General features: G+C 47.1%; 1 protein-coding gene across 2 annotated transcripts; it reads left to right on the forward strand.

Annotated features, from left to right (window-relative positions):
- Positions 1 to 32,443: 32,443 nt before the first annotated feature.
- Positions 32,444 to 152,336, forward strand: LOC119167565 (putative 4-coumarate--CoA ligase 2). Of its 2 annotated transcripts, none has more exons than XM_037419070.2 (10): positions 32,444 to 32,557; positions 39,692 to 39,881; positions 44,289 to 44,490; positions 53,017 to 53,120; positions 58,930 to 59,135; positions 75,759 to 75,927; positions 78,021 to 78,296; positions 112,076 to 112,220; positions 113,152 to 113,409; positions 152,142 to 152,336. In XM_037419070.2, the coding sequence occupies exons 2-10, from the start codon at positions 39,759 to 39,761 to the stop codon at positions 152,267 to 152,269; spliced, it is 1,611 nt and encodes a 536-aa protein (XP_037274967.2). In that variant the 5' UTR covers positions 32,444 to 32,557; positions 39,692 to 39,758; the 3' UTR covers positions 152,270 to 152,336. The 2 variants fall into 2 exon arrangements, with proteins under 2 accessions (XP_037274967.2, XP_075722230.1); XM_075866115.1 differs by lacking the exon at positions 32,444 to 32,557 and adding an exon at positions 33,697 to 33,720.
- The last annotated feature ends 89,122 nt before the right edge of the window (positions 152,337 to 241,458 follow it).

Below are 241,458 nucleotides of genomic sequence, written 5' to 3' on the forward strand. Positions count from 1 at the left end.
AGTATTCAGGCAAAGCACCACAAAAAAAGAAACCAGAGCTTTTTGTTATTATCTACAATGCCTTCGTAAAGATATTTCAGCTCTACTTGCCACCTTTTATATAGGTAACTGGGGTGAAAGGATTTAGCTGAAAATGCACTGCGCCTCCAAAACCTGTTGGACGATTGTGAGTAAACTAGGCTGCACAAGCCCTGGAACAGCGAAATTGGTCTTAAGACTATTTTGGTTGCTTCTAGTTTTTTTTTCAGGCCTACGCGTGGTGACAAGGGATTAATTCAATTGCTGCTTACAATGAAAAGCTTTCAAATTTGCCCGAAAATCACAGTGCGTTCCGGCACTTGTTGTTTATCCACTGGGTCATTCGACACCAAACATCCAAACCCTACTGCCTAGTGACCATCACAAATATGCAGTTCAATAAAATAGTACTAATTTATGTAAGAAGGATATGGCATTGAGATTTCTTTTAAACTCCAATTGATGTGAATATTTTTAAAAAGCGGAAGCTGCTTTGAGTACGGCCAGAATATTTATTTAAAGTGAAAGAAAAAGCACACACATTTTTACCCGGCTTTTTAACACATTTTGAGATACTTAAGTTTATGCAGCCAGTAATGTTACTTACCATTATTTATGCTCTGTAGCAGGTGCAGCTAGGGTCGTGATATTGATGCATTAATCAAGCATGCACCGACTGCGTTCGCATCTACCATGGCATAATCTAAAATACACCTGCTGTAAGTAACAAAAAAATTAGAGCATTTATGATTTTATCCAAACCCACCTGAACCCATTTGGTAAGAGCACCATTTGCATAAAAACAAAAAGCATAACGTGATTCATTCATTACACCTATGTTAAGCAATTTCAGCAATGCAGGGCAAAGTTACAACAATTCGATTAAAAAACCTCTCATTATAACGTGCATGAAAAGCACACTAACAAAATATTTTACGGTGCATGTAATGTAGATATTACCAGACTATCCATTGACCTCTTGGAAGCAGGGTATCTCCTTAACGTTCAAGGGGCAACCACTTAGCCTTTTCTGAGCTTTTTTGTGAATGTTTTCTGAATTTCACTTATCTTTATGACTGATTTGTAGTGAAAAAATTTTGCTTACACATTCAAACGTAGTTCTTTGTGTAACTGCATTATACCAGTTATTTTTAATATTTCAAGCAAATAAGTGCAACAAGTTTAGAATAGTGTCCTGATCAGCAATGACAACTGCAGCAGCACAACTAGCCAAGGGTGCCCCAAAAGTTGCTAGAAACACTCCCTTCTCTTTGTTGGGTCTCTTAGAAGTGTTCAGCTTCTCAGGGCTCTCCGTACGCCAAGCTTTTTCAAAATACGTGCCCACTGATCTTGCTGCTTATACAGTGAGGAGGAACACACGGCAACAAGAGACAAGCCCATGAATGAAGCACAGCGAAAACTAAAGCGACGTGGGCGAGGACCTCTTTTGCATCATTCAGTGTTTATTTATTTATTTATTTATTCTGAATACCCCTAAAGGCCCTCTCACAGAAGGGTATTACATAAGGGGGGAAAGCTATACCGCATACAGGTACATGAAATGATTAGTAGTGCCAGACAACACGCAAACTAAACAGTCTACGGCTGCTAAATAGATTACAGTAAATATAGGGTCAATATTCTTACCGCAGAGTCTTAAATAATCAAATTAAATAGTATGAGTCAAACAATAATGAAACTATAATAATATTTTTATATTGATCTAAACAAGCAAGGAATAGAGTCCCGAGATTACAATAAAATGCTATCTAGCTTACTACAAGCACACGCGCCATTAAAGCATAAAGGAATGACATCATCAATAGCATATGTGAAATACTGAATTAGGCAAACACAGCAAAAAATAACACGAACTATGAACATATGCAGTTTATACAGAAAACATGGTATGCAGAGAAAGAGGGCGGAATAGCGCAAAAGGTTCACACGTTTGCACTCATGTTTAGTAGGTTCTTAAATACAGTGATATCGGTGATGGTTGCAATGTTTGATGGTAAGTCATTCTACTCGGTTATTGTGCGCGGTATGAAGGATCTAGCATACTGAAATGTGCGACAAGGGAAGCGTTCAATTATAGAGGGATGATCGGGGCGTGGAAAGATAGCAGGGGGAGGTTTAAAGAATTCCTTGCAAAGTGATGTGTTATGGTAGAGCTTAAAAAGTAGTGATAAGCGAGCAATTTTACGGCGACGTGATAAGATTTCCAGTTCAGCACGAAGTTTTAATGAAGTGACGCTGGTGTGACGTGAATAATCAGAAAAAATAAAACGTACAGCACGGTTCTGCAGGGCTTAGATGTTTTTAATAATGTAGTCTTGATCGGGGTCCCAAAAGGCCGACGCATATTGTATTTAAGACAAATTATGGTGATATAAGCCAGTTTACGCAAGTGCGAGGGAGTGTATCAAGTTACGTTTAAGAATCCCTAGTGAGCGATTTGCTGAAGCAAGAGTGACGTTAATGTGGTGATGCCATGATAGGTCGGACTGAATGTTAACCCCAATCAATAAGAGGTCGTTAGCTCCACTGAAGTAGCAAGTATGACGTTGGAATATGGGACGCTTTTTTATTAAAACACAGTAGCTTAGTCTTTGAAGGATTTAGTGTCATTTGCCATGATATGCGCAACAGAGTTAAAGAGACAAGATCAGATTGTAGAGATTGTCAATCAGTTTCAGATGAAATGGTACGGTAAATGACACAATTGTCAGCGAATAGCCTAAATTTAGAAATGACTGAGGAGGGTAAGTCATTATTATAAATAATGAAAAGCAAGGAACCAATCACATTTCCTTGGGGAACTCCAGATGAGACTTCAACAAAAGGAGAGTTAAAGATATTGACAGACGTGAATTGTTTTCTACCAGAAAGAAAAGCTTGCAGCCAGGCGAGAACAAGTGGGTGAATATTAAGCTGTCTAAGTTTTAGTAAGAGCCGATAGTGAGGTACACAATCAAATGTATATAATATCACTATTGCAACTGCATATAGAAAAATTACCATGGTTATGCTTTCTGTGTAGACTCATGCACAGCTGCAACTTTACGAATAATTTTCAACCTTGTGTTGGTTTAAGATCCCTTCATAGTGGCAAGCTGGAGATACCTGCATTTGTTGGACGCATAATAAGCCAAAGGGATATGTGATATGGTAATCTCATTTAGAATGCACGTCATACGGCTTTGTATATGTGGGCACAAAATACTCTGGTCGCAGAGCAACATGACACAACCTAAACAGACGTCACCGGCCAGTTCAAGCTGAGCTTGCAATTCCTACTTTCTCATCACCATTAAAGCCACAAATAAACACTCGAATAAGCTAGAGCTATGTCCAGTTCATGCTAAGGGCAAAAGATGAAGGGTGTTCTGTCAATATTGAGATAAGTTATTTGTTCAGGAAGACTTGCTTTCAAAGCATCAAGACCCAAATACAAAGCAAAAAGAAGTGTCACTTTAAAAATTACAGACAGCACAGTGAAAGATAAATATCTGATATACTTGAAATGTAAGGCACACACAAGAGGTGCTGTGATATTATTGTTTTCCTTGTGTTGCAACCTGCTTGGTATACTCACTCAACGTATCTGCAAAGATGCCATGAATACACCAAGCAGCTGATGCAGCATGGAGGAACATATATTCAGGAATTTCCACCATTCATGTTAGCTGAGATGCCCTTCAACCTCAACAGTAATGCACCAATTTGTAAGACAAATATATTTTTACCCAACGTTTTTGGTTTACAGATATACATGGAAGACGCATAACCACTCTATAGAAAGCTTGCATGATATTGTGCAGGGTAGCAAAACGATGCCAATATCAAGTAAGCCTCCCGGCCTGCCTCTTTTTTCTCAGCATTCTTAAAATTTAATCAATCCATGATTAGTGCTTCTCTCAATGTGAACTGGAAGGGTGGTGAGGAACTGGAATGTATTTCAAAGACATTCTAATGAGTGACAGGTAAGAATGCAATAGGCTTTTGTCAGCTGCTCAAGAAAACATCATGTAGGTTGTTTAGCTAAAACATGTTTTTTATATGCACCATCTATTTCGATTTTACAGTTGCGAGAAGTACGGTAAATTACATGAATTCAAATTTATTCAATGATTACTTGTAATATATTGACATGAATACAACTTACTGAATAACAAAAGATGATTTTCCCGTTGAGAATTTAGTGTTATGAACACTATTGCACTCGCCAACTGCATTTTGCACAAAGCAGTGGCAAGCTAGGCTAGTTTCTATAAATGAACTGTAATGAACGGTGAGAGTAAGAACTAGAGAGATCAGGTAGAACAATGTGGGGCAAGAACAGACGGCTAACTGTATAACTCATAGCACCAAACTTTGCCTGAATAATATCAGCCACACAACTCGTGCAAATAAATGTCCAGTAAGAATTGAAGAAATTTCAAAATCGTTAACGCCTGCTTTTTCTAACCGGACCCTTATTCGCATTGGCTGTGTAGCGATAGGCCTCCACTGGGGTACGTCACAGCGTGACCTCACTGGCGCACGTGCAAGGTGTGGCTGGCAAAACACTCCCGCAGGTGGCAGAGCACGGGGCAGTTTTGCTTTTCTTTTTCAAAGCTTAAACTTCATGTCACAATGGCTGCTACACTAGCTGTAGTATGTGACAGGAAACACCTAGCTCTGTGGTCAACTCCTTGAAGAAATTGTTGCCACACTGGCTATTTATTTTGAAGTGAACACACGTAGAGAACTGTGCCAGGAGCAGTGGCATCGTCTTCGAAAATGTACACAGTTGATTGTGGCGTATAGTGAGCGTTGAAAGGCCTCGACAATATTAGTTCACCAACTGAGAACTTGTGTGCGTGGTGCATTCAGTGTGAATAACAATGCGTCTTATTTGAAAAGACACTAGCAGTTGTTGTGGCCCCGATCGGCTGTCGACAAAACCTGATTCAACATTTTACTCAAAGTAAATATGTATGTAACGCGATCATTTGCAAGTGAGTATATTTCAGCGTTTGAGCTGCGTGCAGAAAAAAAAAATGCATGATCACCGGGCTAAAAGACACCATTGCTGAGTCTGCAAATACGCCTCACCCCGAAGAGAACACAGGCCCAATAAAGATATAATTCGTTTTACCGGAGGCCTCATGTCTTCAGATAAAGAACAAAGTTTCTTGTTTCACATATACTTAGTACATTTACCACTTGATATTTATGAAATGACGATGCACGCAACAAGTTGGTGTGTTAGGTCTTAAGGAAGCAATGTAAGTAAGCAAATACGTTGCAGGAGTCAGATGCAGCGATGTAACTGCACAAAATATTACATATATAATCAAGATATAGTGTTTTTAAGATAGCATAAATTTTCAGTGGACTATAAGGAACGTCGTCGACAACTTCGCTTTAGTTTTAACGAGGAGAAGTTAACCTCAGCCTAAGGCACGACAAAAAGTGTTTCTTGTTTCTTTTTTTTTTCACTCATCTTCGATCAGAACTTTGCAACGTGAGTGAGCCTCTTGTCCGTAACCTATCGAACGGCAGCTCGAAACCTGGCTGCAACCAATACTGTGCCTCGTTTAAAGCTACAGTGCACATGTTGCAACAAAAATTAGCTCAATTTACGCCCATACCATGCCAACATTTCTCAAAGAATTTGTCACAGTGAATGTGGAGAACGTTGGCTTTCGAGAAGGATTTTTTTTCTTGATGACTGCGATCTACGACGAGCAATTCATCGCATGTGAACCTAACAGAATTGTGCATAATAGGCAGGGACCCTTATTTTTAGTTGCTTTAAAAAGCAATTCGCCAAAACTTGTTTCTGAAGAATGCGGACGCAAGAATGCGGACACTGTGCAGAAAGATCCCGCTGACGGAACAATCTTACCAAGCAGTCCCTGCACCGAGGAAAAGAATGGTGGGTGATGTGCTTGTAGTGACATCACAGCGTTTGCAAACAGGGAGAGTTTTATTAGGCAACATTTTGCACAGTACATTTACGGATGTCATATTGTACTTGTCCCACTTGGTCCTTACTGATGTATCTTGTTCTTACTTTGCGTTGCTCATTACTAGGCATTTCGTCACTATGATCTTTGAAAGCTAAATTCAGTGCTTCTTCTTGTATTGCTGGCAACTGCGCCGCAAAATATATTGTGTAAAAAGCGCAACAGAAAGGCAGTCCTAATAAATATGCTAACATACGTATTCTAGTGCAAAAGAGAGTCGGTACTGGCCCTTTCATTATTCAGCTTGCCGCTCTCTTTTCCCCTTTTGTGCTGAAACAGCCAAACACCTGATGAGCTTGTCAGATGAGAAATAATATTGCATCGAAACTAAACATGCTTTCTTTAGCAACTACACAACGTGATAATCACACTACTGCCACACAGCATCGAAACATATTTTAAACATGCTGGCAGTACATTATTGTATAAAAAGCAGCTCTGGCTGAATAAATAATCTCAGATTGGGCGTGCAAGCTTTCTTCATAGTCAATGTACAATGTAGGTGCTGGCCGGTACAATATTAGATACAAGCAAAGACGCCGTGTAGGCATATATAGATTGCATGAACACCTCTATTTATATCCTAGGCATGCACATTACAACGTTTAACAAGCAGAATCCACGGTTCAGGGGCCTAATAACGCTCCACCGTGAACGTATGCTTATCATACCCACTTGGCGGTTAGCTGGGTGAATCGAACTAAGTTACAAATTGATCACCAGCACACGCGAACTTAACGCTGCCTTGCATCAAATGACACTGCAGGCTTTGTTTAATGAATAACGTAGCAAGTGCCATGTGTGTTCTGCTCACAACATTGCACAAAGAAAAAAAATTGACCGCCACATGCGTGCATGTTTCCGCAATTGTCACGAATTAGCTCCAGTAAGGCCGCGCCGATGCACCATTACTCCGCCGGTGTTAGCGTTGTCAAAGCGAATCGGTAGCCGCGCTTGCTAAGGCACGTGAGGCTGCCGTTTCATGACGCCTCGTTCGAGTGCGGCAACACACACTTGCACTCAATGGCATACTTAGTCTACATGATAACATGCCCCCTTAGCTTTAGTTTCTTTCACACTGTCCTGAGGAAGGCGACCACAGGCGTCAGCCGTCACCTCAGAGTCCTTCGAGCGCCCACACATTCCGCTGATTCATTGCACGACGCGCGCTTGATCCGCATTCAAAAAATCGCCGCAATAGTGCTCAATCTTTCCACATCGTGGGAACGAGAAACGGCGCTTCTTGCGTAAACTTAATGCTTTTACCTTCAATATTCTTGTGAACGTAGCGCGCCCACACGAGGAACGCACGGAAACGGCATGTCTACGGAAACAAAGAAGGCAAGCAGCATGTGACTTTAGTTTTCGCATCAATAAACTGAAAAAAAGTGTATGTTGTCTGGCAAAATACTTTTAAATATAATTAAACCTTATCCTAAAAAACAACCAACAAAACTAACATTGTTTTCCGCAATTTTCATTTGATTTTTTGTTCTAGCCGACGACAGCCTTCTACTGCTTCTAGGACAGAGGTAGACGTAATGCGGTTTTACGTTTGATGCTCTACATTAATTGTATCAGCGTTCTGAATGAATCAGAGAATACCTACAAAGCAGTAACGTATTTTCATAGTGCAGTACGCGGTCTTTCAAGGCATGATAATTCTTCGCTCTGAAGCAAAGCTAAGCAAGACAGCCGGCGCAATCGGCTGATGTCACCGCTACGCGGCGCACGATGTGCGCATTTCAATGTAATTAGAACAGAATAACAATTGCATGTTATGAGATTACGCGGCTGCTACACAGAGATATATCATCCTATTAGAATAAATTGACTTAGTCAATCGAATGAGTTCGACAAACGCATTCGCTGCCACAGTCAAACCAAATGCATACCTTCTACCTCAGAGGCATAAAAGGTGGCATGCAGCATTATCAATATGGCCTGCATGCATGCAACGAGCTAATAGTGTAGATTTTTAGGGCATCTATCATTTTAACTAGAATGTGGTTACAAATGTCTTTACTCTCCACCTCAGCGGCACTTGGCTGCCGGCGCTGATGTGAACAAGCAGACGCCTCTAAGCACGTGTACGCGTGTACCTGTAATGATGATATCAGCTGCACGAGCGCAATGAACCCAGGCAGAAACGCTTGCTCTCATAAAGGTACGGCGTTTCCGTTGTAAGCTGTTCGCCCACCTGGGCGCGTGGGAGAGCGTGTTTTAAAGGAAATAAATGCGACACGCTCTGAGTTTTTTATGTGTGCGATTGCGTCGCAAGCTATACAAGGTGTGCACTGAAACTTCGCTTTCTAGGAAACTTAAATAGACGCGAGACGTTAATTTTACGCGATAGCGTTAAACAGCTCGTGTCGCTAAAAACCCGCTGCCGGCGTCCGCGTTGTTTGTGAACAAAAATCGTCTGTGTGTGTGCGACCGAAAAATCAAGTTGCTTAGATAGCCGTGGTAGGCCGCTACCTGTCCACGCGTGGGCGTGAGATCACACTGAAAAACGCCGCGCATTCGAAGAAAAAAAAGTGCTCAAATTCACAACGCGTGGTAGTTTCTTTGTCGTGCTAGGCCTCCCTGTTTAGCTTCCAGCGCTTTCATCACGAAGAGAGAAGAGATAATGCAAAGGCGCATGCAAAAGCCTCCGTAACTCCACTCGCACTGGGCGAATTCTTGAAATTTTCGCGGCGTTGGGTTCGCGAGGCAATGAGCTCTTCTAGTGAGTTCATTCCAAGGTTACTTGAAGAAGTGTTTTAGGGCCCTTTTACCGCATTTTCTTCGCCAGGTGTCAAGACAAAAACGGGTTCGTTTGCCGATAATAGCGTGCGCTGGTCCAATCTACTGTGTGCGTGTTTGTGTGCGTTCGTGTGCGTGTAACAAAACATGATATTAAGTATGCACTTAGCGGTTGAAGGGTGCACTGAGGCCCGCATTTTGATATTGCGTTCAACTGATAAAGGCGAAGCTTAAAGACCCCTCAATATATGCCTTTTTTTGTCACGCTGCGCAAGGCGTGTTGCTCGCGATTATTTTATCGGCTGTGTTACAGGGTACCAGAATGGCTGTGTCCACTGATTAAGCGGGTCGTCTTGGCTTATGATGGCCATATCTTCTGCCATATAAAATGTTTATGGGTATTTATTTAGGAAAGTGACTTTCCGCATGTCTTTTCAACGAATAGGTCAAGAAATAAACAGTTGCAAATAAGCACCCGTCCTGTCTACGTGTTTTCTTCGTTTTTTTGTTGTTACTTTGGTGCAAAATTTACTTTTTAATCCAGCATAACTTCACTGTTTTTTCCTTATACATTTCCAACATTTTCGGCCATTTCTTTCTGAATGGTTGACAGTGATATTATGTACGATCATAATGACATTACTCTTTCTGGCCGCTGTGTAGCACCATCACGGATATGCGGGCATTCATCGCTTCGACTGCCATTTCATTCTAGTGACATTAACACTTCAAGCCTTATTAGTCCACTTGCGTTTTTATTTTGCCATGTTTCCGCAAGGAAGTTTACGCATGCTTCGCATGCCTTTTTTAAGGAAGTTTCTGTATACTCCGTAAACCTTTCCATATTTCCGTATCTTTCCATATTTAGCGTGAGGAACTTTTCGTATACATGACATGACTTCCCTATCCTTTCAAATCTTTTGTAAAGAACTCTCCGTATATCCTACAGAACTTTAGTATCCTCCCTTTTTTTACTTTAAAAGATTTCCGTATATGCCATACAACTTGCGTGTGCTCTCACAAAAATCCATACTTTTTCTTTACATTCACAAGAAAACTGTACGGAGGGCATATTTTTTTGTAAGATTTCATACGGAACGTTTCAGTAGGGTACTGTATAAATGTATTCAATCAAACATAAAAATGTCGCTACTCTGTGATTTCAAAGTTGTGTACAATCAGAAGTCTTAAAAAGTGGCTATTGAAAGTTCAATTTTGAAACTTGTGAAGTACCCACTCTCTATTTCAAGTTGCACGCCCTTATCAAAAACAAGCTGCCGCTCTAAAGTGGAAAGCTGAACTAGTTGACATGCCTGCATAGTTACAGCCCCAACTGACGATAAACGACAAGAGTAGAGAGTAAAGAACTAAAAAAAGAAAGATTGATGACTGCAACCTCAATAACTGTCATATACGAAGCCATAAAATCACATCCGCCATGCCACGTGCCGAAGAAAGAATTGGCAAACAGCAAGCTGGATGAAATAGAAACGAGCCGATGAGCCCTCTGTCTCTGCCTCACATAAATTACAGCTGAGACGCTTCAAATGTTTTATACAATAGCATCATTACCGTTTAGCCTTTTTGTACATTTTGCGTACTCGTTTCCTCTTTTTCTTGACGACCATTCCTGCGACAGTTGTCGTTGGGCGTTTGGATGAAAGTTAAAAAGCAACAAAACAAAGAAAAAATTGGCTTACGCTTGCTCACTGCTTGGTGTAAAGTTTATACCAACTATTCCATCTATCTGAGTGAAGTTCGAGCATTGTGTGTTTTACTCAGAATAACCACGCTAAAATAATCACAAATACCAGCTGCTGATTATCACATTCACTCGAATCAAAGAATGGTTGACATTGATATCATATACATCTATAATGACATCACTTTTCTGGCCGTGATGTAGCACCGTCACGGATAGAAGGGGATTCGTCACTCAGACTGCCATTTCGATCAGTGGTCACGCTGTTTTAGAGAGAATCAATCCATCCCGCATCATCTCATATGTGTTGTTGGGCAAATTCACGAATATTCATTTCGTCTTATTTTAACTTGACAGTGTTTTAACGTCAAGCTCATTTTCATGAAGGCCTCGTATCAGTTTTGGTGTAGTTGGTTGTGAGCGGGAAAAACCTTTCTCTTTGAGTGACAGTTAACGAAGTTGGCGTTAGATAACGCAAGCCTTCAAGTGGTCCAATACAGCGATTCAGAGAAACAGTATGATTGATTTGTAGTGCCTTTTATACCGTAGATTGGCGAAGTAGGTTGCTTCGAGGTAGCTGTAGGATCGTTTATTTAGGCTTTAGTTGCCTATTTTAGGTTGTTTGAAGGCAAGTTCCCAGCGCTAAGAGCTTCGAGTGTAACTACAAACAGTTACAGATAGGCTACGCAAGTCCAAGCACCACAAACAACTCGCATTGAAAGAAAGTGGTTGTTTTTCTTTTTTGTTCACCAGGAGTCAGATGCATTTTACATGAAAATGGTAAAAACACACGTTTTCGCTATTGACAAAATGCTGGAGCCAGCTCCGACAATTTCTTGCCAGTGTTTTTTGGTACCCTATAGGTAGCTCAGTAGTATGCGTGGTGAGGCTAAAATATATGTATCCCACTATCGTCTGTATTCAGGAGTGAAATTTGTATTTGGCTTTTATAGATAGGAACAATTTATTGGGGCTTGAATTAGCTTTCAAGACAGTCTCACACAATTCGAATGTACGATGTAGGAATACTTTGCAATAAATTTAAAATAATCCATGTGCTTCCGTCTGGCGTAAAGACCATGAGTGGGCTAGACGAGCGAGTAGTTCATCCTGGCCGAAGGTGACCTACAATGGGCTGTCGGCAGCGTCTGCTTGTTTTTGGTATCTATAGACTTTTTAACAAAGAGGAGGATATTCTCCTTTCTGGCCTGTTGCGCGAGAGTACAAAAGTAGCGTCACAAACTTGGCAGTGCATTTTTGGAGAATCCCGCATGTTACGAACAACCAAGAGTGGACATTTGCAGCGCCCAGGGAGCCTTAAGTGGAAAGTTCCATAGAAGGCCTTCAAAAATGTTTCAGCCCTTCTGCATCTTACCTCGTTTTACGCCGAGCCATTTGACGTAACTTCTTTTTGAAGGAACTAATTGATCCTTACTATCTTGGATTGATATATTCTTTATTTCAAGCATACTATATTCTATAAGAAACACAATATGACAGCGATAAACACGAAAAGAAATCTTAACAGGCAAGAACAGGTGCGGAAGTTGGCTTGCTATTCTTTATATTCGTGTTCCGCTGTACAAAATTATATCCTTCAGTAAGGGCAAACTAGCTATAAAAAGTTATTGTGCAATTTTAACACGATAGCAAAGTAACTTTCACAATTTAAGCAAATTAGATGAAGTAATGTTAGTATTTTTTATCCCGATTGTTTACACAACGCTGGAATAATAAATGTGGTTCACTTTCCTAGAAAGCTTCCCATTTATATTGGCAATAACAACAGGAATCGCCTTACTTTTTTTTCAGGCTGTTTCAGAAGTCAGACACTTAGGCGCGCTTTAAAATCTTGTGAAATTCAGCGTAGCTTCAGTTTCTGCCTTCGGCTCTTAGACAAATAACGGCATAACTGTTCGCAGCCCTCATAGGTCCATTGTCATGTTGTCATTGGCGCAAATCACAACGTCTCCACCTATTTGAAACGCGCTGAAAAAGCTCAATAGCACACCCACCTGAGCATCACGAACCAGCTGAAGATTGGCAGCTGCTGCTGTATTCTTAGTCGTATCACTTGCATTACCAAACCAGTGATCGCGTGTAGGTCTGGATGCTGATCCGCCGGCGTGACTGAGCGAGTAGCTGGATCGTGCAATTTTTCGGCCATTTAGAGGTATACTTCTCTCGGTCAAGAGGACTGCGAGGTCATTCTGTGCTGCATGAGAAGCTCTCACTGGCACTGCGCACGACCCGAAGTCTTTCATGTTGTCCACCTTTAACCGTTGAGCCACTGAACACGTGGTAAGGAACCTGAGTAGTCTAGTTTTGGCTTGATATATTTTTGTTCTTTTTCAGAGAATATCATTGTCTGCATGACCTAAAAAGAGCGCAACAGTTAGAGCATAATCTTCTTCAGTATCCGGATGATTGCTTTTCAAAGGAAGGGGGGGGGGGGGCGGGGCATTGCATCGCGCGTTTATTGATTTATTTTTCAGGTTGCATCCCCAAAAGCAGGTATACTAGAAGTGACGCTTGACCCAGACAGCGCCTTCTCTATTTTTTTTAATGCCAGCTGGATGCACCCGATCCAGCTGTTCACCACCCTGTGGCCCGGCCCTTTCATGCTTTCACCCATTGCCAAGCCTTCGCGTGGGCTTTGCGCTCATAGGCATTCGAACCAACTATGTGGTGCGTCACGACAAAATTTTTTTAGTAATTTTTGTTCAGTTTGCTACAGATCTGTATGGCGATGTCATGCATTTCTCGTTTTCGCGATGCTGGCGGACATGCTGTATCTGTGAGAGGTACGGTATTTTGAGATAGCGTGTCACCGTTCGTGCGCGATGCGGGTAACCAATGGACAAGCTTCACAGTGACGCTGCTGCATGTGCTGATTAAGAGTGCGCTTTCACATGGCGGCGGCTTTGCTTCGGGCAGCAAAAAAGAACCACGAAGTAACAAATCCGCCACACGTATAGTATTGGAGAGAGAAACACGTCTATCGCGTTTCCGTTGGAAAACGCTCACACGCACGTGTGACGCAAGCAGCCCTATCATACAGGTGGCTTGGCATCACGACCATTTTGTGAAGGAAGGCGAACCGACGGCTCCCTTTGAGGAGCATGCGTTCGCATATAGGCACGGAAAAAATAAAGAAGGTGTGGACCCAGACCACGCCACACTGCATGAGAGCTTCGCAGCTGTTGAAGATAATTCGTTTAATATTACGCACGTAAAGCAGAAAGTAAAGTATATTCTAGATTTACCCGAGTGCCACCGATAATTCTGGAAGACTAGACGGCTGACGTAAAGAAGACATAGCGTTCCACAGATGATTAGATATCTGGACATACGGTGACTGCTGACGCAGCTTCCAGTGTAGAGCACGTATCGTTTGTGTGTTGCCCCGCCGCGGTGGTCTAGTGGCTAAGGTACTCGGCTGCTGACCCGCAGGGCGCGGGTTCGAATCCCGGCTGCGGCGGCTGCATTTGCGATGGAGGCAGAAATGTTGTAGGCCCGTGTGCTCAGATTTGGGTGCACGTTAAAGAACCCCAGGTGGTCGAAATTTCCGGAGCCCTCCACTACGGCGTCTCTCATAATCATATAGTGGTTTTGGGACGTTAAAACCCCACGTATCAATCAATCAATCCTTTGTATGTTAAGCTTTTATTAGCTAGGCACAGGCTCACCAACTTGAAGGTTTCCGTTCTTCCCTCTCATACGGCGGCTTTCCTCATCAACACAAGTGCGTGGCAATTTACACCATTACTGTTTGTGCTGAGCACTCATCTTAGGTGCTGCGGCGTGGTAAAGGCGTGCATACCAGTGAGGAAGCAAGAAAGAAAAATAACAGGCGTGCGCTGAAATCTCAGCACCCTCACAGGAAAAGCTGAAAGAGAGACTTAGCTGGACCCTTTTGTAAACTCGCTAAGGGCAACTACTCGTACACCGGCACGGCAGTCAATACACCACAAATCATAATATTCGACTGCATTTTACGAACGTTAGGTGGAGTGAACTGCAAAATATTTGCTGTGCCTCTACCCATTTCAGCTCCAGCATAGTACGCGTGAAAAACGAAATGGAGTTCATTTGAGACGACAAATCTCAAGTGGCATGCGGGCTGACTATTATGATGAAGCAGCACGAGTTGTAGCCTTGAGGAGTGTGGGCAGAGTGGCCCCGTGGCAACCAATAGTTAGCTTCGCAGAGGCAGTAAGCATTCGCGACGCAGCTGCCCTTTGCACTACCCAAGGAAGCAGGATATTCTCGCTGAGAAAGTGGTCTATTCGCGTCATAAATTGTTGTGTTTTTCCCTCACGTTTAGAAGAACATCTTTTTTTTTCTTGCGAAGCCTGTATTGACTTGCCTGTGTAGTTAGTCGTATTCGAAAAACCCTTCTTACCCACACACACACAAAAGAAAACTTCGCACCCAGAGCTGGCGCGCACGCACCAATGGGCTAAGAAATAAAACAATCAAATGATGCAGCTCCACCGTAGTGGGTGCTAACCATAAATTGTGTGTGCAGTTGGGAAGCCTACTTCGTTACTCTTTAGTTTTCTTTTTCTTTCTTGCTGTCTTTTTCTAATTTTTTTAGTTTTTCCTCTAATCGTTCTTATTCTTTTCTGTAGTTTTTCGTCTTCAGTTTTGCTCTTGCCTTTTGTTTTTCGATTTCTAACATTCTTGCTTTCTTCATTTTTATATGTAGTTTGTGTCATCGTGTTTCCCTAGCCATAGGGGTAATGGAGGCATGTAACATCACCATGAAGGCGCTCAAAAAACAAGCGAAGGAAGACTTTCTGGTTAACATTGTTTATAGTATTGTTCAAATGACGACTGGCGAGGGACCCGCAACGTAGCTGCCGCCTTTTCGGCAAGACGTTGCAGAGGAGAAACTCATCTCAACGAATGGAAATTGCAGCATTAAGGACAATTTGTTCTGAGCAACACGTTCAGTATTAAATACACGCTATGTTAAATTGTTTGCACTGTCGCATATTTTTCAATTTTATACCTCCGAACAACCTTATAAACTCTATATAACCTGCGTATTTACTAGCCTGTGTAACGCTGTTTCGCGGTACGAACGCGCCACGCACCCCAAGCGTTGGCGCGGTGCCAAGTAGGTCATTCCGCTGGTGCGCATTGAAGTCTCGCTCTTCACGTAGTGCACGATGACGTCGCTCTCTTCCTCACCAGCCGCGTGCTCGCTGTGGCACCCGCAGCTGCCACTTCCTCTGGTCGCCCAAAACACCTGCCGGTACCATCGCTAAGTACGCCACCGACTTGTCAGTTCACACGCAATAAACCTGATGTGCGCCTAACGTACACGTTGAAACATAACTGTGCGTGTCACTTACAAGACCTACCCCCGCCATCCCTTCGAACAAATCTTTCAGCGTTCCCCGCAGCAACTGTGTTAGCGCCATTCGACTTTTGACGGCACCCATGCGCAACGCTGTTGCTTCACATCCCATCAGGGTTTCCCTCGGGAAGATGGTTTAGGTTTTTTGTCTTCTGAGTGCATTGTTTCCAGAGCCTTCCCCCCCCCCCCCCCCACCATCTGTCCTCCTACGATTTCTGTGAATAGAGAGACTTTGCAATGCTTCCAGCATAAGAGGTAATGCAGGTTCCGGTGCTTGATTAACCCAACTATGACAATGTAATTACGTCATATGAAAATCTCACTTTGACATAAAACTCTGATATCACAATGACTTCATGGTCACATCACAAATTCTGCTGGTCCCGTCACAAATTCTATGATTTGTGACGCCATCAGACGTCAACATCTAATGCCGTTGTACCGTGAAGATTTGCGGTGTCCCTCGCGTTTACACCGATGAATCCTTCTCGTGTATAAAAAATCATTTATGACTTTTCGGCTTTGTACCTGAAATTGACCGCATTTTCATACAAAAAGCCTCTCCGTACAACGAACCAGTAGATGGAGAGACAAAAAAGTAGCAGTGAAAAAAAAGCGCAAGACCGGCGTGCAAGAAAAAGCTAGAAAAGTGGCCTTTCAGAGCCTTTTCTAAACATTCATTTGGTAACTGCTGCAAGCACTCTTGCTTGGTGCTCACAACAACACTATTATTAAAAATTTTTAGTATTAGGCCGGCATTTCGCTATGTTATTTTTGATCATTTTTTTGAAAGTGTGGTATCCGTTAAACACTTGCAAGGAATCTTGTGCCAATTTTTCATGCAGTGGCTGACAAGGATGAGATATTATGTCTGAAGTGAGTATGCGCCACAGTTAATTCGCAACCTGAAATGAACACGAGAAAGCGCTGTGGAGCTGCTGTGGAATTGCAGCAAAGTTCAGTTCGGACTGGCACGGTGGATCAACATGTTTTTAGCACTCCTGATAGGCTGTGCAGATAAGTGGTTTTTCATGTTTGAGCTTGCTTTTATAATTAATAAGGCAGCATTTACAACCTTTGTAGCACTTGTTACATTGTACGGCTTTTTCGGGGGTCATTCATCAAGTATTTACTAGTTTTGCGTGTGTGTTTGTTTGCGTTTGTTTTCTCTTGCCAACCCGTGGGAGAGACGCAAAATTTTGTAGATGAGCTTAGACTTCTTTTTTTTCGTAGGGCAGGTTTCGTCGTACGCCGTGTTTTGTAATTATCGAGTGCGACAATTCATAAGGACAATTTGTGTCAGAAAGACATGATTAAAAAAGACAAAATGTTCAGGATGTGGCGCGAGTAGAGAGGAAGCTGACGCCAAATGTAGGCAATGTGAGGTCGAGGAAATAAAAGAAGAAAATGATAGTTGCCCAAAGTGAACTGCTGATGAGAATCACCGAGCTGAAGACTGCGTTAGCGACAGAGCAACAAAAAACAAGGGCTATCGGAGAAAGGCTCAGTCTGCCGAGGAGGCACTAGCGAAGTTGAACAAAGGAGCGGCCATCGGAGAGATTGGTAGGGCACTGGCAACCAGAATGGTGGAGAAGAAAGAGCAAGCAAGTTCGGAAAAAAAAAGGTTCATACGGTTCAATGCTCGCAAGATCCAGCTTCAGAGAAGTAGTGGAGGGGACAAAGCAGCCGGCGTAACAGGTGCAAGGAACCCCCTGGAGCAGGACACTCCAGCTGAAAAGTCACAGCACGTGATAATCGCTGGGAAGTCAAATGTAAATTGATGCGCACAAGCGGTCAAAGAGAGGATAAGAGGTGACAAGAGGTTTGCATTAGGACCGTTTCCGAAACGCAAGCTGAAAGCAGTCACGAGCCAAGCAAGCGCAAAACTCAAAACTACAGCTGATGGACGAAACCTCGTCATAATTGCAGGTGGTTTCAACGATGCACATACGGCAGGACTAGCGACCACACTTGAAAATGGGGTCGATGACATCCGTGCCATTTTTCCTCAGGTACAGGTAGTGATATGCACGATACCGGAGTTACCGGCGCGTGACGGCAACTTGCAATAAACGGTTGTCAACGCAAACCAAGAGATATGGCGGATGAGTCGAGAGAAAGGCTTTGAAGCGGTGTAAATAAAAAGAGAGGTGCATAGGTGGGGTGGTTTTCAACGAGACAGAATTCACTTCGATGGGAGGCTAAGTCATGAGGTGGGTTGGTGACTTGAAGCACGCGCAGTAGCTGTACTGGGGGGCACGCGGGTTCTTCGGGGTGAAGGGTAGCTAATAATGAGGAAACCAACCAGGGGGACTCTTTGACAGGCAGTATAGACAGATACGATTCCAAAGTGGAACCAATATCTAAGACACGTGGGGTCCGGGGCAGAAATGGACGTGGACACGAGGGCCAAACCGATTGATACGTAGGGTATATTAACATGCGGGGTGGCAGAAATAGGCTTAAGTGGGAAGAGATATAAGAATAGCTAAGGAAGGAGAGGCCTATAGTATATGGTTTTGTAGAAACAAATCTTAGGGACATAGAACAACCTTCTAACAATCCGGACTGCGCGTGGGAATGTTGTAATAGAACAGAAGGCAGCAGAAAGGGGGGTGATATTTGGACATTTATTCATAAAAGTACGGACTGGCAGGAGTGCAAGGAACATTTATGCTTAAAGGGGAAAGTGGCAGGGCAAATGAAGCTCCTGGGTTTTGTATGCTTGTAGACACACTCTAAAAAAAGAGCAAGTAAAAAGGGTATCTTTTTGTCCCACAACCATAATCGTCATCTATATTGTGTTGCATCCTTGCGCTATCGCCCCGCGTCCAGTACGTTCCGGTCCCGATCAACATGCCCATTATCAGGGTTATATTGCATTCTCAATAGGAAAGTGGCCAGGGCCAAGTTTTCAAGAAAAGGAAGCGCACGTAAGCCTGATGGCAATTATTGTTGTGGGACAAAAAGACAGCCTTTTTACTCGATATTTTTTAGAGTGCAGAAGCAATAACCAGAACGGAAAATAAACAAATGGTGCAGAGCATAGAAGATGACATTGACGACCCAGGAGAAGAGTGCGCACTAATTATATTAGGAGATATGAATACGTACATAAAAGATATGGATAGATATACTGACCCAACAGGCAGAATGCTAATGGATATGCGTGAAGGCATAGTTTAATGATTTGCAACATCACCGAGAAATGGGAAGGCCAGATAACATGGGAGGTGGGAAGGCTGCAGTCGACGATAGATTATGCAATGATGTCACATAGGATGTATGATCAGCTAAGGGTGATGAACATAGAGGATTATGGGTCCGGAAGATCAGGTAGTGCTCACAATTGTATCAAGCTGAGGTTTGAAATAGAAATAAAATTCAAAAGGCAGCATTACGAGCAACCACATGGTGATATTTATTCAGAAAGGCAAATAGTAGTAGCAACTAAATAGAATGAGATATTAATCACCGAGGATACAAAAACAAAGTGGGCGTACAGAAATATAACTCGATTGTTTGAGTTATAGCTTTCTCATGCACGAGTCAAATCAACAGGGAAAAGCAGACAAATACCTTAGAGCTGGTGGAATAAGGAAGTTAAGGGAGCCATAGTAAGACGTCAGGAAGCCTCTTGGGAACTCAGGTATGCTGAAAAAAGGGGTGAACCGGAAAATAATGTCAAAAGAATAAGGCATAATTTTTGAGCTGCAGAAGAAAAGCGTCCAATTTGATAAGTGAAAAGATTAGAAGAAAAGGGTCCCAGTGAAGGACGGAAGTAAACAAAAAAAATAGAGAGGCAGCTGCAAAGTTTTTGAACCATCCTAATTATCTGAGTAATAAGACAAGCATGAAACAGAGGTTTATAACTACATTTTCATAGGTCAGACTAGAAGGAGATGAGGCAATGAAATATATAAAAACACTGATGACAGAAAGATTTGAACACCAAGAAAGCGCTGCATGCACCGTACCAGATGAGGATGAACTAATTAGCTCAGTGGCTCCACTGAACGAGAGTAGGAAAGGGCAGAGAAACAGTTCCTAATAGCACATCAACAGGCCCTGACGGCATCCCAGTTATGCTAATAAAGAAACTAGGACCAAACTGTAAGCAAACATTGAGAGAGGCAGCGAGAAAAGCACTAATGGATAGAGAAGCTCTCAATGAGTGGAAACTAAGCAGGATGAAGATGATCTATAAATGAAATGGGAAAAAAGCCGGTATAAACAACTACTGCCTATAAGAATAACATCAGTAGTTTACAGGCAGGTGATGCAGATAGTAAAAGAAAGACTACAGACATGGATGAAAAATGAGGGGCTGCTGGGATAACTACAAAATGGGTTCCGTAAACGAAGGAGGTTGGAGAACAATCTGTTTTCATTGATGCAGTGTATTGAAGTAGCTCGAAAAGAACACAGGCCCCTATGGCTGGCATTTCTAGATATCAAGGGAGCTTACGATAGTGTGATTCAAGAAGATTTGAGGGGAATACTGGACACACTAGATGCGGAAGATGGAATAACTAATCTTCTAAAGGATATATATAAATGTAAAAAGGTAGTTATCAAAAGAGAAGAAGAGGTATCTCCACCTAATATATACAATGCGGGTTCTGATAGGAATATCCCTTGTCACCTTTGTTATTTATGTCAATCTCCGGACACTAGAAGCGAAATTAGAGGGGAGTCGACTCGGATTCAGCCTCTCTTTTGCCAAGCAAGCAAAGCACATTTTAGAGTCATTACCAGCATTGATGCATGCAGATGAGATAGTATTACTAGATGACAACAAGGATGATCTGCAGGGATTGTTAGACATCTGTGGTAATGAGGGATAATTAGACATCTGTGGTAATGAGGGAGATAAGTTAAATTCAAAGTTCATCAGGGAAAAATTGGCAATCATGGTTTTTAATGATAACAAAGGCAGTGAGCATAAGATACAGGAATTCATGCTAGAAATAATGGATAAATACAAATACTTGGGCGTAAGGATAAATAATGGGGCTGAGTATCTAAGGGAGAACGAAAAATACGTAATGACTAAGGGCACTAGGAATGCAGCTGTAATGAAAAATAGAGCACTGTGGAACTACAATGGGTATGACGTTGTGAGAGGGATTTGGAAAGGTGTCACGGTACCGGTTTTGACGTTCGGCAATGCGGTCTTCTGCATTCCAAGCAATATTGGAAATTAAACAACATGACAGGTAGACCTGCTTTGGCAGCACACGGGAATACCCCAAATCAGGGGGTACAGGGAGACATTGGATGGACATCATTTGAGTGCAGGGAAGCTAGCATCAAGATAGAATTTGAAGAGCGATTGAAAAAAAATGGGAGAGAAGCGTTGGGCTAGGAAAGTTTTCAGTTACTTGTACAAGGAGAATGTCGATTCTAAATGGAGGAAACGAACTCAGACATTGTCAAGCAAGTATTTATACCAAGCCAAAAGGAAACATCTGCTAAGGAAAAAGTGAAGTAAACAGAGAGGGACATGCGGAAGATGGGAATGCTTACGAAAGCACTAATGGAAACCTACCGAACTTTTAAGCAAGAAATTGCAAGGGAAATGATCTACGATGATTTTCGGGGAAATTTTTTACTCTTCGAGGCTAAAACGGGAGTATTGCGGACCAAGACGCACGTAGCGAAATTTAACGGCACAGACACGGTATGTATTGCGGGTAAAGAGGAGGAGGAAACAGCTGAACTTTGATAATGTTCTGTAATACGTTCCACCCTACAGTTCAAGAGAATGGCGCCGAATTTTTCAAGGCATTAGGGTTTAGGAACAGTAAAGGCAAAATAGGCTTTAAACGGGTAGAAATAGCCAGGAGGAAGCTAACTGATTGGTGCCTACAATCGAAGCGCGAGTGAAATTCAATCCATAAACACACAGCGGTAGATCAAACTTTACGGCTAGGTGGCGTGAGCCACCGCCCGATCTAAAGGGTACAGCCGGATACATCAATTCATTCATCCATTCATGTAAAGCCCCAAAATCATCGTAGAGTATCGACGTGCCTGGTTATTTACGCACCTCCTCTCTTTTCCCCACCTCCGAGCTCTCCGAGGCCAGCGCCACGCTGGTATTGGCCAGATGCCGTCACGTGGGATCAATTGTGGTCTTCGATTGTTAACAATCGCTCGCGACTGCCATCTTTACTCTAAAGGCGCAGACTCCTTGGGGAACAGCGCATCTGTTTTGACGGATACGAAGTTGTCCTTCCGTGCGCGCTGTGCTGTGAAACAGTTTTCACCCAAGAATGACGTCGCTGTTCGTTGCCGTGAGTGGTTGTTGCACCTTGTGTACAAGTCGCAGTTAATTGTGCAGGACGTCGCGATCTTTCTCACTGAGGTTTCATGAACGCTTCTGTAGGGATTGTTTTTTTCCACGATACATGCTTACATGTTTTGCTTGTCGTTATGCGCCAACTGTTTTGAGTTCGCGGCACTGGTTTGTGCGCTTACAAATGTACGCAGAACGACGCTCGAAATTGGGAATATAGAACATCAGAGGTTTTGCGTTGCTGTGCTGAATAAACGAAACTGGTCTGCAGCAACTGAAATTAAGACTGGTACTTTCCGTTGGATTTTGTGGCGTGCTTGTATATTTTAGAGCACTTTGCTCTCTGTGGCTTGTTTACGTTGACCGATCAGCTGGGGGACTCGCGATGCAAGGACCAACAGAAATGATGCCTTTGAGTCATTGGGTGCACACATCGTTTGGGAGCCTCACACATAAGTGTCGTTTTGCGTTATAGTTTATTTGCTATTTCGCGTGGAGGTTTAAATCGGCGAGTGGAGCTCTCACGAAGTAATCGCGTACGGTGGCACGCTAGTTCATTCGTACGCTAGCTCATTCTTTAGGCGATATGTTTCCTATGTGAGATACGCCCACAAGGCGCACTTCCGAAATATGATCAGCGTGTCTAGACGCTTCTCAAAACAACCACAACTATTGTAATGTATCAACTTTGCGCCTTCTGACACATCATTATGCCTTTAGATGCCTCAGCAAGGGCTAAAATTGGCCGTCAGCAGCAATCGCCATCTCACGTCGACTGAATCAACGCGAGTTGTTGCTTTCTTTAAATGACATTCACTGTGTATGCTCTCTGCACATATCGTGTACCATATACACGGTGAAGCGTGCACCGCCTATGCGCTAAACAAGGAAAGACAGTCGCACTGTCCCTTCGCGCGCTATCGCGCCAGCCAGCAGAAAGGTTAGCCATAGCCGCCGCACATGATTGTTTGAGCGATGTTATTTATTGTAAAGCTTATTTGGAGACGCGCAAAACAATGGGTCAAGAAAACACGGGTGTTCTCACTAAGAATCACATTTGTACGTTCAAGAACATACTAAAGGGTGATGCACACAAAGTTAACATTTCGTCGATGCCGAGTGACTCGATCAAGGCCTGCTCACAAGTACGCGTTGCGCGTGGCAATAAACAGAGCCTATATGGGCTAACGCTACACTTTTTTACATGATTTTACGATGAGTTAGTCGACTGGCTCGAATGCTTTCAGCGCGCCGCCTGCCGAGCAAGCGCTCTCTTTGCGGAAAGGCGCCTGCTATGCAGGAGAAATGCAGATGGCGCCACGTTCAAAATACCAGTGCGATGGAGAGCAGACCGAGACGAAACGTGAGCGGAGGAGAAGAGTGTCGCTACTTTAGGAAGTTCTAGGAGTTTTAGCAGCATGGCGGACTCACTGAGGTCACCACGTCCGCTATAGCTTGCAAAAGTATTGAGTTTTCTGCAGTGTGATTGCAGTTTTCGCTGCTTTCAAGAAGGGGAGCGGTTTGTTGACGCAGAACACCTTATTTTAGTCAGCACCAGTGGTCCCGCAAACTCGAGCGGCGTTCTTGAAGTAGTCGCGTTGGGTTTGTATAGTACATAGGACACCACGTCTCCGTGAAAGTTGTTTACATACTTCGGATGCCACAGTGACAGAAGTCACTAGATACAGTAGTCATTTAATAGGTTCAACTTAATAGGTTAACACCGATGCCTCACCTTAAAAGAATAAATCTGCTTAACCATTCGTTTGTTCTTCACGCGCGGCACCATCCTACCGTGCTCCCACCGCATACGACTGGCGCTTGGACTGTTTCGACCTCAGTACGCAGCTTCCCGATACTGCCGCTAGGTGCCGCATAAATTGCTCGAGTTGCGAATAGCTGAACGAAAACAAGCTTTTTAATGGGTCGGATCATTGGATGACCCACTCGTTACGATATTCGCATGGTGTGACAACTGCTTGTTCTTTCGCTGTTATAAAACGCTTTGTAAATCGTATTAACGCGATTGCTTTCCTGACATCAAGCCTGCCTAAGGTATCTTTGCCAACAAGGGCCAAGCAACGACTAGGCTCAGCGTCGGCACTCACGCGCGTCGGACGCAAGAATCATGTGCTCCGTAGGAGTGGCGTTTGCGGCACATACTAGCCACGGTAACAGAATGACAGAAGACCAAGACGCAGGACACGAGATTATTTTGCCACCACTGCCCAAGGGACGCGTCGCGCAAAACACTGTGTTTTTACACAGTGATGTGCGTGGCAGACCGTATCGAGTAGAAGATTTCCGAGACGCGCTCGGACCTACAGGACTACTCCCGGAGGTGTTGGCACGGGGGGCCTACCAGATAAATCATGGCTGGGCAGTCACCATGAACAACACGGACGCTACGAGACGCTTGCTGGACGTGAAGGAGCTGAAAGTGAAGGGTCGACGCTGTATCATCGTAGACCCCTAGGATCAGCAGGTGCGGCTGCGTCTTCATTGGCTGCTGTATGGCGTCCACGATGAAGACGTGCGAAAGGCGTTGGCGACCTATGGGAAGGTTCTACAAGTCACCAGGGAGAGTTGGCGTGTTCAAGGAGTCAGCGACAAGGGGTCAACCACACGAACTGTGCTTCTTAAGCTCAAGAGTGGCGTTAAGGTTGAAGATCTCCCGCATCAAATCAGGGTGGCTGGTGAACTGGCACTTGTGGTTGCACCTGGTCAGCCAATGCAGTGTCTCCGCTGCCTAAGTACCCGCCATGTTAGAAGAGAGTGTAAGGTACCCCGATGCTCGCGTTGTCGGCGGTTTGGCCACAGCGAAGACGCATGCATGCGTACGTACGCATTGGCTATAGGATCAGCTGAAGATGAAGACACAGCGGAGTTGGTGATGGACGTGACCGAGGCTGAAGACGCGGCGAAAGGCACAGGCAACGTGGTGAACCCAGAAGCTTCAACAGGTACTGCCACACCGACTGGTGGTGATGAACCAACAGTCCAAGCAGACATAGAATCTGGGGAGGTTATTCAAGAGCCAGCCGGCCAAACCGAAGAAGGCTTCACAAGCACCCCATCGGAGGAGCTTGAGCCGGTGGAAATAACCGAACTTCCAGTGTCGTGCGAGAGTATCAGTGGTGGGGCGTCAAGCAAAAGACCCCGCGAGCCGTCCGCAGGACGGCGTGAGGTGTCCAATGAAAAGCATGAAGAGGCGCCACTTGCGAAGACGACATCGTTCAGACGCAGCAGCACAAGGCTGCGTTCCAACTCGATATTGGACAAACACTGGCCACCTTTGTCCTCCAGTGACACGGGTCCACCTAGAGGCGCCGAAGATGTCTAGCGTCTATGCTAGACGCTGAAGTTAAGCATCATGCCCCGGGCTAACTTATTCATTGTGTAGACATGGCTTTGGCACCGAAATTAGAGTGGCAACGTTGAATGTTCGAGGTTTTGCCGCCAAGCGGAAACAGAGCCAAGTCTATAGGCTGCTCGTGGATCATGATCTGGATATACTAGCTGTACAAGAAACAAAATTAGACGGTGAGGAAGAGACCCGGGACATGGTGCTGAGGTTTACGGCACGTTACTACGCAATTGTAACTGAAGCAAGGGGCACTTCTGCAGGCTGTGTTTTGTTCATTAAGAAGTTACCGGGTCTGGTAGTGCAAGATACCTTCTCTTGCCCGTCTGGTAGATTGGTTTCCTGTGATTTTGTATTCAATGAATGTCAGTGGCGTATAGTGCGTATGTATGCACCAACCATTTGCGAGGAGCAATCACTTTTAGGGGCGAAGCTCCTTATGGTGTGGCTTGTGCATCCCTCGTAGTACATAACCACCAGTGGCACACACCCGAAATAGCGGTCCTTATGATTTTGACCTCCAAGGTTGTTCCGGTGAGAGATTTCTTCTGTGCATTGTTGAACAATGAAAAATAGTGCTCAATGCACATGTTAATGGCTGCTAAGGGGGAATGAGAAACAAGAGCATTTGGCCTTTAGGTAACGCGCACGCTGTGATCCACATTAGCAGCTATTGGCGTGTACATTGAGCACGATCTGACAAGAAAGGGTTGCTACGTTATACTCGCTGGATGTAACCTCCTTGGTTTTAGAAAGCTTTAGCGAGCGTTGGGCCACATAGCCATTAATGCAGTGAACTAGTATATACCATGAACTCGAGGAGGTTAAAGGTGGGAAGTAAACCCAAAGCGCAAGCCGTAAAAAAGTGTGCATGTGCCACCTCCCGTTTAGTTATTGAAATGTCCGCTGAATGGCGGTGCTTCTAAAAGATGCGAGATGGTCGTAATTGGAGTGCTGAATAGATGGACGAACGGACACACAGACAGATGCATGGATGGACGCATGAACGGACGCAGGCACGTATGCATGGACTAACGCAGGGATGGACGCATGAACAGACGCACGCACGGACGGGTGGATGGACGCATGGACGCTTACACAGACGTACGCAAGAACGGACGGAAGCAAGAACGAATGGACGGACGAATGCTTCGCCCCACTCCCCATCATTCACTCCGTGGATATGCTGCCATTTTTTTTCAAGCCTAAATCAGCACTTTACTTTGGCAAGGAAATATGTATTACTTGGTGATTTTAACTGCGTCCTCAACGGGCGAGATCGAGCAAACGGACGCGCCATTTACGATAAAAGTTGTAGGACGCTAGCGGACGTAGTTACTGAATTCGAGTTAGAAGACGTGGGCAGCTGTATGGAGGGAACGCGGGATGTGCGTTTCACGCATTCTCAGTGGAATAGCCATGCGCGTCTTGATCGCAGTTACGTGTCGCTTGAATTAATAGCCCACTGTAGGACATATGCTGTCTACCCAATACACTTCAGTGATCTTTGTTTAGTTAAATATGATATGGGAGAGTAAACAAAAGGTGAAACTTTCTGATCGTAGTTGTGGAAGATGAATTCCACTTTGATCACTGACGAATATTTCTTAGATTAGGTAATGAACTGTATCAATGAAATAAAAATGGATCATGAAGTTAAACTTGCAGAACAATGGGAAGAGTTGAAGCAGCGAATAAAAATAAAAGCTATTGATCGTTCTTGCGCATTGAGTTACGAAAAAAAAGAAAGAAAAAGAACTAAGAAAGACTTTGGAAAGACTAATAGACTTGGAGGGTAAACAACCGGGAGAGTATAAAATCGACATACGCAATATTAAGCAGAAACTTTTACTGCATGACGAGAAACGCTACCGCGGTGCATTCGTCCATGCTAGGGCTGAGGCTTTAGCGGCTGAAGAGATGCCAACCAAAAGACCGTTAGGGGTGGAGAAAACGAACGCTCGACGGAATCATATCGAAATAATAGAGAAGGAAGGTCACGAAGTAACCGATACGGACAGCATTTAATTCGTATTTTCAAGTCATATCGAAAACCTTTTTGCGTGTAGACAGGTAAACCTAAAAAGATTTAACGAAGAATATTTAGGACGCATGCCGCAAGTGAGTGAGGAAGTGAAAAGCATTTTGGAATTATCTATATCTGCATCTGAAGTTGAACGGGCGATTGATGAGGTAAATCCCGGGAAATCTCCTGGACCAGATGGTCCTTGTGCCAAGTGGTACAAATGTTTTAAAAGTGAATTGTCTTCAATACTTGCGGGCGTTTTAATGAGGCATATCAAGAAAAGAAATTACCACCATCCTTTGGTGAATCACGTACCATTCTGATTCCGAAAACAGTCAAAGTTGAAAAGCTCAGGCACGTCACAGCGTACAGGCCAATCGCACTGACAAACGTAGACTACAAAATAATAATGAAAATTTTACCGGCTAGACTTCAGTCAGTAATAAAAGATATCGTCGGTCCACACCAAACGTGTGGAATCAAAGGTCGGTCCATAGCTACAAACGTTCATAAAATGCGATCCGTGCTCGAATGTGTTGACACCAGTCAAGCTCGTGTGGCCATACTTTATCTGGATCTGGAGAAAGCGTTTGATTGCGTTGCCCACGCTCTTTTGTTTGCAGTATTGAAGGAGATTAATGTTGGTAAGATAATTATTGACGGAGTAGACATGGCATATCGGAATGGTAGTACGAGACTAATTATCAACAAGACATTGGGCCCCCCCCCATTAGAATTGAGCGCTCAGTGCGTCAAGGTTGCCCTGTTAGTCCACTGTTGTTTTGCATCTTTATTGAAACTTTATGTCGGTTGATATTGCAGAATGACATCATTAATGGGTTTAGAGTACAATCTTCAGAGGTCAAACTACTCGCATACGCTGATGATGTTGCGATTTGTAGCACTTCCTATGAAGGTATTGAAGAATCAATCAGAGTTTCTAAACCTTTCGCAGAAGTTACAGGAAGCGTCATAAACTGGGGTAAATGCCTCGGCTTCTGGCATGGATATTGGCCTTCAACACCAGAATTTTTTGCAGCCATTAAATGGACAAGAACGCCAGTTAAATATCTCGGAGTACCGCTTGAGTCATACAAAAGTACTGATGAATATTGGACACTGCAAACGAAAGAAATTAAAGAGAAAGCGAATAAGTGGAATGCAACTTATCTGTCCATGTTTGCTAGGGCTACTGCATGCAACTGGTTTTATGTGTCTAAGCTGTGGTATGTGATGCAAGTGCTGTACTTTTCCCGGGTCAATGTGCAAAAATTACATCGGGTGTTTGCAATATTTGTGTGGGGGTCCAACTGGGAAAGGTGCAGTCGCACGAATTTGTTTAGACGGATGAAGTGTGGAGGCCTTGGGCTAGGACATCAGTTTATCAAGCAGTTAGTAAATAGTTTTTTTTCTTTTTTCGTGAGACAAGAGATCATTTTCTACTTACAGTGTGTCAAACAAGACTAAGTAGACTGTTGCCCGAGTTTGTTGTGAGCACCCATGTAACCACAAGGGCTGTGCAAAGATACATGAAGGAAGTTGTAACCAGCGTGCGGTTTTTGTGTGTTCGTTTTTCATCTGACTACCGGTGGTCTGTTGGAAAGAAAAAAACTGTACAAAGATTTACGTGACACGATGCTCCCCATTCCACTGTACAGAGCGCTATATACAGCACGCAAGGGTCAGAATGTACTTAAACGAGTTAAAAAATGCCAGCTGCTCCAAGTGCGAAAACGTTCTTTTTCAAATTACACACTAGATCACTTCCTGTAAGAACCTTCCTAGAGGAGCGTGGGTTCTATATGCCTTGGGGATCTCACTGTCTAATCTGTAAGAAACCGGAAACTATTGACCATGTTTTGCTGCACTGTTGGGAAGCAGTTTACTTTTTTGGACGTATTACAAAGGACAATCAACAAGAGTTCTCGTTAGACCCTCATGGGATCAGGTATTTGGCAATAGAGAATGAGGATGGATTACCTTTCGATTTTATCATGATGACTGCCTTGCACAGTATATGGCGCTCTAGAATGGCTGGATTTCATTGTAACCCAGACAGAAGACCAGCAAGAGAGTATTTTAAAGAAAGCATCTCAAGATTACTTGAGGTAGTAAGAACTAGAGTGCCTCGATGCGCGCGCCCCCGCTTAGAGTGGTGTCAGCTTTTGCAAGGGCAGATGCCGCCGCCTCGGCTTCGGCGCCAGCGCGACCGCCATTTTGGCGCCTCCGGCCGGTAGTTCGTGCTTGGCGTGAGAGATGTTGTTGGGCAGTGTTCATTCCCTTCCAGTTTCATGCACCTATCTCCGCATCACCATGCCCGGCTGCTGCGTGCCGCAGTGCTCGAATCACTCGATAAACAGATGGAAGTTGTACCGGTTTCCAAGAGACCCCAAAAGAAGGCTTCTTTGGACCGTTAAAATCAAACAAGACAAGTGGCAACCGACTAATACGTCGCACGTATGCAGCGTAAGTAAACATTTTTCTTTATTGTGTCGTATTCTGACTGGTCAGCATTATTTAGGGCGCCGTTGTTTTTTTATTTAGGTGCGCAATGTAAACGCAGGACAGCCAAACGTCGTGCAGGGTACTGTGTGGCGTGCTCGTGTTAAAAGACCACGCTTTAAGAAAATGCGTCAAGCACGGGGGCTTCGGAAGCCCCCGTGTCGATAACATTTCATGCTGATTCAAGGGCCTCGAGTGTGCTACTACATTCATTGGAATTGCGACTAGTTTCTGTGCCCTTGCACGGAAAAGTGTTGCCTTGGCAGCAGCGTTGTGAAATCCTTCCCACCCCCTACCCGAGGCTGCTAATTTCGTGCACTGCGCTTCGCAGCTATTGTGCCCGCGAGACCGGCTGCCGCTGTCGTGACCGTCCGCCTCGTGGCCCGAAGACAGACTTCGTGAAATTGCCGTACTCACTCGCCAACTCGCCCCGACAGCGTACGCGTCGACCGGGTGCTGGCGGAGTTGAGCTGAACGAAAAGTAGGCAAAAGATGGGGACGCAGGAGGTGTAGTTAAACAGATGAGAATTTAGAAAGTGGAGGAGGGAGAAAATTATATGCAAGGGCAGAAAACGGGGAGATAGTTCAGGCCGCGTGCCGGCGAGCGAGTACGGAAATCTGACGGCGCCTGACTGCTGCCGAGCTTCAAGAGCGGAGCGCGCGGGCATCAAGGCACCCTAGTAAGAACAGACGAATGTGTACCTTTATGGGTAGAAAAGGTAGAATCCCTATTGACAATGAAGGAATTCTAGGACGTGATGTGTTATAGTAATGCCTGACGGGCTTAGTTAATTTTAAGTTTTTCGTATTGTTCGTTGTAAATTGTAATATATTTATCTTAGCAACCCATTTGTGAAGTTCACCGGAAATAAAAAAAAACCGGCGTGGCTCAGCCTTAGAATACTGAGCTGGAAATGCAGCAGACCCGGGTTCGAGCCCTACAGTATCGTGGGTACTAGTTTTTTTTTCTAATTTCGTGCGGTATGGTTGCGGACATCGGCGGCTGACAGCCACGGCGCCCGCGTGACCCAAGCCATGATCTCATAACAGCTTTCGCTGTAAGAAATGGTAGCACATGGTTGTGTTACATAATATTTGTAGTCTGTCAGGACATGTGCATTAAGACATTTCCACAATTTTTAAAGAAAAATGTTATTTATGTTTTTCTTTAGAAATGTTATCTTCGGATATGTCGCAAGGATTCCTAACAATTTTCGCTGGTCGTTGAAGAGCGACAAAACATTTCGCTACGTCTTAGAAATATCGCTTTACCGCCCTACTACGTCAGGCTGGCCGAAAAATTCCGAACATGCCTCGCGCGTAGGATAACTACCCAACAGTTGAGAACCATGGTCTATATGCTGAAAACCTTGAAATCATCATGAAAAAAATTTATGCCGATTCCATACGAATAAAAAAAACAGCGTTCCGGGCATCATCTCTAAGAATAAAATCAGAAATCAATCGGACAAAACGGAAACACGGAGATTAGAGAATAAAAAAGAACGAAAAACAGAAAAGACAGATTATGATTATCAATGTGCTGATTCTATTGCTGTAGAAATGCACTCAGTGGGTAGCACGTCGTTATTGCCTTTTTTTTTCTTAGTCAGCATGCATTCCTTCACTATTGTATCCTCACTCCTGCTTGAAGCCTACTACGGCTAGCAGTATTCTACAAATAAATAAAATAAATAAACAAATGAACACAACGCACTACACGTGAAACGTTGACGCCGATCATTGCTTGGCCCCCTTCCTCAATTAGAGATAGGCTCCTAACTTTTTTGGCCATCGCCACTAGACGTCCGGTTTAACAGCTTTTATAACAGTTTACATAATATGAAAACTATCCTATGTAAGATCGCTTGAGCTGCATTTCGCGATAACCCGACTTCCTATGCGTGTGCGCCACCAGTGCACACACCTTCGGCACTTCAAACTGTTCAGGAGTTTGTGTTTTCTGCTGATGACAAACTTTAATAAAACTTGTTTCTTGAGCCGCACCAGCACGCTGGAAAGAAAAATTCGTCCACCTTTCTTTATTACACGCTCGCCTCTAAATGAACAATGTACCTCGTTTACATTTGTTGGTGAATTCTGCCTATTAAGAGTGTTCTCCTGTGATTGTTCCTCTCCGGCTGATATTCGTCCGACCACCCTCCATCCCTAATAGAGTAAACATTTTCTCAGGTTACGCTATGGCTCACTCGTACGAACCAAAACCCTTGAGCTCAAACTCGTGATGAGCTATACTGAAGAAATGCATGCCGCTGTGGACACTCTTGAGAGGTCATGGGAATCACTGCAGCATCGTGTGACGCCCCGCGATAGTGATACGTGGCCTATCTTTCCCAGACTACTTGCTGTCAGTGGTTGTTGCGCCACGTGCACTTGTATTTCTTCAAGGTCTGATGATAGCTAACATCCCGTTGCATTCAGGACGTACTTGGAAACACACGCAGCCTGCAAAGCATCTCCTCATCTGGCCCACATAAGAAGCACTACCTTGAGGTAATTCACATCACATAAACAAAGTCCCGAAAAGAATTAATGTGCCAACTGCAGCGAATAGAGTCACGCTGCAGTTCGTGTTCATTGGCAGGGGTGTTTCTACCTAATACGGTAGGCTTATAGATTCATATAGACACACTAGAGGTAACTATAGCGCAAGTATATATGGAAGCTGCAACGCATAAAGCCCCAGCAAGCACGGGAATGATAAATATGCCTAATCTTCGTACTTGTGGCTCCGTTTGCTTCGCGTGGCTGCGACCTGTTTTGTCACGAAACAAGAATCAGCAAAATGTTCAGCAGTTGTACTTCACCATCTTTGAATTCTAGGCGCACCATTTCAAATCAGGTCGTGAATGAAAATGGCGTGTTCTCTTATTTAGAGCAAAAACAAAATACTGCAATAAACAACGCTACAAGTGCATTCGAAGTGCGCAAGCACGAAGACTACAAAGTTGCGTGTACTACCTATACATGTCATGGTCGCTGAGGGATTTCAGCGCCAAAGTCCCCTTTGGTTAACTTTATGACAGTCTGGGACTACAGAAACTTCCTGTGTGTTTGAGTTTAGCTCTTGGGCACCATCTTCCTCATTGATTATCAATATTATTATAGTAAGACCAAGCAGCGCATTCGTTTGCTCTTGCCGGTAGATATGCGCGCATTTATCATACACGCTAAGTCATCAGCATGGTGAAATTGAATGGCCAGACTTAAAACCATGGACGACCGCACTCAATCGACAGCAGGGCTGCACAGCTTTGAACAGGTAAGCTAGAAGCAGCTACAGATAGATGAAATCAGGTTGAATTTACTCGTAACTTGTTTACTTCATTTTGCCTAACCATCTTTCACGCCGAAAGCACTGAGTTTGCATGTTTATTTTCGTAAAGTTTTCCTCGTGACTGTGTTAGCTCGCGCACTTGTGAAATTTGTCGCTATCAATCATTAGGCCTTGCGATGTGAGAGCGTACATCAGACGTATTCTTGCAATGTATCGTATGTTTGGAGGACCAGCTGCTGTTAGAAACATTGGCAGATGTTCTGCTGTTTGGCTCGATGCGTAATTTTTCTCGGCACAGTGCTCGTTTTAGGTACCTCCATGAACAGACAGCGGTACCAGTTCGCGTGAACTCATCGGCTTTTGAAATCACAGAAGCAGTGTGAGTAGGTTTCCGCGTTTAGTATGCTAGTTTGGCTTCATGTCTCTATGCAATCCATAAAAGATGGTTTATTACTGCCAATCTTAGTGGGTCATTATGACACATATGATGCTGTATCTTACAATAATCAGGCATGTGTCACATTATCTGTGTTTTTAACATAAATAATCCAGCTCAGTCGAAGTAAAATGTTTTCGCCACTTCGGAATACCAGCTAATTCTGTATTAGAAATTAAGTCGTCACAATACAAAGATACCCGCATTTCTAGTTTTCACAGTGGAGTCGTTACAGCTGGCCGTGGGTACGTCATGTTTGAACAGAAGTTTTCATTATCGGGAACCAGCGTCTACTTTGTTGTTGTCTCTGATATGGCTTATACCGAGAGATTCGAAATTTCGTGATATATCCATCAATCGAAAAAATTCTGTGTCTTGCACGTTTTTTTCAAAACTACGGGAAGAATAGAAAAAAAGAAATTTTCTATGCTTAACCCAATATTTTTTCACATGATGATAGTTTATTGCCAAGTGTCAAAAGTAATACCTTTCGTTATGTAAAAGCATAAGTGCCATGCTTTTCTTTTTTCACAAAAGACTGCGGCATTTACCAGATCGAAGGCAGCCGAAACATCACCGTGAACTCATTTAGCTCTTTTCGAATGGGTGTGGCTTGATAAAATTGTTACGGCCGTTGGAACAAACAACCCGGAAATGTCTGTTTCGTCATAGCTTGGTCTGTGGAAGCATTGATCAAGATGGTGAAAAGATGAAGTTCAAGCTCATATTGAAGCCTCGTCGTGGTGGTCTAGTCACTATAAGGTACTCGGCTACTGACCCGAAAGTCGCGGGATTGAATCCCGGCTGCAGCAGCGGGATTTTAGATGGAGGCGAAAATAGTGTAGACACGTGTTCTCAGAGTTGGGTGCACGTAAAAGAACCCCAGGCGACAGAACTTTCCGGAGCCCTTCTTTATGGCGTGTCTCATAATCATCGGGTGGTTTTGAGATGTTAAACCCCACATGTCTGTCAATAAATCAAGCTCATATTAAGAGTTCGTATCATTGGCTTCATCTGTAGCTTTCTTTATCATGTTAAGATGTCGCATTGGTAATGGCGTAGCTGCTGTTGCAGTGCTAACAGACATCGAGTCCCCAATTCACGGCACCGGTCTCCTCAACCGTGAAGTGGATCCACACGTCAGGAATCAGCCCTACCATTGAAGAATATTTTTTCACGCGCCTTTATAAGCGGGCTTCTAGGTCGCAGATGTGTTGATTGATTTGATTGATTTGTGGGGTTCAACGTCCCAAAACCACCATATGATTATGAGAACGCCGTAGTGGAGGGCTCCGGAAATTTCGACCACCTGGGGTTCTTCAACGAGGTCGCAGAAGTGTACAAGAGAAAATCAAAACTGAATAATAATGGGTAACGAAACGCTAGCCTATCCAGGCACGGAAGTAGTACTGTGCATAGCTTTGTAAAGTATAAATAAATAGAAAGGCAAGGGGAAAATTGAAGATTGTGATGAGCGATTCATAAGCAGGGAGTTACTGTTAGAGCTGACGTTTCGACTAGCGGACTCTAATCCAATCTAAAAAAGATGGAGGAGAAGGGAACTGGAAAAGTGTGCGAGAATAAAGGCTGCCATGGCGAGCTTAATGAGTCATGGAGAAGAAAGTACTCCATGAAAAAAAAAAGTGGCGTGAGGGGGGGTCGTACATCTGTCGCAGAATTATGGTTGTCGGAAGGAAGCCCCACTTTCCATGGGCAAGTTTGCTTGTTTCAAGCTGCAGAGGAATGACCAAAACCGTATCAAAAATGTCTCTAGTAAAAACAATAGGAAGTTCACTTTTGCTTCTGTACAATCCCCAAAGGTGCTCGCGCTCGGTCGTAGCTCAACATGAAAGGGCTGTACAGGTCTGTGTCTTGCTGCTAATCCCGCTTATGCGCTTCATTCGAGGCTACGGCAGTCGCATTCCGGCAAGTGAGAGAAACAGGAGCAGACTTGTGCTTCGATGCTGCAAACAGATTGCCGCATGATCATGCCGTGATTTTAAGACGCAAAACACCATACTTACTTTGTTATGTTGAGTAGTTCATGGTCGATTCTCTTATTATATAGGAACGGGGCTTTCCCTTCCACTACGGTTATTTTTATGGGACTCATCCACGTATCTGCGGACAACGCCTCTGCTGGCTTGCCAAGCCCCGGGCTCACCTGTGCAGTATCGAGTCTCGCAAGATATGCCGAATGCGGTCATCCACAGAAAAGCTACCACTGCACCTTTTGTGTTAGTTTTCTTATGCACTGCCCAACTCACCACAATCATTATTTACACGTTCTTGTCGCAATAATTTTGGTGCTTCAGTTCACCGAAATTATGGATGTTGAGTTCCGTGCAAGTTACACGCGGGAATTCTCGATTATTGCTATGACCACCTGTCTTCGCGCAGCATCCTAGCAACTGTGCTGATTCGCTCATAGACACTAAGATAGTTAGCTGCCTCGTCAATCATTTTTCATGCGCTTTATTGCAGGTATGCGGAAATGTCGTGTAATAACACTCGCCACTTCATGGAAGGGAAGAATTTTGATTACTTGGACCATCTCGCTTAGTGCGCCATCAGAAATGTTCATTTCGACTTTCTCACGCTTCTTTTGTAATTGTCTTCATCAGCGGTGCTGTCACATGAGGCAAACATTTCCATTTGTGACTTGGTGTGTCGCACCTTTTTTTCACGCAAATCAAAGGTATACGACTGCGTCATATCTTGAGAAGAAAACTGTGATTATGATCCGAGTAAATGGACATACCTGAACAATTTAGAAATGATTGTGTGTGTGACAGTAACACTTTGTGTATTATCCGTATGGGTTATGTGACTGTTGACCACTCAGATTCAAGTAAAGTCTCCTGTGAGAGAAAGTGAAATTCTGTCAAATCATTCAGATTATTTTCAGATGCGGGTGTAACTTGCATGGTAAACGGCCTTGTATTTACTTCACTGAAAGCGTCCTTATTTCACCTGGAAATATTTGCGCCCGCATGTCTTAGCCCCAGAGTCCTTGCCTAATTATAATCACCTGGAATACTTCAGTAGCACCCGTTTCTTGGTGTGCGTGATGAAACTGACCAGCGTCTTGCTGTCCTACACTACCAGTTTCACAGCAATTCTTTCGTTCTGACAGGTGTGCGTCTATCTCAAAGCTTGGGTGAATTTCACAGCTTTCTACAGGTTGGATAACCTTCACCAGAGGTGGAACCTTCCGCTTTGAGAAATTTGCGCTGCGAAATTGAAGAGTAATCACCACCGCATCTCTAAACAATGAGTACACGTACGGCAGGTGCAGATAAACGCGACAAGTAACGGTAGGGTAGGCGACTACTTGCCATTTTGTCACATCCTCGTGGCTACAGCGGTGCTAATGTTCGTTCTGGGGCCCTATACTAGGCCGCTACTCTCACGGCGTCCTCTTTGTTGAAATGTTTTATTAGGTCTCCACTGATCGGCTAGAGCTGCTGAGCAGCGCGCCGCCTGTCTCCAGTCTTTCTTAGGGAACGTCATTTCGATGCCACACAGACTCCGCCACTCTCGACACAAATTAGAAAGATGGTATGTGTTTTACCACAGTGAATGCTGCCCCAGAGATCCGCTTTAGGACGCACATCTCTGAGACCGTGCATAAGCCCCGGAATTAGGTATAACGCGGCAGCCCACCTGACGACCCTGGTAGGCCATTACACATTCTATGTAGCAGCTTTCAAACATCTCAACACGTTTAACAAGTTTCTTTAAAATTCTTGTTGCTGTACATTTAGTTCCCTTAGTCCCTTTTTACGCAGGGAATGTGCTGGTGGATTTGGTGCGTCGACGTGGTGAAGAGCGCCATGACTTCCCAACTCGCTGTATTTTTGCGTAACTGAATGCGCCCAGGGCATGTATACAAATTGAAAACCAGGAGAATCGCGCCCTCATACTCTCATTGCCTCCGAGATGGCGGGCGCGTGGAGACGCCAAGGAGGTTATACTAAATCTTCAAGTTTTAATATAACCTCCTTGGGAGACGCTTGTCCACAATCTCAGAGGCCATAATAATATGCATGGCTAAGCAGATCGCCGCCGAGCTTTGCGTATGGGATACATACCTCAAACCTGCACAGCAACGTTGTTTAAAAAGACTAAAAAGATCATGACCCTAATTTTAGATCTGGTGGTGCCATGCCACCAATTTCTCACGAAGTGGGTGTCCTCCCAAGTAACTATGAACTTCGTTTTAAATGCGGAGTGTAGCGAGAGAGGAAGACGGGACAGCGGCCAACGTGGTGGTGTCGTTCTCTCGCCACTTTATTATCAAAGGCGATTGCCGAAGCTGAGGGGTGGTAGCTGCAGCGTCCAAACCGCCAGGCCAGAAGCTCGTTCTCATCCTCGCGCCACTCGAGCTAGCATCAGCTGCACGAGAGGCGCGACGCAGTGATCAAGAAATCATGATGGTGACGATGGCACCACAGGAGCATTCCTTAGTCACGCAATGTCACACTTTGGTGTTGGCGGCGGCAGCGCCGTGCATACGCCCACTGCGCATGCTAGGCTAGTCTCGTGCTTCGTGCCTCGTTTCGTCGCCCTCGAATGCGGGTGTGTGTATATAAGCGGCAGGGCGGGTGTTCGGAATTCCTTGTAATGGCGTCTTTACTTGGCCTTTGCTTGACTTGACGCTTGGTAGGACTCGAGTAGATGCGATGAAATCAACAGTAACTTCAACCAGTAGTGGGGCACAACCCAACACAAGCGTCTCACCACTCGTTGAAGGCAATGCTTCCCCTTCATTCAATAAAAAACAATGATAAAGACGAATTAACAATTAGGCCTTCTCAAACCATACCCCATTCCGCAACGTTCACGCGTTAGCCCCACCCATCGCGACGCGTTTACTCGAGTTTCTCCCGTGGGAAGTCGTGGGCAGCCTTTTTTTTTTCTGAGCACAAGACAAGAAGCACGCTTTTTCCTAATTTAACAGTAAACGCTTAGCGGCAGCAATTTTCTGCCAGCCTCAGCAGCGGCAGATAACCAACTATTTTGCTAAGGCTGCGGTGAGTTAAGGTATGCCGAGGCGCCTTCGCAGAACCTTATGGGGTTAACTTTCGACATGAGTACAGAGAAACAACTGAGTAGCAGGTCGGTGTATTTCTCTACCCATTTAGAAAAAAAAACTAATAGGGTCGTGGTCGCCACTGCGAATCGAACTCGCTACTTCCTGCATTGGAAGCGTACGCTCTGTTCATGCAGCCGCCGGTGCAGTGGCCACATGAACGTACACTGACGGCAACCAAACGGAGGCCTCGCTCCCTAAACAAATATTTTATTTTAAGTTACTCGGTAATGTTGCAATACTTGCTTCTGTTTATTTTACTTGCTCCGTCAAAATCTTGAGCCATTAAAGAGAAGTAGTACGTAACCTTAGACACGTATGAATATGCCATTTAGTGCATGGATTACCACAATTCATACCACAGTATTTAATGCTTGAATTGATCAAAGGTGCGTGTTTTGTCAATATACCCAGCTCAGGCCCCTACATGTAGCCTGCTGCCGAGAAAGTCATAATAGCACGTGCCTTCACGTTTTTGTTATCAGTAACTAGGCGGCACTTTCAGCAGTGCGCTTGCGGACTCACCCCGTTTGCACAAAACCAATTCTCGTCAAGCGCTGTTGACACAGTTCTACAATAGTCTTACAAAACGCGAAAAGTAACCATCACCAAGGTAACAATAACAAACTCACGGTAATGATGTATTTTGAGGTTAACTTGTTCCTAAAGCCATCGGAGACGGCAAACTTTGAAACACGTCTACGCTGGAAGTAAAAAACGTGGTGTGTAACTATGACACCATGTCTTCTACTTGCGTCTGATAGACAAGGTGGCGATATGACCGAATAAGCATGTTAATGTTTTGTTCTTTCTTTTCAGGTTCATCACGTCTTCAGAATTGGTTTAAAGGTGTCTTTCGGCGAAAGAGACCAACTGTAATGCAAACATGAAGGCAGCAATCGAAAACGGCATTGTGTACTCTCCGCACCCGAAAGTCGACATACCGGAGTGCTCCGTCTACAAAGCGTTAAAGGAATTCTTGAAGGCCTCACCGGAACGAGTAGCACTGGTGATACACTTTAGTTACCTATGTACCCTCTATTCAGGGTATTTTTCACAGTGTTTCTACCTTGCAAAATTGATGACAATTGTCGCAGTCTTCGTTGTACTCCTGTTTTTCTATGATGACAAGCCAGAAAATTAGCACACAACTAATAAGAACAATGTTCACAGACCCGCCAACAGGAATAATTTGAAATAGGACAAGTGTTTCTAAATATTTTGCGGTAACAGGAAAATATGCGCTGCAAAAGCACCACTTTTCGAGCCTTATTACATTACCAGTGGAGAAGAAAAACAAACTTTTTTTAGTGCTGCCTGTCTCATCAGTCTGTTTTTACTTAGTCCATCCAAATACATACACTTCAGTTGTTTAGCATTTGTAAAATATTCTGCATGTCTGCATGTTTATGATCAGTCTAGGAATGCTCTGTCGAGCAATCCGAATGAATTATACGGGTTGATCCATGCTTATGCTATGTATTGTTGAATCATCAGCCTAAAGAGATAGTAAAGAGCAAGAGAATTTATCTCATAATCATAAATTCCTCTTCGACTGTTAAAAGAGGCTATGCTTCTTGCGAAAATACACTTGGTATCCAAGAAATTGCGCAAGAACTAATCCTGGGTGGCCGTGCCCATTCGCGCAACATTCTCCATAACGTAAAATATTTTGACGGTGTATACAGTGCTTACGTAGATCTTAATCGGGTATAAGTGAATCACATTGTTTCTTGACGTGGGTAGCCATGCACCTAAAATACTAGGTTGGAGAGCTTTTGTTGAGCCAGAGGCCCAAAGTTCAAATATTACAATTTGACATCCGTGACCAAACACGAAGAGATATGAGGGCGAAATTTATAGGTGAAGCTTGAAGCTTGATTTTTACTTGTAAGAATAAACTTATCACCGTGAATATGAGCATTGAAGTTTGCACAGTTCCAATTATCAGTATAGCCTTATCCAATACTTATCTTCAGTTTCCCTTTCAAATATGATGGGTACTAGCTAATGCTTTCCAGTTCTGTAAGAACATCTATGGATGTTGTACTCACGAAATACATGAACAAAAATAAACATCAGTTTTTGTGTTATAGCGATACTTATTTATAAACTAGTCATCCGAAACTACGGTTCTGTCTAACTTCCATTAGAGAAAATATGGGTTTTATCAGGTATGAGAGAAACAAGAACAAAGGAAGGCAGGGAGGTTGACCAGATGCTAGTATCCGGTAGGTTACCCTACACTGGGCTTGGGAAATAGGGGGTTGAAAGAAAGAGAGTGTGATAATTACAATATGAATAGGAGCAAAACACGGACACACAAGAACGCTAGATAAATCTACTCGAAGGCGTTCCGACAGGCCAGTAGTTTGCAAGAAGCCCAGTAGCGCATGCACGGCCTTCTTCAGTGGTGATGTGTCATGACGATGGCGCAGCAAACTTTCTTCTGACAGCGGCTAGTCATTTGACTTGTTTAGTGTATTAAAAAGGCATTGTTTTTCTAGTTTTTATTCTCGGCGGTCACACAGGAAGTGTCAAATTGTCTCCTCACCTCAGCAGTGTGCGCCGGTGGCGATGTCAGCCATCTCTTTATGCGTAACGCGTACGAATAGGCAGACGCGACACCCAAGCATAGTTTGCACCAAGCAGTAGCGTCACCTCGTCGCAGTTATGTTGAAAGCCGTAAGCTTAATGTAGAATCCAAGGATCGTAATCTTGAATGCATAAAAAGAGGCTTATTTCAAAGCAACAAGACCAATTGTCGAGCAAGCATGCGGAGCTTCCTAGCAGCGCCCGTCTTAGAGAGAGGCTTTGACTGGTCGTGGTCTTCTTGTATGGGCTGAACGGGCAGCTTCATCAGCCCGTTCATTAGCAATAATTTCACAGTGACTTGGCAACGACCTAAATATAACGTGGTGCCCTTTTCTGTTATATGGCGTAGCATTTCTGCCGTCTCAAATACCATCTGCTTGTGTGGACCACGGCGTAGATTTGACAGAAGTGGCTACAATGCCACCTTGCAGTCGCAGAAGATTGTCCATCGTTGCGTGCTTTGGTAGTTAATGAAACATAGCGTGGCTCGAAGCGTTGCAAGCAACACTGCTAGAGCGAGAACAATGAGCCAATTTGGATGTACGGCGATTTTTTATATACCACACGAATAGCCTAGGCCACCGTTACGTAGGTGCCTACCTCTGCTATGCCACTGTAGTCTTAGGGTGACCTTAATGTGGTAATTTCTGCTCCCGTCAATGGTCATGTGAGCGGTGTAGTCAGTATTGAGACTTTTTCTCCTCTTTTGAGGCATCCGAAAGCTAGCGTGTCTCATGGATAAGAAATTGAGGGTATCACGAGTAACTTCGCGCTAGGCACGTTACGGTCGCCGGAAAAATTGGAAGCGCCCCGAGCCTGGTCGTGGTGCAAACAGATTGATGGAGCAACCGCCGAACTGTTGCGTGTCTTCAACATGGAAAATTCCGCTTCACAAAGGGCTACTGAACGCCACCGAAGTATTCGTTCATGCGCATATACTTTGCTTCAACTTCTACGTGCATGGTGGGGTGCCCGTTTTTGTGTATAGGAGGTTAGACGGGAAACAAACTCTTGAGCAAACGTCAAAAACTGTAATGACAACTTACCGTATCATTCATCTGTGGCAATTTAAAAAAACAGGTGAAATATTTTGTGTTTTGTGAAGTGTAGATGAGCTGCTTGGAGCGTAACGCTGAACAAAATATCGCATAACTGTCAATTAATGAAAAAGTAACCGCTCTTCGGCACTGCTTCAATTGATATTTGTAGCGCATGTGATGAAGCATAGCCAGGGCATTTTTACGGAGGGGGGGAAAAGAAGGGGCTAAAAGACACTTTCGTATGTCCGCGCTTGCGTTTCTATGGGTCCATGTATATATGCGCAAGCAAAACTGAAAAATTAGGTTTAAAGGGTGCAGCCCCCCCCCCCCCCTGGCTAAGCCCATGTGCATGTTCTATACGCGATGAAGAAGAAAAATTTTGTTTCAGCAACAAGGGCTTAGAGATTTAGCATATTCTATTCAAATCTGCAGCTATTCAGTGAATCAGGAGAAAAAGATTTCCCGTAGGCCTGGGTAATCTTAAAAGAAAGGCGCAGTAGAATACACAACCTGAGAAATGGGATTAGAAAAAGTGTGCTTTATTTAGCATCACCTAAAGAGCCTGTGGTACGCAGTGGTTTCGCCGATTAAGGAATATAAATTCCTAGGACTTTAGTGCGTGACTCTAGACTACTGCCTCTTTCCGAGTGGTTGTGCTTCTCGACGCGACCAGGCCCACCAATTGATTGATTGATATGTGGGGTTTAACGTCCCAAAACCACCATATGATTATGAAAGACGCCGTAGTGAAGGGCTCCGGGAATTTAGACCACCTGGGGTTTTTTAACGTGCACCCAAATCTGAGCACACGGGCCTACAACATTTTCGCCTCCATCGGAAATGCAGCTGCCGCAGCCAGGATTTGATCCCGCGACCAGCGGGTCAGCAGCCGAGTACCTTTGCGACTAGACCACCGCGGCGGGGGTCCAGGCCCACCAAGCTCTCCTTACACTTATGAACCAAACGGACCTGGCCACCTATTTATAGACGGTCTTCTTTGTTATTTTTATTTATGTTTTTTTTTCTTCTGATACTCGTCAAAGTCTTTGTTATTTTTTCTCTTTCTCACCTTTTTTTCCTCTTTCTCCCCTCCTCCCGAAAGAGTGAGCAGGCGTTGTGCCCCTCCACGTGGCAGTTGCCAGCTTGCTTTCTCCCTTTTTTCTCTGGTTTGTTGTGTATCTCTGTATGCTAATCAAATAATAATAATAATAATAATAATAATAATAATAATAATAATAATGATAATAATAATATTACCAACAAAGAGCATGCATTCTATTTTTTTACCATGTTACTTATGAAAGGTTGTAGCGTTGAATTTATTCAAGAATATCGACTGCCCCGAAGTGTGACTATGTTTTTAGAAGATTCATTCAGTGAAAACGATGTAGAAGTAGTTCCTAGTTCACATAATTTGCAAATATACACAATAAACGAGGCCATTTGGGCTGCTTGTGAAATTTACTCAGTCTTGGTCGTTGTTACTAGCTTCACTGTAATTTCTATTTCTGAGCTATAAGTAGTTAGAACCGACCCAAAGGTAAACTTCATGAAAATTTGTGAGTGTTTACTAATAATTAGGAAGGTTGGAAACGCGTTCACTGACCGAACTATTTCATAATGGGTCAATATATCAAGAAATACCTCCTGCTTCCTAATAGTCCTGTTAGATTCTTTTGTTGCACCCTATCACGCCCATAAAGTAATGGCACTCTTGAATATAAAAGGCAGTGAATACATTGATATTTGTAACAAATAAAAAGTCATCGCGACTGTTACAGATGGACGAGAAGATGCACCTGACACGTGCGGAGCTGTTTTCTCACTTGCGGAGATTCGCTGCGGGTTTTCAGGCACAAGGTATCGGGCTCGGTGACCGCGTGTGCGTCCACCTGGACAACAGCGTCGAAAACATGGTTGCCCTGTTCAGCATCACTTTCACGGGAGCTTCGGTGTTGCTTTCCAACCCCATTCTCAACGAAGGTGAGCATGACGCAAGATTTACTTTACTCACTTTGCCGCCTAAGATTCCAACCATCTTTAGGTAGCGATAACATCTGGAGCATTTGGGCGCTTCTCTGTCGGCTTAGAAATAATTTAATTTTTTTACTTCAATCTACAAATAGTGCCACTGTAACGAAACGCATGAAGTATTACTGGAGCTTTTGACGCTTTCAGCTGCGCCTATTTAACCTCGGTGGTGACAAAACACCGTGCAACGTGTTGTTTATCGGCTGCGGCTTTTCAGTGCAAATTGGCACTCAGCATGACATGAAGTGGCCTTCGAGCGATGTTCAGTATGATAGTAACGACTGCGTTTGAAACAGTCTACTAATCTTATCTCCTGCCAACTTGAATATTCGGAGTGTTTATTTACGGCGCATACAACACAACTCGTTGGTTCTGGGGACATGGCATTCCTAATTCTTGCTTTTCATGCGTTAAACTCAAGATACTCTAGGCCCGTGTACTCAGATTTGGCTGCACGTAAAAGAACACCAGAGAGTTGAAATTTCTGGAGCCCTCTACGTTGGCATCTCTTATAATCGTATGGGGGTTTTCGTAGGCTAAATCACACATGTTAATGATTAAATTATGAGTCTTAATTCAAGATAGGATAGAAAAACTTCAAGTGCACGAGCAACAACGTCTTAAAAAAATTCAATACTGGGGACTTTAAATGTACCAAAATTAATTTAATTTTTTTACTTTCTTGACAACAGAGCATGGTAAGAAAAACACATGGTGAAAGTATTCTGTCAAAGTCTTCATTTCGTTTTTTTCAGCAGTCTGCACCGAGGATTATTATCTATTTGGTACACTTTCCAGATACATACGGAAGAACTGCGTTGCTAACGACGTTAAAATGCGGCTGATTATAAAGGCATGAGGCAACAAAAAAGTGTTTACAGCACAGCCAGAAATATATGGATTGTGATAACCTTGAGACAGTTGGTCTTAGAATAAGGTAGTGCGAGAAGAAGAAGAAGAAAGTACATATTATAACAGCCGGACAAGGAGCAGATGCTGTCTTTGTACTTCTAACTAAAATGGCGCAGTTGCAAAAGGTCGGGGAACCTTAACCTTAAGTCGTAGGTCTTGACTGCTGGGCTCGTTCAGCTAAAAGGAACGCCGCCCATGCTTTCTTCGCAATAGACTCATCAATGTGACCACCGCTTCAGCTGGCCATCACAGCATCAGTGGACGGCGTCCACACCTTCCATGCCACGCCAAAGTGCGACATTACAGCCACCAGGCTGGGGACAAGAACACACATGGGCTACTGCGCACCTGGAGTGCCATTCACGCTTTCCATTGGGACACCGTCTCGATCAATAGCCGGCTGTTATTTGAGCGACCTAAATGAGCTGTCGAAGCTCCCCCGGACAAGCTCACACGTCACCACTGCCGCAGCATGCGGTACTTCGTTAAGTGCCGCCGAGCTTTTCCGTACCATCGCGGGACTCCGAGTCACAGTTTACGCCTCCACAGCGTCGAGCTCTGCTCTGTTTCCTGAAATCTTGCCGGCACTGAGCGCCACCAACGCCATGTTGGATGGAGCCGCGAGACCTTGAAGCCAGCTTACTCGAGAAGTGTCGATAATTTTGATGCGCCCTCATAAACCTTTCACAAAAGCTGGGCTGTTTCGCGGTTGCGTTTTCTGTCTTGTCAGCTACGAACCCATCATCTCAAGCCACCTGCGAAATGCCGGAGTTGCCCGTCTTTTGAGAGCAATAATGACTACTGGGTGGTGACCGTGAACGTTATGGGAGCTCGCGAGGCCTGCACGGAAACATTGAAATGGTTCATGGCCATACAAGACCTTCGAAATTGTGCCGCGGTGTGGTATCGGTATGAAGGCGTGCAGCGGTAGTGAAGTGCAGACTGGATTTGCAAATTCATCGCTGCGTTTTGCTGGATTCCCTACCACCTCTCTGTCTCCACCCAGTTCAACTAGACTACAACCGAGTACAAAACTGGCTAGGGGTTTTTGAAGTTCACTACTTCAAGCCTCATATTCTGTCGGAATCTGACTCAGCTATAACGCACAAAGCGAACACTAGCAAAGTCGGTGCTCTTGAAAGGCGCCGCACTGAAGACGCACGCGCAGAGAACTATTCCTTCTGTATAACGCCTCAAGTGACCTCTTGGTGGAGCACCACTCGAGATACACAGATCTAGGCTGTAAGGTAGGCCTCGTGGTTCACCTCTCGGATTCCGCGTCGGTACACACCTCTCAAACTTTTTGCCAAAGACAAATACCACCCCAAGTCACAGCTGTCAGAGTCGCGGACCCTAAAATTGTCTTGGCTTGGAAATAAAGAGTGACTAGCACCACCACCACCCGGACTGCTGCCAGTACAGAAAAAGACTTTATAATCAATTCCGTCGACTACTACAATCTGACTAATCACCGTCATAGTCTGACCGTTGACCACCACTATTTGGCCTTCCCGCGCGTTTCGCCGTTCAGGAGAGCATGCGACGGACGCGAATCACATCAGCTCCGGCTTAGGTTCATTTTCAAGAAGAATTTCTTCCTGGCGACCTGTTGCATTGATAGGAACTTGTTCCTATCCTCACCACTGTCAAGCCTATACCAGACTTCAACGTGTGAGTGCGCTTTTAAACGTCTTAACGCTTTCAAAAGTTCTTGAAGACGTCCACCCCGCTAACCCTAACAAGCCGGAGACGCGGCTTGAGCAGAACACCGCCCCGCTCAACAGCGGATGGCGAGCGTCTCTGGGAGCGTCGTAGCCGACGAGAAGCACTCATTGCCCTCTCGCTCCATGGACCGCATGATGGATACGCAGACCAGTCAAGACGCCGATACGCAGGCGAGCAATGAGCACAACGCACATCCATGGATCACTGTTACCAAGAGAGCAAACAAACGCCGACAGCTGCAACCCCATACCATAACGACTCAAACGCTGCCCAGCACGCCGTCTGAGCCCGCTCTACGCCATAGCCGGCCTAAGTCGCGTCTACCAAGACTCCATCTACCAAGACTCCCACCGCTCCCTGCCGAGGACTACAAGCTAGCAATCCGTCCCCATGGTGGATTAAATCTGAGCAAGGTTAGCCCCAAGAAGTTACTTCTCGCCGTAGCTCATGCAGCAAATATACGCAGTGAGAAGCCTGATATCAAGCTTGCTGTTGATTAAAAACAAAATGTGCTAACAATAAGCACCTCGTCTGAACACATCGCCACTGCACTTGGAGAAATCACCAAAATTACAGTGCACGCAGCAACCTACGACATCACCTCTTATGGTATTGCGCCTGATATTTCGTGCAAAGGTGTGGTCAACGGAATACGCCGTGAAATCACACCAGACGACTTCCTGACAGAAGTTGAAGTACCGGGCTACGAGGTCCTTACGTGCAGACGCCTCGGCGACTCCGGAGCAATGTTGCTCACATTTTGTGGCAAGCGAGTCCCTTTCTTCGCCATTGCGTACGGGCAGGCTCTTCGCTGCTACCTCTACAAATGGACTATTCCCCACTGTAAAAAGTGCCACAAAACAGGGCACCGCGAGGTGTGCCCACAGCCTCCTGACACACCGAGATGTCGAGTGTGCGGGGGTTTACTATCTCCTAACAACCACGAGTGCCACCCTTCTTGCATGCTTTGTGGTGGCGACCACCCGACAGCTGCCAAACCATGCCCAAAGCGGTTTTTGCCACTATTCAACCGACGCAAACCACTTCGGTCGGCTACTCCCACCATGAAGGCCCAGTCACCATCTCCCAGCTCCGGATGGCAGAGCAGTGCGTCCGGGAGTGCAGCCAGGCGAAGGAGCCATTCCAGGGATAAGTAGGGGCCCAAGCAAGGAAACTCGTCATCGCGGAGCGGTTTCGCTGGCCAGCCGGGATCTCAAGGCTGGCACACGGACGGGACAACGCATCATGATGGCCAGCAAAGCGGTTCCCACAAGAAAGCACAAACGGTGAGCTGAGCAGGGCAGTTCCCTTCTCTCCCTCTCTCTCCACACCAGTCCCACTTCCTCACACAAACATCAACGCAGCAAAAAACACCACAACCAACGCCACCAAGACAACCACAACCCATGTCAGTAGACACTCAGCTTCACCCTGGCATGCCGTCAACTACGGCACGATCCAACTATTGCACACGAAAGGCGTTGAACAAAATGGCTACTTCTTTAAGGAAGGAATTCGCATCTATGATGCAGGTAGAAATGCAGAAAAGAAAGGATCGCATTAAGGCTGAACTAACAGCTCCACTCCAACAATTGATCCAGCAGGCCCTGCAACCTGCTGCCCAGAAGATTGTAACGGATGTTAAACAGCAGATATCGGCTTCACTTGGCCAACCTAATAATACGCCATCTGCACCAAAACGCACCACGTCTCCGACACATGAAACACAGTGACCACATCCTTACATACGCCCCTCCCGTTTCCTATTACCGTCCCAAAAAACCGTCCCAACAGCCCCAGCTGATGCAGTCCCACTTCCCACCACCCTCCACCAAAATTTAGCACAGTCTGAAATGCCTGCGTGTATTACCGAGGCCCCACTATGGCATTATCATGGCGAGAAACCGTAGGTGATTGCGTGACACCCCTAAACTCCTACGTGTGTGGCAGTGGAATTGCAAAGGGTATCGTAGGAAACGCGGAGATCTAATGCAATTCATTGCGACACAGCGGATTTCTCCCGATGTCTTAGCGTTACAAGAAGTACAATGTACTCCTACGCTTCCGGGTTACACCACATACACATACGTAACGAACACAACACCACATCACACAGCTACATTAGTTTTTAAGCATATCACTATCATAGAACACACCCTTCAAAGCACCTCCATCTCACACGTACTTCTCGAATTAGTCCCGTGCTCTCGTTCGAGTAGCAGCCTGTACGTGCTTAACGTTTACAGTGCACCTAACGCCAGGAACGATGACTTCGGCCATCTATTTCCACAACTATGCAAGTTGGGTAAACACATAATTATTGTAGGAGATTTGAATGCCCCCCATCCGGCTTCGGGCTACGCAACAGAAACGCCTAAAGGCTGACGACTCGCACAGGTTCTCGCGATTCATCGCATGACCCTGCTGAAAGAACCTGATAAACCCACTCGCCTAGGTAATAGTGTGAGCAGGGACACATGCCCCGACCTCGCGATAGTCAAGGGGATTAGTCGCATTTTCTGGTCCAACCTCATGGTGAATCTAGGCAGTGATCACCATATACTAACTACAGAGCTCCAAGTAGCAGCCACGCGTGCCCCAGAGCGCATCATAAAACTAACAAGTTGGGATGCATTTAGGCGTAATCGTACAACTACCCATCAGGACTCTTCTTCCCTAGAGGCTTGGATATTACAACTTCAGTCCGAACTTCAAAGAGCTACCAAACTCATCGCTGCGACGACAGAAACACCGGATGTGGACCGGCATCTGCTGCATCTCTGGGATGCCCACAGAGGCTCGACACGGCGGTGGCGGCGACAGAAGCATAATCGAAAACTTCGTCTCCGAATCGTCCAACTAGCCACTGAGGCACATGACTATGCGAACATTCTCACTAGCAGCAATTGGCAGAACTTCTGTGATCGACTCAACGGCTCACTAAGTACACCTCGAACGTGGCGTATGCTCCGTGCTCTTTTTAAAGCCCACGCAGACAAAATCAGAGACTGCTAACGCAATCCGCACTATTCTCCACAAATCAAGGCTCGACGATACCACTCTGCTGCACACCTTAAAGCAACACTATGTATCCACGGGCCCCCGTCCCGCCTACCGTGATTAGCCACACGTACACGATACGCCTTCAGATGAGGACATTACAGAAGCAGAGGTTAGGGCAGCTTTGCAAAGCATTAAGCGTAACACATCACCCGGTACAGACGGGATTACGTACACACTTCTGCGTAATTTAGATGACCAGTCCGTCGAATATTTAACCGCTTTTTACAACGAACATTGGAACAACGGCACGCTACCACAGGAGTGGCGACACGCAGAAATCATATTTATTCGAAAGCGTGGCAAGCCGCTATCCCTCCAGAATATTCGTTCTATATCTTTAACTTCATGTGTAGCTAAACTCTTTGAAAGCGTTGTCCTCTCTCGACTACAACCATTTGTCGAAGGCAATCACTTTTTTCCTGATACACTATTCGGCTACCATTTTGGTATCTCTACACAGGACGTATTATTACAACTTAAGGAGGACGTGTTGGACAGCCCCACTTCAAACTAGGTCCAAGCTATTCTGGCCTTGGATCTCAAGGGTGCTTTTGACAACGTCTTCCACGACCTTATTCTTGACAATCTCGCTTCATTTCAGTGTGGCTCACACATCAACAATTACGTCAGGTCCTTTCTTTCTGACCACACGGCAACTATTGGGATTGGAGACCTCCGTTCGGACGTCATTCGTCTTGCAGGGAGAGGAACACCACAGGGCGCGGTTCTCTCACCCACTTTGTTCAACGTGGCTATGGCTAAACTGCCTTCCCTACACAACAGGTTCCCAAGATCCAGCAAGCCATCCATGCAGATGACATTACAATTTGGGCAACCAAAGAATCAGACGGAACCATTCAGGACGCCTACAGGAAGCTGTGTCAGTGGTACAAGACTATGCTGCTGCCGGCAGCCTTACGTGCTCAGTGGATAAGTCGGAATTAATATTGGTATACATGCGGCGCCGCAAAACCGCTGACTCTCCTGATATTTCGCTGTTTTTTTTATGGTCGTCCTGTCCCTCTGGTACCACGAATTCGCATTTTAGGCCTCTACCTTCAGTCCGACGGCAAGGCCTCGCACACTACACACCTTCTGGCTCAGCAGATAACCCAAATTACACACATGACCCAACGCATAACCAATCGCAGGAGAGGCCTCTGTGAGAAGGATGTCCTCCGCTTAGTACAAGCACACATAGTTAGTCGGCTGACCTATCATATTCCCTTTCACAATCTTACGCTAGCTCAAATCAAAATGATGGACATCCTTACACGGACAGCTGTGAAGGCGGCTCTCGGCTTGCCTCCACACGCATCTACACAACGCCTCCTTCAATTAGGAGTCCACAACACCGTAACCGAACTCATCGAGGCCCAGCACAACAGTCAGCTCCAACGGCTCAGGCAGACCCGTCGGGGCTGCGCCATCCTGTATCGTCTTGGCTACCCGATTCCCAAAAAACCCGCACAAGTACCGCGACATAAACTTGCTTCTACGGTCCGCGCACTCATCAAAGTGCCTCCGATTCCACGCAATATGACTCCCTCCCGCCACGCCAGTCGTCGACGTGCCCAAGTTCAGGCTGTGACACGCGTCTTTGGTGATGGTACCTCAGACTCACAAGTACTTTACACTGATGCAGCACGCTACCCAGAGAAGTCAGCCATGTGTTTAGCCGTGACAGATGACACAGACGCCCTTGTTGCGTCTGCCACACTTCGCACTACAGACAGTGGTCTGGCAGAGGAGGGAGCTCTCGCTCTGGCAATCGTTCACGCTACGACACTGTCACATGACTTCCCTGTCACTATTGTAACATATTCACAAGCTGCTTGCCGTGCTTTCGCTCAAGGATTTGTGGCTCCACATACACACAATATCCTCTCTTCTGTCTCACCAACCGCATTACGTCCTGTGCGTATCGTCTGGACTCCTGGACACGCCTCTCTCCATAGTAATGAACGCGTGCATGCGGTTGCCCGAGAGCTGACCAGCCGGGCTGCATTGGAAGAGCTGTCCAATTCAGACGACGCATCGACAGAACCACTAAACTACAACGCTACGCTGGAGTACTACGGACAGAGCCATTATACATATCCTCCTCCTCATTCTTCACTTAACAGAGCAGATGCTGTCGCTTGGCGGCAACTACAGACCAATTCATTTCCTTGCCTTTTTATGCTAAATCGCCTTCATGCGACTCTCTACCCCCCTACTGCCCCTTCTGTGGATCCGTACCGACGGCGTACCACTCCACGTGGGAATGCTCTGCCCCACAGTGTGTTCCTCCCATTCCCAATCCCACCCCTTCCTATTGGGAGTCTGCACTGCTCAGCTTACGCCGGCAGGAACAGCAGCAGCTGGTCCAGTGGGCTCGCAGGGTCGCGCAAGGCAATGAAGCCCTGTACTGAGGGCCCCACCCAAAGAAGGCTCAGTGTGCATGTGTTATTATTAAATATTTATTCTCTCTCTCTCTCTCTTGGCCTGCCCTCAAATAGCAAGAATATCTCTGAGCAGCCACTGCCACATCGGCAGATATGGCGGCATTAGCTCAGTGTGCGAGTCGTTATTTCGCAGAAGCCAAAGCAACCAGTCGAATTCTCTGAACAACTACCCATTTCCTCAAGAACTTGTGACGCCCGTATGACCGATCTCACCAATGGTGAGGTTTGAGACAGTATGTAAGATCGACGCATAGACTATAGCTCCCTTAGATTCTTGTTGTTATAATGACTGCAATGATATACTTTTTGCTCACATTTTTGCCCTCTGCAGATGACCTGGTCTTCCAAGTGGGCTATGGAGACGCAACTCACATTTTGACCACGCCACAATACGCAAGTAAAATAACTGCAGTGAAGAAGAAAACGAATGTTAAGGTATGATGGTTAGAACGCACAAGAGTTATGAATTACGGGAATGTTTTAAGATGACTAAATCTGAATTAGAACGCTTCTGTGGAGCCTGTGAATTCGTACCGTAAGCGTGAATTCATAGCCGTCATTTTCGTTAAAAAGGCATATTTAAAGGTGTAGGTTGAGAGGGGGCGCTGTAGATTATTTTAAACAGCATTACGCCTAACAGGCATACCTGCTGGCTTGTTAAAGTGCAGTTGAATAACTGTTCCTGAAAGTACTCTCGAAACGTTGCTGTATATCCGGATTGAGTGATACTTTTCCCAGAATAGGCACAGCCGAAATGCCGAAATTTCTTCATACAAACGAAACTTGGAATTATTTTTGCTAGAAAAACGATTTCAGAATTTCATCTGTATCTTGGGTGCTTCAGAACTATTTCTTCGCCACCTAAAAATATACCGTTTCAAAACTTGCTAACAGCCACATCAAAGGCGGATGCTCAAGAACATTTGATGACTCGACTACCGTCATATGGCACAAATGGCTTGTTTAACGGTTGTGTGAAGTGGCTGACTAGTGCTCATAATGTTTCTCAGCAAAAAAACTTTTATGATACTACAGCAAGGGACATGAGTGCCGTAGTTGTCTGCCGCTGCTACCCCACCGGTGTCTGCAACCACAATCACGCAAAAAAAACAACGAGTAATTAAGAAATACCAAGGAAACAATGAGAATCATATCGGGTCTCCTGCGTTCCCGCCCAATATTCTACCACAGAACCCCGACAGTGCTTGAAACTTCCAACTGACTTTAGGCAGGCTTGATTTCGGGAAAGAAATGACCTTTGTATACCTAGGTAATAGAGCGTTGTAGAACAGCAAAGGTTCTAAAACGTTTGAGAACTAATTCATTGCTTAAGGTATGTTTTGTCATCATTGTCCGCCACATCACCAAAAATCGAACAGTTGCTTGCAAGTGTGTAGCGGATTCCACGCTTCTTCGAAAATCAACGAAGAATGACATAGTGAACGCCTCCCTCACAGAAAATTTTGGACCCCTTAGAAGCTAACCTTTGGGAATTACTTGTACTGAACACTGTAGGTGCAACTTGGACTGAATTTATTGATATATATCCCAAAAATGACAACAATTTACATAGCAGTATATAAATGGCATTTTGGGAGTTGATCTGGCCAATCTAGAAGCATCCATTGTGATAGCGACCGACTCTTCTGTTGATCAAGAGAAGGCTGGCGTAGGAATCGTATCATCCTCTCTAGATTGGGCTTTCTCAATTTGATTACCCAACTTCACCCCTATTTACCAACCTGAGCTACTGGCAATAGTCATAGCATTGCGTAAAGTGCCCCAAGATCTACCAGCGATGATTGTTCTAACAGACTGTCTCTCGGTCTGTACTGCCTTAAGCTCACCAACTTTTTCGCGTACCTTAGACGTTTTCTACTTGCTCATTCCTAGACATGTGCGACTCGTTCGACTAGTTTGGGTACCAGGCCAGTGAGGTTTAGCTCTCAACGAGCATGCAGATGCACTAGCTGTGTCTTCTCTTGATGGTCCTTTTTTACCTATTCTGCCTACTTCGGAATATATCACAGCAGCACGCTTTGAAAAACTTAAACTTGGCAGTTTCGGTGATTTTTTCATTTGGCGCAGTCGCATTTCGTTTCAGCCAGAGGAGCGCTTTTACCGCTGTTACAAACTTTTTGCACAATCTAAAAGAATAAAATGCTCAAAATAGATTACTCCAGTTGTTTTTTGTATATTCTTTTTTATTTTTTGTGTGTTAATTTTGTTTTTCTTTTCAAGGTTCTTTATGTTTGTTTAGAAATCTAAGAACATTAAATTATTACCTATATTACCTAAGTAATCCAAATATCCCTTTCAAGAAGTGAATTTCTTTAAAAAGCAAGGCACCGTCCAATTCATGGCCTATCCCCCCTTGATGGGTTGCGCTAAGGTGTTGAGGAACCAACCAACCAACCAACCTACTACACCAAAATTATGATGAATAATAGCGTAGTGCGTTAAACTGCAAGTGTGGTTGAAGCAGTCACCTAAGATGTCTCAAAGAGGCCCTGAAACACTTGTTAAAGTAACCATAGAATGAGTTAGCTGAAAGAGCTTATTGCCTCACGAATTCAACGCCACAAAAATTTTAAGAATCCGTCAAGTGCGAGTGGAGGTACAGAGGTTTGTCGCATGCTGCAATTGCATTTTCTCTTCTCTCGTCCCGAACAAAGTGCTGGATGCTAAGCAGGGAATGATGGCAGGGCCACAGAAAAACGTCACACGGGCCTCGTGCCCCTGATCACTTTTTTGTTTTTTTTTCTTTGAGGGCGCCGCTCTCAGTGTAATCGCGCATGCACGCGTGGACAAGTAGCGGCCTCCCGTGGTGATCTCCGTAACGAGCGAACGCGCCACGTTCAAATCAGTGAATGGCTGATAGATTGGTAATTCACGTGTGATTATCGGTCATATTCCGTGATTCGTCGCGAGAAGAGAAAGCAATATTGAGCTGACTCTGATAATTTTTTTGCTAATTCCAGGCCAAGTGATGTGCTGTATATTTGACTCGCTGTTGTCGGGAGCCTCTGCGACCGATCGAGAGCATTTTCTGACCATGCTCAAAAAGTGTTCTAGGGCCCCTTTAATAAAGGCTCTGACAGGCCGCGATTGCAGCTTTCGCTACGGCTGTGCTGCGCAATGCGTGCAGGCCTGACAGTGTTTCTTTTTTTTGTTTTTAGCGACGTATTCGGAACAATAGGCTCATGAGCTTAGTTCGTGTGCTTAATAAAAGCTGCTTAGGTAACCCAGCGCTTTTTCCATCTGGACGAGACAGCATTACAAGGAGTCCTTTATTACACCGAGTGCACCTAAATTTTGAAGTTGTTACACTAGACGTATGCTACTCTACGCAGATTAAAGCTTATCTTGCTAATTATTCATTCAGGCAATTACTGAGAATTTATGAACATCGTCAGCGTCAGAATGCAGTTTATCTTGAAGACATGTATACATAAACGAAGATCAAACTTAAGAATCTTTCATTTATTTTGCTGGTGTAACACACGCCGATCGGCGGCGAAGTATTTGCGCGAATATGAAGAGGCGTTTAGATGGGTAAGCTGGCAAAAACAAGTCTAGAAAAAGAAAACCTTTAGGTCTGCACGAAGCGTGGCACAGTCACAGTAAAAGCTAGAAGAGCGGTCTTCTTAGAGCCCTTTCAAAAGCGCCAGGCCTGCGTGGAAGGCGCTGCACAGTCACAAAAAAAGCCTGAACAGCGATAATTCACGGCTTTTTCTCAACAATCATTGGTTAACTGCTGCAAGCACACTTGCTGGGTACCCACTACGGCACTATTTATAATAATTTCTGGGTAGTAGGCTGTCATTCGCTATGCATCTGAGAAGTGTGGTATCCACTAAACATTTGCAAGGAGTTTTGTGCCAATTGTTCATGCAGTGGCTGAAAACGATGAGAAATTATGCTTAAATTTGGTATGTGCGACTGATAAAAAGTGATCAAGAGCAAGTTTTTGTAATTGATTGGAGCACTGAACAATTCACTTGTAACGCGATTCGCATCATGTGACGCCTGTTGTTATTTTGCTGTTCTAAAGCACTTTATTGCGCATATTAACGCGATTACTTTCCCGACATCGGGCCTGCCTAAAGCAAGTTTGCGAACAAGTCCCACTCACCGGTATCGCACAGTGTTAAAATACTGGGCTGCAACGCAGCGGGGGTTGGGGCCTGACTGTGTCCTATATAATATTTTTTTTTATCCTGCGACGTGGTGACGGACACCGGTGCTGGCGGCGGCGAACAAATACGGCGCCGGGCGTGGCCTGTGTTCCTGTAAAAGAGGCCACGCCCGGTTTTCATACCAGTTTTCACTGTAAAAGCCTGGGGGCAACTATACTACTAACACATTTCCATGGCTGCCACTACGCCATAAGTAATCAATTTTGTCAATAGGCATGTCCACACTATCCCATTATTCATATTGTTTCTGAGAAGCGTAGTACCCGCTACACATTTGTAAAGCGTTATGGACGCTATAATGTTGCTTTGGCTGACGACTAAGAATTATGCTGGTGCTTTCGTAATGAGTTGAAGCATTTAGCGACCCACCCCTTACGGAATTCTCGCTGTGTGACACCTAGTTGTTACTTTCCTGCTCAAAAACGCTTTATTACGCAACATCAGCGCAATTTCTCACTCTTTACAAAGGCTAAAAGCAGTCGCTTTGCAACGGAGTCCCAAGAACAGTAGTACGCGCCTCCTATGCAGAGAGCCCACATGTTCGAATGCCATTTTTTTTTCATCCGTGTTTATCAATTGTTCAGCGCGTAATGACAATTGCAGACACCAGCGGAGGTGGACAAATATGCCTCCAAAATACGCCCTTTTTGTGAATTCATAACATGCAGTCGTTGTAAAAAATATGAAAGATTTATACGACCCCCGCGAAGAATCAGAACATGCTGAGCCTTAGTAAGCGGGGTGCAACTTCTATGGGAGAGCATCGAGTGCAGCACGTTCGACAAAAGATGTCGAAACACAGTATTTTCATATATGCTTTCAATGAACACTCTCGGTGCTTAACTTAGTTATTACGTCATCGTGCCTACCGACAGCACACGCATCTGCTCTGCCACGAGACCTGTGGTCTCTCCCATAGAGCTACCTATGGATGCACTACAGGGACCTCTGGCGCCATGGTCTATTTGAGATACAATGCACATCGCTTCAGCGAAAATGGGAGTGATGGGTAGTACACGAATCTGTCTAATCTTCAAACTTCCTTCTTCGTTTGGCTTCGCGTGGCTTGAAGCTGCTTTGTCACGCAATAACAAGCAGCAAATGTACAGCGGTTGCAATTCAGCCACATTAGCCTTCACTAAATTAAATCGGCTCATGAAATTCTTTATTCTCCGTTCTTTCATTCGAAAAAAAAACCACAGCAATAAACAAAGCCGCAATTGCGTTTGAAGCCCGCAAAAACGAAGACTAGGTATATTCGTGTACTACTCATAATTGCAATGGTCACTGAACGATCGAAGTGCCAAAGCTCCTCTAGTTAAATTTATTAAGCTCTATAGGCTCGCCACTGCCTCCCATTGTCATCGTGGTCTTCTCGCCGCCTCCCCCTTTCATTTTCCGCTTCTGTCCGCGTTGGCTTTTTTTCATCCCCATTCGCTTTGACGGGTACGACGGCGCCTACGCCGCATAATGCAGCAATGGGCGGCCAAAGTGCATTCGAAACAAGTGTAACAAGGCGCAACACTAAGAACGGCTAATAGGTACGTAGGTGCATCTGTGCGTCTATTTTAGGAGCTGGGCTCATCAGGCCTGCTCTTCACCGTCGCCGCTAGCATCGTCGAGTGCTCTGAGCCATGGCCTCTGAGATAGTGGCCGCGTGGGTTACCCGAAACCTCGGAGGCCATGTGCAAGCGTAACATCAGGTGCACGCTCCCGGCAGATGGCTCGCGCTGCGCTGCGCGCCACTAACACTCACTCATTCAGTCGTTCCCGTCACAGAGCGTAGAAGACACCCTCCTCACCCGCTGCTCACCCTACCACCTTCATGAAAACTTGCAGCGAGGTCAGACGCATAGTCCTTAGCCTTTTCTAACGGCTAGGTTATTAGAACTACGTCTTCTCGTGGTGTCCTTTTTTTCTCTTAGTGTGAACCAACTCGCCCAAGAACTCGTTTCATGCATGTACGGCTGCCTGCAGATATACTTGCACCTTATTCATAAGTACGTTTGCGAACTCTTACTCAGTACACTCGCTGTGTATTTCAGGGTCTCTTTGTTATTGGCGACCCCGTTCCTGGATTTGTGTGTGTGTCCACTTTCGCTCAACTGAACGACGAGGATTTCAAGGAGGTGCCCATTGAATATCCTAAGGAGACCACGCTCGCTTTATTTTACTCCTCCGGGACGACGGGTCAAGCCAAGGCAATGGAGATATCTCATTACGCTTTGGTGGCGAACATGCACATCACTCGGTGCGTAGCATTCGTACCTTCGATTAGAGACTATATATAGAGATCAAAGGCATGCAAAAATAATTGAAACGTGTTTTAGTACATATGCACTCTGAAGTGTGTGCATTTATTGGCTACAAAAACAATAATTTTGTGAATTTAAGCACAAAAAGTCACAGATGTTCCGCAAACGCGAAGCAATGAACGCGAGAGCAACAAATCGGAAGGTCACGTGCAAAATGGAAAGCCCATCGAAACGTTCCCCGCGTTTCTCACGCACAAAGGACGCACGAAACGTACTCATAGGTACAGATGAACGCGAATAAGCGTCTCAGTTGTTACTTCGCTGTGTCTGAAAGCGCGCCCTTTACGCAAATGGAGGTTTTGCAATGCTAGCAGTGACTTTTGTGCCTCGGGAAATGCAACATAATTGTTCCGATGAAACTCAAAGGCTGGCAAAGACGTACGATTCTCCCCACTCCAAGACAAAGGTGCGTGATCGAGCCTGCACCCGCTCATCCTCCACGCGGGCCAAAGTACGCGTGAGAGGTGAGAGCCGCCGCACGCTCACTGCGCCAGCTTGCTGATAATGCTAAAAGCGATAGTGCCCTCCCCCCCCCCCCCCATGAGATGCCTGCCAACAGCGGTAAATGGTAGAAGTGAATATCTTGCCGCTTGAGTGGTGAAGGAGGTACCTCTCTGCGGCTCAGCAGTTAACGCCTCACATTCACGACGCGAAGAAACCACGTTCGATTTCGCTCTAGCGGAGTCTTTTTTTTGGGGGGGGGGAGGACGTTTTTCTTTTTTGCGTTTTCATATATATAGATACGTATACATACACGGTGCATGACATTGACGCCAACGCCGGTGGCGAAATCCAGCCAAGAGTGTCCATATATTTGCTATCGCAATAAAAAACTACCGCCAAAGCACTCTGTAAAAATAGGTAAACAGCGGAAGCTGAAAGGTGCGGTTCCTGTGTTAGTAGTGGGTTCAACCCGAGGTAGCACTCAATCATTTCGCAATTATTGATTAGATATTCGTGCTTTTTATTTGCTTTAAAAAAACCACAGAATTTCCACAGAGTGCATGATGATGAGAGAGGCGAAGCGCTAGAGGATTTCATCGCGAAACCAAGAGCCATCGGCGAATATTGCCCACTACATTATAAAAGACGTAACAAACACTGTGTATGTTTATACAAGAAATTTTATTATTCGCATGTGCCAGCTATGCGTTACTTCGTGCCCCCTTCATCCCAACGGCTTTACGGTCGGTGGAGTGGTGGATCAGTGAAGGGGCGTATTGCAATGTTTGCAAGGACGTAGTAGTGTGTAGGTTACAAAGGTGTAACTACAAGCGGTCACGTACAAACAAAAGATGGACATCATAGGACAATCTACGGCTCTTTAAAGCGCACTTGGATACAAGTACACCTCAATCTTGCATTTCATATTACCTACTTTTTTTCAGGATTTCGTTTATGGTCGGTAAAGTGGTGTATAGGCGGTGGGGCGTTGTAGAATTTTCGCATAGACCATGTAGCAAACAATTGGCAAATACGGAACTATAGATGTTATGTGCGTATGTAGGCATCTATTATTGGACAGTCGTCAATAATCATCGCCTGTTCTGGCTGACAGTCATCATCGTCTTCGAACGTGCACTTCATCTTCGGGTACGTTGCGCTTGTTCATTCCCGAGTTCACGACCAATAAACCTCGTTACAACCGAGTCGTAGGCCGAGAAAACCTCGCAGATCTTTAGGCCTTTTGCCGCTAGGAAGTGAAGAGCAGCAGGGATTCTTTCGGCGTCTGGGCGAATTCCATGCTTGCTCACGACATGACCGAAAACCTCGATGAATTTGGGGGCGAAACAGCATTTCTTGGTGTTGAGCAGCTGACATGCGCTGGCGAAGCATGTTAAGACGTCATTCAAGGATCTCATGTGCTGAGAAAATGTTGATGAAAAGTTGATAATGTTATCAAGATAGCAGAGACAGGTCTTCCATTTCAGACCACGCAGGACGGTGTCAGTCGTGCGTTCAAGCGTCGCAGGCGCATTGCAGAGCCCGAAAGGAATCGCAATAAATTTGTATGCGCTATCGGGCGTTGCAAATGGCGTTTTTTTCTTTATCGTCACCGTGGATGGAGATTCACCAATAACCCGAACGCAAATGAAGGCTTGAAAAGCATTCGGCACCTGGCAGTGAATCAAGGACATCGTTGATGCGTGGCATGGGGTATACGTCCTTGCGTGTGATTTTGGTAATTGCCCGGTACTCGACGCAAAAGCGCGTGGAGACACACGGTATGGGCAGCGATGCACAATAGATGTTGCTTCGCTTTGAATGCGATGCACTGCAGTGGTAGTTCGACCCAACGTCGAGGAGCAGACGTCAAAAAACGGCGTGTTTTGTTAACAAAACAAGCAACTGCTGCGCCTGCACAGTTGTTAGGTCATCATTGATAAGGGCTGTGAAGGGAGAGGAAGAACCAGGCTTACTTGTTAAAGATTTATTGGTAGAGGCAGGTTTAAGTGGCGTGATGCTGAGAAGCTCGGCACCTACAACACAGGCTACTGCAGTGCCATCTGGAGGGAGAACTTTCACCGATGTTACATTCGTAGCAATGACCATCGCGGAGCCATGGTGAAAGCGCACCAAGCAATACGCAAGGACGATGCCTTTAGCGATGCATGTTGACAAAGGTGACATCAATATGTCCCCGTGGCCGATGTCCTTAGAAGTCAGGGTCGCAATCCGCTCTTCATGTGGCGGTAGTTCAAGGTCTTCGGGAGCGAACATGTATACGGCGTGTAGACGACTTCATCGGGCATGGAGTGTATATTAGTAAGGTGCAGAATCCGTTCGCCACAACATGTGACATTCGATAGAGAAGATAGGAAGTCCCACCCTAGAATTAGCTGGTGAGAGGCAGTACAAAGAGCAAAAGTGCGGATAGTATTACCCTGGGCTTCAAATAGAGTGGGTCCATTATAACGTGTTATTACTTTTTTAGGCATTTGTACAAGTCATATCTGATCACAGAAACTGTAGCACCACTGTCCACCAAAGCATCTACGCGAACTCCTTCTACCATAACAGAAACGATGTTGAATAGACGTGCTGAAGGAATATCAGTTCTACTGTTACATGGAGTTTCTTCTCCTAAAACTGCATCTCTTAGTTTTCCAAGTGGTTGTCAGTGGTAATCAAGACTGGCCGAAGATGAGAGGAGGAGCGATAAAAGAGCGAAGGCGATCGGTGTCAGTTTGAACGGTAAGTTTTTCGCATCTCAGTCGATGCGGGCGGAGATGGCAACCGCTGCTGTTCAGTAGAATAACGCCAGGCGTAAGAATCCCCACTTTAAAGGTGCCATTCGCGTATGTCGTATTTCTTATGCTCGTGTTGCTGGCGCTTGTGGCAGAGGAGTTGTATATGGTCGCCGTATTCCCAGTAAAAGCATGTTGGGCGAGAAGGGTGGCAAGACGGGTAGTAGAGGGCGTTCGGCGTGCCGGGAGCTAGCACACTCAGGTGGGCAGATGAAGAGTTGGGCAGCATTGACCGGAAGTGTACCGGTGGAGCAGCTGCAACCGACACAAACAATGGCAGTGGCATCGTAGAGTTCCCGGTGCGAGGAGGGGTGGCCGCGACTAGCGCGTACGTTGGCGGGCTGGACGGAGGTGGCTGTACGTGTGCTGGGCTGGTGAATGTTGTTAGCTCCTTTCTTATGATGTCACGAAAGGCCATACCTGAAGGCTGTCTGACAGATGTAGAAGATGGTGAGAAACCTAAGGATTGGAGTTTTTCGCGTATTATCTCCCGTATTTTGTCAAACAGGTCCCAGCCTGCTAGACGGTGTTTGCTTTTGCTCGACTTCTGGCGAACAAAATCAGGTTCATCAAAATGCTGACACGTAGGGAGGATGTCAGTGACAGTGCAAAAATTCTGAACAACAAGGGCATTTATGCAATGCTTCCGATGTCCTTCAGGATGTTACGCAAATTATCCGACTCGGACATCGAAGAATTGACGCGCCGGCTTAGCGCAAGGACATACTCGATCTAAGAGGTATACGAATCACCGGGAACTTGTTGGCGAGTATCTAGCGTCCTCTTCGTGAGAGCGGATAGAACGGCAAGTGTACTGAATACTTGGCAAAGCTGCCACTTGAAGTCAGGCCAGTCAGCGAAGTCAATCTCATGGTTCAAGAACCACGCCTTGGCAACACACATGAGGTAAAGCGAGACTCGGCGTAGCTTGTTAAAGTCGTCTAAGTGATTAACTGCGCTTATTCGCTTGCAGTTATTATGCCATTCCTCCATATCTTCACCGCGGAGACCAGCAAAGATCGGAGGTTCACACTGGTGGTTGACGATGTAATAAAGAGAAGGGGCTTGCGTTGTAGGGATGGGAGCAGAAAGGGGTCCACGCACTCACTCTGAGACATGTTGGAAGACTGAGGGTCCAAACGGCAGCCTGAACGAAGCTAAAGTGATTAGTCATTCGAGGAGAGGACCGGCGATCGTCACTCCACCTCCACCACGCATGACAACTTGGTTGTAACGAGGTTTATTGGTCGTGATTTCGGGAGCGAACAAGCTCAATGAACACAAAGATGAAGCGCAGGTTCGAAGGCGATGATGACTGTCAGCCAAAGCAAGTGAAGATGAGTGACTGGTGTCCAGATAAAGATGAAGCGCATAATAAAAGCCTACAATACAAACAAGGAATAGACAGACCAACAACTTTTAGGGCTTTGCCCCTAAAACACATTTGGCATCAGTTTACCACATTGTTTATAACAGCGTATAGCACATGCCGCACATTGCGCCTCGCATTGTCACGGAGATGAATAAGTTTATTTAGCGGCGATATGTGTTTCGCAATGCGTTTAACACAGTGGTTCTTCTCGAACCATGGACGGTAACAGAGGTCGCAGCTAAAGCCAAAGTGCCGCCGGAGAAACTCCCGCCGTAAGTGGGTGTTTACCTCACGAATGCGTTCCGGCAATCATCGCGCTGACGCCGTAATGCCATTTGTTAGGCGTAGGCACTGCGCGGTGTCATCTATAGGTAGGCGTAAATGAGTTGCCTTTTTAAGGGTGAAGCTCCCAAAGGCGCCGGTCTGTCCTTCCCTTGTATGTATGTATTCATTGATATGTCGGGTTTCACGTCCCAAAACCACCATATCATTATGAGACACATTGTAGTGAAAATCTCTGGGAATTTCGACCACCTGGAGTTCTTTAACGTGCACCTAAATCTGAGCACACGGGCGTAGAACATTTCCGCGTCCGTCGGAAATTCAGCCGCCGCAGCCGAGATTCGATCCCGCGACCTGCGGTTCAGCAGCCGAGTACCTTAGCCACTAGATCACCGTGGCGGGACTTTGTATGTATATAGGGGACCACCTTTACCAACAGCCCACTACTCTATCTCTGAAAACATCCCACTACGCCCCATCACCGATCCGACAATTCACCGGACATAAAGCAAATACTGTTAAGAAGCGGTCAATGTAAAAAGCAAGATTGTTGTGTACTTGTATCTGGGTGCACGTGAAAGAACCATAAATTGTCCCACTGTGTCCATCCCTTGTTTGTATGCGACTGCCTACAGCTCCATCTTTGCAAACTGCCTACTACTTCATCCTTGCAAACATCTACAACGCCCCATCACCGATCCACCATTTCTCCGACCACAAGGTCGATATAACGAATAGGGTACGGAAGCGACGTATAGCTACCACTTGCGAGTATTAAAATTACTTATATATATATATATATATATATATATATATATATATATATATATATGTGTGTGTGTGTGTGTGTGTGTGTGTGCGTGTGTGTGTGTGTGTTTGTGTGACGTAAGAAGGCAGGAATGGTAAGGAGAGGTAGATGAGGAAGAATTGCTTTTTTGGAATAAACATGGCGCATGAGCCAGGCCACACATCATTCACGAAGCCACCGGCAGTACGCCTCAACAGAATTTTGACCACAGAAGAGGTCATCTCAGGCGCATGAAATTACCGGCATCATGACAGGGCCAACTACTCACCTTCCCATCCCCAAATACACCGGAGCAGCGGACGATGGACTTGTACAGGACTGGTTTGACCTGTTCAAGTTCCATGCTACCGCTGCATCGTGGTCAGAATGGAAGATGGTTACGAACTTCAGTGACTACGTCACTAGTGAGGCATTTATATTTTACGTAATCCACATATTCGAAAATGATGAGTCATGGTGAAAAATCAAAAAGGACATGATTACCCGTTTTAACGGCTATGAACAAGACCTACTCATTGCCATTTATCTGAAGACAACCGCACACTATCGTCTATTTCAGTCCTTAACTATTCGTAAGCCCAGCGGGAATCGACAACTGCCCCAAGACGAAGTGGCACATGAGTTTACTTACAGAAGGCCATGCGCATATTGCGAAAAACCCAACCGTCAAGCGCGCCTCCCTTCTGCGCGAAAGTAGGCATTTCTGAAGTGATCGTTTCGTCATATGACACCAGACGTTGCTCAACCATCTGATGCCCTTCACTCTTCGTCTCGCATACGTGGTCCACAAGCTGGGATTTCGCCACGCGGTTCTTCAAGCGCTCTACGCTCACCACTCGCCTTATAAGAGCGCCGTATTCATGGTAGATGACTTGGCGCATCTGAAAAATACCCTGTCAAGCCATTCTTCTTCCGTACGGTTTCATGCATCACCGTCCGGTGCACACACCCTCGAGAGTCCGAACAAAAAAGAAGGCTCAGACGCATCCAACGTCGCACGCTACCAGGCGCAAGAACTACTCGCAGTAAACAGCGAAAAAGAAGCCCCTGAATAGTTTCGCGTCATTTTTACGGCACCGCAGACTTGCAAAATCTGCAGTTCAAACCTAGTAATGTCGGGTCACCTATGGTGCCCACATGCAGACCTCACCAATTCATGAATCGATTGATTGATTGATTTGTGGGGTTGTGACGCTTTAGTTTCTTCGCAAGTCAAGCAGAGTTTTGTTCATTGTGGGTCTTCTTGCGGTGGTCGCTTCATAAGTCTTCAAGTAAGTTTCCACCTTTAGTTCCCTCGCTAAGCAACAAAACTAAAGGTGAAAACTTACTCATGAAGCGACTACCGCAAGTAGACCCACAACGAACAAACCTCTGCTTGACTTACAGCACAAACTTTCCAATGTAAACAAAACCCTTAAACGACATTACAACATTCTGGAACAAAGTGAACGTCTGAAACGCGCATTCCCATCCGCTCCAGGCGTCGTTTACCGATGACCACGTAACATCAAAGACACACTTGTTCACTCTCAAGTTAACACAACAGCCCCCAATAATTCATGCCGACCTTGTTTAAAGTCACGCTGTCTTGTATGTAAGGCAATGCGAGAAACACACAAAGCAACTAGCACGAAATCGAAGTTTTTAATTAACATACGAGGAAACCTAACATGTGATTCCTTTAATGCGGCATACGTACTCGAATGCAACGCGTGTGGTATGCAGTACATCGGACAAACAGAAACACCATTTAGGATTCGTTTCAATAATCACAGAGCCGATGTGAAATCAGCCCCAAGTCTACCTCTATCAAAACATCTCAATCTTCCTGACCATGCGTTCGACAAACTATCAGTAACGCTCTTAGAGGCGGGATTTAAACCAAATTGAGAACGTGAACAACGAGATTCATACCTTATCCACCGATTTCACGCTCTAGATAGAAGAATAAATGAGAATCGTGGTACACTTGCAGCAATAATGCATAAGAAAACAATAACGGCAATAATGCAAATAATAACTGAGTTCTCGGCACTGTAGCTGCGAAGGGCACTGGACAACTCAAAACAATTCCAAGTGTAACTACTCTTCCTAAGTAGAGCTGTCGCCTGTTTTCTGTTTTTTTTTTACTACCCAATCAATTGTGCCATGCATGACATGCCCAACAGCAACCCTTTGCACAGCCAGGAGGCCCCCACTGCACGCGTAATCCAGAAGCGAGCAACGAATTCGCATTGCGCCCACTTACCAGCATATGCCGCAATACGGAGCACTCCTCTTTCTACGACGAAATGTTGATGGGGTGACGAGTAGTTAAAGGCTTAAAACTTCCTAAAATGCCCACTTACCAGCCTCTCCCGCAGTACGCAGCACCCCTTTTTCTACGACGAAATAGCCCCGTGTACATGGACGCGACAGGGCGGGCTGAGTTGAGTGGCGGGTTCAGCTTACCTCGACGCGCCCGAGTTTATATGAACTCGCACGGACGAGTTGAGGTGAGCGGTGATCGCAGCGATGCTTTGCGTCGAGGCGAGCCGAAAGCCCGTCTTCCGGTACCGGTTTCCGCTCCTCCAAGCCTGCGCTCTCGCCGCTGTGGGCTGCGGTTGTTTACGCAGTTGTCGCTCCGCCACCGCGATGGCTGTCTTGGTATTTTTTCTCAGTTTGCACCAGCTGTAGTTTATGGTTGTGTTGGTGTCTTGGCTAACACTGCACAACGCGATGGCAGCAGTGGTTCTGTAAGCGCAGGAAAATTACTGGCAGTAAGCGCAGGAAAATGGAGCACGAATCAACAAGCCGGCTTTGGTGCATTTAGGAGGCTGCCGAGGAACCCTCGGTGCAGTGAACTGCGCTTACGGTCCGCCGTTGACAGCTTTGGGGGCAGCTCAATATAAATAATATTTTCTCGCGTAAAACAAAGATTCGTATTAAACTTCTCTGGAAAAGTTGGAAAGCTGTAAATATTTCTGACTTTGGTCAAGAACACTGCATTGCTTCCCCGCAAAGCACATTAACATACACTAGTGGTGAATGCGTTTTAACAAGGAAATGTGGTTCTTTTCTACCGACTGGATTCGTTTTACCGTGCTGCGTATAATATTTCACTTTTTCGAAGTTTCGTCGCAACCTAACTGCCACCATATTTAAGAAATTGAAATTTTCTTTAGAAAATTGGTTCCAAAAATTAATAGTGTAGTAAAGTGACCAACCATTACTTTTTATAGTGTAATCGTAGATGGTCTAGCGTACTGTCTGGGATATTTGGCGTGAAACGACCCTCATCTCCTTCAAAACCCGAACACTAAACCCGAAAAAACGCTCGAAATGCCTAAGTCCATTCAGGGATTCATGAAACACGAATTAAAAAGAGCGAAACCAACCCTGGACTACGCTTTTCCTCTGGAGGAAATTACATGTATTGGTAAAGGCACTTTTTTGTGATAAAGTCAATTTACACCACTTGCAAAAAAACCAAAACAAAACTTACGAAGAATAAAATATCCGAAAGTATTTGCTTTTTCATAGTCGAACCTGGCTGTGAAGAACGCAAAATAAATCCAAGCGGAGTTGGAATGCTGCGCATTAGTAGTCAATTCTGTGAATTTATGCAAATGTATTCTGATGGCAAGGTGACCAGAAACTTTATTAAAGCGTTCATGTGCACGTATTTGAGATTTCTGGCGCACAAGCCGATTTCCTGATTTCCTGCTACGGGCAGAGCAAAATAGCCGGCCGTGAGAACGATAACCAACAAGCTCTCGTAGGACGTGCCAAGCAAGATTTAAACGTAAAAGTGATCTGCATTTACTGCATAACAGAACGATGTCCTCGTTCTTTTATGCGTGCTATCGAGCAAATCACTCATTTTTTTCTCGTTGACTAAAGCTAGCAACGTCGTTATTTCATCATCTGTCCACATGGTGCGTGAAGCCCGCGTGGATGTCATCATGCCTAGCGCGCGCGTACCGGCCGACAGAGAAAGAGCAACATCGGAGTGATGGGGACAGGGGAAGCGGAGACCGCGACGGGCGGGAGAGGTCACGAGCCGTCAACTCAGCGCGACCGGTTATACATGCCTTTCTGAGCGTGGCGAGTTCGGTGAACCTACCCCCTGTCTCCGGGTCGACGGGACTCGCCGCGACGACTCTCCGCCCCGACGCGTCCGCTTATACATGGGGAGGGCGAGTCCGGAAAACCTGTTTATTTCGACTCAACGCACCCTCGTCGGGTCAATGTAAACGGGCCTAATGTTGACAGGGCGCCGAGTAGTTAAAGGCTTAGAACTTTCTCAAATGCCCGCTTACCAGCCTGTGCCGCAATACGTGGCACTCATCTTTCTGCGACAAAATGTTGACGGGGCTCCGAGTAGTTAAATGCTTACAACTTCCTAAAAAAGCTCTTCTTTGCCCCATACCGAACCGCCAGTTCCAGGAGGCACCGTCTGGTCGAGAAGAATGCGTTAGTGAAAGAAAGCATACACAGACCGTTGACATTAGAAAGGTGAAGGGGTGAAAGGGCAGAGAGATGAAGGGGGATGTGGAAGAAGGAGTGGAAGGGGGGCGCCCGAGGGGAGTCCACCTTATATTCCTTTTCTCGTGTTTTCTTTTTTTTCTTTTTTTCTGTCTTTTTCTTCTTTCCTTTTCCTCTGATTTGAGATTGTATAAAGCTGAGCACCAACAAACTGTACCTTTAATTCTGATGAAGGCCATACTCTAGGCCGAAACATCGAAAAAAAACACGTTGCGACCGCTCACGGAGGATCTGCTGGAATATATATATATATATATATATATATATATATATATATATATATATATATATGGTGGGGTTAAATTCAATGGATGGTAGAAAAACAGGTCGACAAACGTGCGAAAACACAAGTTTTACGGACGTTTCGGCAGGTGGGCCTGCCTTCGTCGGAATGAATTCATTCACTCCGACGAAGGCAGGCCCACCTCCTGAAACGTTAGTAACACTTGTGTTTTCGCACGTTTGTCGACCTCTTCCTCTACCATATATATATATATATATATATATATATATATATATATATATATATATAGTGTTTGTCATGTACTTGATGGCGCAGTGGGCAAATTTGGCGGATGGCTCACAGTATAGCTATGAAACCCTCCAGCGCTTCGTTCCGCTCGTCTTCATTTACTTTGTGAATATGCTGTGATTTTTTCCTTTCTTCAAGAGTAACACATTCATTGTTTGGCGTCCAAATGTTGCAAGCGTTTGAGATCACGACCTACCTCCATGGCATGATTTGCAGAATTCATCCGTTATCGGCCCTTGCATTCCCGTTCGCAATTTAGCAAGGCTTGGAAGGCTGTTCAATCATCAGTGCGCAGTGGCCGCCGGCATTCGGCCTCTCTGCCCTGGTTTTGTGTCGGGACGGCACCATCGTCCTGACGAATGCAATCTTTTTCGCGTTTTTCTTATTGACGCTCTTCTAGAGTTATCCGTGGCATACTCACGTAGAAGGTTCCAAGGAGAAACTGATGCGGGCGTGTTCCGAGCCACTGCTGCGACGAGATTGACGACGTCGCTCACAACGCAGCCAATGGCGCGCATGCTTAGATATGGCACTGAGAATAGGTTAGCAAATGTAGATATTGACAGGTTAACCAATGTAGATCACTCGCGACACAACAGCTGGATGGTATTTCGTTTCTCATTGCTATATACTGCTTGCGCTGTTGAAATTCGGACGTCTCAAGTGGGAAGTCTACAATATTAGTAGCCTATGGGGCACGTCACAGTGGTATAATGCGGCAAGTTAAGACCCCTGGGATTTTTTTATTGTGCAGCGAAGTGTGAACGCACGAACGAGTATTCTTGTATTCAACTGAAATGGAGTCGTCTGATTCAATAATGAAGTCTCCTTCTAGAACCCAGTAACGTACCAGCCTGTAGCTGGCAAGCGAAGGTCGCTGCTAAAAATTAGATTTTAGTGCTGATATTTGCTACGTCAGTATAAACACGCTTTTTAAATTTTTCTGTTTCATTAGGATGCGACTTCGCTGAACGTTATTGCTTTGATACACACTGGTCTGCTCAAGCCTCGCCTAAGTTTATCGGTACACCCGGAAATTTTTTTCTTTATTCAGTTTGTCTATGGAACGTCAACATACTAGTACATAGGCACGCGTGCAGCCCCAGAAAATTGCCCCCTTGCCGAAGCATTGTAAGTCGATGCTTTTATACCTAGATTATTATCTTAAGGCAACCAACTATTCAGCTGCACTCATTGTGCTGTGAGTTTTGATGCACGGAATATAGGTTCTCTGTACAAACAATACTACAAGCACCGACCCCGGACTATTGAGCTAGTAGCAGTCTAGAAGAAGTGCCCCTGCAGCAGAAACCTTTAGAAGGTGAAAGAACAACCACAAGCATAGCAGCCGCTTCACCTGCTGCACATGTGATGAAGCAGCCCAGAGCTTACCTAGCTTTCAGTGGGTCACAATGTCGTTTGGAAACGTTCTAGAAAATTTGGAGAAAATGACAATGCTCATGAACTTCAGCGCAGAGAGCAACTAGTACCAAAATTATATCTAGGGACTCTTTTTGCTCGCGGCTTGTCCTACGGCGGTGGCCAGCAAGTACACTAGTGTTGCCAGTGTGTAGACTTCTGAGGTCGTGCTCAAGGTAGTCTCTCCAGCGATTCCAGCAATATTCCCTGGATAGCGCGCCATCACTCATGTCGTTGGTTTTCGATGGCCCGCGCACTGCCTGCCTGGAGGTGGCCTCGAAAAAAAGGGAGGTGAAAAAGTGGCATCGTAACTTTATCTCTCCCAGGAGATCACCTCAACAACGCCAGTTGAGGGAAGTATAGTAAACTAGAGAAAGAAATGTGGAAGAGAGAGGAAAAGACTGGATTTCAGTGGTGTTTTTTTGCCCGTGTGTGGACGTGCGCAGTCTCCGAGCCTAGAGGAGAAGAAAAAAACATTATCGGGCAGGCCAGCAGAGTGAGCGTCGTTTCGTAGGCACAGCAACACGTGGCGAACAACCAGCGGGATTGTTACGCACGCCTGTTGATATTCTCTAAAGCCCCCTCACCTGCCTAATCTCAACCTCGTTGAAGAACGCCTGATAGCTTGACATCTGTCATTCGAAAAGGTTAGGGATTTAACTCACGGCAGCGGCCAGTATGGCATAAAGGGGCAAGTGCTTAACGTGCCAATCGGAGTGATCAACAGTACATTGCCGGCCATGAAACGTGCCCAACAACGCTGCTTCGACGTACACATTATGTGCCGCCTCGTTAACAGGCCTACCTACAGAAATGGTCTCGCAAGAACCTTCCCATGCACCTATGAGAAAGCTCCTCTAATATCATTCACTTTGTGGATATGGGGGTGATTTTCACCAGAAGATTCAGCTAGGACATAGCTTGATGATTGCGAATTGAGCCTGACTACGTGAGAACTGTGTCGTACAATTCGTGAAAGTATAATATTTCTGATGGAGCAGCACCAACCAATGAGTTCTTACAGGTTACAAACTGGCACCCTTCAGTTCAACGTTGCATCCCGACGCAGAATTTGAAATGTTTGCAGCTTCGTTGTACCCTCCGCCACTCATGAGAACTTAAAAAAAAGAAGAAGGTGTTTGATGAGAAGAAGGAGGAGATGTCAGCCTTGAAAGCGGGTTTTTGGCCTGCTACTCCACACGGGGGTAAGGGTAAAAGGGAAATAAAGAGGAGGGTATGATGAGGGGCGATTGTGGTATAGCACAGTGAATCACTGCACGCTATGTCTCATTCGGTGTAGTACACGCACAAAAGTCGCTACATTATCCGATTCTCTAAAGGCGGGAATCTCAACGTGTCTTGCTTAGAAATGCGAGCAGGCCCTTTAAACTGCGTTGAGCGTGATCCACACGTTCCCAAGCACCCAAAAGTTTCTCCTCCGAAAAGCGTCGGCAGTCTAGGTCATCGGTGAGGCACTTAAGCGATTGTCTTTCAACTGCGTATAAAGGGCACACACACAGGATGTGATTAATAGTTTCTGGCGTGTTACACAAGTTACAGTTATAATTTTGCTCTTGTACTATTATGCATAACCCTTTCGGCCCTGGTGTCGTCAATGAACGACACCACATAGAACTTTTCTAAAACCTTGAAAACGTAGTTAAACCCACTCAGTCTTGCAGAGGTATTTCTTTAACTATCCAACTATCCACAATGCGATCTACACCACCGCTGTTTCATTTTTCCGGAGCATGGAGCAGTAAAAAAGCAGAATCTTGACCGAGGTCGTTGGTGACGACGACGTGGGCAAGCAGAGGCGGAAAGGCGGCACTTTCGGGTTGAAGTCCTGAAGTTGTTTTAGGAGCTTCAAACTTTTAAATACTGCATTTTTTTATATTTTGTGCACTCTAGGACACTGCAGCAACAAATAGTTATAGCGACCTTTGTCATTTTTTGACTATAAGCCCGTGATAAGCTAATTTACGCCAAGGTTGTAAATTGGTAAATACTTACACTACTGACTAAATTTTTCGTTTATGGTCTTCTCAGACCTTCATAATTAGTAATATACGTAATAAGAATGTGTCTGACACAAATAAAATTACAGAGCTGAAAGAAATAAGTATTGTCGCGTGTATGCAACACCCATCCACAGTCTATGAAGTAGCATTTCTTGCTCTTTCTTAAGTCGGAACAGAAGGCGAAAAACACGACAAGAGTCGTACAGAAAAGAAATATAGAAATTGCTATAATCTGTTGGCATAAAGTATTGCAGAATGTATGAACTGGACTACAACAAAACACATGCTGCAGTAACGGCTCAAAAAGGTTTAATTCGAATAACTGTTCATATGACGAAACATTTTAAATTGTGTGAAAGCCCGGTACATTATTTTTGCACTGACAATTGTTGTTTACACTAGGAAGCAACCATTGAAGATGTCTTGCTTTGTAAACAAAAAGGAATTCATCATAACTTTCTAGCTCACACCCTATTAACACCACACATTTGTTCATCACTAGTATTTGGTTATGAACCTATATAGTGGATGCTCACAGTTGTATTTACTTTTAAAGACGATAGTTTTTCTTGGGGACCTTCGACGCAAAAATTTTGGTCTGTCTGTTTGTCTGTCTTTCTCTTTATACACTTGTCTTTTTGTTCACACTGACCGGTACCCTAAACGGCAACAAAGTGACCAAACATTACTCCCAATCGGCTGACCACATCCTCAGCGCCGACCAATATTGCTCAAGGTTCAGCGTTCACACTTGTGCAATTGTCTATTAAAACGCAGTTATTGCGCATATCTGAGGCACTATAACAGCACGTCATTAATATGTATGTGTATTTTTCACTACAAAAGGCATACATAAGTAAATTTAGAATCGCAGTCTTTATAACGCTGCGCTGGCCATGCAACGCTTGCACGAAACGGCAAGTGTTTCCCACGCTTTGCTAAGATGACATGGTGGTGGCATCTACCCGTCGCCTTGCCTTCTATACCTTATCACCTCAGTGATGGGCGCGCACGGCGCGCACCCCGTTTTTCAGGATAACTGCCAAATAGCGCTCATGTCTCACGTGTGACGTGACTTGATGCGCTGGTTCGCCTACGCTGTATGCTCGAGGCACTCTAACGCAGCGCCTTCAAAATACCATTCACCAATTTTCTTGCGCATAACATCAAATAAACGTTTTGTTCACTCTGTTTAAACGCAAGACTATCGTTTTTTGACTGCATTTGTGGTGTAACATGCAGATACGGGGCCATTTTTTTAGCAAGATAATATAAGCCCGACATTGTGAAAGTACAGCATTTTCCAATTGTGCATAAAATTACATTGAGTTGAAGAGATGAGTAGTTATCATGACGCCGTCTTTGTTTTTCATGTTCCCTGATTCTTCTCAGCCGCGACTCATCTTGACTTACACTGCTTGATCGTCAGAATTGTGCAGGCCTTGTCGAGTACACCTTAGGGTGGCATATATTGTTATTAAAACACTCAAAATTGTTTGAGTCAAGCGCGCAGTAAGATCTATTCAACGTGCTTGCTTTCCATCCTAATTACCGATTAATCACACCCATGAACACTTGAGCTCAAAGTTGACAAAAAAATTTAACATTACAATTTGTACAGCAGGTGAAATATTCTGGAAAGTACAAGCAAAATAATTATTAACCACATGAGGACGATAAAAACAGCGTGAAATATCCGTAGCTGTCTCAGCAGCTACGATCAGACATGGGGAAGTTTTCAATAAAGTGTCGGGAGTTTTGTTTACGCAATTCATAGATTGCGCATTTATTCAATAAGGAATGCGCTGCTGTGTTACCTACACTGTTACAATAATCTTTACTAAAACTTACATTGTATGCAAACCTCAGTTCACATGTTGTTTTGCGCTGATTTTCAATGGCGTAGAAGTAGACAGTGTTTCTAAGGATCAATGTAATTGTTCAGTAACAGTTTGTAGGGATATGAAAAAAAATGGCATTACCTATTAACAACACTAAGGAAGTCATAAGCAACGCTTTGTTCTTTGACGTGACATCAATTACATTAACTGGGCGTTGTTAGTCCACTGATTTTTCCTAAAGCTTTCTGAGCCGTAACCTTCATTGTGCTGCACTACCTGTGGGACAGGACAGGTTTGACTAAGCGACGATGTTGTGTGATGATGATTTGACATGACGACGTTCTTGACGTCACTTATACGGAAAACTTCTGGAAGGAAGTCACGCCATTGTTCTATCTAAGCAATAAGTCTTTAAGGGGCCTCCTGTGGTGGAAGTTATTGAACACTATAAACCTTCATAGACTGCCGCACCATTGATTGTGGGCCATCATTTCTATCTATCGTTTCAGAACCCTTGTGAGTTATCTGCCTGAAGACGTTCTCCTTGCCTGGTATCCCATAACCTATGCGCCTGGTTTCATTTTCGTTGCTGTAGCTGCCGCTATTGCAGTCACAAGCGTCGTAGTTCAGCCCGGATTGGCATTCGACCAATTCGTGTATTACGTCAAGAAGTACAACGTAAGTTTTCTTACCTGTACGTCCCTTTCAACAAAGAGACTCTACACACGTACGTGAGCTGGAAATTTAATAAAGCGAGTAGCACTTAATAAGAGAAGAGTGTCGACGTATTTTTGGACTTCATCCAGCACCATCATAATTTGAGGAGTTAGGAAAAAGAATACATGGGAAATCAGTAGAAGCAAGCAACTTTGCAAAATAATGATAAGCTTGGAAAGCGTTAATGGTCTTTTAGGCTGCATGTACGGCTTATTATATGTCAATGCATTCTGAGGTGTTTGCGTCAACGAAATTAGGCAGAGAACCTAACAGAAGAACAAGGTGCTGTATGTTCAAGACGCAATGACTTAGCATTGCACTCACGAGTGAATCATGAATCCACCGTCAGGAATTGCGTTGGCGTGGTAAGCGGTGGTGGCAAGTACTGACGACGGCGCGACCCATGCACGAGAAAGAGATGGCGGTGTCATTAGCCGCTCAAGTAACGCTAGTTGACTGTGAAGGGATACTGGACTTCACAGCAGCGACTGACATACCCATGCGAGTGGACCCTTTGAAAATTATTGGCGCGAGATTAGTCCGGTCATCGTCCTGACATCCCGGCACCTAAATTGCTCCAAACTCTATATTCTACGTCTCGCAGTAGAGAGCCCGCTTGTGTTTTCGAATTTTAGCTTACCGACGGAAGGCGTATCCAGTGCGAAAGAATAACGTTGATGCGCAATCGCAACAATATACCCTTTCTCCCAAAGTGCACCCGCCACACTTCGGAGACACTAAATTTTGCGTCTTCCAAACAAAGTGTTCATCTTTAATTTAGGCGTGTACAAAGCAAAACCGTGCTGTATAGAGTGTATGCGGCTTCCATTGGGGAGGAAGGGAAAGAAGGAAGACAGTGAAAGCAGGTACATTAACAAGTGTGACAAAACCGGAAAGCTACCGTGAACGTGTGAAAATTAAAAGAACAGGACAGAGAAAAAGGGGGAGCAGACAAACTCACAACTTCATAGGGAAGAGCGACAGTCTCGTGTGGTATGTGGCATAATTATGAGTCTAGAGCTGCTCGTGCTAGTATGTTGTTATAAGGAGTTTTAACCATGACTTAGCAGCTCTACTTCTGGACCACTCTACGGGATGACTTTGAAAGGCAGTTATGAAGGACATCGGTCTGTTGACCACCCGAGTAGGAGCAACGGCGAGTGGTTTTTACTTGTTCAGCGAAGGAAGATAGTCGCCGAGATGTTCTGTAGCCTTCTCGGTACTGGAAGCCCCTTAAGGAGCGTTGTCGGCTATCTCTATATGAAAAAAAAATTACTGTGTAAGGGACTGCCAGCCGAAATTGGCGTAGCAGAGTTGCCTATTTTAGGCGGAGCCGAGTTGCTATTTTAAACCGTCGGATCACTACGAAGTGGGGCTGCTGATAGTTGTGGCTATTTGATGTATTTCGTGTGGAGCACACAATAACCTTTGCGATCATTAGCAGCGTGTCAACTGCATCTCACCTTCGACAAGATACAGGAACTCTCTTGTCGCTTTGCGAAATTAGCCAAACAGCTTAATTGGGATGGCCACTGGCAATCACGCTGCAGTGACTCGCCAACTATTTGAATTTCACTTCATGTTTTTTGCAGAGTATCAGTGTGGGATTCTATTAGCACTGATTATGGTAACAGCAAGCTGCCTCATCTGTTCTATGCTTTCCGGTTATATTTTTGTCACTGGTGCTGTTGCAAGTTTGCTGAGTGTAACGAAATAAAGTATTACCATTCATTTATTTTGTTTTTTAACACAGTGAACGGCATCATTACTGAGTACTCCAGTGTACAGTCACCACAATTTTTTGCGCATTAGTATTCGTGTATTCAATTTCAAGAAAAATGACATTTTTGACGTAAAAAGCAGTCGCTTCGAACTCTAGAAGGTAAACAAACATAATAGGCATAAGAATTAGCGATGTACATACGTGGATCTCAAAACAACGGAAGTACTTTGTTGTCTGACTTGACACTACCTTCTTAGTACGTCACTCACTCCAAATATTTTGTACTAAATTTTGGGCACTAGAAAGTTACTGTTTGACTACTCGTTTCCAGGTGACAACGTTGTCGCTTCCTCCGGTACAAATGCACAATTATTTAGCCGGCATGGTACGGACCGGAACGAAGCTTTCCTCCATTACGACAATCAACATGGGCGGCTGTGTTCTGACCGATACGTTTGCCAAAAGGATAGTGGCTACCTTCGATGGCGTCCGCTCTTTGCGGAACCACTATGGCATGTCTGAATCCTGTGGCGTCCTGTGCTCAACAATAAATGATGGAATGGTCTCAGGAAGCGTTGGCTTTGCGGCACCAATGGTTGAGCTCAAGGTGAGAATGCTTCTAACATGTCAATAGAGCATACGTTTTCTCTTCGAATAAACTTAACTGCATGAAAAGACCTCGGCTTTAAGCATTCAGTGCGAGGCGTATTTGCAAAGAAATGCAAAGTGTACTTTCGCAACTGCTAGTACTACACTGTAGTGTAGACGTCGAATGATGTCCACTCTAAGTAAGGCAAAAGTACCCGAAGAAGGAGCAACAGAGCCCAACAGGCGCGCCCGATGAACAGATAGACCGTTGAGGCGCAACCACAGAGGGAAGCGTGCGGCGCGAAACCATTTAGTCTGTACTGGGATGAACTGCCCGGGCATTGTAGGCAGCGCGAAATGCGTTGCCAAGGTGTCCAACCCTCCTTCTCCACAGAACACATGCCCTTCTCCTCCTCTGCTGGCTCAGTCTTTCCCCGTATTTTGCCGGCGGTGGTTGCGTAGCGTCACGCTCCGAGTGCTCGGCCACTGCCACCTGGATTCGACGATCTAAGAATTACGACGTGGTGCTTGTGTGTACGCCTGGATGAGCGTAGGCTGCTGCTTTAGCGTTTCGCTGCCCTGATGAAGTCTGGAGCAAGCCTCGAGAGGTCACCACGCCACGATGTATATCTCTGGCTTCAAGATAGTCACGACCAACACATGACAGCAGCAGATGGGATGGCCAATATGGCGGCCAAGAAGAACAGGCCTATCGGATATATACTTCAGTCCGACTCAGGGCCGAAAACAGCGCTGGATTCTAAGGCAAGTAGGTTATCATTCTTTATTCTACTCTACTGTCGCGTGTGCGATACGGATTGCGCTTGGCGGCAACGGGCTTGGTCGTGTTGTATATCGCACCCACGAAATGCGTCGGGAAGGTCAGCTTCGGCGTGTTCAGTTCACCTGCGTTTTGCAACCACCTGGAAATTGGCCGCCATTGCCGTCGGCCTCCCGTATGCTCGCTCATCGAGTGCTCGCCTGTCTTCGCCACCGTGAAGAGGTCCGTGCTGATGATATTGGGCTAAGACTTCGTCGCTGTGTTGGCAGTCGTTGAAAACACGTTGCGGGTTATCGAAAAGAGCTTGGTGGTAGTATGTCGTGCGCTGTAAGTGCACTAGCACGGGCTGGCCGGGCTTTCGCTAGCGTCGGAACTCACTGAAAGTTGGTCGCCAATGCTGTTGGCTTTCCCACCAGTCGGTTGCAAGCAGCTCGGAGCCGTCCGCTGGCCGCGGTGGCAGACTCGTGTTTGTGCGCTGCACTCGCTCGAGTTTGTGTAAAAGGGCCGCATTACCATCGATTTCTTCGGCGCTAGCTCCAAACCAGCTCGGCGCTGTTCGTGGCGGCGGTCAAACTTCCTGTTCGAAGTTCGCTGGCGGCAGACACTCCGCGTTCAGTGCCGTGTTTGGTCTCGCGTTCGCTTGCTCGAGCTGAACGACGTCACTCGCTTAGGACTCGCAAACTTGTTAGCGGCACGGCGGTTCGTGGAGTATTGACTGCGGCCGCCGCTCCTGAGCTGTTGCGCTACGGAGATCGAAATGAGTCTTCGACGATGTGTGACATCACAGTGAAATTATTAGCATGTCTTATCTCACATATGTTTTCATTTCACCTTGCACGTATTTCTCATTTGCATTCGTATTCATCCTTTGTCACGTGTGACTCACTATTTTACATACGGATTGTGCAGCCGTGGGCACACACCGTGCTGAAGACTGTGCGCTGGCGTGTGCGATGCCCGTCATCCATTTCTTTCGTCAGAGCAGCTTCAGAAGGACTGTGCGAGATGTGAAGGTAATGTTTTTTGTGTGTCAAATTTTAATGCTTCTTTTTATATTAACGTTTACGTACTTCTCATATGCGTGCATCGTCATCTTCTGTGACGTGTGTCTAACCATTTTTACTATACTACTGTATGTGCATCCGTGGAACACAACAGGAAGGAGGCTGCGTGCGCTGGCGTCTGCAATGCATGTCATCTATCGTTTCCGTCGGAGGAGCTCCCCAAGGAGTGAACAAGATTTGAAAACGAGACTGGACTTGTGCACTTCACCATTAATTCACTAACAAGAATGGGGAAATTTCATGTGTATGTAGAAAAATAAAAGATTTCGATGTCCGACTTTTGTCTTTCGTTGTCGCCGTGACTGTAAAAGCAGTTACATATAGGTGGCTAACTACTTTTTCGAGTGTTCTTTTCTGCGGAATTTGTTGCTCACTACGCAGAAAACAGGCGAAAAGGGATAAGGCCTGGCGGAAAATAAACAAAAAACAATGTTTGAACTGGGGACAAACAATTAATCCGATTGGAGTATATGAGTGGATCAACCGTTTGTCCGGGAAGGTGCAACTGTGAGGACTAACGGTTGCCCGGTAAGGTGTAAATGTGGGGATTGACAGTTGCTCAATAAGGTGCAAATGTGAGGACTGAATTCTAGTCTTTTGGGGTGAACTGTTGGACTAACGGTTACTCACTGAGGTGTAAGTGTGTAGACTCAATGTTAGTCCCTTGAAGGGACAAACTGTTAGACCAAGTGCCGTTAGTTCTTAAAAGGATTATTGGTTGTGGCAGCCCCATTGGTTCCCAAAAGGACGAACCACACACCCTTTTAACACCCTTTTGTCTTAAAGTGTCGTGAAGGTGGGCATGGTGGCCGTGCCAACCACGTCCACCTCTTGTTTCCCAGAACAGAAGCTGAGCGGTGGTGCCTGTCAGCGTCTGACACGCCAGGCGTGTGAACTCCTTTTGTTGCTCGTGCAGCTCGAGCTAGGCATGACCTTTGCGAGAGGAAGGAAGGGGTGGCTGAGAAAATGGGGATGATGCTGAACTGCAATGAGCATGACGCCACATACACAAATAAATTGTGAAACGTCTAGCAGGTTTCAAAATTTTCTGCGCTACTTCTCTTTTTAGCAACCAGAAAACTTAAGTGTACTGCTATGCGCATATTCATCTGCTACTATATCTTGTGATTACGCATCTTAAATTTTTTTATCAACGGAATTTAGATGCAAACTTCATCTTCATATCCTTCTCCTTGTCTGCGATGGCAAAATGGTATATAACTTCCATTTTAAATATTGCTACCATTTCCCAACCAAATCTGTTGACGGGTATAGGCGACTGTTCTAATTGTATTGCACTCAAATGAACAATAATTGATGTTGAAAGGCTCCAAATGAGTGCATTTCGTCAAGTTGGAAACGGAAATGCGGCAGGTGTCCGGCATAATTTTTTTACGAGTAAAACATGCAACATTTCATGCAACATTTGTCTTTTCCTTGAGCATCAAAGCTTGTTCTCTTCGCATACCCAGTGTTGTAAACTTGTTATAATCACTTTGTAATACTTTGGTAGCCGTTTAGCAACTTGTGCATTGTTTCATGATTGACCGTACGCTGTTTGCTTTTGTTATTTGTTGTTTTTCTCTCTTTGTGATTTGCTTATTTTATGTAAACCTAAAACGGATGTATATTTGATGCATTTTCTTTTTATTTCCTAATTTCTTGAAGTTTTGAAGATCGACGTCTAATTGTTTTTTCATGTTTGTGCTCTGCCGATTTTGTAATGCCAAGTGAAAAGGGGTAGGAGCCTCGTCAAGCTGCTAACATCGCAGCTTTTTGCTCTTATCCTTGCGTTTTCTTTTTGGCAACTCTGTGAAGAAAATACTTAATAAAAACTGAAACTGAACCTGAAACTGAATCGTTAAAAAATACTCAACTTACCCCGATTTGAGTTACCGTGCACTATATTTCGTGATGTCGGCTTGCAGGCCTGGTACAGATTTTTGGCGTTATTATTTTTTAAGAAGCGAGGTTTATTCTACGGATATTAGCTACATTTGTACATAGAACCTACAGAGGTAACAATGTGGCGTGGAACTTGGAAGGGCTATCAGTGTGTGAGTGGTATGAAACTTACATTAAAATACAATCGAATGTTTTTGCAATAATACAACTTTGCTAAATGTTTCGTTTGTGGTGGTAACCAGGACCAATAATCCCTAACTTCCTTTAAAAACAAAACACGGCATGGATATCTTTATTAGCACGCAATTAGGCTTCCTGAGTATCGGGCATTATGAAAGAAAGGCCGAGACACTTCATCATAATTTGCCGTAGCTGGAAGCGAATGCCGTAGCGCGCACCTGGCTAGTTTAGGCTACACGCAGTCGCCCCACCGGCATGTAACAATGACAAGCACACAAAAACTGGGACATCTGTTTTCAAAAGCAGGATGAGCAAGTGCTGGCAGTGAATATGGAAATTTTTCGGCACGGTGTCGCTCAACTAGGCATAGTGCGCTGCAGCCCACTGATGCATCAGATCTAGTGTTTGCTGTTTGAATACCGAGATGTTTGATGTTTTTGAGTACGGCGAGGCCACATCTAATGCAGAGCTCTGTTAATTAGAGAAAAATTGTGGTATTCCTGATGTATAGCAATTGTTTGGTCTTAAGTTTACAAACCGCGAAATGCTTACGAAGGAAGCCTTGGTGGAGCGTTCTTTAAGTTGGGCTTTAATTAGAACGCCAAGGCCTGTGGCATTTCTCCTTCAGTGAAATGTGGCTGTATTCCATCCCGCGCCCTTCCGAAAGCAGCTGACATGAGCGCCTTCACAAATGAACCACCATGGGTATTATGAAAGTGGGCTTTGTCCAACAGTAGGCGTCGTCTGGCTGGTGTAGTGATCGTGGCGCTGCTGAACTCGACTGCCACTAACACTTGGGCCTTCACTCCGAACTCTATCCGCGATTATCACACTTGAGGAAAAACATACCTATCAGCAATGCCATTTTCTCAAACCTCAAAACCTCTCAATGAAATTTTTTGAGTGCCACTCGTAATGAAGAATGAACGTTACACAAAACGGCAATTATGTCTTCCTCGGTGCCATTATCCCTGCGATACACACGGTATTCTCAAAGTAAGAGCCCCATCTCCTTTTTTTCAGCTCATAATGAAGAGAAGCGTGATATTGTTTTTTTACAAAGTGATGGCCTCGAAGACCAATTCAGCCACAATATTTTACCATGCTCCACCAGCCGTTACCTACGTAAATGTCTACAAAAATGCAACTCTGAAGAAGTTTTTTTATATTTGGTTGTTTGTTAGTCTAAATGCACTTTATGTCTTTCAGTGTGAAAAGCGTTTGCCGTGAATGCATTCTTTTGAAAACTTCACAAGAAAACACACTCCGCAAGCATAAAGAGTGTTTATTTCTTTCTCTAAACTTTTGGTATTGCAAATGAACTTACTTTAGATATCTAATAACTCGCGTACACAAGTCCGCAGAATAGGTGGTGACGAGAGGCTAACAACCGGTATGAAATGAAACTTCATCACCGAGCTGGTTTAAAGTGAGAGTGTAGTCTCGAGACGTCGCAGTGAGCGTGCGCGTCTTTTAGTGCTCGCAGTCACGTCTCTCCACTTCCTTGCAGAGGACTGGGTGAGTTGTAGCGTCTTGCAGTAGGCGTTGCTTTGTTTATTCGATCAGTCACGGACAGCGTTCGACGAGGACAGGGTGGCTGTGAAGTCCACGCGGCTTGCCTTACATATGAAGCACAGCACCGGCACCTCTCTTTGAACGCATTAGAGCTTTAGTAAAGGGCTGATTTTGCAGAAATTGCGTTGTCAGCGTCTACGTCGACTGTGTTACAAAATTCAGTGTTCTTCCGGAGAAATTTTGGATATATATGTTAATAAACAAAGAATAAATAATTCGTGTCTCTGTGGCAGTCAAAACAACGCGTTCTGAAAGACAGGTTAATGTTCTGTCACCCAGTGATGTAGATACTTGCAACTATTTCCGAAAAGATAAACTGTGCCGATAACTATGTCGCCTTACAACTCTCCGTAAGACAGGTGAAATCGCACTGCATAAGCGTGGATTGTTCAAATGCGAACTTATCGCACTTGAGTTCAGACGTATTTAATGACCACCATCAATAACCATACGGTGTGACGCTGCGCAGGGAGGCGAATTGCCTCACGTACGTCTAATGAATACATCGCACATTCAGAAAAAGAATGACACTGGTGTAGCTGGCGATTAGCATATGTACCTACAGTAGGCAGCCTGGGATAGCTTGAAATAGCCTATGCCCCACACACAGACACTGTTTCTTTCGTGGAACGGTTGAGGCTTGTTACGAAGCAGGCGATGTCAGCAGGGCTCAAATAAGCTATGGCGCTCTGCTTTTGAAGGCGAAGCTGAAGTGCCCTCAAAGTTTTAGCGGCAGTGAGTCAATAAATTTTACTGATAAAATGTCCTGAAGAGCCGATGCCGCTCAAGAGGCGGGTCGGCTGCGGGCCGCAACCACCTTGGAACAGGATAGGAATTTACTTCCCCCAAACTGCGGACCCTCTGGTCAACCCGGAGTTGCACCTCCTGGTGTGACCTGGTGATTGCAGGGCCTAAGGCGTCCTGGGTGCATAGTCAAGTTGCTGAGTTGAGTTGAATAAACATTACTGGCCCAACAATCTGAGAGGCTCCCCATCCCGCTGCGCTGTGGATTGCCAGAGCGTGTAGGATAACGTGCATCGTCTCTCTTCGCAATGCGGGAAGCGAGGTTTTGTGCTGTCAATAAACTGCGCACAAGCAAAGGGCGAGTTGTAAGTACCAGTTTGCAGCATTCCTGAAAGTTGCGGCTGCGGGAACGGGAACCTACACCTGCTCGATTGATGTTTACATATTTCGTGAAATGTGAAGAGAAAACCAAGCTGCCGTATGCCTTTCCTCCAAATAAAGGCCGAATCCCGGTCACGGATGGAAAGTTTAAGGGCGCGGATATGGGCAAACCTATCGGCATTGGGGATGACAGGATGGACATTCTTGCCCACGTGGGTTGGAAACCAGGCGATGTGACCATCAATTGCAGTGCAATTTCAACTTTTGGTAAGAATATGGGCGGCCTGCTCAAACATGGACCCGGTCATGAACAAGTGTGCAGCAACCCGAGAGTCATTGAAACTGCATGTGCGCGTGAAAATTGCCACTGCCTGCTCAGCAGCCTGCTCAGTCCTGACCGGCGTGGTAATTTAGAAGAAACGGCGCTGTAAGGGGTTTACTGTGAAGGTCAGTACCAACAATCACAAAACTGGCTGTGCCATGGTACTGTGCTGCGTCAATGAACGCCACAAGTTCAGGGATGGCTGCAAAAACACTGAGGAGCGAGTGAGCTCTAGCGAACTGGCAGCCTAAATTGTAGAGTGGGTAAACTTATTTAAGAATTTGTTACACCGTCGTCCACTCCCACAATTTAGCAGGCAGGTGTATTTTTTTGTCTGCTACTATAGTGTACTCGTAGCTCAGAAATTCCAGGACGCGCCTGCCAGGTTTGCAGGATAGCAATCTTGTAGCCTTTGTTGCGCTTCTGCAATCTCGTTAAAAAAGAGGAAGAAGCGAGGAGAGGGGAAGAAGAAGATCTCTCTTGCAGCCTGGTCCTGATGGCTCGTCATCTTAGGCCCGTACTAAAAACCCCAAATGCCTACTGTGGACATAACGGTATTATGCATACGAAGATCCTTGAGCTAGCTTTTCCTCATTAATGTTGTTTGAAAGGACGAAGACCGTCATAAGGCGCTTACTTATGATCTCATACAGTTTGCCTTCATGTTTCCTTACCCATCATTGAGCTTCGGCAATGTAATTTATGTGACCTTTAGGAAAGGCATGAAAAAGCGTAATAACGTCGGCCTCACGAACCCTTCATGCCTGTTAGATACCCAAAGTTCAGGTTTGGCCATACTCTTTACGTTAGCCGCTATACGAGCCAAAGTATATTAGGGACTATGGTGCTCTGTCAAGAAATTGCCTAGTATTCGACTTTTGTCGACTCTACAAGTGGCCTGCCTTGACCTGTGTGAATTTTGGTCTTTATTTTTTCCGGTAAAACAGAGTTGGTGGTGAATATGTGGCTGTGTGTAGAAAAGCAGCTATGATATGACGGTGCACAAGTGCAGCTTCGTGCTATTCAAAAACTCTTCCATGCACGAGAGGGCCTGCAGCAAAGAATTCTCGACATCTGCCTCTCTGCCCTCAGTGCACCATATAGTAATATCGTCCGCACATAGCACTTGTCAGATGTGGTCGATAGGAGCAAGGCTGAGCGAGAGTTTCGTCATTGCAATCTTAAAATTAGCGGCGCAATCACAGATTCCTGAAAGGTTCCCCTAGGACATAGGTGAAACTCCCTGGAGCAGAAGTCCCTGAGCCATACGGTGGCAACTAGATTCCGGAGAAAAGAGCGAATTAACTCAAAACGCTGGAGCAATCCCCAGTTCAGAGATCAAATGAAGTATGTGAGCACGTGAGATATTGTCAAGTGCTTTGTCGAGATTGAGTGCCACAATGCTATGAACGTCTGTGGTGTCTACGTGGAGAATTTTCTGTTTTATACCGTGGGATTAAAACCAATGAGATTGAAAAAAAGAGCTCGTCTTGCTCTATGTGGTGGGAGATTCGGGCACGGATAGCATGCTGCGTGACTTTACCTACGCAAGACGTAAGCAACAAAAGTTGAAACGTTTACAACGCTTAGGAATGAGGACGACCGAGGCTGTTCGCCAGGACGAGGCAGTTCCACACTCCTGTGGCACCTGCCCCGACTCGCAAACTCAGTTTACCTCGTCAGTTGGTACCTCAATATATCTATCGCCGAATATTTTAGGTAACCTGTATGTAATACCTTCGGGCTCAAGAGCCGACTTCCCGTTAAAATAAAAAATGACTAACCTGACCTCCACTGTGCAAAAGAAGGAGTACAGCTCCGCCTCCTCCAGACCGGAGAAATCTGGACATACTGCTCTCGTGGCTGCCTTCAGGAGTAGGTTTCTGTCTGCCAGCTGTCGCAACATGTGATCGTCATAGATTCCAGCGGGCATCTTGCTAATGAGACGATGAACCATGTCTCTCATATAAGCTTTAGTTTGCCTATCACTTAGAAGATGCTTGACAATGTCCCACTTGGCCCTTGACCGCATCTGCCCATCGCCGGCATTCTTGTCCGCATTCCATACTTGCCCGTCTGGGTTATGACTGTACGGTTCAGTCTCATGATTCAGTAGAGCAATGTTTGTTTCTGGGCCGCCTGTCGACCTAAATTTGGGTATGATTCAGTAGTTTTCTTTTAATGTTTTTGTTTGGCTGCGGAACATATTGACATGCAGTAGCCAAGACATTATTAGCCTCATCCTCTCCACATTAAAACACAACAGTACAGAGTTGCTTCATATGGAGTAAAAGTTCTTGACTTCAAAGTGCCTCGCTAGACGAATGTCTAAAATTACGTGTGCAACACCTTAGCGGCAGTTTAAACATGTACCTTAAACTGCCATTGTCTCTGGCGAAGATAATTCTAGTATTTTGATCACAATTTCGAAGTTGCCGTAAGGCGTCCCAATAAAAAGTTTTCAAAATCCACCCGGCGATACCTTAATCTCGTGGGAGACAGACGCAATGAAGTGATTGCTCTCCAAGTTATTATGCAAATTCGCCTCGATGCTCCTGTCAAAAAACAGGTCCGGCACACTGTCCCCCACTGCAGAATTGCTGAGACGTGTGGAATGATTGTGATACGTAAGAAGTAACAGGTAAGAAATAGTAGTGTGCTGCAGAAACACCCACCCCTTGGCTATGTTACAGATGTAGCCCCATGTCTGTCAGTGCACATTGAAGTCGCCAGCTACTGCCAATGAAGCCTAGCCGGCGATTTTAGTGGCTTAGCTCACAAGCGCTTTCAAAGTTTCCAGAACTTCTGATGACGAGCTCTAAATATTCTTTCATTCTGAAGACATGCTCCTTAAGTCGAGAGTTTGAAAATAACTAAATAAATGTATGTTCCACATCTCAATCCAGACGTGCCTCGTGAACCTTGAAGAGAGCTCTTTGGAAACTAGGGTGGTGACCACTCGTTTTCCTTCACCACGATAGGCCACGGATTAACAACCACTGAGGGCCTCCTCACTTTTAAAGGTCTCCTGGAGGAGTGTTATGGCTGGCTTATTCACCTGTGAGTTAACGAAGTGCGGCGAGCTATGTTCTTGTTGAAGAAGCTCGCCAATTCTTTTGTCAAATTATTAACTACTTCTTTAACTGCGCCATGGTTGCTACGTGAGTTATGTCCGCCCACCAACACCCTTGGAGAAAGGCATTAGATGACAGAGCTGACAACAGCCCTGACGTCATTATCTCATGGACCACGCCCATAATTTTCTGCTCAATGTCGCTGAACTTCTGAAGTTCTACCGGAGGGTCAGTGGCTTTTTGCTTACAGCCTCTAGGTCGCACCTCTGCCTGCTGAACTTTGCCGCCACGTTCCGGCGTGCGCTCACGCTACTAAGTTTCCTCAACTAGCACTTTAATTTCCCGAAGCTCACTCTGAGTTGCGTTGTCACGCTCTAGCTGGTATCTCTCAGCTGTAGCTTGTTCTGGCAGCTGGCGCTTTATAATATTGCGAGACTCATCTTGTTGGTCCACTCGATCAGCTCAAGTAGGTTCTTGCTGAGTCCGGACACAGGAGGTCAACTGACTCTCCGAGCGAGAGGGGTAACCCACACCCCACCCAGAGCATCAGGTTTACCCCCCTTATTGAAACCAAGTCCGGTAGCTTGCTGCGGCGCAAACTCCTCGCACTGTTTGTTTGCCCTTCTGCGTCGCCACCTTTTACGCCAAACGATGTAGAGTGTAGAATTCGATGTGTAGAATTCGGTAACTGATTTTGCGGGACCCGTTGGTTAATGAGGCATCTAAGGCTTTCGACTGAAGAATGCGCCAGAAGGCATACATTACATAATTTATATTTGATACAATTGAACCGTCCTCGTTGTTGGTTGAAGTGCTTCGGCGCACATCAGATGAGCTCCTAGACATATGTGCCTCGTCACCTTCTTTGGGTGATTTCTAGGGCGTGATTACACCCTAATGTTCCCTCAGCAGATGAGAGCAGGAGTAGAGGAGTGGCACAAACGTCCGAGCGATGTCCTACCTTTCCACCGATTCGGCAGGCGTCGATCTGTCGTCGTAGAGGGTGCACCGGATCATGTTCTTCCCACACATAACGCACTTTGGAATTTTCATTGGACCGTATAGGATGATTACCGTCGACATTTGCTTGATGCACCGCACTCCAAGAACCCTCAGATTTCTCGCATTCACGAAGAGCTCGCCAGGCTGTCGTCAGAGGTGAGGTTAAACACCCAAACAACTTTCCAACACGCATCCTCGAGCAGCGTCACGTAACAAGACACTTCGTGTAGCGTTTATACCACCCGAATTTGCTTCACTTAGCGTAGGCTTCCCGGTTTAGAGCGTGTGGCATGCTTATTACGTAAACGTTCAGCATTTAATAGGCGCAAACAACAGCTTGAGCCTGCAGTGGGCCGAGACAAGCAGCCATCACCAAAGCTTGGGTAATTTTGTTTCGACTGAACTTACGTGCATCCACACATTCGTTGGGATCGAGGATTGATCGAGGATAACTCCCTAGTAATCTTTAGGCAATCGCGTCTCACGCGACGATGCGATGAGCTTGTTGATTGGCCCCTTCAGGTGCACTGAGCGGGTAGCACTATTACCAGCACTTGGGCCAGGCCTATCAGTGGACGTCACATCCTGACGCTGCTTCTTCTGAGAGTGGGCCACAATCCATTCGATGCTTCAGTTCTTCTCGCCAATTTTTTTGCTGAAAATGATCCTATTAACTGGCATCCTCGTAGCGTATTGCTTGGCAGGCCAAGCTGAGTACGAACATGGCACGGGGCGAAAAACCACAGCAAAAGGGCGAACACGTAACCTACCCACCAAAATCGGCTATCAATTTATTTCTCGCTGTGAACTGATTCAGATAAAAAGAAAATGCTAGGTTAGTCGGCAAACTTTTGGCCACGAACATTTAAATGAGCAGGTGTTGATGAATGCACATCTGCCTCAGATATAGTTTGCACCTAAATTACTCTGAAACCGGAAACTTTCGTTGCTTGATCATCAGGCTATTATTTTTAAATTGTAGTTTAGCCCTATTGAGCTCATAAGGGATGGTACTTGTTTTTGTAACTTCCTGTGACCACACAAAATGCATTTTGACGTGAGTACATGACCTCTAGAGCCCGACACAAGCTCTGAAGAAGCACTGTTACCCTACATGCAACCAAAGAAAGGCATATTGTTTGTCCTGATTCTAAAAAATTGTAGCCATCGCACAGTTCCCTGTGCCAACCAGTAAAAAGCTGTCAGCCGCTTTCTCGGCCTCTGTGCATAGTATCGACAATTTATCGCAGACTTTCCACGCATCATATCGCCATCAATTTGCCTTAGGAGAGCAGACGTCACCTTTGAGTAGAACAACAAAGAGGAAGCTGCTTTTAACGATCTTCGCCAGTGACAACAAACACCTCTTGTCCTTGCCCACCCCGACAAGACAGCCCTATACCCGAGGAAGAGAAACAGCATTTCTCGGTGTCCTCGACACGACCACCATCGCGCAGCAACAGCTTGATGACGCTGAGTTTCTTGGCCTAATTAACTACATAGATGACAGATTTCTGAAGGCGCCAAGTGTTTTCACAGGAGTGTTGTCATCATTTTGTTTACGGGGTGGAGTGCTCTACAAAAGAAACTTTTCGTCGACGGAATCGGACTATCTGCTCGTCGTTTCAGCAGCACTTTGCACCAAAGTACTCAAAGCATGCCCGAACGAGGTGACTTCTGGCCATTCGTGTTACACGAGAACATTGGTAAGAGTACAGCAAAGGTATTACTGGCCAAGACTAACCACAGCCGTGAAGCACCATGATCGTACCTGTATCAACTGCTCGTGACGCTAGTCACCGCCATCTAAACCAGCTGGCCTCCTTCAACCCGTGCTGATCCCAACGATTTAATGTGACCAGATCGGCATGGACATTTTGGGCCCACTACCTACTTCTACTGCAGAGAACTGTTGGGGAATCGTTGCGACGGATTAAATGACCCGTTATGCCGAGACAAAGGCTATCCAGAGAGGTTCATTAGCGGAGATGGCAAAATTTTTCATCGAGATTATTTTACTGTGCATGGTGCACCAAACGTCTTGATCTCTGGCAGAGGAACCGCATTTACAGAAGCTCTTTTAGATCACGTCCTGATGCTGAGTGGAACAACGCATGTAAGACTACCACCTACCACCCACAAATAAACGGGCTGACAGAGCGTCTAAACAAAACCATTAAAGACATGCTTTCATTGTACGTAAATGTTGAACACGAAAATCGGGATAAAATCTTGCCTTACAGAACGCTTGCGCACAACAAGGCCAAGTAAGAAATGACCCGCACGACCTTGTTCAGCCTTGTTCATTGACGAGAAGTATGAACCATGTTAGAGGCGATGTTACCGCACGAAGGGGACGACATCGACCCGGACGCCGACACATTTAAGGAACGTGCAAAAGAAGCTAGGCAACTTGCAGGTTTAAGGATACGCCAGCAGCAAGTTTACGGTGCAAACAGCTACAATGCTCATCACAGAACAATGTTCTACCAAACTGGCGGCAAAGTATGGGTTTGTATGCCAGTACGGAAACTAGGACTATCCGAAAAGCTCTTAAGAAGATACTTCCGACCATACCGAGTACTGCGACAACTGAGTGATGTCTCTAATGAAGTCCTTCCCGACAGTTCGTATAATACGAGGCGTCGCCAGCAACATCCTGAACATAGTGCGCATGAAGCCTTACGTCTGCGCGTGATTGTGTGAGACTTTTCCTTAAAAAACTGCATTACTTACTTTGTATCAGGACGATGGTCTTTGAGAGAGAGGCAAATGATATGTGTGTACATGTAGATGAAAACGATGATGGGGGCTATAGCGGACACCAGATAGTGGGCCTCTGGCTTTACTCGAGAACAAAGACAGTTTTGCCGCTCAGCTGCTCCGAACACGTTGATTTTGCTGTCTCAAGGCGTACCTGCATTTTGCTCGCATTGTACTGCGAGAATATTTATATTTCCTGTTTCAATAGTTGCCGATTATTGTTAGAATGTTGCCACGCAAAGAAAGAGTGCGACTATTTTAAATGAAAACCTAATAAGGCAGGCTCCTCCACGGTGGTCTAGTGGTTGAGGTATGCGGCTGCTGGCCCGCATGTCGCGGGATGGAATCCCGGCTGCGGCGGCTGCATTTTCGATGAAGGCGGAAGTGCTCTAGGCCCGTGTGCTATGATCTGGGTGCACGTTGAAGAACCCCAGGTGGTCGAAATTTCCTGAACCTTCCTCTACGGCGTCTTTCATAATCATATGGTTGTTTAGGGACGCTAAACCTCATATATCAATGAACCTAATAAGGCATACCGTCATGAAACAGAAAACTTTTCTGCTAGCAAACACTAGCTTCTAAATGAAACATTCCAAAGCGCACCTATGTGCGCAAATTTATTACGCGCCTGTATTCAGTAAAGCGCCAAATAAAACACTGTAAAAATCAAAAGCCAACACAGGAACACCGCGCGACCATAAATATATGTAGATATTGATCAGCTGATCTTCAGGGGTTCCAGTAGTAGACTGTCTGAACGGCAATTGCTTATTACCACGATTGATTCATATGGCGTTATCCAAGTCATTGACTCATTGAAAAACTCGTCATTCACACCAGTAGTTGGTATCAGCGTTAAAGTGCTTAAAATGCTAAACATGTGCGGGGCCCGTTTTTATCACTCATAATTCAGGAATCACTCGAGAGTGGTTCAGTTCCCATATGACTGGCAGGTGGTCAAGGTTATCCCAGTCGTTATGAAACAAAAGAGAGCATCGCCGAGTAACTACCTTCCTATTCCCATAACAACTGTCATTTGTAAAAAATTGGAGATTATCACGTACCCTCTTATTGCTAACTTCTTAACTTCTGTAAATTTCTTTCACCCAATTCAGCACAATTTCCGCATAAAATGACTCCCACGCCACTGAACTTCCTGTTTTTCTGCATGGTTTACAAGTAAACCTAGACTGTAACATTCCGACTGACACAACATTCTCAGACTTTGAGAAGGCAAATGGCAAGGCTCCGCATGGCCGTCTTTCAATAAAACTGTTCCTTCTTAACATCCGAACCCGTGTTTTAAACTGGATTCAAAGCTTTTCAACTAACCATCACCAATTCATTAACGCCAACTCATACTCATCATCTCTAGCACCCGTTCTTTAGGTGTACCACAAGGTACTGTACTTGGTCTCCTCGTCTTCTGAATGTACACTAATGACCTCTCTTCAAACATTTCCGCTCAAATCCGTCTCTTCGCCGATGATTGTGTTGGCTACAGCGCAATCATTAACCCACCTGATCATTCTTATTTTAATATGATCTCACCGCGAAAGAACTGGTGTAAAGTGTGGCTCATGAGTTTGAATGATTCTAAAACTGAGTTATTGCCTAACCACCTACGCCATCATCACATTATTTATAACAACAGTATTCATAACAACCATAATTTTACAGTTGATTTGTTTAAGTATCTTAGTGTGACCATCTCCTATGAGCTAAGTTGGACACGTCTTATTAACTACATTATCAATTCTGCTAATCATTTTTGGGGGTAATTACGTTGGAACGTTTCAGTCGCTTGCCCTTCTAATAAAAAGTTGCCTTTGAAACCTTTGTGCGGCCAAAGCTAGAATATGCGCATGCAATTTTCGATCCTGAACACAACCTCAATAACGCCCTCGAGTATTTTCAGCCCTGCGGCCCGATTCATACTAAACAAACACTCATACACCTAAAATATCTTGGCCCTAAAAACAAAGAAACTTATCCGACCTGGCTGAACGCCACAAAATTGCACGTGTTAAACTTTATCCTAAACTCTTTCATTCTTTGCCTTTACATAACCCGCACATAAGAATAGTCTATCGCATTTCCCACCACAGTCATTTTAACGCCATTTATCTAGTGCAAGCTCATACCGTCACCTTTCACCAATCGTTTTGCCTAAGCACAGCCCAAGACGGGAATGACCTGCCCACCGGAGTCGCTACCATCATCGACTCCCAATCATTGAAGCCGCCCTTTGTAACCATTTTGTCACAACTACCCTTGTATTAATAGCGTTTCTATCACCCACTTCCTCATGTAATATCCCAACAGAAACCTTTAAGGTAATAAAATTAATAAATGAATGAATGATTGAATGATAAATTAATTCAGAAAAATACTTGGGTACGCGCATTTGAACGTCTGACCACTTGTTTGTGAGCGTGAGGCGTTAGGAATTGAGCCACGAAAGAGCACCTTCTTCAAGGTTCAAACAGCCAATTGTTTATATCTACCACTTACCGCTGGCGCCACCCATTTCAAGAGAACTATCGTGTTTTATGGATTACCAGCAAGATGGCTGAATGAGTGCGCCCCCCCCCCAGTGTTACTGTATATGCTACCTTTATGCAGCAGAATTGCGCATAGGTCTGGCTTCTTGCTCACTGAGACGTTCATGTTGTGCACAAAAGCCACCTCTTCTGTCAGCAGAATTTGCATTGACACGGCCGAGTTCAGAGGCAGCCATCTCGGTGTCCGTACAAGAAACGCCACACGAGCCCAGAGCACGTCCGCTCACTTTGTTGCCAGGCGGCGTTGACTCGACGAACATTAAAAAATGGCAGCATATCCACAGAGTGACTGATTTATTTATTTATTTATTTATTTATTTATTTATTTATTTATTTATTGATAATACCCTCAGGGCCAAATGGCATTACAGAGGGGAGTGGATTACATTGAATAACACATGGTACATGGCGGGGAGGGAAAAATACAGCGTTAGTACGAATATAAGCAAAAGTTAGCGTACAAACAAAAAATACATTAAATAGGTCCTGCGTATACAATGTTAGCTACGGTATCACGAAAAAGATGGTTGTCATTAATAGCAACAATTTCAGGGGAAAGGTGGTTCCACTCGCGAGAAGAACGAGGCAGGAACGACTGCGCAGCTGTGTTAGTACGATAGGTGATAATTCTAACCTTGTGACGGTGATCGACACGGTTGGAAAAATACTGGGGTTGCAAAATAAGTTCGTCGCGCAAGATGGGGTGGTGATACAATTTATGAAAAGTTGATAGGCGGGAAACTTTTCTTCGAAGTGACAGGTTGGGGAGGGATAGATTATTTTTCACTGCAGATATACTGACGGTGCGATTGTAGTTCGATAATATGAAGCGTGTGGAATTATTCTGAACTAGCTCAAGTGATGTAATTAAATTAATGTGGCTGGGATCCCGAATAGAAGAAGCATATTCTAGTTGGGAAGTAATAATGTTTTTTACAGGGCTAATTTCAATAAAGATGGAGCTTTGGAAAAGTTACGGCGTAGGTACCCAAGCGTACGGTTAGCTTTGTTGATTATTTGTTCGACGTGCATTGCCCAAGAGAGATTGGATGTTATGTGGACGCCTAAGTACTTGTACGAGTTAGTAGATTCAAGAGGTATGTCGTTTAAGTAGTAAGTAAATTGACTGCAAACACTGCGGGACACGTGCATGACTTTACATTTGTTTATGTTCAATTCCATTAACCATGTACGGCACCAGTTATCAACAGTGTTAAGGTCTGATTGAAGAGTACACGAATCAATTATGTTGTTTACCTCACGAAAAATAACGCAATCATCAGCAAATAAATCAATTCTGGATTTAATGTGGCAGGGGAGGTCATTAATATAAATTAGAAATAAGAGAGGCCCAATAACCGATCCCTGAGGAACGCCAGAGTGTACTTCAGTAAAACAAGAATTATACCCGTTACCGTAAACAAATTGTGAGCGATTTGTGAGAAAACATTCAATTCATTTAAACACGTTATGATCAAGTTTCATTTGGCTTAGTTTGTGAAGTAAAAGTTTATGACACACCTTATCAAATGCTTTGGAAAAGTCCAAAAAGATGCAATCAGCTTGTGATGATTTGTCCAAAATGCGGTGTAATCTTTTAGTAAATGATCCCAGTTGTGTATCACAGGAGTATGATTTACGAAAGCCGTGCTGAGATGACGTGAAGAAGGAATTACTTTCAAGAAAATTTACAAGGTTTGTGAATATGATGTGCTCTGATGAAGAGTGGGTTGAAGCATCCGGCCGTCCATTCGTTCTTGCTTTCGTCCGTCCATGTAAGCCTCCGTGTGGCCGCCCATGCGTCCATCCACCCATCCGTACGTCAATCTGTGCGTCCGTCCCTGCGTCCAACCATGCATCCGCTTCTGCGTCCATCCATGCGGCCATCCGTCCATGCAAGCAATCAATGCTTCTGTTCGTGCATCTGTCCGTGCGTTCATTCGTCCGCCTATTCAACACTTCAAGTACCAATATCTCACATGTTTTCATCATATATTCCTCATATAGAAGCACCGCCATCCAGCGGACATTCCAAGGACTGAACGAGAGGAGGCAGATGCACACTTTCTTGCGGCTTGCGCTTCGTGTCTTCTTGCCACCTTTAACCACCTCGAGTTGATGGTATATACTAGTTCACTGTATTCATGGCAACTGCGGCCCAACGCTCGCTAAACCTTTCTAAAACCAAGGAGGTTACGCCCAGTGAGTATAACGTAGCAACCATTTCTTGCCAGATAGCGTACAATGTACATGCCAATGGCATTAAAGGGGGAATGAGAGACAGGAAATTTCAGCTTCTAGTTAACGCGCACACTGCGAATTTTTTATTGTTCAACAGCGCACAGAGAAATCTCCCACTGGCCTCACCTTGCAGGTCAAAGTGTAAGACATGTAACGTACTACGGCGAGGGGCGAACGGGTGCCGCTATAAGGAGCTTCGCCCCTGAAAATCAAAAGCAGGCTCGTGAGCCGGGAGCGCGTAGCAACGCTACGCCAGAGAGAGGAGAGTTAGCCGAGACACGAGTGGCGTCGTACGCATCCGAGCGAGCTCCTACACCAAACCGCGTTTCTTTCTTCACGTCGCCACCACAGATTCATTTGTAGCTGGGTCTTCTTCGAGCGTCCAGTGTGATCGAACGTGATTCTTTGAGCTTTTGCACCAGCGAGAGACGCTGCAGCGTCTCTGTCGTCTTCTTATGATTGCTGTTAAAGAATTGCCTCAATTCTCCGGAATTATACTATTCAAGAAATCTCACTGAGAGGATTCTACCGAGTCCGTTTTTGACCTGTTAGGCTCAATTTTAGCAATTTTGCAGTCTTTCCTGCGGCCGCGCACCCACCTGTGCCGACGAAATGGCGTCCTGCTGGAGGTGATGGTGATGGACGGAAAGTTACTTCCCAAGACGACGCTAACGCACCTGAGTGGCAGACCGCTTTGGGTAAGAATAAGGCCTCCCCCCGACAACAGCGTGAGCTACTTCTCAAAGTGATAGAACGGCTGGCCATCGTACCGCCACCGCGCATGGCGTTGTTGGGCGCCTTGCAGCCGCACACGCGACTGCATAGGCTGGACACGTCTCGTCGACTCCGGCCTCCCTCTGGATTCTCTCGACTCGAGACAACGGTGCTTTGCCGACTACGGCTTGGTGTCGCCTTCACTAAAGCTTTCACCTTCAAAATCGGCATGGAAGACAGTGCTGCTTGCGGTCATTGCGTCAGCGATGAAACTATAGAGGACGTTTTCTGTCACTGCCCCCGTTACAGCGTGCAAAGACGGCAACTAGCTGCTGCGTTAGCTCGCCTTTACGACAGACCTTTGTCTGAACAATCAGTGCTGGAAAAACGACATTATTTGTGTGCTCACAGAAAATCTGTGAAGGCCTTACTGAACTTTTTGCATGGCAGCAGCCTATTGTAAAGACTGTAGCACCCCAGTCCTCCCCCCCCCTCTTTTTTTTGCGCGCGTGTATTTTCTATTTTCCTCTTCGCTTTCTTTCCTATCTTTCTTCCTCATTCCCCCTTCCCCTAGTGCAGGGTAGCAAACCGGATGCTCCATTTTCTGGTTAACCTCCCTGCTTTTCACTTATTTTATTCTCTCTCTCTCTCGCAGCCGCAACGAGGCTTCCCCGATTGCCAAGGAGCCATATTCGTGTCATAGTCCAAACGAAGGGAGGCCTGAATCTTAAGAAGGTTAGCCCGATGCGTCTAGCCCAAGCCCCGTAGACGGCAGCAAAACTCTCCCCGGAAGAAGCGCTGGATGATATCCTCCGCCCGAGCGTAACTCAAAATATTGTTGTGGTCTCCAACTCAGCGTCCCGAAACACGGGCGTCTACGCGGCGCTGCTTCTCATCCGCCTTGGCTCGACTGAGTATTAAGTTTCGGCCTACATCACGGCTTCTTACGATACCTGCAAAGCTGTCATCTGAGGCGTCTACGTAGAAATTGATGAGCGACAGTTGGTGGCGATGATCGTCAACCAGCGCAACCCTAAAGCCACCATATTGGTGCATCGCGTCAGGGAAACGACTACCGTCGCTGTTCTTTTCAGTGGTTTCAAAGCACCCAAATATAACATGCGTGGTACGAGCATGCAACATGCACTTCAGGTGCAACGGTGCACCTGAAGTAAATGGAATCTCTTGAAGGTACTACTCAATCAGACAAATTCCAAAAGTAACCAGAGGTTGGCAGATTAAGTTCAACGGAGCAGTAGGGTCACTTTAACCACGTTACTTAACGAATTGGTAGAGCGATACCTTCCGCTTGGCCCTTCCGGAGACTGCGGTCACTCGGTCTACCAGAAAAAGCCGCTCGAAAAAATGAACTCACCCTTGACGAACGTTCAGAGCGAAGAGATTTTTTATGCGCCTAATAGCCGCTCATCCCCTGGCCCAGATGGCGTTCAGAACAGGTTATTGCAAAATCTCGACGGTAAGTCCATCGCTAAGTTAACCGAGGAGGTCAATACCCTCTGTACAGAAGGTCGTGTGCTTGACGCATGGTGAAACGCCTCGGTAATACTCATTCCCAAGCCGCGCAAGGTACTTGCTAAGCAGAACCTACGTCCCATTTCCCTCAAACTTTGCACAGGGAAGGTGATGGAGCATGTGATACACTACAGAGTATCTCGGTATATTGACGATAAAAAGCTGTTTCTGCCCAATATGGTAGGCTTCTGGCCAGATTCCTCTACCCAGAATGTGACGCTGATGATTAAAAGGCAAATTATCGACCGACACATCCGAGATGCTTGAGGATTATTGGCCCTTGATATCACCAACGTTTTTGATACGATTTCACATCAGTTTCTACTGGAGGAGGTAGAGCGCATGGGATTAGGTCCCAAGTTCCACGGCTATGTTCGTGTCTTCCTCAGAGACCGCAATGCTACCATAAAGATTAGCTAAAAAATCGGAGGCCTTCACTCTGAGTGCAAGGGGCGCGCCGCAGGAAGTGGTAATTTCGCCCCTTTTGTACAACATAACCATGAAAGGCGTCTCGGAGCCCCTCTCCACTGTACCCAATAACAACCACGCCTTATATGCCGACGACATCACAGTTTTGTGCACCGTCGAGGACCTCTGATTTCCTAGGGCCATCGGGAGTGTGATCAAGCGTGTGCTCTAGGCACTGATCACATTCTTTGAGGACAACGCGCTACTTGAGCGCCTTAGACTCTAGCATTTCTACCCCTCGCCCTCAGTGAGCTCTAAGCAACGGGGATAGCAGGACTTCCCATCTAGTTTGGCTTCCCCACTCTTCATCCTGCCCATGTTAAACTGTTCGCATTACTGTGCCCCCGGCTTGGCTCGGCAATTTTCTCGGTCAGCTGCGTGTTTCGCCGGTGTTGTCTGCGTGGGTACGCGACGCGAGCCAAATGCCGCTTTTTTTCTCCTGTCTTTCATCGCTTTTTTGTTGTTATCTCTTACTTTTTCTTTTGCTCCCATTACCCCTTCCGTGTGCTGACCTGTTGAGTTGTCATCGCAATGATACACAGTTACGGGTGGGACTTTTCCCTTGCTTTCATTTATTTAACCAAATAGCAATAGCCTGGTGCATGGGTGGTTCGCATGCTGAAATGGAGGAGGAGATCCACTCGACTTTGTCTATAGCAGAAAGTTTTCTGCATGGTACAGGGCTTCGCTTATCCCTCTCTAAATATCAGTTGCTTCTATATTGACCAGTTCGACTTAAAAGAAGACGAGTCACCACTTGATCAGGAGCATAATAAAATAATCACAAGAGATGGGAAGTCGACTCCTAGAGTAAATTGTATTCGGATGCTAGGCTTCCTTCGTGAATTCAACGGCACAAAAACGCAGGTGTTGGCCCATATTACCTCCAAAACTGAGAGCATGCTCAGGCAAATAATACGGGCTTCAAGCCGTGAAGGAGGGCTGAGGAAGAGCAATCTCCTTCGGCTCTTTTTGACGCATTCCTCATGAGGCACATTGTTTAGTGGCATCCTCGCTAGATTGATCTAAACAAAAGGCAGATAAACTCGACACTTTAATTTATAAAAGTGTCAAACGAGTATTGGTCCTCCCCATGAGCACCGGAACAGACAGGCTCATCAATCTGGGCATGCAAAATACTCTCTCAGAGGGGACTAAGGAACAGACACTCGCTCAGATAGCACAGTTCTTCTCTATGAAAGCTGGGCAGTGTCACCTACAGGCTTTGGGCAGAGGAGGATCATATGGCAGAGGAGGAGCAGAATATCTTCTTATCAGGAACAGTGAAGGGTACGTACGAGGTGGCACCCTTCCCACGTAACGTTCATTCGCCGTACAACGTTGGCCAGCGAAAGGAACGGGCCAAGTCTCTCATTGTTTTCGTGGCTACGTCCACGGGCAGTGTATCTATCGTCGATGTGGCGCAGTATGGCTGCTCCGATCGTTTTGCGGCTATGGTCATGGATCGTCGTGGTCGCAACTTAGCTAAGTTTTCGTGAGGAAAATGTTTGCCCTCGTAGCAGGGTAGGTTGAGATAGCCCAAGCAATAAAGAGTCATTCGCCTATAGAGATATTTACTGACTCCCATGCTGCCACCTGGGTCATTGCCTCGAGGCTAATCTCCAATAAAGCTGCCACTATTTTAAATTCCAAGGGTGTGGTAGGCCACCACACTATAAGCTGGTTTCCGGCTTACATGGGCTCAGAGGTGCATCCGACTCTTCACAACGCCAACGAACTTGCACGAACGTGCGCGGGAAATCACGTGCTCCACACGTTCCGGGCGGGTACGGAGGTGCGTTCATGGATAACTTTAAAGATCCACTTGGCACCTTTAACGAAGTGACGTCCCAATATCAGTTGCCTACGCGGAGGTATCCGCTTCCGCAATCTAAGCTCACTTAGCCGCAGTCGTCGGTTGTTCGGATGCTACAGGCAGTATAATTCTCGTCTCTTAGATCAATCAGCCACTTTGCTGAGGAAATAACTCCAGGATGCCCTAGTTGCAAGGCACATAACTGTACACTCACTCACATGCTCTAGCAGTGCCCGGAGTTACACGGCGCAAAGTTCCGCACAGAACATGACTGAAAGAGGGCTCCTAATAGCTCCAAGCTCTCAGTGCAATACTCCGCAGTCGGAGGCCTGCGAATGGGCGGAGGGCCACGGTCTTCCAGTCCTAACGTGAACGCGGTAAGCAACTACGGTGGGCCCCTCTTAGGGGGATATTTGCCACAGTTCTCCAGGACCAAATAAACTTCTTTTCATTTCACTTGTAACTTCAATATATTAGAGCTTACTTTTTTAATATCAAGCTTTGCTTCAACCTACTGATTCGGACATCACTGACACCTTCCGAATGTAGGAGCCGACGGAGCTCAGCGGCTTCCCTGTGTTTTCTCGCTTGTTCATGACCTGTCGCTGGCGCAATAACTTTCACTTCAAAGAAAACATGAGAGAAACTCTAATAAGTATTAGGCTTAGATATTACTAGTGCTATAACTTGTGTGATGAAAGTCCCTTAATGGAGATATTTTTGTTTGAAGCAGCAAAGAAAGCCTCGACTTAATTTGTCGTGAATGGTGTTCACGATTTGCGACAACTTAAGCTCTGCAAATCGCTCGTTTTCAGCAGTTTTTCGCCGCCCTTAACAATTAGGCAGGTGGTTCGATAAAACAATTGCGGGAGCTGTCTTTCCGTTTTTTACAAATAACACAAGCCACGACCGGACTGGAAAGGCACGCAAGCGTTCCGTCTTACGGCCTTCGAAGTGCGTCGGTTTCCACCTCCCACCGCAGCACCGTGTTGTCGCTGCGACCTTGCCATTGCTAGGGAGCCTACATGAACGGCCGTTTTTAGGGTGATGTCAGCCTTTGACCCACTACATGCCGCCTACGCACCGCCGCCCGCCAAAACACAATGTTGCCAGACAGCAACGCCGCGCTGTCACCCCATCTTGGTGCCCGCACTGCGTCTACGCCCGGTTGCGTTTAGTTCTCAATAATACGGCGTCAAACGTTGTGGTAGCGTGTTAAACGCTGCCGGTTAAGCCTTAGAATGCCTGGATGCTGCGTACCGCTCTGCACTAACCACAACAGAAAGGGGGTGCGAATGTTCCGCTTTCCAGCGAGCCCTGGCCGACGACAACTATAGCTGGCTGAAGTGAAGCGAGACGGCTGGAAGCCCACCAGTGTGTCTCGTATTTGCTCTGTGAGTACTGCGTATTTTGTTCACTGTTTTTTCCTGCGGCACACGTATATGTGTTTCGCGGTGTTCGCGAATGAGTAGATAACCGAAGTTGTCGTTGCTGCGTCCACGCATTGCGAGTAGGAAGCCCACAAACGGGACGCGTCCGCGCGTTCGTACGGAGACGCGCTCTCTAGTCTGAGCTGTTGCCACGCTTGCGTTCGTGTCAGCGTAACCTCAGTATTATGTCGCAAGTGTTTGTGTGTGGGCTGCGAATTTCTTCGTGCGCTCACTTTGAGAACTGGGTCGCTTACACGACCCTGAGAACCGCCGCTGTCACTCGGTCGGCTTCTTTTAGATGCGGAAGCATCTTATACTCGCGCCTTGTAGTGCGCCGTCCGCGCCGTCCGCGCCGTCCGCACCGCTTCTCGAACATTCGACAGCTGACGCGCGCGCATGCGCCGTCGCGCCGTCGCCCACTCTTCCACCATCTGTGCATCCCTTCCTCCTCTACACACTGCGCGCGCTTCACTCCTCCACCATCTGTGCACCCTTCCTCCTCTACACACCGCGTTCGACATCTACAATTCTCCTGATTCTCCAGTGGGCGCGCATGTGGCGTCGCGCTTTGAGAACATTCAACAGCTGACAGTGCATGCGCCATCGCGCTGCATATATACTCAAGGTCGGCGCTCGCTCGCTCAGTTGCCGCTCGTCGGTTGGTTTGTACGGCGCGTCGACGTCCAAGGTCGCGGTGAAATGAATTCCAACGAATCCACAAACACAATGATCGACGTCCCTTCGACCAGCGCCGCCCTTTCGCATACGTGTGTACGTGTTCACTCATTTAACACCCCCTCCTACAACCACGTTAACCAATTTAGCCATCGACCCAAGTAAGTCGCAATTTAACGCCCCATTTCACAACCACGTTAACCAATTTAGCCATCGACCCAAGTAAGTCGCACTTTAACGCCCCGTTAACCAATTATATGCTCCGCATCCTCCTCAGTGTTCCCCCGAGGGAAGCTGCGGGTAATTTTTGTTGCGCCGTACTTCGCGTAGCTGGAGGGAGCGGCGGCTGGCTCCAAAATGGCGGCGCACAGAAAACTATGCTGAATTTGGTGGAAGCTGGCAACAGCGTGCCCCGTTGCCCGCTGGTTTTGGCTGAGTTTCTTGAAGGCACTTATTAAGATGTCTCCACCCTAACAACGGCTGTTCATGTAGGCTCCCTAGCCATTGCTCCCCATCGCATTCGTGAATGCAGGCCATTCAAAATCAGACACGCAATGGAGAAAAAAAAAACAAAGATCTTCAGACGCTAAGCAGTAGGCAAAAAAATGGCAGCATATTCATGGAGTGAATGATGGAGAGTGGGGCGAAGCATCCGTCCGTCGATTCGTTCTTACTTCCGTCCATCCATGCGTCCAGCTGTGTGACCGTCCGTGCGTCCATGCGCCAGTCTGTGCGTGCGTCTGTTTGTGCGTCCACTCGTCAATCTGTGCGTCCGCCTCTGCGTTCGTCCATGCATCCGCCCCTGCATCCGTCCATGCGTCCATCCGTCGGTGCAGCCATCCGTGAGTCCATCCATGCATCTGTCTGTGTGTCCGTTCATCCATCTATTCAACACTCCAAGTACAACCATCTCGCATCTCATCATATATTCCCAATATAGAAGCACTGCTATCCAGCGGATATTCCAAAGACTAAACGAGAGGTGGCACACGCACACTTTCTTACGGCTTGCGCTTCATGTCTACTTCCCACCTTTAACCACCTCGACTTCATGGTATATACTAGTTCACTGTATTCATGGCACTGCGGCCCAACGCTCGCTAAACCTTTCTAAAACGAAGGAGGTTACACCCAGCGAGTATCACGTAGCAACGCTTTCTTGCCAGATAGCATACAATGTACATGCCAATGGCATTTAAGGGGGAATGATAGATAGGAGAATTCGGCTTTTACTTTCTTACGGCTTGTGCTTCGTACCTACTTCCCACCTTTAACCACCTTGTGTTCGTGGCATATACTACTTCATTGTATTCATGGCCCTGCGGCTCAACACTCGCTAAACCTCTCTAAAACCAAGGAGGTTATGCCCAGCGAGTATAACGTAGCAACCCTTTATTGTCAGATAGTGCTCAATGTACATGCCATCGGCTGGTGATGGGGAAAGAGAGACAGAACCATTCGGCTTTTAGTTAATGCGTGCGCACGGATTTTTTATTTTTCAACAACGCACAGGAGAAATCTCACACCGGCACCACCTTGCAGGCCTAAACGTAAGACTGGTTACACACAACGACTATGAGGGACGAGCGGGTGCCGCTATAAGGAGCTTCACCCCTAAAACGCTCTTACCTATGGCAGGGTCACTGCACCGCTTGCGTTGAGAAGTGACTCTAACTTTGAAGAAACGCTACCATTGCTCTGAACTTTATTGCGACGGCCTTTGAAGTGCGTCTGTTTCCACCTCCCGCCACGGCACCGTGTTGCCGCTGTGACCCTGCCATTGCTCCGCGTTGGATTCGCGACAGCGGGCCATGCAACTGCGGAGATACGCTACCGTTGCATTGCGAAGGCCGTAAGACAAAACGCACATTTCTAGTCCGGTCGTGCACCAGCAAAGTAGAATTTTGAGCATATTTAATGGCATCCTAAGATAGTGGCAACTACGCAGCACTAATTCATGACTCTGCACAGGTGCTGAGGGACTTCTAACACTGACGTCCACTAGAAACGGACAACACAAGACATAATCACATCGCCAACGAAGAAGCACGCAGCGGGATGTCCTCGCCGGACTGCTTGGGCAGCGGGGGGGGGGGGGGGTACCAGTGGTGCGGCGGTCGCCAGAACCCGCGTGGCCGTAAACCGTAAAGTTTGCTTTCCCTAAAATGAACGTTTCTTGTGCAGGTGAACGAGTTTGGCGAATGGGGGCGCGAGCGGCGAGTTCTATCAGAGGCGAAACTCTGATACCTTAAAGGGGCATATAAGTAACTCTAGCATCGCCAGATTTTAACGAGGCCGTGGTGGCACGCGCTCTCATTCCCACGCGTACTTTGCCCCGCAGAAAGGGTAGGTTGGTGGGTGGAGGAGGGGGGGGGGGGGTGGACGTTCACGCCTTTGCGTGTTTATATCGTAGTCGGGAAAATCGTTGCCTTGGACTTTCATCGCAAAGATTCTGTTGTAGTTACCGGACGCACAAATGTCACTGCACTCGCTGCACAGTCTCCGTTTGCTAAAAGGACGCACTTTTCAAACAGAGAGAAGTTACAACTGAGAGGCTTATTTGCGTTCATGTGTACCTGTCAGTACGTTTTGTGCGCTATTTATGCGTGTGAAACGCGGGACACGTTTACATCTGCTTGCTATTCTTTGCGTGATCTTGAAATGTGTTGTTATCACATTTACTGCTTCGACTTTGATGAAAAGCGGAGACTTTTTTTAAAGCTTACTTTTGTGATTCGGTGGGGTGAACGCAGAAGGATGTGGGAACGCTTGGATTGCAGAGAACAAATGCAATTACTTTTTGCGGTGTTGACCAGTTTCACTGCTTTGCATTGGCTGAAGTTTTTTCGAGGATGTAACGTTCTTAAGTTACTATAAAACGTATTTCCACAAATAAATTTCTGTGATATTCTCAGGTAAGAAACACACTGCAAATAAAAAAAGCGCGCAGAAGTAATTTCTGGTTAGCAGTAGGAACAATACACGTGTTAAAGTTTTTGCGCAGCCGTTGTACTCTATAATTACACACAAGATAGAAAACTGCAAGCTACTGTTCTAATAACAACGGGTGTAACGAACCTCAGATTCAATCTTGTATGCTTCATTCGCCTATTCTGTCTTTTTTTTAATTTGTGCTAAGCATATCTGATGCAAAACGTCATGCTCACTTTTGTGTGGATGAACAGTTCCGAGAGCGCTACTGATTCTTCCAGCAGGGCAAATGGCCATCCACATGGGTCTTCAGCTCAACACCGCGAATGAAGATCTTGGTGTGCGCACCTTGCCATGACCCCAATGGCACTTATGCAGCCCCATTACTTGTGGGCACGCGTAGAATGAGATCTGTTCAGACGGAACTTGACGGAGATTTACGTGACCAACTGCTTCAAATACTTTAAATCTTTGTTATAAAAAGGTGTGTGGGTGGGTGGCAGCAATGATGCATTCGTCGGGCGCAACGTTGGTCTGGCTTTGAGCAGAACTTGCTTTCGCTCCCAATATTTCACGGCTAACGAATGACTTCACCGATATTTGCTATCGGTATTTTCGTAGCGTGAGCTACACTATCCGAGGAGGATCGGTTTTGCGTGGTTCCTGGAGTGCCATGTTGCAAATGCGCGATAAGCAGTGACACCACATGGCGCGCAGATGGTGTTCGGGAGCTGCCGCTGCCCCACGCGCCTCAATGAGCTCCGCATTGCAATGTAGTGAAGTCATGGTCGCGGCCGACGCACTGATGGCGGCGCGTGTCGGTTGTTCGTTTCCGCTGCGCAGTTTAGAAGCCTCACGCTGTTCTTGAGCCACTCGATAGCACCTCTTATTTTGTGTGAAGGAGAAGAAGTATCACTGGGAGTGCAATTTTAGCGGTTCGTTTGCCAGTGTAGTATAGCCAAGGAGCAAAATAGTGAAATCACTGCACAGTGACACATAACAGCGAAGAAACTCAGCTCAATAGATTTTAAAGTAGCTGCCAGGTAATTAGCTTTTGAGCGTTAAAATCAACACAAGAAGGCTTAAAGTACTTTGGCGAAGCCGAAGTAAAGAATTGAACGCCTAGTAAAGCGTCGTCGCGAGAAGGCTGAACGATGTGCCCGACCATCTCAGTAGCAGCAAAACGAAAACTCAGTGATGATGTAAGGGCCTGATAATCAAACTAATTCTATACAGCTAGGAAAGCTAAGAATAATCAACTGAGCCTACTACGTATAGGCTACGCTACGCATATCCAGGCATAGTTGATGTAAGCCACCGCTTGTTTTTTTACTTCTTCATTCGCTTATGATGTCGCCCGTGCAAGGTGATCTACTTGTCACTTTCCATGTTATGGCAATAAACTGAAGCGTTCTTGCTGCACAACACCTCATTGTGTTCAGTGCCCTCGTTTGGTGTGCTCCATAAAGTTCCATACAATAATACCTAGACAGGAATCTGGTGTTAGTTAGGGAATCTGGCGTTATCATATTGGTTCCTTCAGGTGCGCTTGTACCGCCATGGAAATATGGGAAGTACAGACTGCGGATCTGCTTCGAATAAATTACATTCTTGAGAATCGCGACGCTCGTTTTCCGAGTGCAGAACAAAGTAATATGAACTTATATTGCATTGAAACTTACGTTATTTATTTGTACGCCAGCAATATTGCAAAAGGTTTTGTTACGAAGTGACAAAAGTGAGATCTGGGCAAATTTAACCACCAGGGTATGCGTCACTCAGCCACTGCACTCCAGATTTAGCATCATGATTTAATGAATTCTTTACACCGCTTCAAAACAAGCATGCTTGTTTTGCTCTCGAAGGTACGCATTATCTGTTTACAGTACAGTATTAAGTGAGAAACACATAACATTCTGTCTTTTACGACGCTAGGTGCATCGGTCTAAGTGGTCTGTCCCCCAACGCCCCTCCTGTTCTGGTATGAAGCCGAGTAAGAGCAGCCTGACGATGCGCCTACTTAGTTTCGTGAAGGTTTTGAAGTCGACCTAATTAAGTTTAGGCAAGACGCGCTCGTAAAAAAACATGAACTAGATGGAGTATCCTGCACTGGCTTGAGACGCTACCACAATGCGCAGTGGTGAGCGAACGACGCCTCGTTCAAGCTGTCAAATGCGACTCCTAAAGTTTGACAATCACAGCTAAGCAAGAGACCTAGTGGTCTTCAGCCTTTTCCAAAAAAAAAGGCACTGTTTCAGCAATTTTTACCGCACGCCACTACATGCGCTGCCCAAAAAACGAAACTGAAACTGTATAAAAGGCTTTGTAGACAGCTCGCTAACTTATTGAAAAAAAATGTCCACTATAGGAATGTTGAATTCGACCATTCACCATTTCGATGGACTAAGTTTGTTGGAAATGTTGGTGGCACATGCTGTATGGTGGCGTATGGTGGAGTGGTTGGTGAATGGCGCGCTCCAATCAGCAATGCTGGAGCGCGAAGCAGTGTCAGTACCACAGTGATGAGCTGGCACTAAAAAAATAAGAATTATATTTACATAAAAATGATGTAGAAAGCACCCATAAAAAAGTAGGACAGCGAAGATTTGAACCTGCCACCTTTGGATTCTTAATTGAGCACACTAACCCACCCGCCACGCCGACAATTCGCAATGTTGGTGTTGAATGACCAGTCAAGAAGCTGCGAAACGCGCAGGAAGAGCTCGTGCATTTCCCTGCGCATGACCAACCTTCTTATACGCACAGTGACGTCAACTCGAAGATCAGTGACATGATGCAGCATGCAGCTCGTCGATTGGTCTAAACCAGGTCTCAACAAATAGTAATGAAGTCAACGTCACCGATCACCGAGTTGACGTCACTGCGCGTATACGGAGGTTGATCACGCTCAAGAGAAATGCGCGAGTGATTTTACTGTGCGTTTTGGAGCCTGTTGATCGGCCCTTCAAAAAATAGTCTACTCACAAACTCACCGTTTAACTTTAGTTTAGTTTGCCACTTACTCGAGATGGAGGGGATGTGCACCTTCTACTAAAGTTTGCATATTTGATAAACACGAGCAACTGCTGCCTGCGACAATTGCCACTGCGATAATGGCACCAGCGCTATGTTCTTGTTACAACTTACAACCGGAAGAAAAAAAAACTCGGTGAACTGAGGGGCAGCCACAGTTTGTGGGCGGTTACTGCCAAGTTTAATATCGGTTTCTTACTCCTTCTAAAGGGCGATATCTGTTCAGGTTTTACGACGCTTCTATGCTCATTTGATAGATATGCCTACACAATTGATAGTGATGTTTTTCGTCCAACGCACAGCGCAGTCGGGCCAGCGCACCGCTTTTGCTCTGTCTTTGATTTGATTGATATGTGGGGTTTAACGTCCCAAAACCACCATATGATTATGAGAGACGCCGTAGTGAAGGACTCCGGAAATTTCGACCACCTGGGGTTCTTTAACTTGCACCCAAATCTGAGCACACGGGCCTACAACATTTCCGCCTCCATCAGAAATGCTGCCGCCACAGCCGGGATTTGATCCTGCGACCTGCGGGTCAGCAACCGTGTACCTTAGCCACTAGACCACCGTGGTGGGGCTGCTCTGTCTTTAAAAACAACTACATAACGGCATGGTTCCAAACGAATGCAGTGTGCCAGAAACATTATGTTATCATATTGGTTCAGTAAGCATACGAAATGACGAGTCTGTGTTCTCGCATAGGAGCCAGTAAAGTGCCAGTGAGTGCGACCGGCGGCTGTCAGTGAGGGGAGGCGTACATTTGGTGGAAGTGCTGAAAGTGTGTCGCATCGATGTTCGTAGCTTCTTTGGTTGATGCCTTACACAATAAAAAGGATTTATTTAGGATAAAGGATGTCATCGCTGTGCTGCATTCCTATTTTTACTCGTCAAAGTTGTGTATTCTGAAACCCAGAAGCGCCGATAACAATTGTGAGGGCCTGGTCGGTATGACTAATCCTTGGTGGAAATCATGGCTGTAGAACAGGAGGGGTGAAAGTCAAATTCACTGGGGCTAATCTCGACGCATGTAGAAAGTGAAAGTTGATGCAAAATTGCACGCACTTTGTTAACCTAAAAGTACGGCTCAAGCATAGAGTGTGCAAGAATTGCCAAGGTTGCGTCTCTAGCGTGGCGAAATCAAGTGACCGCTGTGTTCTGCTCTCACATTGAAAGCGGCAATTGCGAACTGGAGCTCATTTATTTTTCGACAACAGCGCGTCGACGTAAAACAATTGTCGCGGTTCACAGTGACACCTCTTGTTGTCTAAACAACACAACAAAGAAACACATTGCGGATGTCAAACTGATGTGAGCACGTGTGCGAAACGTAAACATATTCACAGTCCTATATTCTACGCTCTACAAAATTTCAAGCGTTGTTGACACCCCACGAATAAAAAAAAAATAAACGTACCAGAAAGCGTAATAAGCAGCATTGGTTTCTTTTGACCGTAAAGATATATCTCCACGCACTCAAAGATGAAACACTACAGTAATAAGTGATTTCAAATACTGTCATGTGCTTTTTTATCACGTCACTATCATCCACCAAGCTACCATTGTACCACAGTCATCCACTTTGCTCACCAAGCCTGTCACCAAACACGTTTTGCTTCGCCACTATCAGCCAGCATTTTCCACCATCACAACTATTGGCTCGCCACCACCCCCACCAACTGCCACCATTTTTTCTACTTAGGCCGTCATTAGCCGGCATTTTCCACCACCACCACCATCGGCTCTCCACATGCACAACCATATTCCATAATTTTTTTCACTTTCGCCGTCATCAGGCTATATACCCACAACAATTTTCACCGTATCCACAAATATTTTCACCATATCCACTATTCTTTCCAGAATATCAACCAGTGATTCCAGCGTCCACCAACGCAGGATTTTTAATAGGGTAGCTAACTATATCCAATCCGTAGCCTGTACTTCCCATAATTCTCGTGGGAGTGCAAGATCGCAGCGCCAGATTACTCTCTAAGTATTATTGTGCGAAACTCTATGGTGCCCTCATATTGGTATGCTTGAATAAAAGTTAAAGGGCAAAAAAGGAAACTAAGTTCGTATGTGGCTCAACGCTTCCGCTGAGGCAAGATATTTTAGCTCTTTATTGAGGGGACAATGAGTAATGCATGCTACGTGCTCATGGTACCCCCGTCGTTCTGAGTACGTCACGGATTCAACCAGAAAGTTGCCTCCACCAGAAAGTGTCACATGTATTCATCTATTACGATGCAAGCAAATAAACATACATCGCTGCGAGCATGAGAGAACCAGCAAGCACGCTGCGATATCTCTACACCAGACGATTGGCGTTAGATGGCACGGTAATACAGTTTCATGAGACTGGCAGTTGCCACTCACGCGTTGCGACCTAATTTCCTGACGGCAGTACGTCCCGCTGTAATGGAACTTCACTTAGCGACTGCACAAAGGACCGGAAACCTTGGAGTTGCTCTTGACTGCTCCATTATTACTTCATATAGATTGTTTAACGAACTTAGTAGTTAATAATGTCAAGTTTAACTGCACATTGAGTACTTGTTACCCATGTGGCGGAGCCTTTCATGTCATTTGCGTTGTGCAGTTCATCGACTTGGAGACAGGCGAGAAAGTAGGACCCGGGCAATACGGTGAGCTTTATTTCCGTTCCCCCTGTATCATAAAAGGCTACTACAAGAACCCGGAGCTCGTCAAAGAGTTTGTGGATGCTGATGGATGGTGCAAATCAGGTATGTGCATTTACTTCTTTTGTCCTCATAAAGAACGGAGGGCCGAAAACGAACAAAGCATTTCGAACGTTACAGAAACTAGCTTGTTTTTTCAGTGTTACTTTTTCTTGTTTTTGTCAGAAATATTGAGTAGTAGTACAGCTCACTTTCGATAACACAACAGAACAACTTTTTAACTAGGGAAAAGGGCGAGGATGACGTCATGTCACCTAGTAATTTTTAACTATTTTTGAAGTGCAGCCACAATTGCTGCATGCATGCTGCCACAACGAAGAAACGTCCGGTGCACGAGGATATTTCCGACTGGGAATTTGTGAAGATAGGGGTCATCATAACCCGCTTGAGACAGTCACGTAAGAAATCCTGCTGCAATGAAATGACAGCACTATTCTAGCTGAAAGTTTTCGCATAAATGTTTCAGGGTGTCTTCCTTTGCTAGAATCTAGGGTATTTGACGTAGGCTTCTCTGAAGACGCCAAAAGGCAGCGAAAACCAAGAAAAAAATTGAGCGTGGGTTGAAACCTACGGTAGCCATGTGGAACGTGAAACGGATCTCACACAGTTTGAAAAATGTGTCTTGTTTATGGCTACATGCAAGCCCTCGAAGTAATCCTCCCTGACGTTTAAAAGAAATGGCGAGAATAGTGGCGAAAAGCACCACTCTATTTACACCACATATCCCACGAACGTCATGGATAAGTTCTATCTAAGCTTTGATGAAGGAGAGCTGGTAGGTGTTTCAATAAAATGACCATACAGCACGCGTTGTCAGATTACGTTATTCAGATTAGGTTATTACGTCGTGTCAGATTAGGTTATTACGTCGAGCTACAAAAACATATACTGGTGCCGAGGAAATTTTGTGCGCAAAATCTCGAAAGCTGAAGCAAGAACGAAACACGTTATTTTCCTATTATTATCTTTCATCTAGGGGACATCATGTACTACGATGAAGATGGCCGTGTTTACTTTGTGGACCGGGTGAAGGACATGATTAGGTGCCAACACTTGCTGGTGTCGTCTATGGAGCTCGAAAGCCTGCTGCAGAACCACCCTAGTGTCGCTGACGCCGCTGTGGTAGGGATTCCGAAGACGGAGTACGGTGATGCCCCAGCTGCTTTCGTCGTTCTCAGAGACCCGTCGTCGGCATCAGCTATGCTGGCAGCCGAACTGAAGGAGCACGTCGCATGTAAGCCAAGTTGTGCCCCGCCGTGGTGGTCTAGTGGCTAAAGTACTCAGCGGCTGACCCGTAGGTCACGGGATCTAATTCCGGCTGCAGCAGCTGCATTTCTGTTGCAGCAGGAAATGTTCTAGGCCCGTGTGCTCATATTTCGGTGAACGTTAAATAACTCCAGGTGGTTGACATTTCGGGAGCCCTCCACTACGGCGTCTCTCATAGTCATTAGGTGGATTTGGGACGTTAAAGCCCACATGTCAAGTAAGCGAAGTTGTAAATTCAAAGATATATTTTTGGCTACCGAAAGTAATGTAATTACTTCGATCGGTCTATCTAGCTACCTTATCGGGGCGCTGTTGTGGTGTTTTCTGGCTTTCTGAGACTCCAAATTTAGCCCAAGAGAATCTCAGTCTGTCACGGACACGATATACAAGTCATGACACAAATACAGTGAATAGATGGATGGTAAAATTTCATTTCGTCAGAAAGCAACTGCGGTCGAATCCGTGTTAGATGGCCATCAACCTAAGGTTGGCGGCCACCTGAGTGGCCCTTTCTAGTATTAACTGGACAACTGGGTCTCAGCTGGTCAACACAGTGTCCCAGTGCTCAAGAGAGGGATCACGCATAATATCCACCAGCGGCGGCACCATGCTACATTTCCAACGTATGTGATCATATGTTGCCACAGCCTAGAACTATTCGCATTGCGGCTTTATCTACTCCAGGTATAATTTGTTCAACACGTAAGGGATGAAAAAAGATCGCGTCTGCACTTGTTTCCAGACGCATTCCTGCGCTTTAGTCAACCGCTTGTGCGTTGGCGGATAAAAGCACTGCTCTATATTATATAGTCGTTTGCTATGTCGTGAAAAGACAGCAGCCCATCTTTCGCGGATCTCCGCGGAACGGGCTGCTCACCTACCCGGCTGACGAAACAACAAGCATTCAGGTGAGCCACCTTGTACCCGAGGTTTCCAGATTGGGCTGCTACCAAGACATTTTCTATTCCTCAAATTTCTCGTCGCGTGGCCCCGTGCAGAAACCACGCGGGGGTCGTCGATATTCTGCCCCTCGCCACATTTCGGATGGCTGTCTTTGAATTACTGAGAATCCAGTCTGACTGCGAATCACCTATAGCTTGCGCTATTGCCGCTTCCTCTGCAGCTTCTGAAGAGCGGAGTTTGACTGATCAAGAGGTGACCAAGCGTCCCGGCCTGTTCACTGCCCCAATCAAAAAAGCGTCTTTGTTCTTATATTTCGCGGCATCTATATAGGCTGCCGCTTTGTACTCGTTATACTCAACGTGTAAAGCTCAGGCTCTTTCCTGCCTGCGCTGCTTATGGTGAATCAAATGCATATTTTTCGGCAAAGGTTTCATGAAAAGGCCCTATGTAACTCTCGCCACACCTAAACTTTAGTGTCCCGAGTGGGAGACCGTGCCCCAATGCCAATTCTTTCCAATACAATCCTACCCGCTTTTGTTGTTGAAAGCCTAGCGTGCTGCATCACCGGATGCGCCTCCCGAAATTTGTCCAGGGTGTTGTGCGCCCCTAGTTTTAACAGCCTCTGTGTAGGAGCGTTGTTAGGCAACCCAAGGGCTGTCTTGTAAGCTTGCCGGATCACATCCTTCACCTTGCTTTTTTCCGCATTATCCAACTTGATATAACTTATCGCGTAAGTAATTATGCTTAGCGCAAACGCCTGTACTAGCTTACAGAGTTCTTTTTCTTCAACTCCGGTCTTACGGTTAGCGATTTTCCTGATTAGCCCAACAGTAGCATTGACCGTGGTTTCAAGTTTTTTAAGTGCCACCCTGTTCTTCCTGTTAGTTTGCCCATATAGGCCGAGAATTCTGATTGTTTGAGCTTGAGCTACCGGCCTACCCCGTACTTTTACCTACAACGGTTGTGGCAGAATATAGTGATTTTCATGTAGCCATCTGAGTTTGTCCCAAACCACAAAAAGCTCGGACTTGGCCTTGGAGCGTAAAAGTCTCACCTATCACACAAGTACAGTGACATCCCCAATGACGTGCGCCGAATGTGCGCAAAATTTCAATATTCATGAACGACACGTCACAGGATGCAAGTCAGGTGTCACACACATTCGCATCTCACGGTCCTAATACTGCGGGCTTCTGCCAAACGTAATAACAGTCTTGTAGGGTAACAAACTGAACTTAGTATAGTTGACCTCCCTACCATTCCTATATTCTTCACTGGCTCACCCAATTGGTTGGAGATGTGCATTACAAACGTAGTCCAAGTATATACATATATATATATACATATATATATATATATATATAAATATATATATATATATATATATATATATATATATATATATATATGAAAGTAGATGCGCGTTCACATAACAACTGTTTATTGTGCCTACGTTTCGACAGGAACCCTGTCTTTTTCAAGGCATAATACTATTTACACATGTTCCGTGCCTTTTTATATCCTGTCGAGACAGGAGGGGAGGGGTCATATGAGAGAGAGAGAGAGAAAAAAAAAGAAAGAAGAAACAGCAAAACTGGAGGACAAACATTAAATAAAATATCAAAAATCTGGGAGAAGAAGCAAGACCGACACGGCGTAATTAGAAAGGGGCAGCATTTCAACAGAGTAGGGTAGAGGTAGATGAGGAATGTCATCATTGTCAACAATACCTCCCCCGCACCCACACTTCCCCAAGTGGACAGGAAGCCGCCGTTTTTGTATTTCACCTTTCCGTGTAGTCCGCTGGCGGCTCGTTCCTCTTTGAAGTGTATGACAAGTTAATGGGGAGGGCTTAAGCGCTTTAAGTGCATGCTGGTGGCGTCGGGAGGAGCGAAAAAGCCGGTGAATGAGGCACCGCCATCGATATTCATTATATGCATTGGCTCCTTGTCAGTGAAGGAACAGAATGTGCGTTAAAAATTAAAGAAGGAAAAAAACCAGGGGGGGGGGGAGGGGGGAGACTGTAGGACATCCGAGACAGTCACCACACATTGCGGCTCACTGGGAAGACATGCGCGCATGCACGAAAAAGTTAACGAAACCACCTAGCTGTCAGCTCCTTGTCAGTGAAGGAACAGAATGTACGTTGCAACTTAAAGGTAAGAAAGAAAAAAAAGAAGGGGGGGGGGACCGTACGACATCTGGGACCACTTATCTGTGCGTTCCAGCTGTGCTTGATGACGCAAATCATTTCTATGTTGTCAGATGCATAGGCCAAAAGCTTTGTTAGCGGGTAATATTATTGTCGTAATGAAACCGGACTGATTAGAGAGAAGCGTTTGCGTCATTTAGCGGTCGTAACGCAGACAGAGTGCCTGGATGTTCATTTATTCCGTATTTATCGTGTTAAATTTGTAGATAAAATAAGATTCCCGTTGTTCCCGTTCTCTGATTGTTCGAAAGTTGTTTTCTAGTAGTGTAACCTTGATGTCATCAAAGCTGTGGTCTTTTAATGTGCAGTGTTTTGAAAGTGGAAGGCCTGGCAGAGATCGTACATGTGCCCGATGGTTGTTGAATCTAATTCTAAACGGAGTGTCTGTCTGGCCCACGTATTGCTTGTTACATAATCCACATTCCAGGAGGTATATGACGTTGTCTGAGTCACAGTCTAGTGCACCTCTTATCCTGTGCTTAAAATCCGAGTGGGTGCTTTTCGCCACTGTCGTTGTCTGCATGTGTTTGCATACCCTGCATCTGGTTTTTCCGCAAGGGTGACACCCAATTTGAGGTTTCACACCTATCTTTGAATTTATTAAATGATCCTTTATATTTTTCGGCCTTCTGTATACAACACAAGGAGGAGAAGTGAAAATTTTGGATAGTCGCACGCTCTGTTCCAATATGTTAAAGTGTTTTCTCAGGACCTTGTTTATGTTCGGTGGGTTGCTCGTGAAAGTTAATAGCAAGTTTTTGCTGCGGTGTTGGTCGGCGTTTCTCTGGTGGTTGAGAAGAATCTGGCGGTCCAGGTTTTCAGCTTTTTTGATGGCGTCATCGATGATAGCTGGCGGGTATTCTTGATTAAGGAGTACTTCGCGCATATGTGTGCTGTTTTTGTGGAAGTCCTCGGTGCGGGAGCAGACTCGTCGAAATCTGTGAGCTTGGGAATAGGGAATGCTGGTCTTGCAATGTCGTGGGTGGCAGCTTTTGAAGTGCAGGTATTGTTGCCTGTCTGTAGGTTTTCTGTATACGTTAGTTACCAACGACCATCGTCGACTCGAATGAGTACATCAAGAAAGTTTATTTCAGTGTTAGAGTAGGTGTGTGTAAAATAAATGCTGGAGTGTACCTGGTTGAATGCCTGTATGAATTTGAGGAGCTCGTTTTCCGAATGTGTCCAAATTATGAATATATCATCTAGGTACCGTTTATAGAGTAATGGTTTAATATTACAAGATGAAAGAAAATTTGACTCTATGTGGTGCATGAATATGTTAGCGTAGTTTGGGGCCATTCTTGTACCCTTGCCGTACCGCTGATTTGAAGATAGTACTGGTTGTTAAATTCAAAGCTGTTCAAATCGAGTACAAGTCTTGTGAAGATTTCAATTACTTTTTTGCTTAGATAAGCGACAGGGTTGTGTGTGCCATACGATTCAACAAGTGCCCTTACACCATCGTCATGTGGGATATTTGTGTAGAGTGAGCTAACATCCAATGTTACGAGAAATGCACCGTCTGGAATTTTCACGTCTGCTATTTCCCGAAGGAAGTGGTTTGTGTCACGCAAGAAGGACTCATGTGTGGGTGGTATGTCTTTGATTAAAGAATCAATATAACTGGAAATGGGTTTCGTTAACGTTCCCGTGCCTGATATGATGGGTCTGCCAGGGTTATTCTCTTTATGAATCTTCGGCAGCATGTAAAAACGACCAGGCACCGAATGTACCGTAATAAGTGCCTTTTCAAGCTTTGAATTATTGGCGCCTTCACGTGTGAGATTCTCTAGGGTTGTTACAAAGATTTTTTGTGCTCCGTGGTAGGGTCAAAGTCGAGGTGTTTGTAGAATTGTTTGTTATTTAGTTGTCGCTTGCCTTCCTCAATTTAGTCCGATCTATTCAGAACAACAATTGCGCCTCCTTTGTCTGCTGGTTTGATGACGAGATCTTCGCAGTTGCTCACCGTGAGTAGTATATATATATATATATATATATATATACTACTCATACATATATATACGCACATAGGGGTAAATTTATATCAAGTGTACCTGGTGAAGCTTCCACCACCTGCGATCTTGTGCAAAAAGTATCGTCGAAGTAGATGTGAAGGTGAAAATTATTTATTACAGTGTTATATTTCACGAAAAAATTGTTGTTTAGACGCCGCTTTTAACTTAGGGCACACGACAAAAGCTTTGTCCCGCAAGTGTATGTATATAATATAACCGGTCCGAGTATTTACCAGGAATTTTTTTCGTTATTCACAAGACGGTACTCTTTCATGACTATGACAAACTAATTATTTTTGTTTATTTTTCTGTTTCATTGGTGTTTCCTGTTACATCTAGTGGTTCCGAAGAGCATTCGCGTTTCCGTCTTGCAGGCCATGCATGATGACCCAATGTCCGGCCATCGAGACACAGCAAAAACTCTTTGCCGGCTTCAAGAAAGATTTTGCTGGCCGAAAATGCGCCAGACGACAAAACAGTACGTCTCTAGTTGCAACGAGTGCCAACGCCGCAAGGGCCCTACCAGTGCTCCTCCAGGGCGACTAAATCCTATCCCACTCACTAGAACTCCATTCGAGCAAGTTGGCATTGACCTTCTAGGTCCCTTTCCGAGGTCTTCTAGTAGTAATCGCTGGATAGTCGTATGTACCGACCACCTAACACGGTGCTGCGAGACAGCTGCTATACGATCGGCAACTGCAGCTGATGTGTGTTTATTCATGCTGCGTTTTGTGCTTCTACTATATCAACCTCTTAAAATTGTTATCAGTGATGGCGGGCGACAATTCACTGCAGACGTGGTAAAAGAGATGCTTCGTCTATGCGATTCAAGCCTTCGGCACTCTACGCCGTATCATTCCCAAACAAATGGCCTGACGGAACAAACTAACAGGACTCTCACGAACATGCTTTCTAAGTATGTCGAAGCAGATGACAAGAACTGTGATGGCGTACTACCTTTCATCTCTTACGCATTTAACACCGCACAGCATGAGACTACCAGCTACAGTCAGTTCTTCTGTATGCTCGGCCACCTCGTCATACCCTAGATACCATCTTCCCATTTTGGGAAGACCATGATTCAGGTATATCCGAGATCATCTGCCGAGCAGAAGCCGGACGTCTTGCTTACCTGCGCACCCTCGCTTCGCAAGATCGCTTGAAGACACGTTTCGACCGTCGACGTCGACACGTGACGTTTAATCGCGGAGACCTCGTGTTGCTGTGAACGCCAAATAGGAAACGTGGGTTGTGTGAAAAACTGCTTGCACACTATGCAGGACCTTATGTTGTTCTAGAACGTATAAAGGATTTAACGTACAGCGTAGCACGTCTTCATTCAAATGGCCGACGGTCTGCAAAGACGGAACTTGTCCATATAGCACGTTTGCAGTGCTATATTCCCAGAGAGACTCTTTAACTCGCCCGGTGGGCTTCGTCTGCGCAGAGGGAAATTTTACTGCATATGTGATTTGGGTACGAGCCTCTGGGTAGCGGGGAACAGGCAGATGAGAGAAGAGGACGTTCGGCTAGCGAGATAGGCCTCCGGTGCACGACCCCTTCAAACCTCCGAGTACGCCACAGCGTAATAAACCTATTTATAAACGTAACAATAAATATATATATATATATATATATATATATATATATATATATATATATATATATATATATATATATATATATATATATATATTTATCTTCATTTTTGATTTGTGAGTCCTTCTCGTTGATCAGCTACCTGGCGCCGTGCAAGGGGCTTGCTTTTTTGTCATCACGGTCTTTCCTCTTTTGCTTTCATTTCTTTCTGCTCTAAGAGGTGGGCCTGCTTTTCTTCAATCGGGCACTTGCACGCATGGCGGTGAGGACTTTATAACTTCTGCGTTTGCGAGATTTCGCTTTGACGCATCGTTAACATCTCGTGAGTGGTCTTTTGGATCTACAAAGTCTTCCCCCTTTTCAATCATGAGAATGTCTTTCATCTGAAACACCGGATATATTGTACATGTCTTGTTAGTAGTTTCTTGGGAATTGCACGCTGACGACAGTTCGAAAAGCGTGGGTCGTATCTTTGTAAGTAGCAGCTGTTGTATGTGGGCTTCTTAGGAGGGCGTTACTGCTGTCAAGGTTCTAATCGCTTGGCTTACACTACGCTCAATAGTAATTCCAGAGGCTTACTCGTCTGGCATCTGTGCTGCAAGAGTACTGTCTAATAGCCTTCGACTGTATAGTGGTCCCTCGCTAGAACAATCTGGTGCTCGTAATTATCCGCTTGCTTCATCTCAGCTTCCAAATTATTGATGTCAACTGCATACTATACTTCTTTGTCGATTCTTTTGAGCTTATGATTGGGTGGTCCCAACGACGAAGGTGTTCAATATATATATATATATATATATATATATATATATATATATATATATATATATATATATATATATATATATATATATATACATATATATATGGGATATGGCACAACGGGAGCGTTGTCAACAAGGATAAATATATTTATTTCCCAACAGTTTCGGGAGGGGACCTCCCTTCATCAGGGGATGAGCTATCCACTCCCTTCAGCAGGGGATGATCCGCTATATATATATATATATATATATATATATATATTGTGGTAAAGCCTTTGAACAGTGGGTCGTCCTCTTCAGCGCCTTCTAGTGGGTCGCCCTTTTCTCAAGAAGAAGAGCAGCTCGCGCAGAGAGTCGATCCCCGCATTGACTGTCGCTGTCGTTAATCATCGCTGAGTGTCCGCCAATAAACCGCTTAACAATTTGGTGGAGAGTGCTGAGAGTGCTCTGCCCTTCAAACACCTTCGGTCCGCATTCGATGCCCTTGGAGCTTCGATCCCGTACCGTGCCTCCAACCATGCACCAAGACGCCGCCCAGCAAACACTTCCTCCTACGCCGACGCCATGTCCCGGTGTCCCCCGCATCCGCGACCCTCCTGTCTTCACCGGAGCGGATGGCACCGACGTCGAGGACTGGCTGGCCATGTACGAACGCGTGAGCGTCCCCAACCATTGGGACGAGGCAGGTAAACTCGGCAACCTGTTTTTCTATCTCGCGGGTGTGGCCGGCTTGTGGTACAACAACCACACATCTGATTTCCCGACATGGTCCGCTTTTAAAACCGCTGTCGTCGACGTGTTCGGCCGCCCGGCCGTTCGTAAACTGCAAGCTGAACAGCGTTTACGTGAACGAGCCCAGCAGACCGGCGAGTCCTTCACGAGTTATATCGAGGACATCCTTGACTTGTGCAAGAAAGTCGACCTGAACATGTCAGAGGCTGACAAAATCACGCATGTTCTAAAAGGCATCGCCGACGATGCCTTCACCATGCTCCTGGCAAAGAACCCCCGCACTGTGGCAGAAGTCATCATGTTATGCCAAAGTTACGACGAGCTGCGGCGGCAGCGCTTGATGACCCGTCGACCGCCACCACGTGATGCTGATCTCTCGGCCTTGTCAGCAATTCCTGACCACGCAACCTTGCTCGCCGAAATCAAGTCGTTCGTGCGTGAGGAAGTTGCCCGCCAGGTCTCTCTACTGGCTTTTGCTTCCCCACAACATGCTCAACAGCCATCAAGCACACTTCTACCTCCGCTCCACCGAGCCATTCAGCAGGAAATCGCGGAGGTCGTCCCTGAATACCACCAGCCGCCTCCTGCATCTGTACCACTAAGCTACGCCCAAGTTGTTGCAAGGCCGCCCCCACAGATTTCTGCAACTGTTCCCCTAAATTACACCGAAACCGTCGTGAGGCCCCAGGCCTTTGGAGAAACGGTCTCGCCTACATACGTCGGCGTCACCCACGTGCCCCGAGTGCCGCTTACCATGCACTCATATCAGCAGCCGGCTCGCCAATCGCGTTCTGCGACATGGATGGGTCCCGCGAACAGATGGCGCACTGCTGACAATCGCCCCATCTGCTTTGCTTGCGGTTGCTTCGGTCATGTAGCACGCTATTGCAATCGTGTGCAGCAACCGCAGGTCGCCTCCAACTTTCCCAGCCAGTCAAGCCGCTCTTATGACCAACCGCCGCCTATGTCACCGTCGTCCCGCCCCGTTCCGTCTACCCGCCGTTCACCATCTCCACGACGTCGCTCACTGTCGCCAATGCGGCCACGTCCACTCGAGGGCGACCAGGAAAACTAGTCGTCGCAGTCCACGAGGCAAGGGCTGCGACGCTGTCGAACTGCGGAAGCCCTCAGGAAAGCCCGTCGAACGTGATAGACGTGCTTGTGGATGGCGTTCGTGCATATGCCCTTGTTGATACTGGAGCCGCCGTATCCGTGATGGACGAAAAACTTAGCCGATTACTGCGCAAAGTGACCACGCCGCTTTGTGGGCTCTCCCTCCGTACAGCCAGCGCCCAAAGTATTCACCCTACGGCGATGTGCACAGCCCGCCTTATGATTCAGGACGTGATGTATGCGGTCGAATTCATCATAATTTCTTCATGCTCTCACGACGTCATCCTAGGATGGGATTTTCTCTCCCGCCACGACGCCGTCATTCATTGCGCACCAGCAGAAATAGAACTCACGCCATTCTCTTCTTTGACGCCGGCCGACAGTCCATCCGCTACAAGCAAGTTACTCGTCAGAGACGACACTCAAGTGCCTGCAAACTCGTCCGTTGCGGTGTGGGTATACTGCGCAAGCCTTTCTGACACCGCTGCACTCCTCTCGCCATCTCATCGTGTCTTCATAAAAAAAAGCTTGCTGGTTCCTTTCGCGACCGTGCAACTCACTCATGGCAGCACCACTACTTTTGTTGTGAACTCATCTCCGTACAGCGTTACGTTGGTGCGAGGGGAATGTCTCGGCAGCGTGGAACCCATCGAAGACGCGCAAGTTATGGATCAACCCGATGACATGCACTGCTCAAGTTCCTGTACGCTTGGTGCTGTTTCGAAATCTGCTTCATCATCCGATGATATATTCGGTCCCTGCATACCCGACGACCTTACGCAGGGCCAGCGTTCCCAGCTTTTGGGCCTGTTGGAAGAATTCCGCTCTTCTTTCGATGTCGCTCAACCTTCTCTCGGCCGCACATCCACCGTTACGCATCGCATCGACACAGGCGCACAGCCACCGCTGCGGCAACGTCCATATCGCGTATCTCCCACAGAACGCCGTGTAATCAACGAGCAAGTCGACGACATGCTTCGCCGCGATGTTATTCGCCCCTCTAGCAGCCCCTGGGCATCTCCTGTCGTTCTCGTCACGAAGAAGGACGGTTCTGTGCGGTTCTGTGTGGACTACCGACGCCTCAACAAGATCACTCGTAAGGACGTGTATCCACTACCGCGGGTAGATGACGCGATTGACAGCCTGCAAGGAGCATAATTCTTTTCATCCCTCGATTTGCGCTCAGGGTACTGGCAAGTACCTATGGCTGAGGACGCTCGACCGAAGACCGCTTTTGTCACTCCCGACGGCTTGTACGAGTTCAACGTTATGCCGTTTGGGCTGTGCAATGCGCCCGGCACCTTTGAGCGCATGATGGATACAGTTCTGCGTGACCTAAAATGGCACATGTGCCTGTGCTACCTCGATGACGTCGTCGTTTTCGCTCCTGATTTCTCGACGCATCTTCAACGCCTTCGGCATGTTTTAACGCGTATGAGCAACGCCAGTCTGCAACTGAACCTAAAGAAGTGCCAATTTGCAGCTCGGCAGCTGACAATACTCGGCTACGTCGTGTCCAAGGACGGAATTCTCCCTGATCCAGCTAAGCTTCGGGCCGTGACCGAGTTCCCCAAGCCGACATCCGTGAAGGAACTGCGCAGTTTTGTAGGACTGTGTTCCTACTTTCGGCGCTTCATTCGAAACTTCGCGACTGTCATATCGCCGCTGACGAAGCTTTTCGGAAGTAACGGGCCTCTCCATTCGTGGTCATCACAGTGCGACGACGCTTTCAGAACACTTCGTCGTTTGTTGACGTCGCCTCCCATACTCCGCCACTACGACCCTACGGCCCCTACAGAGATACACACGGACGCCAGTGGTGTCGGCCTCGGCGCTGTCCTTGCGCAGCGCAAACCAGGGTTCCCGGAATATGTCGTGGCGTACGCGAGCCGTACGCTTACTAAAGCCGAGACTAATTACACAGTCACCGAGAAGGAATGTTTGGCAATCGTCTGGGCCCTTGCAAAGTTCCGACCTTATTTGTATGGTCGCCCATTTGATGTCGTCACCGACCACCACGCACTATGCTGGTTGTCGTCATTGAAAGATCCCTCAGGCCGTCTCGCCCGGTGGGCACTTCGCCTGCAAGACTATGACATCCGCGTGCTATACCGCAATGGAAGGCAACATGCTGACGCCGACGCCCTGTCGCACTCTCCCTTGCCTGACGACAATGCCAACAACACAGTGTCTCACCTTGCCATTTCTTCGATTAGCATTCATGCCATTGCTACTGAACAGCGCAAGGATCAATGGATTGCCTCACTGATAGACTTGCTGACTGATCCATCCACTCCATCCACTCGCGCGTTGCGTCGTCAAGCCCACCATTTCGCGGTTCGCGACGACCTCCTCCACCGACGCAATTACAACGGTGACGGCCGCCAGTGGCTACTAGTCATACCTCGCAGTCTGCGCTCTGACATATGCGAATTCTTTCATTCTGATCCGCAATGTGCGCACTCCGGGGTATCGAAGACTTACCACCGCATTCGCCAACGGTACTTTTGGCACGGCATGTACCGCTACGTGCAGAAATTCGTTCGCTCCTGCATAGAATGTCAGCGCCGCAAAACTTCAACGCAACTGTCACCGGTAGGTCTGCAACCTCTACCTTGCCCTGCCAGGCCGTTTGGGCGCGTTGGCATCGATTTGTATGGGCCACTTCCACTAACGTCAGCTGGTAACCGCTGGGCCATTGTTGCTGTGGACCACCTCACGCGATACGCCGAAACTGCCGCTCTCCCCGCGGCTACAGCGAGCGATGTGGCCTCCTTCCTGCTCCAACGATTCATGCTGCGACACGGTCCACCTCAGGAACTGCTCAGTGATCGAGGCCGCGTCTTCCTGTCTGAAGTCGTCGAAGCCATTCTCAAAGAGTGTAACGTTGTTCACCGCAAAACTGCTGCTTACCACCCGCAGACGAATGGCCTCACGGAACGCTTCAACCGTACGCTCGGCGACATGCTTTCCAAGTACGTCGCCGCCGATCACACAAATTGGGACGACATTCTACCCTTCGTCACCTACGCATATAACACCGCCCCTCAAAGCACTACTGGCTTTTCACCTTTCTTTTTATTATATGGAAGGCACCCGTCGCACACCATCGACACTATACTTCCGTACAAGCCAGATCCGTCCGAGTGGGCGCCTATTTCTGCTACAGCCAAGCTTGCTGAAGAGTGTCGAGAGCTTGCAAGGACCTTTACAGCGCATGATCAAGAGCGGCAAAAAGTCATTCGCGCTGACGCCAGCACTACTGCGCCCACGTTCCTCCCTGGAGCGCTCGTGTGGCTCTCGATCCCTACTACTGCAACTGGCCTATCTTCAAAACTATTGCCCAAGTACGAAGGCCCCTACCGTGTCGTCAAATGCACTTCCCCAGTCAACTACTTGATTGAACCCATCGAACCATCTTCGGACATGCGTCGTCGAGGACGCGACATTGTTAACGTGGAGCGCCTGAAGGCCTACCACGACCCGCTCATTGTAACCACCTGTTAGGTCGCCAGGCGGCTCCCTTTTCGTACCCGGGGTAGTTGTGGTAAAGCCTTTGAACAGTGGGTCGTCCTCTTCAGCGCCTTCTAGTGGGTCGCCCTTTTCTCAAGAAGAAGAGCAGCTCGCGCAGAGAGTCGATCCCCGCATTCACTGTCGCTGTCGTTAATCATCGCTGAGTGTCCGCCAATAAACCGCTTAACAATATATATATATATATATATATATATATATATATATACATATATATATATATAGGGAAGTAGACACACGTACGAAGTGATTTTATTGACGTTTCGGCAGTGGGTCCGGCCTTCATCAGATTCTGATGAAGGCCGGACCCACGGCCGAAACGTCAATAAAATCACTTCGTACGTGCGTCTTCTTCCCTATACGGATCATCTTACCCGGACCCAGCATCACTTTTGTTTTTGGTATATATATTGTGGGCATTTGTAACTTACGTTGTCCTCATCCCTGCATAATCACAATCACCATCATCCGCTTGTCTCTTTGCCCTCATTGCCACTCTGGGTCATCATCATCGTCATCGTCTGTGTGCTGGCTCTTCCCGTTCGTTTTGCGAGGTCTTTCCTCAAATAAACGCTGTCGCAGCCAAGACTAGCAAGACTTCATACGTGGTGGAGGTGGATTTTCGGTCCTCTGACCTCCCGCAGCCCGCTATACCCTCGGAGCTTTGTTCAGGCCGCCGCTTGCGCCCACAGTCAGGCAGCATGCCCCAGACCGAGCCTGCCGGCACTGATGTCATCAACCACGCACCGCCGCAAGCTGCCCCTCCTACTTACATACACGGACATCAGCGGGAACCCCCGCTCTTCGCTAGTCTTCGGGGAGAAGACGTAGAAGACTGGCTTGATGACTACGACCGCGTAAGTGCCGCTAATAGGTGGGACGAGGCCGCCAAACTGCGTTACGTGCCTTTTTATCTGGTCAGAGTCGCGATGACATGGTATTTTAACCACGTCGTTGACTTACCCGACTGGGCTACATTCCAGCAGCAGCTGCTGCACGTCTTTGGGACACCAGACATTCGATCCGCCGTCGCGAAGAGGACACTCGATACTCGCCGACAACATCCCGGTGAATCGTATACTTCATACATCGAGGCTGTCCTCGCACTCTGCTGGCGTGTCAATCAATCCATGCCGAAATCGGACAAAGTGCGCCACATATTGAAAGGCATTGGACCTGTTGCCTTTAATGCCCTCCCTGTGCAAAATCAAGCTACCTTCGCTGATGTCGTGGCGACATGCCAGCGCCTTGATGCGCTAGACTCCGTCCGCCTTCAACCAGAGATCGGCGACCACCACTCCACGTCAGATGGCCATCTGCGTGACCTCATCCGGGACATTATACGCGAAGAATTGTGGTCCATGGGATTCACACCTCCTACAGCTCGACCTACAAAGCCTTCGGGAATGCCGTTACGTGACATCATCAGGGAGGAACTTACATCCCTGACTGGCTCTGCGCCCGTACAGCCACCTGCTTCTCACCCTATAGCCACGTACCCTCAAGTTGCTGCCGTGCCTCCCAGCGACGCCCACGTGACATTGCCACGTCCATCCTACGCGTCAGTTGCTGCCGCTACCCCTGTGAACTACTATTCCGTGCCCCCTGACCCTTCGGCCCACCTGACCGCGCTATCTCCAGGTGCCCCGAATGCCTTTTATTCCCCACCGCGGCGCTCGTCTCCCCCTGTATGCTACTACTGTGGCTATCACGGCCACATATCTCGTTTCTGCCGAAAGCGCCAGCAAGATGAGCGTCAGAAGGGTGTGTAAGAACGCGGGTTGTACACCGGGGCGTCTTATCAAGGTCGGCGTTATTCGTCTACCCCGCACTGGTCTCCATCTCCTCCTGCATCGACTGCACCACGAAACAGCCGAAACACGAGACGCCACTCGCCTTCGCCCTTCCGCCATTCCACTTCTCCACTTCGGCCCGCCCCATTCACCTCTGATATTCATTCGGAAAACTAAGTGATGCAGTTTGTGGAGGAAAAACTGCATTCGGAATTAGAACTGAAATTCCCCCATTAGGCCCGCGTAACATGGTTTCTGTGGAAGTGGAAGGAGTGCGAGTCGATGCTTTGGTCGATACAGGTGCGACATTGTCTGTGATATGTGCTGATTTGTGTGAACATTTAAGGAAAGTAATGACGCCTTACGATGGCCCCACGTTAGTTGCTGCCCCAGGGGAACATCATTCGCCCTTCCATGCTTTGTACTGTGCGCGTTTTCATCGACGGCATCCGCCATCATGTCCAGTTTGCTGTCCTGTTCGCTGCTCTCACCAACTAATTTTAGGGTGGGATTTTCTATCATCTGCTTCCGCAGCGATTTGTTGTGGACAACGCGTTATTCACCTCACTGACACCGACTACATGCTTGACGACGATAATCAGAAGCCACTTCGTCTGGTCGCTGCGAAAGACATCGAACTCCCGCCACTACAAGAGCAAATTGTCAGCATTACGTCCAACGACGTCTATCACGAGGATGTATTGGTCTCACCGTAACCACTTGCGTTCGCAAAGGTATAGTTCCTCCGTCCGGTGTCGTTCGGTTTTGCAATGGCTCGGCACTTGTCACCGCTGTCAACTCTACACCGGAGAAGATCTTACTGCCACAGGGCACTACTGTGGCCCATGTTGCTGACTTCGAGCCTGTATTTGTCACGCCACTTCAGGCCATCGCATCCAAAGAACCTTGCCTCGGTGAGCATGTTTCTTCCTTCGCCTTTACCACCGCTATCAGAAGCGAATTGACATATTCACAGAGGCAGCAGCTGCTCGCATTGTTACAGAAACATGCGAATTCTTTCGATTTTTGCTCGTGTAAGCTGGGCCGCACTAATACTACAGCACATCTAATTCAAACTGTTGGGACATCTATCGTACACCGCCGACCCTACCGCGTGTCTCTAGCTGAAAGAAAAATTATAGTAGAAAACGTTGCGGACATGCCTAAACGGGAAATCATCAGTCCCTCATCTAGTCATTGGTCGTCTCCTATTGTATTGGTCCACAAAAAGTGTGGCTCTGTGCGTTTTTCCGTGGTCTACCGGGCGCTCAATAAGATCACACGCAAGGACGTGTACCCTATGCCACACATTGACGACGCCCTTGATTCCCTACAAGGCGCGGAATTTTTTTGAAGCATCGACTTGCGTTCTGGGTACTGGCAGATACCCATGCATGAAGACGATAACGAGAAAGCGGCGTTTGCAACCCCCGACGGGCTATGTGAATTCAGCGTGATACCTTTCGGGCTCCGCAACGCACCCGCGACTTTTGAGCGCATGATAGATACCGTGCTGCGCGGCCTGAAATGGAAAAGTTGCCTTTGATACCTGGACGACATTATTATCTTTTCGTCAACGTTTCCTGAGCACCTAGAACGATTGGATCAAGTTTTGACGTGCCTTGCTGGCGCCGGGCTTCAAATAAACACGAAGAAATGCTCTTTCGCTAGCAAATCTATCAAGGTCTTAGGACACGTCGTTAGCAAAGATGGCATCCGGCCCGACCCTGACAAGATTTCTGCCGTCCTTCACTTTCCGCGCCCCGAAAAACCAAAGGAGCTTCGCAGTTTACTTGGCCTCGCCTCCTATTTTCGCCGGTTTATCCAGAACTTCGCTTCTATTGCTGCTCCATTACACCAACTACTTGCTTCCAACGTCCCCTTTCTGTGGTCTCAAGAATGTCAAACGGCATTCGACCTGCTGAAGCGGGCACTCACGTCTGAACTTCTGCTCTGCCACTTTGACGAAGCCGCACCAACTATCCTCCATACCGACGCTAGCGGCCTTGGTATAGGAGCCGTTCTTCTACAACGCGACAAGTCTTCCCTAGAGAAAGTTGTTGCATATGCCAGTCGCGTACTCACTGCTGCTGAAAAGAACTACACTATAACTGAGCAAGAGTGTTTGGCTGTGGTTTGGTCGGTCCAGAAGTTCCATCCCTATCTCCACGGCCGTCACTTCACAATCGTTACGGACCACTATGCCTTATGCTGGCTTTCTACACTGAAGAACTTGTCCGGACGCTTGGGTCGGTGGATACTACGCTTGCAAGAGTACGACTTTGACATAACTTACAAGTCAGGCAGAAAACATCAAGACGCCGATGCTTTATCTCGTTGCCCGCTTCCAAGTAACCATGTGAGCATTGGTGAGAACTCGACCGCCACATCTACCTAAGTTCATACGCTCGCATCAATAACGCAACCCTTTTCGGACGACGAGCCTACATTTATCTCCCGCCAGCGGTCCGATTCATACTGCAGACACATCATGGACCACCTTTCAGGAGTTTCTCATCCACCAAACGCGCTACTCCGTCGTGAACTCCTGCACTTTAAGCTGGACAATGGGGTTCTCTACCGCCACGTCTACCACCCTGACGGTCAGCGCTAGGTTCCTGTACTGCATGCTCTCTTTGACTTCAGGTGCTCGAAGCCTTCCACAACTACTTGACTGCTGGTCATCTTGGTTAAAAAAAAACTCTTGACCGCATTCGATGTCGTTATTACCGGCCTGGCCTTTCTTCTAGTGTAGCTCGGTACGTCGGTTCCTGCTACCCATGCCAGCGTCGTAAACTCCCCACGTCGGCACCTGCTGGACCTCTACAGCCACTTCCGTGCCCTCCAATGCCGTTCGAGGTTGTAGGTGTTGACCTTTACGGGCCTCTCCCCGTCACATCTGCTGGCAAACGATGGATAGTTACTGCCGTGGACCACCTGACACGCTACGCTGAGACTTCCTCTGTTATTACAGGCTCAGCTGTGGAAGTTGCAGACTTTATTCTTCACGCAATAATACTGCGTCATGGGGCTCCTCGTGTACTGCTTAGTGACCGCGGCAAAGTGTTCCTGTCACAAGTTGTAAATGAAGTACTGCGCGCTTCTGGAACTACTCACAAGACAGCTTCAAGCTACCACCCTCAGACAAATGGTCTCACAGAAAGATTTCACCAAACCTTTGCTGACATGATAGCCGTTTACGTTCAGCCCGACCACAGAAACTGGGATACTGTTTTACCATTCCTGACATTCGCTCACAACACCGCCGTTCAGCGAACAACTTCCTACTCACTGTTTTATTTCATGTACTGACGCACCCCGACTACCTTTCTCAACGTCTCCTTCTTCAACAGCCATGAGAATTCATATCAGTCTTCTAGCGAAAAATACATTTCCCGCCTGACCCAGTCTTGCCACAAGGCTCGCATCAATACTGAAGCAAAACAGCACGAGCGGAAGATCATCTATGACGAATTCCACCGCATTGTGTCTTTCCAACCTGGTGACGAGGTGCTGCTTTTGACACCTATTCGCACTCCTGGTCTCTGCGACAAATTCCAACCACGCTTCATCGGGCCATACATTGTTTTAGAACAGACTTCGCCGGTTAATTATCGTGTGACACCACTCGTCGCCCCAACAGACCGCCGCTACCGCAGCACAGAGATTGTCCACGTTTGTCGCATGAAACCTTTCACGCGACGTTCCCCGTCACATTGACTTACGGCGGCCAGGGTGTCAGCTCCCAAGTGCGGGGCATTAGTGTGGGCATTTGTAACTTACGTCGTCCTCATCCCTGCATAATCACAATCACCATCATCCGCTTGTCTCTTTGCCCTCATTGCCACTCTGGGTCATCATCATCGTCATCGTCTGTGTGCTGGCTCTGCCCGTTCGTTTTGCGAGGTCTTTCCTCAAATAAACGCTGTCGCAGCCAAGACTACCAAGACTTCATAATATATATATATATATATATATATATATATATATATATATATATATTGTGAAGAAGAAAAACGCACTGTTGGCAAGCAACATCGTCACCGCTTGGGTACTGGGTGCTGGGCTTCTCTCACTCGGCTCGTGCTGATCATCGCCGGCATCTGCTTGACCATTGCTCTGTCCCGATTGTGTTTTCATCGTAGGGCCACCGTCACAACAGTCGCCAATTAACCTTTTTTTATTATATATATATATATATATACATATATATATATATATATATATATATATATATATATATATATATATATATATATGTGTGTGATATGGCACAACGGGAGCGTCGTCAACAAGGATAAATTTATTTATTTCCCAACAGTTTCGGGAGGGGTCCTCTCTTCATCAGGGGATGAGTTATACTGACATGAACTTCGGAATTTCGTTGCTGCCGCGTCCCTCTCGTCTTGAAAGATGTTTGCGAGAGTGAGAGAGAACTAAAAAAAGGAAAGAAAGAAAAAAGAAGAAAGTAAAAAAGAGGAAGAACCACTGTCAACACTGAGAACAAAACCAATTGTCCGTGTACGTCTATGGACAGTTGGCTTCCTTTTCCGTGTTCCTAAGGGCTCGTTTTTCCGTGTTTTGACACTATATTGAAACACGGAAAAACGAGCCCTTAGGTATACACTTCTTTACCTTATTCATTAACGACGGTCACGTACTGGCAGATTTGGTCCCGTTAGGTTGTATACGAGGGAATATTGGTCAGCTGCCCGCTCGTAATAAGTTCACGTGCCACGTAACACAACACAGGCTCATAAAAGGGTGTTTCACACTCGATGCCATGGCTACAGATGGCGCTAACACTCCCACGTTTAAATTCACATATTAACCCAGTAAAGTGACTAGAGGGATAGCCGCCATGATAGCGCAGTGGATAGAGCATCGAACGCGTCATTCTGAAGTCGTAGGTTTGATTCCTGCGCATGGCAAGTTATTTTTTCAACCACTTTTCTTCTTATTTAGATATCATTGGTGCTAATAACTTCCCCTATTCAATTCTTGGCATTTTGTTGCTTAGATCTCATTATTATATATATATTATATATGCCGAGCGGGAGCCAAAGCTCTATTGCCGCTTGGAACGAGTACACTAAGCTGCCGAACGAAATTGTCTCTCGAGGGGGGCACTGCGAAAGTCGTAGTGGTTGGTCACTTGTACGTCACGAGCTGTCTTGCTGCAATCTCATATGTTCAGGTGGTCAACATTTCTTGAATTGTTATGGCCTCAGTCCTCGGTGACGATCATATTTGGTCTGAAGGTCAGGTAGAAGTATATCTGGAGGGTGAGACTGCATCGCAGAGGTTCGCCTCAACCACGCTGTAACTAGGTACGGGGATCTGCCACAAGTGTGCCAGAAGGTCGAGAACGGCTAAATCCCTGTGGTATATGTTGTTCGTATAGAGACTTCCTGTAGGCAGCTGCTAAGCATGCACATGGCAGCGGGCCCGAGTTGTACCGGGGAGTCAGCAGCGGACGGGGAGCACCCGACGAAGGTTGCTATAAAAGCATTCCAGATGGCACACTAAATTACTTGGCTGGTGTAGAGAGTAGCCGCGCAGCTTCTGTTCTGCTTAGCGGAGAACATAGCTTGTTGAGAAAGGGAAGAGCCAACGTGCCCACCGAGAAGCTCACGCACCCGTTCACCTCTTGTTTATTCCGTATGCAATGCTCTTTTCCTAATGATGAAAAAGGCGCTCGTCGTCGTTCACACTATGTTCAATATCCCCCGCGCCCCCACATTGGCACCCTACGATAAACACTAACGCATGTGCTGGTTCCAAATGCCCACCAATTGTCAGACTGAATTCTTGAGAGCTCCAAGTAAGTGCTAGTACAGTGTCACCCAGGAAGCCTCCAACACTTGATCTTCAAGCGGTGTTTTCGGAGTAGTGACCCGCTTGTGCTGTTGAGTGCGTTGACATTGATGGACCTGTCTTCTCACTGAGCAGCTCTCCTTGATATTTAAATTTCCATTGAAGGCGCTTCCAGCAAAATATATTGTGCAGCTCTTTCTCTGGCCACTTTTTCTTCGCCTTCTTTTCCTGGCTCAAATTACCTTGCACTTACCTTGCCCTTATTGTCGTCCCATCCCTTTTTCGACGCTGTGACACTACCTCGGCATTTCGCAGCTTCAAGGTAGTCAGCATACCATACACATCTCTTCAATCTTGGTTTGTGAATCCTTCTCGTTCAGCAGCAGCCTGGCGCAGTGCAAGGTGCTTGCTTTCTTGTCCTCATGGTCTTTCCTTTTTTCTTTCATTTCTTTCTGCTCTAAGAGATGGGTCTGATTTTCTTCCATCGGGCACTTGCATGCATGGCAGTGGTGAGGACTTTCTAACGTCTGAGTTTGCGAGATTTAGCTTCGACGCATCGTTAACATCTCGTGGGTGGTCTTTTGGATCTACAAAGTCTTCCTTCTTTTAAATCACGAAAATGTCTTTTATCTGAAACACCGAATTAATTGTAGACGTCTTGTTAATAGTTTCTTGGGTATTGCACGCTCACGACAGTTCTAAAAGCCTGGGCCGTATCTTTGTAAGTAGCAGCTGTTCTATGCGGGCGGGCTCCTTTGGTGGTCGTTACTGCAATCAAGCTGCTAATCGTTTGGCTTACACTACGCTCAATAATATGTACAGAGGCTTATTGTCTGGCATCTGTGCTGCAAGAGTACTGTCGAATAGCCTTCGACTGTATAATAGTGACAGAGTTGCAGAAAGGCTCTTTCTATCTGCTTACATATTAGTCTGCTGTCTTATTGAGGTTTAATGAACCTCTCGAGCCTTTAAGGTTGCCGTGATCTAATATTCTGCTGCGACCCTTGCCAGAGCACTCTGCTGCTCGCAATTATCCACTTGCTTTATGTCAGCTTTTAAATTATTGATGTCAACTGCTACCTATGCTTCTTTGTCCTTTCTTTTGAGCATATTAATGGGTGGCTCATAGGACGAAGGTGTTCCATATCTGCCATGACCTGTGACATCCTTGCGTGTTTGACTCCGCATTTGGCAGAGGGCTTCCATGATCCAGTCTGGTGTCGGAAACAGGTGACATAACTGGCCAGCCATGTCACAAGGCGAAGTCGGAGTCAATACGGCATCGATCGCAGAATGTTCGCACAACGAAGATGCGGGAATCGTCGAGAAATCATCCTTCACAATTTGGGTCACTGGTAGGGTGAGGCCTCGCGCATCCGCTTTAACCACGGCGGCTTCACGAATCTTCTCGAGGCTACGACTGTGGTTAAAATTCATGAAGTTCTTACCGTGTCACCTCCATGGGTTATTCCTCCCGGGTTTCACGGCGCGGAAATGTAGAGAAAGAGATGAGTCGCCGTGCCCATCGCAAAGCCCATGCACCCGCCACCTCTTATTTATTCCGAATGCACTCCTCTCATCCTTATGATAATAGTGGTGCTCGTTGTCGTTCACACAACACTTTACATAGCTCACAGCCCGTCTTGTTATCTGCCGCGAGACAATGTGTGACGCCTTCGTTGTAGTGACTGCTGTGTGTATCCTCAAAGCCGATGTTGGGCACTTTATTATTTTAGCCAGCTAACCCAGTAATGATTACCTTAGGCTCTCACGGCGCATAAGCGTAGGTATGTCAAGCATGGGCTGTGTTTGTATCTCCACTTACCTTATGGTGATTCTGTGGCTGGCTCCTGCAACTGCGCTGTATAATAAATGGTCTTAGCCACTTCCACTGGCGTTACGGCATCGGGTACCGGTGCGGCTACCAAGGGCCGCAGCGGAGTACAGCAACTGTGCCTGACGTCGATTCTCGGACAGGCGGAGAAGCTCTATGCAACAGGAGTGGAGGGCTCCCATGACCCTTCGAGCTAGCGCTCTGCATCAGCTTAGCGTCGGAAAGTGAGCGAGTTGGTGAATGGCATAGCTTCCCAGTAGAGGTGATTCTCTGCAGCAGTATCATTGAATCAACGCCCTTCAAGAAGTCCGTCTTCAGTAGTGGTCTGGGACGCTGATGAACATGAGCCTGGTATTGACAAAGAGAACAAGAAGTCAAGTTGTGAATGGCAGCATCCTTCTGTAGCCTCGAAGTGGAACCCATTCTGGGTAGCGACCATGTTGGACTGTGTGTTCGTGATGACTTTGATGAGTTAAGAAAACGACGAAGATGAATGAAGTGTGGGACAAGGCGCGTGTGATTTTGAGGTGACTGTGCGTGAACCAGCTAATGACTTATGGTTGCCCATATAAGTGGCTTGCCACGATAGGGCCACTTGTGGGCATTACGTGGCGGCAAGCTTTGTGGCTGGGGACGAGCCGAAGCAGCGGCAAATGAAAGACAGCGGGCCAAAGCTTCGGACGCAGGCAATCCAGGTTCCGGCCAGGGAATGCGGCCGTCAACGCTGCTGCCGTCTAACCACCAGCTGGGGTAGCATTGCCGGTAAGAGTACTGCATCTCGGGGTGCAGCCTGGACTGCTGTTCTGTTCCTTTCCGAGGGCATCGGGGATTTCGGCAAGGCATCTCCGTGGTCAGCCGTTCGGCACAGTGACAGACGTTGCCTGGCTAATGGTCACGGTTGCACCAAGTCGTCTCGACACAAGCTGTTCGCTAAACGGGCTAGCCATTTCCAGGCATTGAGCATCGCGTCTCCGATGCGGGTTGACTGCTCCGTAGTCGCATTCACGCCCCAACACCACCAAGCATGCGGTGATGCATTGATATTAGGCCATTAAGTTGAGTGGTCATCGCAGACAGTGAGCCAATACCCAGGGCAGACATGATGCTTGCCAACCTGGGAAAGAGTCGTTACTTCTCCAAGTTCTACTTCACCAAAGGGTATGGGCAGGTGCTAATGCTGCCTGAGAGCAAACATATGTCCGCCTTCATTAATCATCTGCCCTCTATCAGTTTCGATTCATGCCATTCGGCATAAAGATTTCTCCAGCTGTTTTCACCCAGCTGACGAGGAAAGTAGTACATGGTGTCCCCAATAGCTACCACTACTTCGATGATGTCCCATTTACCACAGAAACATGAAAGGAACATGTTAATACCCTCCGACTCTTCTTTTGAAAAGTCAAGAACGCAGGCCTAATCATCAAGCTATTCAAAGGTGAAGTGAGCTTCACTTGGGTAAAGTTACTGGGACATAATGTAGGCTACGGCATCTTACAGCCACAGATAGGAACTCTTGAAAAAAGCAAGGCTGCTAAGAGACCGACCACCAACAATGAAATTACTTTATTCCTGGGCCTTACCCGATACTACCGGGACTTCGTGCCATATAATTGTGCTGTGTCGGCACCTCTCAGAAAATTGACCCGCAAACGGGCTCCCAACAAGCTCATCTGTGAAGAGCGTCATCAGGAAGCCTTCGACGAACTGCGACATTTGCTTTCTGATAAGCCGATTCTACGCTCTGCTGATTTAGAGCAGCTTTTTACACTTCGTACCGACGCATCCTCGGCAAGCCTGGGAGCTGTCCTACTCCAACGCCATGACGGAGTTCTGCACCCGGCCTAATATGCAAGTTGGAAGCCACTGCTCTGAGAAACACACTACTCTACAATAGAAAGAGAAGGCCTCACCCTCGTCTTGGCCATAGAAAAATTGATGTCTTTTTCTGTGGCAAGTGCTTTTTATTACAAACAGAACACGCACCACTTGCTTACATTAATTCTTCCAAAAATTTGAACAATGGGGTGCTTCGTTGGAATCTGTTAATCATGGAATATGGTTTTACTACAGAGTACATTAAAGGCACTGACAACATTGGCGCTGACTACTTAGGCAGAGTATCGTAGAGCTTTGTTCTTTTTTTTTCATGATTATATATTTCCTGTTCCCTTTTTGTACCCGCATGTGTGCTCTATATGCATACTGAAAGAGTGCTCCTAACTGCGCACTGTATCCTGAGTGTGTCTTGTGCAACAGTGAACCGCGTCCTCATTCCCTATGACATTCAGCTGGAGCAAAGTTGTTTGGAACGAAACAATTTTCTTGAGTGAGTGGTAGTGTGGTGAAATAAGAACGAAGACAACGAGAACAGCGCCGAATGCGGCACGCAGCGGCCAAAAAGAGAGCACGTGGGGGTGGCGGCAAAGGAAAAAAAGGAAAAGAAGGCAGAAGCTCAGAGCGTCGCCACGCAGGCAGTCGGCGTTCTAGAGGCGACCCATGTATGTGAGGGCTAGCCGGGACTACCACTTGGCAGCCTCCTGACTGGCCGCGCTGCTGCGACCGCTCGTACCCCTGGCACGATTTCTGTCCTGTACATGGAAGGTTCCTGAGAGGTCCGTTGCCTACCGACCTGCTCATCGATTCCGCCAACCCGCACCTTGCTGCAGCACAAGCCGCACCACGTCGTCCACGATCCGCGACTGAGGGAGTACCGTTGGCCTGCTGCGAAGTCTGTGAACACACTCAGGACTGTATAGACTCTTGTGTCGCATAAGGAATTCCTTTTTGCTCGTGTGTCTAGTGTCACGGCAGTTAGTTTCCTTTGCTAGTATATGATGCGTGCTAGACCTAGTTCTTGGCTCCTTTTTTCACCGCATCGCACATGCACCAAGTGATGGTACAATATTTAAAATACTACAGAGATGGGATACTTGCTGATGAACTTGAGCTGGGTATCGACAAAGAGAACGAGAGGTCAAGTTGTTAACTGCAGTGCCCATCTGCCGCTTCGAGGTGGAACCCCTCTTGAGCTCCATCCTCGCTAGCGATCATGTTAGACTGTGTGGCCGTGGAGACGGAAAACTAGCTTCGTCCAAAAGCAACGAAAAGTTTGTCGCTCCAGTCCGCCAAGCTAAGACTGCTGCCGCACACCTTCGTATCTACACCACGCTGCGGCAGCAATGCGATGACGGTCTATGGCCATGCACAGCTTCTTCTCGTCCGCTCGGACTTCACAATCTACAAGAACGTTTACGGTCGCTGCGCATTTTGCGGCGTCGTCCTAAAAGCCGCGAAACTCCGGTAGATCGAAGGCAGTACGTAGCGGTGACACGGCAGGTGCAGTTCCGCATATTAGATCGACGTATGTAACTGCGCGGTAGTAAACACGGACGACAAGAAGATACAAGGACAAGCGCAGACTATCAACTGAAGAGGCGTAAAGGTCGTTTTTTCGGCACCTTACAAGCTCTCCCAGCTAGCCAAAATGACATGTGTAAACAATAGGCCCAAACAAGCTTGCACTGTCAGGCATAAAACCCAGTTTGTCAGATGTGACATGAATGTAGTTTATAGAATTCCGCTATCTTGTGGTGCGTGTTACATCGGGCAGACTGGGAGATGCCTAAATGAGCGCCTGCGCGAGCACGCACGCAATGTGCGCACTGGCAATGAGGGTTTTTTAGCTCAGCACGTCAGTAGGTGTGGCTGCCTTGCGCAGTTCGAAAGCACGGTCGTATTGTTCAGGCACAAAGACGATCATACCCGTATGATTGTCGAAGCGGAAAAAATGGCACGGGAACCAGAAAACTGCGTCAGCAAACCGTCGTTAGCTCTTTTAGATAAAGAGCTACGGTATCTGGCAAGTGGCGCACATGGTCCTTGAATCTGCTTTTGTCAAACGTTCACGTTTTGTCGATTGTTAAGTGCTAAGTCATCATTTTTTTGTAGATTTTCGTGTTTTCTGTTTCTGTTTCAGTCATATATATGTGGTTTCTGAAAAATAAACCTTCAGTTGATAGTCTGCGCTTGTCCTTGTATCTTCTTGTCGTCCGTGTTTACTACCGCGCAGTTACATACGTCGATCATGAATCACCAACTCGCCCAATCGTCCACCTTGACCGCATATTAGCTACGTGAACCCGACGAATTGGTGAGAAAACTTTGTGAAGCTAACGTCGGAACTTTCTGTGGCTCTCTGGTGAGCTCTGTTTATAGTCTTGGGAGGTAGTGGTGGCCAACGCGCCAATGATTGCGTGCAGCCCCGACAAGGCCGCAGGAAATAGCGCAGACGTCGACGCTGTCAAGGCATTGACCACGAGGCCAAGCCGCGCAACAATATGGCGCAGGTCCGCCGCACTATCTCATGATCCGCAAGCGGAACCAGTGTCAAAGTTGGCAAAGGAAAGGTCAGAATGGGGCTCACTGTGGTGGTATCGTCGTTAGAGGGTGCCTGATAAGCTTCTTCAACAGCTCAGGTGCCGATGGAGTACAGAGTGATGGGCAGTCAGCTTGGGTAGTGTGGGCACCAGTGCCTGACAACTGGAAGCCACGTGGTGTCTTGGTGGCAGGGATATATGCCAAGGAAGCCTGAACGATATTCGTTGAAGGCTCACTGTTTAGATTAGTGTTGCTGCTGAGATTCGCATCACAGAGAACATACGTTACGTTCCCGAACGAATGAAGCCCGCATGCCTGCAGTCTGTACGCCTGCTCAGGCACTAGTAGTAGCGATGTCTCTGTCAGGCAGTGTCCTGGAACTACCTAAGATGCAATGACGCCGTCCGCGAATGGTTCGATGGGTAGGTTCTTCAGTGGTCACGTTGCGGAGTCCATAACTTAAGTCGCTATTTGAGACCCGTGCTGTTGAAGAATCTCGAGGACCCGTGAGAGGGGCTTCAGCCACAAGATTTAGTTGTCAGATGCGCCATTGTAGTTCAGAAATGACAGAGCCAACGTTTTTGCTGCAAACCGGCTGTTCTTTATCTTCGTCGTCTTTTGCTTCTCGCGCTCAACCAGCGAAATCCAGAGCTCCATGCCGGTTTTGATCATTACATATTATTCTTCTATTCACCTATTTATTCATTAATAGGAGCAACAATTTTGGAGCACGATGACTTGAAAACATTTTGAACAGCTCTGACAAAATTTTCTTGCTTTGTTGGCAAAATTTTACGACGACCTATAGCGCGAGATTCCTATATTCTAAAGCTACACAAGAACCCTCTGAAATTCTAACGTTTTTATACTCTACCCTTTCTATCGCAAGTAGGCTTTAACGGGTCATCTAACCTCATGAGGTTTTAATATCCTAGCTTACCTTGTCTCGATGCGAGACTCATCTGATCACGCTTCACTGGACATGGTAATTGCAGTAAGCATTACAAACAACGTCAGTATACGCTCACGTTAAGATTTAGTACCCTACGACGCTTTAGTAACCCGACTGGCACTATCAATCGCATAGGTCTCAGGGCTGGGTTGAGCTGTGTGTTCAATCAAAGTAGAATGGTACATAATTAGAAGCGAACAGTCCCGGTCGGCTTAAGTATATGTAATAATACGCAATTTCTTAACATGAAAGTTTTCTGACGCACAAGAAAAGGGCATAAAAATAACGGGCGGCCGGATCGCTCATGACTGGCGCCTGCATTCAATCGTCGTAAATGTACCCTCCCTTAAAGCGAAGATTGCACAATCACTGCATTATTTTGCTTCCTATATGCAGGGCTTAGAACAATTTGAATTGAAAAAAGGCACGAGAGAAAGGGCCAAGAGTATTGCAGCATACGGCCGAACGAAAAATTACCTGAACATTGTGATAGCAGACTAAGTCCCAATCGATCAAAGTATAAAAATGGGAAGCAGATGATTTAGTTAACAAGTATTGGAATAAATAGACTGGGAGCGGCCACTTACTGCGCAGGTTGTAGAAGTGGTGGGTGAATATAGCATCACTATCAATACCGCGAAATGCAAATGCAGCCACCACTGAGGATGTCTGAACTAAATATTATGACTGAATCGAGAACGCTGCTTCGATCAAAAAACAAAAAAAACATAAAAGCGCAACTTTCACTAATTTTTGCGAAACATTCACACACTATCTGAATCTTCAAACATCCATAAATAGCATGGAAACGTGGCTGGAGGATATCAACCTACGCCTTAGTATTAACAAAAGCACAATCATAGTTCTCGCTCAAAATGCCCCAATGCGAATTCCACTAATGTGCCGACAAGATGCCATACCTCAAGTTGAGTCAGTTAGGTACTTGAGGGTAACTTACACCGAAACACCTTACTGGAGCCCCAACATAGAAAACATGGCTGCTAAAGGAGCACGTGTCGTAGAGACACTACCCATGCTCAGTATTTATTGTGCCGGTTTGCGTAAAGACGTGCTCCTTATGATATATTGCATGTACATTCGACTGACATTAAAATTCAGTTGTGTTTTGTTTTCTGGTGCTGCGACTTACAAAGTTCGACCACTGATTCTGTTCGAACGCGAATGCCCTTATGCCTAGGACTACCTAAATATGTTGCGAACAATATCCTATACGAAGAATCTCGCCTGCCTTCTCTTATCAAAAGATTTCTTATTCTAAGAGTACTGATATTCCTCAAAATTTAAGCATCAGCTCAGAGAAGGCCACAGTATGTGTTCATTACCCAGGAGACCTCATTTTTCAACCACCAATGGTCTAAATTACGGTGCCCTCAATTAATATTTACACAGAAACTTTTGCACCCCTTAAGGGTTACCTTTGAGAAATACTTGTACTCACCACTGCTGTAGATGCAATTAGGATTGAATTGGATTATATATAACCCAAGAATGCAAAAAATACCATACTAGTATATAAATGGCATCCTGGAATATCATTTGGTCAATCTAGGAACATCCATTGTGACAGCGACTGACGCTTCTGTTTATGAGGAAAAGGCTTGCGTAAAAATGGTACCATCCTCTCTAGATGGGGCTTTCTCAATTTAATTACCCAAATTTACCCCTATTTATTAAGCACAGCTACTGGTAATAGTCTTGAATTGCGTTAAGTGCCCCAAGATCTATAGGCGGTGATTGTTCTAAGAGACTGTCTCTCGGTCAGCACTGCCTTAAGCTCATCAACCCTTTCGCATACCTTAGAAACTTTCGACCCGCTCATTCCTAGACATGCACAACTCGTTCAACTAGTTTGGGTACCAGGCCTGAGAGGTTTAGCTCTCAATAAGGATGTGGATGTGCTAGCTGTATCTTGATATTCGTGTTTTACCTATTTTACCTACTTCGAAATATTACACAGCAGCACGCTTTAAAAACGCACAATGGCCAATAACTTCAAAAAATCTACTTTGTTTTTATCAGACTATCCACAGCTGAAGTTCCCTTGGAAGGACAAGTGGTGTTCATCAAGAAACGAAGAATTAGGAATACAAGGCTGGGTTGTCGAGTCCATTCATTAAACTTTTGCCTTCACAGGTTGGGTTTGGCACAGTCACTTTTGTGCCTTTATTCTAACGAGTGTAAATGTTTGGAGCACTTCTTTTTGTCATGCCGAAAATTCAAAAGTCAAAGGAAAAATGTTCTATAAGAACCCCTACGAAAGTTGGACTTAACTTGACATTTCCGGTGATTCTTTGATTTGGCGCAATCGAATTTGGTTTCAGCCACAGGAGCATTTTTACCGCTGGTACATTTTTCCTACGAGAATCTCGAAGAATGGAATGCTAAACCTAGATAAATTCAGTTGTTTTATGTTAAGGTTTTTTCTTTTTGTCTTTATTATGCTTTCACTGTCAAGCTTTTTTGTTTGTTTAGAAATCTAACACTTTTAAATTATTCCCTACACGCCCAATTAGTCCAACCCTCCCTTTCAAGAAGTGAAATAAATTGAAAAGCAAGGCACCGTCCCATTCATGGTCTATCCCCCTAGGTGGGTTGCGCCAAGGTGTTGAGGAACATACCAACCAACCATAATAATGGCACGTTCCATTCCCCAAGTTTTGTTATCGTCCCAAAACACTACACAATTCTCAGCGCAAACCGCGCCTGGAGCTTTCGAGAAGCTTCCGGACTGTAGTAGATCATTTTGATAAGATCACGCCTACTCTGCGAACTGTACAGATTATTCTGGAACCTACGCCACCGCCAGCGATAACGTTAGAACATTCGACGGCAAGAGTATAAAAGCCGACGCGCTTCGCCGCTTGTCAGTAGTTGATCGACGGCCGACGCTCCGTTCACTGCTATCTGTGCAAGACTGCTACTGTAATCGAACTTTCAGTTTACCGGGCACAGGTTCGCCCAAATAAACAGTTAAATCCCAACATAAAGTCTCCTGTCTTCGGCCACGTCATGACCCCGTGACATCTGGTGGAGGTGCTGCTTTCTTCATGTACCTGATGCCCCCGTCAAGCCGTGAACCCAACCCACGTCGCGGAGAAGTCACCGACCTCAACAAGGAGCAGCGAACAAGCCGCCGATAGCAAGGGCTACCACCGGAGTACGGCTTTCTACAAGACGAGGCGCGAAAGACCAAGGCCATGACCACGACTGCAGCGACAATGACAACCACAGCGTTCAAGCCCACAATGGTCATGCATCAACCCAGGAAACCACGAATTTTTCATGGGTCATCCTTCCAAGACCCGGAGTCCTGGCTAGAAACATACGACCATTTGGCCGCTCTCAACCACTAGGACCATGACGAAAAGCTGCGTCGTGTGTTCTTCTATTTGGAAGGAACGGTAACAACCTGCCTTGAAAATCAGGAGTCCACACTCCGAACGTCGGATGTTTTCTGTGGCTCATTCCTGCAAACGTTCGTGAGCGTCGCTCGCAAAGAGAGGGCCGCTGCTTTATTGGAGACCCGAGTTCAGCTACCAAATGAAAATGTCGCCATCTTCACAGAATAAATGACCCTACTATTCTGTCATGGTGACCCAGACATGCCTGAGGAGAAAAAAATTCGTTTCCTCATGCGAGGGGTCAAACAGAAGCTCTTCGCGGAACTGATGAGAACTCCACCGAACACCGTTGAAGAATTCGTAGCCGAAGCGACCACTATCGAAAAGACCCTGGACATGCGCACCAGACAGTGTAATCGTCGCATGACTCCAGAATGCGCTGCTGCTCTGGCCAGTAACTCCGGAGACCTGCGTGAAACTATCCGAGCGATCGTGCGGGAAAAGCTGCGCAAGCTGTTGCCTTCGGCTCAGCCTCAAGTGGATTCAATCGCCGACATTGTGCGATAAGATGTTCGGCAATCACTTCGAATTCCCCAAGCACCGCTGCCTGAGCCGGAAGCTATGAACTACGCCGCTGCAGTGCGCCACAAAGCTCCTCCCCGTCCACGCCAAAACGCCGCCCCATCGCACTTCCGTCGACAGATGCCATCGCCGCCACCACCCCCACCGACGTCATACCGTTCGCCAGCGGCCCAGTGCAGTGCACCAAGGAAGACTGACGTCTGGCGCACCCCTGACCATCGCACGCTCTGCTACCACTGCGGCGAGGCCAGACACACATACCGCCATTGCCAGTACCGACAGATGGGACTGCGTGGCTTCGCGATCAATGCACCACGTCCACAGCCAGGAGAACGACCACGTGACATCGCCGACTACCTGACAGGAACTGAGTGGACACCACGAAGCCCTTCGCGTTCACCGTCGCCCAGCCGCCACACGTCACTGCACCACCGGCAATACTCTGGCCCAACTCGAGGCCGGTCTTTTAGCCCGTATCCGGGAAACTAAGGGCAGCAACCGATGGAGGTGCGGTTGCTGTGTGACGAACTACCGTCTCCGACGACGACGACGCCACGACGGAGTTTTCCGAACACAAAGCCAACCAGGCAAAACCCTGACGGCGAAACCTCCCTTACAGAAGGTGACCTGACGACGCGACATGGAAGCAGCGGAACAAGCCGACGCAGCCGTGACCCGACGCCACGCCCTAACTGTAATGCGAGACGGCGAACTAGTGACCTCGACGTTCTTATCGACGGCCACAGTGTGACCGCTCTCGTCGATACTGGAGCCGACTAATCCGTCATCATTGGGTCGTTCGCCGCGAAGTTAAAGAAAGTTAGGAGAGCTCGGGAAGGCCCTCAAATCCGCGCAGCTGGAGGTCATCTCGTAATGCCTGCAGGAATCTGCACAGCGAGAGTCACCATTAACGGCCGTATTCATTCTACACACTTCGTAGTCCTACAGCGTTGCTCGAGAGATGTCATCCTTGGCATGGACTTCTTATGCCTCCATGGTGCTGTCATCAACCTAAAAACAAAGTCGATAACGTTATCCACAAAACAAGCACTACCGCCACGCACGCCGTCAGCAAACCATGCCTTGAATATGCTGGAAGAACAAGTCACCATTCGCCTCGCTCAAGCGTCATTATTTCAGTCGGCGCTCCTAAATCACCTGACTTGGAAGGCGTCGTTGAATGCAGTCAGCATCTGTTGGTCACCCGAAATACTTGCGTCGCAAGAGGAATTGCAGAGCTGCGGGGAGGCAAAGCAAAGGTTGTGCTCACGAATTCAGCAATGAGTTCAAACACGTGAACAAACCCTATCGGAAAAAATGCCACGGTGGATACTGGAAAACATGGTGGGCGTAGCGGAAATAATAGTGGGCATGGTGGAAATTATGACGGATATGGTGGGACGTAGGGGAAAATATGGTGGATATGCCGGGACATACTGGGTGGTATGGTGTACAGATGATGAGTAAAGTGGAAATGATGGTGGAAAGCAGAGGCCAGATAGTGGGCAATAATGGGACACTCTGCCCACCATTGCGATAATGCTGGGAAGCCCTAAGCATATTGTGGGTGGTGCTTATTATGGTGGGCTACATGGTGTACTAAGCTGAGAAACTCTTCCCACCCTTGCGATAATGCTGGGAAGCACTAAGCAGATGATGGGTGCTGGTTGCTATGGTGGGCCACATGGTGTACCAAGCTGAGAAGCTGTGCCCACCATCGTGATAATGCTGGGAAGCAGTAAGCAGATGATGGGTGGGCTTATAATGGCGGGCAATTTATATAGTGTACCAAGCTGGGATCTGTACACTACATGTTCTACCATCATGATTTCCACCAAAGGTTAGGCCTACCGACCAAGCCCGTACAATTGTGTTATCCGTGCTTCCGGGTTTCAGAATACACGATTTCGACGATTAAGTATGATAATACAGCGCAGCCATGGCATCAATTAACCTAAATGAAGCGTTTTTTATTGTGTATGGTGTCCGCTCAAGAAGCAACAAACATCGATGCGACGCGATAAAAGCAATCCCAGAGAACGTAAGTGTCTTCTCACCGACAGCCGCCGGTCGCACTCGCCGGCACTTCTCTAGCTTTTGTACGAGAACTCAGACGTGGTAATTCGTATGCTTGGTGAACCAATATGATAGCGTAATGTTTCCGGCACACTGCATTCGTTTCGGCCAAGCCGTTATGTTGTTGTTGCTTCAGCGAAAGAGCTACAGCATTGCGCTGGCACGACCGCCCTCTACATTGCGCGAAAAGCATCCCAATACTCAATCAAATAAATTAGGCAGGCGTATCTATGGAATGAGCCTAGAATTAAGCGTCATAAAGCGTAAGCAGATGTCGCCCTTTAGAACGAGCGCCAAACGGGTATTAAACTTGGCAGACCCCGCCGGTAAACTGTTGCTGCTCCCCAGTCCACTTGGTTTTTTTTCTTGAAGTTGTGAATTGTAAAAAAATAGCGTTAGTGCCATTAACCCAGTGGTAATTGTTACAGGCCGCACTTGCTTGTGTTTAACAAATGTGCAATTTTTAGTAGCAGGTGTATATCTTGTCTATGTTGTGTACACGACAAACATAACTTAAGTTGAACCGTAAGTTTGTATGCCAACTAAGTATTTAACACACAATAAACGTTATGTTGGTATGGTGCAGTGGTTAGTGTCTTCGAATAGGAATCCGCAGGTTGCACGTTCGATCCTCCGTGTTGCCTTGTTTTTTTTTAAGAGATGGGTGTTTTTATACCGTTTTTATAGAAATTTTTTTATTTTTTGTGGCAGCTCGTCACGGTGATTCTGACGTCATTTCGCGCTCAAGCGTTGCCGGCACTGCAGCACCCACCATACCCACCATGTGCCATGGTGGGCGTTTCCCACCATTCACCCACTACATCAATCCACTATATTGGTGGGTGGTGGTTTACAGCATGCCCACCATTCGTTTTTTTCTGATAGGGCAGGAGCAACGGTCGCATACATCGAAGAAATTGTAGACGCCACCAGTGCTTTCGCCCTCGCCGATTCTGCGGAACTTGCTCACAGGAACCAAGCCCCTCCCACAGCTTTCGATGTCACTCCCAGACATCTGAACCATGAGCTAGAACAGCTCAAGTTTCTGCTCCTGCAAAAAAAAGATTGCTTTTCGTCGTCATCGAAAATTCGGCAGACCCCAATCACAAAACATCGCATCATAACCGAAGAAAATGCCAGACTACTCCGTCAGAGTCCGTACAGGGTTTCGACGCGAGAACAAGAGGCCATGAAGAGACAAGTTGATGAAATGCTGCGGGATGACAATTTTCAGCCGTCCAAGAACTCATAGGCATGCTTCGTGGTGTTAGTAAAGAAAAAGGATGGGACCCTACGTTTCTGCGTCGATTATTGCCGCCTAAACAAAATCACAAGAAAGGACGTGTATCCTCTCTCACGAATAGACGACGCACTTGATCGGCTCCATAACGCCAAGTACTTTTCGTCAATGGACCTCAAGACTAGCTATTGGCAAAGCGAAGTCAACGAAAGAGACCGAGAGAAAACGTCGTTTATAACACCGGACGGCCTCTTCGAGTTTAAGGTGATGCCCTTGGGTCTTTGCTCAGCGCCTGCAACTTTTCAACGCGTTACCGAGACAGTACTGGCAGCTTTGAAGTGGCAGACTTGCCTTGTGTACTTGGACGACGTAGTCGTGTTTTCCTCGATTTTCGACGAGCATCTTCGGCGCCTTGAAGCTGTACTTCAAGCCATCAAGACATCCGGACTCACCCTCAAGCCAGAAAAGGGCAGATTTTCGTACGAGGAGCTCTTGTTTCGGGGGCACGTTCTTAGCAAGTCTGGAGTTCGTCCCGATCCACGGAAAACAGCCGCCATCGCTGACTTCCCGCCACCCACTGGCAAGAAGGTGGTGCAGCTACTTCTGGGCCTGTGCGCCTATTATAAGTGGTTCTTGAAAAACTTCGCACGCATCACCAATCCTTTCACTAACCTTACCAAGGCCGACGTGGAGTTCAATTGGGAAACGCTGCAGGAACACGCTTTCGAGGAGCTTAAACATCGCCTCCAGACGCCTCCGTTACTTGTCCATTTCGACGAATTCGCCGAGACACAAATACACACTGACGCAAGCAGCGTAGGTCTTGGCGCCGTTCTTGTGCAGAGGGTTGACGGACTTGAAAGGGTTATTAGTCACGCCAGCTGATCACTATACAAAGCAGAAGCCCATTATTCCACAACAGAAAAGAGGTGCCTCGGCATCACCTGGGCTACGTCGATATTTCGCCCCTACCTGTACGACAGGCCCTTCAAAGTTGTCAGCGACCACTACGCCTTGTGTTCTCTAGCCACATTGAAGTACCCTTCAGGTCGCCTCGCACGATGGAGCCTGAAACTGAGAGAATATGACATTACCGTCGTTTACAAATCCGGCACGAAACACTCCGACGCCGGCTGTCTCTCTCATGCGCCTGTCGACCAAACACCACCCGACGACCGGGATGACGACTACTTTTTGGGAACAATAACTACCGACGACTTCGCTGAACGACAGCGGGCCGACCCGGAACTTAAAGCCCTGATAGAATACCTCGAAGGCAGGACCGTCGAAGTTCCGAAAATATTCAAGCGTGCACTTGCGTCGTTTTTCCTGCGCAACGGTCTTCCCCAAAAGAAAAAAAAACTTTTCACCACTTCTAGCCAAGTACCTCCTGTTGGTGCCTTCAGCTCTGCAACCAGAACTCCTGCAGATCCTGCACGACGATCCGACAGCAGGGCACCTCGGTGTTTCTCGCACGCACGCGAGTATACAAGAAAGGTACTGTTGGCCACGTCTTATCACCGACGTTACTCGTTATGTGAGGACACGCCGAGACTATCAGCGACGCAAGGCACTGCCGACAAGGCCAGCGGGACTTCTGCAGCCAATTCAACTACCTTGCCGACCTTTCCAGCAGATTGGTATGGACCTACTGGGGCCGTTCCCGACGTCGGCTTTCAGAAACAAATAGATCGTGGTAGCTACCGACTACCTCACTCGCTCCGCTGAGACAAAAGCCCTGCCAAAAGACAATGCATCCAAGGTAGCAAAGTTCTTCATTGAAAATATCGTCCTACGTCACGGCGCCCTGGAGGTCCTTAACACCGATAGAGGAACGGCATTTACTGCTGACCTAACTCAAGCGATCTTGCCATACAGCCAGACAAAAAACCACTGCACGACAGCGTACCACCCACAGACCAATGGCCTCACTGAGTGGCTAAACAAGACGATCGCCGACATGCTGGCAATGTACGTCGATGTTGAACACAAGACGTGGGACGCCATTATTCCGTACGTGACCTTCGCATACAACACGGCGGTGCAAGAGACGATGCAGATATCCCCCTACAAATCGGTCTACGAAAGGAGCCTGGCAAGGACGCTCGATGCCATGTTACCCAACGTCCCCGACGAAGAAAACCTCGATGTGAGTGAGTACCTTCAACGCGCCGAAGAAGCGCGACAACTCGCGCGTCTCCGTATCAAGAATAAACAGACGACCGACAGCCGCCGTTACAATCTTCGTCGACGCTTCGTGGAATACCAGCCCGGTGAACGTGTTTGGGTGTGGACGCGATACGCCGACGTAGACTAAGTGAAAAGCTTCTGCGACGATACTTCGGACCATACAGGGTGGTTCGACGTCTTGGCCCACTCGATTACGAGGTTGTCCGCGACGGCATCACAAACTCTCAACGACGCCGATCGCGACCTGAAGTCGTCCATGTCGCGCGCCTCAAGTCGTCTTATGCGCGTTGACAAACTGAAACAGTGTTTTTTGTATTATTATTGTATCGTAATTTATTCATTGTACATTTTTGCATTATTGTTGTACTTATTCTTTAGTTTTAGCATCGGGACGATGCCTTTTTCAGAGGAGGGCAATGCCACGTTCTATTTCCCAAGTTTTGTTATCGCCTCAAAACACTACGTAATTCTCGGCACAAACCGCGCCTGCAGTTTTCGAGAAGCTTTCGAACAGTAGTAGATCATTTTGATAAAATCACGCCTACTCTGCGAACTGTACAGGTTATTCTGGAACCTATGCCACCACGAGCGATAACGCTAGAACATTCGACGGCAAGAGTATAAATGCCGACGCGCTTCGCTGCTTGTCAGTAGTTTATCGACGGCCGACGCTCCGTTCACTGCTCTCTGTGCGAAAGTGCGACTGCAATTGAACTTTCCGTTTACCGGGCCCTGGTTCACCCAAATAAAGAGTTAAATCCCAACATAAAGTCTCCTGTCTTCGGCCACGTCACGACCCCACGACAATATTCTATCCACGACATGCGGTCAGTATGAGCACAAGTATGTTTTCAGTGACACAGGGTCACCTAAGTGAAGATCACTGGTAGTAACCTTTGTTCCGACGTAGACCTAAATAGACTAAAGATGTCATAATGATGACCATCAGGTCGGTTTCCAATATGTGAGGTAATTTGATTTTGGCGTTCGATGATATTCATCCATTCACTCCGAAATGGTGCCATTGCAAGCTTCCTCTTCATAATTGGATCTTGTATCTGCAATTTGTTTCGTACTTATTTTACGAAATTAGAGCTGCTAATGAGTTCTCTCACGTTACGTAGGAGCGATGTTGCATATTGTGCTTTCCTCATTTCATCCTGTCTCGAGAATGAAATGAAAGCAACGCATCGCGCTGCCTCGAGGATTGCTTTTATTAGGTTACAAGCAAGTTTAGAGATATTTAAAAGTGCCTTTTCAGCAACTGAACAAATAATTATGCAGAAATTTAGAGAGATGAAAGCTTTCACAAAAGTGTTTGGTAAACAAGCACTGAAATGAACGTGATGGGTTTATAGGAAGGAAGACAGTGAAAAAGCAGATAGCATAATTCGTAACTTCGCGTTTACCAACATAGTGTTCTCGGTATCTGTTACAAAAATTGTGACTGCCATGTCACTTCACGATTGTTTTGTGTGTTGCCTTTAACTGGTCTGCTTTGAGAAGAAAAGGAAAAAAAAACATTTCATGCCTTATTCGAAATATTTGCCCAGGTAAAACATGCGTGCAAGTTTTTCACCTGACAATACTTATTTGCATCATTTCTAGGCCAAACTGAAGAGTTCAAGCATCTCTACGGAGGCCTGTTCTTTGTCAACAGCTTGCCAAGAAACACAAGTGGTAAAGTCTTCAAGCGTCACCTAAAGCTTTTGTGTACCAAGTCGAAGGTATATTAGAAATGTAATTTGTATGAACGTCCAATCTTTCAGAAAAATAAAGCGATTTGATGCACATTGACCAAAATTGGAAAGCAAAATTTAGTTACTCTGAGTTTCATTCCACAAGTGACATTGTGATGCGAATGCGTGATACACTGCGAAAGTATGTCCGCAAGAAGAGAGATTGCAGTTTATTCGCTGTTCTGGGAATATGTGATACGCGAATTATCCTCGTGCTAGACACAAGGCGTGCGATTGTGTGCCTGACACCACGACTAAAGGAGAGAACAGTTGTTACTCAACTCTTTCGGCAGATCAAATCACACAAGAAAGAATGGTCTGTAAGGGGCCTAACTGAGCAATTAAAAGACGCACGTGAGGTATCCCGAATCCACCTGCGCAAACATTAAAAGCGCTTTTTCAGAAACGCTGACAGACCCGTCACAATAAGCGAAGTGAACTAGAGTGCTAATGCCAGCTCTGCTTGCACAAGAGCTCAGGCGGAGTGGGCAACACGCTTGAAGGAGGAAAAAAGCAACGTTAGTTGTCAATGGCTCATCAATGGACACCCCGCGCAGTCATGTTCTTTTGCTCTTGTTCGCTCTGTAGCCGATGCAGTCGCCAACGCTAATGCCCAAGTGAAGCGCTCTACAAATAGACATGCATTGTAACCGAATACCTACTACGATATTCTACCTGTTGTTTTCAAGTTGTTGAAAGGTCTCTTTCAAGGCATGATCTTCCCCAATAGTTTGTGCGACGCCTGCAGCAGTGCACACTCTACATGCCCCAATTATAAAACACCACAGCTCGGTGATTATCAGAGCGCTGAATGCACGTTATGCAGATCCATAACTGAAGCGCTTGTATCAGTGACAGACTTCTTTTTTTTCCTCAAAAAAATTGCTCAAATTTTTTCTTCAGTTTGCAAAATCTTTCTTAAATTTTTTTAAATTTTAACATCGCACATGGTTGATGTAAGTGCGTTTGCTTCCCTATGTGTAAGGTGCCTCAGGAAGCTTGGAGATGACGACGAAGAGAAGTTCCTTCAGCTGCGCTTGCGAGCCATGGGTGAAAGTAATTTTGGTGCAGTAAAAAGATTAGTCACTCAGTTACAATACGGGATTTCACAAGGCCTGCAGTATTTGGATGACGGCTAGTTGGGTATAAAAAGAGCCATATAATTCGAGCAGATAATCTTCTTTTTGTACGTTTAGGACGGGGTAACTTATACACGGATCGTGCATGCTACATTCACAACTGCACGTGTCAAGAAATTCGAATGAAAATAAGTGCTTGAATGCTAATAGTGTGCTTTGAACATATTATATTTGTTCTTTTGATGCAGCAGAAAACCAAATTCATCAAAATCATCCCCGCATATCAACTAAGTGAATGATGATTAGTCGGGCGAAGCGTCAATCTGTCCATCTACCCGCCCGTCTGTCCCTCTGTTCATCTGTCTGGCTCTCTGTCCACATGTCTGTCTGTCTGCCTGTCCGCGTGTCTGTCTGTCTACTAAGTGAGGCATACTACTGAGTGGTTACGTACCATGAAATATATACAAAGAATAAACAGGCCCAAAGTTTTAAGAGCTTCTTCCCTAAAGGTTTTGGACAAGATCAAAAACGCCGGTTTGAAGCAAATCCTATTAACGTGCAACAGTATTCCTGGACTTGGCCCCTACGTAAACGGGGCTTCCATGGCCAGCTATTAAGTCTGTACCTTCGAGACACAACTGGTTTTTAAAATCTCTAAGTAGAGCCTTGTCCTGAGACTAGAGACCAAAATTACGCTGTCAGAAGAAAGCTTCAGTCAGCGCATTCACACGGTGGAAAAGACAGACAAGACTAGTAAGAACCCTAAATACCAAGTGAGGGAAGATAAAAGACTGCAAGCATTACGCAGTATAGAGGGTCAGATCAACTAAAACAAAAGTAGCTGAGTATCAGCGCGCACAACTCAACTCAGTTCAAAATTTGGTAATGAAACTATAGTTTTATGCGGAATAAGGAGTAATTTTTCACATTTTTGCATGCATTCTGTATTTTGACCTAGGTGTTACAGGAACAGAAGAAAGAGAGACTAAATATGGCAAGGTGAGCGGCTACTTCACTCACGTGAGGGATGGCTAGTCAAGGAAAAGCTGTACTGACGAAAAAAAAAACACTCGACGCTCAACTACGCAGCATCCCGCATCGTATGGAGCACACTCTTGGAAACTGTGCCCGAAATAAAACTGCAGCAAACCTTCGTGGTTGTAGAAAAACTTAAAAGTCTGAAAAATTAACAAAGTGTTCAATCGTTATGCCACGTTCTCCAATGAGCGCTGCTAACAGGTGTCGGGGGGTGATTCCCGATGCCATCAAAGTGAAAAACCAGCACTTTCACCAATTTTGTAACGGGTGGACAAGAACAATAAAGAGGACAAGAAGGAAGACGAGGTTAAAGACTCGGGGAGTTTGACGCGATCTTGTCAGTCGTTGAGTAAATTCTGGGTGTCTGCCCCGGTAAACTTATTCTCACCATATCATCTTTGGTGGAAGGTGACGTGTACTGACTTTCCGCAAGATGAAGCTTCGTAGCGAGCGCCTAGTTGCCTCTTCCATGGTAATCGGACTGAACAATGCCGACCATTCCCTGACTACCGCGCCTTTTCTAACCACTACCATGAATTTTCCAGCTGGCCCGTCAACCCTTATCTTTCAGCCCACGAGAGATCCAGGTAACTTTTCTGGCACCGATGGCGTTGACATAGAAGCATGGCTGAAGTCAAACGAGCGAGTGGGGGTACGCATACGATGGGACCAAACGCTTCTGCTGGTCAACGTAATTTTCAATCTCAGAAACATCGCAAATGTTTCTAAATCCACGATCAAGAGTAAAGAAGCTGGTAATTATGCAAGCAAAAGCTTCGGGGCTACTCGGCAGGCTTTTAGGCAGGCCAAAGACGTTAACATTATATCGCTGTATTGCCATCTATGAAATGCAACAACCTTGTTAATTTCGTTTCACTGGAAACCCAACTCTCAACATCATGCTGTTCGTTGTTGAAACAAGAGGTTTTGCGATAATGTTCGTGGTATAATTCATTTGATTAGTACTAGCCGCGATAATTTTGAATTTCTCAAGGCGCAAGGGCGTGATTTTGGTAATGGTGACAAAAAGGGTTTTTGGCTCAATTGGTTGCCGTTCGGTATTAGTTTTTGTTAAGGGCACTAAAACGTGGACTTGGCCCCGAAACTCGTAACGGAAACTCTGACAATATTAGGTGCATAAAAAAAGGGGTATCTTGAAACATATTTGCCTCGCTTAGGAAAAATGAACTTCAAATTAACAGACAATATTTCCTGTGAATGTTACATATTGCCCCAAAGTCTTGCAATATTTTGCAGGAGCTGTGGTCATGTGGAAGCGGCCCCAAATATGGCAATCAGTAGGAAAAACGTGGTCGAAAATATCACTCACCCGCTATCTGAAAGGTTAGAGGAGCGTATCTTAGGTTGAGAATCCGATCTACCTCCCAGCCCCTCCGCGGTGGTCTAGTGGCTAAAGTACTCGGCTGCTGACCCGCAGGTCGCGGGTTCGATTCCCGGCTGTGGCGGCTGCATTTTCGATGGAGGCGGAAATGTTGTAGGCCCGTGTGCTCAGATTTGGGTGCATGTTAAAGAACCCCAGGTGGTCAAAATTTTCGGAGCCCTCCACTACGGCGTCTCTCATAATCAAATGGTGGTTTTGGGACGTTAAACCCCACAAATCAATCAAATCAATCAACCGATCTACCTCCCACCATGTAGTGACTATTGCTGGTTAGAGTGCAGCAAATTATAATACAGGACTGCACCGCCGGGCCCAAGTTGTAATGTAGCTGAGACTGGCAGCTTTTTCTTCATTCTCACAATTCGTGTTTGAACAAAACAAAATAGAGATAAAAAAACGCCCACGGCGAGGAATCGGTACAACCAATGCGGCGCTAAAAAACTCGGATGTAATGTAGAAGCCATGGTGGAACACGACGACACAAAAACTGGCGGCTGGTACTGGTGCGTTGGGCAACTGGTAACCACTAGGACTGTCAGTGACAGGCACACGATGAAAAGGCACCAGACAGAAATGAGTAGCCACCAGAAGTGGCCAGGTGACAAAGGGACGAGAACGGCACCCCTCACGGAAACACGGGATAACTAATGGCAACCACAACCAACATGGGTGGGGTACACGGCGCGTGACGCCCCCAATACATCTCTGACGCACAGTTTCTTCCTTGGCAGCAGGTATTGTCTGGAGCAATAGCCTTCAGCTAGTTTTGCCGGCTTAGGTAGGCAGCGACGGGCTCCTCATGCAGGCACAGGACGGGCGGCAGCATGTTGCGCTTGTAGCTGCAAACCTGTTCTTGCTGGTCAGGGTTAATGGACCCCCGTATGAAAGATTCGTTGAGGGGAAGCACGTCAAAGTGCATCCAGTGTTTGAAGCCCCAGTCTCATGTAGAATTTGGCAACCTGGGTCTGAACCTGCAACGGATGATGCCTGGTCAAAGAGCTGTTGCAAATGTAGAGGACAGGGCACCAGAGGCGTGGATGCAACGGGTCGTTCGTGGCAGTGCCGGGGCAGGCGTGGCGAGCAAACAGCGAAGTCGGCATGGCATCACGGGCGATGCATTGGTAGACGTGCTCTAGTGGGCACTCCGTGCTTGCGCTCCGCATGAGACCACAACGCGCACAGTCGCAGTGACACGGAAGAGTGGGCTTGCCAGCCGCCACAGAGGGGGAATGGGCAACTGAGTATGGTCGGCACCGGCAGGTATGAGGCCGCTGACCCGAGGACAGCGCCGGTGTGCTCAGGACGCCGCCGCCGACGACCACAATATCTCACTGGCTAGGTCAAAACGTCGCGTCGGTAGATACTTCTATAGTAGAACAACAGGGCGTAATCGTATAAGTGTAATCGTAGCGTCACCGCAGGTGAGACGAATGTCACCAGGATCTAGGGAGCAGGGGACGTTGTAGCGGAGGGACGCTTCTCGGGCGTCAATCCAAGGCGGACCGCAGCTGGTTGGCCAGGACCCTTCTTCAAGCGACCCCCCAGGGTAGGCCTCCAGCCAAGACAGGTGGTGGCGAGAGAGTATGCATTGTCCAAGGCTATCTCTCAGAAAACATGCCCCCTGACAAGACTGACACGTGGGGACGTGGACGTCTTCTTAAGCGAGGACGACCATCCACCCTACGTATATGTGCGCGGACGTCATTATGCGCTTAAGGTGGTAGGCGACCTTCAAAAGTCATTTTTTCAAGAAATAACTTTTTAGGGTTTTGTTTTTCTTGCACGCCCAAACATTCACTAATATGTTGCAACAAAAATTATCCTACTAGCGTCATTAGCTTGCGAGGTTCAGCAAATTTTCATACCCTAAGCTCCTTTAGCAAAACCGAAACCAGAATTCCAACTGTGGTTTCGGTTTCGAAAAATTGCTTTCAAAAGCGAGTGTTGCTTCGTCTATAATTCTATGCAAAATACTTTATGCATTTTATTGTGACTGTTATATAAGATGATGTCATTAAATACAACTTTGTGTTTAAAGCCCCGCCACGGTGGTCTAGTGGCTAAGGTACTCGGCTGCTGATCCGCAGGTCGTGGTATCGAATCCCGGCTGTGGCGGCTGCATTTCCGATGGAGGCGGAAATGTTGTAGGCCCGTGTACTCAGATTTGGGTGCACGTTAAAGAACCCCAGGTGGTCGAAATTTCCAGAGCCCTCCACTACGGCGTCTTTCATAATCAAATAGTGGTTTTGGGACGTTACACCCCACAAATCAATATATCAATCAATCAATCAATCAATCAACTTTGTGTTCAAAAGTCTTTGTTAATCTCTAACATCAGCCACGTAGAGGACGCACGATGCTCGTCGGAATATTTTTTGTTGGCCTTGGTCAGACTACGTCAGGCTTCGTTATGCATTTGTTCCACGTGTCAACGCTACTGGAGCTGTATCTTTAGACCACCTGGACCATATCATGGCCAGCATGGGGAAGTGCAGAACACAGAAGACAAAGAAGCGCAAATTTGTTGGGAATCGCTACACGACGACGAGGCTGCCTACTGACACAAACGCCGGTATTGTGGCAACCGCGAAGAAGCGTGGGGACATAAACAAGCCGTACCAGGCTCTACTAGAGAATTCTGCGCTCCAAGGGAACATGATAATGGACATTGGTATTCTTTCTTCAGTGTTTTCATTGCTGGCATGTTCCGAATGCATGAACACAACACTGAAGCCCGAAGAACGCTCTCACCAAGGGATATGCTCGGCTTGTGCGGACGTGTGTACCGACTGTGGATTCAAGCGCCCATTTCATACGTCGAGAAAGGTGGATCGTGCCAATGAGAACAGTTTACGTCTGGTTCACGCGATGCGCCAGTTAGGAAAAGGGCATGCTGGTGCGAAAACGTTTTCCAAGTGATGAACATGCGTGCTCCTCCACGTCGCTTCGCCTACAACAAATTGTCATCTCGACTTTCTGCAGGGGCAGGAGAAGTGGCGTCAAAGTCGATGACTGATGCTGCTGTGGAAGTTCGTCGTGTTGTGGGGAGTGCCGAGTGTAGTGTTTCAGGTGATGGCACGTGGCAGAAGCGTGGCCATTCATCTTTGAACTATTGTGTGTCTGTGATTTCTGTTGACACGGGAAAGGTTATCGATGTTGAGGCCCTTTCTAGTTTGTGTAAGTCTTGTAAAACCAAACGAAAGTTGAGGCAAGATAGTGCTTCCTACCAGGAATGGAAGGCAAAGCACATTTATTGTCAAGAAAACCATGAAGGAAGTGCTGGCAGTATGCAGATGGTTGGTCTATACAGAATATTTGAGAGGTCGAAAGGCAAAAGAGATTTGGAGTACCTGCAGTACTACGGCGATGATGATTCTAAGAGCTATGCCGCTGTCAAAGACATGTAAAGAAAGGACAGTGTGCAGAAACTGGAATGTATTGGGCATGTCCAGAAGCGTGTTGGCTGCCGCCTCAGCAAAACTAAAGAAGACAGTGCGTGGAGTCAGTGGTAAGAGAAGCTCACTGATGCCCTCAATGACTGCCTGCAAAACAACTTTGGCATCACCATAAGGGCAAACGGAGGGAACCTTTCTGCAATGAAAAAGGCTACCCTAGCCAGTTTTTTCAATGCAGTTCTACCGGCAAGCAGCCGAGACATGGCCTGTGTCCACTTGGACCAAAAAGCTGGTGCAGACATAAAATGGTTGAAGCACTCGGCCAAGGGAAAAACGTTCACAAAAAAGGACTTCCGAATGATATGCTCAACAAAGTTAAAACTGTCTACAGTGATGTGTGCTCTGATGAACTTCTAATGAATTGCCTCATGAAAATACTCAAAATGCCAATGAGTATTTCAATGGTCTAATATGGCAGTGGGCACCCAAAGAGGTCTACGTAAGCTTGCCTACAGTAATGTTTGCCTTGCATGATGCTGTGGCACACTTCAATAATGGCAGTGTAAGCACCCTAGATATTCTGAGGCAAGCTGCATTAGAACCACGGTACCACACGACGAAAGCTTGCATCGCCAGGGATCACGCATGCAGAATGCTAAACGCAAGTCAGCGAATGGGACAAACAGGCCAGGAAGAAAAGATGGGCAGCCACCCAAACAAAAGGAGACAATAATGCTTACGCAGAAATGCCCAGCTATGAATCTGGTGCATTTTAGGCCTGCATGCGAAGGTTGTGACCCTTTTTACAAGCAGGAAAATCTGTATTTACGTTTTCCTGAAGATAACGATTTGCCCCAAATGTTGCGACGCAAACTTTCATAACGTGGATACAAACTTTCATAACGAGTATACTAAATATACTCGTTATAACGAGTTACATAATGAGTAAACTTTCATACGAGTAAAACGCAAGCTTTCATAACGAGTATACATTTAACTGAAATTTCGCACAATCATTTACAACATATATATCTGTGCAGTGAACTAAAGTAAAAGAAATCCATCGAATATTTTTCAGTTCACAGTTGAATTCTCCTACAGGCTTAGTCTAAATTGGCTCTTTTTCCCCGTTTTTTTGTTTTTACCATTACTTTCTTGATAATCACTGCCTAATATTTATTCTAGTTCACTGCATAGCTCCAGCCATTAGTTGCACAAATGTGAAAGATTTACTGAATAAAGCCACCCATTAGTCACTTATTACAGCTGGCATGGCTAGCACTTTTAATGCAATTTTTGACAAAGATTACCTCCCCATGAATAAATATTCAGTATTAGGCACTGTAAATTGCTGGGTAAATTAAATAAGACTTGCTGCTTTTGAGGTACAAGTTATTTCAACGCTGCCTTCTCTTAAAAAATTTTTGCTTTTAAGTTGCCTGCCACCTTAAACGTCTCCTGGTCCACCTCGACCCGTTGTCCCCACTTGTACGCGTAAGGAGACCATAACTCTGCACGTCTCCGTGCTAAGCTGCAGGTTCCGGTTTCTCTCACTTAACAGACGAATGAAATCTTGTCCTATGTGGTGGTCGACTCCCAAAAACCCTACGTGCAGATTGCGCGTGACGGGCACGTGTACTTTTTTGGCGTGAGTGTTACAATATTGACGCAAGGCAGACGCAGTATTCAAACTACGCGCGCTAGTTTGTTCACCCCCCAAGAGACTAGCGGCCAAATGATGAGACAAGAAAAGGCCGTGACGGCGCGCGCCTCATCAGCACGGGATTGTGATGAAAAAAAAGTGGCGCACCGCTCGAGGGCTTCTCGGAGATTGATTCTTTTTGCTGATCGCCTGTGAGAAAAGCCGCTACATTTTTCCTTACTTTCGGGCACAAGTTAGCCCCAATAAACAGTTATTCTTACACCATTTGAATTGTGCGTAATAATACTGGTGGAGGTGGGGGGTAATAATCCCAAACCAAGTTGAACTTCGAGGAAGCAGCCCGGAGTCACGAGCAGTCGAACCAACTGAGCTTACGCCAGTTCATCAGCGCTCCAGCCATCGTCTACGTAGTGAGCCGCCGGAATTGCCCCTGCCACCAAAGCCTAGAGTGTCTCCAGCTGTCTCCGGTGAGAATATCGAAATGTCGCCTCCAACCACCGTCGCACACGTCGTTTTGTCTCCAGTCGCTGCCACGCACGTCGTTGTCGAAGAGCCACGGACGCCCGACCCTTTTTATGGTGATTTTCATGAAGACGCCGAGAATGAGCTGGGGGGTTTTGAGCGCGTCGCCAACTTCAACAGATAGCCCGAAGAACGGAAGCTCCACCGCGTTTATTTCGCGTTGCTGGACAGCGCATGAACGTTGTTCTAAAACCATGAAGGTGCCATTCGTTCGAAGGATGATTTCCGATGGAAGCTACTGGCCACATACCCGGATACAGACCGCAAAGAAAGAGCTGAAGCTGCCTTACAGGCTAGAAACTAGCGCAACAATGAAAGCGTCGCACTGTGTTTGGAAGACATGTGCTGATTCTTTGGCTGGTCTGATCAAAATATAAGCGAGGACAAGCAACTTCTGCACCTGATGCGTGGAGTGAAGCAGGAGATTTTTGCTGGATTGCTCCGATGCCACCTACGGAACGTCGCTGAGTTTCGCACCGAGGCGAAAGCGGATGAAAAGACTCTGCAACAGCGAGCGAGGCACTAGAATCGAGATGCTAACGTCGCATCTGTAGGCGCGGTGTCACCAGTCTTTGGGATCGGCATCGACGTTTTACGAGAGCTTTTAGATCGTTGGTTCGAGAAGAGCTCCTGAAGCTAAACGGCAACCCCTCAACGGTCTCGTCATTAGTGGAAGTTCTTCGGGAGAAAGTGAGACAGGCAGTCCGTGAGCAGCAGCCACAAGCACAGCCTCTTCAAGCGTCGGTTCTGATGCAGCCCGCAGTCTCGTACGCCGAGGTTCTTAGAGGTGCCCCTGTACCTCCTTTTGTCGCCCCTGGACCTCCTTTCGCCGCCCCTGGGCTTTATTTCGCCGCAGCAGGCACGCATCTGCCGAAACCTCGATTCACGCCACTTTACCCGGGAAGAGGATCCGAAAATCTGATATATGGCGCCCTCCTGATCGAATCCCACACTGTTATCACTGCGGAGAAGCTGGCCATCTTAACCGGATATGTGAATACTGCCGAGCTGGACTTCGGGGTTTTCCCATAAGCGCTGCCTGTCTGCGGAATGGGGAACAGCCTTTTGAAATTGAGGAGTACTTGTCAACGCGCCAAGGTACTCACTCATCGCAGCAGCATCACTCTCAGTCGATAGTGCCACTGAGGTATCGGTCACCAAGTCCGCGGACATCTTCACCTCTCCGCGACGACTTCCCCAAAGCCCGCTTCGGTAAAACTAGAATCGGTGACCTAGGGAGGTAAGGGCGCTGCCGACGCAATAAAACAACCTCCAGTGCCGATTTCCAAATGTGATGATGGACACAAGGCTACGTGCGGAAACGGTAACGTCGCTTCTGATTTGTTGGTAGTTATAGAAGGCTACGAAACGGATGCTTTGGTAGACACAGGCGCAGACTATTTTGTCATGAGCAGGGGACTTGCCAGACTGCTGAAAAAAGTGGTGATTCCTTGGATAGGACCATAAGTTCGAACCGCCGGGGGACACTTTATTGATCCGGCAGGCAGGTGTACATCTGGAGTCGGAATACGCGGCTTCGCTGAGGTCGCCACCTTCATTGTCCTGTCGGAGTGTTCAATAAATGCAATTATTGAAATGGACGCTTTGCAGTACAATAGCGCCGTGATAAACTTGCAGAAAACGTGTGTCTCATTCTCGACGAAACATGCCATATCGACATTTGAGAGTGAAAAACAATTCGATGCGCTCCAGATAGCAGGTGATGATGTAACAGTACCTCCAAGATCCATCATCGTTGTCACCGTAAAAAGCAATACGTACAACGACTACGACAGAATGGCAGAAAGCAATACTGGGATATCACTCGAGAACGGGATCTGTGCAGCAAGAGGTATGGTACGACTGCGTGATGGGTGTACGAGTGTCTTCATGACGAATTTCCGAAGTGAGGTGCAACATCTTGCGAAGGGAACTGTAGTTGGCAACCTCCACAATTACGTTCCGAATGTGGAGTTGAATTCTTCCGAGACTGCACCACTTCACCCTGACGGTATAGGTTCCTTACTTGCATCTATCCACATCGAAGCAGCCCTGTCACCGAACCAGTAACGAAAAATCCAGAACCCTATGCGGGAGTACGCCTCGCGTTTTTCCACGTCATTGAAAGTGCAAAGAACGTCCATCACCAAACACCGCATCATAATCGGTTAATCTGTTAGACCTATTTTCCAGCACCCGTACCGAGTGTCACCAAAAGAGTGAGAAGTCATCAGAGGCAAAGTTGAAGAAATGCTCAGGGATGACGTAATTCAACCAACGGCCAGCCCATGGGCACACCTGTAGGGCTGGTAAAAAAAAGGACCAGACCTTGTGCTCCTGCGTTGACTGCAGAAAATTGAACGTCGTCACAAAGCGGGATGTCTATCCCTTTCAAAGGATCGATGACACCCTTGACAGACTACGAGAAGCGAAATTCTTTTCCTCTCTAGACCTCAGGAGCGGATACTGGCAGATAGAGGTGGACTAACGAGATCGCGAGAAAACTGCTTTCGTCACCGCAGATGGGTTATAAGAGTTCAAGGTACTCCCATTTGGCCTCTGTTCCGCACCCGCCACATTTCAGCGGATGATGGACACTGTGCTGTCCGGGTTAAAATAGCAGTCCTGCTTTGTTTATCTCGATGACGTCGTGATCTTTTCGGCCACCTTCGATCAGCATGTGGAACGACTACGGACTGTGCTCGAAGCGATTAGTTCAGCAGGGCTGACGATAAAACCCCGAAAGTGCCATTCTGTTTTTCATGAACTGCTTTTCCTCGGTCATGTGGTTAGCTCTAAAGGCATTCGACCTGACCCCGAAAAGGCAACAGCTTTTGGAAAGTTTCCTAGACCGACGGATAAAAGGGCTGTGAGACGATTATCAGGACTTTTTGCCTATTACAGAAGATTCATCAAAGATTTTTCGAAGATTGTGGAACCACTAACCGGACTCACGAAAGACGACATGCCTTTCACCTGGACAAGCGAGCACAAAGACGCCTTCAATGAGCTACGACAGCGACCCCTAAACCACCCCGTCCTTGCACATTTCCACAAAGAAACCGAAACAGAGATTCACATGGACGCAGGCAATTTGAGTCTAGGTGCCGTCCCTGTGCAGCTGCAAAACGAAGAGAAAACAGTGGTCGCATATGCTGGTCGCACTCTTTCGAGAGCTGAAATAAATGAGTCGGTGACGGAAAAATAATGTCTGGCGGTAATATGGACCATACAAAACTTCCGATCATACTTATATGGTAGACCAATTCGAGCAGTGAGCGACCATCACTCGCTGTGCTGGCTCGCAGGCCTAAAGGACCCTTCTGGTCGACTTGATAGATGGAGCCTCAGGTTGCAAGAATACGACATAACAGTCGTATACAAGTCGGATCGCAAGCACAGTGATGCTGATCGCCTGTCACGCGCACAAGTGGAATCTGCACCTGTGGAAGATGAAGACGACTTTCCGTTTCTTGGAGCCGTAAGCACCACAGACATGGCTGAATATCAACGATCTGACGTGGAGTTGCTTCAGCTGATCAAGCATCTGGAAGGGCAACCCGTGCGGGTTCCTCGAGTTTTCGTCCGGGGATTATCCTCGTACCTGATGAGAAACAACGTTTTATACAAGCGAAACTACGAGCACAGTGGGGAGAAATTCCTACTCCTCGTTCCTTCAGCTTTGCGACCAGAAATCCTGGAAGTCTGCCACGACTACCCAGCAGCAGGACACCTCTGAGTTAGTGGATTATAAGCTCGCATCCGCACCAAGTACTACTGACTAAAAAACTGGATGCTGTACAGCATTGTGGGAGGACATGTAGAGAGTTCCAGAGACGCAAACGCCTTCATTGAAACCTGCAGTGTTTCTCCAACAAATCTAACCCCCTGAATCTCCATTTAAACAAGTAGGAATGGTTCTACTTGGTCCTTTTCTTACTTCATCAATGTGCACCCGATGGATAGTAGTGGCGACAGACTACTTAACCGGGTATGCCGAGACAGCCTCTTTCACCAGTGGCATGGCTATAGAAGTCGCTGAATATTTCGTCACTAACATTGTACTACAGCTTGGTGCCCCAAAGGTGGTTATCACAAATCGAGGAACTACATTCACAGCCAATCTGACGCAGTCCATAATAAAACTTACCCACACTTGTCATAGGAAAACAACAGCTTACCACCCCCGAACGAATGGGCTAAACGAGTGACTCAACAGAAATATAACCGATATGTTGTCCATTTACGTTGACTTGAAGCACCGCACGTTGGACAAGATACTGCCGTACGCCCCTTTCGCTTATAATAATGCTGTGCAAGAGACTACTAAAGTGACGCCATTCCGGCTAGTCTACGGTCGAAACGTTACCACACCATTAGATGCAATGCTGCCTGTAAGCGACAATACAGTGCACAAGCCTGACATCAGCGTATTCATTCAGTGAGCCGAAGTGCACGGCAGTTGGCGCGACATCACATAAATCAACACTGCGTGGATACAAACCGTTACAACCTTCGGCGGAGAGCAGTCGACTACGCACCCGGTGACCGAGTTTGGATTTGGACTCCCGTGCGAACGCCTCGTCTCTCGAAAAAGCTTCTGCGCCGCTATTTCGTCCCTTACCGAGTCCTTCGTCGCGTCAGATCCTTGAGCTACGAGGTGTCACCGGAAGGACAAGTGAGCTCATCAAGATGCCGATGGAGCACAGAAATCGTGCATGTAGTCAGGATGAAGCCATACTATTACGGGCAATGAACATCGAACAACACACACCCGATCATGAGAAATACCCATTTCTAAAATGGTAACCACGCATTCAAACCATCTCAGCAACACTGCTTTTACGCATAAGGACGATGCGCTTTTGGAGGAGGGATAATGACGCAAGGCAGATGCAGTATTTAAACTACGCGCGCTAGTTCGTCCTACCCTAAGAGACTAGCGGCCCGATGATGAGACAAGAAAAGGCCGTGACGGCGCGCCCCTCCTCCGCACAACATTTTGATAAAGAAAAAGTTGCGCACCGCTCGAGGGCTTCTCGGAGATTGATTCCTTTTGCTGATCACCTGTTAGAAGTGCCGCTACGTTTTTTCTTACTTTTCGGGAACAAGTTAGCCCCAATAAACAGTTATTCTTACACCATTTCGAGTGTGCGTCACAATATTCTTTTCAAGGCGTGTTTCTTGTTCTGTAACCATTATCGTGTGTGCAAACCATTATCCATTAACCATTATCGTGTGGGTGTACGTCCTGTAGGGCGAAATTTCGTGCTTGGCCCAATTACATGCCATGACTGCAGTGGGTCTGGTCTACTCGCTCTATAGGATATACCTAAGGGCTCATTTCAAAGGTCGGATATCAGCAAAAAATGTACAATCTCAACTTTCTACGGCGTTCAAACGCGTCTTGACACTTTAGAAATGAGTTACCACAAAATAATCGCAACTAGAAATGGTTAAATCTGAGCTTTTGGACAAAATCAGCAGGAGCCGAAGCAGCGGGCAACCGACGAAGAGCACGCGCTCTCGGAGACACGGCAGAATAGCGCGGCACACAACACAAGAGATGTCACATATAGTCAGTGTGGTAGACATGTCGAGAAGTCAACACAAAATTGCTAATGCAAAGCTTCTTGAAATCTTGAAGGTAGGAGCAGGAGAAGAGTCGGCGAAGGAGGCGGTCATTAACCGGATCCCTAGAGCCGGGTACATCAAACACGTATAGCGAGAGATTGCGGTATGGTGCGCCCCACACGCAGGCGATGTTAAGTGGGTGTGTGTTGAGACGTGCAGTTAGGGAAGTCGTTCATGGCACGGTCCCTATTGTCAGCCAGCATCTCTCAAAATGGCCGCAGGACGCGGCAACGAAGCTGGGGCGTTGTGGTCTTGTCACCGCATGTTATCCAGACGGTGGCGGGGTCCAGGCCCCCGGGTGACATGGTAGGGGCGGAAGGCCTTCCGGGCGTTGGTTCACACGGACCACAGTCGGGTGACAGAGGCCCTAACGTTGTCTGGAAACGATCCCTCGATGTGGGCCTCCAGCTCGTCGCACGTGACCTCGCAGCCGAAACGGTCGGTGACGAAAGAGTGAGCGTCCTCTAAGGCCATATCCCGAAGCTCGGCGTCGGGGTACGTGAGAAGAATGTAGGCGGAGTCTATGCAACAAAAGTCGCTTATATCCGCCACAACAAGCAGCCTGATAGCTCCACCGTGTGCGGATTTGTATATTGTCACGTGCTACAAATAATAATCAACAGCTCAATAATCAATGACTAGCCAGAGCACGCGCTGCCCCAGAACATTGTGTTCCGTTCTCGCGGGCAGCCATGGCTTGCGCTCGCCGTAAATAGCGGCCAAGTAGCATTATTCCCCCTCTGAAAAAGAAAACGCATCGCTCTGATGCTCGGAAAGTACAAAAGCAAAGTCGGAGCGAACCAACAGAAAATACGCGCATACACAAAAACAGCGATATGGTTCACGCGCAGTCACACTACCGCGTGAAGTACGGCTTCAGCCGCACTACGTGCACAATCTCCGAGGAGGCACCGTCAGGAAGTACCTCGTAGTTCACATCGCTCACGCGTCGCAACAACTTGTATGTTCCGAAGTAGCGAATGAGCAGTTTTTCTGACAATCCCTGGCGTCAGACTGGAGTCCACACCCAAACTTGATCGCCTGGATGGTATTTAACTTGTCGACGGCGAGCGTTGTAGCGCCATGCGTCTGTACTCTGCTGCGTAATGTGTAGGCGTGATAACTGGCGTGCTTTTTTGGCGTACTGGGTAAGCTGCAAAGCATCAGGAGTGATCAGAGCGTTGCAATTGTGTGGAAGCATCGCAACCAGTATGGTCTGGACCTCACCCCCTTAGACAAGAACGAAAGGCGTGAATCGCGTAGTTTTCTGGACGGCAGTATTGTACGCAAATGTGACTTACAATAGCACCTGGTCGCAGGTCTTATGCTGGACATCTACGTACATAGATAACATGTCAGCGATGGTCTTGTTGAGTCGCTCGTTCAAGCCGTTGCTCTGGAAATGATATTACGTTGTATTGCGATGGCTCGTGTAGCTGAGCTTGAATAAGTCATGAATGAGTTGGGACGTAAATGCTGTTCGTCTGTCTGGTATTACGCACGACGGGGCGCCATGTCGAAGTACGATCAGGTGCATAAAAATTGGGCGACGTCGGAAGTCATAGCCCGTTGTAGTGCCTTTGTTTCGGCGTACTTCATACAATAGTTCGTGGCTACTACGATCCACTTGTTGCCGGCAGATGATAGCGCAAATGGCCCCAGTAAATCCATTCCTATTTGATCAAATGGCGCTCTGGGTGGTTCTATTTAGTGGTTGATGAAGCCAATCGGGCTTTAGTAGTGAGCATATGCCGCGTTGACATTCCCGGCAGCTTTTCACGTACCGATTGACGAATGCGAAAACCTTAGGCCAGTAGAATGCTTGTCGAACTCGAGCGTCGAACTCGAGCGAGAGTTTGAGAAGAACGTAAGGGACCAGATGTGGGCTCATCGTGGCAGGCAAAAAGCGTGTCGTCACACATGTCAGTTGGCACAACTAGAAGATAGGTTCTCTCATTACCTTAGCAGTTTTTCTTATACAGGACCCCATCTCGCAGACAAAACGACGACAGACTTCGAGATATACATCGAGGTATGCAAGAGTTGCGTCCTTTAAGTTTTTCGACAACTGCACGAATTTCATAGTCCGCGCGCTGTCGTTTAATCAGATCTGTCGTAGTAAAGGCCCCAAGGAAACCACCGTCATCCTCAGTGTGGTGGCCACAAACTTCGACAGGTGCGCGGGATAATGAATCAGCATCTTCGTGCTTGCGGCCTAATTTGTAAGTGATCGTGAAATCGTTTACGTGCAGACGAAGACTCCATCGCGTCAGTCGCCCACACGGGTCCCGTAGGTTGGCTAACCAGCACAACGAATAATGATCGGTCACTACCTTGAAGTAGCGTACATAAAGGTAAGGCCTAAATTTCATCGTGGCCCATACAACAGCCAGGCACTCTTTCTCTGACGTGGAGTAGTTGACCTCGGCGCGGAAAAGAGTGTGGCTGGCGTACGCTATCACTCGCTGTGTGCCCTCTTGTTGTGCGAGGACAGCACCAAGACCCACGTTGCTAGCGTCAGTATAAACTTCAGTATCAGCGTCTTGATCAAAGTGAGCGACAACTGGTGGTGTCTGCAAACGCTCTCGTAGCTCCGAGAAAGCTGCGTTCTGTTCTTCCTCCCAGACGAAAGAATCATCTTGACGAGTGAGTCGAGTGAGTGGTTCAGCAATCCTAGAAAAAATGGCTATAAAGCGGCGATTACACGCGCAGAGCCCTAGGAAGCGACGTACTGCCTTCTTATTACATAGAACAGGAAACAAGGCCACGGCGGTACTTTTCTAAGGGTCTGGTCGAATACCCTCTGCACTGACAACATGACCGAGAAACTATACTTCCTTGTAACCGAAGCGGCATTTTTCTGGCTTCAGTGTCAGGTTAGCAGAGCGGAGCGCTTCCAGCACATTCTGCATACGCTTCAGGTGCTCCATAAAGGTGGCAGAAAGCACAACATTATCCAGATAAAGTAGGCACGTGTGCCACTTTAGACTGGTAAGAAAAGTATCCATCATTATCTGGAATGTCGGCGGTGCAGAACAGAGGCCAAAAGGAAGCACTTTGAATTCATACAGGCCACCCGGTGCGACAAAGGCGGTTTTTTCACGATCTCTTTCTTCCACTTCGATCTGCCAGTAGCCAATTTTCAAGTCTATTGATAAAAAATACTTGGCCCACCACAGTCTGTCGAGAGAATAGTCGATGCGGGGAAGCGAATAGACGTATTTTTTAGTAGTTTTGGTTTCTTGTAGTCCATGTAGAAGCGCAGTGTTCCATCTTTTTTCTTCACGAGCTCGACCGGAGATGACCAGGCACTCTTCGAAGGTTGGATAACGTCATCTTGCAACATCTCTTCAATTTGAGCATTGAGCATTTATCACGTCACGTTCCTTTGCTGAAACGCGGTAAGGTGCTGTTTTATGGGCGAGGCACTGGTATACGTAATTATTCGGTGTTTGGGAGACCGGTGCCTGACGAACCTTCAAGGTGGACGCGAAGCACTCTTTAAATTGATATAGCAGTTCATATAGCTTGGTCTGTTGTTCCAAAAGGGTCGAGTTGACATACACTTTTGCAAGTAGCGAATTCACGTCGCTTAGCGTCGGTCGAAGCCCGCCGACAGCTGATGTAGATGCGAAGCATTCAGAAACGTCTGCGTTAGGGTAGGCGAAAACGATGGCGGTGTCACGAAACAGGTGCTGGTACTCGTTACAGAAATTAGTCGCAAGTAGGAAAGAGTGTCTGTCATAAAGCGTGATGAGGCTGTGGGCAGCGCAGACGCCTAGCGTGAACAAAAGTGCCAAGTTGCTTTCAGCGACAACCTCACCATCGCGTAACTTGTCAGACACCACATCAACTAGAACGCTCGAACGCGGATGCAACGTGATGCTGTCGGCAGGAACGCGAAGCGTTCTGTCAAGGATGTCGTCAGATTCGTCGGAGGATCCAGCTGTCGAAAACTTGCCGGTACGCTCTCGAAGATTCATAATAGTTCCGTGCTCCCAAAAAACGTCAACTCCCACAATTTGGTCTCGGGAACAGCCACGAAGTACGAGGCAGCTGGCGAGAAACGTACGTCTCTGAATGCTCACTGTGATAGTGCAAATGCCGATTGGGGTGACTGCGTGTCCGCCGGCAGTACGAATTTGTGCTTCGTACCAAGGCGTAACAACTTTCTTTATGGGTGCTGCTAGTTTCCCGCTTATGATCGAATAGTCCTCACCTGTTTCCGATAATGCACTAACGTGATGGTGACCATACACTACCACATGTATATCCAAAAAAAATCTGCTTCTGGCTTTCATCACTGTCGTCAGAGAATCGCTCCGTGTCCATGCTTGCGTCGGTGGTAGGCCTTGCTTGCGTCGAGTGTCAGCAGCCTCGCTCCCGAAGGTCGCTGTCATTAGTTTTCCCGCCTAGGGCTTGGCAAGCGCACCGGCTCCACCCCTTGGAGGCTCCGAAAATTTGGGGAAGATGGCCTTGGGAATAGGGACCGTGACTGCCGCCGCAGTGGCATGCGCTACTGTGAGAGGTAATCTTCAATAGCTCTCAGTCTTTTGCCAAATCTTGACCGTGGTGCGTCGACGGCAAAACCCTGTAGTCGGAGGCGACGATAGGGATAGGTACACATGTCCAGCTTCACCACAGTGATAACACAGTGGTCTTCTTTCCGGTGTGCGCCATACGTCGGATTTTCTGGGAAGCCGCTGTCGATTTTCCAAATGCTGAACTGGCTGCTGCGAATGAAGTGCATCCTGAAGCAAAGAATTAACGAAGCGTGGTGAAGCAGGAATATATCGGCTTACAGCTTCTGCGTATAATGCACGATGTGGCTCCGTTAGAACAGGCGGGAGATAGCTGAAAGACGGCACTTGGAGAGCCTCTCGTAGTTCGTTTCTAAAGAGGCTGCAAACAGACCCTGCAGAAGGTTGGGACTGGCACTGAATCTCTTGTAGTTCGTCGCGCACCGCCGATCGACTGAGGTCGCAGAGAGACTCGATGTTGATGTTGCGCGCCGCACCTCTGATCTGACCTACTGACGAAGCGGCACTCACTTGCCGGTCGTACAGAGTAGAGCGCTGCTGCAGCACTTGCTCCATGGTTGTGGCTTCGGTCGAAAATTTCGCCACGGTCTTTGGGGGAGAGCGAACGAGGCCAGCGAAAAGCTGCTCCTTCACTCCTCGCATTAAATGACGGACCTTCTTTTCTTCTGCCATGTCGGGGTTGGCTCGACGAAAGAGGCTCGCCATGTCCTCGCCGTACATCATGACACTTTAATTCGGCATTAGGAGGCGCGACTGAATCGCTCACTCGGCTCGTTCACGGCAATCGGGATTGGTCCAACTTGCCAGCAAGTATCGACAAAAGACGCTCCACGAAGGAAAAGGCTAACGGTTTTCGTGCCAAGTACGAACGCGTCCTCCAAGCTGAAATACGCGCTCCTAATTTTGCGGAAGTCACTTCGACCATTGTGGTCCGAAACCCGTTCGAACTGAGCCAGCCAGTCTTCAACATCCTCCAAGATGGAGCCGTGGAACACCTACGCACACTTCGCTTCCACAGCGTATGATCCGTGGCTGCAGCGCTTTCCTGTGCGTTGGAGGCTGCAGCGCCTTCCCTAGCGTTCGGCGTTGTGACAGATGTCATCTCAGGAAGAGGTCCACGCTCAGGACGTAGTCCTCGGAGTCTTCGGCTTGAGCGGTAAACAAGTGTTGAGGCGTTTGGAACATCGGCTTGGGGTTGTCTCCACCAGTTGTCACGTGCTACAATTCCACCAGTTGTCACGTGCTACAAAAGTTCTTCAACTAGGAAGAACTGAGCCGGCAGGGAGGCGCACCAAAAACTGGCAAGATGGCTGCCTCAATATTCACAACTAGCCAGAGCACGCACTGCCCCAGAACATCGTCTTCCATTCTCGTGGGCAGCCATGGCTTGCGCTCGTCGTAACTAGCGGCCAAGTGGCAATATGTATGAGGTCATGGCATCGCAGAGCAGGTGCAATGTACGCTTAACCAGCGACTGGATAACGTCGTCGCAGTGGTGCCACTCAGTCTACGCGAGAACACACCTTACAAGAAAGGTCCCGAGCGTGTCCAGACGCTGCCACGTCGCCAACATTGAAGGATTGGCCATGCTTGGGCGGTGGTGGTGTTGATATTGAGGTGGAGTTGGAGGAGAGCCTGTAATCAACCGGGCTTCCAAGGTACCGCTGTGGCTCGAAGTCTCCGAGAGCGCTGATTCGGATGCCCGCAACCGTGAACTCTGTCGGCCTCATGGCCACAGGAGTGGCTCCATGTGGACGAATGCGTACTATGCCAGTTTGAGCAACATGCCCAAAAAAGCGGCGAGGGTCTCGATCCAGCCTATTCATCGTTGAAGCTGGTGGGGCTTCGAGGCGAGCGGCGCCATGTCGTCCACGTAGACCAGGATGTTATGACTGGTGTCGAAACGCTGGATGGCACGGAGGGTCAACCACGATGTTAAATAGCAGGCTGCTCAGTGGGCAACCCTGCTGCAGCCCAGTCATGATTGTTACCGGTTCTGTTGAGCCGTCTGCAGCCAGGATGCATGTGCGGTATTCCGCATATAGACCTTTGATGAGGTAGGTGAACATGGGGCCGGCACCGTGACCCCGTACTGTGTCGAATATCCACTGATGCAGTACGGAGCCATATGGGTTGGTTAGTTTAACAAAGCCGCACGTAAATTCGGTGCCACCCGATATGGCAAAATTGAAATGCCGCTGCAGTACGTAATTAGGCTCTAACACTCTGTCCTGGGAATGGGGACAGAAACTTCTTCTGGCACTTGGAGAGGACGCCGTGCTCAAAGATCCATGTCCGAAGTGAGGCTGCGAGGCACTTGGCGTAGAGCTTCGCAGCCGCAGAACCCTAGGCAATGGGGCGCCAGTTTTAAGGTAGCTGCGGGTCTCCTAGTTGAAGATTAAAACCATGCGTAATGTGTGCCTCGAGTCTGGTGTTCTGCAGTGGTAAACACATGCGTTGAATAACACAGCCAGGAACCACGCCTCAGGGCCGGCCGCTTTCCAAAGGTGGTAAGTTAGACGGTCGCTCCGCGGTCCATATTAACGGACTTGCGTAGTTTCAGAAACACCTCGTCTGGTAAGAAGGGCGCCTCGTCAATGCCTGCAGGCGCAGGTGTTGGGCGTAATATAATAGTGGAGTCGGTCTGTCGGGCCGAACAAGTTCCGCTCCAGTGATCTTGCAGGTCCTAGATGTGGATTGTGCACGGTTGATACGGGCCCTCGAGGATCAATCGCACCGCGCAGCTTTGGTTTCGGAAGTAGAGCGAAGGCCCGTAGAAGAGAAGGTTAGCCTCGTGCGACGCACGAAGCGCCAGTCGGCGAAATGCGTATAAGTGTCGGCAGGTACGGAGGAAATGAGAACTCGCTAGTTTGCCGCGAAGCTGTCATTACTTGCCCCTGATTAAATTGGTAAGGCACGGTTGCTGTCAGCGGCGAGAATTTGGTCGATGAAACGCAATACGCAAGAGATATGGGAAGCTGCCAGCTTGAAGTCCCCATAAGTGAAGGGCGGACTGCATCATCCAGGCATTTCCATACAGGCTTTGCCGAAACACCGCACCTTATGATAAAGTGAAGTGCCGAAAATACGAAGTTGTGGACGGCTTCGATGCGCTGCTACAAGACAAGTAGGGAAGTGAAAATAAATAACCTCGTCGATAACGGCCGAGAAAGCCGTAGAGATCTGGAGTCTGACGAGTCGGCCAAGAAAGCGTTGAAGCTGATAGTCTTCTAATGCCGAAATGAGCGTACCCGAAACGAAGAAACGCATCGGGCGCATACCCATAGGCGTCGCCCCTTACATATGAAGGGATGAACACTTGGCCGGATAGAGGGCGAGGCCTAAGCTGGAAGCGAAGTGCTCGATACAATCAATCCGGCTTTGTAGCAAGTCCGGTGCAGTGGCCAATGAGGTGAGGTTGTCCATATATACCAGTATGTTGTGCGACTCATCGGCACCCTGGCGTTGCGGATGACAAGTTCGATGGCTAGGTTCAAAAGTAAGCCATCCAATGATCGTCCCTAGTGAAGACCTGCAAGAATTGGAACCGGTGGCTTGGATCCCTCATCGGTGACAATGCCGGTGCTGAGGACAGTGCGGGAGGCCCACCAGGAGGTCAGGGTTCTCTATTGGTAAATGCACAAACCTGGCACAAACCAACACTCTTGATTCGCAGCATGACAATGAGTGCGAGTCAGACGACCATATCCAGGAATTGTGTTGTCAGATTTTCATAATCGCGATTAGACCTCCTCCACAGGGAAGGCCGAGGTGTCAACCAGCGCAGGTGCCATGGGACGTCAAAAAAGTTGTGCCGTGTCTGCAGAACGTGCCAAGTGGAGGCAAAACGATTATGAATCTCAGTGAGTGGACTGGTGTAGGGGCGAGAAGGCCTCTTCAACACCTGAGGGACCGCACATCCACGGTTACGCGATAGAGGCGTTGACTTACCGCTGCATTAGACGGGTTGAAAGAAGGTCGTGGTGAAGTGTGAAAGAGAAGGCCAGAAGGTGGGTGGCCTTGGCAGAAAGTGTGACGGTTGGTCATAGGCGTGCTCAGGCTGGGCCCACGAGGCGTGAGTAAGCGTTTCACATATGGGAATAGCCTTGTAAGCTCGCCAAGAATAGACGCGAAGTCCGGAGACAGTTCGATAATGAGGTCATTGACCACAGTTGCCGCTGTGCCATTGTCAGTATCGTCCATGCCGGGATTCCTGGAAAGAACAAGAGCGCGAGGAGGGGTGCCCGAGGAGAGTGAGCAGAAAGACGGTGCACCGGTGGTGACCGTGGTCGTCAGCAATCCGGTGAAGGCAGAAGATGCGCAGATGTTTTGTCAGGACGGTCCGTGCAATGGCCGGATGGCGTGGCGACCCTTGAAGGCAGAGAAGAAGTTTGCACGGCCGAGGTAGTGTACGGATGACGTGCGGGGGGCACTGGGTTGCCAGAAAGTGAAGATATTGGAGGAACGAAAACTGAGACTGAATCTCGAGGGCATCGTGACCCGGTAGGGGAAAGTAGAAGAGAAACTGGGTGGGAATTCATCAGGGGTATTGGGTGGTGCAGGGAACTGGTGTCCGAATGGGAGGAATCCCGCCTAAACTGGGCAGCCCGTGAAGCCAATAACGAGGATGAAGAGAATGAAGAACTGGAACTTGTGGTTTCAGGGGTGCTAGGCACACGCAGTGAGCTGGTTGAATGCTGGCGCGCTTGACTATGGCGAGAGCGCATGTGGTTCTACAAACCATGCGCAGAGGTGAACGTGGCATAACATATCTGGCGACGACGCCGAGGAGCAGAAGATGAAAGTGACAGTGTCATCATGGCCAAACAGGGGTGGCTGAACGGGCAGGATGAAAGGCGTGCCTCGGTGACCGAACACCAGGTAGATACATTCACGGACAGTCAGCTGGTGTTCGTTTTCCACGTGGCGGCACGACGACTGTACCGGCGGTGTTCTGACGTCGCCACTGTATCTTACAGCGCACTCGCCAACTGGGCATTGAAGTTCTGCTTGAACTGGTAGATTAATCGTCAAGGGACCCTCTATCAGAGTCGGTTGGCGGGGCTGCACCGAAACAAGAGGAGAAGCAAGTAGTGGTGCAGTAATGCCAACGGCGCTCGGCGGCAGTGGGGCAGGAACCGGAGCAAGAGATGTAGCCGCTGATGAAGCTGAAGACCCGGAACGAGGTCACTGGGCCAGAGCAGGCACCAGGCGGGTGGGCTCTATGATGAATGCAGGCAGTTGGTGGGAACCAGGAAGGCCCAAGCTGCGGTACGGTGGCACAACGACAGGTGTCTGTGGGCGTTGCGCACGCAATCCTCCGTGCTCTCCTCTAGAGGGCCCTCGCCAGGCTGTACGGAGACGCCCTTGTATGAGCTAGCGCAGTCAGAGGACTTGTACGAAGATCTCCCGAGGTGGCCGAATTCCTCGAGAAACCACTCCTCGTCTTTTGGCTGTGGATAAGATCAGAAAGTTGGAAGAACCACAGTGGTATTTTAATGTTCGAGACAAGACAAAAAGGGTTTTTAAGGTGCCAGAAGACTTGGGTGAAGGCTAAGACAAGGCGCAGGGAAGGCCAGGTAGACGCTAGACATAGGTGGTACTACCGGGGACAGAGCAATGCTCGTTGTGCTTGCCATGCGAGGAAAAATGTACAGAAGGGCAGCGTGGTAAAAAATGCGCGACGTTTATCACAGAACACGAAAAATGACTATAGAACACAAACGAGAAAACCGTCAAGGCAATTAAGTAACAAAAATGTCTGACCGAAACACGACTTGAAGGTGGAAAGTTTCGAAACCTCACAATACGGTAAAACACATGACGAGCGCTGAGGTGCAGGGCAGAAGGTTGCGACAGGCGATGGGGAGTCGACTGCGTCTCGATATGCGACGCTGTGATGATGATGGCGCTTGGCGGCGAGGGTGCGACTATGAAGCAGTCAACCCGCATTAGAGACGTGATGCTCCATGCGAGAAACAGCCAACCCACCCAGCGAACAGCTTGAGTCGAGACGCAATTTTAAACGCAACCGTGACCATCAGCCAGGGCACTTTCACCACTGTGCTGAACCAGTAACTGCGGAGACGCTTCGCCGAGATCCGCGATGCCCTTAGGAAGGAACAGAACAGCAGGCCAGGCCACGCCCTAAGGTCGAAGCACCAGCTTCGCTAGTAACGCCGCCCAGGTGGTTGTTGGACGGCAGCAGTGTGGACAGCAGCGTTCCCTAGCTAAAACTTGGATCGCCTGCGTCCGACGCTACTGCCCACTGTCTTCCGTCTGCTGCTGCTCCGGCTAGTCCCCAGCTGTAAAGTCTAGCACCACGTAATCCTCACACGGGGCCCAATTGTGGCATGCCACCTCTATGGGCCACCACAGATCATGAGCCGGTTGGCTAACCTCATGTGCACAGTTGGCTCGGAATCACACGCACCTTGCCACGTACTTTCGTGGTTGTAGTTTTCTTCAATTATCACAGTCAGGAACGCCATTATGACCCGCATGTGCCAGGCGACGTGGCGATTGAGATTACCAGGAAATAAGAGGAACAGATGTTGTCTAGTGCGACCATAGCCAATGCGCGCGTGGTAGATGGCATGCGATGCCGCCACCACCTCGCTAACCCAGCTTCTTGAGGAGGTGTAGATACAATGCTAAACACGGGCGCAGCTGGATGCGGTCGTTTGCTGGGTCCAATGCACCGAGATTTCTCACGATGACTGCAGCAACCGTGACTATCTGGCAGTGGCGACGCAGGTAGTCGGCAACGGTGCGTACGACAGCTTCTCTATGCACTGTGAACACAGTGCTTCTCTATGCACTGTGTTCTCGAAAAAACAAGCCTCGTTGATCACCAGGCACTCTTCCATGCGAACGAGGGCAAGGTCAGGACTCATCCCTGTATATATGCGATGGTATAATATCGAGTAGCTGCTATGCGGAGGCGAGAAACAACCGCGTTGTGCCACGCCAAAGACATGGCGCTGTGCATCACGCAATGGCAAAGCACGTGCGTCAGCGTCTCCCTCGCTTAGCCATGAAGCCGGACACACTGGTTGCGATCAAGTGCGTCCCACCTTGGGTCGTCATTCAGAGGGAGCAGGCTGAAGCACCCCGGTGGACGAATCGCCCGTCGGCGAAGTGCGTAATGGCCCCACTGCACATGAAATCAGAGCTAGCATGGTTCACTGAAACACAGGCCATCCTCTTCCCCTGGTTTGGTCAGGCGTGGAGGGCGTTGACTTGGTCACGGGCTAGTACATCTCGCAGAGACCACATGACCCTGTTGCGGTGAGAAAGTGGCCGCGTCGTGTCGCCGCAGGCTATGGTTACGTTATCCGGCCTCAGGGACCACGAAACATGTAACCGTCGAGCTGCCTTATGGGCCTTGGCTCACACGCTGTGCAGCTGGGTGGCCGGGAGAGTGTGGACGACCTGAATATTTGCAGATGAGTAGGCCTCTAGCTCGGGTCGGCTGACTTCCCAGCTGAGACAAGTGGAGGCCAACTCGTAGATGACAGACACGGCGAGTCCCCGTAATGACATTTCTGTAGTCGTGAGGAGCTTGAAAGGGGAGTATATGCGGCAGATGTCGAATACCTCTGCTGCTACTAGGATTGCTACAACACCTCCCGTGGCACCCCCGTAGACATAGTGGGTCGAGGCATTTGCAGAAGGTAGAGTGACTGTTTAAACAAGGGCCTGATGAAGAAGTTCCAAGCAGGATAGATGAATGTCTCGAGCGTGTCTTTGCAGTTCTATGGCGCTTGTAAGAACGCAAAGTTGGTCCTGGCGTGGCGAATGACATCCTCAATGACCTTATAGCCCACTCATGGTGGTATGCGGGAGCACCGCTGGGCTGCCGAGCCAATGGCACAGTGCGCCGGGCTGCCGTCATACAATGCACAGTGCGTAAGGGAGTGTCTCTCGTTTGCAACCGCAGATGCGGCAATGCTGGTCACAATTCGGGAACCCTACATGTTCGATACGTCGAGGGAGAGGAGGTTTAACCTCACGAAATAGACAAAACGCCAGTCGGCGAAGTGCGTGTAAGCGCCGAGGCGCAGGAAGTGGGAACTTGCCTGGTGCGCCACAACGCATGTCATCACTTTCTCCTGGTTGGCTCGACCATGTAGGGCCCGGTCTATGTCGGCGGTGAGGACTTGGCGGATCAAAAGCATTACATGGCAGCGATGGGAAGCCGACAACGTGACGTCGCCACAGGTAATGGCCAGGTTGTCTGTGTCTAGAGACCATGTGACGTTTAATCGACGCGAGGCGGCGCAAGCTTGTGCCCAGACACAGCGAAGCTGCGACGTAGGGTGCCTAAACGCAAGGTTCATTGACCTACTCAAGTACACTTCGAGTTCAAATCGGGTTACTTCCCAACAAAATCTAGCAGAGGTGACAAAGTAGGCATCAGCACGAGTGATGTACCGAAGGTCAGTGTCAGGTATTGTTAGGAGTTTAAAGGCCGAGTCTATGCAGCAAATGTCGCTGTGTACGACCGTCCCCGGAATGACGGCTGCTCTTCCCGCCGAACTGCCGTAGATGTAGTCTGTGGACGCATTCGCCAGAAGATAAAGTGATCTCTTCACAAGTGGGCACACTGCATCATTCAGGCGTTTCCAGTCAGTCTTCGCCAACGACCTCATGGGTAACTGTAATGCCGGAAATATGAAGCTATGGACGGCGTCGATACGTTGCCACGGTGCGAGAGAGAGGCGAAGCTGTGCTAAACCTGTGATATGACTTCGTCTATAAATGCCGAAGACGTCGTGAAAAGTTGAAATCCGACGGGTCGGCCGAGCAATCGTTGGGGCTGGTAGTCTTCTAACGCCATGATTGGTGTTCCCGAAACAATAAAACGCGTCGCGCATATACCCACGGGCGTCGCTCCACACAAGTGTAGAGATCGACACTTTGATAGATTGAGGGCGAGGCCCAAGGTTGAAGCCAGGGACTCGATACGGTCAATTCGGCTTTGTAATATGCCCGACGAAGTGGCCAATGGGGTCAAGTCGTCGGCGTGTGCCAGGATGATATGCGACTCTTCGGCGCCCTGGACGTCGTGGATGATGGGATCGACGACCAGGTTGAAAGGAGGCCGCTGACCAGACATTCCTGTCGGCAAGCGGCGCGGACCAGGTAGTTGTACAATGGTCTTGAAGTTCTGTCAATGAAATGGTACAGGAGTGAGAAGGCCCCTGCAATAACAGATGGACCGCACGTCGGTGATTATGGCGGTAAACACGCTGAATCACCGCTGCGTCGGACGGGTTAATAGGAGGTCGTTGTGCACCCGCACAAAAAGGGCGGAAGGCAGAAAGCCTCAAAAGCAAGGGCGACGGCCTGGTCCCAGACACGCTCGCACTGAGTCACGAGGCGTTAGAAGGCGTTTTGAGTACAACTCCACGAGTAGTCCCGTCAACTCGCCAACGAGCATCGGGCGATCTTTAGGCAACTCCATGACGAGGACGTCGATGGGGGGTGCCACAGTGTCGTCGTCAATGTCGTCCTTACCGGGATCCTCGGACGGATCAGGAGCGTGAGAAGTGGCATCTGAAGACAATGAGGACAAAATCCGAGGGCGCAGAAAGGTGCCGGAAGACACCGGGGCTGCCAACGAGGAAGACGACAAACCATGCGCGGACAAAACCGCGCGGTGGGTCGGCGAGAGAGGTCCTTGGTCAAATGGTTCCGGGTTGTGCCCGGAAGGAGTCCGTGGTCTTGGGGGCCCCGGTGGAACTGGAATCCGCGTAGACGCCTTGTCGAGAAGGCCCGTTGGATGACCGGATGGCGTAGTGACCCTTGAAGGCCTGGAAGAGCGATGCACGGTCGAAGCAGCACGTCAACCATGTGCAGGGGGCTCCAGGTTGTTCCGAAAAGAAGTTGTCAGGAAGCCGGAAACCGAGATCGAATCCCGAGGTGAGGGTGACCCGCTAGAAGACTGTGAAGGAAAGGTCGGGTCGGAAAGCACAGAGGGTGTCGAGTGGTGCGAGGTGCTGGCGTCCGAATTAGATGACGAAGTCGTGCGGTGTGAGCGACGACGGTGAACAGCCCGTGAAGCCGGTGGTGAGGACGAAGAAGACGAAGAATTGGAGCTGTTGGGCATAGAGCCATATGGCATACGCTTTGGCGGTTGAGAGCTGGCCTGTTTGCTTGTGGCGAGAATGCGTGTGGTTTAGCAACTGACGCGTCGATGTGAATGTGGCGTCACATCTCGGGCAACGACGCCGCGGAGCGCAAGAAGGCGGTGGCCTTACTGTGGCCAGACAGGGGTGGCTGAACGGGTGGGACGAAAGGCGTGCCTCGCCGATAGAACACTGGTAGATAGGATCACGAACAGCTAAGCAGTGTTCGTTTTCCACGTGGCGGCGCACAGACTGTACCCGTGATGTCCAGACGTCGCCACTGTATCAGATGCCGCCATCGCCAATGGGACATCGAAGTTCCATCGGAGCAGGGAGTTGAATGGTCAAAGTGCCCCATACCAGACACAGTTGGTGGGGCTGCACTGCTACAAGAGGAAGGTCAGGAGGTGGTGTAGTAGAGCCAATGGACGTCGACGGCAGCGGGGTAGAAAATGGAGCTGATTGGGCAGTCGCAGATTAAGCCGAAGTTTCAGGACGGGGCCACTGGGCCGGGGGAAGTGCCGGGGAGTCGGAACTGGCAGGAGCAGGCCGGCGCCAAGAACGCCGGACCCGAGCAGGCCCCAGTGAGACAGGCTCCAAGATGATGGCAGACCATCGGCGGAAACCAGGCATGACGTATGGCATGCAGCAGGCAGCAGGTAAATCAACAGGTAGCAAACAGCAGGCAGGCCCAAGCGACGGGGAGTGGGGCTCAGTGGAAGGTGTCCGTGGGCATCGCCAGCAGGCATCAGTGATCAAACCGTGGATGGCAGGCAGGCAGGCTATTAGAAGGTGTAGACTTTTACCAAGCCGCCCAGGCAGGTCGCTGCAAGGTGTGCATGCGACAGTGAGGCGCCCTGGCATCCCAAAAGCACTCGGTAATGACGTACAGCAGGGGAGGTTATGCTCGTCTCCCTGCCGCCACTGTCTCGGTCAGCCAAGTGGTCGCGTTCCCGCGTCATTCTCAATGGCACGCGTGCTTGCCAACAATAGCTTCAGCTCAGACGGTGGCGCCCGACCTGCCTCTTGCCAGACGCTTTTCCGAGTGAGCCTTCTCCTTCTAGTCCCGAACGGGGGCGACTTTGGTGGTTCCGCTCGTGAACCGTGTGAACGAAGGAGTCTCCTTTCTTTCCCGTGCTCGGGGTCTTCCGCGTTCGCCTTTGTGGAACCGATCAGCTTCGTTTGTTGGCGGGACGGCAGCTAACTACGCGCTCTGCATCAGCCGCATTAATTGCGCTACACCCAACACGCTGGTAATTGGTGCCTCATACTAACTCCTCCCCCCTCAAGAGTGTTACTGGATACTCAATGTCGAGTAACACGATACAAAAACAAACAAAAAATCGCTCAAAATAAACTCACGCTTGATGCACGGACATGCGTGAACCGATTATCACTTCCATCTCAACAGGAGAACTTTCGCGTCCTTCTGCGAAATAGACACAGCAACACATATACATAGTGCTCCCAAATGGTCCTCCGAAAGAAAACACTCTCGTACTGCACAACACTGAATAACGCATTCAGAATGTTAAGTCCACAGTGCCAGTCAGTTCACATTAGCTTGTCACAGGGTACACGCACCGTGAATAGTCCCGTGGCATATTGTCTTTTAAACTCACAACACCACACGCTCATTGTTTCAACACAAGAGACCACGCAATACGCTCTCCAGGCCCCGCATAACACAATCAAAGAAGGCGCCGGACCCAGCGCTATAGGTATACCTCAGTCTGAATGAATCGCACAAAGAAAAAAAAGTTATGACAAGCTCACTTCACAAACGCTACCTTATTAATTCTACAAAACTTTTTCTACACAACAAATCTAATACACCTAAAAGCAGTTCTACCACTCGTAGGCGAGCTCGTATCGTAAGAAGCAACTCAACAAGAAATGCACAACAAACAAGACATTTTCACATCGCGCTAGAACTATTAGTCTGTTGGACCCACTTAAACATCACGCATAACCCTTTGACGTGCGATGCAAACTCCTGCACAGTCATTCAATTCACAGAGACTACTCGGGTTGCACTACAACAACAAAAAAACTCAATCATATGAGAAAAACGTCACCTTGCCACGAAGAGTTACAATCACGCAACCCAGTGATCATCCGAGACGTGAAAGAGCAAAAGCAGCCTTGTTCAGCGTGCCTTCAATACGAACAATTTATTTTTCTCATTCAGCTGTGGATGCCTCCTGTTGCGTCTGGTTCAGTCTATTACTCAAGAATGCGACTGATCGTTGCCATTCCCCTATCGTTTGGGAGAGAGAACCTCTCATTGCCGTTTCCGATGCGTTCGTAGGCAAACTAACAGCTTCGCTGGGGTTGCTTGCCGTCAACTCCGAAAACAACGCGAAGGCCTCTAACTTAATCAAAGGCTACCTGCGCCTCTACGTTTCACGACAGCGTGTTCGACACTCTCGAACCGCCGTTACCAATGAATAACTGACTTTTCACTAAAAGCCTTTCACAATGTCCCCACTCATCGGTAACACGACATAACTAAACACTAAAAATGAAAACGCAAAACTTGTCACTAAAGTAACCTCTCGTCACGAAAGATAGCTGTATCATACCTTAAAAAACAACGCGAACTAAAATTACCTTCAACAAATCTGGTAGTTCAATTTTCCAAATAATGTACGGCTCCATTTTACACTTCAGTCGGGCATGCGATGGTCCCGTCCTGAGAATCTTTTCTTTTGAACAGGGAATACGCCAGACAAAGAACCCACTCGTTCCACCGCGGAACCCCAATGCTAGTCGCTTTTTAACGCGCTTTCTCCTGCTCTATTCTGAGAAGTTACCACAGCAGAGGCCGTCATGCGCTAACACTTTAGCTGGTTCCACTGACTGGAATAACTGCTTTCGGTCCATCTGCGCCCTATCAGTTACCCTGGCGTGCGACCCCTTTTTCACCTGACGCCGCACATCGGCAAGTGGCTCATCACGCTTCTTCTCTCCATCGAGAGCATTTCCATCGAATGAACGAAGCCGCGCGCTGTCCACATTAATACATTCACTGCAACTTCTCAACTGCGCCTTGTGTACAAGTGACGCGAAATTAGTCGACTGCGGCTCTCTCGCTTGGCTGTCCCGTTTCTCCACTGTGCGCTGCACAGTGTTAGCGCTAAGGCTAGAACCTCGATGCACATGCACTGGCTCCCTCATCGGTGTATACTGCTCCGGTGTATTGCCCTGTCTTGAACAGCTGATCTCTCTCTTATTACCTTCATTTAGATGATGACGAAGGCACTCATAATCAGCGGGATGGAGCAATACCGACAAACTCGTATTCAAGTGATCGGTGACTACGCATCGCAATTTCACAGGCTGAGCAGCGCTTCCTGACGAGTTTGGAAGAGCTAGAGAGACGTACAGCAGGCGTGCGGTAACGCCATGCCTAAAATCGTCAGTTAGCCTTATTGTGCCACTGCTCTCACGCAAAATCTCAGCGGATACTTCATTCGCCAGTATCACCGTTATATCCGCACCTGAATCAACTCGCGCGAAACAAGGTTTGTCCTCCAAGAAGACGTCAAGATGCGGGTCTCTCATGAGTGAGTTTTTAATGACGGCAGGGAGTCATGACAATGTTGCTCGGCTCTCAAATGACCACTCACTCTGGGCAGCTATGCAAGAAACTTCTGCTTTATTAGCAGCTGTGTCACGTGAGAGCTCGCAATCTCTTTCGAAGTGACCCTGCCGTCCGCATCGAAAACATACTCCTGAACTAGGGCTGAAATCAGCACTAGCCGATGATTTGGCTGGCGACCTATAATCAGAATTTCTTGACCCATCATTGCCGTAGTTGCCCTGCCTGCCACTGCCGAGACTTTGTTCTAAATTGGCGGCTACTTCCGCAATATCCCTGGGCGTCAACCAACCCTTTACTTTATGCTGAGTTATCAGCAAGCGGAGATCATCTGGCATTAAGTATTTTAGCCTGTCAGCTATCAGCAGCTCCTGAAGACCTTCAAATGTCTCCACTCCTCTACTTCTAACGTAGTAAGAGAACATGGTCTCCAGTTCACTTCACTTGGTTCCAAGACTCGCCTTCCTCTCTTTTGATTTCCACAAACATACGGCGGTACTTGCTTGGAGTCATACGCAGCTTCTTTAACATTCTAGACTTCAAATCCGAGTACGGCCTCACCCCAGCCTCCGTTTGATTGGCGACGAACGTGCGCATCTTGTCACTTAAAAATGGCAGTATATTCGTACCGTGCATTCCCTCGGGTATGCTCAATGCCGCAAAGAGAGCGTCCACATGTTTGAATCAAGCGGGAATCATAGGCTCATTAGTGGGCATAAATGCTAAGACTGCTTTCAGCTCTTTCGCGTACCGTCTGATACTAGAATGCTGGTTCTGGTTTTCCGGCTCTCCTGACAAGGTACGCGAGGACTTCACTTTCTCTAGATCAAGCTTGAGCTTTAACACTTCAATCTCAAGCAGCAACTCGCGGGTGCGATCCAATTCATTCACACTGTCACCTTCCCTGACCTCTCGCTCTGAATCTGCCATCTCCCAGAGTGTGCCTGAACGCAAGTGCATTCACTTAAAAAAATTGAGGGCCGCGACAGTGCACACAGCAGGCCTCACCTAGCAGTGATGCGTCGCCCGATGCACTTGACAGTTGGCATTGTGTTCGTCTCGTCACCAACGCTGTATGCGATAACCACTTCCAATGCAGCAGGTCTCCGCCCGATCACCCCTGTCGCTGACTCAGTCTGTCACATCAACTGTCCCTGCTGCTCTGCTCCTGAAGCAGCACCCTGCAGCACCTCTCCGGTAAGTCCGTCGCTCAACGACGACCTTTGGCTCTGCTCTCATGTACTGACGCGCAGCGCTCTAGCCCTGCCGAACGCCACGCTCCAGTGCTGACCGGCAGGATCTTACCAAATGTCAATGATGCTTCTCGCAGCGCACCAGCAGGTCCCGAGGCAGCATGCGTCTTGTCAGCTTCCCGGACATCAGCACCTTCCTCGTAGCAGGCTCTCCACTCCACATTGACTCCACCAGTTAATTTCCTCCTCCTCGAGTAGCTTTAACACTAGCTAATGAGGGAAGATTTTTGAGGTTCGGAATGGGTCCCCTCAATGACTCGAGTGCACGATGGCAGCGCGAAGGAAGAGCCATAGTTCGGTGAAGAGACGCTTGATTGCAGCCTCGGGCTACTGCCCGAGTCCGAGGCCGAACCTCCGCTCTTTTTTCTAATTCTAACATCCTCTTTTCAACCCTAGGTTGAACAAAGGGTCTTTACAGCACCAATCACATGTTGGGACTCGCATCATCACAACCAATCGCAGAAACACCTTCATAACAGGCACTGCATTGGTTAAAACCACGTGACAAAATAAAACACGCAGAAGGATAGGTTCTGTGCGTGTGACACTCACTCCAATGCCAGGCGGTGCAGCCTCCGTCCGCCGACTTCCGTCGGCAGCCGTTATGACGCTCGAGTCCCGTCAAGTCTCTCATTAAATTTTGCTTCGTAGAAGCCTCCCTAAGAGCGGTGAGTACACCGTCGGGCTCCGTGCGCTTACCAGGTGTACATGCGACAGCGAGGCGCCCCGACATCCCAACAGCACTCGGTAATGACGTACTGCAGGGGAGGTTATGCTGGTCTCCCTGCCGCTTCTATGTCTCAATCAGCCATGTGGTTGCGTCCCCGCGCCATTCTCAATGGCACGCGTGCACGCCAACAATGGCTTAAACTCAAACGGTGGCGCCTGACCTGCCTCTTGCCAGACGGTTTTCCCAGTGGGCCTTCTGCTTCTAGTCCCGAACGGGGGTGACTTTGGCGGCTCCGCTTGTGAACCATGCGAACGAAGATTCTCTTTTCTTTCCCGTGCTCGGGGTCTTCCGCGTTCACCTTCGCGGAACCAATCAGCTTCGTTTGTTGACGGGACGGGAGCTGGCTACGCGCTCTGCATCAGCCGCATTAATTGCGCTACACCCAACACGCTGGTAATGGGTACCTCATACTAACTGATATGCTCAGAATTCTCGTTTGCTTGTGCTATTTGTAAAACACGGAAGGGCAGCACTAACAGTTGTTTTACCATGCCACCTGCTCAATTGTTGATAGTGGCGAAAAACTACGTGAAATTACGATTTGGGAAACTTCAGTTGTCGCAAATTGTGCTCACGATTCTCGATGAACTATGTCAAGGCTTTCTAGTTTGCTATTTCAAACAAAATATCTCCCTATGGTGACTTCCATCCAACAAGCCATGGTACTAGTAATATTCTTGCGTAAAATGAGACCGGACGTGGCTATTTGGCAGTGTATTCGCAGCAATGAAATCGTAGTGCAGCACAAAGAACGAGCAAAGCAGTCCTCTTCTTTGTCTTCTGTCCACAGAATGGTTCACCCCTCATGCGATAGCTACGAAGCATTACCCCCCGTTTGTATGCACCGTCTCGGTGCCTTCATACGTGTTCTTCAGAAGGAGTGCGGTATGGTTTCAACCTACTGACGTGGACTACGTCACTTGGAGTGCTTGGGCAGATTAGTCTCGGGGACTGGAATGACCTCATAGGTACCGTTCGTTACCCGTCGTATGATTTGGTAGGGTTCCTTGTACTGCGATAGCAACGTTTCTGACAATACAACACGACGAACTGGGCACTAGAGAAGAACTAGAGAACCAGGTGAGAAGTTAACGTCGACGTGCTTGATTGTGACTAATTTGATTGATTGATTTGTCGTGTGTAACGTCCCAAAACCACCACATGATTATGAGAGACGCCGTAGTGGAGGGCTCCAGAAATTTCGGCCACCTGGGGTTCTTTAACCTGCACCTAAATCTGAGCACACGGGCCTACAACATTTCTACCGCCATCAGAAATGCAGCCGCCGCAGCCGGGATTCAATCCCGCGACCTGCCGGTGAGCAGCCGAGTACCTTAGCCACTAGACCACCGCGGCGGGGCTAACGTCGACATGCTTGCAGTCGTAGAGAGCCTTCTTGGGTGCTTTGGAAGCTAACAGCCTAGAGCGGGCAATCTAACATGCGTGGTCGCCACTAACAATAGCATCACGTGCGTATTCACTCGGTGGAGGTGTAGTAGTCGATAGTAGGGTGTCCAGTGGCAAGGTCGGATTACGACCATAGAGCATATAAAAAGATGAATAACCTGCCGAATCATGACGAGATGAAATATAGACGAACATCACATGAGGTAGCGTTAGAGCTCAGTCATGGTTGTCAGATGAGACATACATCGAGAGCGTGTCCGTGAGGGTGCAATTTAGGCGTTCGGTAAGGCCATTTGTTTGAGGGTGGTAGGAAGTGGTCAGTTTGTGTTGTGTTGAGGAAGAACGCAAAAAGTCGTTGAGTACTCGTGACAAAATGCGCGTCCACAATCGGTTAGCAATCGCCGAGGAGCGCCTTTGTGTAGAATCACATCGTGGAGCAAAAAGTCGGCATAGTCAGTAGCAGTGCTGGCGGAGAGTGCTTTAGTGATGGCAAACCTGGTCGCATGGACAACGGCGAGCCACTTATTCCTAGAGTTGGATTCCGGGAACGGTCTGAGGAGGTCTTCACCAACACGGAAGAAAGGTTCGATAGGGATGGAGATTGGTGAAGAAGTCCAGCAGGGGTGCAGCAGGTCATTTTCGACGTTAGCATTTATCGTGGGAGGCCACATAAATCCGAATGGCCCGCGCGAGACCACGCCCAAAGAAGCGGCGCCGGACGCGGTCGTACACGCGAGATATGCCCAAGTGGCTGGCAGTTGGTTCGTCGTGAAGCTGATGCATGACCGCTGAACGGAGATGGTTGGGTACGATTTGAAGTAGCTCAGCTTCATCTGGCTGAACGCTACGACGATATAGCGTGCCATTTAAGAGGACGAACATCTGGAGTGACACGTCAATAGGGTCAAATTCCAGACAGGCAATAAGTGACCGCAAGGAAAGATCACGACGCTGCTCGTCACCAATCTGACGAAACCTAGACATGAACATGACGCTGGGGCCTGGTTTGCCGACTGATTAATCTGGTTGGTCAACAGGGTAGTGGGGCGAGCAATCGGCGTCCTGTTCGAGGCTTCCAGACTAGTAGGGCAACTGAGTAGGAGTACTTCTGAAGACGCAAACCCCATCGACCAAGTCGCCAAGAAGGTTCCTTGGGTGAACAAAGTCAATAGAGGGCGTGATTATCTGTGACGACAAGGAACAGGCAGCGACACAAGCAAGGACGAAGCTTTGAAACCGCCCAGATAAGGGCAAGACATTCTCGCTCTGTTATAGAGTAGTTACGCTCAGACTTTGATAGCAGATCACTTGCATATGCAGTTGCACGATCAGCGCTCTCCTGAGTTTGGGCCAAAACTGCACCGTAGCCGTGACCACTAGCGTCTGTGCATACTTTTGTAGGAGCATCTGGGTGAAAATGTACAAGTATTGGTGGTGTCGTTAGAGAAGTGATTAGTAGAGAGAAAGTATTAGCTTGAGAAGGACCGCAACAAAACGAGACGTCTTGTTTGAGGATGTCTGTGACAGGGCGTGCGAGTACCGCAACGTTTTTCACGAACAAGCGAAAGTAAGAGCATAGGCTCTCGAAACTGCGAACATCATGGATAGATTGCTTAATGGTAAAGTTGGTTACTGCGCGTACTTTTGCTGAGTCTGGTCGTACACCAGAAGCGTCAAGAAGGTGGCGCAACACAGTAATTTCACGAAGACCGAAGCGGCACTACGAGGAATTCAGCTGGAGGGTGGAATGTCGAAATGTTGATAGAATGGTTTAAAGGCGTTCAAGGTGTGTGGCGAAGGTGGCTAAAAAGATTGTCACGTCATCCAAGTAACACAAGCACGTCGCCCATTTAAATCCTCGAAGCAGCATGTCCATCATTCTATCGAAGGTTGCTGGTGCATTGCAGAGACCAAACGGCATGACCTTGTATTGGTAAAAGCTGTCGGCGGTAACCAAAGTAGTTTTCTTTTTATCGATTTCATCTTCAGCAATTTGCCAGTAGCCAGGTCAGAGGTCGATAGATGAAAAGAAGGTGGCGCTATGAAGACAGTTAGGTGCATCGTCAATACGTCGAAGTAAAATACACGTCTTTCTTGGTTATTTTGTTGAGGTGTCGATAATACATGCAGAAATGCCAGGAGCCATCTTTTTTTCTTAACAGAGACCACTGGGGAGGCCCAAGGGCTTTACAACGGTTCGATGATGACTTTGGCTAGCATGTCGGCCACTTCTTTCTGAATCACTGCTTGTTCTGATGTGGACACGCGGTAAGGCCGATGGTGGATGGGCGCAGAGTCACCAGCGCTAATTTGGTGCTTGACAATATTAGTCTGGCCCAAGGGACGATAACAGATATAAAATATATCACCGTAGGAGGCCAAAACCCGGCAGAGAGCGTCACCCTCGTCAGGCAAAAGGTCTGCTCTAATCATATTTCAAAAGATGGCTTCAGCAGAACTAGGTAGTCGTGAGGTTTCGGCTTCGTCCGGAACAGTTACAGCGACAACGTTTATGAAATCATCTTTTATGGCAGTGAGTTGAGCAAGCAACAACCGGTACGGCACCACTAGGGGAGTGAGGCCAAAATTCAGGAGTGTAAAATACACACACTTGTCCACTATGCTGGCGATGGTATGCGGCACTGTAAGACTCCGCCTCACTCGTGCTATATCAGTGTAACAATGTATTCTCCATCGCGAACTAGAGGGGTTGATGACAGACAGACGTATGTCAAAGCACGAAGCGGCAAACGAACAAAAGTGGTTGTACTCAAGCGGCTGACGGGTTTTTCGCGGGCATAAGAGAGCAGGGGATGATCGATGCAGAGCGTGCCAGAACAGTCAATTAAGGCCGAGTGTGCCGACAGGGAACAAAGGCCTAGTATGACATCATTGGGGCAACGAGCTAGAACGGCAAAAAGACTGTGGTGTGACGACCACCAATGTTTACACGAGCAGTGCACATTCCGACAGCTTCTATGGCACCGCCTTCGGTAGCATGTATGGCTTGAGTCGTAGAGTGCGTCATGATCTTGCGCAAATGGCGGCGTAGATGTGCGCTCCTAATATACAGGTGGACGCCTGTATTATTGAGGGCAGTGACAGGAACAATGTCGACTTTTACTTCAATGAGACTGTTGAGTATGGTCAGCGTCAATAGAGGGTTTCGAGCGTCGTTGGTATTGCAGCTTCACGTCCATAAGCTGTCATATCTAGTTTTCCTGCTGGGATCGTCAAGAGAAGCTCGGCGAGGAAAAGCGCGGAGGTGGCGGAGCGTGGAATTGGCGGCATAGCGGCGACATGGAGCGGGAATCGCGGCGACGAAAAGAAGAGGTGTCAGTTGGAAGAGGCTGGTGAGGAGGTGGCGAGTAAACGTTAAACGTTGCAGCGGCTGGACGTCCAGAAGTGGTAGGGCGCATATAATAAGGGTAGCTCTGACGTGGTGGATTTGACCAGCGGCGACGGTAGTAACAAGACTACGTCTAGGGTGATGACAGGAAAAGCAGATAGGCTGTTCGTCAGGGGTTCACTATTGCGTAGGGATCCGGAAGGGCAATGATGGAGGAGATCGGTGAGCGTTAGCTGAAGAATATGGGCATACTTTAGGGTGAGTCACGGGACACGCTGACAGAATGCCGAGATTAGCAAACTTCTGCCTTACGACAGCTTGAAGTAAGGCTACAGATGGCTGTGATGGATCAGTGGCTTAAGTTGTTAAAACAGGCTGCCGAATGGCAGCTGGACAGGCAGCTTCAAGCTCCCGACATAAAATTCGAGTGCTATGGTCATAGGTGGGTGGTCGGCGAGCGGCTGAATGCGATAAAATTAAGGCCGTGTCGGGTAGTCATGTGAATCTCTGCGTGATACGACGGCTCTTGGCGTGTTCAAACTGCCGGCACTCTTTAGTGATTTCGTCGATGATGATGACGTTAGTGTAGACAAGCAGGTTGAAGGCACAGTCGGCGATGCCTTTGAGCACATACTTGTGAGGCTCGGGCATGTGTTCGTCAACCTGGCGACAAAGGGTGATGACGTCGTGAATATACGCGACCTAGGATTCGGTAGACGTGTGCGCTCGAGTAGCCTACTGATTTCGCGCAGCTATCTGTTGTGTAGCTGTGTTCCTAATAAGGTCACGGATCTTCTCCTTGAAAGTGTCCTAGCTGGTAATGTCGGCTTCATGGGTCTATAAGCACACCCGCAGAGGGCCATCAAGGCAAAGAAATACGTTGGCAAGCATGAGTGTCGGGTCCCACCTAAAGCCGGCACTGATCCGTTCATACACGCTGTGCCACTTGTCAACGTCAAGGCAATCCTCTTCGTAAAATACACCAGGATGACGATCAGGAGGTAGGACAACGAAGGTAATAGTCACAGAAGAGGCGGGTAGTGAACATGATGTTCCTTGAACTTGTGACATGGTAAGACCCATGATGATGCGGCCGTTTCGGAGCTTTGTGACGGGTACTGGGAAGGACCAACAGGTCCACGACAAATACGTTACGTAAAATGAGACAAAACGTGAGTATTTCCCAGTGTATTTACACCGATAAAATGGGAACGCAGCACACAGAGCGAGCAAACCAGTCCTCTGCTTCGACTTCTGTCCACTGAATGGTTCACCTTTCACGCGATTGCTAAGTAGCAATAATAAATACTATTATTTATGAGAGCTTTCTATTTTTTTATTTGAAGGTCATTGCGCCAGCGACAGGTTCTGAAAAAGCGAGCAAACGCAGGAAGTCGCTGAACTCCGTCGGCGCCTACCTTCGCAAGATGCCAGCAGTTTCCGAAACGATAGGTTGAGGCAAGTTCAATTTGAAAAAGTGAACTATATTATATCGAAGTGGCAAGTGAATCCGTGGTCGCTACATGTAGAAGGAAACGTGGTCCGGTGCAGAAGCTCGCTCGGATGCGTCCAACGCCACTTGTGTTTCGGGTCGCTCTCCTCTCTCTGGCGATGAATTGCTGAACGTTCCCAGCTCATGAACTGAATTTTGTTCTTATTTAATTTCGTCGAATCAACGCTGCATGACAGCAGGGTGAGCGCACGCCCTCTGGCCTCGCGTGGCGTTTCTTTTATTGACGCCGAGATCCTGCCGGTGAACTCGGCCGTGTGAACACGAGTGCTGCTGACAGAACGGGTGGCTTTCCTTCATGACATTGACGTATCAGCAGGCAAGATGGCAGACCTATGCGCAACTATGCTACCTAAATGTAGCACGTACGCCTTCCATGTGGCAGCGCGCCACATGAAACCGTGGCCGGCAGCTGTTCTATAAAACACGAACTGCGTACGTAGCATCCGTGACGACGCTGCGCCCCTGAGAACTCAGCGTTAGAAGCATAATTTTTTAAATTCGGATCATTTTTGAGTCACACGTCATCACGCGTCATGCGTCGGCGTTGTCCACCCCTCCCCTGCACATGCTCACGTCTCGCGTATTATGCCGCATGCTTGTCTTTCGTGCAAACTCTTTGCTCTCCCCCCCCCCCTTCTCGCCTCGCAAGACTGACGCAGGTAGCGTCTACTAGTGAAAACTAATTTCATGAGCTGCACAGCCCTTTACTGGCCACCGCGTACAAGTAGGCGCTGGGTCGCACATCAGCGTGCTTCCTCTCGTTGAAGGCAACGTGTTCTGCTTCATTCAATAAATAAAAGTAATAAAAAAGAAATAAAAAACTCACGCAATCCTGCCACCACTCTGCGACGCAATTACGCGAGTTCCTCCAGAGCGAAGATGTGGCGACATTTAACGCTTTCGGAACGATAATCACCGCATGCACTCTTGTGTAACAAGTATTTAGTTTTTACGCCGTGCGTTCGTCATGCAGTGGCGAAGGAAATGTCCTTGTCGTTGTATGAGGCCTCCTGGACATTACCAGAAGCGTGGCAACTCTAGTATTGATTCAGAGGAGCCCTTATTCTGGCGCTGTTGAGTGGCGGCAAGTTCAAGACGATTGGCAAAATGCGTGTAAACTCTTTTAAAAATGTTGGGGTTGGAGGATGCTGAAATCGTTGGTGGTTATGGTAAAAAGAATAGTTGATATAGCGGAAATATAAGTGGATATGGTGAAAACTGTAGTGGGCATATTGTCTGATGACGGCAACAGTTCAAAAAATGATGGCAAATGCTAGTGGTGGCGGCGAGCCAATCATGGTGACGGTGGAAAATGTCAGCTGATGACAGCTAGAAAAGAAAAAAATTGGTGGCAGATGGTGGGGGTGGTTGCGAGCCAGTGGTGGTGACGGTGGAAAATGCCGGCTGATGGTGGCGAGGCAAAACATGTTTGGTGGAGGCCTTGGTGAGCAAGGTGGATACGGTGGCATGATGGAAGCTTGGTGGATGTTGGTGGCATGATGAAAAAGCACATGAAAATATGTGAAATCACTTATTTGTTGTGTTAGAATCTTTAATGCGCAGAAATATATGTTTACGGTCAAGAGAAACCATAGCTGCTCATTACGCTTTCTAGAACTTGTTCTTTATTCCTGTGGTGTCAACAACACTTCAATTTTTATGGAGAATAGAGTATGCGACCGGAAATATGTTTACATTTCGCGCACGTACTTACATTAGTTTGACATCCACGATGTGTATCTTTGTTGTGATGTTTAGAAGACTAGAGGTGTCAAGACAATATATGTTTTAAATTGGCACGCAATTGTCGACAAATAAATGGGCTCCAGTTCGGGATTGCACCTGTCATTGTTAGAGCAGAACACAGTGGTTTCTTGATGTTGCCACGCTAGAAACGAAACTGGTAATTCTTGCACACTCTATTGTTTTAGCCGTACCTTTAATTTACCAAGTGCGTGCGAATATATATAAACTTACACGTTCTACATGCGTCGAGATGAGCCCCAGTGAATTTGACTTTCACCCTCTTGTTCTAAAGCCATGATTTCCACCAACTGTTATTCATACCGACCAAGCCCGTACAATCGTTAACGGCGCTTCTGGGTTTCAAAATACACAATTTTGACGTGTAAAAATGACAGTACAGCACAGCGGTGTCATAATTTAACTTATTGAAGCCTTTTTAAAGTGTACGGTGTCCACGCAAGAAGCAACAACCATCGATGTGACGCGCTTGCAGCACCTCCACCAAATGTACGCCTCCCCTCACCGACAGCCGCCGGTTTCCCTCGCCTGCACTTAACTGGTTATGATGCGAGATCATAGACTCATCAATTCGTATGCTTACGGAACCAATAAGATAGCAAAATGTTTCTGGCGCACTGCATTCGTTTTGGCCAAGCTGTTATGTAGTTGTTCCTAACCAAAGAGCAACAGCGGTGCGCTGGCACGACTGCGCTGTGCGTTTCGCAAAAAAACATCAAAATCAATCGTGTGGGCGTATCTACCGAATGAGCATAGAAGCGTCATAAAGGCGGAACTGATATTGCCGTTTGGAAGAAGCAATACATGCAAATAAACTTGGCAGTATCCGCTGATAACTCAGGGGACCTGCTGCCAGTCCCCTGAGTTAGTTTTTTTCCTTGCAGTTGTAAATTGTAACGAAAACATAGCACTATTGTCATTATCGCAGCGGCAATCGTTACAGGCAGCTGTTCTTCGTGCTTACCAAATGTGCGAATTTTAGTAGCAGGTGCAGATCTTGTCCGTCTCGAGTAAGCGACAAACAGAACTGAAATTAAACAGCGACTTTGTCAGTTGACTCCTTATTTAACACAAGGGTTTCCATCCAGTGGCTTGGCACAGTGATTAGTGTGCTCAGTTGAGAATTCGTAGGTGGCACGTTCAATTCCGCGCGGTCGCTCCTTTCTTTTTACTGGTGCTTTCTACAATGTTTTTATACAAATATTTTTAATATTTTTTTAGGGAGAGCTCGTCACGGTGCTTCTGACGCTGCTTCGCGTTCCAGCATTGCCGACTGGAGTGTGCCATCTACAATCCACTCCACTATACGCCACCATACACAATGTGCCACCAATATTTTCGCCACCATAATCTACCAAAATGGTGGATGGTAGAATGCACCATTTCTGTGGTGGACGTTTTTTTTTTCAATAGGGAAGTTCAGACTGCGGCAATCGTGAGCTGGCTGGGTCACCAGCGACGCAGGCCATGATCTTGCCCTAGTTCAGAAGGTCTTAGAGAGCTCGTTTCGGAGGCGCAGCCAGAACACTGATGAGTGAACGCATCACGTGATAACGACGAACGGATGTGAGGCTGGCGTTGCCTTAAGAAATGCGTGGGTTCTAGAGGGACCAGAAGACACAGAAGCGGCGGGAGGCTTTACGGAGCGGAGTTGGCCATGTCCCGGAGTTCTAGGTCCAAGGTGGCCAGGAGCTTGAAGGCGTTGTCGATTCAGCAGATGTCGCTCAGTTCTGTGGCAGCGTTGATCGCAACGGTCCCGGCGATAAAGCTGCCGCAGGCGAAGTCCACAGCCACATTCGCCGAGCAACCACGATTGCAGCAGCCACTGATCTGGTACGCAAATTTTCTGCTTCTATCGGAAACTTAGTCAAGCGGAAAGCCCCGCGAGGGTCTACTAACACCCGGCGCGAATGTTCTTTAGTGCAAATACGAATTTCTTTTAGTTGCGGTCCCATGGACAGGGAGAATAAACTCCCACATCGCTGACGAGAACGCCGCTGACCACATTTCTGGTAAGAAAGTGAAAGTAAGTGCGAATTTTCTCGCTTGCCGTCTGCAGTTTCTGGCGTGCCACACTAACTAGTTCTGCTGTTTTGAAATTTTATTAAGTCGTCTTTTCTGCAGCATGTGCAATCTTGCGAAACGTCGCAGCATATCAACAGCGTGGTGGTGTGCGAAGCCCGCCAGGTTGTTGAATGCGTAATTGAGGCAGTCATTGTAGACAGAAATTGTTCCGCAAACATGTGTTTTTGAAAACACGCCACACAACGTCCCCATGCAATGGAGTGCTGCGCAATGGTGAATTCCTCCTCGGTACCTCAGTAAACTTCATTCCCCGTGAAAAGAATGTTAGCTTTCACAGCAATTCTAAAGAGAAGCGCACGCGTGCTCTTCTCCTTAAGACTTTCTTCGCTGTGCAATATTAGTGACAGTGAACACGAGCATATGAGCCAGAATCTCTGATTTCTGCCACTCTGTCATTCGCAAAGAACACATCATATATTTACTGTTTAGCAGCTGTTTAAAGTGCGGCTTCGGCAGTCAATCAACCGTTTCTAGCATCTACTAGAAATGCAAATGAGTATCAAGTTACCAAAGCTTAGATAATCACGCTTGCCTATCATCTATGAGGCATTGGCAGGGCGCAAGCCCGTGCGGTGTCGCACTTAGAAGAGCGCTGAAAAACAAGCACTCTTGTGACTTGAGAAGGGGCCTTGTGCCGTCCTATTGCACGCCCTTGTCATTGCAAATGAAAGCGTTTTGTCTCAGTGATGTTTTCATTTAGAGCGACATCACGAATTATTTTTCATTATACCACACTGGGCCGTCGCTTGGGCATCACAATACAACAAATAGTTGTCGCTGATTATACATACAGCGGTCCACAAATATTAAAGTGGCAAAGGCAAGCTGGGGAAGCACGAAGCTACCATAAAAAAGATTAAGAGCTTCACTAAAGTTGTCTGCATTGCCTTATGTAACAACCTTTAGTTATAGTGCATGAAATAGCGACAGCAGGTTTTGCTTACAAATTCATGGTAAGCAGTGTGCTAGGCACACGCTGATTTTGATCAGTAAACTACGTACACCAATAAAATTAGGCTGTAGCCTCAGATGTCACAGATAGCCCGATTCTACGATTGCACAACCTAATATAGCATGCGTTAAAAGATTCATTCTACTACCTTAAGGAAAGAAGTGTAAGCTTAAGGCCTCGTGTTTTTTTGTTGTTGTTGCACAACACTAATGAGAACTTTATATTGTTTCTTCCGAATCAGTTTCGACCATTGGTGTGCCTCAGCTGTAGAGCACCTAATTGCCACGCAGGCAGCTTGCGTTCTATTCTTACTCCTATGAAAGTTTTTAAAATTTTTATTCAGTTCAAAAGTTTATTTTTTGATCGCGAACAAGGTTATACTTCTTCACTCACAACCGCGCAAGCTGATACCGACGCCGCGCTCTTCAACGCTATTGAGGTAAAATAATGTACAGTGCATATTTATAAGTGTAGGTGAAGAGACGGTTGTTTACGTGAGAAAGTATTTTGAGAGCATTGATAAAGGCAAACGCTGAAAAGTAGTTGCAACCTCCAATAAAAATTACCGAGGCAGTGACCAGACCAGCGAAACAAATTGAGACCATGAATGAGAAAAATTGCGCTACATTCGTTGCGGAAAACAAAGTTAGGGAGAAGACAAATAGAAGTGAACAGTGCAAGAGCTTGTACTGTCCACTTGTTTTTTGTCTCCTCCCTAATTTCGTTTTCCGCAGCAACTAAAGCGCATTTTTTTGGAGTCATGAAAAACTAACTAGCTCAACACCCCACCTTGGTAATGCTTCAATTGAGATCATGCTGCCATGGTTGAGATTTCAATTCTGGCATGGTAAAGTGAATCATTTGCATGTCATAATTTGTTGTTGATTGAAGTATTGTAGTGAAGGAAGGACGACGATGAAAGTAATGAGCAAGAGAGCAAGCAGCAACGTCAGTCTCGGCACCAGACCCGAGTTCCCGGTTGCCCGGATTTCGGCTGCTTGACGCCCGCCGCTCTTAGAACTACACTAAAGGCAACGTGTCGTTCTAAACGACACGTTTAGAACGACACTAAAGGCAACTCTAAAGTCGACGTTGATTATTTAAGTAGCGGTCTAGAATGTTCGTTGTGTTGCTTTTGTACCAAAGAAGGGCTTATTCTGAAATAAATCACGTTTTAGTGGCGCGCACTAGGCTAGCGCACTTCAAATTACGAGCCTCAAAAAGCAGTCCAACTGACATCACTGTTGCCATGCACAACGTTACCCGGCTTTACTGCGCGGTCGCCGACACTAGTAGATAAAACAAAAGTGACAGCCGCACACACAAAAACAGCCATCGATCAATTTACTGCCTTAGGCTCCGATATTGCAGACGCGTTTTGGCTCAACTGGGCGTGTCACACTAGATGGCACATTTTCACTGTAACCACGAGAAAATGAAATTTTAACCACTCGCGCCATAGTTCATAGTAACGTCCGGTGGTTATTTTTTTATGAATTAAAGAGAAAAAAACAAGCAGCTTTTTATTGCGTGCTTGATAAGAATAGGCTCACGAGTGAGGGCACGCTCACATTAAGCTCCTGCGTTTTGGGTGTTTTCGTGCGAAAATTTCGGGTGCAACGACCAGAAATGTGCTTATCGTTTTCCTAAGGTGAAGAGGAACCCAACAACATCAATATTTTGGGCGTGGACGTCTCCACTTTTGAAGATTCACCGACAGTAGACCGGCTGCAAGTGGGCAGGACTTGATTAGACCTTTAAGGCCCCCCGGCAGAGGTAACACACCCCTTTGGCCCCGGCTTCACGTAGACGGCACCCCTGGGCTGACCCACCAAGGGGAAATCGGCAGTCGCCTTTTCCTATCTCTCTCTTCCTACATCTTCGTCTTTATCTTTCACTTTTTATCTGTCCTGTCATCTCCTCTTTTCCGTTTACTTCAGAATTTCCTGGCGGCAAGGGTTAACCCTGTGTAGTTACCCAACCTTGGGTAGTTATATTCGGTTATAGCGGCGATGCATGGCTGGCGTCTCCAAGTGTTCACTAGTCAACCTTGTAGCGTCCCCTTGTTGGGTTCGGTGGTGGGTGGCCACCATCGCCGCCGAACTTTATTGCATTTTATGGCAAAATCTTTTCCCCCCCTTCATGATCGCTCCATAAAAAGGTGGCGCACCGAAGATACGTTTCTGCCTAACACACCAAAGCCGACATTCCCAAAGTACCATGTAATCCACAGTCAAAACGAAAAGAAGACAGTCCGAGCTATTTCACCTTTCCTCATTTCCAAAACTCTCACAGAAGCAATGGGCCCAGGTTACAAAGTAACAAAGATGGGACGTGGCGACCTTCTTCTGGAGGTTCGTGACAAAGCTCAGTATGAAAAGCTGTCTAAGCTTGTTGCCTTTGGTTAAACCCCTGTTTCGGTGGGCCCACACAGGTCCAAGAACACTGTCCGTGGCGTAATTTCTGATGATGATCTTACTGAGCTTTCTGAAAGTGAGCTGCTCGAAGGCTGGCAGGACCAGAACGTGTTCAAAGTCCAACGAATAACAATAAGACGCAACAACAAACTGACCCCTACAAAACACGTAATAATTACCTTCGGAACAAGTGACCTACCAGAATTAATCGAAACCGACTATTGTAAGCTTCGTGTAAGACCATACATTCCCAACCCTCGTCGATGTTTCAAGTGCCAACGTTTCGGTCATGGATCGCAGAGTTGCAGAGGGCGTGCCACTTGCGCAAAGTGCGCATACATTCAACACATATCAGACAACTGCACCTCAAAAGCAACTCATTGTTAGAACTGTGAAGGAGACCTTGCTGCTTACTCACGATCATGCCCCGCATGGAAAAAAGAGAAACGAATATTAGAACTTAAGGTTAAATTCAATCTCACATTCCAAGAAGCGCGCCAACGCTTCGCAATACACAACCCGTTTTATCCCTCCTTTGCAGATGTGACGCACCGGGGCGCCGCGCCACATGCCTCAGCACCCGCGAATGTCACACAGTGTGTGGCCGCGGTCGTGCCGCCAGCACCCCCGGCTGGAGCAGCCTGTACTGCTCCGCCACCTGACAAATAGGGCCGCAGAACCTAGTGTCTGCTGAACCTCGGACCACTGCAGGCGTAGTCAGGTCCGAAAGTTCAGTGAATGTGCCTGCCCAGCAGGCACCATCCACCACCTCACAAGAGGTGATGGATACAAGTACCACTCCTCCGGCGCCTCAGACGCCGAAGAATAGGCGCAACTCCTTGGAGCGCGCCAACAAAGAAAACCCTCGAATCACAGGGCCCTCAAAAGGCCCTGTAAACTAACGCAACACCTCTGTATGCACAGCACCACACTAAATTAAAATGACACAAATACTACAGTGGAACGTCAGAGGACTGTTGAGAAACCTCGACGATATCCAGGAACTTTTACACAAACATACACCTAAGGTGCTGTGCGTACAAGAGACACACCTGAAACCGAAACACACCAACTTTTTACGTCACTACGTTATTTTTCGGAAAGACCGGAATGATGCCATTGTGCCATCCGGTGGTGTTGCCATTATAGTCAATCAAGGGATTGCATTCACACACCTAACACTACAAACATCCCTTGAGGCGGTGGCTGTTCGAGCAGTTCTATTGAATAAGCTCGTCACCATCTGCTCTCTCTACATACCTCCACAACACCGTCTTGAAAAGCATGAATTCGAGTCCCTCATAGACGAACTTCCAGAACCTTATATTCTCCTGGGAGATTTCAATGCACATAGCAATCTGTGGGGTGACTCTCGCTGCGATGCTCGAGGTCACCTGATTGAACAGCTTCTTTTTCTTGCGGTGCATGCCTGCTGAATCGGAAAGCGCCAACATAATAAAACATTGCTAACAATACGTACTCAGCAATAGACCTCAGCATAATATCCCCATCACTCCTGCCTCTACTTAAATGGCAAGTTATTAATGATGCATATGGTAGTGACCATTTTCCTATCGTTATCAGCTCATCAATAACAAATACATGTCCTGCACAAGTTCCCAAATGGCTCACTGACAAAGCCGATTGGGAAAAGTTTCAAAAAATGACTTTATTATCTTGGACTGACATGGCGGCATTGAGCATAGAGGATGCTGTATGCTACTTTAAAGCTTTCTTGGTTGTTGCAGCAACAAAATGTATTCCCTAAACATGTGGACCGTCAGGCAAACGACGAGTCCCATGGTGGAATAATGAGTGCCGTGATGCTCGAAAAAAACGAAATAAGGCATTGAGGTTGCTTAGAGACTCGCCCACAGCCGAGAATGTTGTAAACTTTAAGAACGTCAAGTCGCAAGCAAGGAGGACGCGCCGGCAGGCGAGAAGACAAAGTTGGCACAAATTTTTATCGGGCATTAACTCATACACAGTTGAGTCGAGAGTCTGGAGCGTGGTTGGTAAGGTGGCAGGACGAGAAGCACATTTGCTTCCTCTAGTGAACACACAAGGGGAGAGTTTGGAAGACCAGGCAAACACTCTCGGTGCGCACTTTGAACAGGTCTCCAGCTCAACACACTATAGTGAAACGTTCCGACGATACAAAACCGCAAGAGAAAAACAGAGATTAGAGCGCAAGCCCAGAACACATGAGGCATACAACGAACCTTTCTGTTTGGCTGAACTGCAGGCCTCACTTGCCTGCTGAAATAAATGTGCCCCAGGTCCGGACCGTGTGGCATATGAAAGGTTAAAACACCTGCCCACTGAAACCCAGAAAGCTCTTCTCTCTCTCTATAATGCGATATGGTCTTCTGGCGAGCTACCCTCAGCTTGGAAGGAAGCTATCATTATCCCAATTCTAAAAAAGGCAAGGACCCGGCCTCAGTTTCCAGCTACAGGCCAATAGCATTAACCAGCTGTATTTGCAAAGTCTTTGAAAAAATGATTAACAGGCGCCTGATGCACTTCCTTGAAATTAGTAGCCTACTTGACCCATACCAGTGTGGGTTTCGAGAGGCTCGGTCCACCACTGACCACCTTGTTCGTATCGAAGCACAAATTCGCGATGCTTTTGTTCATAAGCAATTTTTTGTCTGTGTTCCTCAATATGGAAAAGGCATATGACACTGCATGGGGCTTCGGCATATTGCGAGACCTGTCACATTTAGGTGTGCGAGGTAGAATGCTGACAGTTATCGAAAGCTACCTGTCCAACCGTACATTCCGTGTCCAAGTTGGCACTGTCTTATCTCGAGTATTTGTCCAAGAAACAGGAGTGCCACAAGGAGGTGTATTGAGCTGCACACTTTTCATAGTTAAAATGAATTCCTTGCACCTGTCTCTCCCACGAAATATTTTTCACTGCATATATGTCGATGATGTGCAGATTGGTTATACATCGTGCAACATATCAATGTGTCAAGGTCAAGTTCAACTAGGTTTGAACAAGGTATCTCAATGGGCAAACGAGAATGGTTTTATACTAAACGCGCAAAAGAGCACTTGTGTCTTGTTCAGCCGAAAGAGGGGCCTCCATCCTGACCCCGACATTGACCTGCATGGTCAACATCTGTCAGCGAAGACTGAGCACAACTTTCTTGGTCTCATATTAGACACTAAGCTAACCTTCATCCCTCACATCAAGTATTTAAGGGACAGGTGCTTAAAAACAATGAACATTTTGAAAGTGTTGTCACGCACTACATAGGGTAGTGACAGGAAATGTTTAATTAACTTATATAAAAGCTTCGTACACACATGCCTAGATTACGGTGCTATAATTTATCAGTCGGCAACACCATCAGCCTTGAAAATTCTGGACCCTGTCCACCATCTAGGCATTCGCCTCTCTACGGGTGCTTTCCGCACCAGCCCTGTGGAGAGCCTGTACGTGGATTCGAATGAATGGTCGCTCCACCTACAAAGATGTTCCCTGACCTTTTTGTACTTTTTGAAGGTGAAGGCAGGCAAGAAACACCCTTCCCATTTCACAATTAATGATTTGTCTTGTTCTGGCTTGTTCGAGAACCGTCCTTCGTTAAGGCAGTCCTATGCGCTGCGTGTAAGGAGCCTGGCCGAAGAAACAGGTGTGCCTCTTGAACACAGTTTGATGGCTTCTGCAACATATCTGCCACCGTGGCAGTGGCAGCTTATAGACTGTGATGTCTCTTTTGTTGATGTCACAAAGCACGCAGCACTTGCACACATACATACATACTTTCTAGAACTACAACATAAATACACATGCCCTGAGTTCTTTACCGATGCGTCAAAGTCAAACACTTCTGTGTCATATGCAGCAATAGGCCAATCCTTTTCCGAGGCCGGCGTTCTTCATCCTAATGCAAGCATTTTCACAGGAGAAGCTTACGCAATACTGGTGGTCGTAAAACACATTAAACAGATAAAATTACAAAAGGCAGTAATATACACAGATTCCCTAAGCGTGGTCAAAGCTCTGAAAACTTCTAAAAAACACAAGAACCCCGTGCTGGTGTCACTCTACTCACTTCTGTGCACACTCTACACATCAAAACAGCATGTCGTTGTCTGCTGGGTTACAGGGCACCGTGAAATACAAGGCAACGTTTTGGCCGACAATCTGGCTGCTTGCGCCAATGTCACTACTGCCAATGCATCAACACCAGTCCCTGCATTTGACTTAAAACCTTTTATAAAACGAAAAATCAGGGAGTATTGGCAGAGCATGTGGGATAAACACACAGATAATAAACTCCATGCTATTAAGCCGCAACTAGGTCGCCACTATCAAAATCATAATATGCTAATAGTGGCGGCCTAATATGCTATTAGGCCGCCACTATCAAAATCACGACACACGGAAGTAATACTAACAAGGCTTAGAACAGGACACACACATTCTACACATTCATTTCTTCTGTCTACCGGTGATCCACCATATTGTGAGAGATGTGGAGAGCCCCTTACGGTTCTCCACATTCTCGTCCAGTGCAATGCGCTAGATACTCTAAGAAAAAAGCACTTTTTACTGCCCTACCGACAGCAGCTTCCTCTACACCCTGGGATGCTCATCGGTAGGGATCCGCTTTTTAAACTGCAAACACTTTTTACGTTTTTAAAAGATGTGCAAAGCTTTCACCCGATATTTTGAGGTCATTCGTAGCATGACCTCTATAGAGTGGTCGCGGCTGCGGTGACTATATCTTCATCATGGTTTTATTATCATGACATTTTGCCATCACCTATCACCACACATATGTCACGCCACTGTCATGATTTTATTACTTTGATGTTTTAACCCGCGTTAGAGCGAGGAATTTTAAGGCCCCTTTACGGCCACGCACCATATCATTGTTCATATCTGTAGTCAATTGAAATGGCGCTTTTTGGCCATCAATTGGCCCTTGCGCCACTAAAAACTACTCATCATCAAGTGGGCAGGACGCTTACCCTAGCATCGACGCCAGTGGCGTTGCGGTGACGAGGTGGATGAGCGGCAGCTCGCAGCGACGCTGAGGGACGCCCTGAGCCCTGTGGCCATAATTTATGGACCGAAACTGAATTCGGAAACCACAAGTGCCATTGGTGAGCGTTTTTTGAATCATTCACGCTCGCCCGCGACCAGCCGTCAGGCAGCGCATAGTCGCCGACGCCACGTTTGGAAGATTAGGCAGTACGCTGTAGAAGGCGAGGAACCAGACCCAGCAGAGCTCGAATACGGCACCAGAGTCACACCAAAAACGACGCACGGTGGCTTAGACCCCCTAGATCGGCAGCACAAGTACAGAATAGCTGCGCCCAAGCCCTCGAAGACTATGCCTGAACACGCCAGTACCCCGGCACTCGTCGTGCAAGCGGTGCGCCCGCCGCAGCTTTCACGCCCGAGGCCGATGTAGAGACTGCTGGGCGAACATTGCAAAATTGTAATTTGACCCAGACACCCAGTCAACCTGTCGAACATTGGCCTCGCTGTGCTGCTAGAAGCCATCCAAAACACTGCCAAAGTCAGCCCGGCCCGAGAAGAAGAAGACCAAATAAGAACTCACCCTACTGAAAATGCCCTTACAGTCAGTACACCTGAAAGAAACAGGGCAGAAGCCTACCGCTGACTGGAAGTGCTCAGAAGTCAGAGGTACAATATGAACTTGCCAGTGGCCACCTACGTACCAGCGCCGGACGACTCCTACCGTGGAGTAGTTTACAAGGCCTACACGGACGAAAGAGACCACGATCTTCAAGCACAATTCATGAAAAAAAACTCTGACATCCCCTTAGTAAATGCCAGGAGACTGGACTCATCAAAACACCTGGTCATCACCTTCGCTGGACACAAGCTTCCTGTCACGATCCACTTCAGGTGTTTCTCCTTAGAAGTGCATTCCTTCAGAGAGAGACCTGAGGCCTGCTTCAAGTGCAGGAAGCTTGGGCACCGCAGAGATGTGTGCCCGCTGCCCGGCCCTGGAATACCGAATTGCCGAAGATGCGGTGGAGATTCTCCCCCACCGCCATTGGGAGAACAGCCAACATGTACACCATAATGTGTAGCCTGCCTCGGCGAACATCCCACTGGCCGCAGGAGCTGCAAGCTACGCTTCACACTTGCCAAACCTATTAACAGCAAGAAGACATCGATGTCCTCCAGCACCAAAGCGGGAGGAAGATCAAAATCAGCAAGCCGTCAATCAAGATCGAGGTTGCGAAAAAGAAGCAAGAGCAGGAACAGAAATTCCCCCATCCCTGCGCAGAGGAGCTGTAGTCCCAGTCACGAGACATCCGCTTCTATGCCAGAAATAAACAACAAGAACGCCTTGAGCAACGGCACACCAAAGAGCGTAGTTTGGAGTACCGACGATCCAGGGCAAACCAGCAAAGTGGCAACTACTCAGCCAGCATCCAACACCAAACAAGGGGGCGAGACAAGGAACCGGTCAACATCCTGGACTCAAGGCGGCCATTCCAGATCCAATTCGAGATCGAGGACGCAGCCACTGGCCAGACCTCAAGACACTCAGGTGTGGAAATTGACAGGGCTGGTAAACTCTTTACAGCAACAGTTGGATTTGGCCAACGAACAGAACAGGCTACTGAAAAACAATTTCCATTTGACCTTTACCCCATCCGCAGCTGAAGAACAACTGGCATGCGCTCACAGTGAGGTAACTAACATGAAAACTGACAGAATTAGAGAAAAAAAGCGCAGAGCTTCTAGCCCAGTGCGAGAAATTGCCACAAAAGAAAAAAGAGAAACAGTAAAAAACTCGACACTCAGAATTGCCAAGCTAAAACTCCAATAAATGCGCGCTTCAAGGAGCTAGAAGCCAAACAGGCTGAGTTTGAGGCATCTACTGATGCTCGCCTCACGAGAATCAAAGCTTCGATCGAAAACATGCTGGCAGGTCTTAATCAGTTGAAAGTAGCTAACACAGGCGCACTGACACAGCAGCAGCAACAACACCAAAGCCCTGTTGCACACTGACCACTCCTAGTTTGAGGCGAGGGACATAACAACAATACTAGCTTGAATCAGCGACTCCCAGCGGGAGGCCCAATTAGAATACACGGACCACGTGCAGAAACTCCTAAGCATTCATGATGGCCAGCGACCAAATTTTGATCTGGCAATGGAACTGCAGAGGGTTCCGTGCTAAAAGACGTAATCTCGAATATAGGATCCATCATCCTACATACAAACCTGATGTTATTGCGCTACAGGAAACTGGCGTAAACGCCAAGCTTGTTGACTACACAACCTTCAACACGACAGTGGCGGAAGGCTTTAATCTTTCCACGGCACTCATGATGCATATAATCCTCACCGCTAACGCGATAGATCTCGCAATAGAGAATATAGCCTACAACTTTGTAGAAATCTTCCCCACGAAGGAAACTTACCCCACCCCTGTACATGCTAAACGCACATCATCCACCAAAGAACAGAGGCATCGTCGCCTCTAAGCTTATTATAAAGGCGCAGAAACAGGCCAGAAGCTCACCACTAATCATAGTAGGTGACTTCAATGCTCACCATCCGGTATGGGGCTATAAGTCTTGTGACAAGAAGGTAACAAGCCTATGGACAACCTCACTAGAGCTGGGCTTAACCCTCCTCACAGACTCCGAGTGCCCCACCCGAGTAGGTAACAGCATCTGTCGAAACACATTACCTGATCTAATATTAATCCAAAACATAGAATTCGCGAAATAGGAAAACACAGAAACTAATGCAGGCAGCGATCGTTACATCATAGCTACCACAATCCCACCCAGTAAAATAACGAAAGGAAAATTCAAAGTGAAACCTACTGATTGGGACACTTTCAGAGACATTAGAAATGAAAGAGAACCCACCGAACTCACAATTTTGGAAGAATGGACATCCACTCTAATCCAAGACGCGAAAGGGGCCACCACTGAAGCCGAAATCGAGGCAGATCACCCGGTCCCTGACTCACGGCTTATACACCTGTGGGAGGCTAGGGAAACTATTCAGAAGAAATGTATGTCACAAAAACACAACAGAACCTTACAAAAGAAGATAGCTCAAATCGACAAAGTAGTAGGCAATTATAAACAAGCGTTGAGTCGAGAACACTGGCACCAAATTTGTTACCGGCTCAATGACCAATTAGCTAACAAAAACTGCTGGTTTCTACTCAGACAACTGATAGATCCCGAACAAACGAAATCTAACGCAAGTAAGAACCTGCAGAAACTAATCCATTTCTATCCTGGGGAGGAGAATGACCTAATACGGGAACTGCAAAGCAAATACTTCAACATCAATACGGACATGCCCATTCCGGCTAACTATGAAGGAGAAGTCAATCCAGCTTTAGATAGCGATATAGACGAAGCTGAAGTTAGAGCAGTCCTCAACCAATATAAAACCACTGCCGCAGCGGGGGAAGACAGAATAACAAACAAAATGCTCCGAAATTTAGATGACCACTTGATCGGCCAGATCTCTAAACAATTCAACACTTACTGGGCTGATGGGAAAGTTCCGCCTAGCTTGAAACATGCCACCGTCATTATTATTCCGAAACCGGGCAAGAAGCTAGAACTGGAAAACCTTCGACCTATTTCTCTCACCTCCTGCTCAGGCAAGGTCATGGAGCATATCATATTATTCCGACTCAACAATAACAATGAAAAAGAGCATCTGTTACCTGACACCCTAATCAGCTTCAGAGAGTGTCTATCAACACAAGATAATATGCTTGAACTGCAACAAGACATCCTTGACCCAGGCCCAGTACGAGCCACATGGACCATACTGGGCCTGGACGTCAGTAAAGCTTTTGACAATGTCGCGCATCAGGCCATCTTAAATGGCTTATCCCAGTTGAACGTGGGCGAAAGAACGTTTGCCTACATTTTCGTCTTTTTCAGAGAAAGTATGGCCACCATACAACTGAGTGAAGTGCGCGGTCAAAAGTTTACGCTAGGCAGAAGAGGAACCCCGCAAGGTGCCGTCCTGTCGCCCCTACTCTTCAATATCACCACGATGAACTTGCCACAACAGCTAAACAGGATACCAAATATCAAACATGCCATGTACGCGGACGATTTTACATTCTGTACGAACAGTGGCTTGGATGGTGCGATAAATGAAGCGTTATAAGAAGCAGCCAACGTTGTGCACGAGTATGTTAGACACAACGACTTAACATACTCCCCCTCGAGATCCGAACTCCTAATCATTAAAAGTAAAGCCAAAAAGACGCCAGGCACGGACGCCCAGCAACAAACATCGATAAAATTATGTTGGAAAGCGGCCCGGTTCCTCCAGTTCTGACCATTAGAGTGCTGGGTATGCTCATTCAACATAACACGCAAAATACCATGGCCCTCACAAAATTTCAGAACACCGCCAAACAAGTTGGTGGACTGCTCAGGAGAGTGGCCAACAGACATAGAGGCATGAAGGAGAGGAACTTGTGTAGGCTCATTCAGGTCTTCCTAATCAGCCGCATAATCTACTCTCTTCCCTAATATCATCTCAAGAAATCAGACAAAGATATAATTGAAGCTATAATTCGACAGGCGTATAAATGGGCCCTAGGTTTGCCTGTTAATAGCAGCACCGAAAGGCTCCTACAACTTGGAATGCATAACACCCTAGAGGAGCTGATCGAAGCACACAAAACAGCACAAATAACACGGTTTTCAGACACTATGACGGGACTACATATCCTGCATAAACTGAGAATTCAGCCCATACACACCAAGGGAGGCAGAGCACCACTACCTCCCGTGATCAGACATTAGCTACAGATCAAACCGATACCCAAAAACACCCTGGCGGGTCGACACGACGCCAGGAGAAAAGCCAGAGCAGACAGACTAAGTCAAAAGCACAAGCAAGACCAAACCGCGGTCTTCGTTGATGCCGCCGACCAGGGCACAACACATATACACTAAGTGCCGTGTACGGAGAACCTAAAATGGTAAATGTGGCTTCCACTAGAGCCGCATCAATCAAAGAGGCCGGCGAAATGGCCATAGCGCTAGCCATTATGTATCCAACCACCCACACTGTCCTTAGTGACTTTAGAGCGCTATTCTCAGCTTTGTAAGGGTAAGTGTGAGGCTAAATAGAGCCCAGGTGCTAAGAAACTTAAACAGAATGATAGAACCAAAATCAATCTAGTCTGAGTCCCCGCTCACTCGGGAAACCCTGGTAACGAGGAAGCGCATAAAGTGGCCCGAGAGTTAGCAAACCGGGTCGCACTTTCATCGGAACCGGGCTCCCCGATAGGAGAGGCAGACCTCCCATAACAAACTTATATATATGTATAAAGGTGACAGGAGATTATATCCTATACCACACAGCAACCTCACGAGAGAGCAGGCCACTATTCTCCGCCAAATTCAAAGGAACAGCCTAACCACTCCTCACCGCTTAGCGATATTCACAGGTAGAGAGGTTGACTCAACATGCAAAAATTGCGACAAAAATTCCATAGCAAACCAAAGTCACATCCTCTGGGAATGCAAAGGCCTTCCCCCCCCCCCGCCCTCCCCCTAGAGTTCTTCTGCCAGTTCCCTCCGAAACGACATGGGAGAGCTTAATACGGTCCCCCGACAAAAAACTGCAGATATCAGTCATTGCATGGGCACAAGAGGTCACCGCAGACAAGCGGCCATCTCGAAACCCATGAAATCTTTTTTAATAAAGTTGTATCCTCCTCCTCCTTTTTATTGCGTCTCTTGATGCAAGGAACTTTTTTTATATAGTGCAACTAGATCGATTACTAGTGAATAATTGTAGGCGGTTCGTCTGACGTGACCGGTATCATTTTCAGAATGACCTGCAGCGGCGCATGTTTTCCTGGGCATTTACCTAAATTTCTTGATAAGTATTGCAGTGGTGCCGATATTATTGTCGTTTTGGATGTTTTCATACATTAAGCTTTCGTTCTGACGTGAATTTTTATTTGACTTTAGTGTCCCTTAAACATTTCTCGGGCTTCCCTGACGCCCAGCGTTTATAAAGCACGTCACATTGAAAACAAGTTATTGTTCACCATCACCGAACTCAAGAAATATAAGCAATTCAAAAGATGGGAGCAAGTTTTTCATCGCAGAATAAAAGGCCTCTTCCAAACGCAAATTCTAGGACGTTCATTTCGTGACGCTCAATCCCAAACCACACGAAAGCTCACTGACTCTAATGAGGTGTTTTCAGGACGGCTACGCACATCATCTTTCGCGAAACTTTCTTTTTACATTATTAACAATTAAGAAAGCTATTTAGAGAGATTTGATGAAAACCCCATAGCCTATTGAAAATCTTTGGTTGGTGGATCCTGATATTGTTGGTGAATAGGGTATAGATAATACTGGATACGGTAGAAACAATAGTGGATATGGTGGAAAATGTAGTGGTCATCGTGGTGGATTACAATAAGAGTGGAAAAAATGGTGGCAGATTGTGGTGGTGGTGGCGAGCGAATGGTGGTGTCAGTGGAAAATGCCGTTTGATGATGGAGAGAGCGGAGAAAACGGTAGCAGATGGTGGTGGTGGTGGCAAGCCAATGGTGGCGACGGCGGAAAGTGCCAGCTGATGGTGGCGATTCAAAAAGTGTTTGGTGGGTGGCTTGGTTAACAACCTGGATGACAGTGGTATAATGGAAGCTTGGTGAATGATGGTGGCATGATTAAAAGGCAGGTGGCAATGTGTGAAATTGCTTGATTATTCGTAGTGTTTAACTCTGGATGGCAAATAGAAATATGTTTATGGTCGAAAGAAACCAACGCCGCTCATTACGCTTGCTAGCATGTTTTATTTTCCTCTGGTGTCAACAATGCTTCAATTGTTGTGGAGCGTAGAATGTGGCCGTGAAAATTCACTTTTCGCGCACGTATACATCAATTTTACCTGGGTGATGTGTTGCTTTGTTGCGATGTTTAGAAGACTAGATGTGTCGCTGTGAACAGCCACAGTAAATGTGTTACATCGCCACGCAGTTGTCGGAAAATAAGTGGCCTCCAGCTCGCAATTACCCCTTTCAATGGTGGACCGCAATACAGCGGTCACTTGATGTCGCCAAGCTAGAAACACAACTCTGGCAATTCTTGCAGAGCCAATTACTTGAGCCGTACTTAGAAGTAATAAAGTGCTTGCGACGCTAATATGCACAAACCTCTACCTCCGACATACGTTGAGACGAGCCCTAGCAAGTTTGGCTTTCACCTTTCTGTTCTATTACCATGAATTCCACCAAAGTTAGGCCAACCGACCGAGCCCGTACAAATGCTCTTGGTGCTTCTAGGTTTCAGTATACACAATTTATATTAATAATAAACACAGTACAGCTTAGCCGTGACATATTTTAACCTAAATGAAGCATTTTTGTAGTGCAGTGTCCGCGGAAGAAGCGACAAACATCAATGCGACGCGGTGCCCGCCCTGCCAACAGCGCAAGCTTCCAGCAGCGTCATCGACAGCCACTGGTCACATTCGCCGGCACTTCCCTGGCTTTTATGTGAAAAAACAGACTTGTTCAATTGTATGCTTGCTGAACCATTACGATAACATAATGTTTCCTGCGCACTGCATTCGTTTTGGCCAAGCTGTTATGTGGTTGTTGCTATTAGTTGTTATTATGGAGTTGTTGTGTAGTTGTTATTTTACACTAGGCACCACTATTTATACTTATATCTTGCGTCTATCTTTATCAATACACCAAATTTCTACTTTGTTTATACTTAACGTATCTTGTATTTTGTTCTGTTTTTTGTGCCACTGCAATTTTTGTAACTACTGTGAGCCCTTTAGGCGACGTTCTCTGCCACCTTGACTTGCTACGGCCAGGTTGGCCGCTTCGATGTGGGAGGGTGGGGATTAGTGTGGGCATTCATTATGCGCTTTTTCTTGTACATGCATTATCTTAATCATCGTCATCCGTGTGGGTCCCTGTTTTCATCTTCACTGGGTGTCACCACAATCATAATCGGGTGTGTGGGCGCTCGGTCACAGACTCCTCGTTCGCTGCTGGGCCCTTGGCTGATTAAACGCTGTCTCAACCCAGACGTCATATTACTTGTAATTTTCAAAATGTACTCGGGAATCGTAGTGAGTTCTTTTTCTACATTTTTTGTTCTTTTTGTCTCGTGACCTTTTTCCGAACTACTTCCAACTTTCTGTATTTTTCCGCACCCCCTCTGTAATGCCGATGGCACTTGGGGTATTATAAATAAATAAATAAATAAATAAATAAACAATAATTACACGATATATCTACAGCACTGCACTGGCATGACTGCACCTAACGTTGTGCGAAAAGCATCAAATTACTCTATCACTTGGGGAGCGTATCTATAAAATGGGCCTAGAAGGTCATAAAACCTGAGCAGACGTCGCCTTTTAGTACGAGTGAGAAACAAATAATAAACATGACAGTAACCGCCGGTAAACTGTACCTGCTCCTCAGTGTACTTGTTTTTTGTCTTGCAATTCCGAATATTAGGAAAAACATGGCGCTGTTGCCATTATCGCAGGAGAAATCGCTCTAGGCGCCATTTGTTTGTGTTTAATGCATGTGCCAGTTTTAGTAGCACGTGCAGGTCCCGTCTATCTGGAGTAAGCAACAAACATAAATAAAGTTAACGGTCGAATCGTAAGTTCACTCGCGACTTAACACCAAACTTCCCACAAATTAGCAAAGACGACGTTCGGAATAGTCGCGTTTTTATTTTCTTCGCTTCGAAAGATTTATCGGCCATGGTCTGAGGTGCTGCTGAGGCTTCAGCCAACGCAATGAATACAGTGTTGTATTTCCTCGCCTTCCCACCAGTAGGATCGCTGTGGACTGTGTTTTTCTACATGTGGACTTAGCTGGTCGCTCTTGCCGGGTTCAAGATTTCAAAGATGCTCTGGGACATCATTGACTTGAAGAAAATAAGCTCCATAGGTTCATTTCAAATGTCTCACAATTGAATGGTCACATGCAAGTCAACGCTGATGAAAACAAAGTTGGTCACAACAGGCGAATTTTTGTTAAAAGGAGTCGATGCCTCGTTATTGATCTGGAGCCCACGGAAGTGAAGGTGAAGCTTATGTGGTTTTCCGAGCACTTGGAGGACGTCTATGTTCCCGAGGCACTGCAAGCTTTTGGGATGGTCAAGACAATATATCAAGAAAGCTGGAAAGTAGCGGACGTGTAACAAATGCGGACGCTAAATAGGGATGTTGTTTTGTCCCTTGCTGATGGAGTTCGCGTTGCTGATATTCATCATATTCTTGTTGTCTGCAGAGTGCAAAGCCTCGTCCTGATACCTGGCTGTCAACCACTTTGCCTTCGGTGCAGTCACGTTGGACACATCCGTCGAAACTGCAGGACCCCTCGCTGTGACTACTGTCGACGTTTCGGTCATTGGGCCGAGGATTGTGCTATGAAATACGTTAACAAGCTGAACAGCGCAAACAGCCAGCTGATAGCGTACAAGAGCATAATATCGATACCACCGAGGCTGTGGACGCAACAGAAGACACTACGTCAATTTCAGACGCTACGGCCTCTACCGCAAAGAATCAAGAAGAGGAAAGAAAGTCAATCACTGTTGACAAAGTTAAAAATTCTGCATGCAAAGAGCCAGGTGAATCAAGCAAGCAGCATACCCAATATGGCTCCGCACAACCCCTAGTACAAGTAGAAGTTCCTATGAAAGGTGATGTTGCACTGACTCATGAAGATGCCGAAGAACCGTCAGTACAAGGCAGAGACTCTGGGCGAGATCCTGCAGAAAGTTCGTCACATGCTTGTGCTGCAGCTCCGCAGCCGCGTTTTTATCAAGGTGCAGTGTCACAAGAAGATATGCAGATCTCAATGGATGCAGCAATACCGAAGCGTTGCGCATCGTGCAGCTCGCATTCAAGCAAAGGGAGTGACCCAGCGTCAGTGACTAGGAAGTCACGCCGTCGCCAAAAGTCCAGGCCCAAGGGGAAGTGTAACCGATCTCGATCTAGGAGTACTGGTGGGGGTTTACGGGAATCCTGAGCGCCAACTTTTGGGACTAATCAAGTGGGACGATAAGCGCATTGGAAGGTAGTCACCATGGCGCTGTCTGAGCGACTAATCTTTGCCACCTTGAACGTACGCGGGCTTAGGAATTTGCAGAAGCAGGCACAGCTTCATAGACTTGTCAGTCAAAAACATCTCGACTTTGTCGCCATCGAAGATACAAAGATAGAGAGCGAAGAAGAGACCGAGAAGGCCCTGCGGCCTTTTCTGTCTCAATATATTGTGTGTGTCTCACATGCAAAAGGTTTATCCGTGGGCTGTCTTGGTTGTTACTGGGAAAAAGCCTACCCTATTCATCATTCTGCACTAGTGTTGATGAAGAAGGCAGGTATATATGCTGTGATTTTTCGTTGCAAGGATTGCCGTCACGAATTATCAATCTTTATGCATTTATTGAGGTTACAAAACCACTTGATATATTTGAAAAAGTGCGTATTTAATTGACGTCAAAAGGGGCACGGTACTTGTGGGAGACTTCAACTGCGTATACGAAGCTATTGATCATATTAAACCTTCTTGAAAGAGAGACAGGAGAGGCGAGCTTTTATCCGGCATTGTAGTTAATGCAGGACAAATTGACATCAGGGTCTCGAATTGGGCAATAGCATATACAAGAGTACAGGGCAGTTCTTATGCTCGCCTTGACCGCATTTACGTGTCCTCATCACTCCTATCTCGTAAAATGCCCTGCAGCACTGAAACTGTATCATTCTCAGACGGATGTTTGTTATAGTGCAAATTGGTGAAAACGTCACAAACAATTCCGTTTCCAGTGGGCCCTTTGGAAAATGAATTCGAAGCTCCTCTGTGATCAGGAATTCATGAATCGTATCCAGATGGCAATGAGGCAATCCTTTACGATTGGTCTGCATATCTTCGCTGCTTGGGAGCAACTTAAACAAGGCATTCGTGCTACAGCTTTAGAAATCGGGGCTGTTAAGTCTTTTTATAGAAAGATTGATGAAAGATACTTCTTAAAAGTCTTTGCTGTCTTTATGAGATAGTATGCGAAATGCCGGGAAAGTACATCAAAGACATTGAGAATATTAGGTGACAAGTACAGAGATATGATGCTGCTCATTACCAAGGGGCGCGTATTAGATTTTGGAACCAGCGCACCTTTAATTCTGAGCAACCGACGAGCAAAGCTTTACTTGATAAGCAACGCCGTGCGATTTCTAAAGTTATTCCAGACGTGTACTCTAACGAGGTGCTCATAAAAGAAAATAGAGACAATACATTGGCATTTGAAAAGTAGTCTAACAGTTTATTTAGCTCTCCCGCTGATGATCCTGACGCTCGCCTCAAAGCTAGTTATGTTTTTGCTGTGAACCCCCTGAAGGACAATGATTATGCGGTCAATATTGGACCCATTCCAGAGCAGGAAATCGAGCAAGCAATCGACAACTCGCCTTTATTGAAAACACCGGGCCCTGATGGCATCTCAGACGAATTTTAAAAAGCATTCAAGACAACGCTGTTCCTATATTGCTGAATAATCTTCAAATCAGTTATGGCATAGATACACTCCCACAATCTTTTCACGAAAGTGACACTGTGTTAATACTGAAAACAATTGTCAAGAAAAAACTTCGCTTCGTCGAGGGCTAGAGATCAATATCGCTGTCAAATGTGGACTACAAAATTTTCGCAAAGTATTAGCAAATAGGTTGGAATTCGCTATGTCGATCCTCAGTGGGCCTCATCAGACATGTGTGATCGAGGGTCAATCCATACAAATCAATATACACGTCTCTCGAGCAGTGCTTCAATACTGCCATCGTTTTCAAAAAACATCTTGCAATGCTACAGGTAGACCTTGCAAAAGCTTTTGATTGTATTCATCATTCCTTCCTTTTTTCTCTTTTCGAACAAGCCAATGTTGGCAATGTTTCCCTTAAACTAAACTATGCTCTAATAAATGCTCAACTCGTCTGATAGTTAATGGTCAACTTCCAAGCCTGTTTCTATTCGCTCCTCTGTAAAACAGGGATGTCCGATGTCACCTCTTTTACTTTCACTTTATCTAGAACCACTGTGCCTAAGTATAGTACAGTCGAGTTGCATTGGTGGCTTCAGTATAGATTAGATTTGTAGGGTTTAACGTCCCAAAACCACCATATGATTATGAGAGACGCCGTAGTGGAGGGCTCCGGAAATTTTGACAACCTGGGGTTTTTTAACGTGCACCCAAATCTGTGCACACGGGCCTAAAACATTTCCGCCTCCATCGGAAATGCAGCCGTCGCAGCAGGGATATGAACCCGGGACCTGCGGGTCAGCAGCTTTAGCTACTAGACCACCGCGGCGGGGCTGGCTACAGTATATTAGGCAGTGAAGTTAAAGTATTAGCTTATGCACACGATGTTGCCTTCTTTTGTACAGATAAGCCGAGTGTCGAAAGTGTGGTACGTACCATTGAAAAGTTTGGCGAAGTATCAGGAACTCGATTAAATCCTCTAAATGTTTAGAACTGTGGTTTGGCTTGTGGAGCAGCACACCTAACCACTTTGCAGGGATTAACTGGACAAGAACTTCTCCAACATACCTCGGTGTACCATTCCATGCATAGAGATTCAGTGCGCATTACAAAAAGGAATGCGTCCCTTAAGCTTCAACGACAGCCCCAGACTTTTGTTCCCTATCGACTTTCAATATTTGGCAGAGCTGAAGCTTGGAATCCCTTTAGCAACAAAGCTTTACTATGTATTGCAACTTCTTCATTGCGCAAGATTCTATATACAAAACTGTCATCGAATTTTCGCTACTTTCATATGGTCTTTGACGTTTAAGCCATGCGTCGTGATAATATATTCAAGCCAGTTAGTGAGAGTGGTGTTATGCCTGCGAGTCCACAGCGAACGTCCGTGCCTCTGAAAAAAGGCAATCTGTGTCAAGGCCAGCCCGCGTGACGTGAACAACTCAACGGCGTAAACACGCGCGGCGCCTTTCTGTCGCCCACGTGCAGTGAGTCATCTCAGCAAACGAGCCGTCGAGTAAACAACCGGCGTCTTCCTGTCTGAAGGGTGGCGCAATGCGCGGCGACGTCACCCGTCCTTGGATGCAGCCACCTGCAGCGCAGCCTCTCCAGATTCGATGAGAAAGAAGGACGCGGCCCAGCGGCGACCTCATTGGAGGATTCTGACCTCGCGACCAGCGGCGCTTTGGGTTGGACATTTGAGTTGGACCCGGGGCATATAAAAGAAGCCCTGCGGCGCGTCGAGAGAGACTCCTTTGATAGAGACCCATTTGAGAGCAGACCTATGTGTTAGAGAGGAGAGCTCGGCTCTTCGAGTCTCTGTCGACCCCAGTGCCGAATTTGTAACGCCTCTGTATATATGCTGTACATAAACCTTCTTTACCTCACCGTCGTCTCGTCCGCTCGTCTATCAGCTCTGCGCAGAAGCAGTCGCGAGCTGAGAAACCTACGCTACCAAACGGCAGGTGACCTTTCCGGCGGAGTTCGAAGCAGTGGCGCCTTCGGGACCGTGTTCGCGTCGCCGTCTTTCGAAACAGTGGTTGCAGCGGTGAGATTCTTAGCACCCTTCGTAACGTCGTCGGAGGCGCGTGTCGCAACAGTGGTTGGCAGCTGCGGGATCGGCCGGCGTCAGCGACATCAATGCGGTGAGTGCCTGATGTTTTTTCTCAGTTCACCAGACTACTCTAGCTCAGGTTGTAGTAGTTTAGAGAAGGGCTGTGTGAAGCATTGAAGTGAGCTTTGATCGTTTCAAGCAAAGTCGAAGTGCTTTGAAACCAAAGTTAATGCGGAGGGGGTAAACACGGGAGTTTAAAAATTTGCTTGCGCCTCTTCCTAGTTGACTTATAGTGGGTACGGCAAGTAAATTGTTAACAGGGGCAAACAGCAAGAGGCAAGTATGAACGTTGGAGAACCTTAAAGTGAAGAAACTCATCGAAATTTGTGAGGAACTCGGCATTACTTTGGGCCGTGCGAAACGGAAGCAAGCGATCCTTGAGATCATGAAGGATGAGGGAGTGTCGGCTGAGGAAGTCGATGAGGCCTGGGTGGATATCAAAGCACGCCGCGAGGAGCTGAAAGGCGAGAAGCTCGCGAACGTGAAGAAGCTGAAAGGCGAGAAGCTCGCGAACGTGAAGAAAGGCGAGAAGCTCGCGAACGTGAAGAAGCTGAAAGGCGAGAAGTTCGTGAAGAAGCTGAAAGGCGAGAACGCCGCGAGGAAGCCGACAGACAGGAGCGCCTCGAGTTGAAACGAATAGAATTGGCAATACTACAGTGTTCGCAAGCGCCTAGTGTAGCTTCTCCAACAGTTCAGGTCAGCGGTTATAGAATTCGAGACCAACTGCCACCGTTCGTAGTAGGCGAGGACATGGCGAAGTATCTCGTCAAGTTTGAACACGTCTGTGAGCGAAACGCTTTGGAGTGGTCTCTTTGGGCGCAGAACCTGTTAGCTCTTCTTCCCGGCAAAGTGTCCGACGCGATAACTTGCCTGTCGAGGGAAGCGTTTGAGAGCTTTGACGAGGTTAAGGAAGTGCTCTTGAGACGTTATAAGTTGTCACCTGAGGCTTTCAGGCAAAGGTTCCGGTATGCTGAAAAGGGGAATGAGTCACACGTTGACTTCGCGTTTCGTCTTAAAGCCGATTTAATTGAATAGCTCAAAAACGAAGGTGTTTATGACGACCGCGATAAAGAGGTGGAATGCGTTGCATTGGAGCAATTCTACCGCTGCATCGAGGAGGATGTCAAACTTTGGCTGCAGGACAAAATTGGTGAAGTACAGCTAAACAAGGCAGCAGAGTTAGCTGAGGAGTATTATACTAGCCAAAAGTTGCATAGCAGGGCAGTGCGCGCTGAAAAGGATGAAAGGAAACAGGGCTTTTCAAGGAAACCTGATCAACGAAAACCCGCTCCGCACCGTAATTTCAAGAAGGACCCGTCTCTTACGAAGGACACTGTAGGGGAAGGGCAAACGGAAGCGGAGAAATTGAGTGAGGTTTCTAAACAACGCACTGATACCACACGGGCGTTTGAATCACGGAAGCCACTAATCTGCTACAACTGCAAAAAGGAAGGGCACATCGCGATAAACTGTAAGCAAAAGTTTGCTTTTGCAACAATCCGAGAATCCGAAAAGAACATGCGGTTGTTGGAGCCGTATATCCAAGAAATTAGTGTGAATGGGCAAACGTGTCGAGCGCTTCGTGACGCAGCGGCAACCATGGATGTTGTCCGTCCTTCATTGGTGTTCCTGGATGACTTTACAGGAGAACGTGCGTGGATCAGGCAAGTCGCCGAGGAGCAGAGTGCTTGCTTACCAATAGCTACGGTTGTCATTGAAGCCCCGTTCGGTAAGCTTCGCACCGAAGCGGCTGTGTCTGCCGCGCTTCCCGATCGTTTTCCTTATCTTTTCTCCAACAACTCAGAGCACCTTCTTAAAGAGCAGGGTAAATCGTTCTTCCCCAACTTAGCGTACATGGCCCTCACGCGATCGCAAGCACGGAAGCTTTCGCTGGAGCTTGATCTGGTTCAATGTGGTGAACTCTCAAGTGACCTTGTCGGCGCGTCGACGGAACCTCAGAGAGGAATTTTTCCGCGTGAGTCATGTGAGCAGTCACTCGAGCGGCCCGTCGCCGAAGCGACCGGCGCGGCTTCCATAGCAGGGGGAGATGACATGGTGCCATTGAGACAGAGCGAGGAGGCTGCAATGCTCTCGCCTGTAGCGGAAAGTTGGAGCGAGCTGTCGAGGGTTGATCGAGAGACGCTCATTCGAGAGAAGCGTGAGAACCTCCCGATTGAAGCGCTAGTGGAAAGCCACAAAAACGCGGCACAAGTGCTGTCGAAGGAGCACTACGAGAAATCGGTGAAGAAGCGCGCTTTTGAAGTAGGAAGTCAGGTAATGCTGCTGCGGCCGTCCAAAAAGAACAAGCTTGAGGTTTATTGGGAAGGGCCCGCCAAAGTATTATCGAAGCTTTGCGATACGCATTATGAAGTGAAATTAGGAAGGTGGCCGAACGAAATTTACCACAGTAACTTGAGGAAACCACACGTTCCACGTCAAGCAGTCGTAAATCTGCTTTTGAATGCTTCAGAGGAAAAGGGAGCAGAAATTTTGAGTTCGAGTGAGGTAATTGAAAGGAAATCGGAGATAATCTTGGAGCAGTTGAACCTAGAGCCTAGGTAAGTGAAGTCCAGAAGGAGGACCTGAAAAGGATTGTTTCCGAGTTTGGAGACGTGTTTTCGGACCGCCCCGGAAACACGAGGGTAATCGAACACGATATTGAGCTAAGCGGTGAGGAGTCAATCCGTAGCCAGCCGTATCGTTGTTCTCCTGTGGAACGTCGCAAGTATGAGCAGCTGTTGGTACCGCATAGGTATCGACGCCTAAAAGCGACCAGTTACTGAGATGGAGCGTGATACTCCGACAGCCCAACTTTGACCTTCGCTAAAAGAAAAAGGAAAGCTAAACGCTAATGCAGGTGCATTGAGCAGTGCGTTCTAGCTAGTACCTTCTCAACCTTTCGGTTTCTCGCTGGCGATTCGGGGCAAAATTTTGTCCTCATCACGACCTGGGCTGAATGCTCTCGTTCAGAGTGATCTCAAGGGGCCAACTTTATGTGGTATTCTAATTCGTTACGTTGTTCTACGTGGGAAAAAATTGAGTTCTCATTTAAGAGTCTTGTGTCCCACATGTGCCTCTTGATGTAGAGGGAACGAAATTCCGATAGACACATAGCTGCTATATGTTGTACTATACTTTGTCTGGTGTTCTGTCGGGTGACCGAGGGCACTTGCTTGTGTCGTGTGTTGTCTGTTGTGGAACCGTTCTTGGCAAGTTACAGAACCATCGACAAGTGCTGAAACCAAAGATTGTCAGAAGAGACGAGCGAAGCTGGTCGACAAGTTGTGGCGACAAGCCAGTGGAGATGGGATCCGTCCTCGAGAATAGGATGTGTTCCCTGGACAGAGTCTGGAGCTGCATTCTCCCCATGGCCCTGGAGACGAACCTGGAGGGACCTGGCGAACGAGCGCGCCTGTCATCCGAGCCCCGTGGAAGCAGCTCGTCTTTTCGGCGCATTGTCTGGCGGCGGGGGTGCTGTTATGCCTGCGAGTACACAGCGAACGTCCGTGCCTCTGAAAAAAGGCAATCTGTGTCAAGGCCAGCCCGCCTGACGTGAACAACTCAACGGCGTAAACACGCGCGGCGCCTTTCTGTCGCCCACGTGCAGTGAGTCATCTCAGCAAGCGAGCCGTCGAGTAAACAACCGGCGTCTTTCTGTCTGGGGGGGGGGGGGGTGGCGCATTGCGCGGCGACGTCACTCGTCTTTGGATGCAGCCACCTGTAGCGCAGCCTCTCCAGATTCGCTGAGAAAGAAGGACGCGGCCCAGCGGTGACCTCATTGAAGGATTCTGACCTCGCGACCAGCGGCGCTTCGGGTAGGACATTTGAGTTGGACCCGGGGCATATAAAAGAAGCCCTGCGGCGCGTCGAGAGAGACCCCTTTGATAGAGACCCATTTGAGAGCAGGCCTATGTGTTAGGGAGGAGAGCTCGGCTCTTCGAGTCTCTGTCGGCCCCAGTGCTTAATTTGTAACGCCTCTGTATATATGCTGTACATAAACCTTGTTTAAATCACCGTCGTCTCGTCCGCTCGTCTATCAGCTCTGTGCAGAAGCAGTCGCGAGCTGAGAAACCTACGCTACTAAACGGCAGGTGACCTTTCCGGGGGAGTTCGAAGCAGTGGCGCCTTCGGGACTGTGTTGGCGTCGCCGTCTTTCGAAGCAGTTGTCGCAGCGGTGAGATTCGTAGCGCCCTTCGTAACGTCGTCAGAGGCGCGCGTCGCAACAGTCGTGAGGATTAAAACACCTTTATCTATAGCAAATTGTGTCACGATTCTTCTTTTTTCGAGACAATTCCAGTCTTGTAATCCATTCAGTTTCGCAGGTTCCACTTGTTGATTGCTAGCCAGAATTAATTGTTTCATCAAACTTCTAAGAACGCCCGTGTTTATGGGGATTCATGCAAGAAGTTTACCTCACAGCTCAGTTCTTTAAAGCTCGCTTTTCTGTAGAATACCTGTACAGAATATCGCCCAAGGTGCTGTATTAAAATCCACTGAGTACACTCTTCCCACCTTCTCTGTACTGCTCACTGTACTCCAATTTTCCAGGCCACAATTTGTTGGAGCGAGTGCGCAAGACGTACATTCCACTGAATTCTAAAAGATTCTTCTATAAACTCCACTCTGAAACATTGGCGGTAAACACATGGTTAAAAAGAGAGGGTATTCTTATTCTGTCTGGTAACTTCTGTCTATATGATGTGCCCGAAACGATTGAACATTGGTTTGTTAGCTGTAAAGACTCCCTACTCTTTTGGGATGTCCTTCAGCGAGCGCTAAAAAAACGTTTTGTCATTAATTCTCACACAAAACGTTATCTTCTACAAGCAGCGCTTGATGAAGTACCATATGATATGTTTTTCCTCATGGGTAAGTACAGCTTGTGAAAGACACGAATGCAAGACAGAAATGCAGAGCCCACCACCTCTTCAAGCACACACTTCATTCAGATGGCTATCCACCTCAAAAACAGTTACGACGAGCTCGCCTTTAAACGAAACTGGTACTCCATCTTAGTGAGCTGTTGGACCTCACCACCTTTTTGTTCGCATAACGCGATGTGAAGAACTCTCTACGTGATGGAATCACGCTGTGTTAGCCATACAGTGTTTATGAGCAACGCTTGAGTGCTTATTTTCGCGATTTGATTGTACTTTTCTTCGCTTAATTTTGTCTTTGTTACGCAAAAACTTCATTAAATACCATGCAAAAAAGCAGCATCCTGCAGTGGTTAGCGTGTTAGGCAAAATATCATAAATGCACGTTCGAATACTTGTTGTCACGTTTGTTTTATGGGTGCTTTCAACCTTGCTTTTTATACAAATATTTTTTCACTTTTTCAGTAGCAGCTAATCACTGTGGTTCTGACGGCGTTTCGCGCTCCAACATTGCCGCCACTCCACCATCCACCATGCGCCATGAATATTTCCAGCATCATAATTCATGAAAATGGTGGATGGTAGAATCCACCATTGCTATGGTGGGCGTTTTTTTTCAATAGGGTAGTCAATAAGCTCTCTTCGAGTGTGCTTGAAAAGTTGAAGTGGCTGCCGCAGCCTACCACTCATGATGAGAGCGTAATAGCTGGAGATTTATTGTTTTGTTCATTTTGAAAGAAATACACGTTCTTAGTGTGCAGGGAACGTTTTTAGAAAGGAGACAGATCAAACAGAGTGCACACCTACTACCAATATATTGCATAGATGACGAGAATATATATACAGTCAAGAGGGCGAAGAGTCACACACAGAAAAAAGGACAAATGAGGGTGCATGTGCCAGAACACCTTATTTCAATCTTTAAATGACAACTTAACTGAAAAGATACTTGTCATCATTGTTCAACAGATTGATGGAGGGAGAACTTGCTCCTTTGTTCTATTTTGCAATGGTTTTCTAGTACCAGGGGTGGCTACGACGAACACCAACGCGGCTCCAATGCACTCCCTAAAAAGCTCCGCCACCAAAACAAAATTCTTACCCTTGAATACTTGGCGATGGTGAGGATATTCGGTGGCACAGCGCCAATCGAAACGTTCCTCGGAGCTTGCATTCTTGGTAAGTTCAAGACGTGCACGTTCGGGCCCTCATGTAAAAAGTTACAATAAGCAGACGTTTGAAATACCTAATAGTCAGGGCGTTTCGCTTTGCTGGGCCTGTGACGTCGTATATGTTTTTTAGGGGGCGAAGCTTCTTAAGGCGTCACCTGATCATCCTCTGTAGTAACCACCTCTCCCGGCTATGTGCCACAGAGAAGTTTAGTAGAGGCAGAATGTTGTCAAGCAGGAGTCGAGAGCGTTAGGAAAAGTATTTGTTTAGGGAACTTGTGCTCACAAGAAGAAAAAAAATACCCAGGTCGAAAATCAGACGGCCACGGACAGCCAGACGAAAAAATACCGCCCCGTAACAACTGCCCTCGTTCATTTCTCCCCTAAAAGAGCACAATTATCCCACACTTTCCTCGCCCACTTGTTTCGACACTGGCACCTGCGCAGTACCTATTTTCCTGCGACCCATTAATATCAGAAATAAGCACCTCCCAAAATTGAAGCACTCGCCACTGACACAGCCGCATGTGGCAGAGATAGTCGCTTCACACCAGCACACGTGTCGCTGCCCTCCCTGAAAGAAACATCGTCCTGGTGTGAACAAAATTTTAAAAACGGAGCAGCACAGTTATCACACATGCATACACAATGGACCGCTGACTGCGAACGGTCGTAGAACGTCTTGAGGTGCACTACATGAGCTGCTCCCATAGTTACATACAAGTTAACCGAGCTGTCTAGTGACCTTGTAGCTTCTCGCTCATACCACGCGGCGGATAAGTGTCCAAAGCATGATACGGTCACCAGGCGCGTATTGCAGGTGGCGATGTTCTCGATTGTAGGGATGAGTATCGATGTGTTCTTGCCGCTTGATGCGAATGCGGGCCAGCCTGCAGGCCTCGTTGGTGCGTTCAAGAAATCCGGCAACGTCCGCGTTGACGTCGTCGCTCTCAATGTGAGGCAATATAGCATCGAGCATGGCCGTAGACTTGTTGAAGGATTCAAGCTGGCCATAGACCAGCTTGAAGGGATTCATCCGCTTTGTCCCCTGGTGTCCTGTATTATACGCAAATGTTACGCGTGGTAAAATCTCATTCCACGTCTTGTGCTCGGCGTCTACATACATTGAGAGCATATCGGCGAGCATTCTGTCCAAGCACTCCGTTGGGCTATTGGGCTGCGAGGGATAAGCGGTCTTTTGTTGATGGCTTGTGGGACTGATATGTAGAATCTGCTGCATTAGCTGCGCCGTCAACGCCTTTCCCTGGTCGGTAAAGAAGACTTCTGGTGCACCGTGTCTGAAAATGCTGTTCTCAACAAAAATCTGACTACTTGGAGGGCACCCCCAGACTACAGCGCCTTTATTCGGCAAGCCATGTAATTTATTCGGTCGCCACCAGTACCCACTTGATCCAGGAATTCGAAGTTGGAAAGGGGTCAAACAGATCCATGCCTATCTACTGTAACGGTCTTGATGGTGGCTCAATGGGCTGAGGAAGTGCAGCTGGTCTCTGATGTGGAGTTTTCTTACGCTGTTAGAATTGACGGCTTTTGACGTAGAGTGGGGCATCTTAGTTCAGACGGGGCCAGTAATATTTTCTTGTATTTTTTTTCAAAGTGACGATAAAACCCAGATACCTTGACGTAGGTGTCATGAGCAGCGTATAAAACTTCTTGCCGCAGACTTCTCCGCTTGACAAGGAGATACGTTGCTGGATGCGGCGCAAGGTTTTTCTTGACGTGAACGTTGTTCTGGAAGTACAGCGCTAAAAAGGCGCGCTTCAATGCCCGTGGTGGCGAATCACTCTCACCTTCCAGGTATTTGATGAGGTTGCGGAAGTCCTGATTGTCGCGTTGCTCCTGTACTATGGTGCTGGCACTTTTAAACCCCACAAAAACGTCGTCGTCTTCTGCATTCGCCGTTGGTGGGTGAAAGGCTGCTCTGGTCATGCAGTAGGCGTTGCAACGTTTTCGTCCTGATTGATAACGACAGTGAAGTTAAACTCTCGTAGCGTAGGCTGCAGCGTGCTAGGTGACCAGACGGGTCCTTCAGGTTGGCCACCCAACAAAGTGCATGATTGTCAGTCACAACCATGAATGGCTTCCGATACACGTATGGTTGAAATTTTCTCAACGACCAACGGACACCAAGACACTTCTTTTTGGTCGTCGAATAGTTTCTTGCAGCCCTAGATAGTGCACGGCTGGCGTAGGCAATCATACGTTCAAGGCCACTGTTTTTCCGGACAAGAACGACGCTTAGTCCTAAGCTGCTTGCATGCTTATGTATTTCTTCCTCTGCGTTCTCGTCAAAGTGGGCAAGAAAGGGTAGCACCTGCAAACGTCGTCGAAGTTCTCTCAACGCACTTTTCTTTAAGGCTCTTTCCACGTGAATACATTGTCCGCTCCTGTAAGGCGTAAGAGGAATATGGCTAAGTGGGAGAAGTTTTGCACAAGACGCCTGCAGTACTCACACGGGCCCAGAAACCTGTGGACAGCCTTATGTCGTTGGACAGCGAGGAATTAGCACCAGTCGCAGTTTTCTGGAGGTGCAGGCGCACGCCATGAGGACTAATTACGTGGACCAGGAACAAGAGCTCGTCACAAGTGAAGCGGCATTTCTTGAGATTCAAGATAAGTCTTCAAGACTAAATCGCTTTGAGCACTGGTTGCAGCCTCTGAAGGTGCTCTCTATAACTTCGAGCAGCGAGGACCCCGTCGTCCAGGTAGGCGAGGCAAGTTTGCCATTTTAGGCCTGCCAACACAACACGCTGGAATGTTGCGGGCGTGGAACAAAGTCGAAGTGGCACGACCTTACATTTGACCATCTGGTATGAAAACAGTTCCTTCACGGTCTTTTTCGCCGACCTTTATCTGCCAGTAGCCGCTCCTTATACTCATGGACAAAAAATCCTTCTTGTCGCTACGCCGCTCTATCGTATCGTCGATCTTTGGAGGCTGGTAGATGTCTTTTCTTGTGGCCCGATTAAAATAATCGACGCCAAAGCGCAACGTGCCGTCTCTCTTCTTCACAAGCACTGCGGGTGACGACCATGGACTTTTGGATAGCGGGATGATGTCACCACAAAGCATTTGATGGACTTCATTCTTAATTTCATTGCGCTCACGCGCTGGAACATAGTATGGGTTCTGGCGGAAGAGGCGTACCAATTCGTCGGTGATTATGCGATGTTCCGTACGATTTATTTGCTTGATTTTAGTTGATTTGGATAACCATGTGGCGTAATGCGAAAGAAGCCAGCCAAGCTTTTTTCTCTGTGTTGTGTAAGGGCTGGGTTCATGTCAAATTCGGTATTGTCGTCATTAACCTGTGCCTCTGCAGGTTCTGGTAAAGAGAATGAATCGCTTGATTATGTGGCATCTTCAGAGAATGTGACTCCTATGCCCTTAGTTAAAGTGCTTGCTTTCAGAGCTGAAGTTGGTGATAAGGACTTCAGCACGGCCTTGACGCAGGTTGACCACACCACGCGCAATGCCTACTTTCAGCAAGAGCTGCGTGTTTGTTTCAATGACCGCTTCGCTAGTCGAGCTTTCATGCGCTTTCACAGAGATCAAGATGCTGGCATGGGGTGGAATGCTGACCTGGTATTCAGCGATGAAAAGCGTGGCACGAAGATTGTCCCCCTCCGCTGATGCTGATCACTGCGTCGACAGGGTTACAGACCGAGACTGCAAGTTGATCACTGTGTCGTTTTCACTGAGCAAGTCAATACGAAAGATAATGTCTGGAAAACACTGGTGCAGGATCACGAAGATAGCCGGGCAAATGTGACTAAGGATAGTCATCAGCACTATACGCCTTGCAAACGGCGTTATGAGATGTCCTCTCGCAGTACGAATTGCGGGCCATCCTACGGTGCTGTCACTTTTCTCAGCTGCGCCACAAATTGTGTGCTCATTACTGAATATTCAGCTCCGGTATCTGCGAGAGCAATAACCGGACGTCGATCGATCATCACGCGCAAGTCCGTGCATAGTGTCCTGCTTCGGCATTGTTAGGTCATCAACTGCGTGGAGTGTCGTTTCGCCCGATCACGACTTCGTCTGGTGTGAGTTGATATAAAGGCGGTGCTGCGTGGTTAATCTCAAATATCATTGTGTCCCGTTGCATTGTCGCTTTATGTAGCATATCGTGTCAAGTTTCAGCTGCAGTCGCTTGTCTTTGTGTCGTCGTCGGAGGCTCCCTTGAGTTTCGCTTCGAATTGGTGGCGACGCCTACAGACGTCGCTGCTTTCACTTTCCTCTATGAGTGCTGAGCGACCTCTCACTCGTGTTAGTGGATCGAGGGTGTGGCGAAGGGGAGCGTCTTGCGTATAGTGATGGTGACCTAGATCGACCACAGGATGCACTTTGCATGTCTCGCAGGTACTGCTTTATGTCCCGTGGCCTTTCACCTGGTTAGGACGGGTGGAGCACCAACAAAAATACCACTAATGCCTAAGCTGCGGTAGGCGCATTCTCGGGTTTTATGGCCAGCTTCACCGCATTTGAAGCAGAGTGGTCTATGATCAGATGTGCACCACACGTCCAATTTCCGTGAGGTAGTTGGCAAGAGCAAGGGCTCACGAGAACGTGACTGCTCTTACGGCACAGGCATGTACTTTTGTCGGTGCTACGTTTAAGCTTGAGGGTTGTCAAGGTCCCATCGTGGCATTTGTGGTGTACGGTAAAACTGAGGGTGGATGGGGGGCGTGTACGGTTCCCATGACGAGCTGATCGGATGTGTTTGGCTGCGTAGTGCTGCAGCATAGGTCATCGCTTTAGGTGTCATACATTCCGGCTGTGATGCTTGTGACGTCCGCTGAGTTGATGCGACAGTGTGTTGTAGCTCTTCTCTTAACATGTCGGACAAAGAGGAAATTTGTGGTTCGAGTGTCGGGCAAAGTTTCTGTAGTTATTCACGAACAATAGTGCGGACTAGATGTCGAATACAGGATTTATCGGTGCCGGTCATATCAGTGTCCACGGTTTGAACGGCGTCTACGCGGCGTTCGTACTGTCGTCCTCGAGAGGCGAGCGCTCTCGGGATAGTTGCCGTTTCTGTGATGAATCCTTCGAGGGTGGTTGGCGAGTTTCGTATCAGGCCTCCAAACAGTTCTTTGACGCCTCGCATGAGGAGACGTACTTGCTTGTCATCCGGCATCTCAGGATTAGCTCCGCGGAAGAGGCTTTTTAATGCTTCACTGTAGACTACGATACTATCAGTTGGTCATTGTATCCTAGTCTCAAGCAGGACTTCAGCGCGTTCTTTCGAAATGGTATTCACGAAAGTCCGGACAACTTTCGTCCGCAACAGCATCCCAGAAGTTAGGGCTCTTTTGTGGTTTTCGCACCATGTCCTTGCGGATTCGTCCAGCGAGAAGTACGCGAAGAGAAGCTTGCGTTGGACCAGTTGTTGAAAGTTGCCACCCATTAGAATTGCTCGAGCCACTCCTCAGGGTCTTCAGTTGTGGTTCCGTGGTAGGTGGGTGGATGCCACGGTTGGTGCAGGACTACTTGGCCCGTTGGCGCGTGTTCCATGGCGTCCTCCAATGCCATAGTAGCCTGGCGTACCTGAGCAGGCAAGGGCCCAAACTTTGGCGGGAGGTACTGCGATTGGAGGCTCCGTCTGGGTTCTTCCTTGTCCATCTCTAAACTAAGATCGTTGTCTGTTGTAGGCAACAGGTCAGAGTTCCTGCGGCTCTTTACTGGGGTTGTTCATGGGAGCATGAGCACATACACTAGAAATCTCATGCAGTGAAGGCAGAATATTGTCAAGCAGGCGTCGACAGCATAAGGAAAAGTATTTATTGAGGGAGCTTGAGCACACTATAAGGAAAAAAAACAAACTCTGAAATCACGCGGCCACGAATAGCCAGCCGAAAAGAAAAACCTGCCCGTAACATTCGCCCTAATTCAATTTTACCCCAAGAAAGAGTAACCCTCGCACACTCTCCTCGCCCACTTGGTTCGACACTGGTGCCTGCTTAATACTTATTTTTGCACGGCCCGTTTATCCCAGAAAGAAATGTCGCCCAAAACAAAAGCACTCGCTACCAACACTAACAGCATGTGGTGAAGATAGTCTCACCACACCTGCCCACGTGTCAATATGATGAAAAGAAGCTCTCTAAGACGTCACCCGATCATGCTCTGTAGTAACCAGCTCGCTCGCGTATGTGCCACAGGGGAGTTTAGTACGAAAGGTTGAACGAACGGGTGGACGCTTCGCCTCATTCATTATCGTTCAGATCGTAGACGTGTTGTATTTTGTTCTATTTCCCTTTTCCAGCTTTTCTTTTCATGTTTCGTGACCATAAATTCAGTTTTTACTCCGCGCTATTCACGTGTGCACCTTGTATTTTTGCCGAACTGAGTACGCTGTTTCACGTTCGCACCCCCCTCCCTTCGTTCAGCATAAGTACCACGAAACTTGTTTGACGATGTACGGAAGCCTAGTCAGCCCGGTGAACCGGGCAGAGGGTGGGTGAATTCTTGTTGAAAGAGCAGCATTTTGTGTTTTGGCTAGCAGAATTCTTCAAGAAGCGGTGGTGTATGTACATTTGCGGCGGGAAGTCAGCATCGTGTGCGAGACGGCAATGCGGTAAGATTCCAGCACCGTTTTTCGGAAATGCCCTCCACGGTAGTCTAGTGGGCAAGGTACTCGGCTGCTGACCCGCAGGTCGCGGGAACAAATCCCGGCCGTGGCGGCCGCACTTTCGAAGAAAAGAAAAATGCTTGAGGACCAAATTCGGTGCACGGTAAAGGAACCCAGTTAGTCAAAGATTCCGGTGCCTTCAATTACAGAGTCTCTCATTATCATGGTGTTAACCCTCAACAATTTTTAGGCAGACATTGCCAGGGTAGCAGTCAAGAAACACGTGCTGCCATATTAGACTCGCTTGCTTCATATACGGATACTATCTGAGTGCTCTGACGTCCGCATATTCAGATTTTCGTTCTCTTCATTGCAAGGTTGGTATCAGTGATCCAATTTTGTGCATTTTGTTACTAATGTGCTCTCACATTTTTATTTGCTCGGTTTCATGCAGATAAACCGAACGCCAGTGATTGGTTTTCACGCGCGGTTCCTCTCCATTGCTTTCTTAATTTGAGGTAGGCAATGTGTCCGTCCGCGTCTCCTCTGTTTAGACCTAAAGGGCCTAGGGTCGACTGAAGCCCCCCAAAAACAGACAGAGGCTGAGTATGGCGAATGTTCTTTACTCTCCTCAGACCCAAACTCGACTGTCCAGCAGCCGTTCCACCGTAAGCGCGTCAGTTTGTGCGATTTTTCACAAAACCACCCAGGATGCTACCCAAGATGTTACCCTAGGTCCTGAGCGTACAGTGTGTAGGATATTGTGGTAAATCTCGCAATGTTTTTCGTCACAACCAGTATTTTCGTGATATTTCCGGTTCGTAACCTAAATGGACACAAAAGGCAACTATTAAGTCGACGTTGATTGTTGAAATTGTGGTCCATACACCTCGTAGTGTTACTTTTCTGCTATGAAAGGGGCTTTTTTAAAATAAATTCCGTTTTAGTGGTCCGCGTAAGGTTAGCGCACTTCGAAATACTTGCCTTGAGAAGTGGACCAACTGGATCGGCTCACGTCACTGTTGCCGTGCAGAACGTTGCCCAGCTTTACTGCGCTAATAGCAGCAGACCGAAAGCAGCGGGAGCCAGTGCAGCAGCAATGGCCAATGACCAATTTTCCAACCATTGGCTTCGAGATTACAGAATTTTTTTTCAACTACGCCCCGCTATAAGGCCCAACCTGTCCCGTGTATCTACGTGAAAATTGAAATTTTTAAGCACTCGCACCGTTCCCCATAGAAACGTCCGGCAGTTCGTTTTCCATGAGTCAAACAGAAACGAACAAGCAGCGTTTTATTGCGTCTCTTGACGCACAGAATGTACTTTATTTAGTGCATTTGGGTCGATTACTAGTGAATAATTGTAGGCAGTCCATCTGATGTCATCGAGAAAATTTTGAATATGTCCTACTGTGGCGCTTATCTTCTTGTGAATATGCATTGATTTCTCGGTAAGTAGGGCACTGTTGTTGATAATATTGTCGTTTTAGATGTTGTCATACATTGAGTTTTCCCTATGACGTACATCATTAGTTGACTTTTGTGTCCCTTTATTGCTAAGTAGTTGTGAATTCCGCTTAAAACGTAGAGCCACGTTTTATGACTGCTTAACTTCTGGTAACTAAATTTACATCACTAGTGTTTCTTTCGTGATACTCCCCATGAATGCAGAAGGCCTGATATCGTTCGCAAAACACAAGTAGCGATAATATTCTTTGTTACTCATTATTCCTTCTTCTTTCTTATTTCATGTCATTAAACCTTCATTGTGAATTTACCATGAACAACATTGAAGATATTGTAACTATTCCCTTTATCGCATTGTCAATCACGCTTTCGTGCTTTTCTTGAGAAATACGGCGGCCGTAAGATTGGTTCAGAAGTTCATGACTTCGACAGAATTTAGAGGTTCCTTTTTGACATAATTCTTCTGAAAACGCAGTTCTATGGTCATACATACGATTAAGTTTATATTTAGGGCATTGCAATTATGTTGCTAATTCATTACCTAGACGCATGCGTAGTTAAGGCAGGAGGCCTCCCATCTTTTTAGTTGTGTTTGAGACAATATCGACAAGAGCCCATACAGACTGTATAGCTGGTTTCGGACTCGAATCATTATTTGCTCTTCCAACAGTTATTCTACGCTTGTAAGTTATATTGTTCTTCATAATGCTTTAACTAACATTGCACGTATCCCTTATTGGCTGTCATAGATACGCACATCACAAACAATTTGCCTATATCCGTCACAGTTTGGGCTGAAATCACTCAATCTAAGTTGACCTACTTGTCTTTGAAGTTAGGTTGCGACTGCTTCTTTAGTACTACATCAGGTACGGATTGGTCATCAGTTTCATCCAGGAGAGCCTGAAAACTGGCTCTTCAAAATTTTTGTTCCATCACTTTAAAAGCTATCCGCACTAACACAACTAAGGTCAAACGTGGGAAACATTTCAGGTTTATACGTAATTCATGCATAAAAATTGGTCTCCAAACTATTATGAGAAAAAGCTATACACAAAGACTACAAAAACTTACGATGTTCGCATGGCTGCTCCATATAAATCGCATTGTAATGTGCTGAACAATTTTCTAAAGCCACAACGACTACATTACGAAAATGAGTCAAGGCATAAGGGAAACCCTAAGAGGCTGTGAAAATTACTATGAAAATACCTGAATTACTGAGAATATGATGATATTGCTACGGACGGGTTGAAGAGGGAACGGGTTGAAGAGGAGGAGAACGAGGTCGGCACGAGCGGTGATCTACCAGATTTCTGGACTCTCGCATTCTTCATCTCTTGTAAATAAAGGCATCTCACCATAACAAGTATGCTGGAGTTGCTGGGTACAGCGGAGCGATCCCATCCGAACGATCACGGAAGCGCTACCTCAAGAACTACGCCGAAGCCGTCGGCTAGCTGATCTACCACCGCTCTCTATGAATCCGGTTGCTGACGGCGACACCACGCACTCTTCTTCTGGCGCTACGTGGCCCCGACACATGGTACGACGAAGCTTCTCTGGGAGGGTCGGAGAAGATGTCGACGAATGGCTGAAGCACTTCAACCATGTGAGTAAGTACAATCGTTGGAATGCGGCCTCCCGTTTGTCCAACGTCGGATTGTTTCTACAAGGGACGGCGTTGGTGTGAAACCACGAAGAAACAATAACAACCTGGGAAGCGTTTGAAAAAGAAATAGCGAGCTTCTTCGGGGACCCATTAATGAAGAAGAAGCGCGCTGATCCAACTTTGATGCAGCGCACTCAAGTCCCTGGTGAAACACGCACAATGTATATCGAAGAGATGCTGAAATTGTGCAAGTTTGTATACCCACGCATGAAAGAAGATGACAAGGATGGACATCCCCTCAAAAGGGTTGCTGAAGACGTCTACAATTTCCTCATCGGCAAGGGCACCATGGCGTCTGTAGCGGACGTAATACAACACTGCCGCACGTTTGAGACCCTGAAGGCTCGGCGCATCACTCCCAAATTTGGTAGACTTGCCAACGTCACGACCGTTGCAAGTTTCAACGTCCCTCCAACATCATCCTGTGATCTTGCCTTGATGATCAGGCAAATTGTACGCGAGGAACTTGGACGACGTGATGTTGTCAATCCGCCGAGGGCACATGCTAGCAACGCTTCCCCACCATACGACGCAATATGTGCTGCCGTTGATGCCACGCTATATGATGTGCCCCAATCAAGAGCACCAGGGCCCCCAACTGACAACCTACATCATCGCCGTGGTTTCCAGAACGCGCTCACCAACCACCTACAATAGTGTCTTCATGGGACGATCATGGGTACATGGCGCCTCCTGGAAAGTTCGGCGACGTGCGTGAGGCCCCTATGTGCTTTGGGTGCGGTCTCTGTTGACATGTGGCTCGAATCTGTGGCCAGAGGCGTCGCCGCCAGCAGCGCTACTGGGAGGGATCATCAGCTTTTCGACAAAACCGCTGGCGCGGTGGTATGCGCTCGATGCGGCATGCGTACGTTGGGGACGGCTTTTAGCAAACCACCCAAAGTGATACACATGTGGGACGATATTTTCGCCAGAATTTACGCAACGACTCGCCTTTCTCCGAGCGAAGCTTGACGCCCCCCGCAACACGCCGGTTCCGCTCCCCGTCTCCTCGTCGACGCGACACGTCCCCACCTCCGGGAAACTAGGTGGTGCGGCAAATGAAAGGGAGTTCGCTGAACATTTTTCACTACATTCACCTATGCCTCCACCCGTATTTCTGACGCAAAAGAAAGTCCCCGTGCTTATCGATGGACTTCCTACGATGGCTTTGATAGATACTGGAGCAGCTGTTTCAGTGATGAGTCTTAACTTCAAATTACGACTAGAACATAAAGTGTTGTTTCGCTTGGGGTGTTGGGCATCATTTCGTGCAGTGAGCGGGGAGACGCTGTGCCTGATCGGTGTGTGTGTTGTTAGTGTCATTTTGGGCGACAAGGTGCTCTAGGCTGAATTCGCTGTCCTGACCAGCTCCACCCATGACCTCATCTTGGGGCTCAATTTTCTACGCGAGTGCAGTGCTTCTGTAGATTGCGGTGCTGGCGAGATTATGCTATTGGCATTTACTGACGATCCCAGACGCTGTCACGGATCTATCACCGTCATTGAGGATGTTGTCTTGCCGCCCAACTCGATGAAGAACGTACGCATAAAGGCCTCTTCCTCGGACGCCGGCACGTTTGATGTTCTTGTGGAGCCCATTTCTCTCAATTGCGCCAAGAAAAATGTCCTCGTTCCACATTGTGTTCTATCGATCAGTGATAGACGATCGGCCTTATGGGTGTCGAACTATTCAAATGAACCTGTCATGCTACCCTACAGATTGCGACTCGCCTTCTTCGAAATAGTTTTATAGCATCTTTTAGCGACGAGAGCGCAGATCCTATTCGTGCAACGCACAATACAGAAGCCTACATTCTGAGTATGCTAAAAAAGTCGCTATCATCAGAAAAACGTCAAGCTTTGGTCGAAGTCTTTGTGAAGCACGCTACTATGTTTGACTTCGCGCAGGTTGAAGAGCAAATAAGTGTACCTGAGTCGCGTACTCGCCACGGGATCGACACAGGATCCGCTCACCCTATCCGGCAGAAACCATACCGTGTCTCATCTGCGGAGCGCAAGGTCATTGCTCAACAAGTGGAAGAGATGTTAAAAAAAAGGGTCATATAAGAGTCGTATAGCCCCTGGGCTGCCCCTGTGATTCTTGTCCGAAAGAAGGATGGTACATTGCGATTCTGCGTGGACTACAGACGGCTCAACTATGTTACTAAAAAGGACGTCTACCCGCTTCCCAGGATTGATGACGTCATCGATTGTTTACATTCGGCATCGTACTTCTCCACGGTGGATTTGAGATCTGGTTATTGGCAAATTCCCATGCGCCCGAATGACAGAGAGAAAACGGCCTTCAGTACCCCAGATGGTCTATTTGGATTCAATGTAATGCCTTTTGACCTATGAAATGCTCCAGCCACGTTTGAGCGTTTTATGGACTTATATTACGTGGACTAAAGTGGGAAGTTTGTCTTTACTACCTGGATGACATTATAATTTTTGGCCATACATTCGATGAGCACAACCATCGTCTGGACATTGTTCTCACCTGTCATGAGAAAGCTAAGCTCACCCTGAACTCTTCGAAGTGTCACTTCGGCAGCCATGACACTATCGTTCTCGGTCACCTGATGGATAAGCATGGCGATCGACCCGACTCCCAGAAAGTTGCTGCAGTCAGCAGCTTCAAACAACCTCAGTCGGTACGAGAGTTGCGAAGCTTTTTGAGCCTATGCTCGTACTTCCGTCGCTTCGTGCCCAAGTTCGCTGACGTCGCTTACCTTTTAGGTCCCTACTCAACAAGAACGCACCTTTTCGGTGGTCAGCGGAATGCGAGTTGTCTTTTTCGCAACTCAAGTTTGTTCTTACGTCAGGGCCCATACTTCGCCACTATGACCCGTCTGCTGCCACAGAAGTCCATACCGACACCAGTGGTGTAGGTATCGGCGCCGTCTTGGTCCAACGCCTTGAGCTGCTGAACACGTCGTTGCTTATGTCAGTCGCTGTTTAAGTAAACAGGAGCGAAACTATACTGTCACAGAGCAGGAATGTCTCGCGGTTATATTCTCGGTGCAAACGTTTTGCCCATTTATCTATCGACGCCGATTCTCCATTATAACGGACCACCATTCTTTATGTTGGCTCACAGGACTACGGGACCCATCTGGTCGTCTTGCTCGTTGGGCATTATGATTGCAAGAACGCGACTTTGAAGTATGTTACAAGAGCAGTGGTCGTCGTGCTGACGCCGATAGCCTTTCACAGCTTCCCCTTGCGACAAACGAGTGTGACGCTGACAACTTTGATGAATATTTGGCAGTAGTGTATACTCGGTTTCCTGACCTACCAACGTTTCGAGCAGAGCAACGCAGTGACAATAGTCTCGCTTTATTTATTTATTTCCGGAACGAACGGTCAAGTGGTTTCATCGTAAAGGATGGCGTTCTTTACAAAAAGAATTATTCCGGTGTAGGCTCTCACCTACTTCTAGTTGGGCCTACCAGTCTGCGACAACACGTACTTCGCACAGTGCACGATGACCCAACATCTGGCCATATGGCTTTTTCTAGGACATTTTATCGCACGCAAGATCGCTTCTTCTGGCCGAAGATGCGTGAAAGTGTGACTGTATATGTTGCGAGCTGTGAGCAATGTCAACGCCATAAGCGTCCTACAAATCCGCCAGCAGAATTACTTCATCCCATAGCACCCCCGGGTTCACCATTTGACGTCGTCGGTGTTCACCTGCTCAGCCCTTTTCCGTGATAAACTAACGGCAACCGATGGATTATTGTGGGCGTTGACCACCTCACACGCTTTCAAAACTGCGGCGATTCCTGCGGCAACGGCCACTCAAGGTTCAAAGTTCATGCTGTCGCACGTTATGTTACGCCATGGATCCCCCCGCGTCATCATCATTGCTCGCGGGCGGCATTTTGTCGCCGATGTAGTTGAAGAGCTCCTTCGTCTCGCTTCGTGCCATTTCTGTCACACTACTCCATATCACCCGCAGGCTAATGGTTTGACGGAACGAACTAATAGGGCTCTCGTCAACATGATTTCTATGTATGTTGATTCCGGACACAAAACATGGGACGCGATCTTGCCATTTATAACTTTCGCCTACAACACTGCACAGCACGACACAACGAGATACAGTTCATTTTATCTGCTCTACGCACGCCAACCCCGCACAGCTCTTGACACTATTCTTCCTTTTTCCGAGACTGATCAACCTACTCTCACTGAAACCATTTGCCGTGCAGAAGAGGCCCGGCGCATCGCCTGCCTTCGAACTTTCGTCTCCCGAAAGCGCTCTAAGAACCGTTACGACAGAAGTCACCGGCACGTATTGTTTGAGAAAGGTGATTTGATGTGGCTCTGGACGCCGCTTCGCAAGCGAGGCCTCTGCCAAAAATTTCTGGCCAACTACACTGGTCTGTTTGTTGTCCTGGAACGTCTAAGCGATGTCACATACGTGATATCTCGGCTATTGTCAACTGGCCGCCGCTCAAGCAAGACTAACGTCGTTCATGTCGCCCGTTTAAAACGCTATCATCATCGCAACGAAGCCTAACTCGCCCGGCGGACATCGTCTGCGAAGGAGGATTTGCTACAATACTGAGGAGACGGGTGGATGAAGAGGAGAACAAGGTGGGCGTCAGCGGTGATCTACCAGATCCCTGGACTCTCGCATTCATCATCTCTTGTAAATAAAGGCATCTCACCGTAACAATATATATAATATTGTAAATTGCAAACGTGAGCTGTAAGCGATGCTTCTACGATAGCCAACTCTTTCAGTGACTATTCGTATGACATATACAACAGTCGCTAAACAGCTTATGCATATCTGTTGACACTCTGTAATCCCTCTTTGTTCCTGTTTCTGTAACTGCCGAATAAATGTACTCTGTTTTATTACTTCTAAAAAACGCCAATGTTGGTTCAGACAACATTCCTGTTTTCAAGATGAAAATTGTGGCACCTTTCATTTCTGAGGCACTTGGCATCGTAATCATTCGCGTTTTCAAAAGCGGCGTTTTTCCCAATCCACTAAAGAAGGCAAATATCATGCTCGTATATAGGGTAGTGACAAACCTGAAGTGTCTCGTTTTGGTCCTATATTCTGTATTGAACTGATAAAATTGAGGAAAAAGTTTTTTGATAACAAATAATTGCTCATACAAAAAGTTTAATTTGCTAAATATTGTTAATTTGATCTTTCGTACGGGACAATCGACTAGCTTACCTTTATTATTGCTAACAGACTACATTCGTCCCTCACTTCACTTGCTTTTCCAAAACAGTAGTAAATTTGCATTACTGGTCACGTAATAAAGCACACACGAAGTTACTTTCTTAACATATAGCAGATAGTATTTACATTTAGTGTTTACGGTATGACCGAATTTATTATTTATGGTGTACTAAAGGAATTTATACAATGTCGCTTAACTTTTTCTATCTATATTAACAATTTACCATCCCGACCTGGTACTACACAGTGTGTGCTGTATGCATATACTACCATTTCGTCATATAATGAATACTTAAAAGAGAACATGAACGAACCGTTGTGTGGCGTGTTTCAAATCAATTATTCATCAATGCTAACAAAACTATATTATAATATTTAGCGCTCTTCAAAGCATACTACGAAATAGACCTTATATTTATAAAAACTGGTCATATCATCCTGTACTCTAAACTGTGCGTTTTTCTTGGGCATCGAACTAGATTATAACCTTGAGTTTTCTCATTACATTTATTTCATTCAACAATAATATGCATTCGGTATAAGAGCTTTAAATGAATCAAATTCAAGTGTTTCTACAGGAGCGTTATTATTATTATACTTTACCTTCGTTTACAGTTAAATCTTCTACGGCACTGTCTTCTGGGCTGATACGTATCATCAACATTCATGATTTATTCAGACTTATAGAACCAAGCCATTCCCATCATCACTAACAAAAACGCGTTTAAAGATGTGTCTTCATCACTTCATGAACACAACAAAGTACATATACCTGGCTCGTTTCGCTATCGCCTCGTAATTATATTTTATAAGCTGCCTAATAAATAGTCCTCAAAAGCCATTGATTCCAATGGCCTAACTATTGAAAATGATACCAGGTTTTCCCATAACTCTAAATTTCTTTTGCTCACCGTACATAATAACTGAGACAAAATGAACGGAACATTCACTGCCATAAAACCGTAGAATGATTTACCCCTGACTTGCAGAACATCATCATCTTTTCATCAATTCAGATATGCCAATAAATTTTGTATTTGGAAATGTAAA

The sequence above is a fragment of the Rhipicephalus microplus genome, chromosome 6, assembly GCF_043290135.1.
Source record: "Rhipicephalus microplus isolate Deutch F79 chromosome 6, USDA_Rmic, whole genome shotgun sequence".
Classification (NCBI taxonomy): Eukaryota; Metazoa; Arthropoda; class Arachnida; order Ixodida; family Ixodidae; genus Rhipicephalus; species Rhipicephalus microplus.

Coding starts and splice junctions, on each gene's coding strand:
- LOC119167565 (XM_037419070.2), top strand. CDS start 39,759: ATGAAGGCAGCAATCGAAAACGGCATTGTGTACTCTCCGCACCCGAAA. Junction 39,882..44,288: donor CACCGGAACGAGTAGCACTG/GTGATACACTTT, acceptor CGACTGTTACAG/ATGGACGAGAAGATGCACCT. Junction 59,136..75,758: donor GCGAACATGCACATCACTCG/GTGCGTAGCATT, acceptor CTATCGTTTCAG/AACCCTTGTGAGTTATCTGC.